The following is a 230,803-nucleotide window of genomic DNA, read 5'->3' on the forward strand; positions in this document are numbered from 1 at the left end:
ATTAAAAAAAAATCTTTAAAAAAATAAAAGTATATGTATATGCTACTAAAGTTAAGTTGGTATCAAAGCAAATATAGTATATATTTAGGATGTTAAATTTTAATCCCATGGTAACTACAAGGAAAAAGATAAAATATATATCCAGATAGAAATGAGAAGGCAGTCAATACGGTACAACACAAAAATCAAATAAATATAAAAGTAGGCTTTAATGGAAGTAAAGGACAAAAATGTATTTGTGAATGTAAAAAGGTAATGTAAAATGGTGCAGCTGCTGTGGAAGACAGTTTGGTGGTTCCTCAGCTAAATATAGAACTACCATCTGACCCAGCAATCCCACTGCTAGGTATATATCCAAAAGAATTGAAAGCAATTGCTCGAACAGATATTTGCACTCTTGATGTTTATAGTAGCATTATACACAATAGACAAAAGATGGAAACAACCAACTGATGAGTGGATAAATAAAATATGGTATATACATAACAATGAAATATTATTCAGCCATAAAAATGAATGAAGTCCTGATACATGTGACAACATGGTTGCACCTTGAAGACATCGTGTTGAATGAAAGAAGTCAGATACAAAAGGACAAATGTATGAACTAATTCATTTGAAGCAGTTAGAATAAGCAAACTCATGGAGCCAGAAACTAGAATACAGGGGACAGGGTGGAGATAGGGAACAGGATGTTGAGGCTTAAAATGTACAGGATTTCTATTTGAAATGATGGAAATGTTTTGGTAAGGGACGGTGGTGACGGTAGCACACTGTGTGAATGCAATTAACAGCACTGAAATATATATATCTGAATATAATTAAAAGAGGAAATGTTAGACTGTATATATGCTAACAGAATAAAAATTTTTAAAAAGTCCATGGAGAGACATTACACAATGAACCCTAAATTAAAACAGGGACTTTAACTAATAGTACAATTATAAAAATGCACTATCATCAATTGTAACACCAGTGTAAGGTCTTGGTGGTGGGGTGGTGTATGGGAATCCTGTATTTTATGCATGATTGTTCTGTAAACCCACAATTTATAAAGAAAAAAATTTTAATGAGGGAGGCATTAAGACATTCCCAGATAAACAAAAGCTGAGGAACTTCATCACCACTAGAACAGCCTTACAAGAATTGCTAAAGAGAGTTCTGCAGGTTGAAAAGAAAGGACACCAAACAATTGCCTGAACCCATATGAAGAAATAAAGATCTCTGATCAAGACAATGACATGGGGAAATATAAATGCCAGCACTATTGTATTTTTTATTTGTAACTCCACTTTTTACCTCCTATAGGATCTAAAAGGCAAATACAAAAATTATAATGATAAATCGATGGTTTTGGGCTCACAATGTATAAATATAACTTGTGACAAGAACTATATAAAGGTGGGGGTACAGCAGGGTATAGGAACACAGTTTGTGTATACAGTTGAAGTTAATTTGGTATCAAAGCAAATGAGAATGTCATAGATTTAAGTTGGTAAATTTAAGGCCCATGGTAACTGCAAAGAAGATATAGGAAAATATGCACACTCATAGAGACAGAAAGTAGAGAGCAAGTTACCAGGAGTGGGGAGCAGAAGTAATGGGGACTTAATGCAAAATGAGTGTAGGGTTTCTGTTTGGGATAAAGGGAAAAATCTAGTAATAGATGAAAGGGATGGAGGGGAGGGTACTGTGACATTGTCAATGTGATTAATCCCACTGAGTGGTGTGCTTGGGAAGATTTATGTTGTGTGTATGTTTCCACAATTTAAAAGAAAGAAAGAGATAATGACAATTCAAAATAATACATGATACTGGATGAGCTCTAACAATGGAGGAGAATATGCTCAAAAAGGCATTATTGGAATATAAGGAAAAAATTAGAATATAGAATATAAGCCTTATGCCAGTGTTAAATTTCTTGAACTTGATAACTACACTTAATTACCAAAAAAAAAAAAAAAAGATAATTACATAAGTGAACATCCTTGTTCACAGGAAATGTACACGAAAGTATTGTATGTTCAAGGGGTATGATGTGTGCAACCTGCTATAAAATGTTCAGAAAATAGGTAGGTTAGTAGATAGCTTATAGTGAGGTAATAATAGATAGATAGATAATAGATGGAAGGAAGGAAGAGAAGGAAGAAAGGAGGGAGGAAGGGCAAACTTGGCAAAATGTTACAATTGGTGGATCTGTGCACTTGGGAGGGGGTGGCTGTATGTTGGAGTTCCTTGTGTGTGGGGTTTTATTACTTTTGCAAGTGTGCTGAAAGTTTGAAATTATTTCAAAATAAATAATTTAAAAAATCTAAACAACAAAAGAGATAATAAGTAAAGCAAACGACAAGCCACACACTGATTGGACAAATATATTTGCAATACATTTAACCAACAAAGTATTCAGAATATAGAAATAAATCAATATAGTACAAACTATGAAAAATACAAACAAGCTAATAGAAAAATAAACATGCAAAAGATAAAAATAGGCAACCCACAGAGTAAAGGTATGAAAAGACCCAACTCCCTGGAAATGAGATACTATGTCACCTCTATAAGATTATCAGAAATGAAAGTCTGACAAGAGCAAGTGATGGGAGGGGGTGAAATGGTACAACCGCTTTGGAAAATTTGTTAGCTACTGGGCAAGTAAAAGATGGGCACATCCCCCTAACCCAGCAATCCTCTTCTGGGTATATGCCTTAGAGAAACTGTTGCATAGGTGGGTAAAGAGACAGGTACAAGAATGGTCTTTGCAATATTGTTTGTGACAGGGAAAAATTGAAATGTCCATCGTGAACAAGAAAATGAATGAATAAGTTGTGATACATTCCCACAATGGAAGATTATCTGGCAGCTGCAAATGAATAAACCAGGGCTACGTTTAACAACATGGCTCTAGCAGCCAGGACCCAGTAAGAAAACAGAAACCATGGCAGGTATTAGAAATGTAGGTGCCAAATATATGCTGTGGACCATGATTGGTGGTGTTAGTCTGATGATATTATCTCATAATCTGTAACAAAATATTCCACCAGGGTGTGGAGTTATATCTGAAATCAACACATCCGTATGATTGTTTTACAAGTTCACAATATCTGTAACAAAAATATATTTTTTTAAAAAATAGTACGGGTTGGGGGAAAAATATACCAAATATAAGATAAGGACTATAGTTGGTAATATATATTTTTTTAAATCCCTTAGGCAAGTATCTTATTTTTTTAAATCCCTTAGGCAAGTATCTTTTTTTTTTAAATCCCTTAGGCAAGTATCATTTTTTTTTTTTTAAGATTTATTTTTTAAAATTTATTTAATTCCCCTCCCCTCCCCCGGTTGTCGGTTTTCTGTGTCTATTTGCTGCGTCTTGTTTCTTTGTCCGCTTCTGTTGTCCTCAGCAGCACGGGAAGTGTGGGCGGCGCCATTCCTGGGCAGGCTGCTCCCTCCTTCGCGCTGGGCTGTTCTCCCTATGGGTGCACTCCTTGCGCGTGGGGCTCCCCTACGCGGGGGACACCCCTGTGTAGCACGGCACTCCTTGAGCGCATCAGCACTGCGCATGGGCCAGCTCCACACGGGTCAAGGAGGCCCGGGGTTTGAACCGCGGACCTCCCATGTGGTAGACGGACGCCCTAACCACTGGGCCAAAGTCCGTTTCCCTGGTAATAATATTTTGATGATGCTCTTGCATAGTTTGTAACAAATGTTTTACGCCAATGCAAAGAGTTGGTGGAGAGGTGATGTATGAGACCCCTGTGTGATGTTATGTATGTTTATTTTGTAAGTTTGCAATCTTTACTATACACTTATTGTTTACGTGTGTTCATGTATAAATGATATACTTCAATAAAAAAATATAAAAACAAAACAAAAAAGAAATGTAGGTGATTTAATACAGGAATTGGTTATCCAGGTGTTGCAAGGCTAAAAGAGAAAAAGGGAGAAAAGATAACTCAGCGATTAGAAACTACAGCAAGGTGCCCCACCTCTAGGGTTGGCAGAAGAAATGAGGGGGAGGCCTGAGCCAGGGCCACCGCTGGAGGTGGGGGTGAGTGGGAGAGGCGAATGCCTCAGAAGCACCACCACAAGAAGGGCAAGAGCAAAACTGAAAGAAGAACCGAGATGTTTCTCCACATCCTTCCTTCTGGTCTCAGGATCTCCTACTGGCAGAACCCAAAGGGAAATGGAGCTTAAGAAGTACAGAAAACAGAAGGGTGACTCCAGGGCTGAGTGACAGCAGGTATACAGTGAGCACGGGGACCATCGCAATAACATAATGCTGAGAAGAAAAAAATAGTTGCAGAATGAGACGTACAGTGTAACGGCGTTGGTACATGAAGCCTGAAAACATGAAGGACTCGACTTCTAGACCTGCCTTCATGGAGAGCAAAGTTTGAAAACAGACCTGGGAATGATAATCACCAAATTCATGACAGGGGTTACCCCAGGAGAGAGGAAAGAAAGGAATCAGGGAGCAGGACACAGGAAGCTTCCACTGTATCTGTAATATTTTGTTTCTTTGGGGAAAAAAAACGGCACGAGGATAGCAAGAAATGTGGATAGAGTTGGGTGGTGGGTACACGGGCAGGCATTATTATATTAGTTCCTATACTCTACTGCCTGTTAAAAAATGTTTCATAATTAAAACTACATCTATTAATATTTGTCCAAAGGCATCCCGCTGTGATCCCACCGGTAATCCTCTGCAGGCTGTCAGCAGCTGGATCAGAAGGGACAGGGACAGACCCCCGGCAGCTGAGCCAAGCTCAAGGGGCTGCGTGGGTGGCAGATGGTAACCATAATCCCCACTCTGACCCGGTTTTGATACGCCGAGACCCACGGCTTGCACTATGAAAGGCCGCCGCGTCTTGGCCAGACATGGGGTGACTGAGTGACAGGATCCCTTCCCGACTTGGAGTCCATTGTCACTTAAAATTGCTGCGTGCCACCACTTGCACCACCAACAATGTAGTTAAGAAACCATTTTTGTTTCTGGGAGAATTACGACTGCAATCTTGTGGACAATCCATGCCCACGAAGGGAATTATTTTCTGGTCATTTTACCCAAGGTCGGGTAACACATGTACTTAAGTCTTGGATCATGTTGCACATTTAAAAATAGGAACTGCTTATATTTTTGAACCTAGCAGGCTACTCAGTCAAGGGTGGAAAATACCTGTTTTTCTATACAAAGTCTTTATAAATATTAATTAATTGAGGTCTATTTTATATAAGTATGTGTGCAGATTGTAGAGACATCATTTAATACAGAGCTTGAGACAAATCAATGAAATGTTCTGGTTTTTCCACTGAATCCTTAACAAGATGAATGCAATTGGTTTAACTCATTAATATCAATATACAGTAATACCACTTATGCTGAGTTTTATCTGGAATCAGAGAATCAAAATGAAAGGATGCCTTAGAACTGTTTAGTCCATCCAGTCAGGAAACTGATGAATAGAGCAAATCTCTAGCATGCTGAGGTCTGATGTCATCCACCCAGAATCCAGAAGGAAGGAAGAGAAAATCAGCCAAAACAGACTTTGCAAAACTCATGCACCTAATTCACTGGCAAGTTCCTCAGGCCTGCATTCAATGGCTCTTTATTTATATATTACCATTGAATCTAACAAGCTCAGGGGTCTGAATTCTTAGCCAATGAAGTCAGTAGGAACAAACTGGAAATGGGGGAGTGCGATGCAGAAATCGGGTTCATTCAAACAAATATATATATATATTTTTAAAAAGCATAAATAAGGTCTATAGCTATCTGAGAAAATCTGGATCCAAATGGCATTTGGCTATTTTCAAAAACCAACTTAATGCATAAAGTAAATGTCTGATCCTGACTTGGATAATCAAAAATAATACTGCAGGATGGGAGCACATTTCTAGAAAAATAATTTCAATAACATTTTGAGTAAAGGGCAAAGGTGACACTTTTGAAAATAAGGTCCTAGTTTTCCAAAGCGACAGCTTTGCCAAGGGGAAAAAAAAATTCTGCCTGGACCACATTTTCCAAAGTCCCTAAAGACAGGCGCAAAATCAATTCATGTCATTTCCCTCCGTTTTCCTCCAATGTTCAATTATATTTCAAGGGATATCAGTTTCACAAGTAATACATACATCACACTGCAAACCAGCACAGTGAGATCACCATGGCCCCGAGGCTCACACAATAAAGACCAAACAACCCCTGCAGAAGTCGTGAGTCAAGAAGCAAACACCGCTCTCCTTGTAAGGACTAAAAGAACAGGAAAGTTTCATTTGGTATTCCCTTAATTCCTAATAATTAATAACGAGGGTTTTATTTGCACCTGCTGCTGGCTCGAGGGAAACCCACAGGGCCCTCCCCGTAATCAGTGCGCCTGGCCACTTCCCCTGAGCATGACTGCGCACTATCATTGCGGTCAGACAAGAATCCTCTGCATAGTTTTTCCTCTTCCGAATTGCAGTCGGTGCATTATTTTCCTGTAACAGGCATTTTTACTGATTAGGAACAACCTTGTATCAATTAGCTTTGGTCTTAAAGCTGTGATTAAAGAAACCAAATTGTTGTTTATGGGAATTGCTGTGCCAGTGACAGATGGCCCGGGAACACATGGGCAGGAGCTGGTGCCTGAAATGAGCTCCCCCCAGCTCTGGGAGTCGGGCATCCAGGAAGGATCGCTTCCACCAGCCTGCAGCAGAAAAATGGGGACATTCTAGATCAAATGGAGGCTGCGAGCACAAGGCTCCTCGGTGTCATCTGGTCCCATCCCCTCGACCGCCCCCCAAAGCCCCACTCCTCCTTGCTCGCCCCAGCGCTCCCTCTCTCAGACGGTGCCTCCTGGGAATTGCACTTTCGGATACTCTTGCTTAGAGCACAGGCCCTGGAGATGAATCTATAATTCATGCCGACAGGAAGCATCTGCGGGGAAGGAGGGAGCACAGAGGGGTAAACGCCTGGCCTTCACCATCAGGCTATTTGGGCTCTAATTCTGTCACTCGCTGCATGTCCTTGAGGAAGTTGCCTAAGCTCCCGAAATCTGCTTCCTCATCCTTAAGTGGGGACAGAGACCATACCCACCTCCCCGCTCACGTCGCGAGAACTAAACGAGGCTGTAACCGCGAGCGCTCAGCGCATGGCTGGTGCCCCTCATGTAAAGAGGAAAGCCGTGGACTCGTTCAAGTCAGGAGATGGAAACTCGGTGAATTTTGGCTTTCTCTCTCTGTCCCTCCTTCTCTCTCCCTTTCTCTCTCCTCCCTCCTTTCCCTTAGGTTTCCCTATCTACAGATTACAGAGATGCAATATCTAAAGTGTTACGAGGAAAAAGAATCTGTTAGGGTCCTCAACTGTGGGGTCTTGGGCAAATCAATTAATGTCTGTAGGCTTCGTATTTTGATCTATAAAATAAGGCAGAGGAGATGGTTCTAAAGCATCTTCCTCCCTCTCAAGTGGAAGCTGAGTGGGCAGCGCCATCCCCAAGTCCTCAAGATTGAGGAATCAACAAACGCAAGGGGGAATGCAACGACGGACCAAAGTAGACTTATTTTTATTCTAGTAATGGAAAAACTTGTAACACTGGTATCAAGACAGTGGTCACCAGAGGTTCTCAGGGGAGGGGGAGGGAAGGATAGGTGTAATATGGGGCATTTTTGGGACACTGGCATTTTTCTGAATGATATTGCAATGACAGATACAGGTCATTATACATTCTGTCAAAACCTACAAAATTGTACGGTGCAAAGTGTAAAGCATAATATAAACTATAGACCATGTTTATAGCAATGCTTCAGTATTTGTTCATGAATTGTAACAAATGTACCATGCTAACGAAATGTTATTAATAGGGGAAAATGTGAGGAGGGAGTTGGTGTGGTAAATAATATATATATTTATTATATATATATATATATATATTTATTATATATATATATATTTATATATATATAAAACTAAAAAAAAATTATTTGCAGTATCAGGGACCGAAGATTGAATCCGGGACCCTGTATGTGGGAAGCAGAAGCTCAACCACTAAGCCATATCAGTTACCCTGAGTTGATTTTTTCACTTGTTTTGCTTGTAGTTTGTTTCTCTTTTTTCAGTAGGCACTAGGAACCAAACCCAGGACCTACCATGTGGGAAGCAGGAGCTCAACCATTTGAGTCACATCCACTCCCAATCCTATATATATATATATTTTTTTAAAGATTTTTATTTATTTATTTCTCCCTACACCCCCACCCCCATTGTCTGTGCTCTGTGTCCATTTGCTGTGTGTTCTTCTGTGTCCGCTTGTATAATTATTAGGCAGCACTGGGGATCTGTATCTCTTTTTGTTGCGTCATCCTGCTGCGTCAGCTCTCCGTGTGTGGCACCACTCCTGGGTGGGCTGTGGTTTTGTGCGGGGTGGCTCTCCTTGCACAGGGGCCACTCCTTGCATGGGGGGCACCCTTACGCGGGGGCATCCCTGCGTGGTCTGGCACTCCTTGCATGCAGCAGCACTATGCATGGGCCAGCTCACCACCCGAGCCAGGAGGCCCTGGAGATTGAACCCTTGGACCTCCTATATGGTAGGAGGATGCTTTATCTGTTGAGCCACATCTGCTTCCCTATATATATTTTAAAGATTCATTTCTCCCCACCTTCTCATTATTTGTACTAGCTATGTCTTTTCGTCATTTCTTTAGGAGTCACTGGCTCCGATGTGGGAGGGAGATGCCTAATCACTTGAGCCACCTCCATTCCCTGCTTTTGTTGTGTCTCTCATTATGTTTTTCTTCTTGCGTCTCTTGTTGAGTCAACTTGCCATGCCTGCCCATCATGTCAGCTCACTGTCTTGCTCATCACCTTTAGAAGGCACTGGGAACCTCTGCTCCCTGCTTTGTTGTGTCTCTTATGTTTTTATTCTTGTGTCTCTCATTGCGTCAGTTTGCCACACCTGCCTATCGCACCAGCTTGTCTTCTTTAGGAGGCACTGGGAACTAAACCATGGACCTCCCATGTGGTAGGTGGAAGCTCAATCACTTGAGACACACCTGCTTTCCCCATCTATCTATCTATCTATCTATCTATCTATCTATCTATCTATCTATCTATCTATCTATCTATCTATCTATCTGATTGTGTCATTGTCTTTTTGGTGCATCGCTTTGCTATGAGGGGGCCTGTGCCTCACTGCGCAGGTCTGGGATGCCTTTTTTCTTTTTTTACCAGGAGGTCCTGGAGATCGAACCTGGGTCCTCCATATGGTAAATGGGAGCTCAATTGCTTGAGCCACAGCTGCTTCCCTCTCCTGTATTTTTGATGCAACTTCCATGTAATCTAAAGCCTCTTTAAAAATAAAGGGAAAAAAAAGTATCTTCAGGTTCTAATATTTTAGCATTCTGTACTTGGTGGATTTTTTTTGTCTTCCTTTCCAGAGAGAGGAAGAAGCAGATATGATGATAATGATGGTGAGGATGGATGCTGGTGATGGGTGATGATGGTGGTGGTGACAGCAGCTGGTATTTTTTGAGCATTGGCTTGCACCAAGAATTGTAATAATCATAACACATTAATTATCTCATTCAATCCTCACAATAGTCCTATAAAGCAGGTACTCTTATTGTCCCAAATCCACACACAGTATAAGGAAACTCAGAGATGTGACTGGCTGAGAAATGGCTCCCCAAAGATACCAGGTCCTTATCCCTGGAACCAGTAAATGTTGCCTTATATGGCAACAAGTGCTTGGCAGATGTGATTATATTAATGATGGTGAGATGGGGGGGTTTCCTGGGTTATCAGGATGGGCCCTAAATGGAATTATATGTGTTCTTGTAAGAGGGAGGCAGAGGGAGATTTGATTCCACACACAGAAGTGGAGAAAGCAATGTGACTAAAGAAGTGGGGGTTGGCATGATGTGGCCACAAGCCAAGGAATGCTGGCAGCCACCAGCAGCCGGAAGAGGCAAGGAAGGATCTTTCCCTGGAGTCTTCAGAGGGCTGGTGATCCTGCTGGTACCATGGTTTTACTTGGTGTATTAAATTGGTTGGTTTTTATAAAAGGTATTTATTTGGGGTAGGAGCTTACAGATACCAGGCCATAAAGCATAAGTTACTTCCCTCACCAAAGTCTATTTGGAGCAAGATGGCTGCCGACATCTGTGAGGGTTCAGGCTTCCTGAGTTCCTCCCTTCTAGGGTCTTGCTTCTCTCTGGGCTCAGGGTTCCTTTATTCCCAGGGCTTGCTTCTTCCTAGGCTCAGGGTTCCTCTCTTCCTGGGGCTGGCTTCTCTTTCCTCTGTGAGCTTACTTCCCGGGGCTCCAGCTTAAGGCTTCAGCATCGAACTCCAACATCAAAACTCCAACATCAAAAACCCTCAAACTCTGTCCTTTGCCATGTCTTTTATCTGTGAGTCCCCACCCTAAGGGGCGGGGACTCAACACCCTAATGACATGGCCCATCACAGCCCTAATCATAACTTAATCACACCCTGGTACAGATCAGATTACGAACATAATCCAATATCTATTTTTGGAATTCAAAACAATATCAAACTGCTATACTTGGTTTGACCCAGCATATTACTGATTTAGGACTTCTGCCTCCAGAACTGTGACAGAATACATTTCTGCTGCTTTAATCCACTAAATTTACAGTAATCGCTACATCGGCCACAGAAAACTGATCCACAGGTTAAATAATTTCTTTGTGGTCATAGTCAATAAGTGGTTGTAGACCCAGGATTCAAATCTAGGCATGTCTGACTCCAAACTCCATGGTCGTAAGCACAAAACTGTATTCCCCGTATAACACATAAATCAAACAGAACTGACTGTCCTGGTTTGAGTCTTTTGTGGACCCCAGAAAATTATGTTCTTAAGCCACTCCTGTGCCTGTAAACCTGTTATTGCACCTGGTGGGACCTTTTGATAAGATCACTTTTGAGTAGATTGTGTCACTTAAGGCTTTTTTTTTTTTAAAGATTTCTTTTTATTTATTTCTATCCCCCCCACCGCCCCAGTTGTCTGTTCTCTGTGTCCATTTGCTGCATGTTCTTCTTTGTCCGCTTCTGTTGTTGTCAGTGGCACGGGAATCTGTGTCTCTTTTTGTTGCGTCATCTTGTGTGTCAGTTCTCCATGTGTGCGGTGCCATTCCTGGGCAGGCTGAACTTTCTTGCATGCTGGGCAGCTCTCCTTGTGCATGGGGCTCCCCTACGTGGGGGTCATTCCTGCGTGGCACGGCACTCCTTGCACACATCAGCACCCGTGTGGGCCGGCTCTACATGGGTCAAGGAGGCCCGGGGTTTGAACTGTGGACCTCCCATGTGGTAGACAGACGCCCTAACCACTGGGCCAAGTCTGCTTCCCATTAAGGGTTTTTGATTAGATTGTGGCGTGAGACCCTTTGGTTGGACTGAATTCAGTTGGGGCCTTTGATTGAACTAAGATGTCAGTGAGGCATGACCCACGTTCAGCCCTCTTGCTGGAGTGAGTCCTTTATAAATGGGAGAAACGCACAGAGAAAGACGGTTGCCATTGAACCATGACATGTGAGAGGACACCAGGATCTCCTACAGCTGGAGAGAAACCCCTAGTGGCTGACAGAGAGGTCAGAGGCTGGAATCACAGAGGGGCTTGAAGCTGAAGAGACAAGCCATTGTCCCTGACTGCCCATAGCTGAGCTCGAGGAGAAAGCGAGCCAGGAAGAGGAAGCAGAGACCAGCAGACCAGCCATTTTGCCTTGCCACTCAGCCGGGGTCCAGGATCACCCTCAGCGGCAATTCAGTGAGATGGCATCTCTGTTGTGCCTTGATGTGGACATTTTCACAGCCTCAGAACTGTTAGATATTCCCCTTAATAAATCCTTATTGTAAAAGCCAACCCATTTCCGGTATTTTGCTCCCAACACCTTCAGCAAACTGAAAAAGTGTTTCCTGATGAAAGAAAGAGGGAAGAAACATTTGAAAGTTCATCATTCGCAAGGTAACATTCTAAGTGGTTGATTCAACCGAACGTATTCCCTCTACTAGAAATGGACCTTTAGAAGGGTTTCTTCAAAATTTTCTTCTCCCGCTCACTTTACATCAAAATTAGGGGTCATATTTGCATCACAGCCAAGAATGTGTGTACTTCAATTAGAAGATCCAATTTGTAAAAAGAAAAAAAGATGATATGTTTAGTTTATAGCTAAAGAGGTTACTTGGCATCAATTCCAGTCCCTTAGTCCATACTGGATAATCAGAGAAACAAAAGCACTTATCTATTTAAAGATTTGTTTCCCTTTTTTCTTTCATCAGAACTCTGTCCTGGGTTTTCTCAAAAGGAAAATGAGTTAGGACTAAGAAACTTGATTTTTATTTTCCTCACTTGCTACCTTCCTGTCTTGAGTTCTCAAGAAAGTCAACTAATGGGAAAGATAGGATTTGGGGTTTGGATTTAATCCTAATCTAGAAATTAGTCCACATTTTTCTCTGTAGGAGAGGGACCTTTAGTTCAAATTCTTAATACTCATTAAACCTTTGAGCCTCTTGTATTCATCAGTGCTTGTCCATTTAAATGGATAGGCACAAAGTTTTGAGATAAGTGGTCACAATAGCACTTAGGATGCTCTGGTGTTCTGAACACAGATGGTCTGCAATGCTCTAAATAAAATATTATCTGCCTCCCAGATTCATGGGACACAAAGCAAAAAGCATGGAGAGAAATGAGGACAAGGCCCACTCAGTGCCATAGCATTTCTCAAGCACCCTAAAGAAATCAGCTGGAAAAGAAAGCTGTTCTCCCATCCCTGGTGGCAGCCTCCTTAGGCTGTGGTTTGAGAGGGTGGTAAAGCACAGCTTTCTAGGAGAGGGCCTCTCCAAGGAAGAAGCTAAGAGAAGAGGGCTATACTATTTAAGCAAGTGTCTCTGTGTTTATAACTAAATACTAACCCTTTTTATTTAAAATGTGCATTTCTTTAAACGAGCTCAAAGTTTAAAAAAAAAAAATCAGAGAGCAGATGTAGCGCAAGTGGTTGAGTGCCTGCTTTCCATGTAGGAGATCCTAGGTTCGATCCCCGGTACCTCCTAAAAACAAACAAATGAGAAAAACAACTCTCATTGGGGAGCAGATGTAGCTCAGCAGTTGAGCACCTGCTTCCCATGTACAAGGTCCTGGGTTCAATCCCCAGTACTTGCTTTAAAAAAAATCATTATATCAGTAATTTCCTCTACTCCTGTAATGTTGACAGGAGAAGATGCTTATTTTACAAAGAGACCAGCAGGTGCAGGAATGGTGCCCAAAGAAATCAGAAATCCACCAGTGAGGCGAGCAGAGACGTATTCACCAGAAATGCCTTTGACAACACTTTCTCTCAATCTCCTTCCCCCAACCCTGTTCTCTTCCACACCACATGCAGCGTAATATTATTCAGCCAGAAAGGAAGTTCTGATACATGCTACATGGGTGAACCTGAAGACATCATATTGAATTAAATAAGCCAGATACAGGGAAGTTGATTTGGCCCAACTGAGAGAGCATCCGCCTACCACATGGGAGGTCCAGGGTTCAAACCCCAGGCCTCCTTGACCCGTGTGGAGCTGGCCCATGCGTAGTGCTGATGCGCGCAAGGAGTGTCCTGCCATGCAGGGGTGTCCCCTGCGTAGGGGAGCCCCATATGCAAGAAGTGTGCCCCGTAAGGGCAGCCTGACCAGGAGTGGTGCCACACACATGGAGAGCTGACACAGCAAGATGAGTGCAACAAAAACAAGACACAGATTCTGGGTGCCGCTGGCAAGAATACAAGTGGACACAGAAGAACACACAGCAAATGGACACAGAGAGCAGACAACTGGGGGGGTGGGGAAGGAGAGAGAAATAAAGAATAAATCTTTCAAATAAATAAATAAGCCAGATACTAAATGAGAGCTATTGTGTGGTTTCACTTATATGAAATAACTAGAATATGCAAATTCATAGAGACAGAAGGTAGATTACTGGTTACCAGGAGTAGGGGAGAGGGGAAACGAGGAGTCATTGCTTAATGGATGCAGAGTTTTTTGGTGTGATGGAAACATTTTGGTAATGGATGGTGTACAACATTTTTAATGTAATTAATGTCCATGAACTGTGTGTTTGAAAATATTTAAAATGGGAAATGTTATGTTTATATGTTGCCATATATTTTAAAAAAGGTGGCTCATGGGCCAGATACGACCCATAAGGTTGTTTTTTTTTTTAAAAGACATATATATATATAAACGATTTATTTATTTATTTATTTCTCTCCCCTTCCCCCCCCCCACCCCGGTTGTCTGTTCTCTGTGTCTATTTGCTACATCTTCTTTGTCCGCTTCTGTTGTTGTCAGCGGCACAGGAACCTGTGTTTCTTTTTGTTGCGTCATTTTGTTGTGTCAGCTCTCCATGTGTGGCACCATTCCTGTGCAGGCTGCACTTTCTTTTGCACTGGGCGGCTCTCCTTACAGGGCGCACTCCTTGCACATGGGGCTCCCCTACGCGGGGGACACCCCTGCTTGGCACAGCACTCATGGCGCACATAAGCACTGTGCATGGGCCAGCTGCACACAGGTCAAGGAGGCCGAGGGTTTGAACCACAGACCTCCCATGTGGTAGATGGGTGCCCTAACCACTGGGCCAAGTCCGCCACCCTCCTAAAGACATATTTTTATTTCTCTCCCCGCCCCCCAGTTGTCTGCTCTCTGTGTCCATTCACTGTGTGTTCTTCTCTGTCTGCTTGCATTCTTGTCAGCTGCACTGGGAATCTGTGTCTCCTTTTGTTGTGTCATCTTGCTGCATCATCTCTCTGTGTGTGCAGTGCCACTCCTGGGCAGCCTATATTATTTTCACATGGGGCAGCTCTCCTTGTGGGGCGCACACCTTGCATGTGGGGCTCCCCTACGCAGGGGACACCGCGACATGGCAGGCACTTCTTGTATGCATCAGCACTGTGTGTGGGCCAGCTCACCACACAGGCCAAGAGGTCCTGGGTTTGAACCCTGGACTTCCCGCATGGTAGGTGGATGCTCCATCAGTTGAGCCACATCTGCTTCGTGATAAGGTTGTTATAAAAATATATAACCGGGAAGCAGACTTGGCCCAGTGGATAGGGTGTCTGCCTCCCACATGGGAGGTCCACAGTTCAAACCCCCGGCCTCCTTGATCCGTATGGAGCTGGCCCATGTGCAATGCCGATGCGCGCAAGGAGTGCTGTGCCATGCAGGGGTGCCCCCGTGTAGGGGAGCCCACGTGCAAAGAGTTTAACCTGCCCAGGAATGGTGCCGCACACACTGAGAGCTGACGCAGCAAGATGACGCAACAAAAAGAGACACAGATTCCCATGCCGCTAACAACAATAGAAGCAGACAAAAGAAGAACATGCAGCAAATGGACAAAGAGAACAGACAACTGGGGTGGGAAGGGAAGAGAAATAAATAAAAAATAAATCTTAAAAAATATATATATGTATATCTATATATAACCTAGCAATTCCACTCCTAGATACCCAAGAGAAATAAAAGTGTAAGTTCAACCAAAAACTTGTACATGAATTTTTATAGCAGCATTATTCATAAGAGGCAAAAAATGAAAACCTAAAACGTCTATCAATGGATGGATAAATAAACAAAACGTAGTATATCCATACAGTGGATATTATTCTGCTGTGAAAAGGAATGAAGTGCTGATACATGCTACAACATGGAGGAATCTTTTTACATTGTACTAAGTGAGAGAATCCAGTCATAAAAGGCCACATACTAAATGACTCCTTTCATCTAAAGTCCAGAATGGGGTAAACTATAGAGACAGAAGGTAGATTAGTGGTTGCTTAGAGCTGGGGGGGTGGGGCAGTTATGGGTGAACAGAAAAGTGATAGTTAAAAGGTATAGAGTTTCTTTTTGAGGTGATGAAAATGTAAAATTGATTGTGGTGATGGTTGTCCAACTCCATGGTTGTATTAAAAACCATTGATTTGTACACTTTATTTTTTAAAACATTTACTTTATCTATTTCTCCTCCCTCCTCCCGTTGTCCCTGTTGTCTGCTCTCTGTATCCATTTGCTGTGTACTCGTCTTGTATTCTCATTAGGTGGCTCTGGGAACTGATCCTGGGACCTTCCAGAGTGGGAGAGAGGCAATTACTCTCTTGTGCCACCTCAACTCCCTATTCTGCTATGTCTTCTTCTTTTTTTTTTAAAGATTTATTATTTATTTATTTCTCTTCCTGCCCCCCCCCAGTTGTCTGCTCTTTGTCCACTCGCTGTGTGTTCTTCTGTGGCCTCTTCTATCCTTATCAGCAGCACCAGGAATCTGCGTTTCTTTTTATTGCATCATCTTGCTGCGTCAATTCTCTGTGCGTACGGCGCCATTCTTGGGCAGGCTGCACTTTCTTTTGCGCTGATCGCTCTCCTTATGGGGCACACTCCTTGCACGTGGGGCTCCCCTACATGGGGGACACCCCTGCGTGGCATGGCACTTCTTGTACGCATCAGCACTGCTCATGGGCCAGTTCCACATGGGTCAAGGAGGCCCGGGGTTTGAACTGCGGACCTCCCATGTGGTAGGCAGATGCCCTATCCATTGGGCCAAGTCCACTTCCCTGCTATGCCTTCTTATTTTCTCTCCTCTGTGTCTGCTGTTGCATCATCTTGCTGCGCCAGCTCTCAGCATCAGCCAGCACTCCTGTGCGGGGCATTATCCCATGCTGGGTGGCATTCCCATGCAGGGCGGCACTCCTGCGTGGGGTGGCGTTCCATGTGGGCTGGCACTCCATGTGAGCCAGCTCGCCACGTGGGCCACTTTGCCCTCACCAGGAGGCCCTGGGCACCAAACCCTGGGCCTCCTATGTGGTAGATGGGAGTCCAATTCATTGAGCCACATCCGTTTCCCAATTCGTACACTTTAAATGGGTGAACTGTATGGTATGTGATCTCATTAAATTAAAAAACAAACAAACAAATAAAACCCCACTAATGTTCACACACACACAAAATATATATATATATATATTTTATAGAAACATCTTTTATTTAGGTAATATGTCCCCAAACAAGTCAGTTAATAAAATAGATTCTAGATAGCATGGCCCTTATGCACAGCCCTCCCTCCCCAAAAATAACCCTGGGGTGGGCCTCCCTTTCCCCTAGGGCTCTTCTAGTATATATAAAAAATGTTTTGGCAGCTCAGTGTTTATCATCTGGGCAATGGGCACATGTCCATGTCCTGCATCCCTAGGGTGTGGGGTCAGCAGGAGGCTGCATTTCTGCTAACCCTCCCCTCCCCCCAGCCCAGCAAACGCTTCTGCTCTATCCCAGGATCTGTGACCCAAATCAAGAACAAGCAGACCCCTCCATTGACGTGCTGGGCGGGGCTCAGGGCCATCACTGTGCTTTGAGAAAGAGGGAGGGGATTTATTTGGCACTTTACAAATAGAGGAGCGAGCAGGATTTGAGAGACCAGAGAAGGTACCAAACTTGCCGGAAGAACCATTTGGCACTAGCCCCCTGGGAGAAGGAAAATGGGAGAGACAAGAGGAGGAGCTAAGAAAAGTAGGAGGGGTCACTCCAAATGGCAGAGTGCTGAAATGGCTAGAACCAACAGGACCGCAGGCTCCTGGCCTATCCCTCTTCATCCTCCTACCGCAGAGCAGCTGGGCGCCCAGCCCCAGCAGGCCCAGTAGCAGCCTGCCCCTATGTGTAGTGTCCAAGCCCTGATTCTAGCAGTCAGTGTCATCCCCAATCCTAATAGCCCTTGATCACCTCTCTAGTGATGTGACCATCTCGTCTCTTGGGCCTGGGGCAAGGCTCTTGTTTGCCAGGTTCCCTCTCATTGGTTGGACAGTCCCAAAGGCTCCATCCCTAGCTCTTGGAGAACTCTCTGGTCCTAAGTGCCTATTCCTCACAAACTGAGGGAGAGAGGGAGCACAGGGGAACCTGATACCCAACCTCCCCTGGCCCTCTCTGGAGGCCTCTAGACTTGGATGAAGAGCAGGCCAGTAAGCAGGGCAAAGCCTGCTAGGAGCAGAATGACCCTGAGAATTCTCTGCTCAGAAGTGGCCAGCTCCTGGGGTAGGATCTCCAGGAAGGGGATATAAAGGAAGGTACCGGCTGCTATGCCCTCTAACACAGACTGGGCCAGCTGGTGGAGTGGCCCAGCCGATTCTGCCAGAGCTGCACCCAGCCCAATGCCCAGGGGAGTCAGGCATGAGAAGAGGATCCCACAGCCCGCTACCGCCTGTGCTCGCAGGTGGCTCTGCAGTAGCCGTAGGGACAGGCTGACTGCCAGGATACCCTTGTGGAGAAGCAGAGCCAGGCACAGCTCCATGGCCCGAGCACGGTCTCGTTGCAGCCCCACTGCCAGCCCCTCGAACACTGAGTGCAGGGCCAGAGAAAAGACCAGGACACGGGCACGCAGGGCCAAGGGTGCTGCTGGGACCCCACTTGCCTGTGGGACCCCAGGCCCATCATGCCAGTGCTGTGGCCCACCATTTGCTGTTCCCAGCAGAGCCCTTGTCTCCTCCCGGGGTGGCGGTCCCGACTGCTCCTGGTAAGCCAGTGTGATCTGCTCCATCAACAGGACCAAGAAGAAACCCGTGGCCAGGAGGAATTCCTGCAGGCGGAACCGGAGCGTCGCAGGCAGGGCTGCGAGGGCCTCATCTACAGCAGCCACGTCGTCAGGCAGCAGGTCCAGGAGACAGGGGGCCAGAAAGACAGCCCCTGCGAAGCAGCTTAGGAGGTTTCTGGCGGGAGGTTGGGCCTTCCTGGTTAGCTCCAGGCCGGCGCAGCACACAGACAGGCACCAGACTGCAGACGAGGGTGAGCACCAGTGGCAGCACCAGAGTCCTCAGCTTCACCTCTAGGCCCCACGGGCAGTAGAGGCTCTGAGGCCACCGCCTCGGGGCGCCACACCAGGAACTCTGGCCCTCCGCAGGGCCCCATGGTGGCTTTGGTAGGTCCAATGACTCTCAGACCTCCAGAGGGTCTCACTACATGATAGCCACTGGGTTCCGGCCTGGAGTCAGGAATTCTTGCCCCCTCCCCGAGCTTTGCCCTCTCCTCCAGCCGCTGCGTACCCTCCCCTGGCTGCCAATCCAAAATACATATTATAAGAGTGAAAAGATAAGCCACAGAGTAGAAGATTATTTGTAATACATATTATTGATAAAGGACTCATATCCCCTTTACATTAAATAACTCCTATAGCTCAATAAGAGATACACTGTAAACACAATTGAAAAACTCAAGAAACTTGAACAGACATTCTATTAAAACAGATACCCAAAGACATGAAAAAGTATTCAACTTCATTAGTAATGATGAAAATGCAAATTAAGAACACAATGAGGGAAGCAGATGTGGCTCAACTGATAGAGTGTCTGCCTACCATATAGGAGGTCCAGGGTTCAAATCCAGGGCTGCCTGATCTGTGTGGGGAGCTGGCCCAGGCGCAATGCTGCTGCATGCATGGAGTACCATGCCACTCAGGGGTGTCCCCCACATAGGGGAGCCCCACGCACAAGGAGTGCGTCCCACAAGGAGAGCCGCTCCATGTGAAAAAAGTACAGTCTGCCCAGGAGTGGCGCCACACACATGGAGAGCTGACGCAGCAAGATGATGCAACAAAAAGAAACACAGATTCCTAGTGCCACCGAGAATGCAAGCAGACACCGAAGAACCCACAGTGAATGGACACAAGAGCACAAGACAGCAGACAATAGGGGGCTGGGGGGAGAGAAATAAATAAAATAAATCTTTAAAAAAAACCCAAAAAACCACAATGAGCCACAATTACACACTTGCCACATTGGTTAAAATTTAAAAGGCTGACTGTACACAGCACTAACAAGAATTGTGAGTCTCAAACACTGGCGGTGGAAGTGTAAGCTGATACAGCCACTTTGGAAAACATTTTGTCACTATCTATGAAAATTGAAGATATACATATCTTACGGCCCAGTATTTCTACTCTTGGGTATAGAACCAAAAGGATTTGTGCACACGTGGGTGATGGAACATATTCAAGAAGGTTCATAGCCACATTGTTTATAACAGCTCCAAACTGGAAATAATCCAATTGTCCATCAACAGTAAAACAGATAAAAAATATTCTGGTATGTTTCTGCAATGGAATCTATGCAGAAATGAAAATAAATGGATCATAAGTACATGCAGAATTACTGAGTATTCTCACTCTGATCATGTAATATTGAGCAAGAAAAGCCACATTTAAGTACATCAATATACAATTTTAAAACAAGGCAAAACAGTATTTAGGGATGTATACCTAGGTGACAAAACCTTAAGTGAAAACAGAGTGTGACAGAAATCAGGAAAATCCTTACCTTTGGATGGCACTTGCGGGCAGTGATTGGGAATAAGCATTCGGTGGGCTTCTGGGAAACAAGAAAAGTTCTTTTTCTTTGCCTGAGTGGTGGTCACATAAGCATTAGATTTAAATAAAACATCAAATTGTACATCTATGTTTTATGCATTTTTTCGTAGTAAAAATGTGGGGGGAAAAAAACAGAAAAAATTAAGATACACTAGGCAAATATCAACCAAAACAATGCCAGAGAAGCAATTTTAATATTAGATGTGGCAGTTTGAGATTATTTTATGAATTCCAAGATGAGAAAGATTATGTTTATAAACTGATCTACTCCTTTGGGTGTGAGACCCTCTGATTGTATTAAATGAGGGGCCTTTGATTAGATTATTTGATAAGATTGATTTTGGCTTTTGATTCACCTACATCAGTGAGTGTGACTTAGGCTGAGTCATTGCCCCTTTGCTGCCTGATATAAACTACACTCACACAGATGCAGGAGGAGAGAGCTCTGTCGTTTTTCATCTTGCCATGTGACAGAAAGCAAAAGACTCAAAACAGCTGAGGCTGTAACAGTGGGCCTGGAAAGAAACCACCCTACACCAGGAAAGAGAGAACTACAGATCATTTAAGCACAGGGCCTCAAGAGCTGGGCCCAGGGAGCTGGAGAGGGGCAAGGAGAGACCAAGCAGAGATTGCCTGCCATCTTGCTTCAAGATGTGACAGCTGACTATTTTGAGAAAGCACCTCTCATGGTATCTTGAGTTGACTTTCCATGGCTTTGGGACTATAGGCTTTTACCCCAAATAAATACCCTTTATAAAAGCCAACAGGGGGAGTGAATGTAGCTCAAGTAATTGGGCACCCACATCCCACACAGGAGGTCCCAGATTTGGTTCCCAGTGCCTCCTAAAGAAGATGAACAGATGCCGCAACCAGCAAGATACTGCAACCTGCAGGGAGCAGAAGTGGCTCAAGTGGTTGGGCATTCGCCTCCCATGTGGGAAGATTCTGGGTTTGGTTCCTGGTGCCTCCTAACAAGATGAGCAGATAGACAAGGGAGACATCTTGGGGGAGGGACAGGAGGGGAAATTTAAAAAAAAAACAGCCAACAGATTTCTGGTACTTGGCATCCACACATGTTTGGCAGACTAATACATTAGACCAGATAGAAATTAATATGAAAGACTTCATAAGAGACAAAAAGAGATGTATATTCTGGCAACATGTGGTGAGCTGGCCCATGCTCAGTGCAAGGAGTGCCATGCCATGCAGGGGTGTCCCCTGCATAGGGAAGCCCCATGTGCAAGGAGTGCACCCCACAAGGAAAGCCGCCCTGTGTGAGAAAAGTGTAGCCTGCCCAGGAGTGGCACCACACATACAGAGAGCTGATGCAGCAAGATGACACAACAAGAGACAGATTTCTGGTGCTGTGGAGAATGCAAGCAGACACAGAAGAATACACGGTGAATGGACAGAGAGCAGACAATGGGGAGGGCGGGGAGGAAGGGGAGAGAAATAAATAAAATAAATCTTTAAAAAAAAAAGAAGATAATCAAGAAAATGTAACAATGTTGAATATACTCTCCTTACAGCATAACTTTTCAAAAGTTACAAAGCAACTACTGCTAAAACTACAGAGAGAAATAGAAAACTCAACAATTGGCTATGAGATTTTACCATACACTCTTGGAAATGAATAGCTCAACCAGAAGCCAGGCAAAAAAGTAAGCAAAAACACAGACAATATAAAAAACACATTTAATAATTGCAATTCATAACTACATGTAGAATTTTATACCTGGTAAACAAAGAATACTCCTTGTATTGAGAGACATGGAATGGTTACAAGATTTGATCATGTACAAGAACCCAGGGAAGCCTCAAAAGACTCCAAAGAATAGCATCATTCTGACAACAGTTCTCAGAGCATGATGTGATAAAATTAGAAATCAAGTTTAAACGGATAACTGCACAACTCTGTGTGTGTGTAACAAAAATTTAAAAATAGTCCTAAGCAGCACTTAAAAATGAAACCCTAAGGGGGTGATGAAAGGCAGAGAAATCAGTAACAATATAAACCTACCTGTCAAAACTGGTGAAATACAGCTAAAGCAGTACTTAGAGGAAAATCTGTAGGTTTAAAAACACTGATCAGGGAAGCAGACTTCGCCCGGTGCATAGGGCATCCGCCTACCACATGGGAGGTCTGTGGTTCAAACCCCGGGCCTCCTTGACCCGTGTGGAGCTGGCCCATGCGCAGTGCTGATGCGCACAAGGAGTGCCCTGCCACGCAGGGGTGTCCCCCACATAGGGGAGCCCCACACTCAAGGAGTGTGCCCTGTAAGGAGAGTCGTCCAGCGCCAAAGAATGGCACTGCACACATGGAGAGCTGACACAACAAGATGACGCAAGGAAAAGAAACACAGATTCCCATGCTGCTGACAACAACAGAAGCAGACAAAGAAGAACATGCAGCAAATAGACACAGGGAACAGACAACTGGGGCGGGGGGAGGGGGAGAAGGTGAAAAAAAAAAAAATAAATCTTAAAAAAAAAAGAGAGAGACACAGTTTCCCAGTGCCACTAACAAGAATACAAGCGGACACAGAAGAACACAGAGTGAATGGACACAGAAAGCAGACAACTGGCGGGGGTGGAGGGAAGGGGAGAGAAATAAATCTTAAAACAAACAAACAAACAAAAAACCCTTGCCTGGAAATGCCAACAGAGGACACAATTTGGGTTGCTACCTGAATCTGTGCTCCCCGAATTATAGTTCTAAGACTCTAAATAAATGCCTTTGTTGCCTTGCAGCTTAGTCTGTTATAGCCCAGTTGACACTCTCCTTATCTCCACGTTTCTATTCCTGCCTACTCCCTTTCAATCTATTCTCTAGAGCAGCCAGTTGATTACATTAAATCAATGTCAGATTATGTCACTCTTCTCTCCAAAACCTTTCAATAACAAGCCATCCCTCTCACTCAAGGCAAAAGCAGTCTTCACAATAGCCGAAATGTGTTGCCATCACCTCTCCACGCTGCTGCCCAAGTTGCATAACCTCATCTCCTACCACTGGCTGCCTTGCTCACTTCACTGCAGCATCACTGGTCCCCTTGCTAGTCTCTAAACACACCAGGGGCACTCCTGCTGGGGTGGCTTTTGCATCACCGATTCCACCATCTGCATGATCCTTCCCATAGATATCCCTTACTTCCTGAAGGTTTAAATGATACTTTTCAGAAACCTGCCCTGACCACCCCCCGAAAGAGGTCCTTCTACATTGCTGGTGAGAATGTAAATGGTACAACTGCAGTGGAGGGCAACTGGCAATATATAGCAAAATACCATTGTGTATACTCTACTGCTAGGAGTTTATCTTAATGTAATTTGCATACATGCTTACTTACAAGGCTGTGGCACTGCTGGAGGTAACCATGATTGGGATCAGCCTATCACTAGGTGACCTGGTGCCAGGAAAAGAATGAAATCCAAGGTATGTTTTCATGGGGAAAAGGAAGGTGCAGACAGTATAGTGCTACTGTTCCTGTTGAAAAAGGAAACTGGTCGGAGGGGTTGTGTCCCCGAAGGGAAATTGGGAGGCTGGGGGCCTGGGGAGGGAGGGAGGAGGCAGCCTTTTCTCTCGACACTCTTTGCTACCTCTTAAATTTTGAATTATATGAACGTATTCTCTATTCAAAAGATTGAAAACGTTAAGCCCCTCAAGCCACATCCATAAGCAAAAATACAGATACAACAAAATTAAAATTCAGAATTTCTTTTTGAAAAAAGGAGATAACAACAAAGCTATTAGAGAGAACAGATTGGGAGAAGATATGCCCATCTGAAACCGACTAGAAATTAAATTTAGAAAATACAAAAGGATGCTTATGAAATGGCAAGAAAAAGGACAGGAAACCCAATAGATAAGGAGAGGTGACTTACAGGTGGGAGAAACCTGTGTGGCAGGTTGTACCTTCTAGGATGGCCGCAAGGAGCCCTTCTCCCATTCTCTTCTGAGGATGCAGCATAAGGACTCCTCCTGTGGAGGGGTGGGGTCTACCTTCTCTGCCCTTAAATTCGGGCAGCATTTCTGATGCAAGGTGACTTCTGAGGCTGCTCAGTCATAAAAGGCGATATAGCTTCTGCCTGGTCCTCTTGGGGTGCTAGCCCTTGAAACCCAGTCACCGTGCTGCGGAAACCCCAGCAGCAGGGGCGTACCCCGCGGCCACTCCAGCTGACAGCTCCAGCTGAGGTCCCAGCCAGCAGCCAGACTGGAGTGAGGAAAGCTTCCAGGTGAATCCGGCCCCAGCCATCCAACTGTCTGCAACCACCTAGGCGTCCCGGAGCCGGAACTGCCGTACCGAGCCCCGTCAGCCCCCGAACTCCGCTGGGGGATGCTGAGATGGGAGGAGAGGCTCTCGCTCCTTTCTCAGTTTGAGATCTCCCTGCTTATGAACAGCTTTTTTCCCTTGAGAAACCCCTTTGATGCTCTAAGTGAGAGTTGTTGTTTGAACCACTAAATTTGGGTGACCTGTTTAGCAGCAAGATTTAGGTCCTGGAAGTGAGGGCTGGTCTAACAAAAACCTAAGACATGTGGCATTGGCTTTGGGACTGAGTGTTGGGCAGAAGCTGCAAGTGCATTAAGGAGACAGTTAGTGAAGCCAGAAGAGGCCCTAAAGTGAGGGAAATGTTACTGGAAGCTCGAGGAAAGGGGGCCCTTGTTATGCAGGGGCAGAAATTTTGCCAACACTGGTATCTGTAGTGATTTAGAATATGATGTTAGCTGTGGGTTTTTCCTTTAAGCCCTTTATCATGTTGAGGAAGTTTCCTTCTATTCTTGTTTTTCAAGGTACTTTTATCAAGAAATTATGCCTTCGCTGCATCCCATACGTTTTGATATGTTGTGTTCTCGTTTTCATCTGCCTCAAGATAGTTACTGATTTCCCTTGCAATTTTTTATTTGACCCACCAAGTGTTTAGAAGTGTGTTATTTAACTCATGATTTGTGGGCTTTCCAGTTCTTTGTCTGATATTCAGCTTCAATCCAGTATGGTCAGAGAAGATGCTCAGTATAATTTTAATCGTTTTAAGTTTATTGAGACTTGTTTTGTGACTCAACATGTGGTCTACCTTAGGGACTGATTCATAAGAAGACTGTATATCCTGCTGTTTCTACGTCTGCTAGGTTTAGTTCATTTATTACATTATTCAAGTTCTCTGTTTCCTTATTTATCTTGTGTCTAGAAGGTCTATTTTAAAAAATTTTTATTTTTTTAAAGATTTATTTATTTATTTCTCTCCCCTTCCCCTCTCCCCCAGTTGTCTGCTCTCTGTGTCCATTCGCTGTGTGTTCTTCTGTGACAGCTTCTTTCCTTATCAGCAGCACCAGAAATCTGTGTTTCTTTTTGTTGCGTCATCTTGTTGTGTCAGCTCTCCGTGTGTGCGGCGCCACTCCTGGGCAGGCTGCACTTTCCTTCACGCTGGGCGGCTCTCCTTACAGGGTGCACTCCTTGTGCGTGGGGCTCCCCTATGCGGGGGACAACCCTGCGTGGCAGGGCACTCCTTGCGTGCATCAGCACTGCGCATGGGCCAGCTCCACACGGGTCCAGGAGTGGTAGGCGGACGTCCTATCCATTGGGCCAAGTCTGCTTCCCTATTTTTTATTTTTAAAGCCGTCATTTATTAAAGGTGCTTTTGCATGTGACTCTGGGCTAGAGACTACAATAAAGTCATGTCTGCAGATGCTGCTCTCAAATCATCTGCCTTTATTTACTATTAGGTCACCAGGTATCTTGATTTATTGATTATCTGAGACTTTCTCTATGTTCCCAATCGCTCTCCAGCGTGGAGTCTCTCGTGTCTAACGAAGGCTGAACTACACTTTCCTTCCTACATGCATGACGTTCATAGGGTTTGACACCAGTGTGGGTTCTTGGCTGACGCAGGAATGAACGCTGGTTAAAAGCTTTCCCACATTCGCCACACTCACAGGGGTTTTCTCCAGTGTGAACTACGGGATGTGGAAGAAGGGCTGAGCTCTTGCTGAAAAATTTGCCACACTCATTCCATTTCTATGGCTTCTCCCTAGTGTGGGTTTTCGGCGGCTTATAAGTTTTGTACTTCGGGGGGTGGCCTTCCCGTACTCACAGCCTTCGCGGCGTTTCTCTCCTGGGTGACGCCTCTGATGTGTGGGAGGTTTGCACTCTGGCTGAAGGCTTCCCACGTGCATTACATTTGCAGGGCTTCGCTCCTGTGTGAATTCTCTGACGTTGAATAAATGCTGCGCGGTGCCTGAAGGCCTCCTCACACTCCTCGCCTGGGCAGGGCTTCTCCCCGCTGGTGGTTTGTGAGGTCTGCTCTGTGACGGTGCCTCCTCTCAGTCGCTGCGCTCACAGGGCTTCTCTCCAGTGTGAATCCTCTGATGCTGGCCGAGGGCTGAGCAGTCACCGAGGGCTTTCTCACACTCACTACGCTTGCAGGGCTTTTCTCCAGGCTGAGCTGGCTGGTGTTGTGTGAGGTTTGCTTTTGGGCTGAAGGCTCCTCCACATTCACTGCATTTACAAGGTTTCTCTCCTGTGAACGCTCTGATGCTGAGTCAGAGGTGTGCCCTGACCGAAGGCCTCCCACATTCATTGCTCTCATAAGGCTTCTCCCCAGTGTGGCTTTTCTGGTGTTGAGAGAGAGATGAACAGTAGCTGAAGGCTTTACCACAACCATTGCACAGGTACGGTTTTGCTCTGTGAGGTTTAATGATCTGAATTCTTCTTGAGGCTTTTTGTACGTGTTTCACAGGTACAGAGACTCATTTCTGCAGGAACTCTCTTGTGGAGAGAGCACTGGTCTCAGACTGAGGCTCTTCCCAACCTCCTTGTGCCTGTTGTTTGGCTCCCTGGGAAATTTCTACACTTGCGTCTTGGAATGATTCTTCAGAAATGTCTTGCTCTGGGAGTGAGTCCTCGGATACATTCTTCCAGTCTGGACAGGTACTTCTTAGTTCTTCTCCCTCTGGCATCCAGGGTTCTTCCTATTGTCCAGTTGGGAGTTCAGGCCAGGCTGTGGAATGGGAAGTCCCAGCACAGCCAGGGTCCTGGACTTTCCTGATATCCCCTCCTTGTCCCTCAGCAGTGACCAGGTACCTCCATTCTTCATGGGTAAAAGCTACAGTCTCATTGCTGAAGGGCGTGGATCCCTGGGTTTGGCTGTGAGACACTAGCCATTCCCTCCTCTCCTGTGCTTTTCTCTTGGGCAGGGGTAGGGTCTGAAAAAGGCAATGCTCCTTCCTCTAGCATTTGGGCATGTCACTCCACAGGAGCCCTGGCCCTGGCTCTGACTGCCCCCAGGTTGGACTCTTCTTTGCTTAGAGACTTAGTTTGGGCCTGTGGTTCTGGGCCCTGGGAGCTCCAGCAGGGCCTAACCAGCAGGGTCTTTCACTGTCTTCCCAGCCACAGCTAGTTCTTGGCATAAAGCAGAACCCAGGGTGAAAAAGCTGTGCTGGGATTCCTGAGAAAGCATCTGGCAAGTGACATGGACTCAAAAACTGTGCTATCCAAGGAACTGCCTGGTGGCAGGGTCCCTGCTCTCATGCCAAAGGGGACGCACCTCAACAGCGGCACTTTTGGACATGAGCACATGCCTTGCCAGACTCCATTTCCCAGAAGTCACCCCCAGGCTCGGTTCCTGGTCAAGACTTTTTCTTTCCTGGTGCCAGGTGTGTGACCACACTTTCTAGAGATGCTTTCACTTATTTTTGCTCCCAGAATATACTCCCAGTCATGGTTCACCAGAATCAAACGGCAACTGGAAGGGGACAGGAAGCAACTGGCCCTTCGATGGTCTATGTATTGATGAGAGTAGGGTACTGAAGTCTCCAGCTATTACTGTAGAGGTATCTATTTCTCTCCTCAGTTTTCCCAGTGTTTGCCTCACGTATTTTGGGGCACTGTGTTTAGGAGCAATCTTCTTGATGGATTGCCCCTTTTACTAATATATAGTGTCCTTCTTTATCTCTTTTAACAGCTTTTGACTTCAAAGTCTACTTTGTCTAATATTAGTATAGCTACCTCAGATCTTCTTTGGTTACTATTTGCATGAAATATCTTTTTCCATCCTTTTACCTTCGATACATTTGTGTCTTTGGGTCTAAGATGAGTCTCTTGAAACATATAGTTGGATCATGCTTTTTTATCCATTCTGCCAATCTGTGTCTTTTGACTGGGGAGTTTAATCCACTATTATTCAGAATAATTTTAAAAGATACCAACCTAGCATCAAGAGCATGCACATTCTCTGCTCCCATATTCCTGTTTCCCAGCTTTGTGTTATTTTTGTCTCACTTTACCTCTTCATATGTTGCATGTCCATTATCAGGAAATATGCCTTTTTCTTGTTCAACTGTTTCCTGACTCTAATAAGAATTAAGGAGTAGAGCTGTAAATTGAAGGTACAGAACAATTGAGTTTGCATTTACCCTTTTTGGTGACCCTTACTGAAGATCTTCATTTCTTCACACTACTCCAAGTCACTCTTTTCTGCCTTTTCCTTTCAACCTGCAGAGCTTCCTTTAGTAATTCTTGAGGGCAGGCCTTTTGTTGATGAACTCTCTCACAGTTTCTGTTTATCCGAGAATATTTTAAACTCTCCTTCATTTTTGAAGGACAGTTTTGCCAGATAAAGAGTTCTTGGCCGGCAGCTTTTCTTTCAATACCTTAAATATACCATACCACTACCTTCTTGCCTCATGAGAGAAACTGGCCCTTAGCCTTACAAAGGATCCCTTGCTTTTTTCTTGCGTTCAGAATTCCTTCTCTTGGGCGTTTAACATTCTGATTAGTATGTCTCGGATAAGGTCTATTAGGATTTACTGTTTGGAGTATGTTGTACTTTTTGGATGTGTATATTTATGTCTTTCAGAAGAGGTGGGAAATTTTCGACCATTATTTCCTCAAATATTCTTCTGTCCCTTTTCTTCTCTTTCTGGGACACCCATTATGTATACATTTGTGTGCTTCATGCTGTCATGCAAATCCCTGAGACACTGCTCTTTTTTTCTCTCTTTTCTCTATCCATTCTTCTATGATTTCGATTGTCCTGTCTTCTGTTTGCTGATTCTTTCATCTGCCTGTTCAAATCTACTGTGGTATGCCTCTAGTGTGTTTTTTTTTTTTTTTTCAGGAGGTAGCGGGAATTGAACCTCAGACCTCATATATGTGAAGCAAGTGCTCAACTACTGAGCTATACCCACTCCCCACTTTTTTTTTAAGATTTTAAAAAAATTTTATTATTTATTTCTCTCCCCTTCCTCCATCATCTGCTCTCTGTGTCCATTTGCTGTGTGTTCCTCTGTGTCTGCCTGTATTCTCATTAGGCAGCTCTGGGAACTGATCCTGGGACCTTCCAGAGTGAGAGAGAGGCAATCATTCTCCTGTGCCACCTCAGCTCCCTTATCTGCTGTGTCTCTTATCTCTCCTCTGTGTCTCTTTTTGTTGTGTCATCTTGCTGCACCAGCTCTCCACGTGGGCCAATACTCCTGCGTGGGGCAGCACTTCTGTGCGGGGCAGTACTCTGTACAGGCCAGCACTCTGCTTGGGCCAGCTTACCTTCACCAGGAGGCCCTGGGCATCGAACCCTGGACCTCATATGTGGTAGACAAGAGCCCAGTTGCTTGAGCCACATCTGCTTCCTTTCCCATTCTACTTTTAATCTCTATTATTGAGTCTTTCATCACCATAATTTGTTTCTTTTTATACTTTCAAATTCCTCTCTATGCTTACACATTGTCTTCTTAATATCTTTTAGCTCTGTATTCATATTTTCCTTCATCTCCTTGAATTTAGAGATTTGTTTGGACTTCTTTGATTAGTGGTTCCAAATTCTGTGTCTCCTCTGAAGTTTTAATTCATTCCTTGACTGAGCCACATCTTCCTGTTTTTTACTATGGCTTGTAATTTTTTGCTGATGTCTGGTCATCTGGTTATCTTGAGTTCACTCTGAAGGGCAGTTTCTCCCTTTTGTCTAGGGTTTTGTTGTTGACTGGCTTTGATTAAGGCTCTTCTTTGATGCTTGGTTCAATTTATTCAAGACTTTTAGAGTAACCTTTGTTTAACTGGTCAGATTTTTTCAGCTCTTCATCGGATTCTTGACCTGGATATGCAGTATAATTTTTAAGATCGTACTTTTTGTGCAATTGTTTTACCTCCAGGGGAAAGCTTCCTTTGTTTTGTTCCTTCTCTGGGAATCTTCATTTTTCTGTTTATTTTCATCCAGAATATTCTCCCCAGCTCCTATGGTTTCTTTAAATTATTTCCCTTACTCAATACCCCCTTTTCACTATACTTTTCAGTTCTGGGACCTGTTTTTTCTTACAGCAGTTCAGGATAAATCCTACCCCCTCTTTTTAAAATCTTTTTCTGGGGGCTTTTATGCCTGCAGTTTCTTCCCCATTAGGGAATCCCACCCTCGGGAGGCAGATGGGCTCAACCCAGAAAGGTGGGTCATCCCAGAAAAATCCATTTTACCTTTAGGTGGCCTTCCCAACAGAAACTGGATTGAGTGCATGCACCTCTTTCCAACAGTTCTACTGTGGTCTCTTTTTTTTCACCCCTGGGGGCACTTTTTATATGTGGTACTCCTCAGTGGCTTATGTTCTGCCCTGTGTCTCTGCAGACTCGGGTCCCTGAGCTTGGACATGCGTGGGCTTCTAACACGCTGCTGTGTCTTCACAGTCTGCATCCTCCGCTGGAGGGACCTGCCTGTGCCACTCCCAAGCTGTGCGGGGATGAGTGAGGGGGAGGGATCTGGACTGGCTGGTCTGGGTTGGAAACTTCCTGCTGACCTTGGAAGTTTTTTTTCTTCTTTGATTCAGTATTTGTGGAGCCCTTCTCCAGTCTCTCTCATCCTCCAGAGTTCTAATACTTGTCCTTTAGTAGATTCTGGGGGAAGACTTTTTCATAGGATGTCTTAGGTCACCATGCTGATGACTCATTTTCCAACTTTTGGAACAGAAATGTCTATAGTGGTATCCTATGCAAGTCCCACCATTGTAGGTTGTGTGTATGATGACAACTTGAATCTTTAATTCATGGATCTGCAGACCCAAGGGAATGGTACTCAAGGAACTCTACAAAAAGAATCCCATCTAAGGAGTCTCATCTGCATCTGGAGCTGATTTAGATGATGAGATGGTGGACTAAAAAGCCGATGCCACAATGGGATGAATTTTGAGGGTCTGGGGCGGAAAGGAATGTATGCGTTTGCATTTTGTAAGTATGTAAATTGTTGTTGCCAGGGGGTGAATGTGGTGTATCTTATTTTACAAGATGGCTGCAACAGTATCTCCCATCCTAAATGCTCTTCTTCCGATGGGATGTTGATGTTTATGAGATAGCTTCTACAGTCCCCCCCGTTAAATCCAGGGAGGCGTGACTAGGATGGAAGAGACACTGTGACTTCCAAGCCTAGGATGTAAGAGGTAGTACAGCTTCTGTCTGGTCCTCTTGGATGTCCACTCTTGGAACCTCAAGAATTGTGAGATCTTTATCTCTATTATGGTTTTAAGTCTAAATTTGAGGATAATTTTGTTATGCAGCAATAGATAACTGAGGCAATGAGAATGACAAAAAGTATCTGTTAAGAGATTAATTGATTCAGCAAGGATATATTGAGCAGCTATTGTGTCTGGCATTCCTGTAGGTACCAGAGACACAGAAAAGAACAGACTAAAATCTCTGCCCTCATGGGGCTTACATTCTAGTGGGGAAAACAGACTGTGAGCAAGTAAAATTAATAGTAGATATAGTATGTTAGTGATAAATGCCAGGGAGAAAATGCAAAGAAAGGAAATAATAGCAAAGGATAGCAGAGGTGGGTGAACGAGTTGCAATTTTAATTGGGGTGGACAGGGAGAGACTCACCAGGGTGGTATTTGAGTGAAGACTTGAGGGAAATACGGGAGTAAGGGACCAGTGTGGATGATCTGTGGGAAAAGGACTCCTTATGGAGAGAACAGCAAGCACCAGGGCCCTGACAATGGTGGAGAGTGGGCGAAGCATACTTAAGGAAAGCCACCGGGCCAATGTGCTCGAGGCGGTGAGTGAGGGGAAGGGTGTAGAAAGATGAGGTCAGAGAGTTGGGGTGAGGGATGAGGGTGGCTTTTATTCTGAGGAGTCTTGAGCACAGAAGTGACATAATCGCACATTTCAACCAGATTGTTCCAGCTGCTGTTTTGAAAAAGGAAGATAAGGGGAGAATCGGGGAGGGCAGTTATGCTACTACACTCATCCAGGAGGCAACAAGGAGTGACTCACACCAAAGCACAGCAGTGGGCATGGGGAGGGCGGTGGCATTCTGGGATACCTCTGTAGGTAGAGCTGAGAGATTTGTGGACATATGGGGTAAAGCGACTTGGAAGGACAGAGCTGCATTAACTGAGATGGTGAAAGTAAGAAGAGCAGGTCTGGAGTAAAGTCTGAGGGCTTTTTAGACATCGGAAGGGATCCAGTGTCTGCAGCACAAGGGAGAGGCCTGCGCTGGAGATACATCTGGGGTCAACAGTGAGCGGCTGGAATTAAAGCCTCAAGCTTGAAGCTACTGAACTAGTTAGAATGAGGGTTAGGTTAGCTCAGGGCTGCTGACCAGAAGGCCAAAGCCTTCCAGAATGCTGTCCTGCTTCTCTGATCTCGAGCATTCTGAACTATTCTGGACTACTCACATAAAGCAGGAGTGGTAAGAGGAACAGGTCCGGAAGCGCAGATGACCTAGATTCAAACCGGCTCATCAGCTACAAGACCTTGGGCAGGCTGTTTAACTGCTTCATGCCTCGGTTTTATACCTCTACAAAATGAGGATAGCAACAGTATTGCCACAAGGTTGTTGACAGGGTTAAGTGAAAACATGTAAGAGTGGCTTGCACAGAGAATACACTCTGATGGCTTCCTTCAACCCATCGCCAGCGGATCCCAACATCAAGTGCAGGAGGTACCGCAGATGTTTCTTTCATTTCCCAACATCAAGATTAGGGGTTACTGTGGATGGTCAGATGGGCCCTATTCCCCAAGAGCACTGAAAATCATTATTTTATGTACCAAATTCAAAGGTTACAAAAAGTAAACAAAATAATGACTCAGCTATTTTTTTTCAAAAGATATTCAATCATACAATCAACTCCTTTTAAAGACTCACACAGTGGTGAATTACAAAACAAGAAGTTATTTTAATTGCATCTCTTCTCAAGGATTATTTCTCTTTTGCTGATCTGATTCTCAGATTCTCATTCCTCTTTGACCATCTTTCTCAGCCAAGGCCACCTATCTTTAAATTAAAAAATTATTTTACTTTAATATCCACAATTAAGAAATTGAAGGCATTCAAAAGTTTCTATAGAAGAGCTATCTTGAGACTCTAAAAATAAAATTCCAAAACATTTCCTCCTAGAGACAGTAGAGGCCAGAGACTGTCTGCATCCACGTCCTACCTGGCTGAAGGTCCTCAAAACCTCCGAATTCTGAACATTCAAAACGATGAGTGTTTATGGAGGCATAAAGCAGCATCCATGGGGGAGGAGTGGGGGATTCAAATAATATGATACAATCTGTGGCTCTGAAGAATTTATAATCTAGATAGAGAGAAGAGAAACATGCATTCATGAGATGGATAAACAAAATTAAGCATAGAAAGCCAGTAAACATATATACACACACACACACACACATATACATATACTTAGTAAAAACTAAACCAATTAACAGTAGCTATCTATCTGCATGGTGGGATTATCAGTGATTTTCTTTTTCTTCTTTTTGCTTATCTATACTTTCTGAAACTTTTTCTACAATGAATACATTGCTTTTTTTGTTGTTGAAAAAGTGACTGAGTCTAAATGTGCTCAAGAGAAGGAACAGACAAGGTGGCTAAAACACCTGCTAATGCCTCCACTCCCCATTCTAACTTGTTTAAAATAAAACAAAGAAACAGAAATGCTGACAGCGGCCCTCCTAGAGGATGCAAGGATAAAGATAAAGGCCTGCGCATACTGCCCGGCACAGAGTAAATGGTGTATAAGTGCTTGCTCTTATTGTTATTATTATTATTATGCATGAGCTGGCAGAAATACTTTTGTAAAATTGGTTTAGGAAAATGTCGATGAAATGAGTTGGGCTTGAGTACGAATCTTCAAGATAGCAGGGAAAAGGTATTTGAGACAGAGGAACAACTTGATAACAGGTGAAAGACTGAATCTGTGACCGAGATTTACCTCTTCAACAATGAAGAGGGGAAGCAAAAGAAGAAGGAAAACACACGTTTTTGACACATAAGAAAGTTTTATTTAAAAAATAGCAACTCTTAAAGATAATTCATCACATGCAAACTCATTTGGCCCTTGATCTTTACCCACCCCTTTTCTTTCACTCAAAGAAAAGAGACTCAAAGAAGATTCCTTCCGAAGTGTATCACCATTTATTGTAATTTGAGTTGGGAACTGAACAGGGGACATTGTCTGTGCAGGGGGAAAAAAGGAAAAGAAAAGGGAAGTATGTTTTTGTAGACTTAATTTCTTGAAAACACTTTTATGGTTTTAAATCCTTTTTTACCCCACAGGAAATCAAGAATTCAAGTATGTTAAGTAGGGAGCAATAATACAAAACATGTGTGTGTGTGTGTGTGTGTGTGTTTAAACATTCTTCACATCTTATACCCTTTTTGCTTTGGTAAGGCCGAGCCCCAAAGAACACATCACACGTAAGGACCCCAGCCTTGAACTCACAGACTCAAGAGTTAAGGAATTTATTTACCCTCACAGGACAACTGTAGAGATTTAGAATTGTCATATACCATTTAAAAAACCAGTCTTCCCTTAACCCCACCCAAAAACACCTAAGTCCTGTAAGTCCTGATACACTTAAACACCTCCTTTGATGCAGCTGTTTTTTAGATTCCTATTAGAGGGCTATTACAAGGACCAGAGCAACAAGATTTTCTTCATTTTGTTTAGAATAAAAAATTTAAAAGGGACATTTCAAAAGAAAGAAAAAAAAAAAACTGAAATTCAAATTCTGAAAATATCTTGCCTTTTTTATTAATCATGTCATCTAACACCAATTAAAAAAACAAATATGTGAATATGATATAAAAATACGATCCCAGATTAACACTTTGTTGCAGGCACAGTTATCTCACAGAATATATGTTTGGAGGGCCAGGGAAAGGAGTTTATTTTTGTCTTTGCGTCTCTTTAAAAAATCCACAGCAGTGCAAGTAGGGTCAGGAAGAAGGAGGGGGGAGAAAAGATTCTTTAGCAGCAAAATGTCCAAAGTTCTCTAATCACAATCAAATCAACGGATATTGGGTTTAAAAAAAAAAAAAAAAGAAGAAAAAGAAGGTGAAGGGGACGCTGCCCAGAGCCACTCGTCATTACTAAAAGACTCTGCTGCAAAGCCCCAAATTGTCACATATGAAGGACGTGCTTTATTACACAAACAATCGTAAAATCTGTCCCTCAAGCTTTTGACCGTGTTTGTCACTTAAATATATGTACAGGGAGCGGGCTCCTCTCCTCGTTCGTGTCCTTTCAGATCTCTACGGTTTGGTCACTCTGGGCGGGCGCTCGGTGTATTTTGCCACATTTGGCCTCCAACGTTTCAACAGCATTTCCACTGCCAATGCTGCTGCTGCTCGCCTCGCGGGTCTTGGCTGTTTCAAGCAGAGGGTGGGTGAGGGGGACGGTTTAGTGATCGCTGTTCTGTTTCTCTCTCATCCAGGCGTGAATCTGTTCTTTCAGTTCTGGCACTGAGGAAAGAAAGGGAAAGCGGATTAGTGCTTGACGGGAGGCTTGCTCCTGAGAGAGGATGCGCGTAGCTCTGTGTACAGGAAAGAAAGGGCTATTCATTCCCTCATTAAGCTGTGGAATGCAGAAGAAACAGGACCATAGAAGAAAGGACTAGAATTCTATAGGGAAAAAGAGCAAAGAGCATTGCACGTCTCTTCCACGAAAAGTTCCTGGACTTGATAAATGGCCCTCTTTGGAGTGATTTCTGGCAGGTGATTCTGGCTTAACTTCTCAGCCCCGCCCCTGGCACGGCAAGCAGGCGCGCCCTCCTCTACCTGGTTCCAGCATGCTCTCTGTCAGCGTCTGTCGGTTGAAGGGGTCCGTGGGGGAGTTCAGCAAGTGCCGCAGAATGATGGAGCGGTCCATGATGGTGCCGGAGGGCAGGCGCACGGGGTCTGTCATCAGGGTGTCCATCAAAGGGTCTGCAGAGGCAAAGAGGCTTCTGTAAATCACATGCTCATCTCATAAGAGAGCCTAACACTGAGAAAGGCCCCCAAATTTAGCATGAACTCCGCATTAGATAAAAGCATGTACACTGCCTCTCGTTAAGGGAAAAGTAACCAATCACTGGGAGGGAAAAACAAACACAGCAGCAGGCCCTCCCAAGCCAGACAGGAAAGAGCTGGCCGGCTGGGGTCCTTTATCTTAGGACTTGTCAGAATTCGTTGAAAACAGGAATCCCCAATTGCAAAGGCAAGGCTGCCCTCGGAATTTCAGGGCTGTTATCTGATTTGAAATCTTTCTCCTTTTAATTTACAAAATGAACTAAAAGTTGGCAAATGTAATTTCAGGCAGTATTTTGAAAACCAACTACAGACACTTAAGAAATTGGAAGTACAGCAGGTCCTTTTTTACTGTTACATTTTTAGCATTAACACCAAAGCAGCTTTGAAAAGCATGGCCTGCGCTTGCCTCTGAACTCGTCGGGGGCGTCGCTGTAGTCGATCTCTGCACGTGCGTTCTTGGCTACTATCTCTTCCACTTTCTCAGCCAGAAGTTTAAACTTCTCTATTGCTATTGTGGATTTGATCCCTGCCTTCCGCATCTTGGAAATAACTTCTTCAAACAACTCCTTGCTGTAGGACCTCTGCAAATGAAGAAACGTAACGTGACAAGTGAATATATTGTACGTAGGGAAAATGGCAAGACTATATCCATCGTATGGCTCCTTTGCGGTTTTTTAATTCTCTGGGGGAAAAAAAAGCCCTAAAACTATGTGTGTGTATATACTTACATGTGATGATGGATACACAGAGGAAAACTGGAATAATACATGCCGAACTGTAAAAGGTCGTTACCTCTGCAGAGGGCTGCACAGTTGAGGCAAATGAAAGAAATACTTCAATTTTCACAGCAAGCATGCATTTCTATTCAAGTTTTAAATTTTAAAGAGAAGAGACTCTAATCTCCTTCAGTCCTGGAAGGGCACTATACCCTAGCTGTGTATAAGAGGAGACAGAAATTTCAGCTCATTTCTCTGAAGGTAAACATCATAATTCAATAGCATTTGTACTTGAAAGGATTTTACTCTCACTCACTTTCAATCACTGAAGGATATTTTGTTCAACACTATCAAAGGCAGGTGTTCCTGACATTAGACCACCCAGATAAAGGGCAGAATGGGCGTGATTGTGGCCCCGATTTACCTTCACAAGAGTGGAAGGGGGGCTTCCAAGATAAGCACCCACCACGCATGAGCCTGGGTCTCAGCTCCGGCCTGGCCGTGTACCAGCTGTGTGGTCTCAGGCTAACCACTAGCTCTCCCCAGCCCGTTTCCTTGGGTGTAAAATGGGGATAGTAATGCCTTCCTCACAGGTGCCTAATTCATACAAAACACTGCCACTATAAAATAGCAAAGTAGATCATATTTTTCATTTATGGCATAAATACTGGCCACGTGTCAACTAATGACAATGATGCAAATAGAGGAAGGGAATGATTACACAAGACTCTCTGGGAAGGACGGCAACCTTGAATCATACCTGCTAACACCCAAAGAACTGAGGCCAAGGCTATACTCCACTGCTAAAATACTTGTCTGACTGTTGGTGTTCCAGGTTTTGTTTATCCTTCAGACCCCACACCTGAAATGGGGAGAGGAATGTGTCTGTTTGTCTCTCCTCTAACCTGTACGGCTTCAAGTCTGTGAGCATTAGCAAGTGTGCCACTGGAAAGGGGTACCTGCCAGCCAGCCTGTGGAGGGCAGGGCAGGCCGGCGACTGGAATGCCCCCAAAGACCCCCCAGAGCAATAAAACCAGGGCCAGCCTGGGCGCACGCTGTCCCTTCTCCAGCACAGTCTTGGCCCCTCAGAGGTTCTGCTCCTGACTGTACTGCACGTTCCCGGGCGGCACGCTACTGCTCTTAACAAGCTGCCCGTGCTTTCTCGCTGTGGATTCACATCAACACCTGCAACAGGAATTGATCTCGATACCTGGTTCTCTAAGAGCACTGGAATGAAATGCTTCAATCTTTCTTTTTTTAACTTCTGTTTCTAAATAAGTATGCATGCTCACTTTCTCTCTCGAGATGCCCAGGCCCCTGACCAAGCCATTCAGTTGACAAAAAAGAGAGGGAAGGGTATTAGAAGGATACCAGGGACCAGCAATAAAATCTTCAAAGCCATCTTCTAGGGAAGTGGATGTGGCTCAGGCAACCGAGCTCCCACATACTACCTGGGAGGTCCATGGTTTGGTTCCTGGTGCCTCCTAAAGAAGACAGTGAACTGGGTGACAGGCACAACAAGCTGACGCAACAAGATGATGCAACAAGAGACACAAGAAGAAAAAACATAATGAGAGACACAAAAAAGCATGGAATGGAGGTGGCTCAAGCGATTAGGTACCTCCCCCCCACATCAGAAGTCCCAAGTTCAGTTCCTAGTGCCTCCTGAAGACACAGCACATAGCAAGTGTTAACAATGAAGGGGTGGGGCGAAAAAAAAAAGCCATCTTCTAGAACCCTGATAAGTTCACAGAGCCTGGTTATAGTTTTCTAAAACTAAATTACGACAATTCTAAAATACTTGATTCAGTGTCTACTTATTATGAGCCAGGTAAGCCACAGTCCCATTTCCTTTAGGGAGGGGCAAAGAGGATAAATAACAGAAGGCTGTGAGATGTTGGAGGGGCAAAAATATACAGGGAGGGAAGTAGATTTGGCTCAACTGATAGAGCATCTGCCTACCACATGGGAGGTCCAGGGTTCAAACCCAGGGCCTCCTGACCTGTGTAATGAGCTGGCCCACGCACAGTGCTGATGTGCACAAGGAGTGCTGTGCCATGCAGGGGTGTTCCCCTCATAGGGGACACACATAGGGCACAAGGAGTGTGCCCCATAAGGAGAGCTGTCCCCTGCGAAAAAAGTGCAACCGGTCCAGAAGTGGTGCCACACACACGGAGAGCTGACGCAGCAAGATGACGCAACAAAGAGACACAGATTCCAGGTGCCGCTGACAAGAACACAAGTGGACGCAGAAGAACACACAGCAAATAGACACAGAGAGCAGACAAGTGGGGGGGGGGGAAGGGGAGAGAAATAAAAAATAAAATAAAATCTTAAAAAAAAAATGCACAGGGAATTATTGAGGCCCCAGGAGGGGCGCTGCTGTAAACAATGCCGAGACCATTTCACCACACATTTTTTGAACTTCTCTTTGTAACAAGAAGCGTTTCTTGGCCAATTTCTTATTATCATAAAACATGACCCACTCTATTTCTTAAAAGATGATGAGTTTTCAACCAATTGACTTGTGCTTAAGCATGAGTCAACTATTAAGACACAGCAGTGTAAGGGGATTATCATAAATCAAAGGGTACTTGTGCATAGAATTCAGCTTCAAAAAGCAGCGACATCAATGACTTAACCAAATACATATTAATGAGCTTCTTCTTTAAGTTCAGTGTGGAAGGGGTCAGAAGTATAGATTTTGTTCTTGACCTCACGGATCTTACAGAGTGTTTTAAAGTAAACATGAAAATATACACAAATCATGTGTCTGGTAAGGGTCTGCTATCCAGGATATATAAAGAATGCCTACAACTCAACAACAAAAAGACAAACAACCCAATTTAAAAAATGAGCAAAGGATGTGAATAATTTCTCTGAAGAAGATATACAAATAGCCAATAAGCACATGACAAGATGCTCAACATTATCTGTCATTAGGAAAATACAAATCAAAACCACAAGGAAATACTACTTCACACTCACCAGAAAGGCTATAATTAAACACACAAATGTTGGTGAGGATGAGGAGAAATTGGAACCCTCGTACATTGCTGGTCTGGTGGAAACATAACATGGTGCAGCCACTGTAGAAAACAGTTTGGCAGTTCCTCAAAAAGTTAAACAGAACTACCATATGACCCAGCAATTCCACTCCTAGGTAAATACCCCAAAGAACTGAAAACAGGCATTTAAGCATATGCTTGTATAGGAATGTTCACAGCAGTGCTATTCACAACAGCCACAAAGTGCAAACAACCCAAGTGTCTATCGACAGATGAAAAAACAAAACGTGGTCTATCAATACAATGGACTATTCAATCATAAAAAAGGATGAAAGAGAGCCGGCACAGCTCAGTGGTTGAGCGCCTGCTTCCCATGTGGGAGGTCCCTGGTTTGATCCATGATACCTCCTTTAAAAAATGGTTTTGTTACATGAATATCACCTCAGTTAAAAAAAAACCACAACTTTAAAAATAAACAAAATTAAGTACTCAATTTGTGAGATGCAGACTCAATAATCTGGGAGGTTAGGGGAGGGAGCAATTAACTTAGGTAGATTGCATGGAAGAAGTGTGACTTCAGATGTGCTTTTTGTTATTTTTTTTTTTTACGGAAAGTGGCGCCCACAGACCACACTCCACAAACATCAGTCTGGCAGTCCATCCATGGATTGGAGTTTGCCCTTTTATAAAAGTATGGACAGCAGAGGCCAACAGCACAGGTCACCGACGTACTCTAAGACCTTCCTATCTGGGGACTCTCAGCTCCAGGGACTACTGTCCCACTTCTCTTCTGACATAGGGCTCTCCCCTCCCCTTTGTCAGTAAAAAGCTCAAGTGGCCTCCATGCTGGTGCCTCTTCTGCAGCCTCTGGACACTCATCTCAGCTCACCCTGTATAGAGGGAAAGAAGCCCCTCAAGTTTCCTTCCTTAAAACACTGCCATTTTCTTCTTCCCTTTGTCTTCCAAGGAAAGTAAGGCATGCCAATTTAAACCAAACCAGGCAAGTGGACTTGGCCCAGTGGTTAGGGCGTCCGCCTACCACATAGGAGGTCCGCGGTTCAAACCCCGGGCCTCCTTGACCTGTGTGGAGCTGGCCCATGCGCAGTGCTGATGCACGCAAGGAGTGCCGTGCCACGCAGGGGTGTCCCCGCATAGGGGAGCCCCATGAGAACTTAAAGAAGCAGCAAGGAGTGCACCCCGTAAGGAGAGCTGCGCAACGCAAAAGAAAGTTCAGCCTGCCCAGGAATGGTGCTGCACACACGAAAGCTGACACAGCAAGATGACGCAACAAAAAGAAACACAGATTCCAATGCTGCTGACAACAACAGAAGCAGACAAAAAGAAGAACATGCCGCAAATGGACACAGAGATCAGACAACTGGGGTGGGGGGGGGAGGGGAGAGAAATAAATAAAATAAATCTTAAAAAATAAAATAAAATAAACCAAACCAAAACTACTGCTTCCAAAAGAGGAAAAAAAATTCGACTCCCTCCTCTCTCCTTCCATCCTTCCAACCCCAACCCTTAAAACCCTTTTCCCAATCAAATAGGCAGGACCCTAATCAATTTATAGCCAATATAAAGAGAAAGTACCTGTGATGGTTAGACTAATATGTCAACTCAGCCAAGTAATGGTGCCCAGCTGTTTGGTCAAGCAAGCATGGGGCTAACTGTAAAACAAGGACATTTCATGGACTTTAAGTCATCAGTGAGTTGACTGCAAAGATGCCTGGTTACGACTACAATCAACTAAGGAGACTGCTGTCAGCAATGAGCGTGACATCTCATCCAATCAGCTGAGGGTCTTAAAAGGGGAGTGATTTCAGCATTCAGCTAGCGTCTCTGGGAACTCATCAAGGACCTTCACTGGAGCCCCTGGCTTGCAGCCTGCCCTATGGAATTTGGACTTGTGCATCGCCATAGTCACATGAGACAATTTTATAAACTCTCATACTATTTACAGATCTCTTTTGTCGGTTCTCTTTCCCTAGAGAACCCTGATTAATACAGCGCCCAACCACCAACACAAGCAACAGATGAAGCAAGCAAAACATCCACTTAGACTGTACTGCTCTCTCCATTGTGCCACTGGCCTGGTGTATGTTTGCTTCACAAACCTGAAGAGCAGGGCTACTTAGAAATTCATGAATACCCACATGCCACAGTGCAGAAAACCCTGTCGACAACTCAAGTCTGGTGCCAACACAAGCCATGGGCATCCCCAGGCTGTGTATGTTTTGTTGGTCACCAAAGAAAGGCAGCACTCTTTTGTGACCCATTCGGTTTCCACCGCCTCACTGCAGACTTTACGGGTATTACATTGCAAGACCTATCAGGAGAAGAGGGAATGCACCAAATGCGCTGAACGACACTGCCAAGTCTCTTTACAGAAACAGGGACAGAACCTCTGAGGGACTTTCCACACCCCTGACCCCTGGTTGGGCTAGTGAGTGTTTCCCTTTCCTCTCCCTCACTATAGACTGCACATAGCTCCCATTCCTAACTATGCACACTATTATATGGTTGTAGGCTAGGGAAACAGTACATATTTTAACATCTCCAAATATAACTGCAATCTCCTAACACCCTCCTTTACCATCACTTCTTATGGAACAAATGCTTTAGACACGTGTGTTTTTATTTTTAATTGCAAGAATGGTGTCAAGGCCACATCCTTGCTTGCACTGTAAAGTACCCAGTTATATGAATTATATCTCAATAAAAAGTTATTTTTTAAAAGTATCCATAATTACCCAATTTTAACATAATTTCTTTCGATAAGATGTGGGTAGAGAACCTTCTAGAACATTTACTATGGTTAACTTCAGACATGAGTAATATTTAGATAACTAGTATGAATACAGATGGAGAAATAGAAATGAGCTGAGCACGGCAATTTCTTGGGATAAGTGGGGAGCAAAGGGGTTGAGAACATGGGCTAAGAGTCTGTACCTTGTAACATCTTAGGACCTTGAACAAGCTATTAAGCTTAAACCACTCGGTGCCTATGTTTCCTTGTTTTAAAATGAGGAATTTAATAGAACTCAAATGACAGAATTTTGGGAGGATTAAATGAGTGAAAACATGAAAAGTGGTTAGAACTTAGTATACAGTCAATAAATGTTAGCCATGATTATACTGAAGATGCAAGGCAGAAGAACATGGAAGGAAGGTGAAGCTGTTTGTAAGACTGTTGGAAAATCAGAAAGTGAGCTTGGGGAAATCCAGGGAGAGATGAGTGTGTGACTGCACAAAATCCGCCAGTGAATCTGCAGGTAGGCAAACGCCAGTCTCCCAGTGCAGCAGCCTGAATCCCAGTCTCCCCTTGCCAGGGACTCGCTCCCTTGGGCATGGCACTGACCTGATCGTCAGCAATGGCTTTAGCAAATCGAGCACAGTCCAGCTGCAAGTAAATATCCGTCAGTTGGTCCAACAGCTTCTTTGGTTCAAAGCCATATTTCTCAGGGTTTTCAACTTTCAGGTCACGACACTTGGGGCCACAGAGTTGCTGAAGATTAAAGTTCAGCATTGCAGCCAATCGTGGTCCAAGTTCCTAGGAAATCATAGGATAAGAGGACAATTCATGCTGTTGAGACAAGCGAGAAGGACCAAAAACTCTCATTTCAGTGAAGGAACAGGAATTGGCTAGATTAACTTCAAAGAATCTCTTATATATATATACTGTGCATCACAGGCTGAAGGTCAATATTATATTCAAAATTTTCTTTACTCCTCATTTCTAATTTGAAAATTCTAACACTTAATGTGATATTGAAGACTGATGGAATATTTACAAATGTCAACAACAGGCAAGCTTTTCTTTAAGTTCATGCTTATAATCACAAAAACAATTATCACTCCAAATTTGTTAAGAAACAGGAAAAGGGGGAAATTATTTGTAATTCCATCATCATCATCATACGAGTCATAAACTTTTGTTTAGTGTTCTTCCAACTATCAATTTCTACATCACTTTTCTATAAATTTCAAATGTTTCCAACAGTTCAGAGACTACGTGTCATTCTCATTTACCAGATACAATGTAAGGAGAGGGAGGCAAATGAAGTAGAAGATAAAATTCAGGCCTTGCCAGTGAGACAAAGGAAACAATAAAATGAAACAATTAGAAACTAATTATCAAATACTATGCAATGACCACACACCTCGACCCAATACACACTACGGATGGGCATACACTGCTTTAAGGAAAGGGAAATAGGAAAATCTTAGACTGTATAGTGTTAGAGTAAACACTAGTCCTAACAAAAGAGTCGTGAAAGATTCCCTTTATGAAACAAGTTTAAATCATTGGATTTAATGGTTGGTTTAATACAAATTCAACTTAAATTCAGCATTTCAAGAACGCTTTTTTGCAGAGTAAAGTGCTCATGTTGCTGATAAGATGTGATATAAAGAAGTGGTCAGAGCAGGACAGAGCTGGTCGCTAAAGGTTTTTAAAATGGAGAGTTTTGAGCTGGTCAGTAAAGAAGGCGAGAAGCAGTATAGCACAGGGGAAGGAAGGGAGCAGAAGCATCAGGCGGGCACAGGAGGAGGCCCTGGGCCCACCGGGGCAGAGTGCAGTGATGGTGCAGGTCTATGAGCAGGCAGGCCTCCAACAAATCCCATTTTAACTTGCATGGAAATGTTAGGCTTACTTTTCAGTAACTTCCTTTCAGAAAGGAAGAATTTAGAACCAAAAATAGGCTTTATGATAACTTAGCCTCAAATAATTTATTATAGTTTCCTAATTTCTAACAATCAAATGGCACTGCCTTTGGAGTCATTGAACTTAAAATGCAATGAGGTTTAGAGCAGGAGCAGGCAAACTACTGCCATGCGCCAAATCTGCCGAATTTGCAAATAAAGTTTTAGCTGAACACAGCTACACACCTTTTGGATATATTATCTGGGGCTGCTTTCATGCTGCAACAGCACAGTCAAGTAGCTGAGATGGAGACCGTGTGGCCCACAAAGCCTAAATTATTTGCTACCTGGCCTTTACAGAAAAAGGTTAAAGAAATGCCATTTTGCAAACCTTTAGGGAAGCAAGTGACTGCTCTAGCTTATTTAAATTAGTTGCAGTGTTCTTATGCTTTCAATAGTGAGCTGCTCTGTTTCACATTCCACTGCTCTAGCACTGGAATCTGTTTATGAAGAGACACAGGGTGGAAGAGGGAAGGAGAGGAGGAGACGCATCTCTTGAGCTGTACCCGGGCCAGGATGCCGCGATGTTGCCTCTCCCAGAGATGGTAAAACGAGTCACGTGCCCGGGGAGAGTGAACCCAGAAAGCCTGAGGCAGGATTATGGAGCAGAACTGCATCCTGTTGTGAACTCAGTCTCCAGACAGCCAGATAGCGGCTGCCTCTCGGGTCCCCCTCTTGCCTTGCTCTCGCCGCAAGGCTGCTAACTGCATGCTGGGCTGGTCACAGCAATGCAGCGCTCTTCCCAGGCTGCTGGGTGCAGTTTCAGAAAGAGGACTGGTCTTACTCGTCACGTCAAGGCCAAGCACCGTGCCGCCTCTGACCCGCCATAAACCTGAAGCCTGGCTCTCATTGTTAACCTTTGGCTTGGGTGTAACCAAGCTGCAACCAAGAGCAGCAAAGACTTTACACGTATCGATTATTTCCACTTAAACTACTCCAGTTTCTACTTGGGTACTACCTTATACTCTTCCTATAAATAAAACACATGAATCAATACATGATAAAACTATATACCAGCTTCCCCATTAAAAATCCCCTGTGCTGTCTCAGCAGAAAGGGACTGAAGCCATCTCGGAAGCATCTGTTTGCAGACGGGCCGGGGGCCGGGCTTGCTCACAGCAGTCCAGAAGCAGAGCATTTCTACGTGCGTATCAACTGGCATAACAGGGGACAACAGCGCTGACCACACTGCACTTACCAGCACGACTGAGAAGCCGAAATGGCCAGGATTTCAACAACTAAACTAAGTTGCAGGTGACAGGGTCTGAGTGTGAGATTTGACAGACAAAACGAGCCCCCCGCGTTCTACTCACTGGCCTGAGGAACGGCTTCTGGACCTGCTTGGTGAGGATGTGGAACATGTCCACGGTTTCCGTTGCCAGGGCAAGGTAGGAGCGGGAAACACGCTCGTCCTGAGCAAGCTGAGACTGCCGGGCCTGCTGCTGGTCCTAGGAAAGACGGAACAAATGCCAAATGCATCTCAGTGCCACTCATCAGCCGACCAAAACGCCGAGGGTGAAAGCAAAAGACAGTCGGTTCATAACTGGGAAAGTATGTAGTAAAGTATGTAGTAAAGCCAACACGCTCAGGGCATGACACGCTGACCCACACTAGTGAATCTCCCAGAGAGCTGAAGCTTACTCCTTCTGGCGTCAGAAGTCTTTATCTGAATCAGGTTGGGTATGAATTTCCTGGAAATGCATTACACATTTTATTGTTAGATTGATGCATCAGAAGAAGTTTTGATTTTTGGATGGATTGTATGCTTTATTAATATGTATCAGTAAAACTGATTTGTTTTAAAAAAAAAAAAAGGAAAGAAAGAGTTTTGATACTGAAAAGCTCATAATCAGGCTGTTCTCCACTCCAGGGCCAGGCAGAACTTTGAATAAAGTGACTGGGACACACTGTTTAACTGCCACAAGCCCTGATTTCCTCAGTGATAAAATATGTCATCATCAACTTCTATGCAGGAAGAAATAAGTGAGTCTAACCTAATACCTTGTACTCACTGGTGCTTAATAAATGTTAACTCATTTTCCTTAATAACAACCTCGACTTGGTCATCGTTATCTTGAAAATATGTGATGCACTGAGCTGTGGTACCAAGATACACAGGTTTCGCCCCTTTGCAAGTGTCTCCTGAATGCTAAGTTTTCTGAGTGTTGTCTTTCCACACTGTTAGACTGTGACTCTTCATGACTCATCACCTTGCCTCTGCACCACCCTCCATCACTTCTGTCATGGGCTGGGGAACAAGCTAATACAGTGTGACTTGTGGGTGACATAAGGTGGAGGCCTGCAGACGCACCAGAAAAGACTTAAATTCTTATATCTGCACAGGGGGAAGTGGCTGGGACAGCTGGGCTTGCCTCATCAGTGCCCTCTGTGTGAGCCCAGGGCTCCTGGTTGTGCTCGGGGCACTCTGCGGTGATGCCGGGTAAAGTGCCTACTGCTCCTTGGTCAGAATGAGTCAACTGAAAGAAAGCCCGAGCCAGCACTGGTGGCAGAGGGCAGAGCATGATGATGAGGCTTCCTGCCCTCCCAGAGCTGAGATCCCAGCTAGGGGGCTCTGCAGTCACAAACACCCAAAAAGATGCCCAGGAAGTCTGATGGTGACGACAAAACCAAAACCAGAGAAGGGAAGGAAAAAAGTGCCACAGGTCAGGAGATGCTCTTCTAGAAAGGGTGGCCAGGGAAGGCCTCTCCTCTCTCAAGGTCTTCTGAAGGAAGTGGGTCAGCAAAAATCTGGGGGAAAAGTGCCCTGGGTAGAGGAAAGAACAAGTGCAAAGGCCCCTGCGTGTCTGTGGAGGAGCAAGGCGTGTGTTTGGGCAGAGTGAGTGCATGGGAGAGTTGTGGGGGAACCAGACCTGCACATCCAGTCAGCTACACGCATCATGCGGAGCCTGAGTGGGTGAGAAGGGAGCCCTGAAGGGCTCTGAGCAGCCTGGCGATGGTGAGTGGGCTGAGATCTAACAGCATCCCGCTGGCTGCGGTGGGGACTCTGGGGGCAAGGGTGGAAGCTGGGAGATCAAACAGGAGCTCCTGCAATAGTCCACGGGAGAGATGAAGGTGGCCTGGAGGTGGTGAGAAGTGGTCAGGCAGGGGCTACAGTTTAGCATTTGCTGGAAGAGAGAGGGTGGGACAGAGTAGAATCAAGGACAACACCTAAGCACAGGCCTGGAGCAACTGGTTGAACAGAGTTTCCAGGTATTGACGGGGCGGACTTGGAGGGAGATCTGGAGGAGAACATCCAGGGTTCAGTTTTGGACAAGCTGAGTGTGAGGAACCTATCAGGCCACAGGGTGGAGAGGTGTGTCGACAGCTGGTTTTACAGGTCTGGAGTCAGGAGAGGCCTGAGGGGAGATGAATGTGGAAGTCTTTTGAATACAGATATTTAAAGCCTTGGGATAGATGAGGTCCCCTAACGGTGATTTTCACCTGGAGCATCAGGCCATGGGAGGCGGTATTTGTTCACCCAAAGGCTGGGGGTAGGAGGGCGCGTCACTGGCATTAAATGGACAGGAGCCACAGATGCCAGATGTCCTGCAGTGCTTGGCACGGTCTCTCACAGGAGTTAGCCCACCCAAAATGCCAATGGGCACCTCACTGAGAAACGTGAGGAGCCTGAGGCCTGAGGGCTGACCCTGGTGTCCTCCAGCATTTAGAGGTGGGGAGAAGAGAAGAGGCACCCAGGCAGGGGGGAGGGAAGAAGTGACTGCAAAGCCCCATCAGAATGACTGCTGAACCAGCAATGGCCAAGGATTATTTGTGCCTCCCCCCTCCCCCTGCCATTAGCATAAAAATCAATGGCCCATGTTCAGGTATCTCATAAGGAAAAGCGATTAACTGCTACGATCAAGGTGGTGCACTACAGGTTTGTATCCCAACGTCTACAATATAAGCTGGGCTGGGATGTCAGCATGAAGGACATGAAGTGGGAGCTACAGAACAGAGGAAGGGAGAACTCGGAGCTGCACTGACTGGGGAAGGCCAAGCACCAGCAAGCATTTGGACAAGACTGTACTCAAAGGCAGGTAGGATTTTGATCCATAGCCTGGAAGGGGGAGCATTTTGATAGGAGTGTCTCAGGCAAATGAAAGTACGGAAGCTCCACACACTGAGCCTTGCTCTGGTTAGTCCTGAGCTCTGTATTCCCCACCAACGAGCTCTCCTCCCAGCTTTTCTGCACGGCAGTTATTCTCCCTGATTTGTGGATAAGGAGTCAGAGCTTAAGTAAGTTTTTTAGGAGGTACCAGGGATTGAACCCAGGACCTTGCACAACAGAGGCAGCTGCTCAACCACTGAGCTACATCCATTTCCCTATGAGAATTGGTTTTTTAATTTCTTATGTTTTTAGGAGGTACTGGGGATTGAATTTGGGGCATCATACATGGGAAGGAAGCAGGCACTCGACCACTTGAGCTATACCTGCTCCCTTAAGTAACTTTTAATGTGTGGCAATGCCAGTTCTCAAACCCAGATGCCTTAGACTCCAAAGCTAGAGGTTCTTTCAATTCTATGTCATTTCAGGAATGCTACTGCAAATAAAGAAGAAGTCCCCTCCCCCACTACTTTTTACATGAGAACCTCTTTTGGAAAGCAATTGTGATTCTGAGTTGACATCACCAGAAACAGAACTACCCACTATATGCAGTCGCCAGTAGCTAAGGACCCGGTAACTAACCAAGGACCATCTAAAGAGCTGCAATAAATGTCAGCAAAGGGCAGTGTGCTGTGAACTTTTTATGGAACCTGGCAAGGAAGGCCTCTTTTCTATTAATAAACTAAATATAAAAAACCAAGATCACTTTAAAGAAAAAAACAAAAAATGCCTAGAATTCTGAGCAATCCAGATATTTGTCTGAAGAAAACCATATGAATAAATCAAATTCTTACCTAGCACACAGACTTCTAGAGATTTATTTCCTAGTTACTGTCACAAATCTCAACTGATACATTCAGATAATAAATGCTCTTCTCTCCTCCAAAAAAAATCCTTAAAATTAAAAGGGCAAAGAACATTTTCAGGACACTTCAAAAGCCTTCTCAACTAATTTTTAGCTTCAGATCAATGGTTTAAATTTCCTCCTACTCCAACACTGGGATATAACCTCATGGAATCCCATAGGTAGGAAAAGTCCTATGAGTCACTCAGACCCAAAGGTTCCCAGACCCACGGAGGCAGCGCCCGAGGCAGAGCTCTTCCCAGTCCCTGGAAAGCTGTCAAAGCATTTGGGAACGGGTCCTTACCCGGGGCAACTGGTCCCACTGTTCTTTGTTCTTCATCTCTTCTTGCACCTCGTGGATCCGCTTCAGAGACTCCAGACTTTCATCGAGCAAAAACGTTGTGTCATTTATCAGCATGTTTATATAGCGAACAAACTGCTTCCCAGAACTGAAAAGGCAATTATATTGTACATGGTCATTCGTCTCCCCGAAACAAGAACACCGCCACGGAGGCCAGGGAGAAGGACGCCTCCATCCAGAGCACCGATCATCTTGCCCAGCAAGACCTCTGAGCACCTAAAGGACGGCAGGATTCAAGGACCATCGGTTCATCTTTTGAATCACTTGTGACGCGCTCATTCCAGGAGTGGGCTGGAGCCATGCTGCGTGGCTCCCGAAAACCAACTGCTGAAGATTTCAGAACTCCATAAACTGATTCCTTTGACAGCTAAAATTCAGCCACAGTGGATGATTTATACTCAGAAAACCAGCAAATACTGGCTTTGGTCTTTTTCTCCGAGCGCACGTTTACCAACACACGTCTGGCTCATTCCTTCAATGTTTTTAAGTAGAGAAAACACTCCTCTAGACTAGAAAAGGAAATATGCTCAAACCAAACAAGATACCAAACGAAATATGATACCAAGCAAGATACCAAACCAAACAAACCAAACAGAACAAGCACAAATTACCCACATATAAGAGTCAGGAGAAAAAGAAAAAGAAAAAGACATGGAGGAAAAAGCAGAACCTAGCACACTGATCAAGTATAAGCACTTGAAGCTTCCAATCTAAGGAAGTGCTCTGTGGCTCACGGTACAATGGAGGGACTTGCTGGTGAACTGAGATAGATCTGCCCGGCTCTCTTAGAGGTATCTGCCACACCAGCGGAGAAAAGGAGACACCTCAGGCTCTAACTGTAACAGGGGACGGCAAGCCCATGCTTGGGAAAGAGAAGCCTGGGAATGCGGGGCAAAGGCCCTTGATTTCAGGAATGCTGAAAAGCAGGACAAGCTCACCCAGTCCCCCACCCAGGCCAAGCGGTGGGTCTGCTGCTCCTCTAAGCTCACGTCAGGCTTTTGTTTGGGCGTAAGACTGACCATAAGAGCAGTTCACAGAACAAAGAATTTACTCTGCAGAAAGCTATCTAGCAAATGTTTACCCCATTAGTCATAGCATATATTTTTGACTAGTAACTCAGTTAACAAATGACAGCATAACTTGATCAAAGACCCAAGGGTTGCAAAAAGACCCAAGTAGAGGGATAAAATTTCTTCTGAGGAGTAACTCAAAAGTTCAGTATTTTCATCTATCTTTATTTTTTAAGCTGTCCAACTTAAGATTTAGGTAGCAATGCAAATGTTCAGGTTTAAGCATTCATTGAAATGTCAGATAGGTATATAAAAAGCCCTTAATCAAGGTTTAGAGCCTTACTACAAAGAACTGATATTGTAAATGACAACCCAAACTTAACTGCTTCTAATCCTAAAGTCTCCCTAACCTAACTCTAAAGCTTGATATCCTACTCAAGAACACAGTAAGAACTCATTTCAGTCATTCTGACAACTTCATCTAACACTGTAATCACAGAAACACCAAAAGCCACTTAACACATCATTTCAGAATAGTTATAGATTCTTTTTTTATGTACACCATCCCCAAAGTGCCCTGACAAATCTAAAGTTCAGCAATATCTTGCAAGCACAGACATTTAGACAACCTGCCCACATTTAGCAGGACCATCTGGAAAACTGAGAGGAGGCTGAGCCCAAGTCACACACCCAACAAGAACCCAGCGTGGAAGCAGCCACAGCACCCCCTGTGATTTGCAGGACAGCAAGCTGTGGTATTAGGGGCCCACTACTCACTTGAACTCCTCCATGAAGGTGCCATGGTGAGCTATATTTTGCCAGAGGCTTTTAAAAATGGTGCTAATGTGATAACGAATTGTGAACTTGTCATAGAACTCGCTGGTGGCTCCGGTATGCTCAACATCTAAAGAAAAAAGATATGGATGAGTAAAGGATATGTATTTTATTACCCTTTGAAAAGCAGTTACGGCTGTTCCAATGTTACTGAGTGAGTTCCAACCTACAAAATCAGGCATCTGATCAATTTTCACCTATATCTGGCAGGAGAGAAATTACAAGCTGGGTTTAAGGCTAAAAATGTCACAATATGGTCTGGCCATGACACAATATCAAAAGGAACTGGGCTGGGAAATCACTTGATTTCACTGGGAGAATGGCAATTCACCAGTGGCCAACAGCTGAATTATTATACCACCCCTGATGTTTTTAACTTGAAGAAAAAACTTTTGAGGATCTGAAAAATGATTCCTAAAAGATCAACTTTTCCAGAACACAGTCGCTCCACACTGTATTGTATCTGTCACGTTAAAACATACATTAGACACAAATACAAAAACTGTGAAACGAGCCACCATTCTTCAACAATTGCAGCAAAGATAAAATTCCTAAGGAAGGGTGTGGATGACGCTCAAAGGATGGACTCTGTACTTTAAGCATCATTTGAAAAAACAACAAAAAAAGCAGCACGATAAATGAGTATGTCCACTTATACACTGACTTGAACCTTTGGCAACAGGAATCAGAGCACTTTGTCATATAGTGTTAACACATTTTAAGTAAGTATGTAGTGGGTCAAAGAACAGAACCACCAGCATTCAAAAGTGCTTTGTTGGGGAGCGGAAGGAGCGCAAGTGGTTGAGCGCCTGCTTCCTATGTACAGGGCCCCGGGTTCGATCCTGGTACCTCCTAAAAACAAAAAACAAAAATGCAGCTTTGTCGACTAAGCAATAAACAAGCAGCATGTTCCTCCATTATCCATCATTGAATACATGGGTAACCATTTTGAAATAAAAAAGAACACACACAATCCCTTAGAACTTGTTTAAAACTGAACAGAAACAGACATACATCAGTTTTCATACGCTAACATTTTCAAAGTGCATCATTTGAAGAGGACCTAGAACAAAACTGCGTTTAGAGTTCCAAACAAAGGTGAGAGTTAGCGGTCTCCCCAGCTTTTTCAGGCCGTTCAGGAGGAACCACTTCATTAGTGCCCGCACGAAACAAAGTCACAGGGTGCTTTGCCAGGTAGTTTAGGAAACCATGAAGACAGTTCAGTAACAAACAAGGCTCTTCTCGTTCAGAGGTTTACAGGCCAACACTGCTCAGCTCACCCCGATCACCTGAGGAGGTGGGGCCTCCACAGGCCGGCAGCCCTTCGTCCCAGCACATTCCTCCTTCTCTGCGCTTCCCCAAGGTCTCTTGCAATTTGCATAAGTCTCTAGAATGGAAGCACATTCTTTTTGGTAGGAAGAGCCCGTTTGCCTGATAAGTAAGTCCCAGTCATCACCAAGTCATGGTTTTAGTTTTTGAGGAATCTTAACTCAACTCTGTTCATGAACATTTGTTTAAACAGCAGGATTCCTCCTGTCCTTTTCTTCTGAGAAGGTTGAGCTGTCTCATTGGTACTGCCTCACCCCCATTTTCAGGTGTTTCCTGTTTGTTTTTGCATTCATGTCAACAATTTCCTGTTGCAGCCCCTCTCATCTTTCCTTCTGCATATTGCTCCTGATTGGCTTTTTAATAGAGGCATTTAGGGCTATAAATTTTCCTCTCAGCACAGCCTACACTGTATCCTGTAAGTTTTTTTTTTTTAAGATAGATTTTATTTCTCCCCACCCTTTACTGTTTGTACTTGCTGTGTCTGTCTGTTGTGTGCTCATCTTCCTTTTAGGAGGCACCAGGAACCAAACTCGGGACTTCCCACGTGGGAATAAGGCACCTAATCACTTTAGCCACCTCTGCTCCCTGCTTTGTCGGGTGTCTCATTATGTTTTCCTCATTGTGTCTCTTCTTATGCCATCTTATTGCATCAGTTCACTGCACCAGGCCATCGTGTCAACTTGCTGTCTTGCTCGTCTTTAGGAGGCACCAGGAACTGAACTCAGGACCTCCTGTGTGATAGGTGGGAGCTCAATCACTTGAGCCACATTCACTTCCCTGTATCCCACAAGTTTTGATAAGCTGTGTTCTCTTTTTCATTTTTCTCAAAATGGCTACTAATCTCATTTGCAGTTTCTTTTCTGACCCACTGATTGCTTAGGAGTATGTTGTTTAGCCTCTGTACATTTGTAAATTTTCCCATTTTCTGCCTATTATTGATTCCCAGTTTCATTCCATTATGAAGTGTTTTGTACAATTTCAATCTTAAATTTATGGAGAGCTGTGTTGTGGCCCAACATGTAGTCTAGCCTGGAGAAAGATCCATGAGCACTTGAGAAGAAGGTATAACTTGCTGATATGGGTGCAATGTTCTGTCAGTCCAGCTCATTTGTCATACTGTTCAAGTTCTCTGTCTCCTTGTTGCTGTTCTGTCTAGCTGTTCCATCCATTGATGTGAGTGATCTGTTGAACTCTCCATCATTGTAGAGAAGTCCATTTCTCCTTCCAGTTTTGCCAGAATTTGTCTTATGAATTTTGGGGTACCCTGGTGCATAATGTTACTTCTTCCTGGTGGATTGTCCCTTTTAATAATGTGTAATGGCTTTCTGCATCTTTTTTTTTTAAGATTTATTTTTTATTTCTCTCCCTTTCCTCCCCCCCCCCCCCCCCCCCAGTTGTCTGCTCTCTGTGTCCATTCACTGTGCATTCTGTGACTGCGTCTATCCTTATCAGCGGCACCGGGAATCTGTGTTTCTTTTTGTTGCGTCATCTTGTGTCAGCTCTCCGTGTGTGCGGCACCATTCCTGGGCAGGCTGAACATTTTTCCATGCTGGGCAGCTCTCCTTATGGGGCGCACTCCTTGCGCGTGGGGCTCCCCTACGTGGGGGACACCCCTGCGTGGCATGGCACTCCTGAGCACATCAGCACTGTGCATGGGCCAGCTCCACATGGGTCAAGGAGGCCCAGGGCTTGAACCGCGGACCTCCCATGTGGTAAGTGGACGCCCTATCCATTGGGCCAAGTCTCCTTCCCTATTATTTATTTCTTCCCCCCTCATTGTTTGCACTCACTGTCTGCTCATCTTTTTTTTTTTTTTTTTAGGAGGTACCGGGAACCACACCTGGGGCCTCCTATGTGGGAGGAAAGCACCTAATCATTTGAGCCACCTCCGCTCTGTTTGTTGTGTCTCTCATTTTGTCTCCTCACTGAGTCTCTTGGTTGCATCATCTCACTGCATCATCTTGTTGCGTCAGCTCGCTGTCTTGCTCATCTTTTTTTAAAAGATTGTATTTATTTATTTCCCTCCCCTTCCCCCCCACTCCAGTTGTCTGTTCTCTGCGTCTATTTGCTGCGTGTTTTTCTTTGTCCGCTTCTGTTGTTGTCAGCGGCATGGGAATCTTGTGTTTTTTTGTTGCGTCATCTTATTGTGTCAGCTCTCCACGTGTGGTGCCATTCCTGGGCAGGCTGCACTTTCTTTCGCGCTGGGCGGCTCTCCTTATGGGGTGCACTCCTTGCGCGTGGGGCTCCCCAACATGGGGACACCCCTGTGTGGGGTGGCACTCCTTGCGTGCATCAGCACTGCGCATGGGCCAGCTCCACACAGGTCAAGGAGGCCCGGGGTTTGAACCGCGGACCTCCCATGTGGTAGGCGGACGCCCTAACCACTGGGTCAAGTCCGCTTCCCTGTCTTGCTCATCTTTAAGAGGCGCCGGAAACCAAACCTGGGACCTCCCATGTGGTAGGCAGGAGCCCAGCTGCTTGAGCCACATCTACTTCCCAGCCTATGGTTTTTACAATTAATTATTTCTCCCCATCCCCTTGTTGTGCGCACTTGCTGTGTCTATTTGTCTTCTTTGTTTCTTTAAGAGGCACTGGAAACTGAACCTGAGACCTCCAATGTGGGAGGGACGCACCTAATTGCTTGAGCCACCCCCATTCCCTGTTTTGTTGAGTCTCTCATTATGTTTTTTTCTTCTTGTGTCTCTTGTTGCGTGATCTTGTTGCATCAGCTTTCTGCACCTGCCTGTTGCATCCGTTTGCTGCCTTGCTCATCTTCTTTAGGAGGCACCAGGAACTTCTGCTCCCACCTTTGTTGCATCTCTCATTATATTTTTCTTTTTGAGTCTCTTGTTGCATCACCTTGTTTTGTCAGCTTGCCACACCTGCCAGAGGCACCAGCTCACTGTCTTTTTAAGAGGCACTGGGAACTGAACCAAGGACCTCCCATGTGGTAGGCTCCCACCTATGGCTTGAGCCACATCCACTTACCCAGCCTATGATTTTTGATTGGGGGGTTTAATCCATTACCATTCAATGTTATTACTGTAAAGACAATACATACTTTAACCATTTTATCCTTCGGCTTTCATATGTCCTATCTTATTTTTGTCCGTCTTTTTACCTTTTTGGTTACCCTTTCTGATAGTCTTCACTTCAACACTCTCCTCCAAGCCCCTCTCTCTTCTTTTCTGGATGCAGCACTCCCTTCAACAGCTGGATTCTTGTTTATATACTCTCTTATAAGAGTTTCTGTTTATCTATGAATATTTTCAACTCACCTTCATATTTGAAGGACAGTTTTGCCAAATAAAGTATTCTTGGATAGGACTTTTCTCTTTCAGTACCTTTATTATATCATACCACTGCCTTCTCACCTCCATGGTTTCTGAGCAGAAATCCACATTCAGTCTTACTGGATGTCCCTTGTATGTGATCTTTCACTTTTCCTTTGCTCTTTTAGAATTTTTTCTTTAACCTTTAGCATTTGGCATTGTTTATTAGCTGTGTCTTGGGGTAGGCCTATTTGGATTTGTTCTGATTGGAGGACGCTGTGCTTCCTGGACTATGTATATTCATGTCTTTCCTGAGAGCTGGGGAATTTGTGGCCACTACTTCCTCCAATACTCTTTCTGCCCTTTTTCCCTTCTTGTTTCCTTCTGGAACTCCCATAACATGTATGTTGGTATGCTTTGTGTTATCTTTCAATTCCTTGAGCCCCTGCTCAATTTTTTCCCATTCTTTTTAATTCCTGTTTTTCTCTTTTTTCAATTTCAGTTATTCTTTCTCTATGTTACTGATTCTTCCATGACTTCAAATCATGGAAGTGTGTGTTGTGTGCCTCTATTTTTTTTTTTTAAAGGAAATACCAGGGATTGAAATTGGGACCTTGTACATGGGAAGCAGGTGCTCAACCACTGAGCTACACCTGGTCCCGCTATTGTATTTTAAGCCTCACTTACTGTATCTTTCATTTCCATAAGCTCTGTTATTTGTCCATCCATGATTTCAAATTTTTCTTTGTGCCCACCCAGTGTCTTAATGTCTTTTTTTCTAAAGATTTATTATTTTTTTATTTCTCACCCCTCCCCCACCCCAGTTGTCTGCTCTCTGTGTTCATTCTCTGTGTGTTCTTCTGTGACCGCTTCTATCCTTATCAGTGGCACTGGGAATCTGTGTTTCTTTTTGTTGCGTCATCTTGTGGTGTCAGCTCTTCGTGTGGGTGGTGCCATTCCTGGGCAGGCTGCACTTTCTTTTGCGCTGGGTGGCTCTCCTTACAGGGCGCACTCCTTGCGCGTGGGGCTCCCCTATGCGGGGGGGACACCCCTGCATGGCAGGGCACTCCTTGCGTGCAACAGCACGCTCACTGGGCATGAGCCAGCTCCACACGGGTCAAGGAGGTCTGGGGTTTGAACCACCGGCCTCCCATGTGGTAGGCGGACGCCCTATCCACTGGGCCAAGTCCGCTTCCCAGGGATTGACTGTTAAGTAGCTGTGTGCCACCTCTGTTCTTTGACTCGTGGTCCAACTTGTTCTAGATATTTAGGATTGCCTCTGTTTAACTGTTTAAACCAGGGCTAAGGACCCAATAATGGGGTACAGGCAAGTTTCCAAGGGCCCTGGAGAGGGGGGCAGTAAAGTCATCTGAATGCTTTTTTAATTTATTTATTATTTTCCCTTTTCATGCACTCTTCTGGTATGGCCAAAAGATGGCACTCTTTGGCAGACCTCTCAGCTCAGACCCAGGTGCTAGGGGGGATGCATTCAGAGGAACTCCTCTGACAGGTGCGTGGTACAGAAGCAATGTCCTCAGGCCTGGCCAAGCCCCACAAACAAACTTTTTCAGAAGCTGTTCTCCAGCCTTGGCCTGCCACACCCTCCCTCCCTCTGCCTCCTCTGCAGCTGGCCCAGGGCAGTAGGGAGGGTGTTTGAGAAGGCAAATCATGTTTAGTGCCCTGCTGGCTCTCGGTCCCACCTGGCCTGGAAGTGGGCAACTTCTCCAGTGCAGCAAACTAAATCTGAATTTGCTGTAGGTTGTGTCTCTTCATCTCATCTTTCTTGGGACCCCTGCAACCCCCTCAGTCTGCAGCTACTGCAGCCTATAGGTGGGAGATGGGCTCCCACTGCTGTTTTGCAGCTCTACTCGGGGTATTTTTCAGACAGTGGAGAGTCCTTTCCTTTGCCTCTCTCTGTTCTGTGTAGTGTCCTGAGCCCCATCGCAGCCCTCCAGACAGTCTCCGCCTGTCCTCTGGCTATTTTTCCTGGAAGAGAAGTGATCCCTCTGCCTCTCTAATCCTCCATCTTCTCCAAAGTCTCCTTTTTGAAGTTCTCTCTGCTTCTTAACATTGGTGTCTACATATCTGAGTATTTGGACTTCTAGAACCCAGTTTTTATTCCAACTACTGTAATGTATAAAGTATTTAACTTGTTTGTCCTTTAGGGTAATCTTTATACTTTCCTTCATAAAGGAGAGGCCCATGAAATCACAACACTTGCTCACCCTCCTGGAATTTAGACTTTGGGTCCTGCTTTGGCACCATTTATAAGTGAATTTGTCACTACCTCCTTCTCTCACAACCCTGGACTATCACCCCCTACTCTATACTCCACCCAAGTCAGCATTAGAATGCCAGCGGGCGGCGCCAGCTCAGCGTCCTGGTATGATTTACTGTCCCATATTTTAAATTATTATAGAAATTCTACAGCACTTCAAATGAGCATCCCAAGCAGAGGGGAAAAAAAAGGGGATTAAATTTTATTAAGGGCCATGCACCTATTAAACATGTTTATTCTTTTAAAAACTTTTGTACGATGGACATTTTCAGACATGAACAGAAGCAGAGAAAAGCAGAGAAAATCCCCATGTGCTCATCACTAGCTTTACCAATTATCAACCTCCCTGTACCTATTAAAATGGAACAAAGACCAAAGTTGGCTCTCCAAATGACAAATGGCTTAGGCATGAGAAATTCCTGAATTCATGACAAATTTTAAGTAGGGAAAAAACTGTCAGACAAAGACAGCAAGCTTAAGAAAAAGATTTAAAAATAAGTAAAAATAAGATAACAATTTTTACCTATCAAATTGGCAGATATTACAAAAAGGACAGGTGAAGATTTGGGGAAGCGGGTGCACTAACCAACGCTGCTGGGAATGAAGCAGATTGCTAAAGGCAATCTGGCAAAATGAACCATAAATATGCCCATCCCTCTGTCCTACTAAATGTACTCAAAACACAAATAAGCATGTTCAAGGATGCTTGATATGAGAGAAAAATATAAATAATCCAAATGCTCAATAGAAAGAATGAACAAATATTTGTGATATATTATGTGAAAACCACAGGTTGCAAAACAGAATATACAGTTTGGGCCCAATTATTCCTATATATAGGAAATATATAGAGCAAAGTATTAGAAGAGCCTACACAAGTACAGATATTATCATTAATTTTTATTTTCTTAGTATTTTCTATAGTTTTCAATTTTTAGAATAGTGAACACTTTACTAAAAAAGAAAAAAGTTATTTAAAAAGAAAAAAAGGAGTAACATAACACCTACAAAGATCTGTAGTATACTTATTTATATTCATAAAGTACTTATTTATATTCAGGAAATCAACCCTCTTTTAAGATGAACTAAGTGACGTTTTAATTCATTGCCGTTCTGCTAAGGAAAAGGCAGAAACTCTAAATGCTATATAAAAGCAGCTTTATTCAATTAAATGTGTTTCAGGTTATATCAAATGATTGTAATAATTGGGTAATCACAGGAGATAATAGAGATATAGGAAAGAATCAAAGTATATACAAACACTCACCAAATTGGGGGAAAACACAATATCTGATCTTTTATGAGGCTGGAAAGTCCCTCTGGCGGCCAGTCAGAGTCCCAGTTGGAAAAACGGTCCCAGGCAGAGTGTCCCCTCCTGGGTGAGACTTCAACCGGCAGCCAAAAGGGACCCTACTTTTATAAGAGACCAAATCTATGATCTCAGGGAGGTCATGCAACTCGTGATTTGTCAGCTCCCCTAGAACAATACCCGCCTCCAGGCGAATGGCCAGTTCCCCGAGGAGCGACACTGTGCCCCAAAGGGCTCTAGTCTACACGTGGTCCACTGGACAGGAGCATGAAGGTTTTCAGCTTTTAGTTTTATAGGGGATACAAACAGGACGTGCAAATGCCACGTCTGGAACTTGTTCCTTTTAAACATTTGTTTTTTGGTTACTAGGTGGGGGGGTTGCCTGCATAGCAGCGTTACAACATTCCAAAGGACAACGGACAAGTTAATCACCCACATTACTAGGTTAAAGCAGCAGACACTATTGATTACAAAGCTTATGAAGCCACAATTCTTAATAACTTTCCTGGAGCACATCAATGGTATAAAGGTGTGAACTAGGGTGTGGAGAGCTGATTCAGGCGGAAACCCCGAGAGAAAGACACTGGGCCTGATGACCTAAAACTGCGCAAAGGATGCAGTCCTGTGTCCTGAATACGGTAGAGGCTACGAAAATACTGTTAACTTCTTACTCATCAAGATAGCTCCCTCACAACATTTCTTTTCTTACAATATTCCCTCACAACTGGACCAGTCCTGGCTCTAAAAGGTCCGATGTGAACCGGACCCCTGCTGACCTCACCTCACCCTCTCGGGCCCCTGGGCTCACTGCGGCAGCCCCAGGGCTCCTGTTGCTCCACCCCAAAATTTTACACAGTCTGTCACACTGAGGCCTGTCACGCTCTTGGGCCTCGTTTTCGGTGTCGCTCAAAAGCCGTCTCCTCAGAGAGCCTCCCTGACTACGCTGTGTGAAGTAGCACATGCCCTCTGTCCACATGCACTACGTGCAAGGGGCTTATTTACTTGTTCAGTGTCCCTCTCCCAGTTACAATGTCTGGATTCTGAAAGGCAGGGATTTTGACACCTTCGCTGCTGTGCCCAAGCACCGAAAACGGGACCAGCACACAGTGTAGGAGCACCATCAGTACTTGCTGAATTCTGGCTAACGTGGGCCTTGCTGATGCACATGGGTTTTGGTGACTGGTGTAGTCCTGCAAAGTCAGTCTTGTTATCGGAACTTGCCCAGGTTCTGAGCAGCACCAGGCACAGGGAGCTGATCCTTGGTCCTTGGGGAAATGGCTACTGAACAGAACACTATTATTTTGCAACTTAGTTTTACTTCGGAAGACAATCTGAGCAGAAGCATTCTCTACGCCAGCACACTGCCTCTGTGGTGTCACGGAGGACACTGCTTCACACGTCCATCCTGCATGTGGCCATGGAGTCAGACATGTGCCCGAGTCGGGCCCAGGATCGCAGGGCTTAACAAGGGTTCATGGGCACTTGGGGGAGTGGCTGTGACGCCCCCACTGTGGGGGACCCTTTTTAGTCCTGGTGAACTCCTGGTTCCCTTAGCCCTTCTAAGGGTCCCAGGAACTGTCTGGTCAGCTGCCCTTTCCCACAAGGAGCTCCAGGCAGGCTGTCTCTTCGCCAGCCCCTTGGGACACGGTCAGGAGCAGCTGGACCAGAGTCTAGCCGCTGAGGGTGCCGGCTCGGCTGACTGCCAGCACGGGCCCTGACCTCGCTAAGCTTCGGTTCCCTCATCTGTAAAATGGAGATACCTACGGCATCTGTCTTTAGGACCGCTACGAGGATTGTGTGGAAGGATTGGAAAGTATTCAATGAGGGGTGGCTGCTATTAGTAGAGGTATCATCTAGCCATGCAACCACAGAGGGGGCCCAGGGCCAGAGGGTCACACTGCTCATGGCAAAGGGGAAAGGAGAACACCCACCGCTGGGGCTCTGTCAGGCCCAGCACTGGTCTCACAGGCAAAACACACACATCATTTTTTTTTTTTTAAAGATTTACTGATTTATTTACCCTCCTCCTCACCACCGTCTGCTCTGTGTCCCTTCGCTGTGCATTCTTCTGTGTCTGCTTGTCTTCTCTTCAGGTGGTACTGGGAACCAATCCTGGGACTTCCAGAGTGGGAGAGAGGTGCCCAATATCTTGCACCACCTCAGTTCTTTGGTCTGCGGTGTCTCTTATTGTCCCTCCTCTGTGTATCTTGTCATCTTTCGTCACATCATTTGCTGCACCAGCACTCGGCTCAGGCCAGCTCACCGCACAGGCTAGCACTCCGCATGGACGAGTTCTCCGTGTGGGCCAGCTCGCCATGCAGGTCAGCTTGCCTTCATCAGGAGGCCCTGGGAATTGAATCCTGGACCGCCATATAGCAGATGGGTGCCCAATCACTTAAGCCACATCTGCTTCCATTTGTTTAGTTTTTAACATGAATACCAAATGGTTCATTGTAACAGTGTGAAGTTTCTTTTTGTGAATCCCAGAAAAGATAGTGTTCTTAAACTAATCCATTCTTGTGGGTGTGGGGCCCTTTGATTGCATTAAATTCAGTGAAGAGACTTTTCATTAGACCACTTTAGGGCTTCTGATTGGACTACATCAGTGAGGCATGACCCAGGCTGGGTCTCTGTCCTCTTGCTGGGTCTTACGTAAACTGAGAACACACAGAGAGAAAGAAGAGACAGAGAGAAAGGGAGGTCTGCCATTTTGACCCTGCCACGTCACAGAGAGGACTCCAGATTTGCCAACAGTTGCAGAAAGACATAGAGGCCCCAAGAGACTCAAGTAGATGAGGCCCAGGGAGAGAAGCTTGATTGCCCATAGATGAGCTTGGGGAGGAAGTGGAGCACCCAAGTCTGAGAGAGAAGGTCCAGAAAGAGGCAAACCATATGCCTGATCACCCACAGCTGAGCTCTGGGGGGTGGTGAGCTGCAGGGGGAGACAGGGACCTCCGCAGAGATGGGCTGCCATCTTGCCTTCTCAGGCGGCAGGACCCCAGGATCACCCGTAGCTGACTTTGGTGAGAAAGAATCTCTACTGGTGCCTTGATTTGGACATTTTATGGCCTCAGAACTGTAAGATTTTCTCCTAACAAAATTCCCATTATAAAAGCTAACCCATTTCTGTTATATTGCATTGGCAGCCCTTTGGCAAACTAAGACATTTACTATTTAAAAATTAAATTCAGATAAGTTAAAAAAGAAAAAAAAGAAAAAAATATTAAAACTATCCATAATTCTAACCATTCAAAAATAACTCTCACTGTTAATATTTTGGTATACATCCTTTCACATTTTTTCCCAAAAATTATGGTCATACTTTATCTGTTATTTCATTACTTGGCATTTTCTTTATTTTTTTGTTACTTAACCACTTAATGTAAAGAACACAACACTATTTTTCATTGTTTATATTTGTCCACTGTATGGATAGACTAATTTAATTAGCTTATTCACAACTGGCAGAAATTGAGGTTTTTAAAATATTTTTACTACAAATGTATTATAAACAATACAATTGTGAATATCATTATAAACATTTGCATGCACTTCTTAAATATTTCCCCAGAATAAATGATTAGGAAATAACTTATTTCCTTAGAAATGGAATTTTTAAGTAAGAGAGTATGCTGGTTATTTTGCTCCACACCTGCTGTTTGAACTCTGCTTTGTGTGTGGGGCTGGAACTCTGTAAACTACAATTCTCCTCTGCCTGCTGGCTCTCTGTCAGGTTCTGCCAATAGGGCCACTGCAGGGGAAGTGGAAAGTGGGAGAAGGGACTTGCTCCTTCGGGTCAGCAGAGCTCTTGGTCCGGGCAGCAGTGGCTGGTTCCAGCACCCAGCTTTGTTTCTTCTCCCAGAGGGAGCAACAATGCTCATCCTCAGAGCATCGGCTAAGGTCTGTGCCCAGCTCTGCAATGCCCTTGCTTCAGCTGCTGGGTCCAAGAACCCCCGCCTCTTTCCTTTGATCCCCAGCCCTGGGGATGGATGACGGCTGCTTCCTAAAGCTATAATCTGTAGTAACCCAGTGTCCCTCATTTGCCTTTTTGGTCTTCCAATACCTATTTGGTCAGTTCCCTATATTAAATTCTCTTTACTAAAATATCTGTTCTATTTCCCTGAGTGGAGCTTGACTAATATTAAGGCTATAAACATTTTTAAGGCTTTCGACATGAGCTGCCTTCCAGAATGGCTTTATAAATTTACATTCTCATGAGGATTTCACAGCCCGAATGCTGTGCACTAAGCTGTAGGGTACATTAAAAAGCTTTTTTCAGGTTAGTTTATTTCTCTACAACCATGTTAGCATGGGCTATTTCCAGCTTAGAAAACAAGTATGATAGGGGAAAAATGGTACCTCATCATTATTTTAAGAGATGCAGAATTCTCTTCAATACAATTAAGCCTAATATGTGCTAGGCTCTGTGCTAGGTCCTGCCCTGTACATAAGGAATACACTGTTTGTACCTGGGTGGTCCCTGGTCCTCCCCTAGCAGGGCTGGTGGCCAGGAAGGGGTCTTTCATACAGAAGTGTGTTCTCTGCTGCCAAAGTATATATTAACAAAACATCAAAGGGCTGAGTACTCTCTTAGGCTTAAGAGGGTAAAGGGAGGCTGAGGGAGGAGAGACGCTCTACTAGATGAGGTGGCAGTTTGAGATTATTTATGAACCCCCAAAAAGAGAAGGATTGTGTTTGTAAACTGGTCTGTTCTTCTGGGTGTGACACCCTTAGAGTGTATTAATTCAAAGGTTTTAAATTTACTTGATTAAATCAATTTAGGGCCTTTGATTCGACCACGTCAGTAAGACATGGTTCAGGTTAATATCGGGTTTATACCGGCCCCCTTGGTGGGCACTCACTCAAGGAGAGAGAGAGAACTTTGTCAGTTTTGATCCTGGAGCCCAGGGGAGAGACGAGCCATTTGCCTGATAGTCTGCAGCTCAGCAGCTGAGTAACCCTAGAAGAAATGAGCCCTATGCCAAAAGGTTATAGGAAGCCATGAGATGTAAGCCCTGTGCCAGCCTACAACTGAGCTCAGAAGAAGCTGGGCCCTCGGAGCCTTAAGAGGAAGGAGGAGAGGCTAGGGGGAGATCACCCGCCATCTGCTTCAACAGTGGCAGCTGACTTTGGGTGAGGAAGTACCTCTTATGGCCCTTGGGTTGGGCTCTTTAGGGGCCTTGTAACTGTAAGCTTTTACCCCAAATAAGTACCCTTTATAAAAGCCAAAAGATTTCTGGTACTTTGCACCAGCATCCTTTTGTCTGACTAATACAGATGCCATAAAACAATAGTGACACAGGGCAAAGCAAGAAGACAAAGGATTGGAACTCTGAAGGAAAGCAGGGAGGATAGCATGGCCCAAAAGAGCAGCGGTTAGTCTTGATGAACAGGAATGATGCTCTAAGTGAACACACAGGAATCCTCAAAGCAGGTGATACTGCTGTGAACAGCAAAGGACTGCTCCAGGCAGCCCAGGGTTCCTGACAAAAGCACTGATACTAAGTGATGGTCACGTTCTACTAAATGCCACAGGCATTTACTGTAGAGTGCCCAGAATGTGCTAGGTTCAACAGAAGGTAAGAAGACAAACAAGGCCTATTTCCTGTCCTTGAGGAAGGACAGACAAACTGTAGGAAAATGTTCCATGAGTACGATCTTGAGGATGAGTTAATAGTTCTCGTAGGTGATCAGCTTTGTGAAAACACACCTGCAGTTCAAAATCCAAATTAAAAACCTAATTTTCAAATACAATTCAAGCAGAAGAGGACCTCCTTGCAGAGTGTCTGCCACGTTCTCAGTCTTGTTCTCCAGTATAACCAGCAGCTAGAAGAGCGCCTGGCCCACAGCAGGTGCTCAATGACACCTGTCGTAAGAGTGAATGAGTAGACTCCGAGACCCTCCCAAAGATCGAGCGTGATGCCATTGGTTTGAGTGGGCTCCAAGAATAAGCATCTTGTAACAAGCTACCTGTTTTACCCACACGTAGGAATCTCTGGATGATGGTAAAGTTAGAGAACTAATGTTGTAGGTTCAAAACTAAAATGAACCAGGTAATTTCATTCAGATAAAAACAGCAACTTGTGCTGAGGATATCAATTAGATCTCATCACTAACCATCTGAATTCCAATGGATATTAATGAATTCTAAGAGTAGTAGGTAGAATGATTAATGCACTATTTCCATTGCCCAGAGGAAAAATAGCCAACAGTACCTGCTCTTTGGACCGTGGGTTAGTAGCTCACATATTTAAATGGACGTCAGGATATTAGGTAACAGGTTTGGAGTAGCTTCATCCATGGGCTTTAGACAACCTTGCTTAAACTCAGATTGCCAAGTGCCTCATTGTACACTCAACAACCTACCTGTATAAAACTTCATCAGGGAAGGTACCAGCAACTTGGTGGAGAGAGGATGGTTCTCAATCATCTCAAAAAACTTCTGAGTTCGTGGCTGAACAGCAGGATTGGTCATAAACATGACTTCAACCAGCTTGGCCACCAGATATGGATTTCGGATGTAGTTCTGGTTGCACAACATCACAACAAGGAACATCACAATATCCTGAGTACAGGGCTCGTAAAGCACCTGAGGAGAGTATCTGAACAACAGTGAGAAGAGAAAGAAAAGAAATCTCTGAGAACCGCAGCTTGGGTGAAATGCTAGTATCATTAAGTGGAGAAGGGAACACAGGACAAATGGGTTTAGGGGCGAAGATATTGAATCCCTTGTAAGACCTGTTGAGCTTAACATGACTATTTTCTTTGTAACTACTTAGATGCACAACCCAGCATTTATATTGGCTATAGCATGTTATATTAAATTATCGTGTCTTAGAAAATAAACCAAAGTGATTAAATCAGCTAAATGTCAGAAAAGATCTTCACTACCAAAAAGTGTTTAATTTTAAAAATGTGTCGAAGTTAACTGTTCTAATTAAAAAAAGAAACACCTCAAAATATCAATTTTAAAACTCAAGCCATCTCTTTGCAAATGTTCTCCAATTTGGGAATTGAGAAAAATATTGGTAAAAATATAGATGTGGATATTTCCAGCTTTCGGATGTTCACTCAGATATTTATAAACTATCTCCTCCTTCTGTTTCTCAGAAATACATATTCAACTATTAGAAATTCAGTTCAGTGTTCACAGATTGCATTATTACCAGCATTGTTAATCCACTTCTGTCTTCGAGATATTATTGGAATTGGTTTGGTGCCACAGCTGGATTTATTTTCCCAGTGTGGAGGGAGTATTCAGTTAAAGCAGTTACATAAAATTTTAGGCATATAAAACGGAGGCTTGAAATATAGTTCACAATATCAAGTATGCATTATATAAAAAATTTAGAACTATGTAATATGTTAAAAGCACTTACTGTACAATAAAAAATAAAAATTCAGCAACATCTTCTACATAAAACTCAGGCAATGCTGCAAATACCTTGGGGACATCAGAATTTAAAGGCAGTGTTATACTGTCAAAGAGAAAAAAGGCACCATTTACAAAATAGAATCATGGCACGTCAAACTACAATGGATATTGTACTACCATTAAAAGTAAGTATTTATTTGGAGGGAAAACTCACACATAATACAACTCTGTAAAATTATACAGGCAAAAAAGTCACAACCAGAAATGACAGGGAATAATGAAGACAGTGGATATGCTATGGTGTGTGTGAAAGATCTTTCCTGTTCTTGATTTCCTGTTAAGGTTAATGCAATAAAGAGCCTTGGAAGGAAATTAAAAGGTCATATGTGATCACTCTGTGAAACTCAAACCGTTTGAGACAACAGAGCTTCACGTCCATTTTAAATAACATTTTCCACACCTACAGAGGGATTGGGCCAATCTCATCAACACTGGTGACTCAGAAACTTGATAATAAAAGCGACTGCTTGGAGGTCACGTCCAGTTGATTACAAGGAGACAGACAACGCGCTGGGCTTACTCACTGAACTAGAGGGATGTTTTCCTGGATCCAGAACTTGGGAGGGCCAAATAGCCTGTAATCACCAGCTTTTAGTTTCCACTTTATATATTTCCCTTTCTATCAACCAAAGATTTTAGAGCCAATTTTTAAAAGGTATTATGTCAAAATTGAAAATAACTGTGCTGACATTCATTGATTATTGTAAATAATTTCAGGGAAGATGCTTATTACTATGACTAATCTCACAGTCTATATAATCTGGAAATTAAGAAGAGAATTCTTGGTAAATGAAGGTCTGGGTTTTAGTTTTTGACTTTGAAAAACAATAAAGACAGCACAGCCCAGAAGTCCAAAGGTGCACACTCACTCGGGGTAGGCGGGGTCCAGGATGCGGAGCAGCAGCTGAATGAGAAGGCCATAAAAATTCAGACATCTTCTCAGGAAGCTCTCGTCAAGCAAACCAGCGTCAGCGCAGGCCTTGCACCGTACCAGTTTCTGGAGAAGTAGGTATGTCCACCATATTGATTAGTCAGCAGCTAAGGACCTGTGGTATGTCTGGGCAGGGAAGGGGGCCAGGAGATGGGAAAATCTAGTTTCTAGAGCTTCCAGAGTGTCATCTCTAACTACCTACTGCATATTGGTCATGCCTCAAGATCTCTGTTCTGAGAAAAATAAAAGGCATGCCCCCCAAACCACTGAGTACAAACCAAAGCCGAGCACACAGTCAGTGTTCAAGGGATTAGTTTCGACTGCTATACTTGAATAGCTTGCCTAGGGGAGGGGGTGCTGCAGGGGGCCTCTGGGAGGCAGGGACTGCAAACAGGACGAAGCCAGAGGAATGTGAGTCTGTATCCAGCTTCAGCACTCACAAGCTCCCTCGGGCAAAACTGGAGGCCTGCTGTGAGAATTAAATAAGCTCCTATAGCTAAAGGCTAACAGACAGCAAGGCACACTGTAGGCACCACGCAAGAGAAGTTTTCTTCCTTTCCCTTCTAACCATGACTGCATTCTCTATTCTACGAATATAGGAGCAATAACAAACAGTGCTTTAAAATTTACAGAGTACTTCTGGGACAGGCTAGGATAGGGAATAAAAAGGCGAATCTGGGACCTGGCAGAAAAAAAGTCTGTGAAACACAAGGCCGTGGAGAACCCCCTGAGGCTGCTGGAAGAACCCCACGAGAATCTTCCATTTAGAATGGGATTTCACCCAGGATCAAGGAAAAGCCCCGGATAGTCTCAAGGGGCCTCGCAGGGGATTGACAGATGGGGTAATCAATCAAAACGGCAAATAACCCAGAAATTAGCAAGGGGGAGGAATAATTAATGGTTTGAAAAGCCAGCACAGAAATTAAAGCAGCCTTTTTTTTAACCTTGATTTTACTCTCTTTATGCCTGGACCAGCCCATAAGTATACCTGGAGCCCATAATCCGTTATTTTCTCCCATTTCTCTTCTCTCATTTTCTTAATAAACTACTGGCCTAACTAAACTGGCATGTACTTAAATTCTTTTTTGTAACATAGCCAAGAGCCAAGAGGAAATCCGGCAATACTTCCATGCACGTTTTTTTTTTTTTACATTTGAGTCCCACAGCCTCAAACAAAGGAAGGTAATATGATAATTCTCATACTATACATGAGAGAAAAGAGGGTTGAGGCCATAAAACAAAGAGGCCAGAAAACAGTACACAAGGCACCGTGATAGAGCAGGAAAGACCCAGGCAGGAGTCAGAAGCACCTGCTGCTTTACAGCTACATAGCTGCAGCCAAATCACTCCTGTCCCTTGATTTCTCATCTGTAAAATGGGATAGTAATAGGTATTTTAAATACTTCACAAAGCTAATGAAGGGGCCTAGTAAAATAACGTATGCGACGTGTACTTGGAAAACAGCAAGGTCTTGTTAGAACTACATTTGATTTTATTAAATGAAGAACATATCTAGAAGCAAGACCCATAACCTCTATTTTTAAGAACAGTACATAGAGCTATTTGGCAAAAGATACCATCTAAGGGAAAATACTTGGAGATCCAGATGTTCACGTAAAACTACAACCAAGTAATTACGACTATTCATAGTCTAAATGAATATTACACATTTGGGGGTATTTTTCTGAGCTAAAACTCAAATCCATTTGCCTGTCCCAATGGTGGAGCGAGATGCTCCAGGGCTCTGTACTTCCACAGTAGCTTTGAACAACCGGCAAGACAGGCAGAAACATCCTTCTCAAAGTTCCAGAAAATGGTTAAAGGACTGCAATAATAGGGCAAATGCCAAATCAAGAAAAAGGTTCCTTGAAAGCAGGAGGATGCCGTGGCGCCCCGGCTGCCTCCCAGCTCCCCCCATCCTTTACTGCCTTGATGAGGAACCGACCTGCGCTCCCAGTATGGGTCCCTGGTCCCAGTTCCTGAAGGAGCAGGGTAACCCTTGAGTGCATAATGGGAGTATATATGTCCGGCCCAATCTGTCTAACTTGCCCTGTGTGTAGACGGCGGCACACAGAGTTCTCATACAGAGTGCTGTACTGCCTAGGGCAGGGACTGCTGGCTGTAAGATATACAGTCAGTGCTGAGGACCACGGGGAACACATGTGCATGCCCAAGGCAAGAAGCATGCCCAGAAAAGATCAGGGCACCCTCTACACTTTAGCCTGGAGCCACTCTCTATACTCACTGTATGGGTAAGCGCTGAAGGAAAGCACTCGCCCACGTCAATCTGTGCAAAGACTGGGAAAGATGTTTTCTTTTTTTCCTTTTCTTCTTAACTCCTGGTATTCAAGGAAAGCTGTCATAACACTAGCTGGATACATGTTTAAGAACAGATATTTCAGAGTCTAAATTCTATCAATAATACATTAAAGTATAAAAATGTCCATGTCTCAACAAATACCTACAAAACATGAAGAAATAGGAAGTGATAGCCCAGGCAAAGGAGAAATTTAAGGCATTAGAAACCACCAATGAGGAGGACCAGACCTAGGACACAGCAGACAAATAAAGCTCTTAAAGAAATGGTCCTAAGTATGGCCAAAGACCTAAAAGAAAAGCCAGACAAAGACCTAAAAGATTCAGGGTGATGGCAAAGTTTTGGTAAAGGATGGTGATGATGGTAGCACAGCACTGTGAATTATACATATTATAATTAATAGCTTTGAATTATATATTTGAATATGGTTAAAAGGGGAAATTTTAGCTTGTATGTGTTACTAGAATAACGATTTTTGGAAAAAAAAACCAGATGACTGTACAACACAAACTGGGAACCCTAAAGTAAAGCAGGGACTACACTTAATAGCACAACTATAATAACACTCTTTCATCAATAGTAATAAATGTACCACACTAAAGCAAGGTGTTTAATAGTGGTGGGTGTATGTGGGAACACACTATTTTCTACAGGATTTTTCTGTAAACCTACATCTTCTCTAATTAAAAAAAAAAAAAACTAAAGGAAATAAAAACAAAAGATGGACATAAGGAGAATATCAATAGAGAGATAGAAATTATGGGAAGGAACCAAAAGAGCTGAAGACCACACTTACAGAAATTAAAAATTCCCGAGAGGTGTACACCAGCGGAATGGATCTGGCAGAAGAAACAATAAGTGAACTTGAAGATAAGACAATTGAAATTATCCAATCAGAGGAGCAGAAAGAGGAGAGAATGAAGAAAAGTGAACGGGCGTGGGAAATCTGTGAGACATTATCAAATGTACCAATATACACATTATGGGGGTCTCAGAAGGACAAGAAAAAGAGAAAGGGACTAAGAGAACAGTTAAAGAAATAATGGCAGAAAACTCCCCCAAATGTAAGGAAAGACATGAATATACACACCTGAGAAACTCAAAGAACTCCAAACAGGCTAATGCCACAGCATATTATAATCAAACTCTTGAATGCTAAAGATAGAGAATTCTGAAAGCCTCAAGAAAGAAGCAACATGTCATGTACAAGGCAGCCTCTATAAGATGAAATGCTGATTTATCATTAGAAACCATGCAGGCAAGAAGGCAGTGGGATGATATATTTAAGGTGCTGAAAGCAAAAAATTGCCAATCAAGAATACTGTATTTGGAAAAACTGTCTTTCAAAAATAAGGGCGATGGGGAGCAGGTGTAGCTTAGTGGTTGAGCACCTGATTCCCATGTATGAGGTCCCAGGTTCAATCCCCAGGACCTCCTTAAAAACAAAAAAACAACAAAAAACAAAAACAAGAACAAATATCTCAGTGAGCTGCTTCTGCTTGCAAGAGTGGGTTTAAAAAAAATATTGAGGGCGAGAAGACATTCCCAGAAAAACAAAAACCGAGGGAGTCTGACACTTCTAGACCCGCCCTCTAAGAAATGCTAAAGGGAATTCTGCAGGTTGAAAGAAAAGACAGTGGACAATAGATCAAAGTCATATGAAGTAACAAAGCTCTCTGGTAAGGGTACTGACATGGGTAAATGTAAAAGCCAGTACTATTGTATTTTTGTCTGAAACTCCACTTTTTAGTTCCTAAAAGGCAAATGCATAAAATGTAATGAGAAATCAGTGGTTTGGGATTCATAATGTATTAACATGTAATTTGTGACAAAAACTAACAATGTGAGGGATGGGGCTAGAGTATTATAATATAGGAACAGAGTTTATATATACTATTGAAGTTAAGTTGATGTCAAAGCAAACAAGATTGTTATTGATTTGGGATGTTAAATCTGAGCCCTGGTAACTACAAAGAAAATACCAGAGAATAAGCAAGCTCAAAGAGACAGAGAGCTGAGTATAGGTTGCCAGAAGCAGGGGACAAGGAGAATGGGGGATTTAATGCAAAATGGGTGTAGGGTTTCTCTTTGGGGAGATGGTAAAGTTTTAGTAATGTAATGGAAGGTGGTGAGGATACCACAACATGTGATTAATCCCACTGCATCTTTTTTATTTATTTATTTTTTAAATTTATTTCTCTCCCCTTCCCCACCCCCCAGTTGTCTGTTCTCTGTGTCCATTTGCTATGTGTTCTTCTGTGACTGCTTCTATCCTTATTAGAGGCACCAGGAATCTGTGTTTCTTTTTGTTGCGTCACCTTTTTGTGTCAGCTCTCTGTGTGTGCGGCACCATTCTTGGGCAGGCTGCACTTTCTTTTGCATTGGGTGGCTCTCCTTACGGGGTGTATGTGAATGGGGCTCCCCTACACGGGGGCACCTGTGTGGCACAGCACTCCTTGCGCGCATCAGCACTGCACCTGGGCCAACTCCACACGGGTCAAGGAGGCCCGGGGTTTGAACTGCGGACCTCCCATGTGGTAGGCAGATGCCCTATCTATTGGGTCAAGTGCACATCCCCAACTGTATCTTATGCTTGAGAGTGGCTGAGATGGAAAAGTTTATGTTGCATATGTGCTCCCATAATTAAAAGAAAAGAGAGAAGAGAAAAAGAAAAAAAGAACAATTAAAGAGACAATGACAAAGGCAATACATGATCCTGGACGGAATCTAATGAGGTTGGAGAGAAGGATCAAATCACATTATTGGGGGAAGCAAATGTGGCTCAAGTGATTGAGCTCCTGCCTACCACATGGGAGGTCCCAGGTTCAGTCCCCGGGGCCTTCTGGAGAAGGTGAGCTGGTACAACGGGCAGACACAGTGAGCTGACACAACAAGATGATGCAACAAAGAGACACAAAGAGGAAAGACAATGAGAGACACAACAAACCAGGGACCTGAGGTGGCTTCTAAAGAGAAGACAAGCAGTCAGCGAGTGCAAACAATGAGGGAATGAATAAATAAATAAATCTTTTTTTTTTTTAAAAGGACATTATTGGGACATGTGAAAAAACTGGAATATAGGCTATAAATTTTGTATCAATGTTAAATTTCTTGAACTTGATAACTGTTCTTAAGGTGATAACATAAGTATCTTTGCTCTTAGGAAATGTATATGCCCGTACTTAAGTGTTTAAGCAGCATGATACATAAAATCCACATTCAAGTGTTCAAAAACTGGATAGACAGATGATAGATAGATAGGTGAACAGCTAGAATGAGATGGCAAATGTGGCAAAATGTTACAACTGGTTGAATTGGGTATCTTGAAGGACAGGGGTATGCAGGAGTTGTCTTTATGGGGTTTGTATTATTTTTGTAACTGTCCTCTTAGTTTGAAAGTATTTCAATATAAAAAGTTTAAAATTAAAAAAGAAGAATCAAATCTATTTGCTAAGGCAGCACAAATGATGAATTAATTATCTGTCTGTGTAGCCTTCACGTTATTTACAATTTTTTTTTTTTTTGAGGTACCAGGGCTGGGGATTGAGCCCAGGACCTTGTATGTGGGCAGCTGGAGCTCAACTATTGAGCCACATCAGCTCCCAGAGTTGGTTTTATCATTTGTTTGCCTGTTGTTTGTCTTTGTTTTCAGAAGGCACCAGGGACTGACCCAGGACCTTCCATGTGGGAAGCAGGCGCTCAACCGCTTGAACCACATCTGCTCCCCTTCACACATCCTTTATCAGTAGTTCTTCATCTCTCTCCCCTTCACACATCCTTTATCAGTAGTTCTTCATCTCTCTTGGGTTATCCCCTTGATGTGCTTGCCCCCCTCCTGAAAATCGCATGCACAGGCTTCTGTGCGATGCATGTACTCGTGTGCACACACACATTGACTGTCAAACAGTTCCCAGACCCCTGAGGCCACATCTTTGGAATACTAAGGGGGTCTACAAATTACAAGAGCTGCTGGTTTATTCTGCATCTTGAAGAGGTCTAATCTATTAGTAAGTTAGTATTTACTACCCTATCAGGGAATTAGTATTTCACTTCTACCAGAATGCAACATCAGGTTTATAAGTCGCCCAACTACAAACAGAAAGCACAAACTGCTAACATTTAGCTTTTAAAATTTAAACACTAACATAAGAAATGCATAAATGTATTATCTAGTCTTCCCTTGTACAACTTTAGCCAGCATTTGTTTTCAGCTATAAGGTTTCACAAATAGAAATCTTCACATCTATAGTTAGGTTCTGTATAACAGATCTTTTTTCTTTTCTTTTTTTTAAAAGAAAGATGGACAAAGGAAAGAGACCTTCCCACTATCACAAATCCATTTTCTCTAATATGAAAATGCATGGCTGGATTTCCTGGAGTGTGAGTGTGTGTATGTTGGAGGAGGGGATCTTGCACAAAGATAGGGAGAGGGAGGGGACAATAAACTGAGGACAATAAAATCCATTAAGAATTCATGTTATCATTAATAGTTAAGCCCATGACATTTGCATATTCTACCCTGAGATTTAAATAATTAGATATAGATACATGGAAGGTATCAATAAGTTTTATAATGTACTATTTCATCTTGGGGAAAAAGCATTATAAAGGAAAAATAAGGATAATGAACTATTCATTCAAGGCACATATTCTGGTGGGAAAATTACTATTATGAGGCTAGTCTATAATTATTCCAATTAACTATACAAACCTTAAGCTGAGTTTTGCAGCGCTTCAGCATTTCGCGGTGTCTAGTTGCCAGTGGGGAATCTTTCCATTGGCTTTCATTATTTTTCAAATCTTCCACAGTTCTGAAATCAAAGACTAAGAGTCAAATAAAAGAAAACACACATGGTCATCTTATCTATTCATTTTGACCACTTAATTGACTCCAAGACAGCCATTTTTTTTTTCATATTTTAATATCTTTAAATCAGGATGTATCTTACAATCAATAGCAAGTTATAGTTTAATTGGCAGTGCTTATCTTTCTTATTTGTTCTTAAAATGTCTTAAAATTGATGGCACCTTAGATTTGATGCAATATAATAATCCTGTTAGAAGAGAAGTACGGTATTTCCTTATTTTTTTCCCCTGGGAGGGAAAAAATGGAGTACTGTGAGAATTCCAGTTTACGATGCCTACTCGATTATCCAAAGCAAAAGGCAATTTTACTGATGGTATCTCCTTTTTCTCTTTGTAATTGCTGTTTCCTCTGCTTAGAATGTTCTCCTTTGGGTTTCTTTGTGGCATGCTCCTTCACCTCCTTCAAATGATTACTCAACTCACCTGTCCAGCAAGGTATTCTTCCCTGATCACCCAATATGCTGCATATTTTTATGACCAGCTCATTTAGCACTATTTCAATCCTGTGTTAGAAACTAGAAACTGATAAATACTTATAAAGTATACTTTGCAGACTCCCTTGCTGCTAGCTTTTGTGCACATAACCTAGCTTCCACCTTCAGATGAATTTTCCCAGAAGGCCGAAGTGTTTTCAAGTATAGTGGAGTGGCAGCGACATGGTTCTTCTGGGAGCAGTGTGGCAGAGGCTCTATTGTCAGGCTGAACCCTGAAGCAACTTCTGTGGCAGGCCAGGTTCATAGGATAGCGCTGGGAATCATCTTTCCCAGACTTTCCAATGACTCCATATACCAAGCAGGTCCTAGAATAATCCCTTTCTCAGCTCAGTTACAGTGGATTAGTGCTCAGTCTACAACTGAAACAGGGCTAGGGTAGACAGAATAACGCCCCTATCCCTAATATGTCCACATGCTAATCCTGAGAATCTGTGAATAAGTTAAGTTGCATGGCAAAAGGGATTCTGCAGGTGTGATTAGTTAGGATCCAGATGGGGAGGCTACCCTGCATTATCTGGGTGGGTCCGGTGTTTTCATGAGGGCACAGGGGGAGGCAGGAAGGTCAGAGTCTGAGAAGGAAATGTGACAATGGAGCAGAGGTCAGAAAGCGAGGGAGATCTGAAGAAGCTAGGCTGCTGGCTTTTAGGATGGAGGAAGGGGCCACAGCCGAGGAATGCAGACGGCCTCTAGAAGCTGGAAAAGGCAAGGAAATAGATGCTTCCTTAGACTTAGACAGCTGAGGATATTAATGTAGACTTACCATGTGGGACTCACTCAGACAACCTTTACCCGTCTTGAGCACACACATACACATAATGTCCTAGATGACACTTCTTGTATCGTGGGATTGACAAATACACAGATGAGGGGAATATCAACATCTCTCAAAATCAGAATCGTAGCTTTTCCCCTGTAGGTCAAGAATAAATGCGGCAGACAGTGCCACTGAAATGGACCCTCCAAAGCCAGCGGGGGTGGCGGCAAGTTAGGATGACACCCGTCCTAGGACGGAGAAAGAGGCAAGTCCACAACTATAGTTTCTTCCAATAACTGGTATTACAAGCTGATAAAATCAGCACAGATAAGGAAATTTCAACAAAAGATTAACAAACTTCACTTAACTGACATGTATAGGGCACAGCAAGCACATTTTTTTCAGATCTGCATGGAACATTTACCAATGTCAATGTTTGGCTATAAAGCAAACTCAACTAACCTGAAAAAACATAAATCATGCAGAATATGTTCTCTGACAACAATGGAAGCAAGCTATTAGGCTGGTGGAAGAATGAAAGTTGAAATTTGTCATTTGGTATTGGCGTACATTCTTAAATAAATGTGGTTAGGGCACGTATCATTTTAAAGTGCATTTTTTGCTTTATGTTTTTTTGCTAATAACTTATTACCTGCTGTTTATTTTATATTTACTTTAGACTATGGAAATGATGTTAGACAAAAAGCAAATTTGAGCGATTTTCTTATTTGAGTTCAAAATGGGTCGAAAAGCAGTGGAGACAACTTGCAACAACAACAACGTATTTGGCCAGGAACTGCTAATGAACCTACAGTGCAGTGGTGGTTCAATAACTTTTGCAAAGGAGACATGAGCCTTGAAGATGAGAAGCATAGTGGCCGGCCATCGGAAGTTGACAACGACCAATCGAGAGCAATCACTGAAGCTGATGCTCGTAACCTCTATGAGAAGTTGCTGAAGAACACAACACTGACCATTCTACAGTCGTTCGGCGCTTGAAGCAAATTGGGAAGGTGAAAAAGCTGGATAAACACACCTCATAAGCTGACTGAAAATTTAAAAAATTGTTGTTCTGAAGTGTTTTCTTCTCTCATTCTACGACACAAGCCATTTTCAATCGGATCATGACATGGGACGAAAAATGGGATTTTATACAAAAACCAGCAACGATCAACTCAGTGCTGCACCTGGAAGAAGTTCCAAAGCACTTCCCAAAGCCAACCTTGCACCAAAAAAAGGTCATTGTCACTGTTTGGTGGTCTGCTGCAGGTCTGATTCACTACAGCTTTTATTTTTTTAAAAAGAGTTATTTATTTATTTCTCTCTCCTCCCCCACCCCACCCTGGTTGTCTGTTCTCTGTGTCTATTTGCTGTGCCTTATTTCTTTGTCCGCTTCTGTTGTTGTCAGCGGCATGGGAGTCTGTGTTTCTTTTTGTTGTGTCATCTTGTTGTGTCAACTCTCTGTATGGGTGGCACCATTCTTAGGCAGGCTGCACTTTTTTTCACGCTGGCCAGCTGCAAGCTTTCTGAATCCCTATGAAAACATTATATCTGAGAAATAAGCTCAGCAAATCGATGAGATGCACCGAAAACTGCAATGCCTACAGGTGGCATTGGTCAACAGAAAGGGCCCAATTCTCCTCCATGACAAGGCCCGACTGCACATTGCACAACCAATGCTTCAATTGAATGAATTGGGCTACAAAGTTTTGCCTCATTTGCCATATTCACCTGACCTCTTGCCAACTGACTACCACTTCTTCAAGCATCTCGACAACTTTTAGCAGGGAAAATGCTTCCACAACCAGCAGGATGCAGAAAATGCTTTCCAAGAGTTCACTGAATCCCGAAGCACAGATTTTTATGCTACAGGAATATACAAACTTACTTCTCTTTGGCAAAAATGTGTTGATTGTAATGATTCCTATTTTGATTAATAAAGATGTATTTGAGCCTAGTTATAATGATTTAAAATTCATGATTTGAAACCACAATTCCTTCTGCACCAACCTAACAGAAATTGGTACCAAAAGATATAGAAAATCTTCCAATAATCTGGAATTTAAACAATACATTTTAAAATAGCTCACTGGTGAAAGAAGAAATTTTAATGAAAATTATAAAATACTTCGAACAATAATATGACATACCACCAAAAATGAGGGATGCAACTAAAGCTATGCTGAAAGGTAAAGTAAGCCTTAAATGCATCTATAAGAAAAAGAGGGCTGAAAAAAAATGATTTAAGTATCCATCTCAAGAAGCAATAGAAGGAAGCAGATTTGACTCAACTGAAAGAGCACCTGCCTACCATGTATAGGAGGTTCAGGGTTCAAATCCAGGGCCTCCCAACCCATGTGGTGAGCTGGCCCACATGCAGTGCTGATGCACGCAAGGAATGCTGTGCCACACAGGGATGTCCCCCGCAGAGGGGAGCCCCATGTGCAAGGAGCGCACCCCACAAGGAGAGTGGCCCTGTGGGAAAAGAGCTCAGCCTGCGCAGGAGTGGTGCTACACACATGGAGATCTGATGCAGCAAGATGACGCAAGAAAAAAGAGACTCAGATTCCCAGTGCTGCTGACAAGAATGCAAGCAGGGAAGCGGATGTGGCTCAACTGATAGAGTATCCGCCTACCACATGGGAGGTTCACGGTTCAAACCCAGGGCCTCCTGACCCGTGTGATGAGCTGGGCTATGCGCAGAGCTGGTGTGTGCAAGGAGTGCTGTGTCACCCAGGGGTGACCCCATGTAGGGGAGCCCCACACACAAGGAGTGCGCCCTGTAAGGATAGCCGCCCCACGCGAAAAAAGTGCAGCCTGCCCAGGAGTGGTGCCACACACACTGAGAGCTGATGCAGCAAGATGACACAATAAAAAGAGACACAGATTCCCGGTGCCACTGAGAAGAATGCAGGCAGACACAGAAGAACACACAGTGAATGGACACAGACAGACAACAGGGGAGGGAGGTGCAAAGGGGAGATAAATAAATAAATAGGGAAGTGGACTTGGCCCAATAGACAGGGCGTCCGCCTACCACATGGGAGATCCACGGTTCAAACCCCGGGCCTCCTTGACCTATGTGGAGCTGGACCATGTGCAGTGCTGATGCGTGCAAGGAGTGCCGTGCCACGCAGGGGTGTCCCCTGCATAGGGAGCCCAACGCACAAGGAGTGCGCCCCATAAGGAGAGCTGCCCAGCACGAAAGAAAGTTCAGCCTGCCCAAGAATGGTGCTGCACACACGGAGAGTTGTCACAAGACGATGCAACAAAAAGAAACAGATGCCACTGGTAAGGATAAAAGTGGTCATAGAAGAGCACACAGCAAATGGACACAGAGCAGACAACTGGGATGGGGGGGAAGGAGAGAGAAATTTTTAAAAAATCTTTAAAAAATCTTAAAAAAAAAAAGAATGCAAGCAGACACAGAAGAACATGCAGCGTATGGCCACAGAGAGTAGAGAGAGCAGGCAAGGCGTGGGGGCGGGGGGGGGGGGGGAGAAATAAATAAAAAATAAATCTTCAAAAAAAAAAAGAAGCAATAGAAATATCAGTAAGAGAGCAAATACCAAAAAAAGTAGAAGAAAGGAAGGAATAAAGATCTTACAGACATTAAAAGGATAAAAAGAGGATATTATGACAACTCTATGCCTAAAATTTTGAAACTTAACATGTCATGTTTCACCAAGATGAGGTGAAAACAGTCCTAGATCTATTTATGAATAAAACTCATAATTTAAAACCTACCCACAGACTTCTGGAAAGATGGTGGATTAAAAAGACAGGACTCCCTTCTCTCCCAGATAGTAACTAGATACCAGGCAGAAACGGCCTGGAAAAAATGTTCTAGAGTTTAGGATGCCAGGGAAGACTGGACACCATCCAGAAAAGAGAGAGGCAAAGGAAAAGAATAGCAGTGGCAAAACCATGAGTTAAAAGCTGCAGTTATAGCTGCCAGGGCCCTTCCTGCTCAGACACTGTTGAATTTTCAGGCCTTTGGGGTGGATAGAGACGAAGGGGGCCCCAGGAGAGAGGGACAGAGCCTAAGGCTGACTTGCCTTTTGACCCACCTCTGAGCTTGCACAGGTCTAAAGAGATCTCTTACTTTCCCTCACTACTGACCAGGACCGGTTTTTGAGGATGCAGAGGGGAATGGAATTATTTCCTACCCAGGAAAAGGCTTGAGAACAGACTCTGAGAAAGTATGAATTACAAGGCTCTTAGCCTCCAGGCAGGATTTTCTTTTTCTTACTGCTCTAATCCCTGTTGCAGCAAACACAATCCCACCAGCCTTTGACTAGCGAGGGTTGTTAAAGAGTGCCATCTGCTGGTGGATGAAGGAAGTGCATGTGAGGAAATTAAAAGTAAATATGTAAGAAAGACATTTTTGGCCTGTACAAACTCCGTCCCCAAGGCCCTTGGAAGTGGGTCTGAACCCACTACTGGATCCAGGGCACAGATGTGAGCAACCAACAGGGACAATCTTAAAGACACAGAACAGGCCAAGAATCAAAGAACAGCAGTAACACAGCCTCCAGCAATCAAATCCCTACAGAAGAGAAATTGGGCATTTGAGTAAACTCACCATCCCTATAAGGTGCCTACATATTAGGAAAAAATTAGAAGCCAAACTAAGAAAATGGAAGAAATGGCCCAGGCAAAGAAATATGTCAAAGCCCAAGAAGATACACAGGATTTGAGACAACTAAACAATGAGATTCACACAAATTTCCAAAATCACACTGATAAGATGAAAGACAATATAGCTAAAAAAAATAGAGGGCATCAAGAAGACACTGGGTGAGCACAAAGAATTTGAAAAACCTTAATAAAAAAGTAACACAGCTCATGTGAATGAAAGACATGGGAGGTGAGATCAAAAACACCGTAGACCAAGGGAGCGGCTGTAGCTCGGTGGTTGAGCACCTGCTTCCATGTATGAGGTCCTGGGCTCAACCCCTGGGAACTACTAAAAACAAACAAACACAAGAAAACAAACAACCCCCCCCCCCGAAAAAAACATGCTAAAGGCATACAACAGCACACTCAAAATGACAGAAGAAAGAATAAATAATGCAGGAGACAGAAGAGCTGAAATAGAAGAAAGAAGAGAGAGAGAAAGAATGGAAAAACTTGAGCAGGGGCTCAGGGACTTGAATGAAATGTAACAACATATGTGTCATGGGAGGCCCAAAAGGAGAAGGGAAAATGGGCAGAAGGGGTATCTGAGGAAATAATAGCTGAAAATATCCCAACACGAAAGAACTGAACTTACATGTCCAAGAAGTCCAGCATACCCCAATCAGAATAAATGTGAATATACCTACTCCAAGACACATACTACTCAGAATGTCAAACACCAAAGATAAAGAGAAAATTCTGAGAGCAGCAAGGGAGAAGAAACTATGATATACAAGGAATGCCTAGTAAGACTTAATGCAGATTTCTCATCAGAAACCATGGAGGCAAGACAGTGGTATGATATGATTAGGATACTGAAAGAAAATGTCAGTCGAGAATTCTTTTTTTTTTTTTTTTTTTAAAGATTTATTTATTTATTTAATTTCCCCCCCTCCCCTGGTTGTCTATTCTTGGTGTCCATTTGCTGGGTCTTGTTTCTTTGTCCGCTTCTGTTGTCATCAGCGGCACGGGAAGTGTGGGCGGTGCCGTTCCTGGGCAGGCTGCTCTTTCTTTTCACGCTGGGCGGCTCTCCTCACGGGCGCACTCCTTGCGCATGGGGCTCCCCCACGCGGGGGACACCCTTGCGTGGCACGGCACTCCTTGCGCGCATCAGCACTGCGCATGGCCAGCTCCACACGGGTCAAGGAGGCCCGGGGTTTGAACCGCGGACCTCCCATATGGTAGACGGACGCCCTAACCACTGGGCCAAAGTCTGTTTCCCGAGAATTCTTTATCCAGCAAAACTGTCTTTCAAATATGAAAGTGAGTTTAAAAGTCACTCAAAAAACAAAACTAAGAGAGTTCATAAAAAAGAATCCACCTTTGCAGGAAATATTAAAGGAAGTTTTATAGCCTTGAAGAAAAAGACAGGAAAGAGAGACTTGGAAGAGAGGACAGAAGATAAGAATAGCAGAAAGGATAACCAAAAGAGTACAAAGATAGAAGAAAAGAAGATATGACCTAAGAAAGCCAAAGAACAGAATGGTGGAAGCAAATACTGCATTTACAGTAATATCGCTGAAGGTGAATGGATTAAACCCCCAATAAAAAGATACATACACTGCCAGAATGGATGAAAAAACAAGAGCCATCCACATGCTGCCTAGAAGAGAGTCACCTTAGACGCAAGGATAAAAACTGGCTGGACGTGAAAGGTTGGAAAAAGGTACTAGAGGCAAACAGTAACCAAAAAGGAACAGGGGTAGCTATAGTAATATCAGACAAAACATATTTAAATGCAAAAAAGTTATAAGAGATATAGAAGGCCATTACATTATATATTAATAAAAGGGACAATCTACCAAGAAGAAATAGTCACAAATATCTATGCACCTAACCAGGGCACCCCAAAATACATGAGGCAAACTCTGAAGAGAGAAATTAGATACCTCTACAATACAGTTGGAGACTTCAAGTCACCACTCACATAATTAGATATAACAACTAGGCAGAAGACCAACAAGGAAACATAATACGATAAACGAGTTAGACCTAACAGACATATATAGAACTTTGTACTAAATTCAGCAGGCTATACATTCTTCTCAAGTGCTCATGAATCTTTCTCTAGGATAGACCAATGATAGGTCACAATAAAGGTCTCAATAAACAGAAAAAGACTGAAATTATACAAAGCACCTTCTCAGATCATAATGGAATAAAACTGGAAATCAATAGACAGGAAAGAAGTAAATTCGCAAAGTATAGAAGCTGAACAACACACTCCAAAACAATCAGTAAGTCGAAGAAGAAATTGTAAGTGAAATTGGTAAATATACTGAGATGACTGAAAATGAAAACACAACTATCAAAACTTATGGGATATAGTGAAGGCAGTGCTAAAGGGAAATTTATAGCCCTAAACACCTATATTAAAGAAGAGCTAAAATCAAAGATCTGAGTAAATAACTGGAGAAACTAGAAAAAGATCAGCACACCATTAAGAAAATAAGGAGAAGGAAAGAAATAATAAAGATTAGAGCAGGAATAAAGGAAACTGAGAACAACAACAACAACAAAAATAGAGAAAAATTTAAAAACCAAAAACTAGTTCTTTGTAAAGATCAATAAAATTGACAAACTGCTAGCTAGCCTAACAAAGAAAAAAAGAGAGAACATGCAAATAAAATCAGAAATGAAAGGGGAGATGTTACAACTGACCCCAGAGAAATAAAAAGGGTCATAAGAAGATATTATGAGAAACTGCATGCCAACAAACTAGACAACCTAGATGAAACGGACAAATTCCTAGAAATGTACAAACAACCTACACTGATGCTACAAGAAATACAAGAACTTAACAAACTAATCACATTTAAAGAGACTGAATCAGTCATCAGAAATCTCCTATAAAGAAAAGTCCAGGGGGAAGCAGATGTGGCTCAACTGATAAGAGCGTCTGTCTACCACATAGGAGGTCCAGGGTTTAATACCCAGGGTCTCCTGGCCCATGTGGTGAACTGGCCCATGTGCAGTGTTGCCACGCGCAAGGAGTGCTGTGCCACGCAGGGGTGTCCCCTGCTTAGGGGTGCACCCTGCAAGGAAAGCCAATCCATGCAAAAAACTGCAGTCCGCCTAGGAGTGGCACCGCACACATGGAGAGCTGACACAGTAAGATGACACAACAAAAAAGAGACACAGATTCCCAGCGCCATCTGACAAGAATGCAAGTGAACACAGAAGAACACACAGCAAATGGACACAGAGAGCAGACAATGGGGAGGCAGGAGGTAGGGGAAGGGAGGAAAATAAATAAAAATAAATCTAAAAAAAAAAACAGTCCAGGACCAGAAGGCTTCACAGGTGAATTCTACGAAGCATTTAGAGAAGAATTAACACCAATCCTGGGAAGCAGATTTGGTCCAATGGATAGGGCATCCGCCTATCACATGGGAGGTCTGTGGTTCAAACCCCGGGCCTCCTTGACCCGTGGAGCTGGCCCATGCACAATGCTCATGTGCACAAGGAGTGCCGTGCCATGCTGGGGTGTCCCTTGCATAGGGGAGCCCCACACGCAAGGAGTGCGCCCCGTAAGGAGAGCTGCTCAGCACAAAAGAAAGTGCAGCTTGCCCAAGAATGGCACCGCACACATGGAGAGCTGACACAGCAAGATGATGCAACAAAAAAGAAATACAGATTCCCTGTGCCACTGATAAGGATAGAAGCAGTCACAGAAGAACACACAGTGAATAGACACAGAGAGCAGATGACTAGGGGTGGGAGAAGGGGAGAGAAAGAAATAAAAACTAAATCTTAAAAACAAACAAACACCAATCCTGTTTAAACTCTTCCAAAGAATTGGAGAGGAGGGAAAATTACCATTTTATGAAACCAGCATCACTCTAATACCAAAGCCAGATAAAAACACTACAAGAAACAAAAATTACAGACTAATCTCTCCAATGAACATAGACGCAAAAATTCTCAAATACTTGCAAATAGAATCCAATAGGATATTTAAAGCAATTATACACCATGACGAAGGGGGATTTATTCCTGATATGGCTCAACAAAAGAAAATCAATTAAAGTAATATACCACATAAACAAATTGAAAAAAACACATGATCATCTTGATGGATGCAGAAAAGGCATTTGACAAAATCTAGCATTCTTTTTTGGTAAAAACCCTTCGAAAGATAGGAATACAAGGAAAATTCCTCAATATTATCATTCAGGCATATATGAAAAACTATAGCCAACACTGTGTTCAATGGGGAAAGGTTGAACATTTTCCGCTACGATCGGGAACAACAAAGGATACCCACTATCACCACTGTTATTCAACACTGTGGTAGGAGTTCTGCTAGGTCAGTTACACAAGAAACAAAAAAAAAAAAGAAAAGGTACCTAAATAGGAAAAGATGAAATAAAACTCACTATTTGCAGATGACATGATCCTATATTTACAAAATTCTTAAGTGTCTATGACAAAGCTACTCGAGCTAATAAACAAGCAAAGTGGCAGGGTACAAGGTCAAAACACAAAAAATCAGTAATGTTTCTCTATACCAGTACTGAACAATCTGAGGAGGAAATCAGGGGAAAAATTCCGTTTACAATAGCAACAAAAAGAATCAAATACCTAGGAATCAATTTAACCAAAGTAATACAGGACCTATCTGCAGAAAACTACAAAACAATGCTAAAAGAAATCAATGAAGATTTCAACAAATGGAAAGACATCCATGTTCATGGATTGGAAGACTAAATTTTGTGAAGATAACAATCATACCCAAACTGATTTTTAGATTCAATGCCAATACCAATCAAAATTACAGCAGCCTACTTTATAGAAAAAGAAAGGTAATTATATAATTCACGTGGAAGGGAAAGTACACCTGAATAGCCAAAAACATTCTAAAAAAGAAGAGTGATCTGGGAAGAATTTCATTGCCTGCCCTTGAAACATATCAAAAAGCTACAGTGGTAATGCGAATCAGATGTGCCTCAGGCAACTGAGCTCCCACCTACCACATGGGAGGTCCCGGTTTGGTTCCCAGTGCCTCCTCAAGGTGGGCTGGCACAGCGAGCTGACGCAACAAGATTACACACGGAGATGACGCAACCAAGAGACACAGTGAGGAAACACACAAGAGATGCAATAAAGCAGAGAATGGAGGTAACTGAGGCGATTAGTAACTCTCTCCCACATGGGAGGTGCCAGGTTCAGTTCCAGTGCTTCCTGAAAAAAAAAGAAGACCAACAAACAGACACCGAACATGCAAACAATGAGGGAATGGGGAGAAATAAATAAATAAAATAAATCTTAAAAAAAAAAACCACACAACAGTATGGTATTGCCATAAAGACAGACACATGGGTCAGTGGAATAGAACTGAGAATCCAGAAATAAACCCTCACCTCTAGGGCCAACTGGTTTTCAGCAAACCTACCAAAGCCATGTCAACGGGACAGAACAGTCTCTTCAACACATGGTGCTGGGAGATTAGGATACCCATAACCAAAAGAATGAAACAGGACCCCTATCTCACTCTCTATATAAGAATCAACTCAAAATGGATCAAAGACCTAAATATAAAAGCCAGGACAATGAAACTACTAAAAGAAAATTTAGGGAAACATCTAAAGACTTTGTGGTATGTGGTGGTTTCTTAGACCTTATACCCAAAGCACATGCAACTAAAAGAAAAATAGGTAAATGGACCTCCTCAAAAGTAAACACTTTTGTACCTCTCAGGACTTTGTCAAGAGGGTGAAAAGGCAGCTGACACAATAGAAAAAAATATTTGGAAATCACAAATCTGATAAGGGTTTAATATCCATGATATATAAAAAGATGCAACAACTCAACAATAAAAAGACAAACGACCTGATTAAAAAATGGGCAAAAGACATGAATAGTCATTTGTCCAAAGAAGAAATACAAGTGGCACACACAAAAAAACAAAACCCCCCCAAAAAACACACGGAAAAATGTTCAAATTCACTAGCAATTAGGGAAATGCAAATCAAGCTACAATGAGATATCATTTCACACCTGTGAGAACGGCCACTATTAAAAGGACAGAGAACTACAAATGTTGGAAAGGATGGAGAGAGATAGGAACGCTTATTCACTGTTGGTGATAATGTAGAATAGCACAGCCACTATGGAGAAATGTTTGGCAAATCCTAAAGAAGTTTAATATAGACCTTCCATGTGACCCTGCAATCCCACTACCGGGTATATACCCAGAAGAACTGAGAGCAGTGGCATGAACAGACATCTGCACATCAATGTTCATAGAAGCATTACTCACGATTGCCAAAAAGGGGAGACAAGCCAGTTGCCATCAACCAATGAATCGATAAACTATTTTGTATCCATATGATGGATACAAAAGAAGAAATGTAGTTGTAAAGCATATGACAACACAGATGAATCTGGAGGATATTCTTCTGAGTGAAGCAAGCCATACACAAAAGGACAAATACTGTATGAGCGTGCTATTATGAACTAAATACATTGTGTAATCTCATGGAGTTAATAACTTGAAAAGAGAATGAGGTTAGTGAATGGAAAGCTGAGGGTTAACTTGAAGAGAATTGGTAAAAAGGATGTGTGTTAATCTTTAAAAATGAAAAGAAAATGTGGAAGCCCAATCTAATGTTTGTAACTAGCAGTACTATTATATGGGTAGAAAGTGGTTCAAAGGGAAAGTATAAGGTCATGTATATTGCTAAAAGGAATGCTAAAAGATAGAACACGGGACTGTATAGCATAGTAAAACCTCAGTGAAATATGAATATGGGTAAAATTGCTTATAAAAGACCGTTTTTCTTTGAAATTGAACAAATGTATGTTAATACAAGATGTTAATATCAGCTCAAAAAAACCCCACCCCAAACCATAATGCTAAGTGAAAGAAACCAGACACAAATTATATCATACCATTTATACAAAATATAAACATAAATCAATTTATAGAGATGCAATTAGGGAAATGGGTGTGGCTCCGTCAGTTGGCCCCCATCTACCATATAGGAGGTCCAGGGTTCGATGCCCAGGGCCTCCTGGTGAGGGCAAGCTGGCCCATGCGGAGTGCTGGCCGACGCAGAGCGCCGCCCCACACAGGCGTGCTGGCTGACACTGAGCGCTGGCGCAGCAAGATGACACAACAAGAGACACAGAGAAGAGAAAAGAAGAAGATGTAGAAGAACAGGGAGTTGAGGTGGCACAAGAGAGTAGTCACCTCTCTCCCATTTCAGGTCCCAGGATTGGTTCCCAGAGCCGCCTAATGAGAGAATACAGGCAGACACAGAAGAACAGAGAATGGATACAGTGCAGACAATGGGGGCAATGGGTGGGAGCAGGGAGAAATAAATAAAATAAATCTTTAAAGAAAAGATGAAATTAGTGGTTATGTAGGGTTGGGGAAAGATAGAGGGACTGAGAAGTGACTGCTAAGGGATGTGGAGTTTTCTTTTTGGAATAATGAAATAGTTCTAAGTTTCTGTGGTGATAAATGCACAACATTGTGATTACACTAAAAGCCACTGACTGTGCACTTGGGATAGATCATATGCTTTGAGAATATATCTGAATAAAACTGCTTACAAAAATAAATTTAAGCACAAGAATACCCAGAAATAGCAGCTATGTACAGCAGGGGAATCATAGATAGAGTGAGACATAAAGAATTTTCTTGCTTGTCTGTTTTTCATTTTTTACTATTATTACTGAAATAATGAAAATGCTCTAATAACAACTGAAGTGAATCAACTACGTGATTATACCAAATACCATAGATTGTACATTTTGGGTTAACTGCATGGTTTATTAATATGTATCAATAAAATTGACTTGTTTTAAAAAACAAACAAACAAAACAAAAGCTACCCACACAGAGAACTCTAAGCCTAAACAGTTTTAACACTGAATTTTTCCTGACATTTAAGGAAAAAATAAGATCTGAATATAATCAACTTTTCCAGAGAATATAAGAGGGAATAGTCCCTACCTCATTTTATAAGATGAATAATCCTGATACAAAAACCTGAGAAGAACTTAAGAAGAAAGGAATACCATAATCAGTTTTTATTTTGAACATAGACTCAAATATCCTAAGCATAATATTAGCAAATTGAATCCAACGAGATACAGAAGATGAGTTTATTCCAGGAATCAAAGACTGATTTAATATCAGAAAACCATTTGATGTAATTCATCTATATTAACAGAATAAAGGAGAGAACCATCTGATCTTCTTAATAGATACAGAAAAAGCATTTAATACAATTCAATTCCTGTTAAGAATAAAAACATTTAGCAAACTAGAAACAGAAGGGAATTTCCTTAATATGATAACAGGGTTTTTTGTTTGCTTTTTTACCAAGAAACAAACAAACAAAATAGCAAACATCTTCCTTAATTTTGAAATAGTGAAAGCATTCCCCCATAAATTGAAACAAGTCAGGAATTTCAAGAAGGTTATTTCTATTCAACACTGCACAAATTGTAGCCAGAGCTCTAAGGCATCAAAAAAAAGTATCAGTATAGGAAAAAGGGAAAGAAAATTGTTAAAATTTGCAGACAACATAATTTTTACAGAAAGAAAACCTCAAATCTACAAAATAACTCTTATAGTTAATAAATTACTTTATCAAATAGCTAGATAAGTGGATACAAGGTTAATATACAAAAATGAATTGTATTTATATATGCTAATAGCAAATTTAAAAAATCAAATACCTAGGAGGAAATGTATTGAGAAGATATACAAGTCTTCTACACAGAAAATTCCAAAACATTATTGAGAGATATTAAAGAAGACCTAAATAATGGAGGAATGTACCAAGAACAGCACACAGTCTTTAAGAACAAAGTTGCAGGACTTTTCATTACTAATTATCACATCCTATTACAAAGCTGCAGAAATAAAACATGTGGAATGGGCTTAAAGATAGCTAAAAACATCATTCAAATGCAACAGTCCAGAAATAAACCCACGTACAATAAGATGATTTATAATTAAAGTGCTACTGATAAAGGAAAAATAAAATCTATCTAACAGATGGGACTAAGTAAATTGGATAACTGTAAGGAAACAAAAAAATGAATCTTGTCCCTTACTGCTTATTATATACAAAAATCAATTCCAGGTAGCTTGTAGACATAAATGTGAAAAGTATGAAAATAAAACTTCTGGAAGACGATATAGGAAAATATCATCATGATGTAGAAGCAGGTAAAGATGTCTTAAATCGAATACAAAAGAATGAATCATGAAGGAAAAATGGACTACGTCAACATTAAGATATTCCACTTTACCAAAAGACACCATTTAGATACAAAATAACTTAATTAAAAGCATATTAAGGAAGAGTCAACCAGCAAGATGGTGGCAGAGTAAGGAGCTCCTAGAGTCAGCTCCTGCTACAGGGCACCTAGTAATCACCCAGAACTATCTAAAGCACCTGTTTGGGGGCCCCAGGACACCAGAGGAACATCTTGCCACATCCTTGAAAGAATCGAAGAAGACAGCCCATCTGCAGAGAAGATCTGTAAGCAGAGCACTACTGCCCGGTGTCCAACCTCCACTGGAGGCACGAGCTGCCTCAAGGGCTATTTGTGGCTGGAATTGGAAGCTCTACTTCCTAAAAATGGGAAAGGAAGAGACTACTGGGCACCAATTTCAGTTGATTAGTAAATTCAGCAGGCTAACTATAATCCTAAGAACAGCTAAAGTTTGAGTCTGTCTAAGTGACAAAGAGGTTGGCAGCTGCCATCTTGACTCTGCCTAGCATGAGGAAAAGTGGACAGACTGAAAATCACAATGCTGGTAGGGACCAGCTTCTTTCAGGTTGCAGCTCTAGCCTAAGCCCCAGCCCCACCTCTGCCAGGGAGGAAGCTGGGGGACCTGTGCCAGCTTCTCCAGGAAAATACAGGCCACACCACGGATGCTGGTGATCATCCTACTCTGGCAGCACGAGCAGCCTCAGGGGCTAGTCTGTGGCTGGAATTAGAAGCTTCATTTCCCAAAAACGGGAGGAAGAGATGGTCGGTGACCAATTTCAGCTACTAATTAGTAAATTCAGCTGGCTAAAGTATAACCATAAAAACAGCTAAAGTTTGAACCTGTCCAAGTCAGAAAGAGGCTGGTAGCTGCCATTTTGACTCTGTTCCCTGCATGAGGGGAAGCCCAGGTGACTGAAAATCTCACTACTGGTAGGAACCCTAGCCTAGGCTTTAGCTCCACCTGTAGCAGGGAGGAGGCTGGCGGGTCCTGCATCAGCCTATCCAGGTAACTGCAGGTACATTCGGCAGGCAGACTGAATAGTCCAAAGTCTACTAGGGCAACTGCAGCCCTTTTGGACTCACACTGCATAGATTGCTGCCCAAACTGCAGCCTCATCTCCGCCCCAGGCAGGAGAGAAAGGGACATGAAGCTTCATCTGTCTCTCTTGGTAACTAAAGTCCAGGCCTGAACGATTTGAATTATTACACACTACTGCGGCTCTGTCCCTACCCTTGGCAAAGGAGAAAGTTGGGAGAAGCTTCATCGATTCCTGGGGAAATGAGGGTAGCTTGACCCTCCATAACTTACAGCACCAACTACATCCTCGGCTCCTACTATACAACTAGCAATGGAAAAAGGGCAAGAAGGCCCTAAACTAAAGACAGAAACTACACCTAGAATAAATGTATCTAGTAAGCCAGATGCCAAGACACCAACAAAAAATTTCAATCCATCCCAAGAAACAGGAAGCTATGGCCCATTTAAAGGAACAAGATAAGCCTCCAGATGACATAAAAGGAGTTGAGACAACTAATCATAGATGTTCAAACAAATCTCCTTAATAAATTCAATGAGATGGCTAAAGAGATTAAGGATATTAAGAAGACATTGGATGAGCACAAAGAAGAATTTGAAAGCATACATAGAAAAAATAGCAGATCTTATTGGGAATGAAAAGCACAGTAAATGAAATTAAAAATACACTGGAATCATATAGTGTTCAATGAAAAACAATGAACAAGGTCACAGGGAACTAAATGACAGAAAGAGATATACAAACATATGTGTCATGGGTATCCTACAAGGAGAGGAGAAGGAATAGTTGAAGAAATAACGGTAGAAAATTTCCCAACCCTACTGAAGGACATGGATATCCATGTCCAAGAAGCACAATGTACTCCCATCTGAATAAATCCGAATAGTTCAACTCTAAGACACATACTAATCAGAATGTCAAATGCCAAAGACACAGAGAGAATTCTGAGAGCAGCAAGAGAAAAGTAATGCATAACATATAAGGGATACCCAATAAGATTAAATGCCAGTTTCTCATCAGAAACCATAGAGGCAAGAAGATAGTGGTATATTTAAGATACTGCAAGAGAAAAACTTCCAGCCAAGAATCTTATATCCAGCAATACTGTCTTTCAAAAATGAGGGTGAGTTTAGAATATTCACAAATAGAAACTGAGAGAGTTTATAACCAAGAGACCAGTTTTGCAGGAAATACTAAAAGGTGTGCTATAGCCTGAAAAGAAAAAACAGGAGAGAGAGACTTGGAGAAAGTCTAGAAATGAAGATTTTATCAGTAAAAGTAACTAAAAGTCTCAAAAGAGAAGTGAAAATATGTCAGATAAAACCCAAATATTTAGGAATAAACTTACCCAATGTTGTAAAGCACTTGTATTCAGAAAACTACAACTCATTGTAAAAAGACATTTTAAAAAAAAAGACCTACATAATTGGAAAAAAATTCCATGCTCACAGATTGGAAGAATAAACATCATTAAGATGTCAATTCTACTCAAACTGATGTGCAGATTTGCGGCAATCCTGATGAAAATTCTACCAGCATTTAAAAAATAAATGGAAGGCATGATTATCAAGTTTATCTGAAAGGGTAAAGGGGTCCTGAAAAGCCAGAAACATCTTGGAAAGGAGAGGTGAAGTTGGAGGACTCTCACTTCTGGACTTTAGATTATATTACCTAGCTACAGTGGTAGAAATAGCATGGTACTGAAAGACAGACAGAAACATAGACCAATGGAACTGAACCCTCACATAGAAGGTCAAGAGAATTTTGACAAGCCTGTCAAAACTCACCCATCTCAGGCAAAACAGACCATTCAACAAACAGTGCTGAGAGAACTGGATATCCATAGCCAAAAGAAGGAAAGAGAACCCCTATCTCACACCTTATACAAAAATTAAATCAAAATGGAACAAAAACCTAAGTATAAAAGCAGAACCATAAGCTGCAGAAGAAAATGTAGTAAAATTTCATCAAGACCTAGTTGTAGGTGGTAGATTCTTAAAGGAGATAAGAGGAGGACTGAGATGGAATACTGTATTTAATGTATGTAGAAGTTTTAATTGACTTTACTGTAGAAGTGTAGAAATGTATAGAGTTGAAGATAACACATTATAGTGAGTAACAGCTTGTTTATAAATAGGATTGTGGCTGAAAATGATAGTCTACGGATGTAAATGCCAATTGACAAGAAAGCTAGATAATAATCTAGAGACTGAGTAACACAGTAAACCCAGAGGTGGATGAGAATTGTGGTTGATGGTACAGATGCAAGAATATCCTTTGTGAGCTAAAACAGATATATACCACTATTGCAGGGTGGTGGGAATGTGGAAAAGCATGGGACAAATACAACTGGAATGACCTATGGACTGTGGTTAACAGTAATAATGTAATGTTCATGCATCTATGCCAGAGATGTACTGTGTTGTAAATGTGAGAGTATGGAGAAAGTCTGCCAAATGCACGCTATGGACCTGGTAATCATCTGATATCATCTCATAATCTGTAACAAATGTGTCAACACAGTGTGGTGCATTGATGGAGGGGTGTTGTATGGGAATTCTGCACATGTGCATGATTGTTTTGTAAGTTTACAACTTCTGATATTAAAATATATTTTAAAATAATAGGGTAAGTCAGGGGAAAAAAATACACCAAATGTAAGATAAGGACCATAGTTAGTAGTAAGATTTTGCAATATTCTTTCATAATTTGCAACAAATGTCTCATAACAATGCAAGGTGTTGGTAGTAGGTTCCTGTATGATGTTATGCATGCTTACTTTGTAGGTTCACAACTTTTACTATATGCTTATTGTTTATGTATGTTCATGTATAAATGATACAATAATAATAGGGTGGGTTGGGGGAAAATATATCAAATGTAAGATACTTTGGTTAGTAGTAATATTTTAAGGATGCTCTTTAATCATTAGTTAAAAATGTTTCACAACAATGCACGATATGGGTGGTAGGGTGAGGTATGAGAGCCCTGATGATGTTATATATGTTTGTTTTGTAAGTTCACAACTATTACTATACACTTATTGTTTACGTATGTTTATGTATGAGTGATATACTTCAATAAATGAAAAAAATGCAAGAAAAAAAAGTATATCAAGGGAAGCAGCTGTAGCTCAAGCAATTGAGCTCCCATTTACCATATGGAGAACTCAGTTCAATCCCCGGGACCTCTTGGTAAAAAAAGAAAAAAAGCTGTCCCAGACCTGCACAGTGTGGAGAGGCGCAGGCCCTCGTGAGGCAAAGTGACACACCAAAAAAAAAAAAAAAAAAAAAGATGAGGAATGCAACCAGATATTTTAAAAAAGCATTTAATATGGGAATCCCTTATATTTTTTATGGAACATTTATGTAATCTAAAGTCTCTTTAAAAATAAAAAAATTAAAACTACAATTAGATTTACTGCACACCCACCAGAATGGCTAAGATGAAAATGACAGAAACTGCTAAGTCATAAGGAAAGATGCAGAATAACTGGAATTCTCTATACACTACTGATGGAGAATACAAATTAGAAAACTATTTGATGGTATCTACTAAATTTGAACATGTGCATACTCTAGGAGTTAGTAACTGTACTCCCAGATATACATCAACATAAATGTGCACATATCTGCACCAAGTGATTTATACAAAAATGATCATAGCTGCTTTATTTATAACAGCCAAAAACTAGAAACAACACAGGTCCATCAACAGTAGAAAGTATAAATAAAGTATAAGATATGTATACATAGCAGTAAAAATGAACAAATTACTGCTATAAACAGAAATATGGATGAATCTCACAACATAATAGTAAATAAAAGACAATGTTCTTAGAAGGATGATCTGAAATGTAAGAAGTGACAAGGAGGGAAGCAGATGTGGCTCAAGTGATAAGGCCTCCGCCTACTGTATGGGAGGACCCAGGTTCAGTCCCTGGGGCCTCCTAGTGAAAAAGAAGAGAAAGCATGCCTGTACAGCAAGCCAGTACCTACATGGTGAGCCAAGTGCCTGCATAGTGAGCCAAGTACCCGCACAAGTGCTCACATGGTGAGCCAAGTGGCTGTGGACAAGCCAAGTGTGCGCACGAGGGCCCACAAGGCAAGCTGAGTGCCCACATGACTACATGCGTGGGGAGCCATTGCCTACATGGTGAGCCAAGTGCCCGCATGAGTGCCTGTGTGGTGAGCCAGTGCCCACGCAGCGAGCCAGTGCCTGCTTGGCGGACAAAGTGCCCACACAGCAAGCCGAGTGTCCGCACAGTGAGCCAGGGCCTGCATAAATGAGTCACGCAGCAAGATGATGATGAAACAAAAGAGAGATGAAGGGGAGAGTCAAGGTGAAGTGCAGCAGAGACCAGGAACTGAGGTGCACAATTGACAGGGAGCCTCTCTCCACATCAGAGGTCCCCAGGATCGGATCCCAGTGAATCCTAGAGAAGAAAGCCGAGAAGACGAAAAGAGAAATAGATACAGAAGATCACAAAGCAAATGGACACAGCAAAAACAGCAGGGTGGGGGAAGGGAAGAAAAAGTGTCAATTTTCTAAAAAAAAAGTGGCAAGCATTAAAATTTGTAAATGTGCACGTATATTTAAATAGTAAACCAAAAAGCAATAAAGCATCCCTGGAAGATCTGTGGACTACTGCTACCATCAAGGACTTGAAAATGCAGGGTCCAATTTTACTGTCTTATTTTATAAATACATAAGATAGATGGGTCTTGGACAATGACAGTGAATTACAACACACCTCTGGCACCTGGTAGGCAGACATTGAGCTAGTAAATTTGTTTTCCTCTATCCCTGGATAGAAGTAAAGAAGGAAATTGCTTTCATCCATTAGTGTCACCAATACAGCTTCAGTCTTGTTCCGGGATTTTGTCAATGCTCTGGCTTTGTATCATAATTCAGTTTGCAGAGGCTGCAAACTTTTTCAATACACAGCAGAGGACATCAAACCTCATCTACTATATTGAAAGCACCTTGCTGATCAGATCTGGCAAATAAAAAGAAAGAAGAAATCATGGATGTCTTGGTAGGATTTATGTAAGCTACAGATTGAAAGAGAAATCATATGAAAAGTTCAGGTATCTGCCTTCTCAGAAGTTTGAGGATATGGTGGTCTGAAATTCCACCCAAAGTAAAAAAAAGTTGATACTCCTAGCATATTCTATCACTAAGCTAGAGTCACAAAACTTGTTGAGGCTCTTAAGATTCTGGAGACATCATATTCTGAATTTCTACATGCTACTTCAATCCATTTTCTGAGTAACTCCTCAGGCTGTCAGCTTTGAGTGGGTTCCCCAGATAATCCCATTTTCAGTGTAAGCAGCTCCGTCACAGCCTGTGGCTATCCCTGGTAAGATTCACAGCAGAGAACCCTAGGGTTCTGCAGCAAAGCCATGGCTGCAATGGCAAACGGCCAGTGCATTTTCCGGAAACAGTCCTAGTAGAAACTGAAGGCTAACCAGGGGCATCAGGTGAAAAGTAACCTGAGCTGGAAACTGACCAGGACATGAAGTCAACTGTGCCAAGCAGCAAGCAGAAGTACACACGGGACAGAGGTTCAGCAGGTCCTCACAGCAATGCCAGCCTTCCCTTAACCTGCTCCTATGATCTCAAGGGCAGTTTCCGACAATTGACTGACGGAAGAAGCAAACATTTAAAGCTGGCTCTTCATGTTGTGCTAGAGACAGCTGTAGGCGAACCCTATTCATGGGTGACTCTGACAATTATCAGAGAAGGAAAACCCTCCCAGAAAGCTCAATTTTGAGTGGTACTTCTTAGGGTCCGCTTTGTCAGCAGAGATGGCCTGAGGTGCTAAAGTGGCAGGTAATGATTAAACCAGATGGCCAGGCATTTTTGAATGACAAGATTGGCAGATTGTTGACAAGCACTGGGGAAGATGAAAGAAAGTGTGTTACGCTTTGAGAAAAGGCTCAGGGAATAAGAATTTTGCATCCCATGTGAATACTTATCAATGGACTCCTGCTTCAGGAAGCACTAAAAATCAGACAGATACTGGTTAACTCCCTTCTGGAGCAGACAGTTTGTCCTCAGTGGACCAAGCATTTATTCTAGACATGGAGTTTCTTGCCTAACTACCAGGCTTCTGCCAGTAACACCATTCACAGATTTACTGAACGGTCAGGTCCGCCACGCCTGGTGTCCTGAGCAGGTGAGCTCACAGGCTCAGTATTCAACGATTTTACACCACCACCCAGAAGTAGCCGGCCCCAGAGCACAAGGCCAAGCTCAGAGGCAATGCCCTGTGAGGTGGGGAGAGCTGTATTCCAGAGTACAGAGGACAGAAAGATAGAGACAGACAAAGGACACAGTGTCTCTCAAAGCCAGACCCACATGGGTTCTGGACCACGTAGTGGTGTTCAAAAATGTCTGCTTCCTGTTCCTGGGACTTTTGCTTGATTGGAGGTGCCAACACATGGGGAGAAATGCTCAGATTAAAAAGCACAACAATGTTGCCAATATACCGGAAACTGAGGCTGCCATCTGGCCATTTTGGACTCCTTATGCCACAGGATGACAGGCTAGAAAGGGAATTATGTGCTGGTAGGGGTAACTGACCTTGATTGTCCAGGGAAACCAGGGATACTGTTACACAGTCCAGGAGGACGGGGTATATCTGGAGCCCGGGGGGTCCTTTAAAGTGCCTCCTGGTAACACCACGCCCAGTAAAAAACACTGAGGGAAGGCTAAAGCAACCACATGGAGGCGGGGAATATCAAGGGTTCGGAACTCTCAGAAATCAAGTTTGGGTCATTTCATGCGGTAGACAACAAAGGCCAGCATGGACCAGACAGTAGAGGCAGGCAGTGCACTGTATTACACCAACTCCGACAGTCAGATCTTCTGGTCCCAAGGGAGCTGCTTGCTCCTGAGAACCAGAGGTGGCTCAGACATTCCCATTACATACCGATTGAGTTCCCTGATGGCCCGGAGTCTACGGATGTATCGACGGCAACTCGGCAGAATAGAGAGGTGGTGGGCATGCAGGGTGAGGAAGAAGCATTCTGTTGGGAATTTCGGCTCAGAAAATGGAGGCTGATCTCCATCTAAAAGAATAGATATAAAATCCCTAAACAAAATCTATTACCAGACTAAATTAGAGAAAAAGTACAATACAGAAAAGAAAATTATATTTCAATTTCAAGGAGCTTAAAGAGGTTTTTTAAAAATATTATAAACTTAACTAACTTTATAAGAGGAATAGAATTCTTATGAGCTCCATTTAATACTCGCGTATTCTGCCCCATCAGTTTAAATGTTGACATAGATGTACATCAACATTCTTTTGGGAGGAGCCTTCCTGGCAGGTTTCATATGACCATTTCAATTTTTCAAAGCAGCACACAAACATCACTTTAAATCTCTAATTTCAGATTATGGTAACACACTACAGATTCCCTAGCCATGTCCCTACTGTAGGACCTATTGTTTCTAATTTTTCATTAGTGTAAATAGTAGTGTAAACAGTAGTGCATTTATGTACAAAAATCACTTTTGGCTTTTCCCCCCAGTTTTAGGACTATCTGAAAAGCAGAATTACTGAGAATGACAGTATTATAATTTTTGTTATGAATTACCAGAATTCATTTTAGATAGAGTAAACAAATTGATTAAATACCAGCTCTTTCTTCACAAACTTACATTCAATTTTATCACTTCATTTCTGGCTAACTTATAAATCTATAATGGAACCTTGATTTCTTTCCATTTGTATCTAATTCCTACAAGTATATCTCTATTTTATTTCATATGACATTTACTGCTTATCTTTTTTCTTAAGCAAAATAAAAATTGTCTCTTGGTGGAATTTAGTTTTGGCCTTATACATTTACAGCAGTTCTATATTTTGCTTTTATTGATTATTGACATGTTTTCCTCCATTCTTTTATTTTACATATTTATTTAATCTCACTCCATAAAAGATGTGCTTATATATTAAAACACATGTATATTATCTCTGATGATATGTTTCTTTTCTTAAATCATCTATAAAATTTCTCCTTCAGAGCTGAGTCAAATCCTCTATTCAGTTTTCTTTTTTTAATAGATGGCTTTTTTTGATATGGAATCCTTTCACTCTTTTGGAATTTATTAGTCTATGAAGTCTGACTCCAAGATCATACCAACAGCAACTTATTCCAATGACATTCATCAGTTGCTGATTTTACTCTTTATCAGATACTCAGTTCTTAGGAAAATTTAAATATTTCTTTGGAAGTTGTACATTTGAGCAAGGTGCAGTCACAACCAGGTAAACATGGAAAAGGATAGGGTATCCTATTCCATGAACAGTTTCATAATATTTAAAAAAGAAATACCCTACAAAATAAAAAAGGCTAATGGTCATGTTAGAGTCAGGTAATGGAATATATATATATAAATACTTAAAAGTATACCTTAACTAAAACAGTTTTTTTAAACTCTTGCCATAGATTTCTTGGACTTAAAATCTTAAAGACATCTTTATAAATGCTATATAATATGAAAAAAGTGGTTTCTTAAAAAGCTAAATGATACACTCAACAGAAAAACACATTCTTTAACCTTGTACAGTATATTTATAATTTCAGGCAAGACTGCTTTATGTAGCAAGTATTTATTTTATTGATAAAGTAAAACCAATAAAAACTTACCACTTTTTCAAAAATAAATAAATAAATAAATACCCTAGTGTCTTAATGTCTGCCACTGAGGAACATGTTTTATAATAAAGAGCTCAACAATCCTACCACCTTCCAAATATACTTTTTTTATACCATCAATGAAGATCCAAGATATACTTCATGAGAATTTTAATTGCCATACATGAAATCTACATAACTATGTCGTTGCTATCATCTTTATATTTCTTACTTAGAAATATCATATTTTATAATATTTTATCATGACATTTTACTTATATAGCTACTTACTATATATTTTACTTAGAACAGTATATTTCCTTCCATTTGTTCCATATGTCTATTTGTCTTTGGGTAGCCCAGAATTAACTACTGTATTAATTTTTCTTGTGTGTATCTAGCTCAAATTCATTTCAAGGAGATGTAATAACAATTTGTAAGGAATCACTAGCATCCAAGTGAGAGGGCAACATCCTAATGACCTAATTACAAACATATTACTCACAAAGTTCAGTTAGCCACTCATTCACATTCTCCATAGTTGCGTTCACTCTCGTCTCATCATTTGGAAGAGTAATCCGACACTTTGGATGGAAAATGTATGTGGGATCAACCGTCTCTAACTTGATCTTTGTACTTAGTTGCTGCAGCACCCAAAGGAAATTCAGCATAAATCCATCTGTAGACACTAATCTATCATCTGTCTATGAAACATGAAATAAAAAGTAGTTAAAACACTGATGTGGATCGCATAGTTTAACACAACACTATGAAAGGAGGCCAAACATTCAAATGTGACCATGTCGAGGACATATATATTATCACCACCGTCATCCTAAGGGCAGCTGCTCTTTGTTGAGTATTACTATGTGTGAAGCATTTACACATTCTCTCACTGAATCTTCAAATAACCCTTAGAGGTTAGGGATATTGCTATCCCACTTTACAGAGGAGGAAGCTATAGCTCAGAGAATGTAAGTGATCTGTACAAGTTTCTCAAGATTACTAAGTAGAAACACAAGAAACGTTGCTTCCTTCCTTGAGAGAAATAACCCCAACAGCATCAGAACAATTGGTTTACTATTAGACCAGTCATTTCTCTAGCTGGCACCAACGTTAGTCATAGTCCTGCCTTAACAATACAGTAACAATTAAATAATAATATTAGCATTGAGTGAGTGCCCACTAGGTACCAGGTACTATTCTAAGAGCTTTACATATAGTGATTCCATGAGTTAGGTACTGTTACTCTCTGCATTTAGCAGATGAGGAAACAGGCACAGAAAGGTTAGGAAACTTGTTCAAGGTCACAGTGTTAATAAATAGTGGACCCACAACTGGAAAGCCTAGCAATCTGGTACTAGGTCTGAGCTTTAAACCACTTCTCTAGACGTCTTTTTTCTTGCTTTTGGGTACCCCACATCATTCACTTATTATTATTTTATATATATATATATATATATATATTTTTTTTTTTTTTAAGATTTATTTTTTATTTATTTCTCTCCCCATCACCCCCCCCACCAGTTGTCTGCTCTCTGTGTCCATTTGCTGTGTGTTCTTCTGTGACTGCTTCCACCCTTACCAGCAGCACCGGGGATCTGTGTTTCTTTTTGTTGCGTCATCTTGTTGTGTCAGCTCTCCATGTGTGCGGCGCCACTCCTGGGCAGGCTGCACTTTGTTTCGCACTGGGCGACTCTCCTTACAGGGCGCACTCCTTGCGCGTGGGGCTCCCCTATGCGGAGGACACCCCTGCGTGGCAGGGCACTCCTTGAGCGCATCAGCACTGTGCGTGGGCCAGCTCCACACGGGTCAAGGAGGCCCGGGGTTTGAACTGTGGACCTCCCATGTGGTAGGCGGATGCCCTATCCATTGGGCCAAGTCCGCATCCCTCATTTATTATTAATTTAAACTATTGGCAGGATGCCCTTCAACTTTTCTACTCCAGCAACGTAGTCCAAGCCTCCAGCTTGTAACCGGCCTCCTTTGATCTGCTCCTGCTCTTTCTCCTCTTTAGCCCCCTCTCTGCATGGCAGAGTTTGTGGCTTCCTTGATGGAAAGTCCTCCGAGGGCTTCCCACTATAGGTCTTACCGTGTAAGCCCAAGCTCATCAAGCCCTTGCCCACCCTGTCTCACTCCCCTCCCTTTCCTGGTCATGATCCCCAACTGCCAAACCTAGCGCACTCCCACCTAGGGGTTTACATGTGTTGGAATGCTCTCTGCTCAGCCTGGCAGTGGCAGTGGCTGGCTCTTTCTTATCACAGAGCTCTCTGATCTAGTGTCAGCCCCTCAGAGAGGCCTACCCTGACTACTCTTATACCTTCCTTCTAGCCCCTCTGGGGTGACTGTCCATCCCTTTATCTTGCTTTATTTATTTCTATGTCTACATGTTTATCATCTGCTTTGCTTTCCTAGAGGATAAAACTCCATAACAGCAGGAAGCTTGTCAATCTTGTTCATCAGTGTATCCCCAATTCCTGGAACAATGCCTGCTAGGTACTGAATAAATATGAGTTGAGCGAATGAATTTAATGAATAAATAAGTCATCCTTCAGAATCCTACCTGCATCTGTGCTTTCTTCATATTGGCATTGACGATCGCTGCCATGTAACTGAGAGCAGCCTCACGGGTTTCACCGTTTAACAAAATACTATGCAGAATCTTGAAAAGCTCTTGCTGAAATTTATTTTAAAAAGAAGAAAATGAAAGGCTTTAAACATGAATCCTTTTTTCCTTCAACAGCTAGCCGCCTTCCCACATTCTCTCTTCAACTTCACTCATTTTAGAAGAACCCAACTACAAGACAACTATTAAAAAATGCTCATAATCAAACGTGTCAAGATCATCAGCATGAAAGCATTTTAGGGCAGAATATGCTGAGGAGGAGGTAAGTAATTATAGCGTAATAAGAGAACATTTGCTACTTCCTTTCAATAGGAAGATGACCTTACTTTCTTAAGCCTATGATTTCTCTGCTTTTAAGTTTTGGATCTAAGGACATATTAATCTTCATTGGGGACAATGGATCAGTGAGACCTGCTCTTCCTCACCCTCAAAATTTAAACACCCCAGGGGGCGAGCTGGAGAGAAAACTTGGCAAGGAAACTGAGGCCCATCCCCTAGCAATGCTTCAGACAAAAGGCAGCATATTACTGTTGTATGCTTTAAGATGCAGGTTACTTTTATATAGCTTATCTTTTATTCATCCTTTGGATTCATTTCTGAATACCTACCCTTCCCAATTCCAAGTAATGCTGCAGAGATTGGCTAACTACGCGAGTGTTTTCCAGGGTAATGGCAGGCCCTGAGAAATATTTTTCAACCACTTTAACCTGGAAAGAGAAGGAAGAAATCCAGTCAGCATCTAATGGACATTTGGGGAGGAATCTGCACATAAGAGCAGCAAGGTGCAAGTGGCCACTGTACTTACATCATCTTCTGCAAAGACTGAGAAGCTAAAGAAAGCCCCCAAATAAGAGAGTCTCTGCAGCTCCCGCCCAGAGCCAGGGCTTAAGGATTTAGGCAACCACAATGGCAAAGAAGCAACCTATGCAAAAAAAAGAAAGAAAGTAAAAAAAGGAAGAGGCAAATCAAGCCACTAAAAGAGCAAGAGATGTAACACTGCTCAGCTGGTCCTTGGCCACCAGCACGACAACTGACTTAAAACCCCTCAATGCAAGGCACACGGACATTTCAGATCCCTGTTGACACTTCCTCACCTCAGAAGGAAGAAGACCCTCCAACTGTGCTACATTCTTGCAAGGTATTCTTTTAATGTCTACATTTGGAAATACTCATTGATGGAGTCCAAATGAACTGTTCGTATATCACAAAAGTACTCAAGGAAATGTTTCCCCCATAGGACTTGTTATTTTAGTTGTACAATACTTAACTTAAAATTAAATAAAAATAAAAAAGTCACACACACAGACGGTAAAAAAAAACAAACCTTCATCCCAGGATATAGTGTATATCATAACAAGTTAACAGTTGCAATGTTACCTACATCTAAAGGAAAATTTTAAATGTCGTTCAAGAGAAATTTTTCAGATAACATTACTTAAGGAACACCTTCTAAGAGATGTTCACTGAAAATGTACAAGCTCATGGGATAGACACTTACCAAATTGCACACAGGGTGGGTCTTCCCAAACTTGGTTTCACATAGTTCACCTAACGCCTAGAAATAAAAATCAGAAAGAGCCGTTTAAATGTACTTCATCTTGAACTGACTGCCGTGTGTAAGATCAAGGAACAGCTTACATGTTGCTATAAATACATATGCATTCCCTCCAAACCGATAACAGCTTTACTTTTTTTCCTGACTAATAAATAAGTACATGTGCACTGTAAAAAAAAAAACTTCAGATAAAACAGAAATATAAAAGAAAAAATAAAAACGACTCACAAACTTTACTCTCAGAGATAACTTCTCCTGATACTGATACTCTGGTTAATAGCATTTCAGACTCTTGTGCAGATACACAGAGATAAATTTTTATTTAAAAAAACACTTTTGCGCCTATCCTTCCATGTCAACAAGAGATTTGATTCATATACTTAGGATGGCTAGTCTTGCCATTGCTGAACATTGTAATAAATAATTACAATTTAATAAGCTAGCAAATTCAGAACATGTTTATAAATATTACTAGTTATATATATATAATTTTTTTAGGAGGTTCCAGGGATTAAACCCAGGATCTCATACATGGGAAGCAGGCATTCAACCACTTGAGCTATATCCGCTCCCCTACTACTGGGTTTTAAAAAAAAAGACAAGACTGGTATTTTTGAGAAATCCAACATTTTCCTTTGGTGCTCCAAACACTCCCATGTTCGAGAATCCTAGAAAGTAGTTTTTAGGGACAGGCACACTGTTTAATACTTTGTTTGGCCATGGTAAACAAAGCCAACACTACTCTTCTAACAGTGTTAGACTTAGACAGAGCTGTAAAAGCTGCTAAACCAGCCAAGGGCTCTGGGTCCATGCATTTAGGAAACAACACATCCCTGCGGAGCTGCCCCTGCAGGAGTCCCCACGCTCTGCAGCACACTAGGATCACCTCGAGGGCCTTTAAAACTCTTATCGACAGGCCACACCCCCGCCACACTCCTGACGGTTAAATCAGTGTCTGGCGGGGAGGGGGGTCAGGCGGAGCATCAGGATTTGTTTAAAATCTCCTGGTGTTTCCAAAGTATGGCAAAATCGGGACCTGCCTCCTGAGCAACCACAATTATTTCTGACTTCAGCTCCAACATCCTTCCTCTTCCTGTCCTCATTCAATATACTCTCTCATGATGGTACAAGTATCAATAATGGTAGAAAATAAAACTATTGTCTACCACAATGTAGGCCTTTGTCTTTTGAGCAAGAAGGATGTTTTGTTGATATGTGAAACTAAAAACTCCTCACTGAAAGTCACACTAATTTAAACTACATCCCAAAAGCCAATAATTCCATGAAGGAATATTTATATAATACAGTGACAATTAGTGCTCATTAAAACATTTCATCACTTAAACAATTACATTATTCCAATTCCTTTTATCAGCCACAGATCGAACAATGAATAAGGATTAGTTGAATTTTATTAGAACCTGAAAGGCATGCATAATAAAAAAAAAAAAGAGCCCTGGCATAAATCCATTCAAAATCTTTTTTTTTTTATTGACTTTGTAATAATATTACATTAAAAATATATATGTGAGGTCCCATTCCAAAATCATTTTTAAAAGAAAGAATTTCTGTTTCATCTTCTAATCTCCCAGACCGTCTTTACCTTTAACCTTCCGGCATTATCAGCTGTGAGTTTTTGGGGTTTTCTTTAGCTCTGGTTTTTCAGACAGATAAATGTGCCCACTGTGCGCCCCCCTGTTTTAGCATTTATTGCAGAGTAATTGTCTGACTTTTTTTGTTGGTTTTGGTTTTTGAATCGTTTGTGAGCACTGTGAGGAGAGAAACCTCAAATCCTCAGCTCCTGTGTTCCCAGTGCCTGGCACAGAAGAGAGATGCTTGGTAAGCCCTGAATCAATGGGCAAATGGCATCATTTCAGGAGAATGAGTAAAAGGTACAGGAAAAAATGCCAATTTAACCAAGGTCTCAATTTATACAAGGCTGTACTTAAACTTGATGGAGACTACTTTCATGTTTTGATATTTTTCCCTTGATACTTCTAGAATGAAAATATTCCATAACACTTCTAAATATTTTTCTCCAAAATGTTCAAAAAACCATATTTGGAGAAGAACGTCTTATTTTCATGCTGGTTCCAGTGTTTTCACAACAGTTAAGTCCCTACCATGTGAATTTAGCTCCAAGTTCTGTCCACAGGTTATACTTGCTGTAAGTACCCTAAGGAGCTAAGGCAATCTGTGCTTTCCAAGTAAAGCCTGCAGGTGAGATGTATGGCCTCAGAAAACTGAATGAGAGAGTGATTCTGAGATTCTCTAGAAAGTAACTATATACAGATAAATATCTTACTTTTCTTATTGTTAACTCTGCCTTTTTATTTGCATTTGTAATGGTTTTTCATAACCAAATTTTATTCCAAATATGATATACTCATTGCTAGGAGAACCAGATGTGCACCACCCATAATTAACTTTTTTACAAGGCCCACAGTATGGTCAAGTACATTGTAACAAGTGCAGGACTTGCACAGGTGGAACGCGGCAGGCTGCTAACTGCCTTCCTGCTGCAGCTCACTCTGTGTGGCCATCACAATGAGTTCGGGTTTTCAATTTAAAAACAAGGCTGACCATGGACCTGAAAGAAAAGCGTATGTTAAAGTAATCTGAAAGAAAAACATCTATTAAATGGGTTAAAAAACAAAACAAACGAAGTTTACCATGAGGGGGTATTTAAAGTAGTCACTATCGAGGGAGCACTCTTTGGCAGCAAGAGCCAGGCCTTGTAAAATGGGGATAAAGATCTACAAGAAAAAAACAAAATCAGAAATACAAGTTTAAGAAAAGACAAGAATGGGAAGAATGTCAAATAAAGTGCTGAATCTGGATGTCCAGGCATTCCCACTCTTTGCCCAAGGAAACGCTTTTTTTGCAAACAGGAGTCTAGGACCCAGCCACATAGCGTTGATCTGTCCTTTAATAAGGTCAACCATAAAGTAACGCAGTTGAAATCTCCAGAAGAGAATTTCGGTGGACTCTAATAGCCTAAGAAAATGGTCCTTACAGAGGACTTCCAGTAATTCAATAGAAACTCAGCAATTTAGAGTCTGCCGAAGGACCCTTCAAGGATTTCACTTACTCTAATCAACAAAATTCTGTACATTTCAGCGACAGATATGTTTTTGATTAGGAAGCACCTATAATCTGTAAAGGAATTAGGCTAAATGTTCCAATATTTCTTTGGCTTTATCAGTGTCTTACAAAATTTAGAAACTTGTTGCCACCCTCCACCTCCATAAAATTCTTTCATTATTTCCCTGTTTATTTTGAGAACAAGAAAAACAGACCAATTTGGATATTATTATATTAACCTAAATTAAACAGACCAAAGACATAGCTGGAAAATATTGAAATGGAAAAAAGAAAATTTGGTTAGAATGCCTTACTTCTAGACAATTGTTGTCATTATCACAATATCACAATAACCGGGAATCAGAGCTTCACTGTTAATATTGTGGCACAGAAACACTATATAAGACAGGCTCAGCACAGCTCATCTTCAAACTGCACAATGCACTCATTTAAGCCATGGAGTTGGTTAGCATTCAAGACTAGTAACATTAAATAGAAAATGTCATAAACAACAGCTGACAATTTGAATGCCAACAACTTTTAAAGGGAGTATTCTATAAAGCCTCTAAAAAACTTGAAAAAGTCCCTTTCCAATTACTCATCCCCTTGTATTGAGCGCCTTTGTCATTTAAAAAGCATCACAAAAAACAGTCCCCTGGATTACCAGGTGCCTGTGGAGAGTCTTGAGATATCGATGAAGCTCTGGAAGAGATCATTCTAGTTTCAGCCTCTCAATCAGGAGGAAGTAATATGCTTTCATAAGCCAGCTAAAAACAGAAAGGTTAACGCTCAGGTGTGGGAGTGATGAACGCCAAAATTGCAGTGGAGGGGGAAAAAAAGAAAACGACAACAAAAAACCAGAATTTTCAGAAGGACCAAAAATGAATCCCATATGGTCATCCAGGAAAATCTCTAAAAAATTTTTTTCGGGAATGCTATTAAGTAAAACATCTTCACTTTTTCTAGAACTATCCTCTTTTCCAAGTAGGTTTTAATTTAAAATAAACATAAACAATATTACTACACATATTTTTCAATTTGTCCAACAGTATACTATTTATAAGATCTACATATTTTAAGTAATTCTTTTTTCAAATAAATACTTCCCAGCACTGACGAAAAATGCTACAAGTTTTCATTTCCAATAATTCTATTTCTATTAATTTATTTCCATTACTTCATTAATTCTACCTACCATTAATTTGTTTAGTTATCTATGAAAAACTCACAAACATTAAAGGGAGACTGAAATTTCAGTGAAAAGATTTGATAATTCAATTTTGTCACCCTCTTAAGGCAAAAAGGAAAATGACTTTTTCAAGATACCAGCGCCACTGTATTCACCATTTCTTCCCAGAGTAAACACATACTAACATAATAAAAGACAACGAATGTACAAGATTGAGTGGCAAAGAGTCAGAATTTTGAGATTAAAAATAAACAGGTTGGGGTGTGGGGTGTAGGGTATATAGGAATCGCTTCTATTTTTTAATGTAACATTTTTTGTGATCTATGTATCTTTAAAAAAAAAGACAACTAAAAACAAATTTAAAAAATGGAAACAAAAAAACAAAAAAAACAAAACAGGTCATTTCATAACCTCTGTATAAGTGTCTTCATGAATATACTAGACATAATTTACTTCTTTCAGCTGATAACTGGGCTGAGTTTATATAGTTAAAGCTACTCTGGGTTCCTGGTAGAGAAAAACGGTGCTCACCAGGACACGGAGACTGATATGAGCACAGGCAGGAAATTTATTGAGACGCTCTCCCAATGGAGGGGGTCTGAAGAATAGACTTCAGTCCACTCCTGGAAGGGGGGGATTTGAATTTATACAGAACTTTCCTAGGTAGGGAAATGATAGTCGGTGGGAGGAGATCAAGGGTCTGAATGAGGTGCAGGGGCCAACAGGAAGCCCTAGACGCGAAAATTTTCCCTTGCATGGCTACAGGGAAGTGGAGTTAGGTTTTCTTAGAAAGCTGGAGGAGCGGGTGTTCCTTTGATATGCAGGTAGTGAAGGTTTCCCTCTCCCTTGATAGGCAGGTAGTGAAGGTCTCCACATGGTTTCTTCTTTCAACCGGTGGAGAAGTGCGGTGTCCTCAGACATGCAGGTTTATGGGGGAGGCGGTTTGCCTTTCCCCAGTGCATATCAGGGGAACTGAGCTACAGCTTGTTAATTATTGCAAACCTAGTGAGGGGCATCCTCTAACAGTTCCCTAAGTGATGTCTTTGTTAACAGGAAGAATATTCTTATTAATGCATACTGCCCATATAATCTAGTATACCACTTAAATCTTCCAAGATAGTTATTTAGTTTCATCAGAGTTCACTTATTTTTCTAGAAAGGAAAAGCTCACCAGGCCACCTTAAATATGCCTATAAGTCTACAAAACCATTTATCTAAGATAAGCAGTTAATGACTTCCTAATACAGAGTACACAACACTACCTTGAAGTTTTGAAGGCTGCTGAAAACACAATTTCCAAGAATTCAAAAGTCTTTAAAAAATTAATAGTTATGAATAATATTAGGCATAAAAACAGATTAGAGGTGTTCATATCGATTATTGCTATTGTCTGTGTTAGTCTTTCTAATAGGAAAAAAAAGAAATGATCATATAGCAAATTGCAAGAAAATTTTATGAAGATCCCGTCATCATGGAAATAGTTTGTGTGAAACTACCTGTGGCCAAGGGCTTACTTTACAATATGGGGCCACAAAATAGCAATCACAATGTGATGACAAAGTTTTACCTTGGAAGAAACCTTCAAGATTAAGTAAACAGCTTTATTATTATCTCTTATCTGCATTCTCACATGGCCTTATGCAAAAAGATTACAAAACAAAGTACAAATACCAAATGGTAAAGTAATTAGTGAGCTATGAGGTATTGTTCTTAGTTTAGTGATGAGAACATTCTATGTGGTATACAGAGCATCACTAAACAAACTTGGTATTAATCCATAATCCCCTTTTTATAACTCAGAGAACGTATTTTCAACAGTACTCATTTGGCAAATGCACATCATGCCCCATGCCATTTCTTGGTATAAACTCCCTGGAATCAGGGATAGGACCTCATAAACTTCTTAAAGCCCAAAGCACCTGGCACAGACCCTGCTTAAAATACTTGACGCTTACCTGATTAGATGAAAAGGCACACGATTGGAACAATGCAGCTGTCAAACTGATTTCCTTGAGAAAGGAATTTCGGAAAGGCCTTCTCTCTAAGCAAATAACCCAGGCATGTTCCAATTCAGGAGCAGAAGTTTTCAAGATATGGTATTATTTCGAAATCACCGTGGACCTGGAAGCTCTTTGTATAAAAGCTGCAGTTAGCAACCACTCAAAACCTTACCTGCTTGAACACTTCTTCATCCTGGTGAGTTGTTCTCACCAGTTCTTGAATGAAGCCATATGGGAGATTCCTACACAGCATGTACGGCACCAAGAAGGACGGCTGCTGCATGGACCTGTGGACACAAAATTCAAGGACTCACTACCGCACAACAGAAGCACAGGAAATGGAACTTTAGCAGCAACCGCCCAGGCAGAAGTTAAACTTTAAAACTCCCAAATATTCTGCACAATGGCTTTAGGCAAAAGTTCGCCTTTATCATTTGTAATCATTTTCCTCTATACAATCTTTTAAAAATGAAGTATTAAAAAATTAAGCATTACAAGTTTCTTTTACTTATTTGTTTATGCCTCATCCAGTTCAAAAAAGGGCTAGCAGGAGCAGATGATTTGTTCATTTATCTTAAAATATTTGTTAAGCATTTGGGACCTATAGATCATTTTCCTTCTTTCGGAATAGTTTAAAAATAAATAGCTAAAGCATAGGAAATAATATAAAAAACACTCCATGAGTAAATGTGGTCACTTTGTCATTTTTCTTTCAGATATTCTTGCATAAAAGAAATGAAATAAACAAACATTACTTTTTAGTAAACATGAAAACTTTACGGGATTCCAGAAACAAATAATGTAGTATATATTAGGTGATTCCCAAATTATCTATTCCATCACTATTCTTTATTACTATTTAAATAACAGAAACTGTGTGATGCATGGAAAGTAATAATCTGCATATTTTATCAAATATGCTCCACTGATTTCAAGCAGTTACTTTTAAACTAAATTATTCATTTTCTGCCTTGATGTCCACATATTTCAACAATGTTCAGTCACAACAAACACAGAAAATTCTTAAAATGTAATTAATCTGAACCCACTTTAATTGCTTTTTAAAATACGTTTTGCACTACTTTAGTAGACAGAGAGGAGGAAAAGGCTATTTTACTTTCATAGAGTTTTAGAGAAGGAAAGGGACCTTAGAAATCATGTAGTCAAATACTTTGATATTCTAGGTGAGGAAGGGAGCTACACAAGGTGCTGCCCAATGGCTGGGCAGCCCAGTGTCCCTGAAGACACGGTCCTCTCCCTGCTAACGACGAGCACGTAATGGTGCTTTCTACCTTGGTTGTGTCAGGGAGCCCTGGAGCACTAACGCGGTATGGGAGATGCACTGCGAGCGGATGTTGCTCAGAAGCTGGCTGACTGCTGGCTGGCTGCACATCTGAAAAAGGAAGTTGGGGGTTAGGAGGACAAGAAATGAACAGAACAGCCCCATGCTGTGGAAAACTGACGAAAATCAGAAGTGCTTTTCTCTTTCTTTACCATCCTGAACAAACTGGAGTTAAGATTCTCATCCATACATGCTACCCCTGCTGACATCCATGGTCAGAGAAGAAAGGTGCTGAAGTTTGTGGTGACCACTTGGGAATCTCAGAAATATGCCCCCTCCTTTTGCTTTTGCAAAGGTTAAGTGCAACAAACCCCAACCAGGCCTTTCAAAAGTATGAAACTAACAGGTGGCCAACAGGATTAGCTTCTAGTGTAAAACTAGAACAGCAAATGAAACACGAATAAAATGAGAAAGTAATGAAGTGATCTAGCACATAATAGTATGAAAAGGGTAAGTTTCCTGGGTTTAATTCCAGCATTGCAATTTATTAAGTATGTGATTCGGGACAATTACTTAATTTCTTTGAGATTCAGTCTCTCATTCATGCAATGGAAAAAACACTGGGCTCCATTAGACTGACTGAACAACTGAGAATTTGAACTAATGTAGATCTCTCAAAGTGCTTGGCAGCCAATCAGTGCTCCATAAATGTTATTTATTATTATAATAATTTTGATAGACTGTCCAAACTTATCAGGGCCACGTAAGCTGCTCATGGCACCCAGCTACCTACCATGTGGTGGTCAAGAAAGAGGACCCTGAAGCCACGCTGCCTTGTTCACATCTCAGCCCTGCCACTTTTACCCTCCAATAGAAGGTGAGTTCCACAAGGGCAGAGATCTTTGTCTGTTCTACTCACTGATACACTCCAAACTCCTGGCATAGTGCCTGGCACACAGCAGGTATTCAGCAACTACTTATTTATTGAATAAATGAATGAAAGCTCCTCAGGTCTCAGGGGGAAAAAAACCACAATTATTTATCAAATGCATAACCATTTTTTTAAGGAGGTACCGGGACTGAACCCAGGACCTCATACATGGGAAGCAGGTGCTCAACCACTGAGCTCCACCTGCTCCCCCACCCCCTTTTTTTCCCTAATGAATCTATTTCATATTACCTTTGGTGCTTTTTTTTCCTCTATTCCAACTCGGTCAAAACACTCGATGAGGTAGTTCAGCATATCTGTCTCTTTGCAGGTTTCAATGGTGAAATGGTCACTGTAGGAATCCCAAGTACTTGTCCCACCAGAGGCCCCCAAACTTTGGAAAGAAAAGATGAGAAGAGAAAAAAATAAATGATCTTATCTCTTTGCAATTACTTCTTTTTGACCAACTTTGCATTTCTGCTGCAGAAAGCCTGTCAGATCCCTGCACCCCATGACAAGGCACAAGCACCCATGCAGCCTTGACTGGAGGTGACTGCTTGTTTCACCGGTTCCAAGTCCAATGACAGCATTTCTTAGTAAACATGTATGGACCTAAGAGAAAGTATGGCCAGAAACCCAACACTAAACCTTATGGGGGATGGTGACTTACAAAACGAGAGGGGCTAAGAGCAGCTACCAAGCGCTAAGCACTTGATCCAAATGGACCAGTATCACTCAAGCAGACTGTCAGGTTAGAGGCAGACTATGCTACTGTGGTAGCCACGTCTTTAGGCGTGAAGCTTTAAGGGGCTGACAAAATAGCCTGCATCCTCAGGACTTCTACCCTGAATCTCAAAAGCCTTCACCCAGCAGTACACAGTAGGACCACACCTCTAGGAAAACTGTCTAGTTTGAAGGGGATGTAAAAATATTTGCTTTCAACATAAAATATCCCAAAACCTTCAGCAACAAAGGCAAAATGGTGCAGTAAAAATAAAACAAAACAAAAACGTTAGGTAAGGAGTATCCAGATTTGTGTTCTACTCCCAGTCCTATTATTACTTGAAACCTGAACCTAGGACCCCTTTCTCATCTGCAGGGAGGCGTAAATGAAATAATGTGGAAGAGCAGGACTCAATGTGAGGCACTGCCATTATGAACAACATCAGTCTCTGAGACAAAACCCTCAAGGGCTGGGTGTGAGGAAATTAAACAACGTTAAGATCAGTCATCAACAGGTCACATACCAAATCTGATGTTTAGCTCACAAATTGATTTGATGTAGACAAAAGATATGAAGAGATTAATCATGGCACAGGAAGAGGCAAGGAATTTTGAAATGAACAGGAAATGAGAAAACACAAACAGCAAAAACCATTACACATAGAAGATCAGGAACTGGAGACATGTCCCTGCTTCAACCTGTGGCAGACAAAGGCAAGAAACTAAAGGGACCAAGAGGAATTGAAATATTAACCATATGATATACAGATAGACAGCTAGACATAATTTTGGAATATATACTTAACTGACCTGGAATTTTGGAAAATATAAATAATGACCTTGGAGTGTGTAGCGGTTTGATATTGTTTATGAATTCCAAAAATAGATAGTGGATTATGTTTGTGAACTGGTCTGTTCCTCTGGGCATATTAGACTGGACTGGATTCAGAGGTTTCACTTTGACGTGATTAAATAATGATTAAGGCTTTGATTGGGCCACCTCAGTAGGACATTTTGAGTCCCCACCCCCTTGGTGGGCAGGGACTCACAGAGAAAACCACATGGCAGAGGAGAAAGTTAGAGTTTTGTTCCTGGAGCCTGGGAAGTAAGCACACAAAGCAGATACATGAGGAGAGCGAAAAGGCGCCATTAGACGTGGCAGAGGCCCCAAGAAGAGGGATGAGACGTTCGCCTGATGGTTTCCAGCTGGCCTATGGCTACAGCAGAGCAGCTGAGCCTGGAGAGAAACAGCCCTGGGAGAGAGACGAGATTTCTGGTATTTTGCTTCAGCACCCCTCTGCCTAATAAAGAGTGAAACTGTGATGTCAGAAGTGTTTCAGTCAAAAGGATGAAAACAATGCCAGGTGTAAATATAAGGCTTTCAACTCAGAGTCTAGGGAATTTAAATTCCTACACCCTTTACTCTATATGTCTAATAAAAGGGAAGGGAGGCATGAGGCAGCCAATCCCCTGCCAACTGAACGTGTACCTAAGCCACCCACCAAGCACCCACCAGAAACCCTTGGCAAAGACGAGTGGGCATGCATGGGAATTCTCAAAGAGCAAAACGAGTAATTCTTATGTTTTCGTAGCAATTAGCTTTTTTTTTTTAGGAGGTACCAGGGATTGAACCTGGGACCTCATACATTGGAGGAAGGTCCTCAACCATTGAGCTACATCCACTGCTCCCCATCAATTAACTTTTTAAGTGCAACTTCATTAAGTAATCACAGGATCTGCTAGCTATTAATTGGTCTGACAAAAGAAAGGTAAGTACTATATTAAAACACAGGAAAAACATATATAAAAAACAAAACAGAAAAACCAACCAAGTATACAAAGTGCAGTGAATCTCCAAAAGTAGAAAGGACAAAAAAAGAGAGATAGGTCTTTATCTGCAGCAATCTCAGTTTCATGCTCTCTGCTACCCGCCCCCTTCCTTCTGACATTTAGTGACTCAGTGAGCATGTTCACTGCTAATACAGGGCTGTACCTACACACAATTAATGGCAATTTTCCTTTGCGCGCTCTCTCGGATCACAATGAAAATAGATCCTCCTCATTTTAAAAATGAAAATGTAAAGCTGCATTTCCTTGTTAATAAGCTCCACATTTTTAACATTTTCACATTTCTGAAATGAGAAGCACCCTACATTTGATGTTGCTAGGTCCTCACCAGCTGGAGGGAGTCAGTCGGACGCAGCCCCCGAAGCCAGCAGGTGAAGGTGTATGTGAGCTAAGCTCAGATGGTGTCTGCTCCTGCAATTGCCGCTGAAATTATGCTCCATTCTTAGCAACACATTCCGTTTAATTTTAACTTAAATTTGAACCCCTCGCTGTCACTTAAAATGTCATCACGAGTATTTCACTGAAACATGAAAAGTGACAATGTAAGTAGCAGGTGCTAGCCTGGTGCCAGGCAGTGCAATGAAAGGCACTCAGAATATACTGCAGAATTGTCAGCACTGAAAGAGGTGTTGGTGTGTGTTGGTGAGCAACAGCCAGGCACCCAACACTTGCAACTGACTTTTAAGAGAAGAGGGGGAAAGTGGAAACAAAAGTTCAACCAAAGACGAAAGAGAGCAAACTGGATCTTTCAATGTATTTCAAAATGATGAGCTCATTCCAAAGGTGCGCAAGTGGATTACGATCCTAAGCATGAAAGCACTCAGTCTCCCCAACGCGACCTTCAGGGTCCATGGTCAAAGCTTGCACCAGGGTCTTTAGATTCAAAGTGAAAGTGCTAGACTCAAGTCCTGACTGTGACTCCAGGTACAGATGACCAGTGCGACAGAAAGGAGGGTGACGAGTTTTCCACCGTTCTCCTGTTCTCCATCTATTCAATAGGTCAATAGGTTCACGACAGTCAGGATTTGACTGCCTTCCCTGAAATATATAGGCAGTTAAGAAGAAAAAAAAAACAACTTTCTTCCTAGTCATCCACTTCCTAGGAAACGATGAGAAAAATTTTCCTCAGAACAACTTCTACAGTGTCTTTATCACAAGATACTTCTTTTACTTTGCTTATTTCTACTACTGCAAGATATATTTCTTATAGATTCATACAGTTCTTTTTGCAGAGGACAAGAAAACATTAAAGAAGGAATTCTCACCTTTCTTCAATTAACCCTTATCACCACCACTATAAGTAATTAATATATAAATTAGGTCCCAATTCCTTCCAAAAAAGAGCCACAATACATCAACTCCACTGGGCAAATGCAAGCAGAGACAGAGACTGCCCTTGCCAAGCTCTGCTTCTGCCACATTCAATTTACAAGGCAATAAGTAGGTTTACTTCAGACTCAACAAAATTTTGGGATTGTCAATTAGAAATGGGAAGGAAACGCTCTGCTGATTGGCTCAAATGAATGAGGATTTTTTTGTTTCTGTTTTAAAGACTTTATTTATTTATTTCTCCCCACCCCCTTGTTGTTTTTCAGTTGCTGTATCTCTTTGTCTTCCTTGTTTCTTTAGGAGGTACCAGGAGCGGAACTTGGGACCTCTGATGTTGGGAGGGAGGCACCTAATTGCTTGAGCCACCTCCGCTCCGTTTCATTGGGTCTCTCATTCTATCTATCCTCCCTGTGTCTCGCTGCGTCATCTTGTTGCGTCAGCTTGCTACACCTGTCCGTCATGTCAGCTTGCTGTCTTCTTTAAGAGGCACCAGGAAAGAAAAAGAAAAGAGGCACCAGGAACCTCTGCTCCCTTTTGCTGGGATTCTCGATGTTTTTTTCATGTCTCTTGTTGTGTCAGCTTGCCACACGTGCCCATCGTGCCGGCTCACTGTCTTCTTTAGGAGGCACCGGCATCTGAACCAGTGACCTCCCATGTGGTAGGCAGGAGCCCAGTTGCCTGAGTCACATCTGCTTCCCTGAACAAGGTTTTCGACTGCCTCTTCTTGGTTCTGATCCAACTTGGCTTTGTGAGTTCCTTCTTTTGTTTAATCAGTTATGTTATATATCTTTACCCACCCTTTTACATTCTTCTTGCTCTCTATTCAGAATCTATAAATTGCCAAGATCTAAATAGATCAGATTTCATTATAACAGCCAAAAAGGACAAGCTGACTGACTAGAACGCGATTTTGTAATTAAAGTGTAAAAGGATGTCTCCTCAACGCTAAGGAACACAGTAGATGCCCAGATTCTCCAGGAGTGAAATAACTAGACAGGAACGAGGATAACAGAAACTCCAAGGGGCACAAATGGAGGAGCTGGAGGCAGCACAGCAAGGTGGTAAAGAACCTGAGTTCTGAACTCAGGCCGCTTATGTCTGAATCCAGGCTCTCCTACTTACCAGTTGCATGACTTGAACCTCCCTGTACCCCAACTCCCTAGTGGTAACCAGCATGTAGTGTGACTGTGTGGATTACATGAGATAATGATCGCAGAGTGCAGGCACAGCCTCTGGGCCACAGTGCTCAGTAAGTATATGTAGCTATCATTATTACACAACCAGCAAGCTGTATTCACTCTCTGAGATACAGAAATCATTTAGGCCTGAGGCAAGGTCAAGGTTAGGAAGTCTACAAAGAGAAGAGTTAGGAAAAGCAGCACACAATCTTATAGATTTGTTAGAGAAAGGCAGAATTAAATAGGCCGGGGAAGAGAGCACATTTCTCCCACTGTTAATTTGCAGTAGAACAGATAACGAAACACATTTACCATGCATGGAAATTGTTTCCTAATAAGGATGCCTGCTGTATTATCATAATCATGCAAAAGGATTTTATCTACATGAAAAAAGGATACTTCCACCTTTGGGAAATTTATTTGAGAAACAGTGATATAATATTCAATGTAACACAAATATCCACCTTCCTGAGTCAATATTCAGTGCTGCGTTGGCATTCTCTCTCTTTAACTGTTCTTAATGATTCTTTTGAACAATGTCAAATTTAATGAAGTGTACCTAACTCCTACTGCAGTCTCTATTTATAGCCGAGAGTTATTTTTGAACAGTGCTGGGCACAAATACAACTCAGTCCAGAGGAAACTTTGACTTAAGAGCAAAATTGTAAGATAATGATGAGTCAGAGCTAGAGAGAAGGTGCTATTATATGCTCTTGCTCAAAGTCACCTAAAAACCCAAGCAGTCTTTTCACTAGCTTTTCAGAGGTGAAAATTCAACACCAAGAACTATGTTCTAGGGTGCAGATGTGGCTCAAGTGGTTGAGCACCTGCCTCCCACATGGGAGGTCCCAGGTTTGGTTCCCGGTGCCTCCTGAAAAAATAAAAAGTAAACAACAAGCAAAATTACAGGAAACAACAACAACAACAACTCAAGGGAGCCGATGTGGCTCAGTGGTTGAGTGAAAGTTTCCCACATACGAGGTCCCAGGTTCAATCCCTGGTCCCCCTCAGTACCTCAAAAGAAAAAAAAAGAAATCTGTTTCAGCCTTTGCTCCCATTCCAAAGGCCATCCAAGCAGATAAGGTCAGGCATTTCACTGAGGTCAAGGAGGGGCTTAGCTACATTTCAGGCTGGAAGTGAAAGCAGAATCACCATTGGACCAGGCAACAGGGCCCCATATGCTCTTCGACACATTGCCCTGAGCTTGAGAGAAGGGGGTAAACACACACAGACATACACAAATATAGCAAGTCCCAGTCCCAGCCCCTCTGCCGTTCCTAAATGGCAGCAATCCATGCAACTGTTCTTAAGAAAGCATGTCTCACAGAGCACGTGTTTCTCACATTTGGTAGCTCACATGAACACTCTCATACAAGATAAATGAAGGACCCCTCATTTTAAATCTCAGGGTGGGTGAACTTGATGACTGATCTTTATCTCTCATTCATGTTTCTGGCAAATTATTATAACTAAGTTTTCGTCCAGATTTTCCAACAACGATGGAAAGTTTTCTAAGGGCCACCCTGTCCCACGCTAAGGCCCTCACACATGAATGCATGCATCTGTCTCACAGCTGGACTTTCTAGCCCACCTCACGTGAGGCTGTCCTATTTGGATTCAAAGCGCACCCCAGATGAGGACTTATAAAAGTAAGTTCCTAAGCACCTACTGCACATGCAGGGGTAAGACTCCATTGCTTGATACCTGGACCCAAACTGGACACAAGAAAAATCATCACCACCACCACCACCTTCATCATCATCATCACCATCATCATCATCTTCTTCTTCTTCATCACTACTGTCCCCAGAGAGTGCGAGGAAGAGGAAGGAGAAAGGATTGTCGTACATACTACCACAACAAAAGCAAAAAAGGTCATCAGGGAACAAAGGAAAACAAGAGGGGTGGAAGCTTTTGCAACTGCTGTCCTTTTAAATAAATCTTACACTACAAGTTTTGTCTACTGACATGCAAGGGAAAACACCCCACCTAAATTATAGAAATACACAGGTAACGTGAGAGAAGGGGACAATGGGTGAATGGAATTCTGTTACTACAGCTTCTTCTTGGAGGCTGAAAGTTACATGCAGCCAAAACTCAAAGTATCAAAGTATGAACACTGGCCCAGGCCCCAGAGGTAACAGACACAGGACCAGATTTGCTCTCATAACCCCTTGGTCTGCCGGTACTTCAACTCTGATGGGCAACAGTATAAAAGTCAATCCACAGAGACCCCCTGAGCCCCAGGTCTCCATACATTGACTATATCCTCTGAAATTCATTGCAGGGAGAAGGGCCAGGTGAACGAGATTTCAAAAATGAATTCGTTTATTTTTCTACAGGTGGAAGAGGGACGGGACGGAAGGGAAGGAAGGGACTCGCAATACAGCAGCCCATACTTTCTGATGTTATCAAAGCCTGGCAGAAGCACGGGCTCGGGCTGCGTGCCCGCCAAACTAGTTAGCCACACAGTTAACCCAGTACAGGAAAAAAAAACGTGTCACCAAGGTCAGTGTCACACTGCAGTTTTTCCAAATCATGTTAATCTCCTTTCCCTGCACTGCAAACACACACGCACAACTCTCCTGCTGAATAGATACCTAGGAGAAATCCTTAGGGAGGAGGGACGTCTGCTCACGGCACTGGGTGAGGTGGACAGTGAAGGTGGACCCATGGTGGTGGGTCTCTGTCGGGAGGAGCTGGCAGGCACTGCTTGAGGGCTACTAGCGATGACAGGCAGGCTTGGTGTGCTAGACAGAGTGGAAGTGCCTGAGGACCGTGGGCTAGGAGAGGCTGAAGATCCCCAGGGGTGGGTGACAGTGTAGGGGCGATAGCGCGGCGAGGAGGGCTGGCTTCCGGCAGTGCTTCCAGAGGCTGCGCTATGAGGACTGGGGGAAATGGAAGGCACAACCAGCTGGCTGGCTGCCCCGGAAGGCGAGGCCAAGGAGGGACTCATCACTGGCCCAGGGACCCAGAAACTGGTGCTGGGAGCTGGACTAGTTCCATAGAGGCTAAATTAGTTGAGAAAGAGAGGAAAGAAGAGAAAATCAAAGAAAAACTTGAGATAAATAACTAAAATGGAAAATAACGTGCTTTTAGGGAATAGTGAAATTACATTTCGTATCTCTAAGAGTTCATATGTACAGATCCCTGAGATAAAGATCTCAATAATTATAATCTAATTGTTGCACTGATCTTGGAAACTACAATTACAATGTGATAAAGCTCCCTTTCCAAGGAATAATGTACTATACACAGCCATCAGTTCCTAAAATTTAATTTACCCAGAGCCTAATTGCGGTGCCCAAAAGGAACCAACCTGGGAAAGACACACTCCCCCAAATAGGCTACTTCATCTGCATGACAAGGGTATTTTACTACCAGTTAGATTTGCAAAGAGAACCACACTGACCTAGACAAAGAGCTGGCACCGAAGGAACCCACGTTGCAGAACAGGGGGCTTGTTCCTGGATTGGAGCCAGTACTTAGCAAGAGATTTCTGTCTGGTGACCGAGCTGCTGCTGCAATTGGTTGTGAGGTGGCTGTCAAACTGGCAAATGGGTTTTCATCTCTAGTCTGAGTGGACATCATTAGCACTTCCATTAAAATCTGGCCAATCAAGTCCTTAAAATCAGAAAACACTGTTGGAAAGGCAGAATAAAGAACAAGTTACACACGGTTTTTCATACGGTCCTCGAATACATCACGTTGAACCAAAGAGGTTCAACGTGGTACCCCACATTGGATTCTGGAACAATAAAAGAATGTTATTGGAAAAACTGGTGAAACCCAAATAAAGTTTAAAGTTTAGTTAATAGTTATGTGTCGATGTCAATTTCTTGGTTTTGACAAATGTACCACAGTAACATAATATGTTAACAGTCAGGGACACTGGGTGAGATATACTTTAAATCAAAAATTATTCCTTTAAATCAAAAATAAAAAGATTACTAAAAAAAAAAAGGAGTGTGGACAATAAGAGTCACTGCTGATATATATGAATTGGTAAAAAAAGCTATTCCCAGCTACGGAGATTAATTATACTATAAATACAACTGAGTTATTACTTCCTAATCTACATACGTTTTAGAGCTAGAAAAACCATTAAGTCAAAAGATTTTATGAAAGGTCCTAATATTTAGTCACTCACCACCTGGCTTTCTGCAACAGACTCTACTTTCTGACTCTTATTCTTTGCAGCTCCCAATTAATTTACTCTAGGTCTTTAGATACATCTTAAATATCACTAAGCAAACAAATGTTCTAACCCATGTAAATCATACCTGATTTGGTTATTAAAAATCACCACTTACATATATGCAAGACAGATTTGAGGATCTGAAGATTTACAAGAAGAATAAGAAATGGAAGGGTTTCAAAACACTTGGTTGCTAAGCTCACCTCTATAACAGAAGACCTCAGTAAAACCAGAAACAGAAGCATGCAGGAGCAGGTAGGATTTTTGTTGTTGTTGTTGCCCTTGAAGCTAGGCAGCATAGGAAAAGGAAAGATGATCTCCTTGATGTTCCTTGAAGCATTAAAAAGTATATATAATAGGGTGGGCTGGGGGAACATACACCACATGTAAGATATGGACTATAGTTAGTAGTAAGATTTTGACAATATTCTTTTGTAATATGCAACAAATGTCTCATAACAATGCAAGGTGTTGGTAGTGGGGTGATGTATGTAACCCCTGTATGATGTATTGTGTGTTTGTTTTATAAGTTCACAACTTTTACTATACACTTATTGCTTATGAATGTCTATGTATGAATGGTACAGTTCAATAAAAAATTTTTAAATTAAAAAATATATATATGTATGTATATATGTATTGAAGGACTATTATATACAAGCATCCTTCCAGGCACTGGGAATATATTACTGATTACTGCCATCGGGAGCTTATAGTGTAGTGATACGCAGATGGAACACTCCTGGCTCTGATGTCTTCTGTATTCCAAATGTCCACCAAAAAGAAAAATGAGTGTCTTATAAATTTGGTATGTTTTTAAGAGTTCTGTTATTCTAAGTGTGGTGTAGCAAACAAGCCCTTAAAACAGAACCTTTGAAACAGTAAAATATCATGATGTTCTATCTCACTAATTAGTTTTAATCAATAGATTTACCCCTCTGTCTCTAAAGGCCTGGAGAGCACTTAAAGCAGGTTTATAGGTCATACAGACCCCTCTCGGGCTCTCTGGAGACCACCCAGCATACGCCTACTTTGTAAGAGGAACTAATGCTCTTTCTAGGGCCTTGTTACTGTAAGAGGAAAAGACCTGAATCCTTAGACAATGGAGGCCATTAACTTATGTTTGTAGAAATCATGAAAGCAAAAAGCAGTCTGTCATTAAGAACTGTGGAAAGGGAAGAAAGTAGACAAACAGCAGGGTCCTTACCAAGAAGCATCCCTGTAACTGAAAATAAAATTCCACTAGCAAAATGGAGCTAATGTGGATAACAGAGAATGACAAAAGCTTGTACATCGTAAGTAGTCTGTAGTAAGTCTGCTGAGCTAGATTCCTACCTTCTTTTGGGTTTTGTTTAAACTGTGCAGAAAGAGAAGAAAGAAAGATGACATCTCTGTCCCGGTCCTTCCAGGAAACACGGAAGATCTTACAGACCAGCTGTAAGGCCTGCTCTTCAGACACCTCAGAACCCGACGAAGGCTCCTTGTGAAGAAGAATTGGGGGTTAATTCCAAGTAGTAGGAGCTATAAATTAGAAACTTGATTAGAAACACTTTATTGTGATTTAATGTATTTATTAACGAGGATACTCTTGAAATGCATAAAATTATTCACTCATTGAGTTTAGGAAAACTGAGCTTGTTACTCTGACTTCAAAGTCACAGCATCTAGGTCTCTTGAGCTTCGGATACAATTTATGAGCAGGACAGAGCAAGCACATTAGAGCACCGCAGGAGAAGAATGCTAAAGGACGTACTGACTTCTCAACTCCAAAGGACCAGGCTAACATTCTAGGAACAAAATCAATTTTCCCCTGCCAATTTTCCCCAAATTTAATATTTCTCACTACTTTTAACCAGAGATGACATATCTTATATGAAAGAACTTTGTAACTGAAAACATTAAAGAACTATACAAAAAGAAAGATGAGACCACTAGGAGGCTACAACCAAACTTTTCATAATCATCAGTATGTCCTGCTAAAGGATTCCTAATAAATACCAAACTGAGAGTGATATAATTACCTGTACTGGTTCTAAACCATGACACACACACAAAAATCCCTTTTCTAAAGAGGGGGAACTAAGCTGAGATGACAAAATAGAGAGGGAGGCCTCATGTTTTCAAGAAGCTTCCACTTGATACTAGATTCTGCATATTCTTGTTTCAATTTCCAATCTTTTTTTTCCAGAATACTATCAAAAAGGTGATAATCCACTTGCTTAAACTAAAGACCAACAGAAAAAACTCTAATTAGTTCCTATTACAAGTGAAATTTACTGATTAAAAACATGGACCTGGGAAACGGACTTGGCCCAGTGGTTACGGCGTCCGTCCACCACATGGGAGGTCCGCGGTTCAAACCCTGGGCCTCCTTGACCCGGTGGAGCTGGCCCATGTGCAGTGCTGATGCATGCAAGGAGTGCCCTGCCACGCAGGGGTGTCCCCCACGTAGGGGAGCCCCATGCGCAAGGAGTGCACCCGTGAGGAGAGCCGCCCAGCGTGAAAAGAAAGTGCAGCCTGCCCAGGAATGGCACCGCCCACACTTCCCGTGCTGCTGACGACAACAGAAGCGGACAAAGAAACAAGACGCAGCAAATAGACACCGAGAACAGACAACCGGGGGAGGGGGGGAAATTAAATAAATAAATAATCTTAAAAAACAATAAAACAAAAAAAACATGGACCTGAAATAAAGATAACTGAAGGATTTTATCAGATAAAAGGTCTGAGTTATACTTCAATTAATAAGGATATATAAGGTCACCTATGATGGTCAATTTCATGTGACAACTTGGGTAGATTATGGTGTTTGCTTGTGGTCAAGCAAGCACTGGCCTGATTGTTACTGTGAGGGTATTTCCTAGATGAATTTGTACCTATAATCAGTTGATTTGTCTATGGCTGATTGCATCGACTATTAACAAAGGAGACTGCCCTCAACAACGTGGGAAGACTCCTCATCCAATCAGTTAGAGATGTTAAAAACCAGAACTGAGTATTTTAGAAGTCAGAAAGAATAATTCTGTTTCTACTTCAACCAGTCTGCTTCCCCTAAGGAATTGGACTTCACCTTTACTGGAGTTTCTACCTTGCTGCCTGCCCTGTGGAAATCGGACTTGACACCTCATGATCACATGAGCCAGTTCCTACAATAAATTTCTTAATATATACATATATATTTATCCTGCTGGTTCTTTTTTCCTGGAGTACACTGACTAATACACTACCCATTTTTCCTCAAAAGACAAAAATAGAAACAAAGAATCCCTGAAAAGGATTTGGTGATTTGGGGTGGCTCACTCTAATAGACTTTAAAAAATACAAGACATAAATTAGTGGTATTTTTATATTACCTGTACTAAAAACCAAGCAAGGGTTTCATCTCTTACCAACCTTATCGCTGAGGCTCCTTTTTTCTCTTCGATCATTTTCATCAACCTCCATATTTTCAATTCCTGAATCCACATCCACCTGGGACATGCTTTAAATATAAAAGACAAATATGTATTTTACCTTTTATAAGTCCACACAATCTCATAGCTGCTGGTTGAGGAAAACTCTTAAAATAGTCAAAATCAGTCAGGAAATCAAAATTATAAAGGTTCACCTTCTGTCATTACTTGTAAGAGCTCTTCATATATCAGAATATAAATATTTTGTTTATCACACATTGCAAATATTTTTTCCAGTTGCCATTTTCTTGGGCTCAATTCTGAAAAAATTATTAGAGCCTATTTTCTAGGCATATTGTTTTAAAATGATTTAATACTCAGCTAGAACCTTATTACAAAAACTGTTCAAGTACAGATACCATTTTTCCCTACATGAAACAAATAATTGTTCCAGCACCATTTTTTGAGAAAACTATACTTTTTACACCAGTATGAAATCACCCATGTCTTATGTCCAATATCTATATATGCAGAGGTGTATTTATGAATACTCATTTCCAATCCATTACACAATTTTTCTGTCCCTGAGCCAATACCACATCCACTGTCTAACTTACTAAAACTTCACAATAATTTTTTATAGCTACTAGGTCAAAGCCTCTACTTTGTTCTTCTACTTCAAGAGTGTCTTAGCTATTCTTTGCCCCTTCCTCTTCCACACATACTTAAGAATTAGCTAGTCAGGGTCCTTAAAAATCCCATTGGGATTCTGATTAGAATTCCATTGACTGTAGAGATCAAACTGGGAGAAATGACATCATTATGTTATTGAGCCTCTCTATCCATGGACATGGTATCTCTCTCCACGTATTTAGGCCTTCTTTAAGGTCTTTAAGAAATATAGTTCTACATCTTTGCTAAATTTATTCCTAGGTACCATACATTTTAAAAATGAAATTGTGAATGGTATCTTTTTAAAAATTATGTTTTCTAATTTTTTGTTGGTGACATATAGAACTATAACTGATTTTAGAAATAAAACTCTTATAGGCAACTTGCATAAGGGTTGCCTATGTAGATAATTATTTCATCTCCAAATAATAACTGTTTTGTTTCTTCCATTCTAATCCTTACTTCTTGTTCTACTGCACTGGGTAGGACCCCCATGTTGAGCAGTAACAGAGATAATAGTCATCCTTTCTCACTCACACTTTTTAAAGACAATGTTTCTAACTTTACACCACCGAGTTGCTATAGTTCTTTGGTAGACATCTTTTATGTTAGTCAGAACAAGATCAGCCATGCTGTGGTAACAGATACACTCTGAAATCTTAGAGGCTTAATACTGTAAGGGTTTATTTCTTGCTTACGCAAAATCTGATGAAAGTGAAGCATCCTTACTCCATCTTTAATCTATGCCATCTGCAATACGCAGCCTCCAAGGTCACTGGAGCAAGAGAAGAGAGGGATGGAGGAGGAACATGGGCTCATCTGTCTTTGCCCAAAAAGTGACACATGCCACCTTCCACTACAGGTTATTGGCCAGAACTAGTCACTTGGTCCCAATCTAACTGCAAAGGTGACTGGCAAATGTAGGGGAGTATAGGGAATATTTGGTGAGCTCTAACTCTGCCACACTGTCAGTTTAAGAATGTTCCTTGTTTGCTAAGATTTTTATCATGGATTGATGCTGACTTTTATCTAACTTCTACAACTACCAAGGTTTTAACACCTTTCTCTTTAATATACAATGTGGTGAATGACATTAATAGACATTCTAATGTAATTCACCCTTGCATTCCTGAAATAAATCCAAGTTAATCATGATATGTTATAATACATTATAGTATTTTTAAGAAAGCTTTTAACTGAATATACATACAGATATGTACATAGATCCTATGTGTTTGGCTTAATGAATTTTCACAAAGAAACACACCCAAGAAATCACCATCCAGATCAAGAATTAGAATATTACCAAGACCTCAAAATTCCCCTCCCCCACCTCTATGACCCTCCTAATCACTATTCCATCCACTGAGGATAACCACTATCTTGGCATCTAGCCCCAGAGGCTAGTTTTCCCTTAATTACATATTATAGTATTTGATTTATCAATATCTTCAGATTTTTAAAAATATTTTCCTAAGTATAATTACCATCTAATCAACTCTAGAAAAATTCTCAGCTATGTATCTTTTTAACAATGGCTTCCAGCAGCAAAGAATACGTAATAAGGGGAGAACTATCTGTCCAAGTCTATTTTCTCTTTTTAATATTCTTACTAGACATGTTGTATCTCTGTCCTCTATATGTCTAAACATCTTTCATATTTTTCATCTCTTTCTTCCTTTGCTGTGCCTTTGGGTAATTTTTTCAGCTCTATATTTCAGTTTACTAATTCTCTCTTTGGTTATGTCAAATGCACATTTTTACATAAAGCTTTAAATTTCAATTATCTTTTTCATTTCAAGAAGTTCTATTTGATGCTTTTTCAAATGTGCTTGGTTATTTTTATACTCTTACCCCTTACTTATATTCTCAATGTCCTTTTTTATTTACTTGAACATACATATTTTGTATCCTATATTTGATTCCAAAACCCAGAAGTCTTGGGTAGAATAATTCTGTTGCTACTCATTCTGTTAACTCTTGCTCATGGTGACTTGTTTTCTAGTGTGTTCTGTGATTTTTACTATGACCTCTTATTTCTTAGTAGTTTTTCTCCTGAAATTCTTCCGCTAGATATCTGCAGTCACTACAGGCCTGGATCCACTGAACATGACAATTCTTAGTTTGAAGTTTTTCAGACTACACCAATAGCAGTCATAGAGGGGTCATGAAATCTCAAAGCTGACTTAATTTTTAAAAAATACTTCTACCCTGAGCAAATGTAATGAGAACACAATTATTCTTACACTATGAAGTGGGGTTTTTTCCCCTACCTGATCTTTTTCCCCAAGGGTACAGTCTTTCCTGAATTCTGGGCTTAAGTGATCTGTGATCTGGCTCTTCATCCCCAACCCGACCAAGTGCTCTACACCAGTGTTTTTCAACTTTTTTCACATCATAATACACACCGAAAATGATATTTGAATAGCATGCTGAAGTAAATAAGAGGGTGATATTTGAGGGCAGAGGAGATGGGTCTAGGGGTTCTGGCTTCCCCAAGAGCTACAGGAATACATATCTCAACCATTCGGGACACACATGCAGAACAGAGAGGCTCTGCTGCAGGCTACCTGATCCTCAGTAGCTCCTGGAGTATCTGGTTTACCTGTTTGAACCCTTGCAAACTAATAAATTTCACAGGTCAGTAAAACATTGAAGTAATTTTTAGGGACTGGCATACAGTTGCCAATTTTGTATTTATAAAATACGGATTTTTAAAAAATATTGTTACTAGCTATATCATTATTTCAAAGACACTTTAACACCAAAAAAAAAAGTACAAAGAATATTTCAGGATAATAAAACACCTTCAAATTTAACAAATGTAGCCCTGATTGGCTAAGGACTGGCAAGGTTCTTTGAGACTTCTGGATTAGGGACTGAAGTAATTTAGGAGCATCTAGAAAATTGACTTCATTTTACCTTTTCTCACAAGAGACACCATCGATGTCCATGCTCTGGGAACGTGAGAGAGACTGAGATTGTGTTTCAAGGCTATTAGAGGGTGAGCTGCTCAGAGAACTGACTCCTTCACTGCTCTGGCTTCGATGGGCTACTCCTAAAAAGAAAACACGTGAAAGATTAAATTCCATGTGTGATAACATTAAAGCTATAGGAATATTAGTAAGAAAACATAATTTACGAAAGTATTTCATATGTGGAAACAGAGCAATAACACCTGATATCTAAAACTGACTCCTCATCCCCTTCTCTTTCACCAATTCAAACTGTGGTTCCTGAAAATAAATTAACTTCTCTGACAGTCCACAAAAATTATTGAAATGTACTAAAAATAAGATAGATTAATGAATGGATAGACAGATGGACAGATGTGTGGTAAAGCAGGTATAGCAAAACAATAATGGTAGAATCTAAATGATGGGTATCTAAGTGTTCACTGTAAAATTCTTCTCTGTAATAGTCATAATTTGGAAAAAATAAAAACAATGGAAAGTGGATGTGGCTCAAGCAACTGGGCTCCAATCTATCATTTGGGAGGTCCCAGGTTCAGTTTCTGGGGCCTCCTGGTGAAGGTGAGCTGGCTTGCAAGGAGAGTTGATACAAGATGATGCAACAAAAAAGAAACACAGAGTAAGGACAATGAGAGACACAACAAACCAGGAAGCTGAGGTGGCTCAAGCGATTGAGTTCCTCTCTCCCATGTCAGAAGGTTCTGGGATCGGCTCCCGATGCCTCCTAAAGAGAAGACGAGAAGAGAAGACAAGCAGGCACAGAACAACGTGCAGCAAATGGACACAGTGAGTGCAAGTGGCAAGCGGGGGGTGGGTGGGGGGAATAAATTTAAAACAAAACACAAAAGAAAACCATAGTACTGTCCTTGACCTCACAGAGCCTACAGCCCAGTGAACTATATTCATCGGTACCAGAACAAATTATTTTTCATAGCAACTTCCTCATTAATGTCTTTAAAATCATGTGTGGGTTTTTTGGGTAGAATTTTAAAAATTACTTTAACTTTGTGAAAATCTTACTACCAAATAAAAAGAATGTTTCCCCAGGCATTTGCAAGTACTTTAAGAAATGTTGTACTTGTCCAAATACCTTACAAATCTAATTTGAATGTGCACATTCACCTCCCTCAATGCAGCTACAAGTGTCATGGCAACATCTTCACAGTACCTCCAGCTGCTGAGTGACTGCAGGCGACCACCCCTCAGTTACACCCAGGAAACTGGGAACTGCCAAGTGCCCCAAAGCAAATATGCTGGCCATCATCAAAGAGTCAAGGAAAAAGATCAGACCCACCTACATGGCAAGCAACAGTGTGACAGAAAGACTAAAATGAGGCACCATTCATACCATGAACTGGCTGAAATAGAACAGAACACCAGACCGTGGCCACCTTTTACTTTGAAGGATTGTCATCTTTTCACAAGATGAGAAGTTATAGTTCATCTCCACTATTCAGAATGAGACACTTGTTTTCAAAATGGGTGACAAGTTTTTTCCCTGTTTCCCTCCCATGGCTCTGAACCTACAGTCTCAAAGATGGAGAAAAGATTTTGCAGTTGTTTAGGATTTGCATTTTAGGTAGTTAGGAAATACCCAGAGTTTTAGGGGTAGTTTTTTTTAAAGCATTGATAAAAAAAATAAATAAAATACATGGGAAAGTTTGCCTCCAAGATACTAGTATCTCACTTTAATCACTGAATACATTTATGTTACCCAGATTGTCTTTGTTCCTATTTATAAGCTAATATAATTCTAAGGATTCTGTTTTTACTAAATACAGACAGCGTGCCTTCATTACTAGCTGGTTCCAGTTTGCCATACAGTGTAAATTAGGATTAATATAACTTCTTTTTTGCTTAAGTATTTGTATGACTATCAGTGCTCTGAAGTCAATTAAATTAAAAAGTGCACAAGTTATAAATTTGGAAGAGCAATCTATCAAACCTAATAAGGATGCCCCCACATTTTCATAACAAAACTGTATATAGATTTCAGTTTTGTGTTTCCTAGAAATTGATTAAAACATCTGGAAAACAACGACTAAAACTGTTTGCCTTTTTGCATGTATTTACTACTTGATGCTTATTTTCGTTAGCAAAAAAAATACACTGTACCTATGTTACAGAAAGGAAAATGAGACTCCCCTTTTTAAAAAAAATATGTGTGCAATATAGAAATATAGTACCAAAGTGTACTACATAGTATTATACACTGTATTTGTAATATTTCTATAAGATAGCAAGGATAATTGTGTAAAAACTTTGAATTCATTTTTTCCTGCACCTTCCATGTAAAATTCGGGATGAAGTGGAGCAATTTCTCCCCCATACTTATTTTGTATGCTAGAGATTTGTTCCCCAATCTTTACACACCTTGTGATCCCAGTCTTTTCCCAAACCTCAAGAACTCATGCTCTCCTTGACTTTGTTTAGAAGTCAGTATATATTAAGAATCCCAACTAAATGTAAATCAAGGCAATAATACAAAATATGGTTTTGTTTTCAAACCACACACACTTATGTTTGTCTTTACCCTCTCCCATCCCTAACATGAAAAATCACTGTTAAGAAGCCAGCTTTCAAGGAATAAAGATTTTTTCTTCCTTCTTCTCCACAAAGGCAAATGTTAAAGAATTAAAACACAGGTATACTCTCTGATCCTCTTTTTAGAAGATGAGTAAAATCCCTATATGTCAGTTTAAAAACAAATCTCCAAAAAATGAGTGCATGTATAAAAGAATAGAGAAACCCATGTCTGCTTTATAAATATGAATTACAAACTTGCAAGATGGCAGTTTCCCAAAATTCTATACCTGATAAGAGTTTGTTACAGGTAAATTATACATTATGTGTGGAGGGGCCAGAACTTTATAAGAAATAAGGGTTTTAATTCTGTAAGATTTTCATCTTTGTATTGTATTATTTCCTGAAAGATAATTCCTTTCAGGTATAAACCAGACCAAGTACCTATTTTTTTTTATCCCCCCCTCCCCCCTTGTGGCTTTTTGCTTGCTGTCTGCTCTCTGTGTCTATTCACTGTGCATTCTTCTGTGTCTGCATTTATTTTTGTTTATCTCCCTCCCTTGTGGCTTGCTTGCTGTCTACTCTCTCTGTTCATTCACTGTACACTCTTCTGTGTTTTTGCTTGTCTGCCTTTTTGTTGCGTCACCTTGCTGAGTCAGCACTCCACGGTGCTTGCAGGCTGGCAGCACTCTATGGCCCTTGCCGGGGAGCCTGCCCTCACAATGAGGCCCCAGGACGCAAACCCAGGGCCTCCCATATGGTAGACAGGGGCCCAACTGATTCAGCCACAGCCACTTCCCCCAAATACCTATTTTTTAAGTTGTAATGCTGGACCTGTTGCAATATTACACACACACTTACAAATGCATGGACCTGCTAAATTCTAGTACAAAAAGAAGCATACATTTGCTAAAAAAGACCTTAAAACCTCAGTAAGAAGTTGTTTTAAAGGGGAGTGACCTTAAAGATCTTGTGCAACCTACCTCTCTTACAGGTAAGAGTAATATCTATGAATGCTAAGAAATTCCGTTAGGACCTTCAGCAGGGGTTAGAAACAGAATATTTAATATTAAAACACAGGTCCTTTGATTCCCAATGTAATGCTGCTACTTCCTCTGTCCAAAACCACAAAACAGTTCTTCAATTACTGCTATTTTAAACCAAGCTTTATGCTTTACATTCTAAAATCACAAGAACAAGTGTATACGTTGTAGTGGCTTGGAAATACATACCCTAGAAAAACATGTTCTTAATCTTAATCCATTTCTATGGATTTCAACCCACTGTGAATAGGATCTTTTGATGAAATTACTTCCATTAAGGTGACAACCAAATGAATCAGGATGGGCCTTAATTCTATTACTGGAGGCTTTATAAAAGAAGCCCACAGAGAGAGAGAGAGAGAGATCCACAAAGGGCTGCCAGAAACTGGAAGTTCATGAGCCCAGAGAAGAAAGGAGAAGATGCTGTCAGTGCCCTGCCATGAGATAGAAAAGCCAAGGGCCAAGGAATGCCAGCAGCCAGTCCAAGAACGCCACGGTGTACTGGGAGAACACACTGCCCTGCTGATGCCTCAATTTTGAAGTTCTAGTCTCAAAACTGGAAGCCAATAAATTCCCATTGTTTAAGCCAACCCACTGTGTAGTATATAGATTTTAGCATCTGGGAAACTAAAATATACGTAGAGTCTATTTTTTAAAAAGCCAGTGTTATAAAAGAAATCATTAATCAAAATTCTAAAATTCAATAATCAAGATTTATTTACATAAGTTTTCACAATGAACTAATAAGGTAAAAAGTTAACATTTGTGGAAAATAAAAAGTATACTTGTATTTTATTTGGCCAATACAAACCTCACCTCTTAAAGTTATCATACTCTATTGCATAGAGCTGACTGACATATTTTGCCAGCACTTAATTTCCTGTTGAAAACAATTTGTTCTCAGAATAACACAAATAAAACGACATTTCAAACCTGTAAATAAAAACAGCAGTATCTAAAATACTGGGACAAGAAAACCAACAGACCAAAATAGAAAATTCCTTTGATCTTCATGTTTATGAGATAGCGTATTCATTTCCTTAGTGTCGATCAGGGGGTGGGGGTGGGGGGACTCATGCAAAGAATCACACACTTGGAGTCAAAATGCTGGAATTTCTCCTTGGAAAAATGCATATAATTCCAGGACAGGGGCAGAGAAAATACAAGATGAGCCTGGAACATACTGTAGTGCCAGAAAGCAAGGAAGTGCTCAAAATTCAAAAGGCTAGGTAGGGCGTGTCAAACAGACACAGAAGCAGATCTGAAAAGGCTCTCAATGGCCAAACCTGGGACAATTTGTATGAAACAAATTATGTAAAAATGAATTCCATGTTAGATTATAACCCAAAGTATAAAATACATATGTGAATTTGTACTATTAAATAAATGAAAAGAAGGGACAAATCATCCTTACAGAAGAATTAGAAATCATAGAGAGTGAGATACTTCTTCCTTCAGGAGGAGGCTGAAGCTTAATTCCCACACCATAAGTATTTCAAATAATTGAGCAGAAAAGGGAAAAACAGAAACTTAAAGTGGGAAACCCAGGAAATACTACTTGAACCATACCACAGTGATGATAATGTGGGTAGCACAACCCAATATGATTCAGTGGGAAGGGCACTTCACCCATGTGCAATTCTTTCCTGAAACTCACAACTCCAGTCTAATCAGGAAAAAAGCATGAGACAAATCAAATTAAGGGACTTTCTACAAAATACCTGACAAGTGGGAAGCGGCTGTGGCTCAATCGATTGGGCTCCCATCTACCATATGGGAGGCCCTGGGTTCACATCCGAGGGCCTCCTTGTGAAGGCAGGCTAGCCAGGGCCAGCAGAGAGCTGACAGCCCACACCCGCGGACAGCGGGCGCAGCAAGACGACGCAACAAAGGAAGACAAGGAGACAAGCAGAAGAATGTGCAGCAAATGGACACAGAAAGCAGACAGCAAGGAAGCCGCAAGTGGGGGGGAATAAATAAAAGTAAATCTTAAAAAAAAAAAAGATACCTGATAAGCACTCTTCGAAATTGTCAAGATCACAAAAAACAAGCCTGAGAAACTGTCACAGACTGGAGGAGACTGAGGACCCTCCTGTTTAGTTAATAGCCCTATAGCAAGGTTAGTTTCCTAGTTTTAACAAATGTTCCACGTATTAACATTAGGCAGAACTGGGTAAAGGGTATATGGGACTTCTCGGTACTATATTTGTAAGATTTCGTAAATCTAAAATTATTCTAAAATACTACACTTGATCTTAGCCAAAAGGCTGAGAAGCCATTAAAATTATTCCAAAATAAATTTTATCTAATAATTAAAAGACTAGCACTGGAACCCTGATTTCATAATTTCTAATTATGTGACCTTGAGGCAAGTCACTTTTATTTAAGATTTTTACCTGTATACTAATAATATTGGTACCTGAGCAGCCTACCTCAAAGGGCTGTAGTGAAGATCCAATGAAACAACAAATGAGAAAGTGTTTCTAAACTATACAGTCACATCTCTCTCAGGAGACAAGAACTTGAGGAGGAATTCAAGGGCAAATCCCTGAGTTTAGAGAACAGATTAGCCTTTGTTAAATCAATACTTGCAGAATACCTCAATACTCAATAAGAGAGAAAGGAAAACTTATTTTACCAGCCTTCAATGACATCACCCCCTGAGTCTACCAGTTCAAATAATCTCATTAAGTATAATTCCTAATGATCCAGTGATGCTTCTATACTTACAAAACTTTTTTTAAAATCTACAATGAACAAATGAATGTAAATTACGTTAGTCGACCTAACTCCTGTAGTCTAAAGAAATATAGATGCATATAACTAGATTCTGAATTCCCTAAAAACTACTACCACACCTTATTCATCACTGTAGCTAGAGCCACTCCCTGGCAACATCCAACACAGTACCTTATGTTCATAGTAGATATATTTAATAAATATTTACGAATACTATAGGGCTTTGGGGTTGCTTTGTAAATTTATGATAACAGCATCAAAAGGAAAGGGTGCTATTAGTAACTTGGTAAAAATTTCTATGTCTGTAGAGTGATGGATCTGAAGCAGGAAAATCTCTAGTCCCTTCCATTTCTATTAAAAGTAAAGGTGATTTATTCAGTTAAATAGATAACAATATCCAAATACTATGTCACAATTCAGTACTTGCATCAAAATCAAAATACTGTATCATGCACTCCCCTCCTAAAACATAAACAAATTTTAGAAACAAAACAAGAAACCAACCATATAGCGCTGCATGGTTGCACGGTTGACACTTTCAGGAGTCTTTCTGTTAGGTGTGTGTGGAGCTAGTCTCTCTCTTCTACCCTGATCAAGGATCCCTGAAAAGGTAAATCACCTGATTTAACAGAACGGTGCATAATCAAGAAGCCTGGGGCTGGAGAGGCAAAAGTTATTTTCTGTCTTTCTTTCAGATCACAAAATCTCATGTCACTGGGAGACACTGGAACAGAGAAGTGTGACTTAGCTAAAGGAAGGCAAGAGGGAAAAGGTGCAGCTCAGAAGAAGCCACTTCAAGAGGCTCATCTACCAAAGCTGCCGATGAGCCTTTCTCTGGAGCTCAACGTCAAGGCTCTTAGCGTGAACATTCGACTCGAGGCATTAAAAGTGACAAGTCCTGCTGCACCCAAAGACTCCAAAACCTTCCTTTTTCCTTAAACTCACTCCATCAGACTCCAGTTGGGAAAATGGAGAGAGATGGTGAGAAAAAGGCTCAGCAGCTTCCAAATCAACCCAGACAATTACTTTCTGGATTCCTGCTATGAGTGCAACAGGTAAAAAGAGAAACACAAGTTGGCTGTTTTCAGAGTTTTGAATCTAGTTAGGAAATCAGAGAAATACACCCAAAATTGTGAATGGTTTGTGTGGCACAATCAAGTATGGTATTTCAGCTGGTATCTCAGCCTGATAAGGGCTGATAAGGGAGTATGTGCTCTGAGAAGCAGGATGTGGAGTTAGATAGAGGGTGGGTAAGAATAACAATCATGGGCTATCTATCCAATTAATAACCCTTTTGGCAGAATTTTCAATATGATAATCCCGGTGTGAAAATTCTCCAAGATAACAACCCATAGCAGAGGGCCAGAGGAAGTGACCATTGGTCCCTACTGCATCAGGTACAGCCCAGCAGCACCTCTAACTCTTCCCAAGTCTGTCTCCTTACACTAAACAGGTAATGCCTGGAACCCCTAGCTGAGAGCCTGGACTGTGGGGTCCACAGTCACAGTGGTTATTGGACAAGCTGCTAGATCTTATCTTTAAAGTGTTATTAAAGCATATAAATTACTGTATCACGATCTGTTTCAATATTATGGTAACAGCATTTTAATATAATTGATTACCTTTGTAAGTGTGTATTTTATTATATGCCTTTAAAACTCTATTCGGGGAAGTCAACTAAAGGCATCCACAAAACTACAATGGTTAAGAACTGTCATAAAGGGTAGAAAAAGCAACGAGAGGACCTGTTCCATTAGACCTAAGAACCCCGTCAAGATGAAACTGATTGCAAAAAGATAAGATGTGGGAAAGAACACATCTTTGAAGAGGTCAGGAGGCCCAGGAAGGCTACAGCTTTAGGGGGTTATATCCGAAATACGTTTGGATATAACAAAATATGTTGCTGGGTAAACATCAAAGAGAACAGAGGGAAGACATGAAGCACACTTTCAAAGCAAGCCTGTAAAAGAAAATCATCGAAGAGGATTAAGAAATTATAAAGAAAACAGAAAAAAGTTCTAAAGAAATATGCTTCGGATCGCAAAATAATTCAAAGGAAAAAGGTAGGAGAAGGAACTAAGAAAACCAGTCTGTACCCCAGGAATCTAATGAGCACAAATTTTTTAAAGGAAATGAAAGAACATTTTCTCCTCAACCAGAAAGAAGCTCGTTGAAGAAAGAAATAAGCCTAACTCATATTTGCATTCCCATGACCTAGCATCATGTTGGACCCATGGTAAGCCCTAAATAAATGTTGGATGAATTAAATATAAAGGCAACATAAGGGAAACGGACTTTGGCCCAGTGGTTAGGGCGTCTGTCTACCACATGGGAGGTCCGCGGTTCAAGCCCCGGGCCTCCTTGACCCGTGTAGAGCTGGCCCATGCGCAGCGCCCATGCGCAGCGCTGATGCGCGCAAGGAGTGCCCTGCCACACAGGGGTGTCCCCCGCGTAGGGGAGCCCCACGCGCAAGGAGTGCACCCATAAGGAGAGCCGCCCAGTGCGAAGGAGGGAGCAGCCTGCCGAGGAATGGCGCCGCCCACACTTCCCGTGCCGCTGACGACAACAGAGGCGGACAAAGAAACAAGACGCAGCAAAAAGACACAGAAAACAGACAACCGGGGAGGGGAGGGGAATTAAAATAAATAAAAATAAATCTTTGAAAAAAAATAAATAAATAAAGGCAACATAATCAATGACTGGGGAAAAGTAGTAATAATTTTCAAGGAAAGTTTTGGCTATATATAAAGTTGAAAGACAGGTTAAAGCAATGCTATTTAACAATGTAGTAAAATAATCAAGAAATGTTTGGGAATGGCAAACAGGAAATTCAGAGCAGCAGTGACCTGTAGTTAGGGGTGTGGAAAGCCAGGGATTCTAGCAGGGAAGGTTCTCAGGCATTACTTGCCATATCCTTTATACCCTTCTGGATGTCTGAAATATTTCATAATTTATTTTTTAATTTTAGAACAAAATGAATAGGCTTAGGGGTTTCCAAAATTCTGTTCAGAGTACCAGCGAAAGCAAAGCCTGCTGGTCGTGGAGACACTAGCAAAGGAGGGTGCACCCGAATTCTTATTTTGCTTCTAACAAAAGATATGTCATTCACTGAGTCATTTAACCACTGGCATTTACAGCACTCCTGCTATGTACATGTACAGAGTGCTACACATGAAGTAGTAATGTGATGAACAACACTGACGAGGTCCCTGCCCTAACCTAGTGTTCAGGTGGGGGGCGGATGGGACAGAGATAAGGAACAAGCAACCAAACAAAGTGTTTCACACTATGACAAATCCTGCAGAAAAAAGTAAACAGCATTATTGGGAATCCTTGTGAAGGAGGAGGGCAAATTGCAGTGATCTCTTCAAAGTCCTAGAGAATAGAAGAGGATTAGGAGATGGAGATGAGAAATGAAGATATGATTTTCAGGAAGAGAAAGAAGGTATATCCTGAAAATTACAGACCTCTGAGCTTAATACTGATTCTGAACAAGTATTAAAAAGATGAAATCTGGGAATTTGAGAAAGTTAAGAGTGATCAGTAGAAGCTGGCCAATTGGAACTTATTTCACTTTTTGAAAAAGACACAATTACTAGCTGGGAGGCCAGGCTCATGGGATGGGTATGCATATCAGGATTTCGGCAAAATTGAAAGAGTCTCTTGTAACATCTTTTGGACAAGATGAGAAACATAAACTAGATGAAAGTATATGAATTGAAAGAACATTCTAGGACCCTGAGTCAGTACAATCTAAATGAGGACAATCCGGCTAAACTCCACTGACCCATTTTGTTTGGCCAACACTTCTCTTAAAAAATTAAACCTGAATTTTTACAGATTGAACTTTGTACCCTCCAGTTTATTATTTGTTTTTATACTCCCTAAACCCCACTTCTCACCCCCTGGGGACATCTGCACCTGCAACCTGATCTAGAGAATGTCATTTGCATTGTGCTTTGGTCCTGTGCTTTGAGCTTTGCCTATGGCCCTCCTACATTCAACAGCTGTTATCAACAATTTGAATGATCAGGATGATCAAATTTTACGGATTATAGGAAACTAGGAGAATATATTGGATAAAAAATCAATCCAACATACCAAGCAGCTGAAAGAATGGCAAATCTAACAAAGCTAACATTTATTGAGCGGTTAGGACATGTCAGTCAACATGTTCCCACAGCCCCCCTCTACTTTGCAAACTCTTGATAAAAGTCCATATTAAAGACTAATGCAGAAGTTTGCAATTGAGCCCTCAAATCATATACGAGAAGAATACAATGGAAACAGCAAGCCCAGGGCTCCTTAGACATAAGACCACCATGGTTACAGGTCTCCCAAGCCTGCTTTAGCAAGAGCAGCCTGAGGACTGTCTGTTCTACCCAGGCTGTTTCCTTTCATGGAAGAAAGGGCTCTGTTGTCACATTATTATTTGGGGGGGGGGGGGGGGGTAAGGGGAAGGGAAATCAGTGATGAAAGCAAGAGAAATGGTGAAATGCTAGTATTTTGGGTACACAGACTTCATCTTGTAATCCCTAGAGGTGGGGGCAGGGGGAGGGTGAGATAAAGGTAAGAGAGAAGGATGTCCTGTACAATGCAAAGCGTGAATGCTAACGTAAACCATGTACTATAGTTAATAGTATAGTTATTACACTACGGTTTCATCAATTTTAACAAAGGTACCACATTAATGCAAAATGTTAATAGAGAAAATGGTGGACGGTGAGGGTATATGGGAACTCTGTACTTTCTGCATGATTTTTCTGTAAATTTACAACTGCTTTAATAAAAAAAATTAAAAAAAGAACAAGGGGGATCTGGCATTTTTTCTCTGGGTTCACACCTTGCTTATACCATTGCATTAAGTGATTAAACCCTTCACTATCACTGCGAGAGAGAGAGAGAAGGATGTCACTGCCTAGCCTGCCTAGACAGCCAGGGGTGAGCTTTCCCTGTGAAGAGGAGGGGGTTCAAGTCCATCACAGCTGCATGCAGGGCTCTCCGCAGGCCTTTCTGGTTTCTTGCTGGACAATCTGCTCCCTTTTGAGTCTCAAAGCCCTCTTGGAAGTACATACCACCTACAGGACAACTAAGACAGGTCAGGGGATGCCTTCTTTTTGGGAAGTTCTTTTTAACATCATAAGAAAGAAGAGCCAGGAAGCAGATGAGGCTCAAGCAGTTGAGCACCTGCTTTCCACATTGGAGGTCCCAGGTTGGGTTCCTGGTGCCTCCTAAAAAAAAAGCGAGCAAATGAAAAAACCAACTCAGAGAAGCCGATGTGGCTCAGGGGTTGAGCGCCCTGAGCTTCCCACATATGAAGGCCCGGATTCAATCCCTGGCCTCAGTACCTCAAAAAATAAATAAATAAGAAAAGCAAGCCAGCAAGCAAGTAAGCAAAAAGCAAGCAAGAAAGCAAGAAGAACCAGTGGGATCCAGGATGGAAAACCACCTAGAGCTATACCAGGTCACAAGTGATTTCATTAGTCAGTGCTCTAAACCTTGGGCAAAAAGGATGTTTTCCCCTAGTTTATCTTTCTGGCCCTTTCTTGCCATCGCTATTGCAGAGGTAAGGCACCAGAGCTCAGGGTCAGAATCGGGACCTAGGAGAAAGGGGTCAAGGTCACTGTGCAGGCTTTCAGATGAGGCCTTAAACCAGAGATGAAGAAAGGAACAGTTGTGCCTCACAAGTGGTCCAGACCAGCTCAGTGGGGTAGTCCAGGATTTCTTTTTTTTTTTTTTTCCTATAACTTTTTGTTTTGAAATATTTTCAAACTTACAGGACAACTGCAAAAATAATATAAAACCCGCATAGAGAATTCCAACATACTCCCCTTCTCCCATACCTGGATCCACCAATTTTAACCTTCTGCCACATTTGCCATAGCATTCTAACTCTCTGTCTTTATGATTTTGCATACAGGCATACCTTATTTCGCTGTGCCTTACTTCACTGCACTTCACAGGCATTGCATTTTTTACAAATCGTTTTGAGCTCACCACTGTTCAGACAAGTATTGCTCAGAAAAAAAGATGCCTTTCAAAATATTACTGCTCAGGGAGTTGACGTGGCTTAAGCAGTTGACCTCCCACATAGGAGGCCCCAGGTGCCTCCTGAAAAGAACAAAAGCAAACAACAAGAACACAAACGAAAGGGCCAATTCAGGGAAGCCAATGTGGCTCAATGGTTGAGCACCAGCTTCCCACATACAAGGTCCTGGGTTCAATCCCCAGTCCGATACCTCAAAAAAAAAAAAAAAAAAAATTACTGCTCATTGACAATGCACCTGGCAATTGAAGAGCTCTGATGGAGATATTCAATGAGGTTGATGCCTTCTAACACAGTATCCATTCTGCAGCACGTGGATCAAGAAGTCATTCTGACTTTCAAGTCTTATTATGTAAGAAGTACATTTCGTAAAGCTAGAGCTGCCATAGATAGTGATTTCTCTGATGGATCTGGGCAAAGTCAATTCAAAACCTTCTGGAAAGGATTCACCATTCTGGGTGCCATTAAGAAAATTCACAATTCATGAGAGGAGGTACAAAATATCAACATTAACAAGAGTTTAGAAGACGTTGATTCTAACCCTTATGGATGACTTTGAGGGGTTTGAGACTTCAGTGGAGGAAATAACTGCAGATGTGGTAGAAATAGCAAGAGAACTAGAATTACAAGTGGAGCCTGAGGATGGGGCTGAATTTCTGCGATCTCATGATAAACCTTTAAAGGATGAGGTCTTGCTTCTTGTGGATGAGCAAAAATAGTAGTTTCCTGAGATTGAACCTACTCCTGGTGAAGATGCTGTGAACACAGCTGAAATGACAACAAAGGATTTAGAATATTACATACACTTAGTTGATAAAACAGTGACAGGGTTTTAGATTCCAATTTTGAAGGGGAAAATGCTATCAAACAATACTGAGTGCTAATGAGTTTTACAGAGAAATCTTTCATGAAAGAAAGAGTCAATCAATGTGGCAAACATCATCTTATTTTAAGAAATTGCCACAGCCAGCCCAACCTCAGCAACCACCGCCCTTATAAGTCAGCAGCCATCAACACCAGGCAAGACCATCCACCAGCGAACAGATTATGACCCACTGAAAGTTCAGATGATGGTTAGTGTATTTTAGCAATAATGTATTTTTAATTAAAGTATATGCACTGCTCTTTTAGACATAATGCTATTGTACACTTAATAGACTGCAGTATAGTATAAACATAACTTTTATATGCATTGGGAAACCAAAAAATTCATGTAACTCGCTTTATTGTAGTAGTCTGGAACCAAACCCACACTATCTCCAAGGTATGTCTGTATTCTAGCTATTTCATGTAAGTGGAATCATACAGTATCTGTCCCTTTGTCTGACTTATTTCAATCAGTATGCCATCTTTGGCTATTGTGAATAACGACATTATGAACACTGGAGTACATCTGTCAGAGTCTGCTTTCAAATCTTTTGGGTACCTGTGAGTGGGATTACCAATTCATGTGGTAATTCTGTTTAACTCTTTGAGGAACCGCCAAACTATTTTCCATAGCAGCTGCACCATTTTACAATACCATCAACAATGTTTGAGGGTTCCGATTTCTCCACATCCTCCTCAGCACTTGTTATTTTTCATTTTTAAAACCCATTCTATCATTATGGGTGTGAGGTGGAATCTCATAGATTTTGGGTTTTTTTTGTTTTGTTTTGTTTGTTTCTTTGTGTTTGTGTGTGTGGATGATGTGCATTTTGACAATTCTCTTTGCTTATTCATCTAAGTTTATATTTGCTTATATTTGCCTTAAGTGCACTTAGGGTCCTGGTGCTTTTGATTTATATTTCCCTAATAGCTAATGACGTTGGCATATGTTCATGTGCTTACTGCTCATTTGTATATCTTCTTTGGAAAAATGTCTTTTCAACTCCTCTGCCCATTTTTAAAATGGACTGTTTATTTTTTTGTTGTTGTAAGAGTTCTTTATGTTTTCTGGATATTAAACCCTTGTCAGATATATAGTTTCTAAATACTTTCTCCCATTCCATTGCTTGTCTTTTCACTTTCTTGATAGTGTTCTTAGATGCATAAAAGTTTTTCATGTTGATGCAGTCCAGTTTATTTGCTTTTTTCTTTTGCTACTTGTGCTTCTGGTGTAATGTCTAAGAATCCATTGACTGTATTAATACAAGGTCCTACGGACATTTCCCTATCTTTTCCTCTAGGATTTTTATGGTTTTAGCTCCTGTATCAAGGATGTTGATTCCTTTTGAGTTAATTTTTGTATATGATATAAAGTAAGGGTCCAACTTCATTCTTTTGCATGTAGAAATCCAGTAGTCCCAGCACCACTTGTTGAAGAGACTGTTTTCTCCCAGTGAGTAGATTTGACTCCCTTGTCAAAAATCAACTATCCTCAATTCTATTCCACTGGCCTATATGCTTATTCTTATGCCAGTATCACATTGCTTTGATTGCTGCAGCTTTGTAATAAGTTTTGAAATCATGAAGTAGGAGTCCTCCAATTTTTACTGTTTATCAAGATGCTCTTGGTTATTTGGGGTCTCTTGCCCTTTCATATGAATTCAGTAATTAGCTTTTCCATTTCTGTAAAGATGACTGCTGGAATTTTGTTTGGGATTGTGTTTTAAGTCCTAGATTATTTTCGGTAGTATCAACAACAATATTAAGTTTTCCAAATCCATAAGCACAGAATATTTATTTAGGTCTTAACTTCCTTCAGTAATGATTTGTAGTCTTCTGTGTACAAGTTTTTTTATATCCTTGGTTAGATTTATTCCTAGATAACTTATTCCTTTAGTTGATATTGTAAATGGTATTGCTTCCTTGGTTTCATTTTTGGATTGTTCACTGGTGGTATATAGAAACATCACCAATTTTTGTATATTGATCTTGTACCCTGCCACTTTGTTGAATTCATTTATTAGCTCTAATAGTTGTCTTGTAGATTCTTCTGGATTTTCTATATATAGGAATATGTCATCTGCAAACAGGCATAGTTTTACTTCTTCCTTCCTAATATGGATGCCTTATACTTCTTTTTCTTGTCTAACTGAGCTGGTTAATACTTTCAGTACAATGCTGAGTAACCGTGGTGATAGCTGGCATGCTTATCTTGTTTCTGATTTTAGGGGGAGAGTTGTTAGGTTTTCACCATTGTGTATGATGTTAGCTGTGGGCAGGATTTCTTTTGAAAGTTTCTGAATGTCTATTATTTTAAATACTGATCCTTATAATTAAATATAAAAGAATTCAATATATGAATATATGCGCATCATATCACATATGTGTGTGCACTGAAAAAGAGGAGATAGAAAAGAGATCCAAGAATCAGTGTCCCAGGATAGGAACATACGTTAAAGGTCTTCTGAATGCTCATCCTTCCAGTGCTTAAGCCTCATCTCCAAAACCCCTAATGTCCTAGAGATTGCTTAGAGTAATGCTCAATTAATATATGATTCTCCCCCCCACCCTTTCCCGGCTCCCCTCCCAGGTACATGGCAAAAGTTAGTGCAGGAGTGGCCATCTTTGTAGACATGGCACTGTCCTCCTGGCTCAGTTCATTGGTTTACCACTGCCATCTGCCCCAGCTGGGGAAAGCAGTCCCTTCCACAGGAATGTGACCTCAAAAGCAGTCTCTCTTTGGGTGGATTGACTAACATGGACATGCAGAAGTGAGCAGAGGTCAAGTGGATCTTTTTCTAGACAGAAGAAGGAAAAGAAGTCAGTCTGCAGAGACATGGAGGAAATGAATCAGGTAGCTGAAAGAAGCTGGGAAGACAACTGGGAGAAGCAACCTGAGGGACTCCCTGCAGCTTCCCAATACCTACTTTAAGTACTTGCAACCAAAAGAAACTTAACCTTCTAGGTCCACGGAAAATAAGCACCTTCCTCATGGTAAGTTCTCACATTTTTTTGGACAGTTAGCACATCCTCTTGAAATTTCTTTTCTTTAAGATATATATGCCCATATTTTTTGGCCACCTCCTCATGTAGTTCATTTATTAATTCAACAGCTATTTAGACAGGCCTACCATGAACCAGACACTAGGGATACAGCCATGAACAATATGGACATTTATTGCCCCCATGGAGATTACGCTCTAGTAGGGGAGGCAGAAAAAGCCCGATTGTAGAGGTAATATATATGCTATGTTGACTGATAAGAGCTATGAAGAAAAAGTACCTATGTCGGATATAGGAGTTGCTATGTGATTTAAACAGGCCAAAGTCTTATCAAGGAAGTGACATTTGAATAAAGACCTAAAGAGTTGAGCAAATAAGCCATGCAGATCTCTAGGGCATGAGGATTCTAAGCAAAGAAACAGTAAGTATAAAGGTCCCAAATTAGGATCATGCCTGGAACATTCTAAGGTCAGCAAGGAAAGCCGGAGTGACTGGAGCAGAGTGAGTGAGGAGAGGAACAGTACAGAGGAGGTCAGACACAATGGGGCCACAGCGCATGCAGCCCCGGCCCAGGGGAGGACTCTGCCTCGCATTCTGAGTGAGGTGGGAGCCAACAGAGAGCTGTGAACAGAGGACTGACGTGAGCTAACTTTGAAGAGGACGGGTGTTTTGTTTTGGTTTGGTTTTTCTCGTCTATTTATTAATTCGTGAAAGTTTGTTTATCCAACCTGCCAAAAGCTTGCCTAATTTATCTACCGAATTTATCAACCTATTTATTGATAATACTGATTATGAGAGACTTATAATCAGGACTTCATAGCATTGACATGAAGTGCCAAGAACAAGCCATTTAGGCAGTTGCCTAAGTCTTTTTGTTAGCTTAGGATAGCAATATAAGGAGCCAGCTGTGAAAAATTGTGTTGCTGTTCTACAATGTTCCATTTGTACTCATGTTTCGGCAGGAACCCTCTAGATCTACCTGGAGAATAGACTGAACTGAAGTGAGGCATGAGGAGACCAGTTAGGAGGTCACTCCAATAACCCAGCAAGAAGCAGTGGGACCCTGAGCCTGGGTAGAGCAGCGGAGGCTCTGAAAAGAGGGCAGATTCTGGTTATATTTTGCTGATGGATCTATAACAGAGGCGCGCAAACTACAACCCCCGGGCCAAATCGGGCCCATTACCTATTTGGTAAATTATGTTTTATGGTCATTAAATTACATACTATCTATAGTTGCTTTTCTATTACAATGGCAGAGATGAATAATTGCAGCACACAATGTACCACCTGCAAAGCTGAAAATAGTCACTATCTGGCCTTTACAGAAAAGGTTTGCTGGCCCCTGAACTAGAGTAGGAGAAAAGAAAAGAGATAATGTTGTAGGGTTAAGCAAGTAGAAAAAAATGAGCTGCCATTTCCTGAGATGTAGGGAAACACCCGGAGCTCAATTTTAGACATGTTAACTGTGAGATGCTTATTAGACCTCCAAGTGGGAATGTCAAGTAGGCTGTTCAGTGTATGAGTCTGAGGTTTAAGGAACAGATCTAAGCTGGAGACATAAATTTAGGAATCATCAGATTAGAAACAGTAATTAAAGCCAGGAAACCAGATGAGATCAATTAAGAGAATAAACACAGATGGTGAGGACAAAAGGTTAAATGTTGAGGCCTGGTGCCCTCACATTCAGAAGTCAGGGAAATGAAGAGGAAGCATACAAAGAACTAAGAAGGAACAGGTAGAGACAGGATGAAAACCAGGAGAGGGTGGTTTCTGGAAGCCAAAAAAAAGAAAGTGTTTCCATGAGGAGAGGGGGAATGTCCTGCCAAACGAGACTGATGGTGACTCAGAGGAGACTAAGGGAGGCCTCGACTGAAGCCTGAATGGAGTAGATTAAACAGAAGGTGCAAGGACAGAAAAGGACATGGAGAAAACAGGTGACTCATTTCAGAAGTTTTACTGTAAAGGGATGCAAAGATGTGGGGAGGAAGCTTGCAAGGAAATGAGATAAAGAGAATTCCTTTTCCTTGTTTTTCTCTTCCCATGATGGGAGAAATAACAGCATGTGTAGATGCAGCAAAAAATAAAGAAAAAATCCAGTTGAGGTGGAAAATCTGGTGAAGCAGCAGAGAACAGGGCACTGCTGGAGCTATACTTCTCTGTAGCTAAGACGAGATGGGATCTAAGGTGGCCTAAGACAGGGGCAGGATTAGGTGATGCATAACAAGAACTGGGCACACGAGCAGGCTATTAGATGGATGAGATGCTGGGAGCTCGTGGAGGTTCTCTTCTGCTTGCATCTGTTTTCTCAATGAAGTAGGAAGCCGGGCCATCAGCTGAGAACTTGCTTGGGGAATGAGGTGCTACAGATGTCAGGCAAAGCAAAGGTATCAAATAGTTTCCTAGTTGAGTGGGAGAGGATACAGAAAACTATGGTATAATTGCCTGCCAGTATTAAGGATTCACTTGATTTTGTGATCATGAATTTTAAACTAGACAGGTAGCATGTGTCTTAATTTTCCTCTAGCGTTGCTCATCTGCACAAGACAGAGACATGGTGGGGAATGGGATTTAATCAGGATCATGGTTTAACCAAGTGAATAAAACAAAGTGAGAGGGAGAAAAGAGAGTGACACTATGGAATTTAGGCAGAGAAAGCTGGTTTGTAAGGACATGGGAGACAGGAGGGGCCAGCGCAGGTGAAGAAATTATAAAGGTGACAGAATCAATGGGTTGCAGCCCCAGGAGGCCTGAAGGATTGCTGGATTTAGACATTAGAGGGGGGTGAACTAGAAAGCTGAAGGTAAGGGTTAGAAAGTCACTGAGACTGAAAATTTTAGGGAATGACCATAGCAGGGAGTGGCTGAGGTTGGGCAGAAGACAAGGTCACTGAAGGAGGAAAGGTCAAGAAGCTAAGCATGTGTCCTGGAAGGATCATCTACGTGGACACTGAAGCCATCATGAATTAGAACATGATGTTGGAGAGAGAGAGACAGTGACAGAGGATCAGAGGACGGCTGCAACAAGGAAAGGCAGTAGGTAGAAGAGTCTGGTGACATAAGCTTCAAAGGCAGGTGTTCTCAGGGAGGAGGAAGAATAGTCTAGAAGAAAAATGAGGAACAAAGGAGGATACCTACCCCATCTCCCAGAGCAGAGAGAATACAGGGGAGGAGATTGGATTCAGTGAGAGCACCAGGGGGAAGGGACATTCACAGAGTAGGATTTTGGTGACAACTGACCATGAGGATTACAGATGGGGAATGAAGAAGTGAGCTCAGAAAATTACATGTACCAAACCGGGTAGAGATTAGAGCCTGGGGGACGAGGGATGAGGACCTGGGAGGCCCGGCGGCTGACTTCAGCAGGGATAAAGGGCAAGAGGAAATTGTTCCTGATGGTCCCAAGGTTTAATGGTGCTGAGGCTGAGCACGTTGAAGAGTCTGCCAGGGGCGTGCAGAGGGCTGGGGCTTCTGCTCGACCTCTGCCGATGCAATGAGGTTCTAAGGCCCCTCCCTATCCCTTTAGCAGTCCCAGGATAACTTCTAGCATTCAAGGTGTGGCCTGATCATGGTAAGCAAGCACCGGCTGCTGTTAACACCATCTCCAAGAAAGAGGTAAAAACGCATTTGGGGAGCGGACTTGGCCCCAGTGGTTAGGGCGTCCGTCTACCACATGGGAGGTCCATGGTTCAAACCCCGGGCCTCCTTGACCCGTGTGGAGCTGGCCCATGCGCAGTGCTGATGCGCGCAAGGAGTGCCGTGCCACGCAGGGGTGTCCCCCGCGTAGGGGAGTGCGCCCCATAAGGAGAGCCGCCCAGCGCGAAAGAAAGTGCAGCCTGCCCAGGAATGGCGCTGCACACACAGATAGCTGACACAACAAGATGACACAACAAAAAGAAACACAGATATTTAAAAAAAAAAAAAGAATAAAAAAAAATCAAAAAAAATAAAATAAAAGAAACACAGATTCCCCTGCCGCTGACAACAACAGAAGCAGACAAAGAAGAAGACGCAATGAAAAGACACAGAGAACAGACAACCGGGGTGGGGGGTGGGGGAAAGGGGAGAGAAATGAATAAATAAATAAATCTTTAAAAAAACAAACAAACCACATTTGGAATCCTGAACCCTTCAATGACACCAGAAGAAACCAGAGGTTCTCCAAGGAAATGTACAGAGGAGATACTTTGTGCAAACGCAAGGTTTACTACTTTGCCTCTTTCTCTTATGATTAACAGAATTATATATAAGTGTGTACATTTACATGGGGAAGAATCTACACTGATGCCTAATAAATGAGACTTACAATAAGAAAAGCTCTGCAAATACTGACAAACAATCCTAGATCAAGAAGAAAGATTATTTAGAAGGCTAACTAAGGAGAGTGCATTAAATAACAGCAGAACTAACAAGCATTTATTCAATTATTAGATATGATGACTAATGTACATCTTTTAGAACCTGCTTTTTCATAACTAGAGCCTAAAGTGCTATTATTATGTTTAATAGAAAAGTTCACTTAGAAATAGGATATTGTAAATATATAGTATGAGTCAATATCATCTTTTTTTAAATTTATTTTTTATTTATTTCTCTCCCCTTCTCCCCCCTGCCAGTTGTCTGTTCTCTGTGTCCATTCGCTGTGTATTCTCCTGTGTCTGCTTGTATTCTTGTCAGCGGCCCCAGGAATCTGTCTCTTTTTGTTGTGTCATCTTGCTGTGTCAGCACTCTGTGTGTGCGGCACCATTCCTGGGCAGGCTGCACTTTTTTCGTGCTGGGCGGCTCTACTTACAGGGTACAATCCTTGTGCGTGGGGCTACCCTTCGTGGGGGACACCCCTGTGTGGCATGGCACTCCTTGCATACATCAGCACTGCATGTGAGCCAGCTCATCACACAGGTCAGGAGGCCCTGGGTTTGAACCCTGGACCTCCTTTGTGGTAGGCAGACGCTCTACCCGTTGAGCCAAATCCACTTCCCAATAGCATCATTTATCAACAAAGATAGTCCTGGATATCAACAATGAAGAAATAAACCTAAACCACTGTCCAGAGGGCATCATAAAACATTACATCAGGTGAAGTTTCATACTCTAAAATTTAGAGAAAAAGTGCTGTGCCAATGTAGAATGAAGAAAAAGAAGTCCCTAAGAGGCTTGTGATTTTGACTATTATTTCAACCTTGCATTTTCCAATTATTTTATTTTAAGATAAAAACATCAACCAAACTCATAAAATCAGCAGAACCAAATTCGGTCTTAATCACCTTGCCATCAGAGATAAGACTTGTCCCTGTTTGGAAAAAAAAGATAAAATTTTTGGAAAGAAAAACCATTTTGACGAGCCATCATCCAATGACTAGACAATAACAAATCATACTACAATGCTCTTACTCTTTAAACAACTGCTTGAAGCATTTTAAAAAGTCGAGGTCTACTTCATTTTAACTTGTTATGGCCATATCACAACCATAGGTTTATGAGCAAGTTAGGTAGCATTACAGATGTTTTCGAGGCATGAAGCTAGCTTACCTGATGCACCTATTGGGGAGGTAGCTGGGGTCATGTTGTGGACATTGAGACCAAGACTCTGGGAGGGGCCTGGGGCTGATGCTGCTAGAGGAGGTCCTGGAGGGTTCTCCCTCTGGGGAGAGGTGAGCGGGGTGGTCGGTTGGGACGTCTGTCCACCAGCAAGTCGTGCAAGGCGCCTCCTTCGAATCTACAACAAGCAGAGGAGAAAGAGCATTCTGTAACTCAACAGTGGAAACACAATTCTGGCTGAAAATAATACCACTGGTGTTATCAATAACCGTCCAGAGCTCAAAGAAAAGCATCCCATAAATCAAGAGCTTAAGAGCTCTATGCCCCAGCATACTAGTATCCCAACAAGCTGCCACCTCATTCTTAAAAACAGTATCTTAATCCCCTTACTACCTTCATTTATCTCACTTTCTTGATGGATACTGTGAATGTACAAAAAGCTTACTGTACTTCTACTCACACTAAAGCTTGTTTGTTTGTTTTTTAGGAGGTATAGGGAAGGAGGTACTCAACCACTAAGCTACACCCACTCCCTTTTTATTTAACAAAACTACAAAACTTTGTCTTTTTTTTTTTTAAGATTTATTTTATTTATTTCTCTCCCCTTCCCCCTGTTGTCTGCTCTGTGTCCATTCACTGTGTGTTCTTCTGCATCCGCTTGCATTATCCAGCAGCACTCGGAATATGCGTCTTCTTTTTGTTGCGTCATCTTGCTGCGTCAGCTCTCCATGTGTGCAGTGCCACTTCTGGGCAGGCTGCGCTTTTTACACGCGGGGCGGCTCTCCTTGTGGAGCGTACACCTTGCGTGCGGGGCACCCCTATGCAGGGGTGCCCCTGCATGACACGGCACTCCTTGCACATGTCAGCACTATGCATGGGCCAGCTTACCACATGGTCAGGAGGCCCTGGGGATCAAACCGTGGACCCTCCATATGGCAGACAGACACTCTTATCAGTTGAGCCACATCCACTTCCCAACTTAATCATTTTTAAAAGGTGATATTTTAAATATCCAAAGATACAAATTTAAACGTCACTCCCAGTACCAAAACAATTAGGTTTTTCTCAGTTGCAATAAAAAATATAATCTGCCACTTCTTCCTTAGAATATTCCAGAATCATTAAGTGATTCCAAAAAGGTACCACTAAATCCCAATGGACTACAGAAATGTTTCCTCACCTTTTATTCAAAACTGGCCAATAAACTCTCATTAACCATTTGCTCTGTCCCAAGCAGTGAGGATACAAAACATTCCTGATGAGGTTTCTGGTTCTAAGTAGGCGTGAAAAAGCAAACTAACTAAGCTGGTCACACTCTTTTCACTGCAAATAAGGTGAAAAAAATTAAATGACAGCAAATGCTAACTGGGACAGACCTCATTTGAACTAAGACTCTCATTCTAACACTGCAGAAAATCTGTTCCTTTTATCAATTTCAGACAAGAACATGGATTGGATGTAGAGGAGCCAACATGACACCAAGGTTTTGGACCCACACACTGAGATGAAGAAAACGATAAGAAGAATGGGATGGGGGGGATCAAAATTCTTTTAGACGTATCCTATTAAACATGCAGATGGAGTTGTCAAATAGATATTAATATACAATCTGATGTGCAAGACAGAGGTTAGGATGACAACTGGAGAGTTGTCAGCCTCTAGGTGGCATTTAAAGTCATGAGAGAGGATGAGGGCACTGTAACAGAGATTAAGAAGGCTGAGGACAGAGCCCTACTATGCACCAACAGACTTGGGGAGATGAGGGGAAAACAATAAAGGAGATGGAGAAAGAAATGTCAGGAGGCCTCTAGGACTAGTTCTCCAGGAGAAGTGAGAGCGGCTTCCTAGAAACCAATCAGATAATTTCAACATTAACTGTGTCAATGTTGTTAAAGATGATGAATTTGAAGGTTGAAAATTGACCATTGGATTTGGCAATGAGGATGTAGTCGAAGACCTTAACAAAAGCTATTCTGATGGAATTTGGGGGTGGTGTGGGGGGGGTGAAAGCTTGACTGAAGTGGGTTGAAGAAAGAAAAGGAAGAAAAGAAGTAGAGAAAGGAAATAGAGACTTCTGAGGACTTTTTTTCTGTTATATAAAAGGGTAGATAACTTGGGAGGAAGGAAGCAGGCGGGGCAAAGAGGGATAAAGAGAGGTTTTTTCTTGTTGTTGGTTTTTAGGGGATACTGGGGATTGAACCTGCTATGTACATGTCAAACAGGCATTCAACTACGGCACTCCGCCCACTCCGCTGATTGTCTTTAAAGTTGAGAGAGGGTACAGCACCACTGCATCACCTTTTGTGATGCAGAAGAGAGAAGGAACAAGCACTAGAGCAAGGTCGCTGAGTAGGTAGGAGGGGACCGGATGTTTTCACCTGTGGAGGCCTGGCCTTGGGCAGAAGTACACAGTCCACACCCAGTAACAGGAAAGAAGACAGAGAAAGTGAGTAGGAATGGAAAAAGGTGGAAAGAGGTGCTGGTGGGAGCTTGTAGACATTTTCTTCTGGCTGCCTTTATTTTCTCAGGGAAAAAGGAGGCAAGATGATAAGCTGCAAGAGGGTGGGAAGAGGTGTTAGGAATTTAAAGACAGAAGAGAGGTATAAAGTAGTCACCTAGAACACTTGAGAAAATAAATGTGGTAAGAAAATAGAGTAGAAATGTTGGGCAGCACTAAGAAAGCTTATGACCACTTGGGACTGGTGGTCATGAAATAAAAATGAAACCAGTGAGACCAATGAACATGGTTGTATATTCTTCTCTAGCCACAAATAGCATCATTAAGTGCAGATACAGAGTAGAGAGGCAGTTGGATTTAACAAGGAAAAGCAAGTATACATTAGAAGCAGAGAGGGGCAAGGGAGTTGAAGGTACATGCAAAGGGGTGATTAAATGATGGTCCACGGAGTCCACCCTGACAAGGTAAAGAAGTGAGGACATACATGGAATGAGGACAGATGGACTATCAATCCCAGTGTGGTTACATTTATGGTAGGATAATAAATGTGGTTTAGTGGAGTGAAATAACCTGAGGATCAGTTAGGAAATCTGGAGGATGATCCCACCATAGATTAACTGTATTTGTTGTGATGCTGGGTAATAACTTAATTCCTTGGAGTCACCAGTTCCACTTAACCATAGCATCTAAAAGTAATAAATTTAACAAAGGAAGTAAAAGACTTGTGCACTGAAAACTACAAAACACTGCTGAAAGAAATTAAAGACCTAAATAAATGGAAAGACATCCTGTGTTTATGGATTGCAATACTTAATGTAGTTATGATGGCAATACTATCAAAAGAGATAAATTCAATGCAGTCTGGTTCAAATGGAAAAGCCAATCATACAACTCATATGGAATGGCAAGGCCCCAACTAGCCAAAACTATCTTGAAAAAGAACAAATTTGGGGAAATAGATGTGGCTCAACGAATTGGGCTCCCGTCTACCATATAGAGGTCCAGGGTTCAATGCCCAGGGCCTCCTAGTGAGGGTGAGCTGGCCCACGCAGAGTGCTTGCAGCCCCACGCAGGAGAGCCACCCTGCACGGGAATGCTGCCCCGTGTGGGAGTGCCAGCTGACAGGGAGAGCTGGTGCAGCAAGATGATTCAACAAGAGACACAGAGGAGAGAAAATAAGACGTAGCAGAACAGGGAGTTGAGGTGGCACAAGAGAGTAGTCATCTCTCTCCCACTCCGGAAGGTCCCGGGATTGGTTCCCAGAGCCACCTAATGAGAAAACAAGCAGACACAGAACACACAGGGAATGGACACAGAGAGCAGACAAAAGGGGAGACTGGGGCAGGGAGGGAGGGAAGAAATAAATAAAATAAATCTTTAAAAAATTAATAAATCTGAAGGTCTTGCACTTCACAATTCAAAGCTTACCACAAAGTTACAGTAATCAAAAGAGGGTGGTGCTGGCATAGGGACAAACATAAAGAGCAATGGAATGATTTGAAAGTGAAGAAATAAACGAACATTTCTATGGTCAATTGATTTTTTAAAAGAATGCCAAGTTCATTCAATGGGGAAAGAATAGTCTCTTCAACAAATGGTGCTGGGACAACTGGATTTCCACGTGCAAAAGAACGGCAGTGGTAGAACGGGTATAGCTCAGTGGCTGAGTGTCTGCTTATTATGTATGAGGTCCCAGGTTCAATCCTAGGTACCTCTTTAAAAAGAAAAAAGAATGACAGTGGACCTCTACCTTACTTCAGATATAAGAATTAACCTAAAACGGAACAATGACCTAAATATTATGAGCTAAAACCATAAAACTCTTAGAAGAAAAGACAGGAATAAAACTTTGTAACATTGGATTTGGCAGTGGAGTCTACTGGGGTGATGAAAATGTTTGGGAACTAGATAGAGATGAAGGTTGCACAACACTAAAAATGTACTAAATGCTATTGAATTGTTTTTTTTTAAACAGTTAATTTTATGTTATTTGAATTTCAACTCAATGAAAAAAAGTATCTGGTACATAGTAGGAGTTCTCTAAATATTTGCTGAATGAATAAAAGAATAAATGAAAAATACTAGAAAGATGAACTGCACATAAAATTTACTGTTTATTAATTAATATTATCATTACCATTGAGGAAGCACACCCATGATTCTTGGAAAAAATATGAAGTCACCTTAAATCTGGAGGCCAAGTTCAGCCTGAAATGTTAAATTCAGATGTTCTATTCAGGGATGTAAACATAGAACAAATGTCCTGACTCACTGCAAGATGGGCTTTGAAAGGAGGAAGAAAGTTTTCCAAGAAGAAATATTTCCACTGTGCTGGATGGTATTCTCCAGTTCCTACTACTACCACTCCCCATTAAACACAGGTTTAATTTTTAAAATTAAAAAATTAAACAAAGATTGAAGAATCAAAACTCTGTGACATATATATACTATGGTCTATCGGGGTGGGGCTGGGGGTGATTAAGGGACAGAAACAGGTCCACATGTGGCATGAATCAGTAGGAGGTAACTGGTAGACTCAGTAGGGGGTAACTGGTAGACCCTGTCCTGACCCCCATCTTAAGAACTTACTGGGGCTGCGCACTTGGCCCAGTGATTAGGGCGTCCATCTACCACAAGGGAGGTCCGCGGTTCAAACCCCGGGCCTCCTTGACCCGTGTGGAGCTGGCCCATGCACAGTGCTGATGCACACAAGGAGTGCCCTGACACACATGGATGTCCCCCGCGTAGGGGAGCCCCACGCGCAAAGACTGTGCCCTGTAAGGAGAGCCATACAGCGCGAAAGAAAGTGCAGCCTGCCCAGGAATGGTGCCACACACACAGAGAGCTGACACAACAAGATGACACAACAAAAAGAAATACAGATTCCTGTGCCACTGACAACAGAGGCAGACAAAGAAGACGCAGCGAATGGACACAGAGAACAGACAACCGAGGTTGGGGGGGGGAAGGGAGAGAAATAAATAAATAAATCTTAAAAAAAAAAAAAAGAACTTACTGGAAACAGAACAGCAGTGAATGGGGTAGTGCTCTGGTATTCTCAGTAAGAGGACACGCCCTTCAGAGGACTGACTACTTTCCACAGCGGTGGTAGCTTTGAACTGGTTTAGCAACCTGAGGATCCTGGGAATATCTGGACAAGAGATTCCCAGGAGAATGACTTCGTGCATTCACAGATATAAAGGCAGGTAGAAAGACAGCATTTAGTTAATTTGACTATTAGTAGATATAACCTCAATTTTATCAGAAACAGAACATGAGATACAAACTATGAAACAGTACCAACTGTAGCAGTTTGATATTATCGATGAATTCCAAAAAGAAATATTGGATTATGTTTGTAAACTGATCTTTTCCATTGGGAAAATTAGATTATATTGGATTCATAGGTTTATTTGATTAAGTAATTATGTAAACCTCTTGTGCCAGTAGGGCGTTTAGTCCCCACACTTCACTCACAGATAAAAGGCATGGCAAAGGACAGAGTTAAGGGTTTTTGATGTTGGAGTTTTGAGGTAGGAGTCTGATACGAGAGCCCCAAGTAGTAAGTACACAAAGGAAAGAGAAGCAAGTCCTGGGAAGAGAGGAACCCTGAACTCAGAGAGAAGAAAGACCCTGGAAGGGAGGAACCCAGAAAACCTGAACCCTCACAGACGTCAGCAGCCATCTTGCTCCAACATGTGGAAATAGACTTTGGTGAGGGAAGTAAATTATACTTTATGGCCTGGTATCTGTAAGCTCGTACCCCAAATAAATACCCTTTATAAAAACCTACAAATTTCTGGTACTTTGCATCAGCACCCCTTTGGCTGACCAATACATCAACACACCAAATAGTAAATGTTTTCCTCTTTGCTGACTCATGTCATAATCCCCATTTTTATATTAAGTACATATGATTGGTATAATTTAAGTTAATCAAACATCCTTCAAAAAACTTTTTCTCAGATGTCAGACAGAAACCGAAAACATAAAAAAGGAACTTCAAAAACCACAATACAAACCCAAACATACTTATCACAATATCACATTCTTAGAGTTTTTCTTGTCTTGACTGTTTTCAGTTCTTAGTTCACAAATGACATTAAAAGAGGACTTTCCCCTAAACTGTTCTATACTGAGGTAGCATTTCCTCCCCTCACGTTCCTGATGAAACTAAAAATAGATTCAAAACAGCTACTGTTCAAAACAGCAAGGGCCATTGTGGTGGCATCAGGCAGAAGCCAAGACAGAAAAGGCCAAATTGTTCCACTTATTTTTAGCAGTTTGTGAAAAAAAAAAAAAATCCATAAAACATTGTTTTGAATTTAGCAGTTATTAAACATCTTTTTTTTCTATTAGAAAAAATCAATTTCGAATATAAAGAAAACGTCTTTCAAATATTTACTCTTTGGGGCACTCTCCTAATGATAGCTCCTATTTTGATTATTACTGTTGGCTTTCTTCTCTATTTTATAGCAGGCCATATCTAAAACTTCTGAACCTCTATGACAATTTCACAATATGCCTATATCTTAGCCCAATAATGTATCTCAAAATAAATGCATTCATTTGTGAACATCATAGTACTGTGACCTAAAATTCATCAGTTGCCTTTAAAATTTTCAAAATTTTAAATTAATTTTAGTTCAAAAGCTCCAAATGTCTTGTCATTTAAAGCTCTCCCCCTTTCTCTATTAAATTCAGTTTGCCACTGTCAGACTTATGCACATGAGGCCAAAAATATGGAAAAATATTCTTCCCTTCAATCTTAAGATTATAGTAAGCAATTCAGATTCTCCTTCAAAGATTTCAACCCAACACAAGTAAATATCTCCTTATTTCTCAAAACAGTTTTATCACCTCTCCTGCAAAAAGGAAGCTAGTTCTGCACACAGATGATAAAGTTTTCTAGGTTATGTTGTCACTGATAACTATTTCCAGAGGCTGCTGGAGACTGTGAGGCAAAAGAATAATTTAAAATACTATGATTAACAGTTATCCAGCACTATCACATGCCAGATGCTGTTCTAAGGGCTTTACAACCTAGTGAATAACCCAAAGAGATCAGTACATTTATTTTCCCATGTTACAGATGAAGAAGCTGAATTCAGAGAGGTTTTAAGTGACTTGCTCAAGGTTACACCACTAGAAAGTGAGAGAGTGAATTTGAACTTAACTCCGGAGTATAGACTCAACCACACACCATGATCTTTACAGCTGAAAATTCCTTCTAAAGTTGCAGTGACTCAGGGACAGAGGTAGCTTTACTCCTCTGATGGCACAGGGCTTGTCAGCCAACTACTGACTGAATAAGCAAATTTATGTATGAAATGTTAGCATTTCAGATATTGCACTGATAGTCTCACAACATTAGTATATTAATAAACTCCTTTGAATATGAGTGTATATATATAGAAATAAAGAATATTTCCATTTTCTGGCTCAGAGTATATACAGTGCCAGTAAAGAAAGCAGGAAAAATGGCATTTTATGACCTAAATTTGCCAAGAAAATTCAGTCCTTCGTGGGAATATTAAATCCCTACTTAGCACCAAACACTGTAGCAGGCACTAAAGATAAACCAACAATCATGTCATAATCCCTACCCTATAGGTCCACAGAGGAGACACAGAAGAAAAGTAGCATAATAAGGTCTGTGGAAGATATAAGAGTAGAGAAAATGGATGCAAGTGAGGGGGCGGCAAAGGAGCCTGAGGCGAGTGTTAACGGGAGGTTAATAACGCGGCATGTTTAAAAGAAAGCAATGTATTTTCTACGCACCTTGGTATCTCCTGCTTTTAAAGGGAGGTATATTTATTTACTTCAATCTATATTCACATAAGCACAGATTATGCATAAATGCAAATGGCAATGATACATAACACATTTCTAGTTTTCCTCTCTTTCTTCACATAATTTCTGGTGAAGAAAATGAAAATCACTACTCTTTCCTACTATCTAAACCCTGAAAACATTCAGGGGAAAATGGCAGTTCTGCTCCACATTGTCTTCCCTGCAAGACCTGAGATCACAAAATAGCCTCTTTCTGGAACAATTACTACTTGTCCTGGCAGAGGAAAAAGCAGCATGGCACACTACGCACTGGCCCAGAAATGACGCATTTGTCTTGCTCACATTTCACTGGCCAGGACAAGTCCCACGGCCAAGCCTACCACCGGTGGGACAGGTGAGGACCTTCTTCCCCCAGGAGAGGCAGTTTGTATTTGAATGATAATCCAGTCCAGGGTGCTAGAGGGTCTGTTCGTCCACACACACCTGACTGTCAGTGGCACTTGCTGTGCCGCTGCCCCTGCCTCCCTGGATGCTCCTCCCCCAGGTAACCGCCTGGCCGCCTCCTTCCGGGGCCGAACCTCTGCTCCAATGCAGCGTCTCCCCGCGGCTCTGCTTCACTGCTCCCCATGCACACGTACGGCGACCCGGTGAACGTGGCAAAAGGTAAAAAGGCAACTACTGAGGAATCTAGGCGAAGAGATTCATTCCACTCTTCTTCCAACCTTTCTGCAGATTGAAGTTTTTCAAAATAAAAAGTTGCAGGAAAAACTAGACCCAACGACATGGCCCATGTTTGCCCTAACCGGGATCAGCTGTCCATAGCGGGCAAGGCGTTGCCTTGGCCGGGGCTGACAAGCGAGTAGGAGGGAGTGAGAAAGAGGCAAGGCAATGGGGAACGTGTGCAGGGGCTCCCAAGGGGTAATGAAGCAGAAGCCTAAGACAAAGAAAACCCTGGCAGCCTTCGAACTCCTGGCTCTGTCCTCTTGCTGTGTCCCAGCTATCGCTCTGTCCCTGGGATCAGACAGAGGACTACTGCATCCTCAAAATAAGTCCCCTTTTTTGCTTAAACTAGATCGACTTGTTCTCTGACTTATGGCCCCAAGAGTCCTAGCACACAGTGTGTCTGTTCATAAATCTTTCAGTTCCCCAAAGAGGCTAGCAGCAGTTAGGACGTGCAAACAGGATTCAAATCCACTTGCACCGTCTGTTAATGTCATGATTGAATGACCTGGGAGAGTAATTCTGAAAATCTCATGTTGTGTATGCTCCCTGATTTGAAGTTCTTCTTCAAGGACAAGTAGAAGAGGGCCGGTGAAAGGAGTGAGACGCACCGGCCAACGTGCTGAGGCCCTGGAAGAACACACAGTGTTCAGCCAGTTCTGAGCTATGTGATAAGGGTGCCCGGACAAATGAGCAAGGAAAAGAGGCAGTACTAGCTCCTGAGGAGCCTGGAACACCAACCCAAGAAGTGGGGCTTTTTCACCAAGGCTGGAAAGAAACAAGGATTTGAGCAGGTAGAGTAGCTGGGTCAGATTTGCCTGTCAAACGAATCACTCCAGCTACTACGCGGAGAACAGACAGGTGAGAAAAAAGCTTGCCTGGCCAATGGGCATGTCCTGCAGGGGACAGTTTCCAGAGATAATTCAAGGGTAGGAACAAGAGAATTTTGTCATTATTTGGAAGCGAGATGTGAGAAAAGTGAAGGCCACAAGCCCTAAATGAATGGTAAAATCCCCTAAATTAGAAAACACAGAAGGAGGTTTTAAGAGAAATGAGCTATTAGACTTCTAAGTCTGAGGTGCCTCTAAGAATACCAAAATAGAAATGCCTGACAGGCAGCAGATATTTATTTCATGTACAGTTGCCATTTTCTTGTTCTGGGAAGGATTTATAGTGTTTAACCAAAAACACATACAATGTATTTGTAATTTAATATAACGTAATCAAGTTAAGTTAATATTGAATAGATAAGGAAATTAGGACAGAAGTAAAACGATGGTAGAAAAAATAGGATGAAGCTGGTATTGCAGCACAAGATGTGACCAAAACCACTCTTCAACGTAGAGAGATGTTTAATGCCAAAAGATGATTCCAAGAAAGCAACTTTAGAGTAGCTGGATGAGGAGGGTCAGGCATTACCTTCACTTGTTTTTTTTAAAGATTTATTTATTTTTCTTAATTTCTTTCCCCTTCTCTGCCTCCTCCACCCATTTGTCTGCTTTCTGTGTCCATTTGCTGTGTGTTCTTCTGTGTCTGCTTGTATTCTTGTCAGCGGCACCGGGAATCTTTGTCTCCTTTTGTTGTTGTCTTCTTGCTGCGTCAGCTCTCCGTGTGTGCAGCACCACTCCTGGGCAGGCTGCACTTTTTTCGCACAGGGCGGCTCTCCTTACGGGGTGCACTCCTTGTGCGTGGGTCTCCCCTACACAGGGGATACCCCTGCGTGGCACGGCACTCCTTGCGCGCATCAGCAGTGCACGTGGGCCAGCGCACCACATGGGTGAAGAAGCCCTGGGTTTGAACCCTGGACGTCCCATGTGGTAGGCGGCTGCTCTATCTGTTGAGCCAAATTCGCTTCCCCATTACCTTCACTTGCATGGCTTGATGTAAAGATAGATTTTAGAGTACTCAGAACAGGGGTTTAAAACCTGGAACCCACGAAGGCTGTGAGTGCCATCAGTTTTCATAAGTTTTTCAAAGAGGTCCCCACAGACAGAAAAAAGATTAAAAACGACTCCTTCAGGGAATGGATGGGCTGCACACCCTGTGTAAAAAGTGCCTGAGGGGAGTGGATGGAGCTCACTGGTTTGAGCACCTGCTTCCCATATATGAGACCCCAGGTTCACTCCCTGGAGTTTCCTTTAAAAAATTAAAAATTTAAAAAATTCTCCCATTTCAAAAAAAAAAAAAGTGTCCTTGAGTGTTATGCCTTAAAAATTTGACCTATGCCTGCTAGGCTAGAAGGTAAAGAGAACCCTGCCCAAGAAAGCTGTAAAGGGAGGGAAGAAAATAAAACTCTTTAAGAAAAGGAAGAAATAGGATCAGATTTGAATTTTTAAAAATATCACTCGAAGGGAGAGTGGAGAGAAATGTTTTCACTTTATCACTCCTTATATACATTTTTTTTTCAACAAGTTTGCACAGTTTTTAAAATTTGGAAAATAAAATTAATGACAGATACATTTATCATCTGAATTGCAGTGATGGTTTCACAAGGGTAGACATGTCACAATTTATCAACTTGTACCATTTAAATAAATGCAGTATTTTGTATGTCAAATATACCTCAATAAAGCTGTTGAACATAATAATAAAAAAGAACTTGACTTATTGAGGCAAATCCAAATATACATAGTTTTTCTGGTAAAATTGGGAGGGGATGTAGATTCTATTTGACCTCAATGTTCCTTTATTTTTTCCCTCGCAAACAGTCATTTATGGTTACTTTTAAAGCCCTTTTGAAAGAAATAATAGCAAACACTTCTGGGAAGATGGTAGCCCAGAAAGACATGGAACTCTCTTCTCTCCCAGAAAAACAGCTCGATGACAGGCAGAAGCAGCCTAGGAAAAAAGTCTTCTAGAGTTTGGGACAGCAGGGGAAGGCTGGTCACTACCAAGAAGAGAGAGGGCAAAAGAATAGGATAGGAGGGAAGCGGACTTGGCCCAGTGGTTAGGGCATCCGCCTACCACATGGGAGGTCCGCGGTTCAAACCCCAGGCCTCCTTGGCCCGTGTGCAGCTGGCCCATGCACAGTGCTGATGCACACGAGGAGTGCCCTGACACGAAAGGGTGACCCCCGTGTAGGGGAGCCCCACACGCAAGGAGTGCGCCCCGTAAGGAGAGTGGCCCAGAGCAAAAGAAAGTTCAGCCTGCCCAGGAATGGCACTGCACACATGGAGAGCTGACACAACAAGATGATGCAACAAAAAGAAACACAGATTCCCGTGCTGCTGACAACAACAGAAGTGGACAAAGAAGAACACACAGCAAATAGACACAGAGAACAGACAACCAGGGCAGGGGGGAGGGGGGAAGGAGAGAGAAATAAAAAAGTCATTTAAAAAAAAAAGATCAGAATAGGGGATCAGGTATAGATCAGTGGTTGAGCACCTACTTTGTACGTAGTAGGTCCCAGGTTCAATCCTTGGTACCTCCTCCCCCCAAAAAAGATGAGCATAGCAGTAAGGATAATCAAATAAAAAGTAAAAAGACAGATGAAAAGACAAAAGTAACATATGACACATGAAAACCAAAGAGTAAAATAATAAAATGGTGAAAGTAAATAATGCATTTAGAGGAATATCACTGAAAGTGAATGAGTTAAACTCCCCAATCAAAAGATATAGGCTGACATACTGGATAAAAGAACATGAGCCATTCCTATGCTGCCTACAGGAGACTCACCAGAGACCCAGGGAACAAACTGGCTGAAAGTGAAAGGTTAGAAAAAGATACTCCATGCAAAGAGTAACCAAAACAGAGCAAGGATAGTTATACTAATATCAGACAAAACAGACTTTAAGTGCAAAAAAATGGTAAGAGATACCGAAGGCTATTATATATATTTTTAAAAAGGGACAATCAACCAGGAAGAAATACAGTCATAAATATCTATGCAGGGAAATGGATGTGGCTAAACCAACTGGGCTCCCGTCTACCATATAGGAGGTCCAGGGTTCAATGCCCAGGGCCTCCTAGTGAGGGTGAGCTGGCCCACGTGGCAAGCTGGCCCACGCAGGAATGTTGCCCTGCACTGCACAGGAGTGCCGCCCTGCATGGGAAAGCCGCCCTACACATGGAAAGCTGGCAGAGCAAGATGACACAAGAGACACAGAGGAGAGAAAATAAGAAGATGTAGCAGAACAGAGAGTTGAAGTGGCGCAAGAGAGTAATCACCTCTCTCCCACTCCGGAAGCTCCCAGGATCATTTCCCAGAAACTCCTAATGAGAATACAAGCAGACAGAGAAGAACACACAGCAAATGGACAGAGAGAGCAGACAATGGGGGAATGGGGAGGGGTGTAGAAATAAACAAAATAAATCTTAAAAAAAAAAAAAATCTATGCATCTAACCAGGGTGGTCCAAAATACATGAAGCAAACTCTGGCAAAACTGAACAGAGAAACAGACATCTCTACAATAATAGCTGGAGACCTCAACACACCACTCACATCATCAGAAAAACTGGGCAGAAGAGCAACAAAGAAACAGAGACCTTGAACAATATGATAAACAAGCTACACCTAATAAACACAGAACATTGTATTTCAAATCAATGGGTTATACATTGTTCTCAAGCACAGGATACACCATATTTGGGTCACAGAGCAGGTCGCAATAAATATAAAAAGGTTGGAATTATACAAAGCACCTTGTTGATCATAATGGAATGAAACTGGAAATTAGTAATACATGGGAAAGAGGTAAAGTTACAAATGTGTGGAAGCTGAACAACACACTCCTAAATAATCAGTGGGTCAAAGAAAAAACTAAGTGAAATTCGTAAATACATTGTGATGAATGAAAAAGAGAACACAACTTATCAAAACTCATGGAATACAGTGAAAACAGTGCTAAGAGGGCACCAACTTCAGCTACTAATGAGTAAATTCGATGGGCTAAAGTATAATCCTAACAACAGCTAAAGTTTGAGTCCATTCAAGTCAGAAAGAGGCCGACAGCTGCTGTCTTAACACCGCGCCTGGCAAGAGGGGAAGCGGGGCAGACCAAAAATCCCAGTGCTGGTAGGGACTGGCTTCTTTCCCTCCAGATCATATTGCAGCTCTAGCCTAAGCCCCAGCCCCACCTCCAGCAGGGAGGAAGCTGGGGGGACCTGCGCCAGTCTCTCCGGGAAATTACTAGCCAAGCCACGGAAGCCGATGATTATCCTACTCTGGCAGCGTAAACTGCCCAGGAGCTATTCTGTGACTGGAATTGGAAGCTCCATTTCCCAAAAACAGGGGAGGAGGAGACAGTTGGCTACTGATTTCAGCTACTGATTGGTAGACTTGGCTGGCTAAGGTATAACCTTAGGAACAGCTGGGGAGTGAATCTGTTCAAGTCAGAAAGAGGCCGATGGCTACCATTTTGACTCCACCTCCAGCATGAGGGGAAGCCAGGCTAACCAAAAATCACAGTGATGGTAAGAACCAGTTTCTTTCACCCGGATTGACCTGCAGCCCTTGCCTAGGCTTCAGCCCCACCTCTGGCAGGGAGGAGTTGGCGGGGCCTGCACCAGCCTATCCAGGTAACTGCAGGTACCTTTGGCTGGCACAGACTGAATAATTAGAAGTCTACCATGGCAACTGCAGTCATCTTGGACATCATCATCTCCAGACATCATCATCACCATCTCAGACATCATCATCTCCAGATTTTACATCATATTACCTAGCTATAGTGGTAAAAACAGCATGGTACTGGCATAAAGAAAGACACATAGACCAATGGAACCAAATGGATAGTTCAGAAACAGACCCTCATATGTATGGTCAAGTGATTTTTTACTAGCCTGTCAAATTCACACAGCTCAGGGCAGAACAATCCATTCAACAAATGGTGCTGAAAGAACTGGACATCCATAGCCAAAAGAAAGAAAGAGGACCCCTATCTCACATCTTATCCAAAAATTAATTCAAAATGATTAATGACCTTTTATTTTTAATAAAAGCAAGAACTATAAAGTTCCTACAAGAAATTGTAGGAAAATATCTTCAAGACCTGGTGGTAGCTGGTGGATTCTTAAAAGAGATAAGAAGATGACTGAGAGGGACTACTGGGTTTAATGTATGTAGAAGTTTTAATTAGCTTTATGTAAAAGTGTGGAAATTTATAGAGTGGATGGTAACACACAGTGAGCAACAGCTAGTTTACAAATGGGGATGTGACTGAAAATGGTATTCTAGGTATGTAAATGCCAACTGACGGAATGCTAGAGAATAATCTAGGAACTAAATAGCACAGTAAACCAAGAGGTGGATGAGAATTGTGGTTGATGGTACAGATTCAAGAGTGTCCTTTGTGTGCTAGAGCAATGTATGTCACTACTGCAGGGTGTTGGGAATGTGGAGAAGTATGGGAAAAATACAACTGGAGTGACCTATGGACTGTGGTTAGCAGTAATAATATAATATTTTGCATTTATGCAAAAGATATACTGGGTTGATAAGAGGCAGTATGGAAAATGTGAGCCAAATGTACACTATGGACGTGGTAACAATCAGATGACATTATCTTATCTGTAACAAATGTTCAGAAGTTTACAACTTCTGTCATAAAAAATACATTTAAAAAATAATAATAGGGTGGGTTGGGGGGAAAACACACCAAATGTAAGATAAGGAGTATAATTAGTTGCAAGATTTTGACAATATTCTTTCCTAATTTGTAACAAATGTCTCATGACAATGCAAGGTGTTGGTGGAGGGTTGATGTATCAGACCCCTGTATGATGTTATGCATGTTTGCTTTGTAAGTTCACAACTTTTACTTACACTTAATTGTTTATGTATGTTCATATATAAATGATATAAATATAATGATAGGGTAGGTTGGGGGAAAATACTTTGGTTTGTAGTAATATTTTGACAATGCTCTTTAATCATTAGTTAAAAAGGTTGAACAACAATGCAAGGTATTGGTGAGAGGGTGAGTTATGACAGTCACGTATGATGTTCTATATGTTTGTTTTTCTGTGTTTTTTTTTAAGATTTTCAAAAAAATTTCTCCCCCCCTCCCCCATTATCTGCTCTCTGTGTCCATTTGCTGTGTGTTCTTCTTTGTCCACTTGCATTCTTGTCAGTGGCACTGGGAATCTGTGTCTCTTTCTGTTGTGTCATCTTGTTACACCGCTCTCCATGTGTACGGCGCCACTCCTGGGCAGGCTGAGCTTTTTTGCGCGGGGCAGCTCTCCTTACGGGGTCCATTCCTTGTGTGTGGGGCTCCCCTACGTGGGGAACGCCCCTGCCTTGGGCTCATCAGCACTGCCCATGGGCCAGCTCACCACAAGGGTCAGGAAGCTCTGAGTTTGAACCCTGGACCTCCCATGTGGTAGTCGGACACTCTCTCAGTTAAGCCAAATCGGCTTCCCTATATGTTTGTTTTGTAAGTTCACAACTATTATTATGCAATTATTGTTTATGTATGAGTGATATACTTCAATAAATTTTAAAATAAATTTTAAAAAAAGAGAAGAGCTAAAATCAAAGATCTACATGAAAACTGGAGAAACTAGAAAAAGAATAGCAAACCATCCAAAAAACAAGCAGAAGGAAAAAAATAATAAATGAATAATAAAAATTAGAGCATAAATAAATGAAATTGAGAACAAAAATCAATAGAGAATCAACAAAACCAAAAGCTGGTTCTTTGGGAACTAACTAGACTACCAAAGAAAAAAAGAGAGAAGATGCAAATGAATAAAATCAGAAATGAAAGGGGGGATGTTATGATTGACCCCACAGAAATACAAAGGATCATATGAGGATATTATGAGAAACTGTATGCCAACCAAATAGATAACCTTGATGAAATGGACAAATTCCTAGAAATGCATAAACAGCCTATAGTGATACTACAAGAAATACAAGAACTTAGCAAACCAGTCACATTTACAGAGAATCAATCAGTCATCAAAATCTCCTAAGAAAAGTCCAAGATCACATGGTTCCACAGGGGAATTCTACCAAGCATTTAGAGAAGAATTAACACCAATCCTGGTTAAACTCTTCCAAAAAACTGAAGAGGAGGGAAATTTACCCAACGCAGTCTATGAAGCCAACACCACTTTAATACCAAAGCCAGGTAAAGCCACTACAAGAGGAAAGCAGATGTGGCTCAACTGATCAAGTGTCCACCTACCATACAGGAGGTCCAGAGTTCAAACTCAGGGTCTCCTGGCCTGTATGTTGAACTGGCCCATGTGCAGTGCTGCCGCACACAAGGAGTGCCATGCCACACTGGGGTGTCCTCCACACAGGGGTGTCCCCTGCATAGGGGTATCCCCCGTGTAGAGGAGTCCCACTTGCAAGGATTGCGCCTTGCAAGGAGAGCTGCCCCGTGTGAGAAAAGCGCAGCCTGCCCAGGAGTGGCGCAGCACACACAGAGAGCTGACATAGCAAGATGACGCAACAAAAAGAGACACAAATTCCCAGTGCCTCCAAGAATGCAAAAGTGGACATAGAAGAACACACAGCAAATGGACACATGAAAGCAGACAATGGGGGGGAAAGAAATAAATCTTTAAAAAAAAAAAAAGACCAGGAAAAGGAAATTACAGACCAATCTCTCTAATGAATGTAAATGCAAAAATTCCAAACAAAATACTTGCAAACAGAATCCAACAGGATATTTAAAAGAATTATACACCACAATCAAGCAGGATTTATTCCCGGTAATGTAAGGGTGGTTCAAGATAGGAAAGAAAATCAATTATGTAATACATCACATCAACAATTTAAAGGGAAAACACCACTTGACCATTTCGATCGATGCAGAAAAGGCATTTGAAAAAATCCAGCATCCTTTCTTGATAAAAACACTTCAAAAGGTAAGTATAGAAGGAAAGTTCCTCAATATGATAAAGGGCATATATGCAAAAACCTATTATTCAACATTGTACTAGAAGTTCTAGCTAGAGCAGTTAGATGAGAAAAAATAAATATGAAAAGAGGAAGTAAAATTCTCACTCTTTGTGGATGTCATGATCCTATATTTAGAAAATGCCAAAATGTCTACAACAAAGCTATTAGAGCTACTTCACAGAAATAGAAAAGGCAATAACCAAGTTCATTTGGAAGGGAAAGTGCACACGAATAGGCAAAAGCATTCTAAAAAAAGAAGAGCAACATGGGAGGACTTTCACTCTCTGACCTTGAAATATATTACAAAGGTACAGTGGTCAAAACAGCACAGTATTGGCAGAAAGACAGACACATTGACCAATGGAACCAAACTGAGAGTCCAGAAATAGACCCTCACCTCTACAGCCAAATGGTTTTTGACAAACCTACCAAGTTCACCTTACTGAGACGAAACAGTCTCTTCAAAAATGTTACTGAGAGAACAGGATATCCATATCCAAAAGAATGAAAGAGGACTCCTATCTCAATTCCCAATACAAGAATCAACTCAAAATGGATCAAAGATCTAAATATAAAAACCAGTATATATACCGGTATTTAAACTATATAAATCTACTAGAAGAAAATATACGGAAACATCTTGAAGATCTTGTGGTAAGTGGTGGTTTCTTGGATCTTATACCTAGGGCACACACAACAAAAGGAAAAATAGATACATGGGACCTCCTCAAAATTAAACACTTTTGTACCTCAAAGGACTTTGTAAACAAAGGGTAAAAAGGCAGTGACTCAATAGGAGAAAATTTGTAGAAATCACATATTCGATAAGGATTTAATATCCATGATAAATAGATACTACAACTCAACAATAAAAAGACAAATGAACCAATTAAAAAATGGGCAAAAGACGTGAATAAATATTTGACCAAAGAAACACACAATTGGAAAAAAAAAAAAAAAACATTAAAAAATGTTCAACAGCATTAGCGAAAATGCAAAGCAAAACTACAATGAGGGTATCTTTTCACATCTATTAAAATGGCCCCTATTAAAAAGACAGAAAACTACAAGTATTGGAGAGGATGTGGAGAGATAAAAATGCTTATCCACTGTTGGTGGGAATGCAGAATGGTACAGCCACAGTGGAGGACTATGTGGCAGTTCGTAACGAGGTTAAATACAGATTTGCCACGTGATCCAGCAATCCCACTACTTGGGTATATACGCAGAAGAACTGAGAGCAGTGACATGAACAGACATCTGCTCACCAATGTTCATAGTGGCATTATATATGATTGCCAAAAGATGGAAAAAACTCAGGTGTCCATCAACCAATGAGTGGATAAACCATTTGTGGTGTACACATATGATGCCATATTATACAGCTATAAGAAGAAATAAATCGTGGCGCATATGACACACGAATGAACCTGAAGGACATTCTGTTGAATGAAGCAAGTCAGACACAAGAGGACAAATACTGTATGACTTCACTACTATGAACTAAATATAAAGTCAATATATTATTAACTAAATATGGAGGTAATAACTAGAATATAGGTAACTAGAAAATAGAATGAGGTTAGAGAATGGAAAGTTGAGGTTTAATCTGTGCAGAATTGGTAAAAAGTTGTTGGTAAATCTTTAGAAATGAATAGAAATGGTGAGAGCACATTACAGTGTTTTTAACTAGCAGTGCTAATATATGGTTATGACAGTGGTTGAAAGGTCATGTATATTACTAGAAGGAAAACTAAAAAATGTAACATGGGACTGTATTACATAGTGAAGCCTTGTGTGAAATATTAAAATTGGTAATACTGCATACGTAAGACTGTTTTTCTTTGAAACTTAACAAATGTATATTAATGTTACAAGATGTTATTATCAGGCAAAAATACAACCAAAGCAAAATATGGACAGTAGTGTATAGTAATATATTAGTAATTTTCTATCAAGGGAAAAAAAAAAAGGAAAGGAAATTACTAAGTGTAAGAAACTAGACAAAAGGTAGTACATATTGTTTGATCTATACAAAACTTAAACAAATAAATTAGAAAGACAGAAACAGAATAGCAACTATGTACATCAGGGGAAGCATACAGAGACTGAGAAGGATGAGTTTCTGTTTGTCTCCTTTTTATTATATTATTGGAATAATGAAAATGCTCTAATAATGACTGAAATGATAAATGCACAATTGTGTGATTATACCAAATACTACTGACTGTACACTTTGGACTGTGTGCTTTATTAGTATGTATCAATAAAATTGATTTTTTAAAAAAGATTTATTTATTTTTCACCCTTCCCCTCCCCCCACACCACCCTGCTGTTTTTTGTTGTTTGTGTCCATTTGCTGTGTGATCTTTTGTATCTATTTCTCTTTTTGTCTTCCCTTATCTTTCTCTTCTAGGATTCACTGGGATTTGATCCTGGGTCCTCTGATGTGGACAGAGATTCCCTGTCAGTTGTACCACCTCAGTTCCTCGTTTCTGCTGCGCTTCATCTTGACTCTCCCCTTCGTCTCTCTTTTGTTGCATCATCATCTTGCTGCATGACTCACTTGGGTGGGCACTGGCTCATTGCGTGGGCACTGGCTCACCATGTGGACACTTGGCTCACCACACAGGCACTGGCTTGCCATGCAGGCACGCTTTCTCCACTTCTTTTTCACCAGCAGGCCCCAGGGATCGAACCTGGGTCCTCCCATTTGGTAGGCGGGAGCCCTATCACTTGAGCCACATCTGCTTCCCACAATTGATTTTTAAAAGGATAACAAGGGTAGCTCAGTGAATTGAATAACTGCTTCCCATGTACAAGGTCCAGGGTTCAATCCCTGTTCCTCCTAAAAAATAATAACAATAATGGGAAATTTGCATTTTGTAATGCTTCAATGAAAAGTTTAAAAGAAAAAAAAAACTTATTCTCAATAGAACTCTTGGTAAGTACTGAGCTGTGGTGAGTCTTAGGTGACCCTCCAATAAATACTCTAAAGCTACATGGATGCAAACAGCAGGATGACAAGTCAGGTGCCCTCCCTGTTGGCCATGCTAGGCCCCTGCAGACACCGGCCCAGATCGCAGGCAGGAGGAAGCTCTGGCGAGGGGATTTGGGAGTCTTCAGAATAAACACAGTAGAAAACTCTAGGTTCCAAGGCGGCAGAATTTTGCTATCTGGTTCATATCCCGATCCTGAGCACTTCAGAACTAAGCAGGGAGTACAGGAGGTACCAAGTAAATATGTGGAAAATGAACGCCTGCCCATTTATTCATTAAACACACCTGAATGGTAGGGAAGGTGCCAAGAATCAAGAATGAAATGGATGTGGCTCAAGCAGTTGAGTGCCTGCCTCCCAGCTGGGAAGTCCCAGGTTCAGTTCCTGGTGCCTCCTAAAAGAAATAAACAAGAGCAGACTACAAGCAAAAAAACAATAAGCAAAAACAATGAGCAAATAACAAGCAAAAACAAAAATGAGCAGACAAGCAAAAAAACAAGAAAACAAAATGAGCAAACAAACAACAACAAGCAAACAGACGAGGAAGCCAACTCAGGGGAGCCAATGTGGCTCAGTGGTTGAGCACTGGCCTCCCACAAAAAGAGGTCCCAGGTTCAATCTCTGATCCCAGTACCTCAAAAAAAAAAAAAAAAAGAATGGAAACCCGAGGTACACCATCATTTACAGTGTACGCAGGGAAAGAGCAGTCTGTGATAGAGACAGAAACATGAAAAAGGAACCAAGAAAAAGCAGTGCCCCCACAGTATGCAAAGGAAGAGAGTCTCAAAAAAAGAAGTCGCCAGGGTCAAAGGTCAAGGAGCAGTTAAATATTCTGAAAAGTGCTCAGGGGATGTGACAAACAGGAAGTCACTGGTACTCTTAGCAAGGGCAGTTTGAGTGAAGGTGGAAAAAGCCTCCAAAAATGTGTGTGCCCATGTTGGGAGGTGGATTTGAACCATGAGTGGGGGTAAGAGGTCTACTCTTTGGAAATCGAGTCTGAGTTCCCATTTATCTCTCTATTCTGAGTTCCCATTTATCTCTGCCTCCCATTACCTTCAATTTCTCTAAAAAAAAAAAAAAAGCTAATAGTTGAAAACCTGAATAAACTTCACCCTCCTTTATCGGAAAAACAGTCTAGTAGGTAAAAGGGGAGGAAAGGGATGAGTGACAGCCGGAGAGGAGTGCTGAACCAAAGGTGGCGTTCTGTTGTTGCACAATAGGAGTGAGCGGCAGAGAGAAGGAAAGGAAGAAGCTGCAAAGCTCACTGGAGCCAGGCACTGGGGAGGGAGGGTACCTCATCAGCTTGGCTGGCAGGAGCCCTGAGAACAGTGCATGGCACTCGGCAAGTATTTCTACTACTACCACAACCACAAATATTATTTTTATTAGGAAAAGGCAAACGTCATCTCCTGAAAACAGAGAGACGGCAATAAGAACGAGCGTAAACAAGTTGGGGGGTGGGGAGGGAAGTGCCTGATGCCTTCCATCTCTTCGGAGAAGCAGAAGGCAAGGTCACCCAGAGGGGAGTGGAGGCTGAGCAGACACACTTGTCTGCCTACGTGACTGCAGGCTGCTCCAGATTTCTCTTTGCTGGGAGACCATCAATGACAAGGCAATGCATGGGGTGGACCAGACTCGGCCCATGCAAAGGCTGTGTGACCCTGAGCAAGTGACTTTACTTCTCTAGGCGTCACTTTCCTCATCTATATATAAAACAAGAACATAGGATCAAATAAAATCACCCCTGTAAAGTGCTTAGCACCTCATAAGCTCTGAACATGTTAGCTATTATTACTATTAACCGGCACGCCAAGAAAAAAGGGATTTTCAAGGAAAGGCAAAAATGGAACATGTCATGACAAGTGAAAGATCAAAAATAGTCATTCTGTGGTGCAATATCATACAAATTAAAAATAGCATACTGGGAAGCAAACTTAGCCCAACAGATAGGGTATCCGCCTTACCACATGGGAGGTCCACAGTTCAAACCCCGGGCCTCCTTGACCCGTGTGCAGCTGGCCCACACAAATGCTGATGCACGCAAGGAGTGCCGTGCCACCCAGGGGTGTCCCCACATAGGGGAGCCCCACGCGCAAGGAGTGCGCCCCGTAAGGAGAGCCGCCCAGCACGAAAGAAAGTGCAGCCTGCCCAGGAATGGCGCCACACACACAGAGAGCTGACACAAGATGACACAACAAAAAGAAATACAGATTCCCATGCCGCTGACAACAGAAGTGGACAAAGAAGACATAGCAAATAGATACAGAACAGACAACTGGGGGGGGGGGGAATAAAAAATAAATCTTTAAAAAATAAAAATAAAAATAGCATACTGGCATCTGTGCCCATTTATATTGTATTTCTCTTCTGATTGTTTTCTTCATTTCTCCTCACAGCCTCACCCTCACCCAAACACTAACCAAAACACAAATGGCACTCCACCAACCACTGCACCAGTCCCTCTGGATCTTGAGAAAATGGCATGAGATCACAAAGGGATGATGGAAAACACCAGCCCTCCATTACCTAACCCACCACCTCACCTCCCTCCCTCATGTGACACTGAGGTAGCTGCTCTCCCCCCTCTTCTGGAAAGCAGTCCAGCAATACTATAGAAAAGCCTTAAAAACGACCACACCCTTTGACCCAGTAATTCTGCTTCTAAAAATCATCAGAAAACCGAACAAAGATTTATATACAAAGCTTAATTATATAACCAGGTATAACAGTAAAAAGACTGATGAGATGTGAATTTCCTAAATTTGGGGAAAGATTAATAATTTATGGTACACCTACGAAATGATGGAAAAATCTGTAGCCATGCCTACCACATGGGAGGTCCAAGGTTCAAACCCCGGGCCTCCTTGACCCGTGTGGAGCTGGCCCACACGCATTGCTGATGTGCGCAAGGAGTGCCGTGCCACACAGGGGTGCCCCCGCGTAGGGGAGCCCCATGCACAAGGAGTGCGCCCCATAAGGAGAATCGCCCCGGGCGAAAAAAGTGCAGCCTGCCCGGAAGCGGCGCCGCACACATGGAGAGCTGATGCAGCAAGATGACGCAACAAAAAGAGACACAGATTCCGGGTGCTGCTGACACAAGCAGACACAGAAGAACACATAGCAAATGGACGACAGAGCAGACAATTGGGGGGGGGGGCAGGGAAAGAAGAGAGAAATAAAAATAAATAAATAAATCTTTTTTTTAAAAAGATGTCTTAATGTCAGTAATGAATGAAATGCTTATAACGTAATGTAATATAAGACTACACATAGTATGATTCTAAATATTTATTCATTGCTTCAACAAGTTTTACCATGCCCCTCTGTTTCAGGCACTGAGATAAATGGCCTTTGGCATATAAAAGAAATGTGACTTACTCTCTGCTGTCAACCTAGTAGGGGAAACGGCCGCAAAAACAGATGGCTCTGCTACAGTGTGCTAAGTGCAGAGATCTAAGTGCCACTAAACCAAGGCCCGGGGGCAACAGGAATGAGGGGCATCAGAGGGAAGGCGTCCCAAGGAAGGTGACATCTCAGCTGAGGCTTAAAAGAGGAAAAGCATGTAACGCTGGGGTAGGGGGGACTCCAGCAGAGCAGAGGCGCAGAGGTAAGAAACAGCAGAGTACAGCAAAGTACACAGCAGAGTACACAAGGGGAAAAAATGCAATGGTTATCTCTGGATCATGGCATTAGACATGATTCTTGTTTTTCCCTTTGTTCTTTACTTTGGAAATCTTCTACAATGAATCTTACAGAATTCACAGACTCTATATTACTGAATTTATAATCAGAAAAAATATATCTCTTAAATGATGAAGGTAGGCTAAAATGATTCTTAGAATCTTTTCAAGTTCTAAAAATCTGTGTTTCTGGAAAAAAAGCACATGTTAGAAGATTAGTTGAGGTGGGGGAATGACCCTAACCTGGAAAAAATTAGTGGAAAAAAGTACACCAAAATGTAAGCTGTGAGTATCGTTGGTTGGTGAGATTCTGAAAAAAGATTTTACTTCTATCTTTTGATTCCTGTTTCTATTTTTGCCTCATAATACACTGAACCTGAAGTCCACTTACTTTTCTTGTTTTTAATATTCTCCATATTAATTATCAGTATTACTTTTGGAATGTATATTACTCTGATCCTTCCCCTAACAGCAAGGCCTAAGAGGGAGACATCAGAAAAGAGGAAAGGGAAATGGACTTTGGCCCAGTGGTTAGGGCGTCCGTCTACCACATGGGAGGTCCGCGGTTCAAGCCCCGGGCCTCCTTGACCCGTGTGGAGCTGGCCCGTGCGCAGTGCTGATGCGCGCAAGGAGTGCCCTGCCACGCAGGGTGTCCCCCGCATGGGGGAGCCCCACGCGCAAGGAGTGCACCCACAAGGAGAGCCGCCCAGCGTGAAGGAGGGAGCAGCCTGCCCAGGAATGGCGCCGCCCACACTTCCCGTGCCTCTGACAACAACAGAAGCGGACAAAGAAACAAGAAACAAGACGCAGCAAAAAGACACAGAAAACAGACAACCAGGGGAGGGGAGGGGAATTAAATAAATAAAAATAAATCTTTAAAAAAAAAAAAGAAAGAAAAGAGGAAAAATTGGTCTCATGCCTATAACTGTGTAACACAATTGTGTCCGTCCCCACCCCCCCACCCCCGTGAGATGGCTCCCTCATTTGTTTGCTCATTGTTTTTGCTTGTGTGGGTTTTTTTTGCTCATTGTCTGTTTGTTTCCTTTTTGGGAGGCACCAGAAACTGAACCCAGGACCTCCCATGTGGGAGGTGGGTGCTCAACTGCTCAAGCCACATCAGCTCCCTGCTTGTTTTTGTTTTTGCTCATTGTCTACTCATTGGCTCATTGTCTTGCTTGGTTTTTTGGCCTGTTGTTTTTGCTCACTGTTTGTATCTGCTAGCTGTCTGTCTGCTGTTTGCTTGTTTTCTTTAGAAGGCATCAGGAATCAAACCTGGGACCTTCTATGTGGGAGGAAGGCACTCAATTGATTGAACCACATCCACTCTCACAAGTTATAACACATAAATTAAACAGCTCAACAAGCCCAACTCCCCTTGCTCCATCAACAAGAAAAAGACCCACCCCTCCAATCAACGGAGAAACGGTACAGGATAAACAAGGCAGACTGGAAAGAGACAAAGGTAGAAGAGCACTGCTACCTCTGCCATCTCCAAGTGTGCTGATCATTTTTGTTCACTCAAAAATTACAAGCTGGGGATGTGGCTCTAGCAGTTGAGCTACCTTCTACCTGGGAGGTCCCAGGTTTGGTTCCCAGTGCCTCCTAAATAAAACAATGAGCAAAACAACGAGAAAACAACAAGCAAAGCAATACACAAACCACCAGACGAGGGAGCCAACACAGGGGAGCCAATGTAGCTCAGGGTTGAGCTATGGCCTCCCGCATACGGGGTCCCGGGTTTCAATCCCCAGTCCCAGTATATAAAAAAAAAAAAAAAGGGAAACGGACTTGGCCCTGTGGTTAGGGCGTCCGTCTACCACATGGGAGGTCCACGGTTCAAGCCCCGGGCCTCCTTGACCCGTGTGGAGGTGCCCATGTGCAGCGCTGATGCGCGCAAGGAGTGCCCTGCCACGCAGGGGTGTCCCCCGCATAGGGAAGCCCCACGCGCAAGGAGTGCGCCCCATAAGGAGAGCCGCCCAGCGCGAAAGAAAGTGCAGCCTGCCCAGGAATGGCGCCGCCCACACTTCCCGTGCTGCTGATGACAACAGAAGCGGACAAAGAAACAAGACGCAACAAATAGACACAGAGAACAGACAACCGGGGGAGGGGGGGGAATTCAATAAATAAATAAATCTTAAAAAAAAAAAAAATTACAAGCAGGAGAATGTAACCCCTTGTGCTGAGTAACTTGTAACACTGATAGAAAAACAAATCTTTAAATTTAAAAAAATTTACGAGACGCCTGATTCCTCCACCATGTTTCTTCTCCAAAGGACATCACATTCATGTCCAGGGCCAACCCCTAAATCACTGCTTTAAACCTAAAGCATCTAATGCTTTTACCCAATGTGTCACACAGCAGAGGACCATCTTGCCCAGCTCCCTGGAATAGCCCAGTTTACTCTTGGTGTTCGCATCTAATTATAATTGTATTAGAATATAATTGACTTGGATAATCTATTCCATGGTCACCCTACAACTGACAGTCCTACTTTCAGTCTCTGTCCAGGTAACCCCTGCCTTACCTGGACACCCTCAGATGCCTACCATGCTTCCTTTTCCTGCAAAAGGAATGCAAAAAACATCTTTTTTAGTTGAACAAATCTCTCAAAAAATAAAGCGCAAAATTCTTACAAAGCCAACAATTTGCAGGTACAGCAAATGATAACAATTTTCAAACTAGTCATCTTTTTTAAAGATTTATTTTTTATTTCTTTCTTTCCCTTTCCCAAATGTCAGCTCTCTGTATCCATTTGCTGTATATTCTTCTGTGTCCGCTTGCATTCCTGTCAGTGGCACCTGGAATCTGTTGTCTCTTTTTGTTGCGTCATCTTACTGCGTCAGCTCTCCATGTGTGCAGCACCATTCTTGTGCAGGCTGCACTTTTTTTGCGCAGGGTGGCTCTCCTTACAGGGCACACTCCTTGTGTGTGGGGCTCCCTTACGTGGGGGACACCCCTGCATGGCACGGCACTCCCTGTGCATGGCAGCACTGTGCATGGGCCAGTTCACCACACGGGTCAGGAGGCCCTGGGTTTGAACCCTGGACCTCCCATATGGTAGGTGGATACTCTATTAGTTGAGCCAAATCCGCTTCCCAAACTAGTCACCTTTTGAACTCCTACAGTCTTTGCAAATTTACCATGAGCTGATGCAACAACCACCAGTGTAATCATCTTCCCAGTTGTCTGGCCCATAACAAAGAAATGGCTCTCCTGTTATTAGAAACAGACTGCAAACTATATTTTCTTGGGGAAGAAAAAAATGTCATGGACCTTTAATTCTCCAATGACAGGCAATGACGATGTATTTTTTTTTTATTACAAGAAGTTTTAGTAACTGTAACAAAAAGTATTACCTTATTACTTTTTGCTTCTGGCAATTAGTGTGGAGGACGTTAGTTTGCCTACCTACATTCTGCCAGGTGGTGAGGCTGAAAACCAAAGGCATAGGCCTGCCAATTACCAAAAGAGCTCTAAGTCACTTGTGTCACCCAAATATTATTTCATATTAGAATAATAAATATAATAATTAAGTCTTATTCTCAACCCTTCATTGGCTTTTTAAAAAATTTTATTTCTAAAGAAGTTTTAAGTTACAGAAAAGTTACATTGAAAATATAGGGAATTTGCATATACTTCATCACCTTTTGATATTAGAGCAATTTTTTTAAAAAAGTGTCCCACTTGAAAGTGAAACATGAGGCCAAGGACAGTGGATGAGTGACACTATCCCTTCGCCATCATCACAGTCTTCTACCATGAACTTTCACATGGCTAGAGCTGGGTCACAATCCCAGCTGCACCCATTCCTAGCTAGGTTATCTCTCCAAGCCTCAGTTTCCCCATTTTTAAGGAGGGGAAAACATCACTCACTTTGCATGACTGTAGTCAGAAATAAATACAATATAATGTACTACCTGAATGGTATCTACTTACCCATTCATTGTTTAATTTCCCCCATACAATATAAACTCCAAGAAAGTAGGGACTTGGTCTAATTTGTTCACTGCTACATTCCCAGCACCTATAGCCAAGCCTGACCCATGGAGAGCACTGGGCAAATACTTGTTGAATAAATGAAGACTGTCCATCTGACACACACTAAAGCTGTTAATTAGTTTTATAATTCCAGACTACCTGTTTTCTGCATCATTCTGCTCTTTGAGTCTTCCTTGTAGGCTCCAACGCTGTTGCCCTTATGCCGTGGGGCTCTGTTTGGCCCAAACAATATGACCATGTAGCACAGCTACCAAAACGTGCCTCCCATTTGTTAGCTGATTGTAAAATTAGCAGCAGGAGAAACAAGCTCCAGAGCTGAAATCTGCCAAACATTATACAGCAGAGAAACATCTTGAGAATAGGGTCATTTTAACTGTACCCTGTTTTTAGTTTTTAGTTTTTTATTTTTTGCAGCAATAAACTTGACATGTTTATTAATTAAACTATCACTTAAATTTAAAAAGTGCATAGAAAATAAACATGTTTAAAAACTTTTTTTTTATAACTATGCACACTTTTTACTTTACATTCAGTCTTTCATAGAGAGCTTTCAGCATTATTATTTTTTGAACTATTAATGTATTTTCCTTCATCCCTGTCACAGGGAATTAACACTGATGGACTTTAGACACATTTTCCTTTTTTTTTTTCTTTTTTCCTCTTTTTCTCTAACCAGAAGCTTGAAAGAACACAAGGAAAAAAACAACAAAAGATCTGTTATACATGATAAAGTTGTCGAGAAATTTCTTATTTCTAGAAAAGAAGCCTGTCATCTATTGAGCTCTTGAAACAATTATTCAACTACCTGTATTTACTAAAGAGACTGTTAAAAGTTCAATAAAAGAAACACCACAAGCCTATTTTCTTGGTTGAAAGACAGAACTAGAGTACCTCGAAACAAGGTACCAGGAAAGCACGGAACACAATTTTCCCCTAAATGCAGGTGGTAACCCCAACATTCATAACCAAAAATAGAGAAACAAGGAGTACAGGTACTGACTGGCAACATTCATGAGCAGAAAAAATCCAGGTGACACCATTTCTGCATTTCTCTCTGATCCCAGGAACAGCCTGCCTGGCCATCCCTTCATGGTTTGGGCTATCCCTATTTTTGTACCCTGTTTTAAAAAAATTATTCTTGCAGCTTCAACTTTATGTCCTCACCAGGGAAGCGGATTTGGCTCAATGGACAGGGCGTCCACCTACCACATGCGAGATACAGGGTTCAAACCCAGGGCCTCCTGACCCGTGTGATGAGCTGGCCCATGCGCAGTGCTGATGTGCGCAAGGAGTGCCATGCCACACAGGGGTGTCACCCACGTAGGGGAGCCCCATGCACAAGGAGTGCGCCCTGCAAGGAGAGCCACCCAGCGCGATAAAAGTGCAGCCTGCCCAGGAATGAATGGTGCTGCATACACGGAGTGCTGGCGCAGCAAGATGATGCAACAAAAAGAGACACAATTCCCGGTGCTGCTGACAAGAATAGAAGCAGACACAGAAGAACATACAACGAATAGACAGAGAGAGCAGAGAATGGGGGACAGGGGGGAGGGCAGGGAAGGGGAGAGAAATTTAAAAAACAAAACACCCCAAGTGATAGAAAGAGATGGCTGTGGTTCCCTTTCTCATCTCTGATCCCACTTGGTGAACCAGACAGGACCATCCTAGAGCAGACTGGGTCAGCTACTGAAAACACCTATTCCACGAAACTGATTCTGTTCAATTAGGAGCCCCCGGTGAAACAGGCAATGCTAAAAATTTTTTAAAGGATTTTCTTTTTAATCCAGTTATTTGGAAAGAGTTTTCAAAATTGATTCACATGATAATTAGTGTGGAAGCCAAAGTGTAAATTCTTCTGGGGCTGGGATATTCTTTTTCTCTACCATATCTACACTCATACTCCCTCTAGGTACTCAAAGCCAAAATGCCAACAGATCTACGCAGCAGATCTGCAAAGAGAGAGAGCATACTGACTTCTGGTCACTACATGCCCATCAAATTCATGGTGCGAATAAGTTTTCTTCTTAGGGATACTAACGGAGTATCCCTAACATGGATCACCCCACATTTAAATCCCTCTACAGGTGAAGCCTTCAACCAAAGTCACTAGGCCCTTTTAAAAATAAGGAATGGCAATGTTTTCCCGTGACTATCTCATTCCTCTATAAATGGACACACTATGTTGCTTGAATGTATCACATAAAAAAAAAGACAAAGAGGAGCCTGGCGAGACACTTTGATCCACTTGGTGGGCACTAAAATTCTTCCACTCAGAAGCCACTTTAATCATAACATCTAAAGCCCAGAGACCGCTGTTTTCAGATTTTCCTAGACAAGAAATCAGCAAAAGGACAAAACAAACAAAGGCCCTTGTAGACCACCCCTCCATTCACCCCACGTCACTCTTGAAGAAAAAAAAACTGTGGTGCACTTTTGATGAAACACCATTGAAGATGGGCTGGATGCCTAATCTGCACTTATCATAAGTAAGACTAATGTACACTTGTCACATTGCAGTACCTAGCAGTACTAAAACAAAAATCTCATGAGTGACGCAAATATCTTTACATCACTTATGTTTAAAATAAGCTTCGAGGAGTTATACTTTTTTCTCAGCACAGCACAGGTTTAGGATTAAAACAACACACAGTAAGGGAAAAGATATTCTTACAATTTTTAAGATTTTAAATTTTTTCCTTCAGTCTCAAAAAAGTGTTATTGCCAGTTTTTCCCTAGACATTTAAATCTCTCAATACCCTAAACATGACACTTTTGTGAGTAAATCAAATCACACATAAAAAGTTCTAGTGAGGAAAAAAAATTCTAGTCAACAGATTATAAAGCTTGCTAAATTTTCCTTTTTTCTTTTTTTTATAATTCTTTCTCCACTGGATTTGTCACCCTTGTTGAAATTCAAGGTAAATTTTTTATTTTTCACACTATTTTTCATATCCCTCTCAAATAGTTTTCCCCACTGGGACATCAATATATACACATTTTTCCATCTTTAACACTAAATGGACTTTATTGTTTTTGAAAATTGATCATCTGTACCTATTTTTGATTAATTATAACACCTAATTAGCCAGCACACAGATAAGTATTTAGTTTTTTGTTGTTGTTTTTTTTTAAGATTTATTTATTTATTTAATTCCCCCTTCCCCCGGTTGTCTGTTCTCTGTGTCCATTTGCTGCATCTTGTTTCTTTTGTCCACTTCTGGCTTCTGTTGTCGTCAGTGGCTCGGGAAGTGTGGGCGGCGCCATTCCTGGGCAGGCTGCAACTTCTTTCGCGCTGGGCGGCTCTCCTTACAGGGTGCACTCCTTGCGCGTGGGGCTCCCCTACGCGGGGGACACCCCTGGGTGGCACGGCACTCCTTGCGCGCATCAGCACTGCGCATGGGCCAGCTCCACAGGGGTCAAGGAGACCCGGGGTATGAACCGCGGGCCTCCCATGTGGTAGACGGACGCCCTAACCACTGGGCCAAGTCCGTTCCCCAGTATTTAGTTTTAATACTACAGTAAACTAGCCTGTAGATAACATTTTTTTAATCCCCACCCGGATGGCTCCCTCGTCAGTTTGCTCATTGTTTTTGCTCATTGTCTGCTTATTGCTTTTTGCTCATTGTCTATTTTTCCTTTAAGAGGCACCAGGAACCAAACCTGGGAACTCCCATGTGGGAGGCAGGCCCTCAACTGCTTGAGCCACATCCACGCCTTAGATAACATTTTTAATATTTTTTAAACCATTATATGATTTATAGTTGTAAATAAAACAATTCTGGGAAAAATTCATACTTCATGAAAACAAATATTTATAGTGAAAAAAATGAACAAAATACATACTGTTTTATCGAGATTGGAGAAATAAGACGTAAAACATGAAAAAGATAACATGGAAATAAATGCCTACATGTCCAAAATCTTGATTTTCAAAAATGAATTTACTATTTATAAATAATCCACCATCGCCACCAAAAAAAAAAAAAATTGAGGGGAGTTAAATGGGTTATCCGAAGATTCAATACCATACCGGTAGAAGCTTCTTATAAATCTCAAGAAATTCTATTATTCAGATGGTATTATAGAAACATACTAACATTTTTTTCATCAAAACATAAACATTCCCTTTTGTGAGCCTCCATGTGATTTTCTATAGTCATAGGATCTGGTCAAATGCTACCCCAGACATATATCCACCTGCACAGAGAAAGTCAGGGAAGAGCAGGACCAGCTGCAGAATTTGTGGAGCCCCGTGCAAAATGCAAATGTGGGACCCCTTGTTCCAAATCTATTAAGAATTTCAAGACAGCAGCGAGCATTAACCCAACCCTGAGGCTCTTCTGACAGCACACATGCACGTCCACAAAGCTTGTCCTGGGGCAAGTACAGATGCAGGTCTGACTAAGCCCCTGATGTAACAGGATTCTAGAAGAGGAACTGGCACTTGATAGGTACTCAATATTACCTCAATACTCGTCATTAATTGGCTCTGGGAGGCACAACAAGAACCAAAAACTACGAGTACCAAACAAATTTTTCCTGTAAGGAATAATGTATATAAATTTAATGTGCTCCCAAACCAAAGACGATGCACATTTTTAAGGCAAAATGTAAAAAGATAGGGATGTACGTCATTACTTTACATGAGAAATAAACCTGAAAATTAATAAATACTTAGATTAAATAAAATAAACACTTCACTGTACCTGTACTGAGAAGGGTCCCTGGCCTAATGGGATGGTGGGAGGACAGTGGGAGGAGGAGAGGTCACATGGAGTGTTGCTTGGAAGGAGAGTCCCCCTCCAACAGAACATCAGACACTTGCACTTCAGGTGTTCGTTCTCTTTTCTCCCTTTTTTCAACTTGCACCACAGCCTTTGACACACTCTTTGTCACCTTCACCAAAAATTTATCCAATGAAGACTGCTTCTATCTCCTTTTCAGAATTCTTCAAAAGTGTGAAAGTGTTTGGTCATTCAATAAATTCATATTTCTGCTTGTCAGAGCTCTGTCCGGATGGTACTTCTCCACAAAGTTTTGAACTTCTGTACATTTTGCACATACTTCTTTTATCAAAGAACTGGGGACATGCTCCCTTATCTCTTCCTCACCTGAAGAAATCTCTTCAGCCACCTCTCGTTGCTGCTCCTTCCGTAGTTCTTGCAGCTCCTCAGTGCTGGGCTCTTCATGATGTTCCTCCACTAACTCAACGTCAGCAGCATCGATCTCCAGACTCATGGACTGGCCCAAACATACAACATCCTGCGCAGCTGTGCCCTGTGCACCTGCAGGCTTGGGGCCAGCCTCAACCCCTTCGAAGTCTCTCTGAGTCACAGCTTCTGGCCACACATTCTGGCCTGGTAATACCTTTTCCTCTTTTGTGATGTAGGTTCTACTCGACATTTTTTTTCCAAAAAATCTCCAGAATCACCACAATTAAAAACTTGGTGGGGAATAAAACCCTCAGCCTCTATGTAGTCTTGAAACTCACTGATGAATTCATCAGCAGCCTTATTAGCACCCGCTGCATCGCCATGCCCCCCAACACTACGGATGCCGGTGCTCTTTTTAAAATTATCAAACCAGCCATGGCTGGCCTTAAACACTTCAACACTCTCATCACTCGGTTCTAGTTTGTTTTTCAAAAGATTGGCATGCAACCCTTTTGCTTTTTTCACATAGCATGGCTTCTGATATACTGTCGCTGACTGACTGCTTCTCATTTACCCAAACTAATAGCAGCTTTTACTGCTGCTTTGTTACTGCTTTAACTCCTTTTGTAACATCAGCCTTTTTTATCACTTCTTTATTCCTAGTGACGGTGGAGAACATTGTTCTGGGCATACTGTATTCCCTAGCAAGATCAGAAATGCCAATACCGCCCTCATATTTACCTATTATTTCTTTTTTTTTGCTCAATGGTGGTTGCGAAGTAATTTTCTTTTCTGCTCAGCGCTATCACTGCTTACTTTCTTAGGACCCATGATGAGAAAAAAAATGCAAAAATACACAAAATGACCACAGAAGCTAAGATAAGACTGCAGTGGGATGTGCACAGGGCAATGGGATGTGCCCATGACTAACACATGATGCTTTGTTTCAGCTGGAAAGGGTAGCAAGTCACAAGGGAACCAACACCAATAAGTTCTAGCTTGCGTGTTGTGTACCAAACGATGGGTACCAAACGACGAGTATCGCAACAAAATTTTCACATCAAAATGCATCAAGCAACAAACTCAACAAGTTTCAAAGCCACTGAGTACCAAGGTATGACTGTATTTGCTTCATGGAAATCCTAGGAGCTCCTGCTCCAGAAAGAGTCCATAAAAGCAAAGTGCTACCTCATCCAGTCAAATAATTTAACTAATTAAATTTACTGGACATTATTAGATATCTTGAATCTACACCAAACATTGACAAAAGGAAGAAGCAATGTGTACTGAATACATTTCACAATGTTTAATTAGAAAGCCACTAGTCAAACAAGGTCAAACATTTTTCAATACTGGGACCCAAAAAATGCCTCTTTTCTCAACCTCATTATTGTCATCAAAAAACTGAACAAGATGCTAAAGATAAAGCAGTTAAGGCAGTTAGTGAACAGTTAACACAGTGGCATCCAATTCTGTGATGCTCTCCCACCCCCCATCCCTCCCTGGGAGGGGGAAAAATCCCTTCAGAAGACAAAGTAAGTCACCTAAGTTGAGTGGAGTGAGACACTGTGAGTTTTATTTTTTAGTTTTGAAATGCAGCATGATTCCTCTGAGCTCTTCAGGTCCCCTGTCAGCCTAATGCCTTCCCTCTCAAACTCTGCACTCTATCTTTACTTCCGCAGAGCCTTCAGGCCACCTGATCATGCCAGGTTTTAATAAAAAGGGAGGGAAGTGGATGTGGCTCAAGCAGCTGGGCTCCCGCTTACACATAGGAGGTCCTGAGTTTGGTTCCCGGTGCCTCCTAAAGAAGACAAGCGAGACGCGAGCTGACGCTACAGGCTTGCAAGGCGAGGTGATGCAACAAGATGATGCGGTGAGGTGATGCAACCAAGAGACACAGCAAGGAAACACAATAAGAGACACAACAAACAGCAAGCAGATGTGGCTCAAGCAATTATGTACCTGCCTCCCACATGAGAGGCCCCAGGTTTGAGCAGACAGCAAGCACAAACAGTGAGGGGTGCCCGAAATAAATAAATAAAAATATATAAATTATTTTTTTTTTAAATAAAATAAAATAAAAAGTGAGGAAGCAGCTTGAAAAGCAAAAGGAGTGTGGCAAAAGACAGCACCTGAGTGAGAAGAGATTTTACAGGGGTTCTTAACAAGGGGTCTGTGAGCTTGAATTGAAATTCAAAAAAACATTCTTGTGGGAATGTGTTGGTGAGGGTGTGATATATTTATTAAATCATACAAAGTAGAGTGTGGACTTAGTAAGGAGTCCGTGGTTTCTACCTGACCGGCAAAGGGGTCCATGGAAAAAAAAGGCTAAGAACCCTGTTTTAGAAAGTACAACAAGGCAGGGCCTCTTGGCACCTTAACCAGTAAGACCCCCTCACTTCCGCTGGTCATTTATGCTGCCAGCACAGTTACAGTCATAAGGCTTTTTAGATGTTAAAATTCTAAATATACACAAGTCAATCTTACTCAGGAATCCACTCTGCCAGGGCGCTGCCCAAGGCACTTTACATATCGGTTGTAATTAATCTGAAAAACAATGCCCATTTTACAAATGAGGAAACTGAGGCTCAGGAAGCTTAAGGGAATTGACCCAAGGTTATATAGGTGGGTGTTCCAAATAAAACCCAGGTATATTTGATGCAGAATTACAACTCTGACAATAAGGTTTCTTTCACCAGGTGCCTACCTTAAATAACGAATGTACTTAAGGCTGTAACTGCAAAAGCCTCGAGTCACACAAGAATTGGGAGTTCCGAGGAGACACGTTGTATTCATTCAAGCATGCAACAGATATTTATTGTCGGCCAACAACCCCTGCCCTAAGAACTGGGTAAAAAAGCAGTGAACAAGACAGGCAGGAGCCTAAGTTCCAGTAGGAGATACACCAAGTTAGAGAGACAATTTCAATGCCATGTGCTCAGTACTGGATAGAAGTACTTGTAATTTAAAAAAAAAATTTTTTTAACTCTCCTGTCCCTTCTACTTCTCCCCAACTCCTCCTCCTTGGGGGACTGCGGCCACTGGCACCTGGTGGTTTAGGACAATTTGGAGTTACACAGTTGGTTGTGCCTAAAAATCCCATCTCATAACCTTTCAGATCAGCAAGCACCCACCAGTATCAGATTTTTCACCATCTTCAGTTTTCCCTCAGTGATTCTCATATTTTCACAATCAAGTTCAAAAGAATGAATGTAATTGAGTTTGTCCTAAGTAAGAAATAAGGGAGGAGTGGATTTGGCTCAGTGGTTGAGCACCTGCTTCCCATGTGCAAGATCCTGGGTTCAATCCCTGGTACCTCCTAAATAAGTAAGGGAAACATTCACCATCCCTGCAGACTTCGCTAGGTATCAAAACCCCAATCATCTTCAAAAATGAACTCAAATCCTCCAAGAACCCTTCCTGGATTTCCCCAGTCAGAATTAGCTGTCCCTTAGTTGTGCTCCCTGCTGTACTTAAGTATCTTTATAGCCCTGGCATCTGGCTGGCTTGCTCCCTTCTCCCCCACTGGAGAATGAGCTCCCTGAAGGTAAAGACCAGGCAAGTTTTACTCAGATTCAAGACGGCACCTCCATACGTGTCAGAACCTGACAGAAGGAAAAACCCTCCATGTAGCTGTTGAAGTTAACAAACGGGAATTAATAATATTCAAATCTTTTACCACATACATATTTGCCACTCAGTTAAAAAATAAAAACTCTAAAAATAAACTAAAATATGATCCAGCGTTCCCCAGCTCATGGCCCACATTTTTATTTGGGACTCTTCAGGCCCAAAACATCCTGCTAGGAATATACAAATCTTACTTCACATCTTAACTTTCTATCATAGAAAAGTGACAGGAGTCAAGTAAACACGATATAAACATTTCCTGAGTAAATAAAGGAATGAACTATAAGGGAGTCATGAAAGATAACGTTTAGAAGGCGAGGCTCACCAAACCTCTCACTTCTTCAGCTCAGGACTTCCACCACCCGCGCCCGAAGACGCTGCCTTCCGGCGTCTGCGCTGCACTCCCGCGCCACCTCCTCTCTCCTCCCAGTCTCTCTTAAACCTGTTCCAGTCAGCTGAAGGCCTCCCTGATGATCCCCAAGGCTACCAAGAACCTCTGTGTTGCCAAACCCCACAGACACTCCTTGGTCCTCTTTTTATTTTTTTGAGGGGCCGGGGACCGGGGCTTGAACCTGGGACCACGTATGTGGGAAGCCGGTGCTCAACTACAAAGCCACTTGGGCCCCCCTGAGTTGGCTTTTCATTTGTGTTGCTTGCTGTTTGTTTGTTTGTTTAGGAGGCACCAGGACCCTAACCCAGGACCTCCCATGTGGGAAGCAGGTGCTCCATCACTGGAGCCACATCTACTCCCCGCCTGGTCCTCTTTTAAAGTACTTTATCAGCCTCTGACAGAGCCGAGGCCTCCCCTCCAGCAGCAGGCACTTCCTGCTCCTGGATGCTGGACTCCCTGCTCTCCTGACCCGCCTCCCACCTCAGTGGTTGATTCTTCTCAACCTGATCTGCTGGAGCTGCTTCACCTCCTGACCTCTGAACGCTGCAGTGGCAGGAAGCTCAGTCCTCTGACCTCTTCGCTACTGAAGTTCCCTCTCGCCGTAAACCTGTCCATGATTGTGACCTTAAACATACCTACTCCCAGCTTTGAATCTCGAGCAACATTTTCTCCCCTAAGCTACAAGCCTCTCTACCCCATGAGGTCATTGGCATCTTGGGATAAATAAAAGACATAAACTTAACACATTCAAAAAAGGTAACTTAATTTCTCCCTCCAAATCTTCTTTCAGTTTTCCCCATCTCAGTGAAAGGAAACTCCATTTTTTCTACCTGCTTAGGTAAAAATCTTGGTGTCACTGTAATAATGCCTCTTAATACAAGTTCAGTCAACCTTGCATCTGAGTGTGGCCATGGGACTACATTCTCACCCAGGAGATATAAGCAATGATATGCAAAACTTTCTGTTCATGGTTTAAGGGACAGTACCAGGCCCTCCTCCTCCCCCTTTCTGGAATGCAGATGTGTTGGCAGGAGCTGGAGCAGCCATCTTGGTCTACAAGCAAAACACCTCATACTGAGGATGACAGAGCACAAAACAGAATGAGACTGGCTCCGCAGTTACTGTGGAGTTAATAAACCAGTTCTCAACCACCTGCCCTGACTTTTAAGAGAAAAAACAAGCTTCTATCTTATTTAAGCTGTTATTTTGGATCTCTCTGCCGCAGCAGCCAAACCAATTCCCTAAATAATATACAGAATTTAGAACCTGGAAGTCAATCGACCTCAAGAGAATATAAATATGTGGCATTGGCTTAGGGGTCAGCAAGGGCACAGGTATTGAAGGATGGAAAGCTCATGATTCTCATTAGGCCACAAGAGAACATTTGGTAAAGCCCGTGACACCTGAGAAAATAGCCTGCATGCCACTATGGCCTGTAACTCTAGGGAAACTGGTTGGACAATACAGAATTTGGGTGCTTATTGGCTTCTTGCCACTGTAAGCAAGAAGTTCCACAAGAATGAGGCAGACTCAAGCTACAGCTTGCTGACTTGCATGCAGAGATAAAGGGTATCAGATCAATCGAGGGAATGTCCGTGGGCTACAGTCTAAGTTTATTCAGAGTCTGGTGATTTGGGGCCAAGGAAGGCTGAAAAAGCCAAATCCTTCAGCATCCAGCTAAATGCAAGATGGACAAACTGTTCAGGCCAGGAAGGGGATTTTCTTCAATGTCTACTTCAGCCTTGGCCCCAGAGGAAAACAGGCAAGGAAAGACTTCCCAGAGGGTCAAGTCAGAGAAGGTCATAGAGGGCAAGGGACAAGAGAGTATAACCACGGGTGCTAGGCAGGCTTGTCAGGAACTCTCACCACTGCCAAAGCAGGGGCTGTCACCACCCTGCAAGCAGAGTTGACAATGGCCATGGCCCAGGGAGACATGTGTAGTCCCCATCTTTCCCTTTTCCAAGTAGGAGTTTCTGTTTCCATTAGCCTATCCTACTTCTTCACAGTTATTGTGGGGAATGGGGCTGAGGGGAAGCAGATAACTTGTATTTTAAGCTAAAGGTTCCTAGACCATGTGGAGTCTCATTCAGTCCTGATGGAGAAGGCTGTACATCACCGAGAGATCCTGGACTCTGCACTGGGTTTAGGGTTGTCTCTCTTGGGAAGGTGAAAGGTACATTCAAAGTGTAATTTTTTGAAGGTGTGGAAAGAAAGGTTTGGAAAGAAGGGCATGGGCTGTTTACCCCTGAAGCATAAGAGAACTTTTAGGTGAATACCTGGCCACGGAGTAAAGACTAGCTCCTGATCTTCACGGCAGGTAGCTGTGGCCATGTGACTTAGGTTCCGGCTAGTGGGCGTAGAAGAGAGGGGTTGTGTGTAACTTCCAGGCCACGCTGTTAAAGGGAAGCATCCCCTTCCCATCCCCTCTCTTCTCTTCAGCTGGAACGCAGTAAAAAATGGACCAAAAGATGGAAGCTACATGTGGGGAAAAGTGGTCCAATAATTCAGAAGGCACCTGCACCCCGACAAGCACAGAGCTTCCATACCAGCCCCTGGCTCCTACCCAGACTCCTATTTAGAGAGAAACAAACATCTAGCTGGTCTAAGCAGCTGCCATTTCACATCTCTCTGCTACAACGGTCCACCCAAGGAGGTGCAGATCATCCGCTGACCTTGACTTTGCTCTCTCTCTCACAGTCTGCATTCAACCCATCACCCAGTCCTATTGGCTCTACCCACAAAATATCTGGCCATCCAGTATGTGACTAGGCTCATCTCCTCCAGCTCCCACCTGGTCGGCAGCCCCACAGCATCTCTGTCTAGGACTCCTGCTAAGTCCTCCTAACCTTTCTCTTTGTTTTCACTCTTTCTGCCTTTATTCTATTAACAACAGTCAGAATGAGTCTTTTACAACATAAATGAGAATGTAAGTCCCATGGGGGCAGGAATTTATGTTTTGTTCATTGGTATATATATATCCTCATGGTCTACAACACTAATATTCATAAAATGTCATTGATTGTAACCTACAACATTATTCTTGCACCTCCAAGAAAGAAAAGATACTGCCAATTAAACCAAGACAAAATGCCCTAACAATGGAAGAGGACAGAGTAGGAATTCGTTACACAGCCTCTCGGTGCTTTGAGATTTCTTTTGGAGAGATGTAGAGTGTTTCTGACCTTCAACTGCATTGCCTGTGTGTGACAGGCAATCCTTCCAACTCCAAGTTCACTTACCAAATATGACGCAGCATCACAGACTTAGGATTTTTACCTTTTTAAAGCCCCCTAACACACTTGGTAGTTGCTATGCAATAAAATATATCAAATTGTGGTTATTCCTCCAACAACAAACATTTTCTTTACTAATATCAAATTTACACCCCACAGCTATTTCCATTCACCTCTACATAAAAAGCAACATTTGTTTTCAATGCTGAATCAAAGTGTAATTCTTTGAACACATTTTAAACATCAACTAAATTTAAACTGTGTAGCACTTAACTGAAGGGGCAATATGACAGGTATAACCAGGTTCACACATAAACAGGAAATGACAATGGTGTCACACTGCCACCTGACCGAGGGTGATTACACCACCCATTATAAGAAGCATCCCAATTTCAAAAATGTTAAAATGCACGGGGGTGGGGTGGGGTGGATGCGTATCTCAGAAAGGACTGAAATACAGTTTCAAGCACTCAGTGACTATTTGCTGAAAGAATGAATGATTTTCTCTCCTGCTGCTTACCAGGCTCCAGCCACACTTGACCTCCTTGTTGTTCCTGGAGCAGTCTGAGAATGCGTCCACCACCTCAAGGCCCTTGCTGCCCCCTGTACCTGGGGACATTCTTGCCCCAGAGCTACATGGCTCCCTCCCTCTCTTCCCTTAAACCTCCACTCAAAAGCCCCTAAAATCGCATATACCCCACACACCCCCCACTGCCCTCTGTCTCCTTAGACTATTTTAGTATTCTCTTTTTCTTTATTTTCTTTTAAATGTTACATTCAGAAAAGATGAGGTCCCCATATACCCCCCACTCCTCCCACATCAACCTCTTGCATCATTGTGGCACATTCAGTGCACCTGGAGAATACATTTTGGAGCATTGCTGCACCACATGGACAATGGTCTACATTGTAGTCTACACTCTCCCCCATTCCACCCAGTGGGCCATGGCAGGACACACAATGTCCAGCATCTGTCCCTGCAGTACCACCCAGGACAACTCCAAATCCTGAAAATGTCCCCACATCATATCTCTTCTTCCCTCTCCCTACCATCATCGGCTATTATGGCCACTTTCTCCACATCAATATTACAATTTCTTCCCTTACTAATCACAATAGCTCCCCAGCAAAACACCAGTAAGTCCACTCTAATCTATACTCTATTTCTCCATCCTGTGGACCCTGGGATGGTTAAGTCCAGTCTTCCTCTACATCAAGAGGGGGCTTAGATTCCACATGGATGCTGGATGCACTTCTCCTGCTTGCACCTGTAGGCACTCTTGGCTCCCTGGTGTGGTGGTTGATCTTCTTTACCTCCCTGTTAGCTGGCCAGGGTAAGTCCAACAAACCAGAGGGTAGGAGTTGCAAGTATTCTTCATAGCACTTATCACCAAATGACATCTAGGGGTATATTTTTGTTCATCATGTGTCTCCTCCCACTAGAATCAGTGTCTAATACAGAGCAGGTCACCAGTAAATATCACAGAACGAACGACTTAGAGAAAGTCATCCCTACCTCAATACACTATGAGCACCCAGCGAGAAAATACACTCTGTGCAGAGGCCCTCGGCAGGAGTTATCTGGCCTTTTCTGCTATGGGAGTAGGTGGCTATTTGATAAGCCCCCGTCCCAGCAATAACAACTAGAGAATAAATATCCAGGGCTTCCATTTCCCAGCTCAAAAGAGACAAAAAGAATGCTGTAAATGTTACAACTTGCTCTGGTTATTTGCATTTTGGAAGTGGTTTAGTAAAGGGATTAAGAACTCTGGAGTCAGACTCCAGATTAGAATCCATGTTCAACCATTCCCTAGCTGCGTGTCTTTTGGTAAATTATTTAATTTCTATTAGCCTCAATTTTCAAGTCTGTGAAATGGGGATAATAATGATATCAACCTTCCTAAGCAAGTTAAGTGGTCAGCACCTGTTAAAGGCTCATTAAATGTTGGTTGATAGCATTCCCATCATAGCCTGTCTCCTTTCTAAAATGAACAAGGGAGTGGAAGGGAGGCCTAGGAAGCTACATTCCACCTTCCTACCCCAGACTCGGGGAAGAAGAACCCTGGCTATAAAGTCAGAAGTAACAACTATCTATTGGGAAAAAACAGCGCGCTTAGGCCCCGAGGCCTGTTACAAAGAAAGAAAAGGTTAAAGCGGTGGTGGCATTAAAGCAAAAAGGCCGCAGAGGTGGTCTCCATGTTGACTCATCTTTCAATGATCCAAAACTAAGCTCATAAGCTTTGTCCAAAATCTGCTCCTTGTCTGGAATTCCTTATCCCATTCCCAATCCATCCTTCTCCCAAGCTAGAAAGCAAGGGGCTCATCTTTCTTTCCTTCTCTTCTCCCAGCCCCATTCACATCAAACTAATCATTAAAACTGGGTTAACTTAAATCCCTGATATTTCTGATGTCTGTCTGTGCCCCTCCATTCCCACTGCCACGGCCTTAGTTGGGACTCTACAGACTTGCTCCTAGAGAGCTACTGACAGCCTGCTAATTTGTCTCCCAGCCTGCAGCCGCCTTCTTCCAGCCTGCCTTCTCCACCCTTGCTGGTCTTCTAATGGAGGAAAATCCCTCAAAGGCCACTTACAGCCTTACCAGCAAAGCTCAAACTGGTAAGCATTTCTGAAAGCCCTCCAAGACCTGGTGCCCTCATCGGCTGCCACCGCGCCCCCAGGCAAAATCCTGTGCTCCAGTCACACTGCTTAGGGCAGGTACCTGAGCTCGCCACTGTCTCACAGACAGTTCCAAGGGCCCTTCCCCTGGCAACTACTCTGCACAAACATCACTTTTTTTTTTAAGTCTTCACCAGGATGCTCGCACACCAAGTGTCCCTTCTTGGTGCTTTGCTTAGTGTCCGGTGCATCCCTCCACAACAGCACATACCTCACTACAGCTATCTCCACCCAATTACTTGATAATTTCTTTAAAATGAAAAAAAAGGACTGTCTTCTCCCTAACCTAACACATGGTGGGGATCTGCTTTAAAGATGCTTGTTAAAGGAACAATTTTGGGGGGGTTGGGGGGAGGGGTTGCAGGACAGGAATGAGAGTCAGTATCAAAAGGAAAATCAAAAAGACTATAAATCTGATCACATCATGAATGCTGTCACACAAAACACCACTTCTACAGAAAAAAAATTATGCATATCAAACAGAGTGGGTCAATATATTGGGAAGTTATTTACACAGAAACTGTGGTGAATTTATGGTCAGATGTTAGGCAGTAAAATGTAGTAAAAAGAACTTTAGAGTCAGGAGACCTGGGTTTGAATTCCAACTCTGCCACTTCTAAACCAGGTGACTATGGCCACGCTTCTTAAAATCTCAGTTTTCTCACCTGTAAAATAAGGAAAATTATACCTACTTATTGCACTATATTATCAAATGAGACAATGGCTGTAAAGTACCTGGCACAAAGCAAACTTCTAAGGCTGTTAATAACTGTTAGTTCCTTTCCACTTACAGAACACAGCTAAGAAGTCCAAGGTCACAAGTTTAATCTCCATACTCTACGTGGGGAGCAGGGAGGAAACACCTAACTCTCTTTTAAAACCACAGCCACACCCTCAATCCCAGCCAGCCATCTTGCAGAGGAACTAGGTCATAAAGAAGATTTAGAAAAAAAAGAAAGAAAAAAACCTGCAAATCATTTCACTGCAATCTCATCGCCACTGTTGAAAACAGTTTAAAACATCTGCCCTGTTCACAGCATCATCTTTGTATATGAAAAACAACACATGAGTGGGCTATAGGATGAATGTAATATAAATAATGATGCCTTGGAATGCAGGTTCCTGTAAGAGTTAATGAACTTAGTCACGAATCTGCTCTATAATAGAGCCACAAATTCACTGTCCTGTGCTATATAAATAATACATAGCACTGAAGTTAAAGAAGTACTCCACTTACTAAGCACAAGAGAAAAAAACAAAAACAAAAGAATTTAAGATCATCTATGAGTGGGACCAAAAAGTGCCCCAAATGAAAGATCTTTCTAAGGCTCCAAGTCTCGTTATGTTATACTAGCCTTTTTCATAAACTGTATTCTCTTAAATTTACTTTTTGTTAAAATATGAAGTTCTGCCTTGCCTAATTTCCCAGTTTAGATGGAAAAACCACCATCTTGCCCTTTTAGCCCCAAAATGTTTGAATTCAATAATATAAATGTATGTTTTCTAGCCAAATCACTGTGTGTGACACAACAATTTTCCACCAATAAACACACAAAGGCAAAAGCTATGGAACAGTCTCTATTGAGAATTGCTCATCAAATCCCAGAAATAAAGAAACTGGATTTTTTTTTAAAGTTCTAAAGAAAATTTTCCCAAAAACCTATGTGTTCTAAATTCTGCACAGAGTAAAATAATCTGTTATTGAACAGATAATTTGTATTCAGTTCCAACTAGTTTGTTGAAGACAATTGTATATTGATCTTTTATTAGTGAATTTAATTTTTCACATTTATTTTAATATTCTATTGACCTTGAATTTCTTATATCTCCTCCACAAGGTTACATTTGTTCCTTATATGGTAACAAAAAGTTACACCCTCCTCAGGGACTGGGTAAAATGAAGAGACACATTTCAGATAATATAGTATCTTCAACTGGTCTGTAGGCTTTATTGGCTTGAAAACAATTTCTTGGTGAAAACTCAAGTATGTGAAACCTCTACATCAGAGACAATTCTAGAGAAAAAAAGATCAAGATCATCAAGAAAAGAAGTAACTTTGGGAGAAAAGGATTACTAAAAAACACAGACTCTTTGCCTTAAAAATAAATTTCCCATTAAAATTAATACTAAAGGGGGAGAGAGGAGAGGGAGGACATTTTTAAAAACTACATAAAACAAAGCGTCCTCTAAGGGGATCTCTTGACAGTTGCTACCTGACTGAAAGAAACGGCTCGATATTCTTCTAATATTCTTCTAATTTAAGATTACATTCCTGATGCGTTTGAAGAAAACAAAGTCAGTAACCAGAGCAGATAATCCTGACTTTCCAAACTGCTGGGTATCACAACCAACACCTTTATTTGCTTCCTTTCCTACCTGGACAGTAACCCACCTTTCATATACTCTATCCCTGGAGAATTTTAGTTCCCAAGTAAACACCTTGACTACTCTGTAGCTAAAATAAGGGCATAAAAGTCTTATTACAACCAACCTGATGTGATGCAGTATTATGACTACTTTCATAATACTGTTAGGGAAGTTTTACATGAACCCGTGGAAGAAAGGAGGAGGTCTGTGGAAGAGGATGAGGCCAGCAGGGGTCCTGAAAGGGAAGCTCCCAATTTGCAAAAAGGAAGGAAAAAGGCAGGAGAATCACAGGAAATTCCTTGTACTCTAACTGCCACTGTCTTTATGACAATCTTATTAAACAATCTTTAAAACATCAAGAAGGGGATTTACATGACTCTTTTCAGAAATGGGAAGGGAGGGAGTTTACAAAGTCATCTGCTTCCATCTGCTTCCTGTTTAGTCTTTGCTACAGCAAAACACAAGTGTGAAACGGACAATTAGGAAAAGGTAGGATGAAGGAGAGTATGCCAGAAGTCAATATGGTCTGTTATATTATCAGAACTTAACTAGAATTCTCTAAACAGTTGAGAAGATACATATTTTGTTAAATGTCTAAGAATCTGTTTGTAGGTCGCCCTCAAACACAGAGGTATGTTTAATCAACTTATAGAATGAAATGGCCACTCATACTTGGAATTTCAAATATTTCCTTTAAAACATACACCCATCACATACACTGATTCCATCCAAAAGTATTCTTTTAAATTTCTGCATACGCGCCAGCGCACACATACTGTGTGTGTGCGCACACACAAATTTAACTTGATGTAAATCTAGCCCTTCTGCTTGAATACCCCAAAGAAAAGAATGAAAACCTCAAGATGTTCTCCTCTTCTTCATGGAGAAAGAGGACAAGGGGAAAAAAACGGAGACCCTCTCAGGGAATCATTTTATTCTTTGAAAATGTCATCTCCATTCCTTCCCCGAGCCGAAAGGCCAGGCACCACTGGCGCAATATCATCCTTGTCCAAAGGGCCAAAGAGTTGCCAACTAGTCTCCCAAGGTGTCCCCCAACCTCCTCACCTCATCAGCGCTTAGCTCCTCCATCGCTTTCCTCTTAATGGTGAAAGGCGTTAGGGAGAAATCCTTCTGTTCTTGAGACCAAGGCGGGAGGGAAGGAGAGTGGAAGGTGTCGATCGGGCTGTCTGGTCCCCCGAATGGGGGCGGTTTCAGAATTGCATAGTCAGAGGTTAAAAAAATAAGAACACGAGAGGCACTGAACTGCCTTGGCTTCGTTCACTCCAATTGCCCCAGAGCCTCCTACAGCTGCTCGTGCCCTGAGCAGCCTCCTTTGGCCACCACTGCTGCTGCTACCGGGTTATCTTAAGGCGCCACTTATTACACTCTGCTGCCCAGGTTACCCAGTCTAAGAAGCTAGGTCTCCAGCTCGTCTCGTGCCACGAGCCTGCTGCGTCTTCGAGGTGGTGGCGCGGCAGCTGCGCTTCCTCCAGCAGATCCTGCTCTCTTCCCTATCCTTTGCCCCGGGCGGGAACAGTTCGGCTGCAGAGTAGGTGCCCCGAGGTAAGGCGACCCCAGAGCCGCCCAGACAGAGCCCAGCAATGAAGAGGGAAACCCCTCCCCTCCCAAAGCAGACCGGCCACGCCCCGCCTCCGCGCCGGAGCCCGGGCAGGGGGAGGGGGAGGACAGGACTCGCGATCTCTCCCGCTGGAAGAGTAAATCCTCCTATCCCTCCACCCCTACTCTTACCCTCTCGCCCCACCAAGTATTATTCATCAAAACAACAGGGCGGCCATCTTTGAAAGGGATCACGTGGCCCCGCCAGAGAGGCGGAGCTTCTGGGTCCGGGACCGGGCAGCCAATAGGCCGCGAGCGTCGCGCCGCCGATTTCCTCCCCTCTGCGCCCCCTCCCCCGCCCGAGGAGGAGGGGCGAGAGGGGCTGCGGACGCGCGCGGGGGGCGGGGCGAGCGGGTGCCATGGCGACCGCGCGGGGGTGGCGGGCGGCGGGCGCGGCCCAGGTAGGCTGTGGAGCACCCGCACGGGGCGGCCGCCGCGACGCGCCGTTGGGGTCCGCGGGGTCTGGAGGCTGCGGCCGAGGGACAGCGCCGGGCCCCACGCCGCGGGAGATCGGCCTGAAGGGCGCGGACGACCGCGCCTCGGCTTCTCCCTGCGCCTGCGTTGTTCCCGCTCTTGCTTGTTAGTGCCCTGGGAGCCGTGAGGGCCGCAGACGCATCACGTCTCCGCCGCTGAGCCCGCGAAAACGTCTCCTTCTGGGGAGAGCTGGGTCCAGCCTATTGGCTGCTCATGTTCTGAAAACTCTCCACGTTTCCACCGCGTCGAAGAAAGCCCGTGTGGATGAAAACTCCATCACCAGCAGAACTTCAGTTCGTTTTATTTTGCTGGTCTTTCAAAGACAGTTTCTGCTGCTTTGTATTTTTTTTAAAGTGTGTCCAAAAGAAATGTTTAAATATGAACGTATGAATGGATGAAAGATCCAAAAGCTTTGAAATGCACACACATGTACAAGGAAGACGTTCGGAGTCAATAGAAACCCTCCTCAGCTGGATAAGGATAGAAATGTTTTCTAAAATACAAGTTTAAGTCGAACCCTCAAAAGTAACAGCATCATTCAATTCCAGATTTCTCCACATACCAAGACTACACCGTGTCCACTGAATTATAATCTTAAAGATTGCATTCTAGGATTAGAAGATATACAATTTCTTCTCTACATGGTTAAAAATAGTAACCTGACAGATATGTAAGTAATTTGTGAGTAAAATTAGATCACTAAGGGCTTTGCATATTATCTACTCTTCAGGAGAGGAATTCTGGATAAGCAAGAATTTGGCCTGCGGACGACATTAATGTTAATAGGTTCACTTTCCTTTTAATAATATTGAAATACAATTCATATGTTGTAACAGTCACCTTTTATAATGTCCAATTCAGTGATTTTAGTATATTCGGAGTTGGGCAACCATCACCACAATCTAAATTTAGAACATTTTCCTCACCCCTAAAAGAACCCTTCTCTCTCATTAGTAGACCCTCTCTATTTTCACCCAGCAGTCACTCACTAATCTACTTTCTGTCTCTATAGATGTACCTATTCTGGACATTTAATGTAAATGGAATCTTACAAGGTGTAGCCTTTTGTTACTGGCTTCTGTTCAAGGTCATGTTATAGCATGACTCAGTACTTCTTTTTTTTTTTTTTCTTTTTTTTTTCTCTTAATTTAAAGAACAGGAGTTTATTGTCTCCAGTTCTGGAGGTTAGAAGTCTGAACTCAAGGTACTGGTAGGCCAGGCTTTCTCAGAAGCCTGTCGTTTTCTGACAGTACCTTGCGTCCCTCTGTCACATGGTGAGCTGTCTTCTTTGGTCTCCTCCTAGGGGCTTCTACTTTCATGTCCAAATTTCCTTTGCCTTTAAGGACTCCAGACATAGAGGATTAAGACCCACCCTGATTCCACTTGGACTCCTCTTAATAGAAGCTTTGAAGATCCTATTCACAAATGAGTTCACACCCACAGGAGCAGGGGTTAGGACTTGAACAGGTCTTGCCGGGGACATGATTTAGTCCCCAGCAGGCTATCTACCATGTGATATGTAATCTCTTTTTTAAAATTGTATTTTACATTAAGTGGTAGTGCTCTTTTTGTTGGTCTCTTTTTTGTTTATTTTTATTATTGGAAAAATAAAAAATGCTCTAATAATGATTGACATGATGAATGCACAACTATGTAATTATACCAAATACCATTAATTGTACACTTTGGATGGATTTATGCTTTTTTAATATGTATCAATAAAATTGATTTTTAAAATTATCTTTTACTGCATCTGTCCTAGCCTGAGTATCCTAAAAGCAGAGCCCAAGGATGACCTGTCTATTTGGGGATAATTTTAGATGTACAGAAAAGTTGCAACAGAGAGAACTTAAAATGCTGTTTAAGTTCTTTATAGAGATGAAGAGACAAAATAATTAGAGTTTAAGCTTGGGGGAAAAATTTAGGATTCCAAAATGGAATAGAGATAGTATATGTTAGGATCTTGAAAGTAGCCAAGATGGACTATTTTGTGACCAACAAAGTGGTGTGTTGTGGACATATGCTAAGTTGGAATGAGGGTACTAAATTATTTGTATAAATTAAGGAGACAGGACAAGCACCCTTAGGGGGTCTGTATGGAGTGTCCATATTTCTCCTGAAAGGACTGGCCCTGGCTCCTTCCTGTATTCTTCCGCTATTTTTGAGCTTCTTGTTCTTGCTGAATATGCTTGTATTTTGTTTTCTTGAGTTTTGCTCTATGGTTCTTCAACCAAATCTCTACAATGCCAAGATCCGGCAGTCAACACCTCGTTTGAGTGGTTAAAGTCACATCACTAGCATCACCAGCTGGGAAATACCTGAATGGTGTGCCTCCTGATGTGGTGGGAAAGGAGACTTAGGAAGATCCTCTGAGTAGGTCCTCTCTCCATCTTGATCTGTTCAGGTGTTTAGGTCCAGTGACAAGTTCATTCCTTTTTATTGCCAAGTAATATCCCATTGTATTATTGGCTATGGATATGCCATATTTTGTTTATCCATTCATCCATTAAGGGACAGTTTCACCTTTGCCTATTATGGATGATGTTGCTATAAACATTCATGTACAAATTTTTGGGTGTCGTGTTTCAGTTTCTCTTGGGTATATCCCTAGGAGTGGAATTGCTGGGTTATATGGTAACTCTTTAACTTTTAGGGGAACTGCCAACAAGGAAACTTTTGGGAGTGATGGACATGTTTGTGTGTGAATTACACTATAATAAAACATTAATAAGAATGTATCTTTTTACCACTTTGTGGTTGGAGAAAGTGAACTCACTGAAGTTAAATGGCCATCCCCAAATCAAATAAGAAAATAGTTAAGAATCCTGATACTCCTGAGTTCTTTCGCTGTATTAGTCAGCCAAAGGGTTGCTGATGCACAATACCAGGAATCTGTTGGCTTTTTTAAAGGATATTTATTTGGGGTACGAGCTTACAGTTACCAGGTCATAAAGCATAAGTTACTTCCCTTACCAAGGTCTTTTGCCACGTGTTGAGCAAGATGGCTGCCAATGTCTGTCAGGGTTCAGGCTTCCTGGGTTCCTCTACTCCCAGGACTTGCTTCTCTCTGGGCTCAGGGTTTCTCTCTTCCCAGGGCTTATTTCTCTTTCCTCACAAACAAACTCCTCTGTCTTCTTACTTCCCAGAGCTCCAGCTCAAGAACTCCAGCATCAAAACTACAACATCAAAAGTCCAACTCTTTCCTTTGCCATGTCTTTTATCTGTGCCCACCAAGGGGCAGGGACTTAACACCCTACTGACATGGCCCAATCAAAGCCCTAATCATAATTTAATCATGCCAAGGTACGGATCAGTTTATAAACATAATCCAATATCTATTTCAGGAATTCATAACTATATCAAACTGCTACATTTGCTATCACACAAATAGCTCTGCATATGTATTACAAGTTCTTGATAACAATATCTAACACAAAGCAGGTATGCAAAACTGCAGGATAAATTAATGATTAAATATTTATTTGCTAAGTAGTGATATTATAAAAATTATTATGCCACAGTATTTTATTCACCATAGATGTCATGTTCTATCTAACTTTACCAATGATTTCACTTCTTCTGATTTCTTACATGGCACAGAGTTGATTTTTAAAGATTTTTAATTATTTTAAGGCTAGGAAATACATGGATGTGTTTACTGTTTACAAGGGGACCTCACTCTCCCTTTTTTTTCTTCTTCAACTCTAAAGTACTCTTTCTGCAAATACGTAATTTTGTAGAATCACAAACATTACAGATAAGGCCATATAATGTACTTCCCAGGGACTTTTCACAGGATTAATCCCTTTAATACATTTTTAGTGCCTTTTACAATTGTGTTTTAACCCATCTAAATTACGGATTTTCTACTGCTTCCCTTAGGGGAAGCTTTCCCACACTATCATAAATAGCAGCATCTTGGAGATGTTCCTGATACTCAGCCCATATTTTCATTATTTTCCTTAATATTCCCATTGAGCAATTTGTAACCCCCTTGGACCAACAAACCAATCCCTCTGTCTCCCTTGGGAACTACCAAGCATCAGGGCCTTAGATGAAATAGTCCTTAAAATTTCTTGGATATGAGCAAAAGTACTTTTTAGTAACAGTCGCAGATAAAGAAGGTGCAAAGTGAAATGTGAGACTGAAAATTAAAGGTATACATTGGGCAGATTTTGTTATAAGGTTTTGTTTTCTTTTTTTCATTTGAAAATCAAAAATAGCGGTCAAGTCAATTAAAAAGCATTGGGTGAAGGTGAATTGTAGAACTTATCTTTTATGATAGCTTTTATTCAAGTGCCAGAACATAGAGAGCTCTCTGTATCAAAATATGTCTTCCTGTTGGCTCATCTCGCTTTAGATCTACAAAGCTACCCACATCTGTAAGCATATTCTGTCTTTCCTGCTGCCATCAAAAGCCAACCCCTTTACCTGCACCCTGGATTCCCTCTCTTCTCACTTTCTTAAGGTCTTTGGTTCAGTATTTATCCCTTCTGTTCTTCCTCTTCACTGGGTACATAACTGCTCTAGGGAGGTTAAAAAAAAAAAAAAAAAAAAAATGAAACCCTACCTTGACTCCACTTCCCCAGATAACTCTCTTTCTTGGCTTCCCTGGACAGCAGAGCTTCTGTACATATTATTCCCACTCCTTACGTTGCTTCTCAATCCACCCCAGTCTAGCCTCTGTCTGTAAATTTTAAGAAAATTCTCTTGTCAAGTTCACAAGACCAGTTCACATCTATGTCCAATTCCTATTGGCCTTCTCAGCAGCTTTTAGTACAGTTGAGCAATCTTGAAATATTTTCTCCTGCATTGGCTTCCATAAGGCCACTCTCCTGGTTTTCCTATGGCTGCACAGCAGGCTCTTTCTCAGGTTCACTCAGGCTCTTTCACAGGTTCACGCAACCTTTAACTCTTATGGAGCCACAGGGCTCAGCCTCTTCTATCAACACTCTTTCCCTAGGTGTTCTTATCCAGTCCCATGGCTCTACAGAGCATTGATAGATGTTGACTGTGTTGACTGCCAACTATATATATCTCTAGTTAACATCTCTTTCCTGAGTTCCAAAGCTATGAGTCCAGCTGCCTACTTGACATTTACACTGGGCTGCCTAAGGTACACTTCACCTCCACACATCTGCTTCCCTCCAAGGTGAAGTGTCATCATTAGTCAGCCAGTTGCCTAAGCCAAAATTATCATTCATCCTTGATTCCCCTTTTTCCTCATGCAGCAAATTGCAATCTGTTGTTAATACAAATCATCATAAACCTATTACTCTCTTCTTTCCAATTTTTCTGTGAACCTTGAATTCAAGCTACCATCTCTTGTGTAAACTACTTCACTGCCCTCCTAATTGGCATCCCTGTTTCCCTCATGTACCTTTTCAATCTTACAATTCAGAAAACAGAATGACCTTTTTAAAACATAAATCAGATCATGCAATTCACCTGTTCAAAATCTCTCAGTGACATCCCTTTGTTCGTTGAACAATACCCAAGTTCCTTTTCAGACCTATAAGGCAGAATAATGCTTTCCCCCCAAAGATGCTCACATCCCAATCCCACAAGTCCATGAAAATGTAACCTTACTTGGCAAAAGGGACTTTGCACCTGTGATTAAATTAAATATTTTTGAAGTAGGGGAGATTATCTGGATTTTCCAAGTAGGCCTAATGTAATCACAAGGATCTTTAAAAGAAGAGGTCAGGAGGGTTCAGAAAAGGAGATGACAACAGAAGGAGAGGTTGGAGGAAGGAACTTGAGCCAGAGAATGTGAGTAGCCTCTAGAAGCTGGAAAAAGCAAGCCAAGAAACATATCCTCCCCTAACGCTTCCAAAAGGAAGGCAGCCCTGCTGACCCATTTTACACTTCTCACCTCCAGAACTGTGAGTGCATTATTTGAATCCACTAAATTTGTGATAATTTGTTACAGCAGCAATTGGAAACTAATACACGGCCCTATGGGATTTGGCCACCCCTTTCTCTTGCTCATCTCATACCACACTCCCTTTCTCCTGTACTTCAATCCCTCTGGCATTCATGCTTCAATGAGCCAAACTCTTCTCCTCCAAAGCCTTGGCACTTGGTGTCTCCTTTGCCTGAAAAACCCTTCCCTTGTCTTCTTGCATGGCTGGTTCCTTCTTATTCTTCAGTTCTTAGCTCAAACATCACCTCTGCATTCAAGCATTCATTTGACAATTGAATGCCTCAGTGCTGTTCCAGGTGCTGAGAATACCACGTCTATGTTTTTGTCCTCCAGGAAGCAGTTGCCAAGATAGAATGAAACAAGCAAGACATTTATTGGGGGAAATGCCTGTGAAGGATAAAAAGGAGGGCATAGGAAAAGGTTCAGAGAGCCTTCAGGCCATGGTGCAGGTCTGATTCCAGTGAAAGGAGTTGGGGAAGGAAGGAGGATTGAGCAGAGTCTCACACGGCAGAGCCTTTCTAAGAAAGTGTCAACCGAACTCAGGGGCATCCTCAAGCCAAAGGCGCCGTTAGAGGGGCCCCAGCTCCCACAGGAACGGGCCTGAATTCGTACTTCACTTGGCAAGTGGGAGCAGCTGGGGGAAGGGTGACCTTCTCACCAACATGGTGTTGGATCCAGAGGGGTGATAGCGGGTCTCATCAATCTACCATGCTCCCCTCAGCAAGAGATCTGAGTGGCACATTTTCATGCTCCCACAAGTTAGGGGGAAGCACACCCTACTCCTTATGTTTCCAGAGAGGAGAGAGGATTTTTATGCCACTTCTGGCTCCACTCCTAGGTCACTCACTCTTCCTCTGAGTAGAAGGAATAAGTTTATCTGGTTGGATTTGAAACTTAATGCAGTTGGGCTCTTCTCCTTCTGATCTGCCTGCTTGCCTTCCAAGTGGAAATTCTAGTCTGCTCTCCTTGTAGAAGCAAGTTAACTGGGGCAGGCTCTGTCCCTGTGGGAGGCCTGTGGTTGTCAACTGTACCACTGACAAGTTGGGATAAGTGTTTCTAATTCAGGGATAAAGCATTAGCTCATTAATAATAAAGCTGATGCTTTTTAAGAAAATCTCCTCTCCTCCTCTTTCTCAACAGGTTCCAGATTGAGAGTCCCTGCCCCACCCCAAGAAATCCCACAATGAACGAGCCATATGCTCATGGGATTTACACACTAGCAGTGATTTAGCCTTCCTTGGCCACTGTGATGATTAGGCTATTGTGTCAACTCGGTCAGGTAATTGTGCCCAGTTGTTTGGTCCAGCAAGCACGGGGCTAACTGTAATACAAGGGCATTTATGGACTTTAGTCACCATTGGCTTTGCTGCAGTGGTAAATCATAGATAGCTGGTTATAATTACATCAACCAGGGAGATTGCCATCAGCAATGAGTGGCGCTTAACCCAATCAGTTGAATCCCTTAAAAGGGGAAGTGATTCCAGCATTGAGAGAGAATTTCCCAGCTCGTCTTTGGACAGCCAACATCTTTCAGAACTCGTCAAGAACCTTCACTGGACATTCTTTGCAGCCCCTGGTTGCAGCCTGCCTGCGGAACCTGGACTTGTGCATCCCCACGGCTGCATGAGAGACTCTTATAGACTCGCGTACTATTGACAGGTATCTCTTGTTGACTCTGTTTCCCTAGAGAACCCTGACTAGTACAATCACTCTTTCTAAAGTCACCTCCTTTTAACATATTCCCTCTTTAGTCCTTTCATGACACTTAGGAAAATTGAAAAGAATTTCATTTGCTTGTTCATCTATTGCCTTTGGGCTCCTGTGAGGATGAATTATTTGAAGTCAAAGACCTCATCTGGGGAAGCAGACTTGGCCCAGTGGTTAGGGCGTCCGTCTACCACATGGGAGGTCCACAGTTCAAACCCCGGGCCTCCTTGACCCATGTGGAGCTGGCCCATGCATACTGCTGATGCGCGCAAGGAGTGTCGTGCCACGCAGGGGTGTCCCCGCATAGGGGAATCCCACGCGCAAGGAGTGTGCCCTGTAAGAAGAGCCACCCAGCGCGAAAAGAAAGTTCAGCCTGCCCAGGAATGGCGCTGCACACACAGAGAGCTGACACAAGATGACACAACAAAAAGAAACACAGATTCCCATGCCACTGACAACAACAGAAGTGGACAAAGAAGAACACACAGCAAATAGACACAGAGAACAGACAACTGGGGTGGGGGGGAAGGAGAGAGAAATAAATAAATCAATCTTTAAAAAAAAAAAAAGGGCCTCAACTGGTGAAACCCCAGTATCTAGGAAAGTGCATGACTACTTAAAAATATTTACTGAGCACTGACTAGGTAGAGAGGTAGAAGAGTAAAAAAAAAAAAGGAAAAACAAAAGTGCCTGCCCTCAAGGAGCCTTCATCCCACTGGGGGAAACATATAATAAGCAGAATAGCTAAGTAAATTGTATGGTCTATTAAAGTGTAACAGGTGCTTTAGAGAAAAATAAAGTCTGGGGAGTGGGGGATAATGCTAGAGATGGATGTTTCCATTTTGAAAAGGGTAGTAAGAGAAGATTTCATTGTATAATATATGAAGAAAGACATGAAGGGAGTGAAGTGAGCCAGGGAGAGCATCTGAGGCAGAGGGACTAGAAAACACAGAGACCCTGCACCGGGGGTAGTCCTGACAGGTGGCCAGTGTGGCTGAAGCTGAATGGGCATCAAGGAAAGAAGTGGAAGACCATGTTGGCGCCTTTTAATGCTAAGATGGGAGCTTAAAATTGGAGAGTTGTTTGTTTTTAGATTTATTATTTATTTCTCCCCACCCCCTTGCTGTTTGCATTTGCTGTATCTGTTGTTCTTTTTTTCAGGAGGCACTGGGAACCAAACCTGGGACCTCCGATGTGGGAGGTAGGTGCCTAATTGCCTGAGCCACCTCCGCTCCCTGCTTTATTGTGTCTCTCATTGTGTTTTCCTTGTGTTTCATTGTGTCATCTTGTTGCATCAGCTCGCTGCACCTGACCGGCCCATCTTGTCAGCTTGCTGTCTTGCTCATCTTCTTTTAGGAGGCACCAGGCAATGAACCTGGGACCTCCTGTATGGTAGGCAGGAGCTGGATTGCTTGGGCCACATCTGCTTCCCTGGAGAGTTTTGAACAAAGGAGTGACATGATCTCCCTTATGTTTTAGAAGGATTGCTCTGAATGCTGTGTTGGAAATAGATTGTAGGGGAGCAAGAGTAGAAAGCAGAGAGACCCATTAGGGGAGAGATGCAATAATCTAAGACGGCTCAACTAAAGATGGCAGCAACAAAAGCGGGGGGGGGGGGGGAACTGGGTGGATTTGGGATATATTTTAAAGGGAGAGTCAACAGAATGTGGGTTGGTGTACAAGAAAAGAAGAGATGACTCTACCTATGAAAAGAAGGATGAACTTGCCATTCACTAAGCTGCAGAGGACTGTGGGTGCAGTAGATATTGAGGGAAACATAAGTTTAGTTTTGGATGTATTCAAGTGACAGTGTCAAAGAGATAGCTGGCCAGGTGGATCTGGAGTTTAAGAGAGAAGTCCAGGCTGGAGACATAAATCAGGCATCTTTGGTGCGTAGATGGAATTTATGGATGAGATCACCAAAGGACTGCAAGAGAAGGGGTCTCTGGACTGAGGCCTAGACCCTCCAACATTAAGAGACACGGAACTGTGGAGGAACCAGGAAAGGAGATTGAGAAGGGTTGGCCCTGAATTAGGAGGAATGCCGGAAGGTTATTATGTAAGTCGAGTAAACCAAGAGTTTTAAGAAAGACGGAATGTTCAGCTGCTGCTGATAGATCAAGTAAGATAAAGACCCAGACTTACCCATTGAGTTCTGTTTTTTTGGGTTTTTTTGGTACTCGAGTTAGGGATTGAATCTCTTTTATTTGAGATTGGACCTTGTATAGAAGAAGCTGGTGCTCAACCGCTGAGCCACATTGAATCCCCACCCATTGAATTTAACAACAAGTAGTTCCTCGGTGTGTGCAATTTGGGTGGAATGATGGAGGCAGAAAGCTGATGTGTGTTTAAGAAAGACGACACGGATAGACGACTCTCCCAGGTCTTGTGGCAAAAAGAGTAGAGAAATGGGATCACAGCTATAGGGAGAAGTGAGTTAAATTTTTTTTCTTTTTAAAGATTGGGCGAAATAATAGCATATCTTGTATGTTGATAGAGAAGGAAAAATTGAAGATTTAGGAAAAAGTGGAGGGACTGGATGACAACAGCACTGTTAGCTCCTGTCCAGTATTGGTGTATCTTCTTTGAGTTCTTTACCTTCCAAGAACTATGACCTTCTCTTATAAACTGGAAAAGGAAATTTCCTCTTGAACGGAAATTTTTTTTCTTACTTTTGGGGTGTAGATCATGCTATGGATTTGATGTTAGCAATTTTCCGGACTTTCATTTTCTTCTTGCATGCAGTCATGCAGGGAGTGAGGCGGTGAGTGGGGCGGTGTGCCTGCCAAGGGTTGCCTTCTGCTTTAAGAGGCCTGGTTGGCAACTAACTAGAAGTAGTTTCTGGCTACGATCGCAGAGGACACCTATGATTGACTTAAAGGCTCAAAATGTTAACAATGTGAAATTCATTTATTCTGACACTTACTTGGGTTTAGGACTCAGAGTCCTCTTGCCTGGAGTAGGATTCTATTTCCACAGGAATATACGGTGATGCCTAATATTGTTTTTGATGCTCTGAGTACAATGATTGCCAAAGCCAGGAAATAAACCCAGTGCTGCTTACTCGATGTCCTTTTCCTTGCATCCCGTAACCACTTATTGAACACCTCTCCTGGGTAAGACACTGCACAGGATACCAAGAGGAAATGATGATTTAAGACGGGCTAGCCATTACCCTCCCCGTAAGGTACTTACAGTGAAGATAAGGCACACACAGAACTATAACCCAGGGTAGAGAGTGTCAAGTACCTTAAAAGAAGTTCAGAGAAAGCACCAGAGGAGTCCAGAGGAAAAAGAGATGGTTACTTCTGGTGTGGAGGGCATAACTTCTGACTGACTGGAGCAGGCAGGTATTCTGACAGAAATCCACCCAACAACATTCCTGACAATGACCTCAGTGCATTTCAATGTTTCCCACATCTTAAAACATGATAATTCATTCGAAAAATCCCCTGAAAAGTGAGAACATTTGACCTCACTTTCACTTTACAGACAATGGACTAGCTCCATCTTTTTCTTTTTTTTCAACTTTTTATTTCGAAATAATTTCAAACTTACAGGAAAGTTGTAAAAATTACACAAAAACAATTCAGAGAACTCCAATATACCCACTCAGCTATCCAGATATGCCAACTTTTAATATTTCATCACATTTCTGATGTCATTCTATCTACCTACCATCTTTCTTCTAAACATTTATGCTAACTCCATCTCCTTTTGTTAAAAATGTGTTCGGTTAATATCACACTTAAAATTTAATGTTAGCAGTGCTTTGTTTAAAAATTTAAACCTAACGAAGAGTTGCATTTTATTTTTATTTTTCATTTTTAAAAGATTTATTTACTTATTTCCACCTCTTCCCCTCCTCCCACCCTGCTGTTTTTGCTGTCTATGTTGTCTTCTTATTTTCTCTCCTCTAGGATTCACCAGGATTCGATCCTGGAGACCTCTGATGGGGAAAGAGTTCCCTGTCAATTGCACCACCTCAGTTCCTGGTTTCTGCCTTGCTTCACCTTGACTCTCCCCTTGTCTCTCTTTTGATGTGTCATCATCTTGCTGTGTGACTCACTTGCATGAGGCACTGGCTCACCACACGGGCCCTTGCGCGGACACTCGTGTGGGCACTGGCTTACCATGCAGGCACTCATTAGGGCACTTGCTTGCCGGGCAAGCACACTTTCTCTTCTTCTTTTTCACCAGGAGGCCCCAGGGATCAAACCCAGGTCCTCCCATATGGTAGGCAGAAGCTCTATCACTTGAGTCACATCCGCTTCATTAGTTGAATTTTAATAAGAATAAGGTTTAACAAATTTTTTTTTAAATATATTTTTATTATGTAAATCATTATAAATGAGTACTACATTTTCTCATTAAATTAAACAGAAAAGTATTATCTAGAGGAAACTTTACCTCTTGGCTATATTTTCATCTTACGTCACCTCCCTTGTTCTCTGTTTACTCTTAGGAAAAAACTGATAAGATAGCAGAAGTAAAAAAGGGAAATGGTAGAAGGCAACCGCTTCTTGATGAGCAAATCAGTCAAATCAGATATGGGGGTTTGGGAAGAAAGACAAGGTACATAGAATGACAAATGAAAAAATACTGTTTTTCTTCTCCTTCCTCTTTCCAGTAGCTTTAACTGTGATGTGGCTAATATCACAGCAGACAAAAAAGCAGAAAGAATTGTGCACTGAACTTAGAAAGGCATCTGACAAATATATATTTTATTTTATAAGTATACTTTTTATATGAGGGGAAAGATAAAGAGAATCTCCCCCAAATTCCAGCAGTGTGTGTGTATGTGTGTGTATAATTGGAGACATATAAAAAAGGGTAGATCAATCATGTAAATTGTAAAACATAAGGCACTTTTCTATTTTATGCCACTATTAAAAATCACAAGTTTTTCATCAATGTTATATATATATATATATGTGTATTAGGGAATATAAAATACTTACCTATAAACATATTTTACTTGAACCTTTATTTTTGTTTGTATACATATTACATATTTTATTATGTCAATAGTTCCTATATTTAAATTGAGGCTCCAGAATGTGGTTCTAGCTCGCATAATTTGAAGAAACAGGTTTCTAAATGACGTTCTAGTACTTTTCTCCTCAATAGGACTTAATTACAGGGCTAATGCCTCTGTGTCTGAAAAATTGCACCACCAGTAAAATAACAGAAGCAACAATGAAGAAAGATTGTAAATTGTATCTTTTTCTCTAGGTGTATTCTTTTCTCTTTAAAGACAAAAAGACTGTGAAATAGAAATACACAAAAATGTACATCAACTTTATGAATAATATAACGAGTTAAGTACTTGTGTACTCCCCACCTGGTCAGGGAATGCCGCCTTGCCAGATCCCTGATGCCTCCCACCCCATATCCCTCCTTTCCCTTATGTCTCAAGGGGTGATAGTTTCCTTGTTGCCTTTTCCATAATTCTACCACTTATATGTGCATCAGTGTCGTTTGGGTTTTGCCTATTTCTTCATTGAAGATAAAGGATATTATACTATATGTATTATCTTGTATCTTACTCTTTTTTTTCTTGATCAATATTAAAAGATTAGCCCATGCTGGTGATTTAACTTGCACAGTTGATTCAAGTTCATTGTCATAAAGATTTCCATTGTATGAATATAGCACAATTTATTTATTCATTTTATTCTTGATGAACCTAAGATTCCAGATTTTGCCAGTTACAAACAATGCTCCTAAGAATAGTTTCGTTTAAGTACCCGGTACACGTAAGCATGAGTTCCCTTTTATTTTCCTTGAAAATAACTTTGTCCTTTTTGTTATAACGGAGTGACCCCTTCTTCTCTGGCAATTTCCAAATTTTTTTCTTCATTTATTTACATTCACGTATTTGACTAGGAAGCACAAATTGTGTATTTATTTGGAACATATGTTTTGTTTGTTGACTGTAGCAATGAGAACCCACATCATTCAACGTGCAGGAAAATAGGAATACTTACACCAGCTGGGAGAGGTAGGATAGTATGGTGGCTAAAAACACGGGCTCAAGAAGTAGATTTTAGGCAAATTATTTAGCATCTCCAATCTTCAGTTTCTTAGTCTGTAAAATTTGGGTAATCATACTTATACTTTATGGGATTATAAAGCATATCCATAAGAACTCCTTATGGTGCAAGTAACACAGAATACAACTCAAACTGCTTTAGACACTTAAGGATTTTATTGACCCACTTAACTCGAAGAAAAGTGGGGAGGGAGAGTGGGGAAAGAGGGAGAATGAAAGCTCTTCCTACCATTAATAAATAAAAATCCTTCACTGCGACTGGACCAGCTGTGCTTGCACACTTACCCCTGAGGCGATCGCTGTGGACGTGGGAAATGCCAAGCGTGATTAACTAAGCCAATCAGGGCCCACTCATGGAACTAGGGGCTTGGCCAATCCCACTGCAAGCATAAGGATGGGCTAAAGTGGGAGCAGGCTAAAAGGAGACACTGGGCGGTAAGCACAAGGCCCCCTCTGGAAGACACCTGAATGCCAAGGTTGAGGCGCCAGCCCGGTGGCTCCCACAGTCAGTGCTCATTGTTGGAGGAGCTGCTGGCATTATGATCTCCCACAGGCCTGTCGTTCTCAAAGCCAACATTAGCATTTTTCAAAGTATTGTCAAGATATATTGATATCGCATGATAAAAAAAAAAAGGTCAGTCTGTGATTTTATGATTGGTGATTCTTATAGTCACTGAGAACATTTTTAGGGAGGGAAAAGGAGGAGGAAGCCACCTGCTATTTTCAACCTAAACCAAGAGCTTGTTTATTGTTACTGATTGAAGGGCCCAAAATATTGCACACAGAAGTTGTCATTATGCTAACGAGCAGATCGAGTAACTCTCAAAAGCAAACCTCTCAGCTGTGGAGAACTAAAGACTTTTCAAACTAAGAGAGACCAAGAAAAGTAAGGAAGACAGCATCCTAAGAAGGCCTCAGAGAAATTAAGTAGAGATTCTTGCACTGGGCAGAAACAAAGCGAATATAAAATGTATTCATGAGGGAGCAGATGTGGCTCAAGGGGTTGAGCTCCCGCCTCCCATATAGGAGGTCCTGGGTTCAGTTCCCGGTGCCTCCTGAAAAAAACAGAAACAACAAGCAAATAAACGAAAAGACTAACTCAGGTAAACCGATGTGGCTCAGAGGTTGGGCACCAGCTTCCCACATACGAGGTCCTGGGTTCAACCCCCAATACCTTAAAAACAAAAAGTATTCATAATAAACATAGCCACTGAGATTCACAGTCTGAGAGTCCACCGAGAGTCTATAAAACAACATAGCAAACAGTCTCCAGGGAACTTTTTGGGAGTGATGCACCCACTCTGATACTGGGTTGTGGGGATGGTTTCATAGTGTAAACATTTACTAAATATTATTGAACTAACCTTAGACAATGGGTGAATTTTATGGGGTGTAAATTATGCCTCAATAAAGCTGTTAAATTTTTCTAGAAAAGAGTCATTTTCCCAGAAATTACTTTTTTTTTAGGATGTACCAGGGCCCTTGAACCCAGGACCTCTTGTACATGAGACGCTACCCACTCTGCTAAAAACTGCAATTTTATTATAAGCAAAATTGAAATGCTATTTTCCTCCTCTTTTTTTAAAAAGATTTATTATTTCTTTCTCTCCCCCCTCCCCCCATTGTCTACCTTCTGTGTCCATTTGCTGTGCGTTCTTCTGTGTCCACCTGCATTCTCAGCAGCACTGGAAACCTGTGTCTCTTTTTGTTGTGTTATCTTGCTGCATCATCTCTCTGTGTATGCGGTGCCACTTCTGGGCAGGCTGCACTTTTTTCGCATGGGGCAGCTCAATGCGGGGCACACTCCTTTCATGTGGGGCTTCCCTATGTGGGGAACACTCCTACGTGGCACAGCACTTTGAGCCACGTCCACTGCCCTCCTCTTTTTTTTTTAATTTTTAAAAATTTCCCTATGAAGTGCACCCAGAATGTGTAGATAATGGAGCTGCCTGTTTGAAGTTATGTCTTTCTATGGATGAGTCTTTCCAGATAGTAGTGATTTCATGGGAAGATCTTTGATCAGCTCTCCCAAGCACCAATACGTGTGAGATCCCAACACAGTCCAAGTCTGTGAAGGTTCCCTACAAAGAAAACAGACACTGCCTGTAAATTTCTGAAGCTGGCTTTTATCATTTTGTTGATTCTATCTCTGGTCAAAACCAGAATCTGGCACATCCTGACCTAGAGGTCAAGGCCTGGTTTATGTGAAGCCTGGGGAAAGAAACTGTGACTCATACATCCAAAGAGGGGGAGTTGTGTCTGCACCCGTGTCTGTCGCAAAGGTCTGCCCTCCCCTTGCTTCTGTGAGAAGCCAGCACACCTGAACTGGGGATCCAGTGGCCTGGAACATGGGAGACTCACTACTGTGGAGGTGGAGCCTTAGAATAGGCAAAGTGCAGTTTAACAGAAATGTAAGTGTCCCTTAGATTCCAAACATCCAGCACAAGGCTGAGCACACAGTAAGCACCCAGGGAATATTGAAGGAATGAACAGGTGAATAATTGAGCAAAAGCGTTCTTCATGGAAACAGTCCCTGGCGTTTCAGTGGCCAAAACAGCAGAAATAAGGGGAGGAAGGCTACAGAATAAAGGTGCAACATTTTTTGAAGCATCTAGGTTGACCCAGGATAAAATTACTAACGACACTGAGTTTATACTGGCACTTTCCTACAGCAAGGAGCGTAGAGGTTACAAGTACAGACTCTGGTGCCAAACTGTCTGGTTTCGAATTCTGACTCCTCGTTTTTACTAACCTTGGGAACTTGGGCAAGTCAGCCTACTTTGCCTAAACCATTAAATAGAAATAAAGGAAGCAGATGTGGCTCAAGCAGTTGGGCACCTGCCTACCACATAGGAGGTCCCAGGTTTGGGTCCCAGTGCCTCCTAAAGAAGATGAGCAGACACCGCAAATGCTGCAACAAGCTAGATGCTGCAACCTGCTGCAACGAGCAAATGCCACAAGCCAGCAGACACCTCAGCCCGTGGGGAGCAGATGTGGTTCAGGCCATTGGGCACTCGCCTCCCATGTGGGAGGTCTCAGGTTTGGTTCCCATGCTTCCTGGAGAAGACAAGCAAAACAGTGGCAGACAGGCAGATGAAAGAACCACAGCGGGAGGGGGGAGGATAAATTAAGTAAATCTTAAAAAAAAAAAAAAAGGAATGAGAATGTAGCTGTTCATGTACTGTTGTGAAAATTAAATTGACTTAATTTATGTAAACCACTTAGAACAATGCCTGGCCTGTGTTAAGCATTAAATAAGTGTTTTTTTGTCATTACCACCTTGTAAGTGATCCTGGCTTTTTCTTTTTCTCTTTACACCGTCCCCATTCTTCACCACCAAAGATATGAGTACCTAGCAGAGGTGCGCACTTCCCAGTGTGAATTGTGCCTGACGCTGCTCCCTAGTGCCTATGATGGAAGTTCTGATAATAGCACTGGAGAACATGGATGAGGCCCGCCTCCTTGAGGACAGCAGGCCAATCCAAAGGAGATGGGACAGCAGAGCGGTCAGAGCCTGTGGTTCTGCCCTCGGTTCTGTCCCCACACAACTTCGTGACCCCCCTGGGAAGTCACTGAACCTCATTTAACTCAGTTTCCTTCTCTGTAAAGTAGGGATAATACTTGCCCGGCATGCTACCCTGGGTTTTGAGTCTGTTCCTATCAGCACAGATGGATTGCTCAGACCTGAAGTGTTTTTACTTACCTATGAAATATTTTAGACAGAGAAAAAGGTATAAAGAATCATATAACAACACCCCAGACCCCACCACTCAGTCTAAGAGACAGAACATTCCATGAAGAGTGGAAGTCCTGACGGGAAGGGCTTCATTTGTGCACTTTATTGTGTCTGCATGCCTTACCATGTTCTTGTAGTGAGAACCACTCTGTATTTTTAGTTCATTATCAATATCTGGGGGTTTTAGTTTCCTGACTGCTTAAAGCAGATGCCATGAAATGGGTTGGTTTAAAACAATGGGAAGTTATTAGGTTACAGTTTGAGGCCCTGTGGCCCTCTCTCTCTCTCGCTTACCGTGAATTTCATTCTTTTATGAAGATCTCCAGTAAGAGGATTAAGGCCTGGCCTGATTGAGGTTGGCCACACCTTAGCTGAAGTAACCTCATCAAAAGATCCTACTGGGAAACGGACTTGGCCCAGTGGTTAGGGCGTCGTCTACCACATGGGAGGTCCGCGGTTCAAACCCCAGGCCTCCTTGACCCGTGTGGAGGTGCCCATGCACAGTGCTGATGCACACAAGGGGTGCTGTGCCACGCAGGGGTGTCCCCTGCGTAGGGGAGCCCCACGCGCAAGCAGTGCGCCCCGTAAGGAGAGCTGCCCAGCGCGAAAGAGAGTGCAGCCTGCCCAGGAATGGCGCCGCCCACACTTCCCGTGCCGCTGATGACAATAGAAGCAGACAAAAGAAACAAGACGCAGAGAACAGACAACTGGGGGAAGGGGGGGAATTAAATAAATAAATAAATCTTTTAAAAAATTTATTTTATTAATAAAAAAAAGATCCTACTTAGAATGGGTTCAGGGAAGTGAGCTCAAACGAGTGAGCTCCTGCCTACCACATGGGAGGTCCCAGGTTCAGTTTCAGATGTCTCCTGAAGAGAAAACGAACAGACACAGAGAGAACACAGTGAACGGACATGGAGAGCAGACAGCGAGCACAAACACTGGGGGGGAGGGAGGCAATAAACAAAATACATCTTTAAAAAAATGAGTTCACATCCAAGGAATGGATTCTATTTAAGAACATGTTTTTCTGGGGGTACCTACAGCTTCGAACCACCACACGGGGTTAGTAATAGCAATCGAGGAAAAGAGTTCAGGGGAATGGGGAAGCAAATCTTCTAAAATTTCCTGAAGGATACACCTTAAAGACAAGGAATTCACAGGTACTACCCTGTGGCTGTCCAGGGTGTATAATTTAGGGCACCTTCGCCGCAAGTAAGAGAAAAGCCTGTCTCAAACGGACCTACGCGATACAGGGAATGTATTGACTGACACAGTTACCACGTCCAGAAGTAGACTTTCAGGCTAGGCTTGTTCCCGGGCCCACATCTCTTTTTGGTTCTCCTCTTGCTTTCTGCAGGACCAGGATGAGAATATTGCTGTCCTCCTTCAGAGGGCTCAAACGGCCCCCAGGATGGGGCATGCTTCCTCATCCAAGCCTTGCAAGGAGGAGAAGTTGTCTTTTCGCATCACTCCCAGCTGGACTCCTGAATTGAGACCACCTTGGACCACATGCAAATCCCGGCCCCCAATGCACTGATCGGCTCGGTCTGGGTCAGTTGCACCCCTGGACCTGGAGTGGAATGAACGTCGAAAAGGAATCTAAACAAAAATTAGTGGCTGTAGGGAAGAGGGTGAGCAGATGTAAGGAAAGGAACCAAGAAATGTCTACTGTTTGGTGGTAAACATCTCTTCAAATCTTTGTTTCTAACCAACATGAAACGAATTACATTTTATAACTCAGTTTCAAAGTAAAGCTCAAATATTTTTCCATACTAGCTACTAGTATTTTAAAGGAATAACTCAAAATAATTGCATGAAGAGTGGCGACTCCTACTCTCTGGTTCGTTGGTCTTACCCAGGTCAGCTAACTGGGAGGTGAAGATGGTCAAACACCACACCAGGGAATCAAGAGTGTCTACAACTGCAAGCAGGGAAATTGCATCCATCATCCATGTGGGATCTAAGTCCCCTCTTGATCTAGAGGTAGAGGGGACATCACCATACCAGGGCCCACAGAATGGAGGAATAAAATATGAACTAAAGTAGACTTACTGATATTCTACTATAAAACTATTGTGACGAGTAATAGAAGAAATTTTAGTATCGAGGTGAAGTAAGTGGCCACAGTAGTTGCTGAGGGCAGGGAGGGGGAAGAAGAGATGTGATGTGGGGGCATTTTGGGGATTTTGAGTTGTCCTAAATGATATTGCAGGGCCAGATGCTGGACTTTATATATCCTGCCATAACCCACTGAACGTACTGGGGGAAGAGTGTGAACTGCAGGGTAAACTATTATCTATGTAGTGCAGCAGTGCTCCAAAATGTGTTCACAGAGTGTGATAAGTGTGCCACAATGATGGAGGAGGTTGTTGGTGTGGGAGGAGTGGGGTGGGGGAGTAGGGGGTATACAGGAACCTCTTGTATTTTTTAATGTAACATTTTTTGTGTGATGTATATATCTTCAAAAAATACAATTACAAAAATGATGTGGTGGGGGGGTAGAGAGTGGGTTATAAGGGAACCTCTGATTTTTTTGTTTTTTTTAATGTTTTTTAATGTAACAGTCCTTGTGATCTATTAACTTTGATTTAAAAAAAAACACATACACATTTAAAAAAAAGGATAGAAAAAGTTATACCACAGAACATCTGAAAAAAAATTGCAAGAAGATATACTAAACAGTCAATAAGCACGCATTCTAAAAAAAAAATTCCATCATCCACCCCAATAATTAGAAAGCTGAATGACAGCTTTTACTAAGAAATGTGACTAAATAAATAGTATTATTAACTTCGCTATTTTAGATAGTACCAGGGATTAGGTTTTGTGGTGCCTAAAACATAAAATTTGGGGGAGGAGTCCTCTTTGAGAAAAAGAAAACAAAATTAGTCTCAAATGTGAATATAATGAGAAAATAAACCACAAAATCCAGAGAAATTACATATTTTTAGTAACCGCCTCTATAAAAATTATTTTCCGCTGCATACCCATCACCTCTTCATATAACTTTATCACTTTTTTAGGAAGATTCAAAAATTAAACGAATCTTTGATTGAAATTAACTTTGTCTTGTTGATAATTTAGGAGAGTTTCTTTCAGAGTCACAACTGATTAATGGTAGTGACATGAGAATTTTTAGGACTGTTTTTAAATTTGTGACTATCTCCATGAAGTTTCAGGGATGAACTGTTAAGATTTCAGGGCATTTCAAGTTTTTCTATGCCTTTAAAAGCAATATTCCCTGAATTGACTGCACGCATTAACCAGTTTGGCTATGCTGTAGTAGTGGTGTGTTATAGTTTGTTAACTCCATCGGTGTCAGTGTTTTCTGCAAATTAGTCAGAAATTTAAATCTTTTTATTCACTCTCTCATTAATTGTATTATCAAGCAATTCAAGATCCTATTCATTGCTCGCATTCAAAATTTATCCTTTGAATTACTGCTTTTGGTATGATTTAAATTTTTTTTTTTTTTTAGAATTCACTTCCTAAATGTCAGAATACTCAACCGATTTCATTACTCTTTTTTTTAAAGATTTTTTTAATTTATCCCCTCCTTGCCTCTTGCTTGCTGTCTGCTCTCTGCATACATTCACTGTGCGTTCTTCTGGGTCTGCTGGTCTCCCTTTGCCGCTCTGCTTGCTGCGCCAGCTCTCCCCTGGCATGGGCTAACTGATCTTCTCAACCCCAGGGCCTCCCATATGGTGAACGGGCACCCAATCCGTTGAGCCACAGCCACTTCCCTCATCACTCATTTTTAACCGCGTTGGTTTATATTCCCAGGACCTAGCCAAGCTTGGGGGACCTCTACAAATGCCGACTGAATTGAATTCCACCCTGGCAATTGTGATGAAATCCTCCTAACTATTGAAGAAAGTGAAGCAGGTTGAGGATGGCCCTTTCCATTAAAATAACAAAGGTACCCTTCGCACATTATACTTTCTTACTTGCTTTCCTCAAGTATTCCAAAATACCTGTCCAAAATCGCTGTTAAAACAGCTTATTCCCAGCTCGACTCCCCCCCAAAACGCCTTCAGCCACTAACGTGACCAGGGAAGGAGAGGAGGCAAAGGGGGAGGAAGGCGGCTGCAGTCTCGACCGTCTGCAAACTTGAGGGGGGAAGCCCCGGGCGGGGGTCTGTCCGGGCCCGGAGCCCTGGGGCCCGCCCACCGCCCACCGCTAGGGTCGCCCACGTGCTCAGGAGCAGCCGGTGTCCCGGGCACTTCCCCGCGGTGTCCTGGCGCTGCCTTCTCGCAGCCCGCTGCAGGGGCGTCAACTCAGCAGACGCCCGGAGGGGACCCCGCGGCTGGGTCGGTCCCGGGGGCGCAAACGTGAGCAACGAGGACGCCTAGAGGTGAAAAACCCGATCCAGCCGCCTCGGCCTCCACGCCCGTCCTTCCGGCGAGGCCCGGGCTCCCCGCGCGCGCTCCAGCCCGGCCGCGGCGCCTCGGGCGCTCGGGATTCTCGGAGGTTCCAGAAGGCGCACGCGGGCCCGGGGAAAGCTGCGGCCCGAGCTCGGGGGGCGCCGCCCGCGAGGCCGTCCCTGCCTCCCCCGGCGCCGGGGCCTCCGAACTTACTGTCGTCGTCCTGCGGCGCCGTCCCTGTTCCCGCTTCCCTCCCCGTCGCCGGCGGCTCCGCGCGCGCCCTCCTCCCCCGCCGCTGGGGCCCGAGCCGGCCCCGCGGTCACGTCCGCGACTGAGCGAGCCTGTCCGAGGCCCCCTCCCTGGAGCCCGCGCACCCGGGTGCCAGGCGCCAGCCCTGGGGCGAAACGACCGCGCGCGCCCCCATTTCTCCGAGGGACTCGTAGCAGCCCCTTCCCGGGCGCCCCCTTCCCGGGCGCCGCGCCGAGCGGCTCCCCGGGGAGCTGCGGGCCACGCTGGGCTGGGAGGGCTGAGGCACGGAGGGCTGGGGCGGAAGCCGTGCCTTTCGGTTTACTTTCTAACACCTAAAATGTTTGTGTGTGTGTGTGTGTTTAATGCCAGGGGAAACATATCTGCAATGGCAAGAGAATGAGGGCCAAAACCAAGACCAGTTGCCACACGTTGTGTGGACTGCTTACCTGGGGAAACTGTTTTAAAGAAAAAAATTGAGGAAGAAGGTGGTGGAAGAGAGGAGGGGGAGAAAAAAGAGAAAAGGAGGGAAGGAGGGTGGAAGGGGAAAAAAGAACAGAAGAAAGGAGGGGAGGGAGGGAGGAAGAACGGATGAAGGGAGGAAGGGGGGGGAAGAAGCAAGAAGGAGTGAAGGGAGCTGCCGGATGAAGGGAGGAAGGGGGGGGGGGGAAGAAGCAAGAAGGAGTGAAGGGAGCTGCCGGATGAAGGGAGGAAGGGGGGGGAAGAAGCAAGAAGGAGTGAAGGGAGCTGCCAGCGCAGCTATGAAACCCTTGTTGGGCTCGACTAAATTTCCTCCGTGGCTCTTGAAAGTAATTGGCTGTTTCCACAGATGAATTGTGCGGTCAACTGACCGCTGTTGGCCGGGGCCGCAAATGCCGGCATTCTCAGGGAAGCTCTCTCCGCCTCTTTTTCCTAAGTGAACCTGGAGCCATCCGTGATCGCTGCCTGTTCACCCAAACCCCGTATATACGCCAGGACCCAGATGGGGCTCGCTTCCTCTCCAGTCCCCGGCGCAACTTCATTATCCTGCTGCACCCCATTACTCCACTACACACCCCCCTTTAGGGCTCAGGTCATTCAGCCCTTTCATCTACAGACCCTTGGCCGTGCTCATCGGTGAGGGCTTTAGCACTCGGAACTGCCATGTCTCTTCTGCCCAGCAGGCCAGCAAAGAATTCCGCGTGGAGGTTCCATCCAATACCCTGGCCCAGGGGTTTCCAAAGTGTGGCCATTGATCGCTGCGCTAAAATCCCCTGGGTTCCTTATTAAAATGACAGATCCATGGGCCCAGCCCCTGACCTACAGAAGAGGTCTCTTGGGTAGCTTTTCTGTAGGATAAGATCTGAGAACTCCTGTGCCAAGTGACCCCCTACTTGTTTTTAAACTGAGGTGAAGTTCACATAACATAAAATTGACCATTTCAAAGAGAACAGTACAGTGGCCTGTGGTACCTTGACATGGTTGTGCCACCACCACCTCTATCTAGTCGCAAACGTTTTCATCACTCCCGGAGAAAACCACATACCCGTTAAGCAGCCAGGCCCCACTCCCACCTCCCCCTTACCCCGGGCAACCACCGATGTTTTCTGTCTCCTATTCTGGAAATTTCATATGAATGAGATCAAACAATATGAGGACTTTTGTGCCTGGCTTCTTTCACTCTCACAGAGTTTTCGAGGTTCGTCCACATTGTAGGACGTATCAGTTCTTCATTTCTTTTATGACTAAATAATATTTCATTTTACGGATGACCACATTCTATCTAGTCCTCTGTTAAAGGGCATTTGAGTTATTTCTACCTTCTAGCTATTGTGAATAGTGCTGCTATGAACTGTCGGGTACAGGTATTTGAGTACCTGCTTTCAATTCTTTTGGGTATCGACCCCACTTCTAATTTTTTAATTTCCTTCCCCACTCTTCTGCAACGTTGTTGGCCTTTTTCTGCTTGGTTTTTGGCTCTTCGTCCTCTGTGCACCTCTGTTCCCTGAAGGAGTTGGGTTGTGGCCTGGGAATTAGCCTTTCTCCACTGCCCACTTGAGCCTCCACGGCTCTGGCTGGGTCTAGGCTGCCATCTTCTGCAGCTTCCATCCACTTCCTCTGTTTCCATACCCTCTCTGAATCCTCCTCTTCCTCAGTCCCACCTTGGCAAATCCCACTGAGAGGCCCTTCTTGCCGTAGAAAAGAAGAGAGCCACATTGTGGAAGTGTCTCAGTTTGACTGTTTGCAAAGATGTCAGTTTAAATATGACTTCCACTTTAAAACAATATAGAATTGCTGTCACCACTGTTTTTCAACACTGTATTTGAAGTTCTATCCAGAACAATCAGGCAGGAGAAGAACAAAGTTGGAGAACTCACACTTTATGATTTCAAGGTAAAATCTACAGTAATTAAAACAATGTAGTCTCTTAGATAAATGGTGCCGGGAAAACTAGAAACCCACATGCAAAAGAATTAATATGGACCCCTACCTCTCAGCATATACAAAAATTAATTTGAAATGGATCAAAGACCTAAATATAAAAACTAATAGTATAAAATTTTTACAGGAAAACATAGAGAAGTATCTTTAGGACCTCATCAAAATTTAAAACTTTTGTGCATCAAAGGACATCATCAAGAAAGTGAAAAGACAGCTTACAGAATGGAAGAAAATATTTAGACACCATATACCTGATAAGGGCTTAATATCCAGAATATATAAAGAACTCCTACAACTCAACATAAAAAGACAAACAACCCAATCTGAAAAATGGGCTAAGGATTTAAATAGACATTTCTTCAAAGACAATATTCAAATGGCCAATAAGTATATGAAAAGATGCTGAACATCATTAGCCATTAGAGAAATGCAAATTAAAACAATGAGGGAAATGGATATGACTCAAGCAGTTGGGCTCCCGTCTACCATATAGGAGGTCCAAGGGTTCAGTGCCCAGGGCCTCCTGGTAAGGCAAGCTGGCCCACATGGTGAGCTGGCCCATGCAGAAATGCCAGCCCACGCAGGAGTGCCAGCTGATGCAGAGAGCTGGCACAGCAAGATGATGCAACAAGAAACACAGAGGAGAGAAAATAAGAAGACATAGCAGAACAGGGAGCTGAGATAGCACAAGAGAGTAATCACCTCTCTTCCACTCCGGAAGTTCCCAGGATTGTTTCCCAGAGCCGCCTCATGAGAATACAAGCAGACACAGAGGAGCACACAGCACGTGAACACAGAGAGCAGACAAACGGGTGAGGGGAGAGAAATAAATAAATCTTAAAAAATAAAAAAAAAACAACAATAATGAGACACCACTTTACACCCACTGGGATGACTAGTTATTTAAAAAACTGAAAGGACAAGTGTTGGCAGGGATGGAGGAAAATAGGAACCCTTGTACATTTCTGGTGGGCATGTAAAATGGTGCAGCCGCGGTGAAGAACTGTTTAGTAGTTCATCAGAAAGTTGAAACATAGAATTACCATATGGCCTGGCAATTCCACTCCCAAAAGAACTGAAAGCAAGGATTTAGATATTTTTACACCAGTGTTCATCGCAGCATTGTTCACAATAGCCAAAAGGTGGAGGAACCTGAGTGTCCATTGTGAATGAATGGGTAAACAAATATGGTAAATCCATGTAATGGAATGTTATTCAGTCACAAAAAGAAGTGAAGTGCTGGTACATGCTACAACGTCGTCGAACCTTGTAGACATCATGGTGAGTGAAATAAGCCATATGCAAAATGATAAATAGTGTGTGATTTCTCTAACATGAAATACTTAGAATAAGCAAACTCATAGAAAGCAGAATAATGGTTACCAGGGGTGGGTGAAGTGGGGAGTGGGGAATTAATACTAAATGAAAAAGAAAAAAAATAATAAATGAGTATGAGTTTTGGTTTGGGATGATGTAAACAGTTTGGAAATAGTGATGAAAGTTACATAGTATTGTGCATGTACTTAATATCAAAGAATTAAAATGGTTACAATGATTTCTATATTATATATATTTTACCACAACCGAAGATAAATACATTATTTTTTAAAATGTAGAATTAAAGTAGCTCCCTCAGGTTATTCCCCTTCTTCCTCCTCAGAGGTAAATATTTTGAAGTTGCTCAATGTCCTTTCTTTCCAAGACAGACAGACAGAAAAAAGGTTCCTGGATCTCAGAACTAGACTGCCTCTATAAATTTGTTGTATGAAATTTTTTAAAAAATCTCACCCATTTAAGCAATTGTTAGTCACATTTTCTACTGTTCCTAAACACTTTTCTAACTGGTAACAGAATTTAGTTTCTGGAAGTAGGGTGTTACAGAAATGTCCTGAAAAGTGAAAATAGGCTAAATAGATTTGGCAGTAAGAATTGAGGGCTTGATTTTTATGGGCTGAAAATATGGTGACGTAAGTAATGTGGCAGTAAATCATTTTGATCAGAATGGCACCTGCTAAGCTTTGGGGTGAAACTACATACTCACTGAGTCTCTAATATTGGGGAAAGGGGAAGAAAAATTTGGGAAGCTGGGGTGTACTGAGCACTTTTTCCTTCTCAGATGCACTGGAAATTTCCGAACAGACACAAATGTAGAGAGACTAGCTTAACTAACCCTCATATATCCAGTTCCAATAAAATTAAAATTTTTGCAACTTTTGTTTCAAAATACTCTAATTTTTGTTTTATACTCTGTTTGTTTTTGTTTTTTTTCTGAAATACTTCAATTTCTAGACACATAATGTTACCTGTAAATATGTCAGTAAGTCTTTAAAAGATAATGTTTTAGAAAACCACAATACCACTAACACACAGAGAAAATTAATAATTTTAATTATCTAGTATTCAGTCCACGTTCAAATTACCCCAATTTTCTAAAAAACATCTTTTTATGGTCAGTTTGTTTGAATCAGGATGGAACAAGGTCCACAAATTGCATATCATTGAGGTGACTCAAACTTCTTTGCTTCATTTAATCTAGAAAAATTCTTAGCCCCATTTTATCATGCTAGTTTATTGACTGAGGTAAGCACTACTCCAACATTCTGGACTTGGCTGATTTCATCTCCATGGTGTCATATACCATGTCACTCTATCCCCCCGTATTTCCCATAAACCAGGAGTTAGATTTATAGGCTGATTTAGATTCCACTTATTTTCCAACAAGGACTCACAGGTGCCGCTGTGTACCTCTTGCTGCTGCATGCCAGGCACACACAGTGCCCAGTGCCCCACTTAGTGATGTTGAGGTTGATCACTGCGTTCACCACTAGGTGGTGCCAGCTGGATCTAGCCATGCTAAGATCCTATTAATTCTTCTAGTACTTTTAGCAGTCATTGATGATAATTGCATTAAAGATTGAAAAGTGGTAACCTAAATCTATCACTTCTTCTGCATCTATTAGTTAGCATCTTTCTAGAAATAAAAACTTGCCTTCCTTGCTTAACCTGAACTATAATTTGCACAAGAAAGGCAGATAAATGCTGCTGCTTACTCGTGCTGCCTTCAGTCTAGTCTTGAGCGACAGCCAGCTAGACTAGAGCTGGTTGGCTTGCAAGCTGAGGTGGAGGCACAGGCAGGTTTCCTAAAGGAGACTTCCTTTTTCTGTGCCCTGAGTTTTCAGAGCCCTATAATTTGGAGCCTCGAAGAATTGAAAACAATCAACTGTTTCTATCCCCTAAGGCAGGGTTCTTGACCAGGGATCCACAATTTCAGGGGGTCCGTGAGCTTGACTTGATAAAAATCAACTTATTATCTTTATTTCCTCTGACCTCAAACGGAAATCTAGCATTTCCTTCACTTATGAATGAATGCAATAAATTACAGTAGTATTCATTTCATACCACATGACAGTTGTTGCATATCTCAAAAATTGCTTACGTTCATCCACACTTCAAAATTACGGTAGTTGTTAGGCCCGATGGTAGTTGAAAGTCATAAAACTATCTGCCACTACATTCTGAGAAGGGGACTGTGGACCAAAAAAGGTTAAGAACCCCTGCCCTAAAGGAAAGTTGCGCTTCCAGAGGCTGCAAGGCAGCCATCTTCGCAGATAGGATTGAAGTCCAGGCTAGCTTAAAGCCCCCTGCCTCTGCTAAACAAGGGGCAAACTCACCTCTCCCTACTCTCTGCCTTGCTTACTCTATCTTGCTGCACCTCAACGTGCCCCCTCACCTCAGGGCCTTTGCACTTGTTCTCTCTCCTGGCTCTCTCTTTTCCCACCTGTCCACAAAGCTTGTTCCCTCACCTTTAGAATCCACCTGTCACATTTTCCTGAGGCTGTCCATAGCCAACTTACTTGAACGCACATCACTGTGATACAGTGAGACTATGTGAATCCCAAAAAGAGAAAGACTATGTCTGCAAACTAAACTATTCCTCTGGGGGTGATACGCTTTGATTGCATTAGATTCCGTTGAGATGTCTTTGATTAAATTACCTGTTAAGATCAGGGTTTTGATCGACCGCGTCAGTAAGGCGTGACTCAGGTTGCATCCCCGTCCCCGTCCCCGTGGCGGGCTGATATAAACAGACACCTGGGAAGAGAGAGCGCTCTGCTACTATTGATCCTGGGGGTCCGGGGAGAGATGAGCCATTCGCCAGATAGCTTACCGCTGACCTTGGGAAGCGAGTCGAGACTGATAGAGGAAGCCCTGAGAAACAAGCTCTGTGCCAGCCTACCGCTGAGATCGGGAAGAAGCAGGGTCCAGGGAGCCTCAAGGGAAAGAAGCCCAGAGGGGAAGACTGGAACCCAGCAGGGGTTGACCGCCATCTTGCTTCAACACGTGGCAGCTGCCTTGGTGACAAAGTATCTCTTCTGGTACTTTGTGTTGGACTTTCCACGGCTTTGGGATTGTAAGCTTTTACCCCAAATAAACATCGTTTATAAAAGTCAACAGATTTCTGGCACTTTGCATCGGCACCCCTTTGACAGACTCATGCAACCACCAACAGACTACTTTCCCTATCTGCCTTCCCTTCCCTGTTTTTTTTCCTGGCTGATGGGCTATACATTTTACTAATGTTTGTTGTCTACTGCCTCCCATTAGAATGGAAGGTTCATGAGAGTAGGGACTTTCAAGTTCATTCACTGATGAATTCCAGGCATTATTGCAGTTCTGAGGATAGCCAGTTCTTCATATTTGGGCGAATTAATAAATGCCGATAAAAATTTACCTTCCCACCGGAGGCTACTATTTCAGCTAGCCTCAAAGCAGCAGCTGTTATGTTAAGGAGGATGAGACTTCCAAAAGGGGTGTTCAGGTTACACACTACATAATTCTCAAATCTGATTTAGGGCTGTTCCTCAGCTAATTCATTTATTGCCTGACTCTACCCTGAAACCATTTCACAGTCTTTCTGTTTGGTGGGGCCACAAAATCCAAATGGGTCTACAACTGACTTTATTGGGCTCTAAAGTCAGAGCTCCTAAGGTCAAACCAATAAGTTGGCGTCTGTTACTTGAAATCAAGAGTTACTCTGGGAAGCGGATGTGGCTCAGGCAAATGAGCTCCCACCTACCACATGAGAAATCCCAGTTTGGTTCCCAGTGCCTCTTAAAGAAGACAATGAGTTGGTATGAGGGGCAGGTGCAGCAAGCTGACACAGGAAGATGACACAGCAAGAGACACAAGAAGAAAAAATATAATGAGGGAAGCGGACTTGGTCCTGTGGATAGGGTGTCCATCTACCACATGGGAGGTCCGCGGTTCAAACTCCAAGACTCCTTGACCCATGTGGAGCTTGTCCATGCGCAGTGCTGAAGCGCGCAGGGAGTGCCATGCCACGCAGGGGTGTCCCCCGCATAGGGGAGCCCCACATGCAAGGAGTGCACCCCGTAAGGAGAGCTGCCCAGCGCAAAAGAAAGTGCAGCCTGCCCAAGAATGGCACCGCACACACGGAGAGCTGACACAGCAAGATGATGCAATAACAATAACAAAAAGAAACAGATTTCCATGCTGCTGACAACAACAGAAGTGGACAAAAAGAACAACATGCAGCAAATGGACACAGAGAACAGACAACTGGGGTGGAGAGGGGGGTAAGGGGAGAGAAATAAATAAAATAAATCTTTAAAAAAAAAACACATAATGAGAGACACAACAAAGTAGGGAAACAGAGGTTCCTGGTGCCTCCTAAAGAAAACGAGCAGGAAAGCAAGCTGACATGACAGGTAGGTGAGGCAAACTGACACAAGAGGCAACAAGAGACACGAGGAAAAGATAATGAGAGACACAAGAAAGCAGGGAACAAAGGAGCCTCCCTCCCATCTCAGAGGTCCCAGGTTCAGTTCCCGGTGCCTCCTAAGAGACACAGCAAGTGCAAACAATGAGGGGGTGGGGAGAAATAAATAAATAAAATAAATCTTAAAAAAAGAAAAGGGTTACTGTGGTACACAGATTTTAATTTCCTGTTTAATCCTGTCATTACCACCAGACTGTAAGATCCTTCAGGGCACAGACCTTTCCTTTGCTCTTCTCCATTATATCCCTGTAGTCCAGCTCAGTACCCAGCACATAGAAAGTTCTCAATAAAGGCACATGAGCCCTTACCTAACTCTCCTTATACAGCAGAGACTCTGCTTCATCGACTGAACTACAGTCTTGCCGAGTCTCCCTAAAACTGCCACCCTGATTCTCTTCTGCTTCTCAGTCAAACACTCGCGTCTGTACTCTCACCTCCACCGCTCGCTGTCGCCCTGCTCCTGCTGACTCCAGGACCAAGGGCGCCTCTGAAACCATTCTCATCAAGGGGGCAGAATCTTCCAGTCTTCCATATTTTGACCTCTGGCATCTCAGCAAGTGTTGAACACTCACCCCCCTTCTTTTCTTTCCTCTTTATTGTGATAAAATGTACCTAACTTAAAATTTACCGTTTCAACCATTTTTAAGTTTGTAACTCAGTGCCATTAAGTTTGTTCACGATGTTGTGTAACCATCACCACTGTCCATTTCCAGAACGTTTTCACTGCCCCAAACAGAAACTCTGTACCCAATAAGCAATAACTCGCCATTCCCTCCACCCCCAGCCCCTGGTAACTTCTAATCTACTTTCTGTCTCTGTGACTTTGTTTATTCTAGATGCCTCATATAAGTGGGTTCATACAGTATTTCTCCTTTTGTGTCTCGCTTCTTTCACTTATCTTAAAGTGTTTGAGGGTCATCCATGTTGTAGCATCTATCAGAACACCATTCCGTTTTACGACTGAATATTAT

General features: G+C 42.3%; 1 protein-coding gene and 3 pseudogenes across 3 annotated transcripts; all 4 read right to left on the reverse strand.

Annotated features, from left to right (window-relative positions):
* Window positions 1-17,936: 17,936 nt before the first annotated feature.
* Window positions 17,937-18,968, reverse strand: LOC101432363 (zinc transporter ZIP1 pseudogene; annotated as a pseudogene).
* Window positions 18,969-34,589: 15,621 nt separating this feature from the next.
* On the reverse strand, window positions 34,590-199,307 carry UBE4B (ubiquitination factor E4B). 3 transcript variants are annotated; one of them, XM_071217794.1, is made up of 28 exons: window positions 198,549-199,307; window positions 195,704-195,780; window positions 151,518-151,704; window positions 129,722-129,857; window positions 126,129-126,216; window positions 124,071-124,215; window positions 121,950-122,178; window positions 113,712-113,853; window positions 112,542-112,642; window positions 111,422-111,536; window positions 107,649-107,732; window positions 104,920-104,976; window positions 104,227-104,343; window positions 104,030-104,128; window positions 103,359-103,472; window positions 101,301-101,499; window positions 99,082-99,220; window positions 75,785-75,884; window positions 68,695-68,822; window positions 67,770-67,868; window positions 66,757-66,992; window positions 52,146-52,272; window positions 50,302-50,446; window positions 46,362-46,496; window positions 43,706-43,897; window positions 37,027-37,201; window positions 36,390-36,536; window positions 34,590-36,074 (listed from the first exon to the last, which is right to left on the reverse strand). In XM_071217794.1, the coding sequence occupies exons 3-28, from the start codon at window positions 151,549-151,551 to the stop codon at window positions 36,013-36,015; spliced, it is 3,345 nt and encodes a 1,114-aa protein (XP_071073895.1). In that variant the 5' UTR covers window positions 151,552-151,704; window positions 195,704-195,780; window positions 198,549-199,307; the 3' UTR covers window positions 34,590-36,012. The 3 variants fall into 3 exon arrangements, with proteins under 3 accessions (XP_071073895.1, XP_071073894.1, XP_058160436.1); XM_071217793.1 differs by lacking the exon at window positions 195,704-195,780 and having other exon boundaries at window positions 198,549-198,619; window positions 199,233-199,303; XM_058304453.1 differs by lacking the exon at window positions 195,704-195,780 and having other exon boundaries at window positions 199,233-199,287.
* On the reverse strand, window positions 53,206-59,189 carry LOC111758728 (mortality factor 4-like protein 1; annotated as a pseudogene).
* On the reverse strand, window positions 135,458-135,616 carry LOC111758729 (U2 spliceosomal RNA; annotated as a pseudogene).
* Window positions 199,308-230,803: the final 31,496 nt, after the last annotated feature.

Source organism: Dasypus novemcinctus, chromosome 9 (assembly GCF_030445035.2).
Source record: "Dasypus novemcinctus isolate mDasNov1 chromosome 9, mDasNov1.1.hap2, whole genome shotgun sequence".
Lineage (NCBI taxonomy): Eukaryota > Metazoa > Chordata > Mammalia > Cingulata > Dasypodidae > Dasypus > Dasypus novemcinctus.

Excerpts from the sequence above, each read along its gene's own strand:
- UBE4B (XM_058304453.1), bottom strand. The coding sequence starts at position 199,259 with ATGAATAATACTTGGTGGGGCGAGAGG. Across the intron at positions 104,977-107,648 it reads ACTTTAAATACCCCCTCATG|GCGTTAGGTGAACTATGTGA; the intron begins GTAAACTTCGTT and ends TTTTATTTCTAG. Across the intron at positions 101,500-103,358 it reads TGAAGAAAGCACAGATGCAG|ACAGATGATAGATTAGTGTC; the intron begins GTAGGATTCTGA and ends CATGTTTCATAG.